General features: G+C 38.2%; 7 protein-coding genes across 9 annotated transcripts; 4 read left to right on the plus strand and 3 right to left on the minus strand.

The window, feature by feature from the left end:
• The first annotated feature begins 4453 nt into the window (after nucleotides 1-4453).
• On the plus strand, nucleotides 4454-70089 carry lrrc75bb (leucine rich repeat containing 75Bb). Its single transcript, XM_079804300.1, has 4 exons — nucleotides 4454-4999; nucleotides 18203-18331; nucleotides 31998-32110; nucleotides 67491-70089. Exons 1-4 carry the CDS (start codon nucleotides 4718-4720, stop codon nucleotides 68062-68064), a joined length of 1098 nt encoding a protein of 365 aa, XP_079660426.1. The 5' UTR covers nucleotides 4454-4717; the 3' UTR covers nucleotides 68065-70089.
• Nucleotides 70090-82270: 12181 nt separating this feature from the next.
• On the plus strand, nucleotides 82271-130692 carry rnf34b (ring finger protein 34b). Of its 2 annotated transcripts, XM_079804296.1 has the most exons (8): nucleotides 82271-82384; nucleotides 100902-101126; nucleotides 104206-104649; nucleotides 117009-117071; nucleotides 117343-117544; nucleotides 121949-121978; nucleotides 123908-123949; nucleotides 128749-130691. In XM_079804296.1, exons 1-8 carry the CDS (start codon nucleotides 82379-82381, stop codon nucleotides 128937-128939), a joined length of 1203 nt encoding a protein of 400 aa, XP_079660422.1. In that variant the 5' UTR covers nucleotides 82271-82378; the 3' UTR covers nucleotides 128940-130691. The 2 variants fall into 2 exon arrangements, with proteins under 2 accessions (XP_079660422.1, XP_079660423.1); XM_079804297.1 differs by lacking the exon at nucleotides 123908-123949 and having other exon boundaries at nucleotides 128749-130692.
• On the minus strand, nucleotides 130615-183353 carry kdm2bb (lysine (K)-specific demethylase 2Bb). 2 transcript variants are annotated; one of them, XM_079804285.1, is made up of 21 exons: nucleotides 182985-183353; nucleotides 182360-182504; nucleotides 180938-181016; nucleotides 180803-180849; nucleotides 180207-180385; nucleotides 176399-176505; nucleotides 168829-168922; nucleotides 161361-161514; nucleotides 155822-155937; nucleotides 150810-150927; nucleotides 149468-149835; nucleotides 147831-147917; nucleotides 141346-141597; nucleotides 141108-141251; nucleotides 140868-140954; nucleotides 139887-140177; nucleotides 138982-139796; nucleotides 134392-134555; nucleotides 133096-133257; nucleotides 132691-132909; nucleotides 130615-132420 (listed from the first exon to the last, which is right to left on the minus strand). In XM_079804285.1, exons 1-21 carry the CDS (start codon nucleotides 183015-183017, stop codon nucleotides 132239-132241), a joined length of 3843 nt encoding a protein of 1280 aa, XP_079660411.1. In that variant the 5' UTR covers nucleotides 183018-183353; the 3' UTR covers nucleotides 130615-132238. The 2 variants fall into 2 exon arrangements, with proteins under 2 accessions (XP_079660411.1, XP_079660410.1); XM_079804284.1 differs by having other exon boundaries at nucleotides 139887-140185; nucleotides 140867-140954.
• Nucleotides 183354-185253: 1900 nt separating this feature from the next.
• On the plus strand, nucleotides 185254-188280 carry orai1b (ORAI calcium release-activated calcium modulator 1b). Its single transcript, XM_079804302.1, has 2 exons — nucleotides 185254-185494; nucleotides 186850-188280. The coding sequence occupies exons 1-2, from the start codon at nucleotides 185375-185377 to the stop codon at nucleotides 187396-187398; spliced, it is 669 nt and encodes a 222-aa protein (XP_079660428.1). The 5' UTR covers nucleotides 185254-185374; the 3' UTR covers nucleotides 187399-188280.
• Nucleotides 188281-191742: 3462 nt separating this feature from the next.
• morn3 (MORN repeat containing 3) lies at nucleotides 191743-195570 on the minus strand (the record flags this gene model as incomplete). Its single annotated transcript, XM_079804029.1, is given in 6 exon segments — nucleotides 191743-191797; nucleotides 191799-191866; nucleotides 192050-192234; nucleotides 194430-194589; nucleotides 194666-194823; nucleotides 195426-195570. Coding segments are annotated over 6 exon segments (771 nt in total).
• Nucleotides 195571-195975: 405 nt separating this feature from the next.
• On the plus strand, nucleotides 195976-209413 carry tmem120b (transmembrane protein 120B). Its single transcript, XM_079804301.1, has 12 exons — nucleotides 195976-196072; nucleotides 197013-197131; nucleotides 197222-197338; nucleotides 200490-200549; nucleotides 200633-200728; nucleotides 200817-200906; nucleotides 201713-201778; nucleotides 201873-201934; nucleotides 202032-202124; nucleotides 202249-202313; nucleotides 204638-204706; nucleotides 207728-209413. Exons 1-12 carry the CDS (start codon nucleotides 196010-196012, stop codon nucleotides 207839-207841), a joined length of 1014 nt encoding a protein of 337 aa, XP_079660427.1. The 5' UTR covers nucleotides 195976-196009; the 3' UTR covers nucleotides 207842-209413.
• Nucleotides 209414-210587: 1174 nt separating this feature from the next.
• Nucleotides 210588-218871, minus strand: rhof (ras homolog family member F). The gene is made up of 5 exons (XM_079804303.1): nucleotides 218455-218871; nucleotides 218095-218182; nucleotides 215852-215961; nucleotides 215401-215535; nucleotides 210588-213550 (listed from the first exon to the last, which is right to left on the minus strand). The coding sequence occupies exons 1-5, from the start codon at nucleotides 218581-218583 to the stop codon at nucleotides 213383-213385; spliced, it is 630 nt and encodes a 209-aa protein (XP_079660429.1). The 5' UTR covers nucleotides 218584-218871; the 3' UTR covers nucleotides 210588-213382.
• Between the last annotated feature and the right edge of the window lie 1127 nt (nucleotides 218872-219998).

Raw genomic sequence — 219998 nt, forward strand, 5'->3', positions numbered from 1 at the left:
ATAAAGAATTACAAATTGCATCCTGGCTCTTTCTTATACACGTTGCTTAATGTAGCTTTATGTATCCCAACATTTCATGCGTTTATAATTTGAAAACTTGGAATAAAAAAAGGCTTGTGTGAAGTGAAATCCTCCTCAGAAAAGCGCCTTTTCATAGTTTCAAAGCTCTGCTACTGTCCACATTAAATCCTGTCAGACTGTGCTGTGTGTGGGAACGAACTGCAGCACATCTCAGAGATACTTGCAGTGCCTGCAGCCAACAAAATTAAACCCACCGCACAAGAGACTAGAATTCTCTCACACAGAGAGAAAAGAGCAAGAGAATGTGTTATTTCCTCCTACAAATCGCAACAAAAGAATACAAATTATGATCTTCTGTGTTCAGCGTGTTAAAAGACACAACAACCTCAGGAAGCTGCATAATATTTCTTATATCAAAATTGCTTTGCTTTGTGTGAGAAAATAGTTCAAGCTGAGTTTAATGTACATTGCGATTTGAGTATCACCTACCTGTAGACGTCACAGGCCTCTTGTAGAGTCTCCTATAGAATCAGCCTCCTTTCCACAGGCTGACGGAACCAATGCTGTGAACCTCTCTGGCTCTCAATGTCTAACTATCATGACCATCAAACGTTAACCAATTCGACCCATGAAACCATCCATAATTGTTTTATTGACGCTGGTGAAAAGGGCACAGGTTGTGGTGATCCACACACTCTAAAAAAAACCAACCCTAGCAAATGTTTCACAACTACAGGTGGCTTTTTGTTACACTATCACTTGTATTCATGCATTTAATAGTTGAATGGTTAAGCCATTCATGTTTTGACATGACATGAAATGGGTCCATGCACATGAACGTTAATGACATCCTATTCTTAGTCCGTAGGGTTTAATATTAAGTTGGTCCATGCACCCTTTGCAGCTATAACAGCTTCAACTCTTCTGTGAAGGAATTTTTTGACTATTCTTCTAGAAGCGCATTTGTGAGGTCAGGCTCTAATTCATCCCAAAGGTGTTCTATTGGGTTGAGGTCAGGACCAGTCAAGTTCCTCCACACTCACTCATCCATGTCTTTATGGACCTTGCTTTGTGCACTGGTGCGCAGTCATGTTGGAACAGGAAGGGGCCATCCCCAAGCTGTTCCCACAAATTTGGGAGCATGAAATTGTCCAAAATGTCTTGGTATGCTGAAGCATTAAGAGTTCCTTTAACTGGAACTAAGAGGTCAAGCCCAACCCCTGATAAAACAACCCCACACAATAATCCCCCCTCCACCAAACTTTACACTTAGCACAATGCAGTCAGGCAAGTACCGTTCTCCTCGCAACCTCCAAACCCAGACCTGTCCACCGGCTTGCCAGACATAGAAGCCTAATTCGTCACTCCAGAGAACACGTCTCCTCTGCTCTAGAGTCCAGTGGTGGCATGCTTTACACCACTGCATCCAACGCTTTGCATTGCAGTTGGTGATGTAAAGTTTGGATGCAGCTGCTCAGCCATGGAAACCCATTCCATGAAGCTCTCTACACACTGATCTTGAGCTAATCTGAAGGTCACACAAAGTTTGGAGGTCTGTAGCTACTGACTCTGCAGAAAGTTGGCGACTTCTGCGCACTGTGCACCTCAGCATGCGCTGACCCCGCTCTGTGATTTTACATGGCCTATCAATTCGTGGCTGAGTTGCTGTTGTTCCCAATTGCTTCCACTTTGTTATAATACCACTAACAGTTGACTGGGATATTTAGTAGAGAGGAAATTTCAATAATGGACTTATTGCACAGGTGGCAACCTATCACGGTACCACGCTTGAATTCACTGAGCTCCTGAGAGCGACCTATTCTTTCACAAATGTTTGTAGAAGCGTCTGCATGCCTAGTGCTTGATTTTAGTGGTCATGGAAGTGATTGGAACACCTGAATTCAATTATTTGGATGGATGTCCCAATTTTTTACAGTACTCAACGATTGACAGTACTCTTGTAAATTTAATTTGTACTATTTAAATTATTTATTTAACAGCTGTAAAAACGGGGGGGGGGGGGTAATTTTACAGTATGTATTCAGTAGTGCGCTGTATTTTTACAGTACAATTGTAATTAATGATTTACAGTACTTTTGTAAATTTACAGTCTTACTGGCAACCAAAATTGCCAGTAAGTTACTGTAAATATTACAGTAATTTTTTTTACAGTGCACCTGTGGTCATGGAAGTGATTGGAACACCTGAATTCAATGATTTGGAGGGGTGTCCCAATACAGTACTTTTGGCAATATAGATAAATCGTTTGGAGCAGTTTGTTCTGTAAAACAGCAATGTAAAACATATAAGTTAGATTCACAGAAAACAAAAAGTGGATTTTTACCCAATCAATTGAAGCCAAACCTGCATCCTATTGTTTGAAATGAAAATAAGGTTTGTATTGTTCAACACCTGCATGTGAAGCTTGTGGACTCTATCTGTACTAAAAGTTAAGGCATATCAAATCTTCCATTTATGTCGAAAATACTAGAAAAAGTCTGTTCAGCTCTCTTATACAAAGAAAGAAAAAAAAGAACGATATCTATGAAAACTTTCAGTCAGGATTCAGGCCCCGCACAGAAACTGTGCTTGTTAAAATTACAAATGACTTACTTCCAGCTTTTGACCAAGGCTGCAATAGTTTTACTTGATCTTAGTGCTGCGTTTGACACTAGATAATGACTTACTCTTAGAATGATTACAAAAGTACACCAGGTTTCAGGGACATGTATTAGGGTGGTTTAGATTGTACCTATCTGACCATTACCATTTTATTTTTTAAAACGGGGAATTGTTAAGTTAACATCAGTAAATTATGGAGTGCCACAAGGGTTTGTTTTAGGCCCTCTGCTATTTCCAACATGCTGCCTCTTGGTAACATTATCATAAAACATGGAACTAGTTTCCACTGTTATGCCAATGATACTCTATAGCCTATATATTTCATCACGACCAGATGAAATGTCTTTCAATATTTCAAATGTAACAAAAACATCCTTCTGCACCTCTGAAACATCGCTAAGCTACATAACAGGTTATCTGTTTCTAATGCACAAAAGCTAGTTCATTCATGTCCCAACACCTGTGAAGAGATGACGCCAATCCCTGCGAGGACTTCAGATGAAGCCAACTCTGAATCACTGCCAAATGTTCTGTAATCATTATGATCACTTGTAATAAATGCTTTAATGAGATCATTGTTTCTGCCTAAATGAATATGTGACAGCCTATTCACTAACTGATATGTATTACAGTTTTTCTCGATTGTTTACACACATTTTCTGAAAGCATGCCTCATATTCTCAGAACTCTACACACAAATCAAAAAACACACACACAATGGGCAAAACCCCTCAATTCTCCTGCAAAATGCAACTTTACATTCAAAACAATGTTATTTCTTTTCAAAATGGAAATTTGTTTTCAAATGACACACACAAACCATCATTTATAAGAACCAGTTGAACACTGATGTGCTCAATGTAAAACACTATGATGAATGGAAAACACTTCTTCTCCTTTCATCATAATGACTTAGGTCTTTTTTGGTTCAGTGTTACACTTACAACAGACAGTACATACATAAGTGTGTTGTAAAATATTTGAGAATATTGTTTTCTTACTCAGAACACACAAAAACATTTATTTTTTCCACAAAAACAATGTACACAGTGTACACCCCAAACATCACAAAGTTACACATACAGTGGTCTACATACAAAACAACAGAAGAATTGATTGTACAGTTACAGTAAAAAAAAAAAAAAAAGATTTAACTATCCTGCATCCTCTCTTCGGTTTCTCACCTGTTGCCCTTTGATGCTAAAGCTCTGTTTGCTAATTGTAAAACTGCGTGACAGGTGTTTGCCCATGTGAAGAGTCAGTGTGTTCCTTTTGAAAAAAAAATTATTTTCTGCATGAAAACTGTGCCAAATGCAGAGAATTGTGTGTAGTGTTTTGAAAAAAGTGTGTTTTAGAACTGCAATTTGAGTGTAAAGCAGGAATTGTGCTTGTAGTTTAGCAGAATTGGTTCAGGGGGTTGGTGCATGAGTTACATGTTGTGGTCATTGTGTCTCAAGGACCAGTATTTGTGTGTAAACAATTGAGAAAAACTGTAACTGTACATTTTTGACATATGAACATTATTTGACACAGTCACCTCTGATTAGCTTTTTTTTTTTTACGTACCATACCATGTAAATAGCCTGCATCATTTTACTGTACTTTTTGTAAATCTAAGGGGACATTTCTATGAAATTGTTCTGGTTAGTTTTGTGGTTGCGTTGATGGTTATTATTAAATAATTTTTAATAAACACAATTCGGAACCTATACAGTACGTGCTGACAGGACAAAACGGGCTTCCCATCATAAACACATGTGGGAGTCGAGCGCTCCGATTGGACAGCGAGTGAGACATGGGCGTGGCATGTGGTGAAGCCTGGAAGAACACAAACACAGCGGAGGTTCCACAGGGGCAAGAGAAACGCGGGGAAAGTGACATTTTATTCTTTTCGTGCGACGAATATGCATTTTACTTGATGAATTTGGTCCTGCACGAGCCACTGAACTCGGTGAAGTGCAATTATGAGCGTGCGCTCCCTAAAGAGATCTTATAAGGTTTACTTTACACATGCTTTATGAAACAACAGCGTTGCATTATTTGGTATTGAGGCTGAAATTGGAAAGTTGAAAACATGGGATCCAAGTTCACCAGGCAAAGTAGTTTGGACAGCCAGGAGACTTTCTTCCGTAGGGGTCGACAGCATCATGAACGGGATGTGGAGAAGAGGAGTGGAGGAAGAGGAGAGTTTTTATTCAGTTCTCTGATGCTCAAGTCCGACAAGCTCCCGGGAATGCTGCGCAAATCCAGTCCCAGCCCTTATGTTCGGAGAGTGGCTTGGGTTCGGGAGATCCAAACCCTGCTGAAGGAGCAGAAGGTGGAACAAGCCATCGATGTGTTGAAACTGCTTAGAAAGGTACAAAACATCATTTATTAATAATAAACCAGATTGTATAATGTTTAGACGGAACTACAGGTTGTTGATGTTGATTATGATGATGCTGTTGCAGAATGACGTTTTACTAAGAAAAGAAAAAGCACAAATGTGTTGTACTGTACCTCATAGACTGCAATGAGATGTAAATGGGGGGGGGGGGGGGGGGGGAATAGTCTAGTAATCTCCCAGAGTTTAAAATTAAATTCCAGATATAAAGTCTGCAATGATAAGTATGAGATTTCTATACAAATTCAAATATTTGTAATAAACTTCTTACAAAAAAAAGTATCTGGGTACAATAAAATAATAGTTAACTGCATTTGACATCAAATAGTTAAACTTACAAGCCTTGGTACAATGGTACAATACCATGGTGCTTTGATATGTGCCAGAATGAGTAACATAATACAGTGTGTATTTATTGTATAGCCTTTTACAAAATAGAAGGCATACCATGTTACTTTTTGTTGACTATATAATAAATCCATATAGGCTACAATATATAGTATATATAGGTTACTGGATTATTAATTTGTGGTTTTGTTTGATCATGATGTACAAATTTATTAGGTTCTTATAGTCAAGCGTTTGCAGTGCATGGCTGATAAATCACAAATTCTTAACAACCTGATCCGAAAGCATCAGTCACTCAAGATTTTCCTTTACATAAGAGCTAATTCTGATTTGCATTTACTGTAATAGTCAAAAAGGCTAAGCTGGACTCCGACAACTGGTGACAAATTGTTCTGAGCAAATCCCACTTCTCCAAAGCTATTCACCTGATGTTTCTTGATCACGACTGAGAGGTTTGCTAGATGTTGAACAGTTGAGGTCTTTGTGTAGTGCTCTGATATCGCAGCGGATGATTGACAGGCTCCGTGCTCCATAAGTCCATCGTTTGATCCTGATGTATAGCAAACCAGATCTGCGTAGACCAAGGCCAGTGGTGCAGACTCATTGATCCAGCTTATGCTAATGGAGGCACCACAGTTCGAGCTTGAAGTGTTTACGAGATAATCAGCACGTATGGACTTCGTGGAGGATTTTGTGTCATTGAGTTGTGTTTATTGATTAGCTTGTCAAGAGGGTCCTCAAATCACAGGAACATCTCAATGCAAGCTACCTGAAGACGAGGGTCCTCCAGTTGCACCCTCTCACTGGATAAAAGGGGCCGAGAAAGCCTCTTTTGTCTTTTTTATGCAACTTGAGTCGTTTTAATGAGGTCTTCCAGCTTGTTGAACATCTGGAAGGAGATTCTGGGCATCTGGATCAAAAGATAATTGGAACAGAATGAAATGATGGCAAATCTGATAATAGATTGTCACAGTTTCTGTGGTTGTCTGTGCAAAATGACGCCACGTGGTTTCCGTGTTGTTGCCACGGTGTTCTGAGTGGTTGCTAGGTGGTCGTTTACCTCCAAGTCTAGCCCTAGATAGGGGGTTTTTTTTCATCCATTTGATTTGCGGCAAAATATGAGGTATCAAATTTTGCCGGATCTGCGTAATATTCTCGCGCATGCGTCGTGGAGGCACACACGGAAGACAAGAACGTTGGATAAAGGTGTTATTTTGACTTTTTTTTTGCGCACAAAAACTATTGTCGTCGCATCGTAAAATTATTGTAGAGTCACTGTGGTGAGATGGACTTTGTAACAACGTTTTAAGTGCCTTTTATGGGTCTTGGGAGTGTAAATGTACTGAATGCCAATGGAGGCCTATCTGAAGCCTTTCTCAGCCATCAGCTTTCAACAAAAATATCTTCATTTGTGTTCCGAAGATGAACGGAGGTCTTACGGGTGTCGAACGACATGAGGGTGAGTAGTTAATGACAGAATTTTCATTTTTGGGTGAACTAACCCTTTAAACTTAAAAGCTACACTAGTAGAAAAAGGTTCGTTTCTTGACTCAATTGTTTGCCCAATTAATTTTCAACCCTGCCAAAAATGTTCTTTATAAGGAGAAATGTCATAAATGCAAAAACAAATTACTTCAATTTTATAGTGCTTACTCAAGTTTAATGCTGCGTTCACACCAAACGCGAATTGAGCGTCAAAATCGCGTCTACCGCGTCTAGTTTCACGCGCGTACATTTTGAATGCATTCGCGCGTCAGCAGAGAATTGGACGCGCGTAGAAATCGAGCGCTGGAAGCGAAATTGACGCGCGTTCAAGGCACTCCAGGAGAAATATGTCATAAAACACCACTTTGCCTCTTTTCATTTTCATTAAACATATATATTAAGCATTAATAGCCACACAAATGTGGTCCAGGCAACTCCTACATTATCTTCACTGCATGTATGTTTAAATATCCTTAAAATATAAAGTTATGAAACTTCTCTTTGCCCTCAGTCAAAACGATTTGGCAGACAACAAATTATATATTCATGAGAGCAAAGATCGCCCGTTAGATCCACACAAGACGAACCACTACAGGACATCAGAGCCAGCGGCAGACGCCAGAAGGACTGGCCGAGGAAAGGCTGCCTTCGCTGGGGTTATGAGCAGTGATTGCCCGGTGATAGCCTGGATCTCACAACTCCAAAAACACAAGATTATTTTTTTTAAATAGGCGCTCTCTTTATAAATAAACCACAGATTTGAGCTTTAAACAACTACATTCCCACCTGAAAACGTCTTAAAACTACATTTTGTGACACAATAGTACTGTTTTTAATTTATGCAGGGTTTCTCATACACGTCACTTTACCACGTGACAGCAGCGAGCAGGCTCCTGATTGGTTAACGCGGCGCGAATTGACGCCAAAGTTCAAATTTTTCAACTCGGGCGTCAGACGCGAATTCGCTTCAAACGCGTGAATGCACAAAAGCACCATTCGCGTGTAACGCGCGTATCGCGCAAGACGCTCAATTCGCGTCCAATTCGCGCCATTCGCGCGAACTGGACGCGCGAATGAGGCGGATTCGCGTCCTTCGCGCTGCGGGACCTCCAGACGCACGTCAACGCGCCTTTCCATTGACTTAACATTGAAATCACTCGCGCCAGATGCTCAATTCGCGTTTGGTGTGAACGCAGCATAAGTAAGCAGAACTGGCAGATTTGTATTTTGTACTCATATAGTTTAATTACTCTTAACCAGTGGTGGAAAGAGCACTGAAAAAGCATACTCAAGTAAAAGCACTGTTACTTGTCAAAAAATGTTGTGCTAGTAGAGTAAAAGTACCTGTCCTAAATACTACTCAAAGTAGGAGTAAAAGTAGCCCTTTTAAAAGTACTCAAGAGTAGTGAGTAGTGAGTATTATGCTATTAATGTTATTCCACATTAACAATTTTACGTTAAAAGAGTTCTTTCTTTTCAAGACGCATGTGATGCTTTAATTTCAATGGACGTTTTCTCTGTAAAAAGAATACACTTCAGAAATCAGAATCGAGTAACTCACAATTTTCACCACTGATTATTTTTGCTTGCAATTTAACCTGATTTAAATATAAATCTGATGTTTTGTGAAAGTTATTTGCTATATACATGGACAAAAATTTAAAATCGCCATGTGAGAACACATTACATAAAACTATGCACTTCAATAAGCCGAAGCCAGAAATCAGGTTAATGCGTTTACATGCTGAGCGAAATCGATGTAAGGGACCCAAATCTAGCAGTGACGATCGGTTAATGCCTGATGCACTGAAGCCTGGCAAACAAACTATCAAGCTAAATTAAGTGTTTCTAGCAGATGGCACCCCGAGCTTGTGCAGCGCTAACAGAATACGTACCATTTGTGCGTGTATTAGAAAATGTAATATTCTGCAGTCAATTTTTAGTAATTGTTTAAGGCAATTTCACGATTTCAGTCATCACAGTAACCAGGAACAAACAACCCCCTTTCATAAAGCGTGCGTGCCTCTCACTCTAGGCTGGTCGCTATCATGGTTGATATGACGGGAGTCACACGCGTGACGCATGGAGTCACAGGACTGATTATTCGTCTTAGCCAATCACGTTGACAGGAAAAAAATTTGCGCATAATGTAGCGACGGCAGGTTTAGGGAAAATAGCGCAGTAAAAGTACCGATACAGCACTTAAAATGTACTCAAGTAAAAGTACACTGTTTTTAAAGTACTTAATGAAGTACAATTCCTGAGAAAAACTACTCAATTACAGTAACAAGAGTATTTGTAATTCATTACTTTACACCACTGCTCTTAACTTGAAATATTTGAGTAAGTGGAATATTTTTAGTAGTGGAAACCTGGCTTGCTTTAAGTAGCTAATTCAGTAAATGCTAACTTGCTAACACAATGCTTTTATAGCATTAGCATAGCATAACAAAAATAGCTGAATTAGTATGGCAATACAGAACATTTAATATATATCTGTTCTCAAACCAAGCTCATGCTCCACTCTTCACCATGATGGTAACCCCCCCAAAAACAAACAAATCAGAAACTCGTCTAAATTAGCGTAGCAAAACATTAAACACTACAGTCTCTCCCACTTCAATCTTGCACAAAAATCATTTATGCTGTGTTGGAAATCGCCCCATACACTCATTCACTATTCCCTACATTACTCCACTAATATATTGCAGTTGAAGGGGTGAATGAAAACGAGTGAGTGAATTCGGACACTGAGTGCGGCGGAAGGGCTGTCGATTTTGCATAGTTTCTGGTTGCTGTTTAATAATTAATTGAAACGTAGCAAACTGGCAGCTCCAGTAGTAATGAAAAGATTTATCTTGAACTCTGTCATGGAAACTAGCATGCATAAACCGTAATTAAACAATTTAATAAGCAATTAAAAAGAAATGTATACCTGTTTGATATTACGCTGTAGCCACATTGGACCAGCGGTTTGGAAAATGGATGGATGATTCAGCTGCTGGCGCCATCTCCTGGTGAGACGCGGGAAGTCATTTGGTCACAGTGCATTATGGGTATTTTTTAGCCGCTGAGCGTACATCAGTTGGAGGCTACACTCGTTATTGCGGTGCATTGTAGGATTGAATGAGTGCACTCAATAATGTCCACTATGGTTTCGTACACCACTACAAATTAGGGGTGTAACGATTCATTTTAACAACGATTCGATTCGTATCACGATTTGAGGTTGTCGATACGATTCAAGGACGATATTGGTTAATTTAGAACGATACGATCCAAAACGATTCAGTGACTTGAAATCGATTCAGTAACTTTTTAGCCAAAAATTGTGTGACTGAAATAAATATCTGGATACTGGTCAGTGCAGGTGAAGTTTCCTAGATTTCTTTTGTTTCTTGTAAGGGAATCAGGTATCAATTAATTATGGATATAAACAAACAAGTAAACAACAATTAATGGCAAATGCATTCAAATTTTATTTGAATAAAGTGCAACCAACAGTTTAGGTTGAATTAACAGGAAGTTAACCTTTTCTGCTCTCATTTTAAATATTCAATAAATTTTCAATAAAAGCACAGTAAGTGCAACCAACATTTCAACAGTAGGTTAACCCGCTACTTCTGCTTTTGTTTTCCAACATAAAAATATTACAATATTAATATCAAAAATAAAGTGCAACTAACTTCTCTTCAGGTTTAATTAATAGTAGGTTTACCTGCTATTTTTTCTGTTGTTTTTCAACATTAAAATAATACAAATACAATATTAATATCAAAAATAAAGTGCAACCAACATTTCTTCAGGTTGAATAAACTGGCTGAACCTGCTACTACTCTCAGTTTAATAAACAAACAATATTTAACAAAAGATCAAATGTAACCAACTACCCTTCAATGACTCTACAGATTTCTTTTTCAAAAATATCAACATGATCTGACCGCAGAACACTTCTCTGTGCGTTCACTATGTCGCCATTAGTACTAAAAACTTGCTCTGCTGGCGCACTGGTGCCAGGAATGCACAGGTAACAAGCAAGGGTTGAAAGTACAGGTAGCTCTTTCTCCTGGTGGCTTGATAATTTCTCGCTCGTTCTCTTCTCCTCTGCCATCCGCCATACTATGTTTTGTTTTCTCAGCGCTCGCTGCTGCTGGTGCGTTGCGATGATGTCACAGATAGGCAGACTGAATCGAGTAACATTTAACGCCTTTATTATTAAAAGTGCTAAGAAAAAACATCCATATAAAGTCTGACGTGTTAAAATCCAATACGTTATTTCCTATTATCGATACAATCGATTGATTACCTTTTAAAACGATGTTAGATCGATATATGTCGTCCGGAAGGCCAACTTGCCGAGCACAGATCGATGTAGTTAGATCATAGGAAAAAAAAACGATACATCGATGTAGTAGATGAATCGTTACACCCCTACTACAAATGTCTGTCCCTTCAAATAATGCCTTATTTAAGGGTATAGGGGGCGATTTCGGACACAGCCTTAATTTTAGCATTTAAAAACAACCTATTTTAGCAACAACAAAAAAAGCTCTGGGGGACGCACAGCCTTACACTCCCTTTCGAGTGCAAAGCATGCTGGGAAATTGAAATCCCAGATTCATTTCAATTTAATTTTGTCTAAATTAAAAGAAAAAGTTCACAAAACTCAAAACAAGGAAACAATTGGGTTTACTTAAATGTCTTGGTTTTATGAACTCAAAAGAAAAATAAAATTCTAAATACCCATAAAAGTTAATTTGACTGAACAAGTTTTTTAATTTAAGTTGGCCCTACTCAAACCAATTAATTATTTAGAGCATTAGGGTTTGTAGCAAGCTGCTTAATTTATACAATTTTACCAAAATTGACTTAAAAAATGTATTCATTAAATCTAAATCCATGAAATGATCCCATGATGGAACCCCTTAAAGGTTCTTTATAGAACTTTTTTTTTTCTAAAAGTGTATATAGAAATATTTCTTTAAATGTGAACTATGTAAGATTTTTGCAGTAAAATATCCAAAAACCACTAGGCCAGTGTTATAAATTTTGTTCAGTTGAGTACTTAGAATATTCCAAATGTTTCCAACTATTTGTAAATCGTGAGAAATTGCTATTTTAACCAAGGAACCGGGATATGTGAGCTATGCGTTTGAGGGAGTCACCTGTCGATTGCGTCATATCTGCGTTACCCTCGGTTTACCCTCTGTACTCTCACTGCAGTGTGAACAAGAGTCATAGCAGCAGCTGAGCGAACGTCATAACTTCCTTTTCAACACACTCAGATATATCTAAAACGATAAACAGAGTTGCGTTATATCATACTCATGACTGGAAAAGAGGAAGTAGCGCCGGCGACGTGTCATAATAAAAGTCCCGCCGGCGACTATGCCATAATAACAGTCCCGCTCTTCAATCGCTCCTGCGGCCTTGCTCAGCTCCACAACACTCGGCCCTGCTCTGCTTCATACTACAGTAATGTTAATAATCGCATCTATGAACATGATTTCTGCCCGAGTCCTATCCTGACTCTTTTCCACCGGCTGTGAAGTGAAGACCACATGTCCCAAGATTCTGCGCTCAAACGTGGCGTCATCAAACTACGCCTTTGTTTTGAACAGGCGACCTCTAGTGGACGGAAAAGTTACATAGTGTAGCTTTAAAAAAAAACAAATAAAAATGGCATAAGCACGTAATGCTTAGTTTGTTCAAATTATTTTTAATATCTGTGAAAAGTTCAGACTTAATCACGGGGAAGTGCATTTTCAGCCCTGTCTGGCACTTTGTCACATGGATAACCAGCCAGTCGAAAAGCTTTCCAAACATGGAGCCGCCTCACTCACCCCGGCCCTGGAAGCTCTTAACACCCTGTTGAAGGAGAGAGAGGGGTCACATTAAGGCAAACCTTGCTACCTTTTAAGACTATAGGTTGCTGAAAGAAATTAATTTCTGTGCATTGAAAAGCAGCTTTCCCATTCAGGGAAAACGGATTGGATGTTAATCAACTGGGGGTCAAAAGCATGGAGCAGAATGCTTCCATTCACCCCAGAGAGAGTGAGAGAAAGAACAAGAAGAGGACAAAAACAACATCCCTTATCTCTGCTGTAGCTCTTCCTGTGCCCTAATGAGTGCAATTCATTTTCCGCCGTTGATTCTCATTGAGCAAAGGCAGGAAACAACTCCGCTTACATGCTCTACTGAGCACAGGCATGGATGTCAATGCTACGAAGATTTTGTGGTTGTGTAATAATGTTGAAATAAAAATGTTGTCTCTTTGATTGCATTTTAATCTCCTAGATATGACTCTGCTTTGCCATATTTTTTGGGTCATTCCTATTGTAGTATATTTTTATGTCCTCATCATATACAGTCAAACCAAAAATGATTCAGACACCAGATTTCATTTTTTACTAGTGGGTGCAGGCCACTATAGTTCATTTATGTTAGTGAGGATAGCAAAATAAATTAAACCGTGACATAGCTATTATACCCAAAAATTCTTCATACAGTGGACTACCAGTAAAATTGATAAAAAATTGGGACACCTGACCATGCTTTGCTGAAGTATTATCAGTGTGAATCAAATAATAATAAAAAAAATAACAAGCATGATTTCATCTCTTAAATGTCTTAGTGTGTGTTTTGGTCATAATTTAGACTTTTTTTCATCTAATGTCAGCTTTTTATCTCATAATTAGGACTTTTAATCATAATTTAGATTTTGAAGTCATAATTTTGACTTTAAATCCAAAATTCTCAGAATTTTTTTAATCCCTAATTTCAACTGTTCATCTCACAATGACTTAGCATGTCATATTTTGACTTTTTATCTAATAATGAGGACTTTTAAAATCATATTTTCAACATTTTATCGTATAAGTATGACTTAGCATGTCGTATTTTCGACTTTTTATCTCACTATTATGACTTTTAAAATAATATTTTTGACTTTTTATCTAATAATGAGGACATTTACAATCATATTTTCAACATTTTATCTCTTAATTATGACTTTATGATAATTAAAATGAGCTGATCAGTAATATAGTTGGATTTTTAGTGTCCCGATTTGTAATCCATCCATTGCATACCTTTCTATCAAAGTTATCTGACATTATCAAGATTAATTTGTTCTGACACAGTTGAACTATAGTTTTTGGTCATTAAAATAAAGTTGAAATCAAATAAAAAATAAATATTATATGAAAAACTGAAACAAAAAGTTAAACGAATAAACATAAGTGCATGACAAAATGACTAAAACCTAACATTAAAATCAAAACTAAAAATATACAAATAAAAAGCTAATTTAAAATGTGAATAAATACCATAATAATATAAATAATACTAAAATAACACTGATCACAATTAAATGAGCATAGGGATGAATTTAAAATCATTTCACTGCTTTGGATTTTGAGTGGATTTTGCCATTTTTGTTAGCCTCACAAGCCAGACCCTCATCAAGTTGTTGGGTCTGGGAACACACCATTGGCAGGGCTCAATCCGTGGGGCGGGATAAATGGTTGTCTTTCAAATTCCTTCTGCACGCAATAGGATAGCGCTACAACCAACCAGAGCGCTATCAGTCAAGTATAGGTCTCTGCAGGTTAGTAATAGGAGTTACTAGATCAGTGGACGAGGCCATAAACAGAGGGCGTTTTTCACTGCGTTACCTTATTTGCCCAATCACAGTGTGAGTGGCGTTTAGGGGTGGGGTCGGGTGAAGGGGATCATTTTCATTGCATGGTTTATAAACACCCAGTTTGAAAACTAAGTGTGTGAACCTACACTGGTCTCACGGTTCGGTTCGATTACGATTATGATGCCATCGATTCGGTTAAATTCGATATCAGAATGCATTGACGATGCACTGCATCCTCATACACAATTTTGTCAGTCAGTTATATGAACTGAACCTTTCATTTTACCTGCTCAAAGAAAACAAGCTTCTTGAATGTATCAAACAAAACTCAAGTCTGGGCACAGAAGACAACAGGAGCATTTAGAACAAATACACAAAATACTAAAAGCCACTCCAGGAGGTGGTCTGGGCCACATTACAGTCAAAACTAAAGTCTAAATGCATCTGGTTGTTGAAACCACTTATGTACATTTTACTCCTTGCAACAATGCTAAAAAAAATGATGCGCGTGTGAGAGCGTGTTATTTACAAACTACCGAAAGTAAAGTCGTAGGTGCTCAACATACAATCATATTCATTAAAAGTAAAGAAACTGAACGATCTTACCAGTGCTGTTGCCGCGCTCTCTCCTATTGCGGTCTTTGATTTTGAAATTAGCTGATGATCAATAAAATGCAGCTCCTATCTGTTGTTTTCGGTGACGTGAACTTCAATAAATCTGCATATAGTGCGGGAATTGAAGATCGGATTTATATCCGTTTTGCGGAGATACATTTATGTGCCCAAGTGTAAATGAAATTGTTTTGATAAATCAGATAGCTTTGATATACACACAGCGCGCGTGTTCTCCAGGTGGTGCTTACCTGGTTGTTCATAAAAAGCCAAAATGTGTCCAGATGTCGGTTTTTAAAGTAGTTAGAGCATTTTAATTACTCGCACTCGCGTCTCGCCTCCCTCTGCCAGTGTATGCTACCGCGAGAACGCACGTACGTGACAAATGACGTCAGAAAATAATCAGTACATTATAACCGGTTATGGTCTATTACTGAACCGATACCGAATCGTCCTCATCTGCATCAAGATGCATCGTAGAAAGGATTAATTTCGACACCCCTATTGAAAACACCCCCAAATTTAGAAACGCCGCAGAGACCTCATACTCCTATCAGTGGTGACAACAATCACCACTAGTTGATAGATTAAACTTTAGCCGTATCCGGGCGGTAAAACTCTGAACACATCTTCCTTTTTTAAGAATGACTTCAGTGCCATTCTTTGTTAGCAGGGAAGTAGCATGGAATTCACGTGGAAACGTCGCAACTCTGCCGTCATTATGTTAAGCCCGCCCACCGACTCTATACACGATGTGATTGGCCTGACTAGAGTTTGGATTTTCCAGCTCACAAGCCAACGGAGAGTTGCTAGACGACCCTGGCTGCAAATGACATTTTCTGCCACTAGGGTGTGTAAGATCGCTAAAATCTCGTTCCAAGGAAGGTAACGAGCTGCGACTGAAGGCTGTGCGCATTCGTGTTTCCGCTGGGCAAAACGGATTTAATTATAATATTCTTTATCTGACTCCATTTATCATATTTGTCGAATTTAGAAGAGAATGCGAATTGGTTGTTTAGTCATTTATATTTGATAGTTAATCAAACATTTAATCATTCCGTTTTAACCCTTTGTTGCAATTATACCGTTCCGTACTGGAGATAGTTAATAATTACAGATTCATTTAGAAAGGATCAAAATGTAACAGTTGATTAACAATCAGGTAAATGTAAAATGTCAATTACATAATAGACAGAAATCTCTTTTAAATGGAAACACAAATTTGAGTTATGGTTACACTTAAAATAGTTTCAAATGGATGTAAACATAAACCCTTAATTGTACTCAGTAGGCCTATGCATAGAATGTTACCTGTGAGAGAGAGAGAGAGAGAGAGAGAGAGAGAGAGAGAGAGAGAGAGAGAGAGAGAAAGAGAGAGAGAGAGAGCCAAAGAGCTGCTCTCTCTAGAGAAAGGCAGAGAATCAAAAGAGAGAGAGAGCTATCGTTGCGATCTTTTATCCTTTTCCCTGATGTCACCAAACTCAAATATGACCCATTCAAAACTTACCAATCAGACCAAAATGTGAGACGTTTGAAAGTAACCAATCAGACGAAGCCCCACTGTACTAAAGGTGTGACAAACATTTGGCCTGCAAGCCTTCCTTTGTCCTTAGAAATTCCAAATGGCCCTTCTGATGAGGTTAAGGGGGGAGGGGGTTGAGTCAATTTCAAATATCTTGGGCAAGATGAGGGTTGCCAACAGTAAAGCAAATTATTTTGTTCTATTTCAAATATCTTTGATTATTTCCAACCTTACAGTGCGTCTAGATTTCTAGGCTACATTTTGGTCATTCCCAGGTGCAACAATAAAAAAACACAGATTATTAAGAAATGTTCTAGGCATTTCTTCATTTTTTTCCTCTAAGCAAAACATGTTAAATATTGCTGTATTGGTGTCCATCTTTCAGTATCTAAATAACAAAAACTTGTCCTTTTTTCGTTAACAAAAGCTTGTTCCTAAATGACATCATCTTCTATGAAGTGTCATCATTTCTTTGGACTGGATCAGAAAATATTAGGAATGGATTTGATGAATTCTGTGATGTTTAAAAGACGGTTAAAACATGAAGTTTAAGTCGACACCCTCGTATACATTAACTGAACTCTCATTACTGAGCAATGGCTAACGTCAGCTTTTTTTCCCATCCTGGCATCGTATAAATTGTCTTTACATGTGCAAAATTACAGTACAAAGAAATCCTTCCAAAGACATTTTTACGGAAAAGCTTTCTTAAATTACAATGCAGTCATATTCATTTTAGAGGATGCTGTGATCAAAAAGTACTGCAGAACAGATATGACCCGCGCTTATGCTTTATAGATGAAAAATAGAGAGCTTGGAGGAGCTCCCAGATGTCAGGGAATCCCTGAGAAAAAGAAGTGCAATATATCAGCGTGAAACCCGAAGGGAGTTTCCACTTCCCTGGACTCAGCAGCTTTCCTCCGCCTGCCAGTTTCTTCATCAATTTCCGTGGGATCTGTCTTTGAATCGACTCACAGGGTGGTGTGGTTGTTGCTTCGTGATGCTGGCATTTGCCTGGAGGCATTACATGTGTTTCACCCTCTTATTCACTTCTATACGTTAGCTTTGTCACTACTAATTGCACAGACCAGTGGATTAAACAAGAAACGTCGTCCTCAGGGAATGTTTTCTTGATTCTCCCGCATGCTTTTTTTCTTTGCCTGTTGGTCGTATCAGACTTGCTTGCCTTCGATGTTCAGTGGGGGGAAACACTTTAGCTGTCTACGATAAGCCCGGCTAATAAGCTGTCACTGTGTCTGCACACACTTTCTCCGGCTTACATAAAGAAGCTGGACGGAAAGGTTAGCAGCGCTAGTCTAGCAATAGATCAACAAACAGTTTGGCTGTTCTATTTAGAGTTGTCTTTCTTTCGAAGCACTAGAAGTAATCATGATGGAAAGATTACTTTATCTCCTTGTCATTCAAAAAAGCCCCTTGCGTAATCTCGTGAATGGAGATGAAAGGATTAAGTTGTTGAATATCAAGGTTTAACAGTGACCTTTCCTCGAATTTGTAATCCTACATGCTTAACAATCTCTCTCGCTCTCTTGTGCTTTCTCGACAGGACCTGGGTCTTGAAGGAACATCCCTCAACGACATCCTCTACAAGAACGCTGCCTTCCTCAACCTAGTGGATCCAATTTCCCATGAGCTTTTGCTCAATTTGGCCCGAGACATGCAGTGTCCAAAGAGGGTAAGCCACTAGCACTAATAAGCGAGGATGATCGTAAACACAAACTCATGAGGTGGCTAGTCGAAGGGTTTGACACGATACCAGCCCACAGCTGCCAACATCAACTGTGGATCCCTACGTGAGCTGGAGCCAAAACCTATGCACATGTTCATTACTCTCTCCAGATATGTAGAGCTTTTATTTTTAGCTGGGGGTAAGAGGCTTGGCGGGCCAATTCTACAGCCCGCCGACTGTATAAGTCCACGGGCAGCTGTCATCCCATGGCCGGTACTGGAGTCCGGGCGCTCGCGCTTCAGCCCTGTCTTAAATTAGTTTGCAAAGCGTGAGAAGTACAGAAAGATGGCAGTGACCTTTATTTTGCTCAAGAGAGCCATCAGTGATGTTTTCATTCCATGCTGAAAATCCACAGTCCTGTTTGGACTTAATTGGACAGAAAGGCCACAGAGAGGAGCACTTTCCAATAATAGATCCACTTGAAGGGGCATGGCTTGTCCTTTTCTTTTTGAGGCTTTTTTTGAATAGCAAATAGAATCAACATTTATCATATTTCCAACCTGAATATGTGCCTCTACCTACATTTTTGCACCGATCAATGCCTGTCAAAAACATTGACAGGTGAAGTGAATAACGCTGATTATCTCTTCATCACGGCACCTGTTAGTGGGTGGGATATATTAGGCACTAATATATTAGGATATATTAGTGAACATTTTGTCCTCAAAGTTGGTGTGTTAGAAGCAGGAAAAATGGGCAAGCGTAAGGATTTTTAGCGAGTTTGACAAGGGCCAAATTGTGATGGCTAGACGACTGGGTCAGAGCATCTCCAAAACTGCAGCTCTTGTGGGGTGTTCCCGGTCTGCAGTGGTCAGTATCTATCAAAAGTGGTCCAAGGAAGGAACAGTGGAGAACCAGTGACAGGGTCATGGGCGGCCAAGGCTCATTGATGCACATGGAGAGTGAAGGCTGGCCTGTGTGGTCCGGTCAAACAGACGAGCTACTGTAGCTCAAATTGCTCAAGAAGTTAATGCTGGTTCTGACAGAAAGGTGTCAGAATACATAGCCGCAGACCAGTCAGGGTGCCCATGCATCACTGCTGAAAGTGCCAACAGTGGGCACATCAGAACTGGACCACGGAGCAATGGAAGAAGGCGGCCTCACAGTAAAATGAATCACATTTTATTTTACATCACGGGGATGGCCGGGTGTGTGTGCAATGCTTACCTGGGGAACACATGGCACCAGGATGCACTATGGGAAGAAGGCAAGCCAGTGGAGGCAGTGTGATGCTTTGGGCAATGTTCTGCTGGGAAACCTTGGGTCCTGCCATCCATGTGGATGTTACTTTGACACGTACCACCTACCTAAGCATTGTTGCAGACCATGTACACCCTTTCATGGAAACGGCATTCCCTGGTGGCTGTGACTCTTTCAGCAGGATAATGCGCCCTGCCACAAAGCAAAAATGGGTTAATAATGTCTTAGTTTATACTTGTTTAAAACAATCACTTTAACAAAGTTTGCTTTATTTTCAGTTTATTGTGATAATTTATTTTATTAAAAAATAATGTATTTTTGTCCAATAAATATACAGAAACAAAATCATTTTAAAAAGTTAAAGATTATGAAAGCATTGGAGGAGATCCCATAATAATTTAGATTTAAAATATAGATTTACAGTAGTAAAAATAAATTATATTTTATTATCTGATATGATTAATATATCATATTTTTAAATATGATGGTTTCATTATAAATATGGTGATTATCTCTAAGGTGGACGCCCAACTTAATATATAATATTTACCATCTGAATCTAACCATGTCATGTCAACTAATGAAAAAGTCAGTCAGCTGTTTATTATCATGTTAAATATTGTGTCTTTCACCCCTACAGCAGCGGCACATTTTACCCCAATTACGACACTTTTACATATTCTTCCGTTATTGAAAAACTGTAGCTTCAATTAGCTTGAACAACACTGAAAATCATTAAGAAGACCTTTGTCTCAAAATATATTCAATCATTTTAGCGATTCTCATTTGCTACTTAAATCAATTAAAAAACATCAAATATTAGATCAATGTTTAGGTGAAAAGTGGAAAGTGCTGCGGCATTATCCCTGTTGTACCCTATAGCTTTCCCAATGTAGTAAACTTGCTTAGTAGGTCACTATAAAAGAGCTCAAACTTGTAGAACAAAGTAAAATGGCATGGGTGCTTTAGCAAATGTGTTTTTATTTCACGTTTGCTTTGGTTAGCGCTATTCATTAGGGTTAAGTGTAGGTGGTACATTATTTTCAAACTTGATATTAGTTTTTTTATTCGCTTTGGTACTATTTTCACATGCAAGGTGTACATTTTCAAAACTCATAGTATTAATATCACAACAGTTCATCAAAAGTGCTAAAGAGCATATTTTCAATTGTGTTAGTACAGTACACAAAACCACAAAAGTATACTTTTCACTACACAAAATAAGTGTTTCATCTACACTCACCTAAAAGATTATTAGGAACACCTGTTAAATTTCTCATGAATGCAATTATCTAATCAACCAATCACGTGGCAGTTGCTTCAATGCATTTAGGGGTGTGGTCCTGGTCAAGACAATCTCCTGAACTCCAAACTGAATGTCAGAATGGGAAAGAAAGGGGATTTAAGCAATTTTGAGTGTGGCATGGTTGTTGGTGCCAGACAGGCCGGTATTTCGCAATCTGCTCAGTTACTGGGATTTTCACACACAACCATTTCTAGGGTTTACAAAGAATGGTGTGAAAAGGGAAAAACATCCAGTATGCGGCAGTCCTGTGGGCGAAAATGCCTTGTTGATGCTAGAGGTCAGAGGAGAATGGGCCGACTGATTAGTCAAGCTGATAGAAGAGCAACTTTGACTGAAATAACCGCTCATTACAACCGAGGTATGCAGCAAAGCATTTGTGAAGCCACAACATGCACAACCTTGAAGCGGATGGGCTACAACAGCAGAAGACCCCACCGGGTACCACTCATCTCCACTACAAATAGGAAAAAGAGGCTACAATTTGGACGAGCTCACCAAAATTGGACAGTTGTAAACTGGAGAAATGTTGCCTGGTCTGATGAGTCTCGATTTCTGTTGAGACATTCAGATGGTAGAGTCAGAATTTGGCGTAAACAGAATGAGAACATGGATCCATCATGCCTTGTTACCACTGTGCAGGCTGGTGGTGGTGGTGTAATGGTGTGGGGGATGTTTTCTTGGCACACTTTAGGCCCCTTAGTGCCAATTGGGCATCGTTTAAATGCCACGGCCTACCTGAGCATTGTTTCTGACCATGTCCATCCCTTTATGACCACCATGCACCATCCTCTGATGGCTACTTCCAGCAGGATAATGCACCATGTCACAAAGCTCGAATCATTTCAAATTGGTTTCTTGAACATGACAATGAGTTCACTGTACTAAAATGGCCCCCACAGTCACCAGATCTCAACCCAATAGAGCATCTTTGGGATGTGGTGGAATGGGAACTTTGTGCCCTGGATGTGCATCCCACAAATTTCCATCAACTGCAAGATGCTATCCTATCAATATGGGCCAACATTTCTAAAGAATGCTTTCAGGACCTTGTTGAATCAATGCCACGTAGAATTAAGGCAGTTCTGAAGGCGAAAGTGGGTCAAACACAGTATTAGTATGATGTTCCTAATAATCCTTTAGGTGAGTGTATATAACTGCCTATATAGTGTCCAAGACACTTTGGGGACTATATGTGTGTGTGGCCTGGTAAACATAATGTCCCCATAAAGATGGCAATATCCTAAATCCTTGTCCTTGTGGGGACATTTTTTGGTCCCAATGAGGAAACAAGCTTATAAATCATACAGAAGGAGTTTTTTGAAAATGTAAAAATACAGAAAGTTTTGTGTGATGGGTAGGGTTAGGAGTAGGCTTAGTTTAAGGGGATATAATATACAGTTTGTACAGTATAAAAACCATTACGTCTATGGAGTGTCCCCACAAAGATAGTGAACTAGACGTGTGTGTGGGTAGGTGGGACAGAAAGATTTGCAATTTGTGAACATAGAGCAGAAAAGAGTATAAGAGAAAGGAAATAGTCAATGACGGTGTAACATCAGACTGATAAGAAATGCATCAGAGGGAGACAGATGGCATCAAATACAGCATTTTACATTACAGTATGTATGCCATGTGATACTGTAAACAGATTACCATGGTAGAGACTGCCGCATTACTGTAACTAACCTGTATAAAGGTCAACTACAGTGTAGATTCAGTATTATGGCACAGTGAGAACATTTACTGTATTGGCAGCCCGCTCTGTTCTAGCACAAAACCTTGTGGCTGTGTCATAACGTCATCACGACTTTTGATAACACACTGAATAGATACTATTACAAACAGTATGGATTCAAATACATACGTTAGGTAATGTAAGTGTATTTTATTAGATGGCATCTCTAGCCTGTGTTACTGTAGATAATTCAGCAACGAGGGTGATTTGAAACATGTATCTTGTATTGTTTTCTGTTGAATGAACTGATTGTTATAAGTACTAAACTGAAAGAAGATCATACTGTCGTGTTTCGGTGATTAAACCAAATGTTTTCATTACATCTTACAATAATCTTGTGTTTGAAACAATGATTATGTGGACTGAAGATATGAGCAACTGAATGAAAGCATTACATCGGGTTTTGAAAGAATGACTAGCTGTGTTACAAGTGTGATCAGTTTGGATTTTTGTACTAAGAGTTTTGAAAATGTACACCTACTTGTGAAAATAGTTCCAAAGCGAATAAAAAAACGGTATTAACCTTTTAGCTCTTCTGTACTGCCACAATACGTTTAACAAACAACAGTAACATTTTGCCAGATTCACGTTCATCTGTTTTGGATAAAAATTAACGCTTTTAGTGCCACTCAAACGACTGAAAGTGTCGCAAAAAGTGAAAAAAGCAATGTAATATAATTTTGCAGAAATGTCACCGCAGTCATGTTTTTCCAATGAACTTTTCAATGATCTAGCAGGTGTGCGTCCTTTTTAACGCTCGCCTCCCACACCGGAGACCCCGGTTCGAGTCCTGCTTGGAGTGGGTTGAGTATTGGTTACATTGGGTAACATATTTCTCATATAAACAGAAGTGCAGAGAAAACGTTTTGTCAGCAGTTTGCATATCTGATGAAACAAGATTTCAGCCAACATTTTGGATAACCTACCATCACTCAATGATTCAGAATGTAAGAGTAGTCACTGACTAAACGGCTGGCTCTGACATTGGTTTTCGATTCTCTGTCATGTATTGCAATGGCCCATTTTGACAGTAAATCAATGTGAAGCACGCTGAAGTAAAGAACAGGAGCACATCACAAGCATAAACAATTGTAATAGACTGAATTAGGATGCGACTCATTGAGTAACTTTAACCTGTGAATGTGTCGGTATAGAAAGCTGGGTTGTGTGCTGTTTAGAATTGAGTTACGAATCAAAATCCCAGTTTCTAATTCCAGTTTAATTCAAATTTGAATGCAAGGAAGTAAACAGAAAAAGGTTTAAAATGCCTTTAAGAAGTTTGATAAGCCTTATGAACAGAGAGGACATAGATAGATAGATAGATAGAGAGAGAGAGAGAGAGAGAGAGAGAGAGAGAGAGAGAGAGAGAGAGAGAGAGAGAGAGAGAGAGAGAGAGAGAGAGAGAGAGAGAGAGAGAGAGAGAGAGAGAGAGAGAGAGAGAGAGGGGCAGGCAGGCCCTGGTAGAAAGTTTGTTTATGTGCAAATTTAGTGAGAAAAATGACTTTTCTCTGTTCTGCCTCTGCTTTTATTATCCATTAAATGCAATAAAACCCAAGAAAAACGTTTGTTTATGAATGCACCATCACAAGCATTAGCATTTACCTTCTAGGTTTGAGTTTGCTGAGGAAAACAAGTTTGAATCAGATCTGAGCAGGACAGATTAGTGGGAGTATTTTAACATTGCAAAAAGAGTATTCATGCTGTTCTCAGATGGACTCTTAGCAGGAGAAGCCTTGAGGAGCTAAGCATCTAAACCCAGAAACTGAGAGCGAGGGATTGGACTGCTATCGATTTCCTCTGCTTCTTTTCTTCCTCTCTGACTTTTTAAACATCCAGTTACCTGCTGACAGGTAGACAAAATCCCATCCTGAGCTCAGAAAAGCCACCATGCTCCTCAAAGAAACGGATATGTGCCTTTCAGATGTCATGCCTGAAATCCAAACCTGTTAGACTTTGTTAGACATCAGTGTTGGGGGGGTAACTAAAAGTAGAGAAATCGGATGTAGAGTCAGAAAGTCAGATTGATTCTAAATGAATTAGTTTGTTTGAACAGTTTGTGTACATGTACATAAAAAGGTAACAATTCACTGATTCCAAACTCGATAAACTCATATGCAGCTATGGAACGTCTGATTCATTTTAATGAATCAAATTGTTCTGAAAGTTTGTGTGCATGAATCAGATCAAAAAGAAATGTTCACTGATTCAGTTGCTAGTGCCATTTGCATCTAGCCTGATGTCGTCATACTCAATTCTAGTCAGAATATGAGTCTGATACTGCTCCGTTGGGCTGTGATTATGGGGCGTGTTTCAACCGAACCAGGAAAGACCTCAATTGGATTGGCCTACAACCAATCAGAGCAACGGAGCGACGCATAACGTTAGTTGTCAAATGTCAACAGAACTCCACTGCACTGTGTTGCCAAGTCCGCAGGTTGTTTTCCATGTCCGCGGGTTGAAGCGACCCCAATTATGTAATATACAGACCCAGGAATGCGAATTTTAGCAGGCAGCCCTGCCAAAATAACACATATTTTACCCCCCAAACGCCATTTTTTTCCCGAGAAAATTTTTTTCCCGATTTGTGTGTGTTGTAAATAATATGTATTCTGAAGCAATATTCTCACCAGTGTTCAATCAGCTTTGACATATGCATATTTGTGATATTTTTACCTTTTATAAAGGGCATTTTCCCCTAATCTTATTAAATATAGATTCCTTTTATATTCTTAAATTGGATCAATAAATTAAATTAGAAGACGACACTGGCTGTTACCAGTCAAATTAAATAATTTACACTGAAAAATTACAACTGCATTAAATAATGTAATGAGATAGTTTTAAATATTTTTTGAATATACAAATAAGAAATGTTGGAAAGATGAAACTAAACCACCAGTAGGTGGCAGCAGGTGACCGTCTGTCTGAATGAGTGAGTCATTGAGTCGATTCGTTCAAACGCTGATTCATTCAAGAATGAGGCGGTCGTTTACGAATAGTTCATTGAATCTTTGATTCTATCGATTCATTCAAAACGCTGAATCATTCACTAAAACGTTGTTGCTGTGACACTCGTTCTGCTGTGTTCTTTTGGAACTCTTTTCGCTGCTGAAATAGAACAAAAACACTCAATATTGCATCAAAATGTAAGTGACTTAATGTTAATAATTGTTTATGGAGCTGTCATTTGAAATCAGTGTCCTTTCAGTCGTGATGTTATTCAGGAAAACAGCACTCTTGGTAATGTGACATTGCAACTGTATCATGTTATAAATATAAATAAACTCCACATTTTTACGGCAGTGTGTTAACTGAGTTTCTCTGTGTGAGCGGTGCACATATGTTTCGATTTCTCCTCGAGAGGCTGCGCGAACGTAAACAGTGCGTTAGTTACCGTCAGTTTATACATTATTATTATCATTCACTGTCAATCGCCACTTACAGTAATGAATGCAGAATCATTCTTGCATTTGGGTGATTCCCTAGTTATTTTTGTTAATGACGTTTTATCAGGCTACTTGTCCGTCGGGCAAGTAAAATTCTCTTTCACTTGCACCTTCAAAAAATCCACTTGTCCCGGACAAGCGGACAAGCGTTAATGCCGAGCCCTGAACGTTACGTCGATCCCAATACGTCAGTGACGCTGATGTAACATCGACTGTGACTGACTGAAAGGGAACGAGGGTTACATACGTAACCGAGACACTTTTTTGGCTTTTAGTATGAATATGTTAGTCTTACTGTTATCTATAAGCTGGTGTGCTCCAAAACAATGACAAAATTCGCATTTAGAAGATATGAGCATTCAAAACTTACAATCTCTCACTTCCGCCAAAATGAATCAATGATTTTAATGACATCACTCTGCACTTCACCTTGTCGTCAGATTTTCTGTCCAATCAAATGCTCTCTAGAATCTAAAGCGTCCCGCCCCTACATTATAAATAGACTCTGAAGCTGTAGTTAAAATCAGTCACTTGTTCACACATTTACTATTTTCTACATGGTGAATTGTACATCATTCACAATATAGGGGATTAGGGAACGATTCAGACATCAATATTAGGACTGGGTAAAAAATATTGATTTCTCACTTTTAATCGATTCGCATTTTTTACGAACCAATATCTATACTTAAATCCAAGAATCGATTAGTCATCCTGTTTTCAGTTGAATGAATGGGACATTGTTGCATGCCTCTCATCCAATAAATCGCAATAATTTTTGTGCTTTGGTACTATTAATATGAAACAAAGTCTCAGATTTCAAATTTACGTCCATTTTATTACGAAATTCAAAAACATACCGTTTTGGCGCTGGGGCGTGAGATCGCTCTGGCGCAGCTCGGCTCGAGAAGCGTCAGCACGGAGTGCACATGAAATCATCTATTCCGCCTTAATACCAGTTACAGTGCGAAATAAACATGAATGAGCATCTAAAAGTGTGTTAAAAGAGAGAGTACAACTTACAGAAATCCATATCATGTCACGACAATCCTTTTATATACATTTATATAATGTTAAACGAATGAGTTATAAAAAAATTCACCCCCCTCACAGTTGTCATGAAGGGTAAAATGAGCCGTATAGACCACACCCCCCATTTTTTCCAGGCTGTAAACATGTGTTTTCCTGCTGTAAAGTTGGGCTTTTTATGTGGGGCTCAATGAGATTCTGCTCCCTTCTGGAGCCTGTCCCTAGTGGCCAGTCGTTGAATTGCTGTTTAAGTCACTTCCGTATCGGCTTCAAGAGAAATTGCGGGAGGTTGCCGATTGATTTTAACATTAGGCTCAATGAGATTCTGCTCCCTTTTAGAGCCAGTCTCTAGCGGCCAGTCAATGAATTGCAATTTAAAGTACAACTCCGGTGAAAAATGAACCTAGGGGTAATTAACACATGGTTACCGAGTAGATCGTTCTCTGGGATGCGTTTTCATGAAAATCGAATGTAAAGAGTTTTATCTCTAAAAAAAGATTCGCTTATAACGCTAGTCTATGGGGCATATAATAAGTAAAATGAAATCGCTAGTTAATACCACTAACAAGGCTTTCAATAATATATTTTAAAAAGGCATTAAATAGTAACAACAGTTGTATCATAAAATCAGCTTCTTTAGCTCGAATCACTGAAAAACTACACAAAGATGCACTTGACCGAAAAGCTTGCCGTTCAGTATTACAGCTGTATGGTCTGTGGTCCGTCTCTGGTTTAACATCTACGTGGGTAGCTTGCGTGAGCTAAGGTTTTAAAGTAGCTTCTGATTGTAATACAGTATAATGTGTGTGTCAGTACACCACCATCTAATGAAGTTTCGGCTCCCAGGAGTCAGCTGATCCTCAATCGCGGCAGTTATTTATGATGGGAATCATGGGAAATATGAAAAGGCATTTTAATGAGCTTTTGTTTGTGCGTAGCACATAGATTTTGGTTTTCATTTAACTGTCTTGCAATTGACAGTTTTTCATTAAATTGTGGCAGTTGTGTATTGAGCTATAGTGTCTTAATGTTCAGTCCCTGATTGAAAGTTCACGTAAATCCTTCCGACAATAAAACTCCCTCTGGAGTCAGTGCACACCATCCGAAGGCTTCTTTATTAAGGGAGATCGATAAAATAGGTCAATAATTGCTGTCAGTCACTGCTACCAGCAGCCAAATTAATATGCAACAAATGTCTTTGTTTTGACTTAATAGCCATCAGGAGGCCACCAAGATGTACATGTTCAGTTTCTGTCATTTCTTAGCTAGCCGACTCCAGTCAATGGCTTCGTGCAGTCTTTTGTGTTTTCCTGCCTCGCTTGCGTTGTTGTGCTGTATCGCTGATTAGATTTGCTCAGCTCTGCTCCGGCCAATCCGTTTAAAGAGGGAGAGGCGAGCCAAAGCCTGTTTTGATGCAATGGCTGCAGGCATTGTTGAGCAAAGGACTTGGGATCATTTTACACCAACCTCTCACCCAGCAGTTCAAAATGGCATGACCTTTTAAATGAACTCTCGTCTTTATCTTAAGCTACATGTTTTGTTAGGAAGAGTACCGCTCTTTAACAAAAATCACTTTAATAAAAATGAATATGATGAAAATGAAGCCTGTTTTTAGGACCATTAAGATTTGTTTTGCAATATGACATTATTTTAATGACATTTAAGCATATTTTTCCCCCAAATCTGAATTAATGTGTCCAGACATTTCGCTTTAGGGTTTTTTGTCATTTCCATTCTCATTAGATTCTTATTACTCTAATACAATATTACTTTATTTATTTCAATCATCAGAAATTAAAGAGAGTGCAACACTATTATAAAAAGTTTGGGTTCATTAAGATTTTTTTTCAAAAGAAATTAATACTTCTTTTCAGCTAGGATGCATTAAAATAAAAAAAATTGTGACAGTAACATTTATAATATTACTAATTATTTACATTTCACAATTAATGCTGTTCTTTCTATCAATGAATCCTGAAATATATCACTATTTCTACAGAAATATTCAGTTTTCAATAATAATAATAAGAAGAAATGAGCACCAAATCAGCAAATAAGAATGATTTCTGAAAGATCATGTGACACTATATATTATAATAATATTTCACAATTTTACTGAATTTTTTATCAAATAAATGCAGCTTTGGTGAGGACGAGACTTCTTTCAAAAAATATTAATAAATCTTACCGACCCCCAACTTTTGATTCATAATGATTGTTATTATTAATAACTTTATTAAACATTGGTGTATTTTATCAAACTGATGTTGATTAAATTTTTATAAAAGCAATAAACCTTTCTCACAAAAAAGATTACGTAGCTATAAATAATCAGCATTACATGACACGTCTTCCGTGATATCTTGTTTGTCCGAGATTTGGAAACAGTTCAGAATAGTTTAAACATCACGCAGTGTGCACAATGCAATGTTTTTAAACATACAACATAATACTTTTTTGTAAAATTATAGATATATTTTTATTCTAAAAGACAATCTATAATAATAATATATGTTTACAAGATTTTTTAGAGGAGGCATTGCACTGAAGAAAATATGAAACAAAACATATTAAAAATAATGTTGATTAACATCACGGTTATATATTTTAAAACAAAATATATTCACAATATGTATGGAGGCATTTTGCAAAAGTGAATTTTGCTTAATTTGATCATGTTAGAGTATACACATATATATAATAGGCTCATTATTAAATCAAATATCATACGTTTTGAAAATAAAAAATATACACAAGGCAACGTCCATTTAAGCATGCGTGTTTATTTTAGTATTTCCATCAGTGAAACAGTACTACAGCCTGTAAACCATTTAAATAGATATCAGTAAATAATGGTAATGTAAATAATATACACTCACCTAAAGGATTATTAGGAACACCTGTTCAATTTCTCATTAATGCAATTATCTAATCAACCAATCACATGGCAGTTGCTTCAATGAATTTAGGGGTGTGGTTCTGGTCAAGACAAACTCCTGAACTCCAAACTGAATGTCAGAATGGGAAAGAAAGGTGATTTAAGCAATTTTGAGCGTGGCATGGTTGTTGGTGCCAGACGGGCCGGTCTGAGTATTTCACAATCTGCTCAGTTACTGGGATTTTCACGCACAACCATTTCTAGGGTTTACAAAGAATGGTGTGAAAAGGGAAAAACATCCAGTATGCGGCAGTCCTGTGGGCGAAAATGCCTTGTTGATGCTAGAGGTCAGAGGAGAATGGGCCGACTGATTCAAGCTGATAGAAGAGCAACTTTGACTGAAATAACCACTCGTTACAACCGAGGTATGCAGCAAAGCATTTGTGAAGCCACAACACGCACAACCTTGAGGCGGATGGGCTATAACAGCAGAAGACCCCACCGGGTACCACTCATCTCCACTACAAATAGGAAAAAGAGGCTACAATTTGCACGAGCTCACCAAAATTGGACAGTTGAAGACTGGAAAAATGTTGTCTCGATTTCTGTTGAGACATTCAGATGGTAGAGTCAGAATTTGGCGTAAACAGAGAGAGAGAGCGCGCGCACGCGGTGATTCACGCGCGCTGTTTGTGAACCTAAGTTACGTCCCACAGAACGTTTTCAAATGACTGCGTAAGTTATTTAATATAGAAATATGAATTGTACCTCACCTTCAGCATTATAATTATTTTACCCGCGCTGGAAAGAGAATGAGACGGTGTCGCTGCGTATCATGCCCTAGCTCTCACGGCAGATGCGGGTTTTATGTGTCGTCAGCATGCGATCGGTTCATGAAATCGGCCTTTTTGGAGACCGTCGATCAATCATCCCAAAGCGATTATCGACCGATCGATCGGAGCACCCCTACTTGTTACCACTGTGCAGGCTGGTGGTGGTGGTGTAATGGTGTGGGGGATGTTTTCTTGGCACACTTTAGGCCCCTTAGTGCCAATTGGGCATCGTTTAAATGCCACGACCTACCTGAGCATTGTTTCTGACCATGTCCATCCCTCTATGACCACCATGTACCTATCCTCTGAAGGCTACTTCCAGCAGGATAATGCACCATGTCACAAAGCTCGAATCATTTCAAATTGGTTTCTTGAACATGACAATGAGTTCACTGTACTAAAATGGCCCCCACAGTCACCAGATCTCAACCCAATAGAGCATCTTTGGGATGTGGTGGAACGGGAGCTTCGTGCCCTGGATGTGCATCCCACAAATCTCCATCAACTGCAAGATGCTATTCTATCAATATGGGCCAACATTTCTAAAGAATGCTTTCAGCACCTTATTGAATCAATGCCATGTAGAATTAAGGCAGTTCTGAAGGCGAAAGGGGGTCAAACACAGTATTAGTATGGTGTTCCTAATAATCCTTTAGGTGAGCGTAAGTTAAATATTAGTTTAAAAAATATTCGTTTTATATTTCCCCGCAGAGGTGCGTCATATGCCGCTTTGTGCTGAAAGGGATGTGGGACACGAGCAGGAAAGTTTGGTCCTTCATCCCGCCGGATAGCCTGAATCCATTTCCGTCAAACTTTAACATCAACAGGGAAGGAATGAAACGACAAATATGGCTGCTTTTGGGAATAACAAGAACAGCCCGGTAAGCTACAATAACTCTTGCTCGGTGCTTGCGCCATTTGTTTACCTGTTGCCCTGACCGGTGAGGAAGAAGATTACCACGACGAGTGCGTATTTCCGGTCACAAATACAGAAGTTGTGAGAAAGGTCTATAAACTACTGCTGTGCTGTTGTCACTTTACAGTGTTTTTACGGTGGTAAACATGGTAAACATTCAAGTTCCTTTGGTTTACGCTGTCAGTGACCATAAGCCGAAGCTTTATTTGGCATCCCGTCTCCCAGAATAGCTCTTCATCACCTGCTTCTTCTCATCCTGGCTTTTGCAGGAGTCTGATGCTCTCAAGTCCACTGAGAAGATCTGCAGGCAGCTGATCTATCACCTGACCCCTCACTCCAAGTGGAGCAGACAGAACGTGCCCAGGAGGAAGTCTCAAGCCTGGTAAGAGTCTTGCGTCTGTCCATCTGCCCCTTGTTGGGATACACCTCTACAGTCAGGACAACAACTGACATCAGAGCTTAGAAAACTCTGCGCTGACAGATTGAAATACAAACGAGATTAGCCATTCCTGACGTTGGCATAAGGTGATTAAACAGGGTATGAAAGTTTAATTGGGTTAATATTGAGCGACTTCAATTACTTAAAGGAGCAGATCACTGACAGTTCAATAATGACAATTGACCGTTCGCAAAGACCCGCCCCCTTTAGTTACTGTTGCTATGTCCGACAAGCCATAGCGCTCTCAAACCACACACGTTCTCACGTAGAGAAAATACATTGCGGAGCAATGAGGACACTGACAACACACCGACAGACAGGACAGAGCAAGTTACTTTTGTTATGAAACAAAGTCTCAACTTTGAAATTGTCATTTTTTAAAGAAATGTAAACAATAAATACCATTTTGTGGCTCTTTAATGTGTCGTGATCGCTGTAGCGCTTCAGTTAAAGCTGCTCGTGAACCGATCATCTCTTCCTTCTAGTTCATTGATAAGCACGAAATAAACATGAATGAACACTAAAAGAAAACTGCGGAAAGACGTCAGTACACACCGTTTTTCCAAGTTCAAGTCCACCGACTTTAATCTACTAACTCTCCTGACTACTTTTTTTTCTGACAAAACGGCAGATTCGGCGATGTGATTGGTCAGATCGCCTGTCAATCAAACTTGTGGCAAAGGGTGAATTCTGTTGTCATTTACTTAACCTCACCAGTCACTGTATGACTCTTTGCAGAACACAAAAGAAGTTATTTTGAACAATGCAAAGTCAGTTAGGTCCAAACAAACACTGAGATATTCTTCAAAGTATCTACTTTTGAGTCAAATTAATTTTGTGTTCTGTTGAAGATAGAAAGTCAGACAGGTTTGGACGGCAAGGGTGAGTAAATTATGACAGAATTTCTCATTTTTAGGTTCCTTTAAAGGGTTAGTTCACCCAAAAAAAGAAAATTATGTCATTAATTACTCACCCTCATGTCGTTCGACACCCGTAAGACCTCCGTTCATATTCGGAACACAAATGAAGATATTTTTGTTGAAAGCTGATGGCTGAGAAAGGCTTCAGATAGGCCTCCATTGGCATTCAGTACATTTACACTCCCAAGACCCATAAAAGGCACTTAAAACGTCGTTACAAAGTCCATCTCACCACAGTGACTCTACAATAATTTTACGATGCGACGACAATAGTTTTTGTGCGCAAAAAAAAATCAAAATAACACCTTTATACAACTTGTTCTTGTCTTCCGTGTGTGCCTCCACGACGCTTGCGCGAGAATATGACGCAGATCCGGCGTTCGGACAGATGACCCAGAAGCGATTTGTTTACAAGCAGAGGAAGACGCGCATATCTAAGCTGTTGAATTCTACATTGATCGTGCTTTATGTCTCGGGCGTAGTTCTCAAAATGGGGTTAAAGTGTGCATTTCATGGATTCCCGAACCCCGGCGTCACGTCATATTCTCGCGCAAGCGTCGTGGAGGCACACACGGAAGACAAGAAGAGGTTGAATAAAGTCGTTATTTTGATTTTTTTTTTCGCACAAAAACTATTGTCGTCGCATCGTAAAATTATTGTAGAGTCACTGTGGTGAGATGGACTTTGTAATGACGTTTTTAGTGCCTTTTATGGGTCTTGGGAGTGTAAATGTACTGAATGCCAATGGAGGCCTATCTGAAGCCTTTCTCAGCCATCTGCTTTCAACAAAAATATCTTCATTTGTGTTCCGAAGATGAACGGAGGTCTTACGGGTGTCGAACGACATGAGGGTGAGTAATTAATGACAGAATTTTCATTTTTGGGTGAACTAAGGAATTCATTACAGTTCCCATCCCGAATCCACATCCTCCTAAACCATACTAACGTTTTCTGTGAGGATCAGACAGAAATGTATATATTATTTGCACTTGTGAATATTAAAATTTTTCGTGTCGTGCCATTGCTCCTCACATTTCTCATAACCTATGTGCTTTTACATTTATACATTTGGCAGATGCTGCAGTGGCAGTTTGTTGTGTATTCAAGGGATACATTTTTTCATTTAAATATTATTACAATTTCAAATAACTTTTTTCTATTTGAATATACACCGATCAGGCATAACATTATGACCACCTAATATTGTGTTGATTTGCTGCTCAAGAAACATTTCTCCTTGTTATTATTAATATCAGTGTTGAAAACAGCTTTATATTTTTGTAGAAACCGTGATGCATGTTTTTTTTAGGACTCTTTGATAAATAGAAGGGTGAAACAACATTTGTAAATGCCTTTACGATCACTTTTAAGTACAATTATACATTTCTTTTAAAAAAAAGAATCTTACTGACCCCAACATTCTAAACAGTAGTGTATGTGCTCCCTGGGATTTGGTGTTGCTAGCACTATGATCTACCAATTGAGCTGCAAGAAACTACTGCAGTTTTTATCTACTGATCCTTACACTTTCCATCATGTAAAAGTGCAGATGTTGTTACCCTAGAGGCACCTGTCACCTGTCAAGAGATGGTAGACACTTTTTATTGCTTCGACTCCTTATGCCTGGCGTTTTGCCTCTGTGTCAAATACGGACAGGTGAGACTTAGATGAATGTTTCTCTCAGATGAGTTCCTCTGTCAGATATCGTGATTTCACACCAAAAAGCATACGAAAAACAGAGAACGTCTTTCCCTCTGGGCGTTGGGCAGGTATGTCGAGGAAGTCATTATAAAAGGGAAAGTCTTTTTAATGATATCCATGTTCTCTCCCCATCCCAGAGCAATTAACCCAGTTTGGGAGATTTCAACATCTGCAATTTAGTTCCTCTGCTTCTTGTTTTATCACCAACTCATCTCCAAACAATCTCGAACAATAACAAGCCATCATCTCCATCGCTCACGTAATTCGTGAACCTCTGCTCTTTCAATCTCTGTTATGAAAGCCTAATCTGCAGAAATGCCTCGTCTGTTTGTCTTGTCACACCCTCGGAGGTGAGAGGGGAAAAGATAGAATGCTTGAGCACAACGAGACGCCTGTTAGAGTGTGAAGATATTGTCAGGCCGGCCGTTGTTCTATTTAAAGGGAACAAGAGGAGAGGAACGATGCTGTGGTGCTGATGCTCTCGGCTTCTAAAGACACCCCATCTCTCTTTCCTTTTTCTAATATTCTTTTGTAGAGCTTTCAGGCTCCTTTAAACCACATTGATTTTTTTTTTCCTCCTGTCTCCCAGAAAAGCTTTAAAGAGAGAGGTTAGGTGGCCGGAGGGGAAAACCTGAAAGACAAAGAGCATTAGAGAGACCTGAGTAGAGCGAGGAAGCTGAGAAAAATGCATTTGTTAGCATCTCTGTGCCGCTAGAACCATAGTTAAAGGGAAAGTTCATCCAAAAATGAAAATCTGGTAATTATTTAACACCCTCATGGCGTTCCAAAGCAGTAAGCAGTTACTTTTTCAGTGGAACACAACATTTTCCTCCAAAAATGACTGCTAGCAAAGTAGCCTGTACGACTCGTGTTTACATAGCTTTGTGGAAGTAACAGGCTGATGTAACTTCCCCTCCACTGTAGCTTTTGGATCTCATTCGCATTTCTGCATATTCATAATAGCATATGTGCTGTCGATGAGCAACATGTGAGTTTCTTTTTGGTGTATTCCCTTTGTAGTCTTTGCACACGTGAATGCATTGTAGTTCATCCCTGAGTAGCATAGTTTAGTAGCCTGGATGCCAGCCGAACTTAGCCCCGCCCACAACATTTTTACTCTGGAAGTTCGGTCTGGACTTGATCGGTAGAGAAGTAATTATGCCCAAACAGAAACTGTTCGGACCAATGAAATTGTCAGGGCGGGCTTTAGACGATGATGGACAGATGATAAACAGTAACGTAATCATCCACGTCACCAAAGACTGCTTGGGTTGAATTTGTTCTAATCCTAAACGGAGAACTTGTTGTATATGCATTCACCTTTACTATTTCTCTCAGAAATGATGATCGTGTTGGTAAGTACTCTGTGTATCCTTAAATTCCTTTTTTACAACACCGGCAAAGATCGTTTACACTCATCTTTTTCTTCTAACGTAACTTATTCCAGCGTGCGTGCAGACAGGGTTGCCAAATTTTTACAACAAAACCTGCCCAATTGCTAACGTTCCTCAAAACTAGCCAAAAACAAGCCTAATAGCTTTCCACGGGGGTTCTCCGGGGAAAAAAAGGCATTTGGGGGGTAAAATATGTGTTATTTTGCAGGGCTGGCAGCTAAAAATCGCATTCCTGGGTCTGTATATTATATTATATTGTATATTGGGGTCGCTTCAACCCGCGGACATGGCAACACTGTGTGCAGTTGAGTTCTGTTGACATTTGACAACTAACGTTATGCGTCGCTCCGTTGCTCTGATTGGTTGTAGGTCTATCCAATTGAGGTCTTTCCTGGTTCGGTTGAAACACGCCCCATAATCACAGCCCAACGGAGCAGTATCAGACTCAAATTCTGACTAGAATTGAGTATGATGACGTCAGGCTAATAGTTCATGATGGCACAGGCTGATAGGTCCTTAAAGGTAGGGTAGGTAAGAATTATCTAAAACACTTTTGTCCAAATTTGTTTAAACTTTCTTTATATGTCAATACATAATTAAAATGTAAGTACTCTGAAAAAGAGAGTATAAAAATCGAGTGACTCTAGACTTTTTAATCTGCAATAAACACCCCTCATTATTTTCGTCCGGGACGAAACAAGTCACTCTCTCTCGCTAGCATGGCTACCACCCCTTTTGCTACAGGATCTGCCCACATGCGCGCACCCGTTTGATTTGAGGAGTTCAAGAGGCACGAAACCTAGGAAGAGCAAAATAATGGCCAGGGATGCACCGAATATTCGGCCACCGAAAATTTTCGGCCGAAAATGGCCCAAAAGTGCATTTTCGGTTTTCGGCCGAAAGACTTTTATCACCGAAACAACACGGCCGAAATGTTGTGATGACGCAAACAGAAACCGCGACCTGCACGTGCTTGTCTGAAGCAACATGTCCGCGGTGTGGAGTCTGTGGACGTATTTCAGTATATCTGAGAAACACCCACGTCTGCTCCATGCACAAGCACTGACAGCGAGAGCTCATGTTCTCGATGAGAAGAGGACCAGACTTCACTGTGAACTAGGGATGTGGAAATGAAGCCTCATGAAGCAGTGAGGCTTTACCCTGACTGATTTCATGTATGTTTAAATAAAATGACAGACACTGTGTATAAATGATTATATTTCAACAACGAATTGGATAAAAAACTATTTTATAATTAGATTTAGAAGTTATTGCAAAAACTGCCTTATATGAAGTTTACATGTTTGTGTACTATGTTATTTGAGTGTTGATTATTAGACCTAAAAATACATAGCAACTGAATTTAGGCTAATAGTTTGGGCTCTGTTGTTAACCTTTAATATTAATGTGCAAGTAAGGGCTCCCTATATAGTTTAGAGCAATATATTCTATAAACTTTTAGTTATAATTTAATTCATTTAAGGACAGATACTTTTTTTTCAGTAAATCAATAAAAATAAATAAAAAGCCATTTTGTAAAACTGCTGTACCGAATCGTCAGTTTTGTGTACCGTTACACCCCTATTCTACAGTTAACATATGGACTATGGCAGTCTTTGTTTTGATACACTATGTTGAAGGCCTACAGAGAAAATAGTTGTATCTTTAAGCAGTTGCACTTGTTCTGAATGCACTTTCTTGTAGTAGTCCTACAGAGACAAATTTTAAATGCACTAGACCTAAATGCACTTTGTTTTTATGAGAGAACATGTAATTTTATAACCTTTCTGTAGGCCTGTACATTATTATTTAATGTACAAATGAGTGGGGTCAAGTTAAACATTTTAGTTTGAATTTAATTTTATACTGTGCATTGTTGCAATGTGCTAAATAAATATTGGCATAATTTGTAATTGATTTATTCTTTGAAACTTTAATATTAATTTATGCAATTGCAATGCCTTGATTTTAGTAAAGTTAGGACACAGTCATAGCCATAAATGCAATGGTACTAATAATTGGCATAATTTCTTTCGGTGTTTCGGCTTTCGGCCTTGGTTTCCTCTTTTTCGGTTTTCGGTTTCGGCCAGGAATTTTCATTTCGGTGCATCCCTAATAATGGCAGAGAAAGAGCATTCAAAATTCACAGTGCCGGGTTTTGCAGTCAGCGAAGGCAAACGATGCAAAAAAAGGAAGACAGTACAAGAAAAGACCCTAGTTGCCCGCCCTCTTGCACGACCTCCTCTGCTTCGCCTTCGACCCCGGCCTTGTCCTCGAGCCGACGATGCGGTACTTGTCTTCGGAGTGTAGTCCTCATCAGAGTCAACAATGCTTTCATCATGGAAACTCTTACATGCAAAACACCATATACGTTATGAATCTTACACGAAATTCATCTTCATCACAGTATAACTGATGTTATTGGAAAAACATGTATCAATGCTACCCGTTTTTAGCTTTGCCTTATAAATATGACTAGCTCGTTACCAAAATCAAACAAAAATATATTTTAAACTTTACCAGTATCGGTATTCTAGCTTGATAGTGAGTACTAAAAGACATCTTATTTGTTTATATTCATACTGATAAAGTTAGATTTTTTATTACATGTGATTCTGACATGATGTCACTACATGCACTTCTCCGCTCGCCTCAGGTAAATAATGCGTCTTCCAGCTGAGCGGTCGGCGTTGCGCGTTCATATGTTTTGGGGGCGTGGCTTTGGAAAGAGCCCAGAAGGGAGAAGGTGGAGTGAATTGAAATAATGAGCTGTCTTTAAAACAGTCGTGAGAGGTCTACAGACACTCAATTTTTATACTTTCTTTTTCAGAGTACTTACATTTTAATTATGTATTGATATATAAAGAAAGTTTAAACAAATTTGGAAAAAAAGTTTTTTAACCAATTCTTACCTATCCTACCTTTAACTCAATCTGCTTACAATCACATCATTCTCTATAGGGCACAGCTGATTGCTTCCTGCTGTATCAGTAGCTCTCTGCTATAGCAGTTGCAGCGTGCTTTCAGAAACCCTCCATCTTCCCCAGCTCCACCTTTATAAATCTGCTACGGGTAATTCATGTATGTTATGTTGTAAGGCAGCAGCATGTCTTACTTGCTCACAGCAGCGAAATCATATTTTTCTATTTTTAATGCAATGCAATTGTTTTGTTACTTTATTTTTTTTATTTACCTTTAAATTACTAGATTTCATCAATGAATAATAAATAAATAGTAATTCAAGCACACTCTTCACATTCTTTCATCTTCAATTAAAAATCACTCACAATTTCGTGCATAACCCTTTTTATTCAGCTCAAAATATTTAACATTGGGTGTCTTTGCCGACCTCTTGTGGAAAAAAGATAATATAACATGATATTTCATGACTCTTGCCACTGGATAGACTCTATATATGGAGCAAATGAGCTGTTCCGCTGGGTCCTAAAGTCAGTTTTTCATAAGTATGCATTCAGATACACGTGTAGACATTATAAAATAATTTGTTTGGTAGTTTTAGCATTTTTAGTTTGAATTTTGAGCCTTTTTAATTTTTTTTCTGTGTACTGAAGCATTCCATTCATTCTTATGGGTGTCAAATTGACCCGTGAAGGAAAGATTTGTTACTTTTTTAAATTTCAACCACAAAACTCCTCAAATCCTGTAATTTTTTTTTGTGTGTATTCATGGTTCAAGTACGACAAAAGTAGTAAGTCCAAGTCTTTTCATTTCCACCCCCAATGTAATTCCAAATTAAGCATTTTAATCAACAGTACATTTTTTGTTAACATTTTGGTCACCATATGGTGTATCGTAATAATATTGTATCGTGAGTTCAGTATCGTGATATATATCGAATCGTGACATGAGGGTATCGTTGCACCCCAAAAATACAAATATATGTGTGTGTGTGTGTGTGTGTGTATATAAGCATTTTCTTTAGAAATAAATAGATAAAAGTGTTTTGATTGTTTCTTGTAATTGTGATTTATTGCAGATCACGTCTCTCAGTTGCTTGTCCCCACGCTTGAGAAGCCAGTGTTCTTTTGTCATGTTTTTAAAATCTGTTCTCGATTTCAGGCTAATCACCCACAAATTCTTGATAGCTCCTGGAAAAGCCCCTCGTGCGAGAGCACGAAACAGCACAGCGGCAGTTGTTATTTCATCAACCCAGCGCTCCTGCAAGGAAAACGTTTGCCTCTCAGCCATAACGGCCTCCGAAACGAAATCGAATGATGAATCTGTTTAATAAAGCAGTCAGCAGGGGTGAAGCTGAGACAGCAGCATCTCTCTGTGTAATTATCCCTACTCGTATGGAGGTCTCGGCTCTGCTTCAGGGTTGCCCGTGATGTGTTGATGCAAAGTTTATTGGGGGAGCGCTTGCATTAAAAGCAGCGAGGAGTTGATATTTGTCAGCTAACATCCTCCTCATTCTGATAGGCACTGTGTGAGGCATGTTGACCACCTGCAGGAGGGGGAAAAGATGCATGACCCATCGTTGCCCTAGTCAGCGTTAAGAGCATGATGGAAGAGAATTCACAGCAGAGTGAGTCTGACCCAAATGAGGATCTGCGGATGGCCACGGTGGCCTATAAAACAAGCCTGTTTTGGCTGGTGAATTGGATGACCGATTGAGCTGAACACATGTGGGGCAGCTTGGGTTTCAGCTTACTTGATGCATGTGCCCGCTGCTGGCGGATCGTAAACCCGCATGCTCACGGGCATATTCGCACACGCGTCGACCCAAGAGCGGGTTGGCGTTTCGGCCCACATTTGAAGATGACGTCAACCCGCTGCTGCCGAGCAGAATGATCCGCATCCGTTCTGTTCTGCATCCCACATCCCTGTTTTGTGTCCCATATGTTCCTGCGGACATTTACTCCCCGTGATGCCTTTGAGATTATAAGAGAAATGCACTTAGAGGAGTCTTATTATCTTGCATCCCACTCAGATTTATCTTGTTTTGAGGACGTTTAGATATTGTCATTGGAAAACAAGACAAAAATATTCCTGAATTTAGTGTAATTTGGTTCCTCCAAAAAAAGCTACTATAATGTGTAAATGATATCCCTCTCAGAAAGTAATGTGGCAGTATTGTTCAGTGATGTGGGACTTCAATGGGATTTTAATGTTTGGTTATCATACAGTCTGTCAAAGATTTGAAAACATAACTTTTTTTTATGTTTTTTAACATTAAAAAATAAGTCTCTTATGACCACCAAGGCTGCATTTATTTAATCAAAAAACAGTAATAATGCAAAATATTATTACTTTTTTTTAATCTATTTGAATGAGCATCATTACTCCAGTCTTCAGTGTCACATGATCCTCCAGAAATCATTCTGATATGATGATTTGCTGCCAATGTCCAAAACAGTTGTGTTGCTTAATATTATTTTTTTTCAGGATCTTTAATGAATAGAAAGTTCAATGAACAGCATTTAATAAATATAAATCTTTTGTAACATTATAAATGTTCACTGTCACTTTTGATCAATTCAATGCATCCTTAATGAATAAAAGTATTAATTTCTGGCTTTTTAAAAAGAAAATCTTACCTCAAAAGTTTAAATGATAGTATTGTTTCCACAAAAATGTTAAAGGGATAGTTCACCCAAAAATGAAAATAAGCCCATGATTTACCCACCCTCAAGTCATCCTGTATATGACATTCTTCTTTCAGACAAATAAAATCATTATATAAAAAATGTCCTGGCTCTTCCAAGCTTTATAATGGCAGTGACTCCGGAAGGTTAATAAAGGCCTTCTGAAGCAAAGTGGCGCGTTGGTGTATGAAAAATATCCATATTTAAAACTTTATAGACTAAAATAACTAGCTTCCGGCGGTCAGCTATCAGTTATATGATGGATAGATGCACCTTTATGGACTTCACTGCCATTATAAAGCTTGGAAGAGCCAGGACATTTTTAATATAACTCTGATTTTATTCGTCTGAAAGAAGAACGTCATATACACCTAGGATGACTTGAGGGTGAGTAAATCATGAGCTAATTTTCATTTTTTGGGTGAAGTATCCCTTTAAGCAGCAAAAACTGATTTCAACATTGATAATAATAAGAAATATTTCTTGGTATTTAATTGTGCAAATGTTTGTATTGTAGCATTACAATTAAACACATTTCATTCCCCAATTCCCATTTTAAAAATCCCATTTTTGTTACTTTAAAGCATACAAAGTTTATTTACACATTATTGTAGTATTTGGGGTGATATTGTCATTAATTTTTTTTTATTTAATCTGAAAATTTGAAGAAATGTATCAGGTTTTATGATGACCTTTAGATATATTTTTATTGGAAAATTAGACAAAAATTACTGATTAAGTTTTTAGATGATTCAGTTGACCCCCAAAAAGAATAATAATATTTCTAGAAAGTATAATGTTTAATTTATATCCCTCTCTAAATGTACTGGCAGTATCATAGTTTATGATGGTATCAAATAATACTGCAATAGGATTTTGATGTATACCATGATAATGTCTGATTATCATATGCATATATCATGTTATTTCATTAGAAAACCAATTCTAGTTTCATTCCCCAATTCCAAATTTTCATTACTTTAAAGCATAATAAATTAATTTAAGTTTATTGATACATTATTGGAGTATTTGTTGTAATGATTTTATTTTTAGAATCGTTTTTAAAGTTCTAATTTATCACTTTATTTTTACTGGAAAACAAGACAAAATATATATTAAAATTGTTTTTGTAGTGTACACTCTAACCCTCATGTGTCTGCTGTTTACTCTCCTTTTTTTGTATTATTATTTTTTTTTTTCATTTCTGCTTCCTGACCTCCTTGTTAGCCGTGTTTAAATGTGTTTGACCTACATACTGTGTGTCTGGGCAGCCATGGAGAGGCGAGGTTAGGAAGGTCATCAACAGGTCTGACTCATCTCTCCTGCTGTTTCTCTAAAGCAGCCCTTCACTCTCTGGTCGCCCTGCTTTTATTGAACTAACTGTCATTAAGTTATCGCTCTGCTTTGCTCTCTTCCCCTTTGCCCTGGTTACTACTGCTCTTACACCTCAGTGCTTGATTTAATCCAATCAGATAGGCGACTCTGCGAACTCTACCTTGACAACAGCGTTAAGCTGGTATCTTTGAGCTTTATCTGTGATTAATCGCCCGTGGAACACCATGTGGGGAACTTTTGGTACAGAACATCTCATTTGCTGTAAATAACAGGTTTTTTTTCAACCAGACAGTCATCCTTGTCAGGCATGTTTTGTTTGAGTATTGTAGATTAAAGTTATATTCCTGATTTTATTTTGAATACAGTGCATCTCTATTCACAGAGCTTCACTTTTTCCACATTTTGTTATGTTACAGCCTTATTCCAGAATTAATTAAATAAATTTTACTCAAAATTCCACAAACAATACCCCATTGTGACAACGTGAAAGACGTTTTTTTGAAATCTTTGAAAAAATGTATTGAAAATAAAAAATGAAAAAAAATCACATGTACCTAAATATTCACAGCCTTTGCCATGACACTCAAAATGTTTCTTAGGTGCATCTTGTTTCCACTGATCATCCTTGAGATGTTTCTACAACTTGATTGGAGTCCACATGTGGTAAATTCACTTGATCGGACATGATTTGGAAAGGCACATACCTGTCTATATAAGGTCCCACAGTTAACAGTTCATTTCAGATCACAAATAAAGCCATGAAGTCCAAGGAAAGGCCTGTAGACCTCTGAGGCACAGATCTGGGGAAGGGTACAGAAAAAAATTCTGCTGCATTGAAGGTCCCAATGAGCACAGTGGCCTCCATCATCCGTAAATGGAAGAAGTTTGGAACCACCAGGACTCCTCAGTAAAAGGCACATGACAACCCGCCTGGAGTTTGCCTTTGCCAAAAGGCACCTGAAGAATTCTCAGACCATGAAAAAACTAAATTCTCTGGTCTGATGAAACAAAGATTGAACTCTTTGGCCTGAATAGCAAGCAGCATGCCTGGAGGAACCAGGCACCGTCATCACCTGGCCAATACCATCTCTACAGTGAAGCATGGTGGTGGCAGCATCATGCTGTGGGGATGTTTTTCAGCGAGAGACTAGTCAGGATCGAGGGAAAGATGAATGCAGCAATGTACAGAGACATCCTTGATGAAAACCTGCTCCAGAGCGCTCTGGACCTCAGACTGGAGCAAAGGTTCATCTTCCAACAGGACAACGACCCTAAGCACACAGCCTAGATAACAAAGGAGTAGCAACGGGACAACTCTGTGAATGTCCAGCCAGAGCCCAGACTTGAGCCCGATTGAATATCTCTGGAGAGATCTGAAAATGGCAGTGCACCGATGCTCCTCATCCAACCTGATAGTTGCTAAGAAGAACTGGAGAAACTGGCCAAAAATAGGTGTGCCAAGCTTGTAACATCATGCTTTTTTTCCCCCGTTTTTTCTTTTTAATAAATTTGCAAAGATTTTAACAAACTTCTTTCACGTTGTCATTATGGGGTATTGTTAGTAGAATTTTGAGGAAAATAATGAATGTAATTCATTTTGGAATAAGGCTGTAACATGTGTAAAAGCTGTAAAAGTGAAGCGCCATGAATACTTTCCGGATACACTGTGTATATATATATATATATACATACAGTATATATATCATATTGTATACTGTGGATGTACTATGTTCAGTGATATATATATATATCGGAATTATAGTACATCCACAGTATATGATATCAGAAGTAATAATGTTTTGTTTGATCCTCATTTCTGTGGTGCAAAAAAAAATATTTTAAATGTTTTTATGCGTTATTTTAGTATTTGTTGTATTGCCTTTTAATTTATGCTTATTATTTCTAATTTGTTCATGTTTTATGGCGTTGCAGTAATGGAAAATGAAAATGTGTTTAATTGTCATGAAAATAATACAAATTAGGGGTGTAACGGTTCGCGTATTCGTACCGAACGGTTCACGGGGTGAGTTCCAAATGGAATCAGTATTCCCTATTTGATCATCCCTATGTGAGCAGGACACGCGTGTGCCATGCCGTATGTAGCAGTTTGGAATGCACTTGGCAAAGGGAGCGGCGTAATTTCCTCATTATCTTCAGCTGGGATTTTCCTGTGACAACGCAGCGCCGGCATAAATAAATATATAATTCATATTTTTAAGAGTTATATTACTTTTTATATACAGCAGCCTATTACAAAACATATTTTTATAAACTCTTTAAAATAAAAAAATATTTTTATTTGCAACAGTTAGGCTAAAAAAAAGAAAAGAATTATGCAGATTAGTGATGCACCGAAATTAAAATTCTGGACCGAAACCGAAAATTTAGTATGCACTTGGCCGAAAACCGAAACTGAAGCCGAAAATGTTTGAAAATCCCAGCTGGAGATAATGAGGAAATAACGCCGCTCCCTTTGCCAAGTGCATTCCAAACTGCTACATACGGCACGGCACACGCGTGTCCTGCTCACATAGGGATGATCAAATAGGGAATACTGATTCCATTTGGAACTCACCCCGTGAACCGTTCGGTACGAATACGCGAACCGTTACACCCCTAATACAAATACAAGTTAGAAATTCAATACTTTTTAAATGTAGTTAAATAAAAAATATTTTAATGTTTTTATATTTAAAATTTTGCGGTGAAATTTGACAAACCTGTTTTTGAGATTCACTCATTAAAGGGTCACTTCAGTGATTTAGCATTAAGCTTTGTATCAGTAGAAACCCTGTAGTATATTTGAATTATGGTACTTTTCCCCCTCATATTCCAGAGAGACGAGAGAATTATGCATTTTATTTCTGGCAAAAATCCTCAGATGACGCAAATATCAGCATTTTGTGTCATCTGAGGATTTTTTGGCCAGAGGCTAAAAACTACAGCCAGTAGAGGGAGCTGTTCCGCATGTTATCAACCCGCCCACAGGGGAGAGATCTCACAGAATGGAAATGCGCTCGGTTCGGCCTCGGGCATTAATAACTGGAGCGGTGCAGAGCAAAGCGAGTGTTTCAACTTTTCAATGAATTCCTATGAAAGTTTTAGCCTGGTTTTACCAGACTCACGTACATTTCATTTGTACATAGAGTCTGGCCTCTTTCAATTGACAAGCGTTTACTTCCTTGAAGGCGGGTACTCTGTTGAAGTTTAAAACTATTGTATCTGCCAAGAGTCACTCTGGATCTGCCTAACCAATCGCTAATGTTTGGTCGTGACGTATGTCACGCGCCGTTCGCCTTTGATTCTCACAAACTGAGCACACCACCTCAGTGTCAGTGATAAAACCTCATGCATTCAGATTGTTATTTATTCACGGTGGAGAGGAGAGTTTTGTGATCGGAACGCGCTGCTCTCGTGGTGCATATGTCGTGCAATCATAACATGATTGTATGCTGTCAATAAAATGTCATATGCTTGGTATGATAAGAATAAATGCTGCCGTGAATAACAGCCAAATTCAAATGTTTACGTGCTTTTCTTCTTTGAGCGGTGATGAAATATTTTGCTCTTGTAAACACTTGCCAGTATTTAAAGAAATACAAGTCTAGAAATGCAAATTACAGCTCACGCAACCGCACAGTGCTCTGAAGGGGTCTATAAAGGATATAAACAGTGAATTTTTAAGTGATATATTCTTGAAAACTCAGAGATGTGGATTCGGACAGCAATAACATTACCACACGACCTTGGTGTTTGTCAAAAGCAGTCGATAATTCAGCCTGGGTTTTTCTCGCGGGTGGTGGGAGACGGACGGCTTCAGCAACTTCTTCACCACTTACGGAGCGAGCTGAAAAATACTTTTCCCGGACCACAACATCAGCAGTGATTGTTCTTGCTCCGTGTAACGGGAGTTCGTTTGTTCAGGGAAGAAGGAGGCGGGAACCGGCGAACGTTTAACAACTTTTAATCAAAAAATAAACACAAAATGAAAGTAAAAGCGGCAGCCCCTCACGGACAACTGCCGCGCACAAACATAACAAAACACAACTTAAAATACAGGCCTGGTCCTCTCTCGTCCTTCACCGGTGTCGCTCGTCCTTATATGCCTCCGTGCTCCCTCATGAGAGGACTCGAGACCGGTGTGTCTCAATCACGCACACCGGTGTCGCTCGCTCGTCCACCTCGCCACACTTTTAACTTCTGGACATTCGTCAGCGCTGCCACACACTCGCATCTTTCTCCACCGCCATTACTGAACTACAACTCAAACTAGCGCACGACATCAATGTCATCGCTCTCAGCCACTCCCTCTGTTCGCTGATTGGACCGGTAAAAAATTGTTCGGGCGAAAACCTAAGCATATACAGCAGTCCCAGACGTAGTACTGAAGGAAAATGAAAATTGAGCGGAAGTACGTAGGAGGGCGGAGCCAGGCTATGAAAGTTTAGTTTTCCATATGCGATCAGAAAACGCGCCAGACTGGACACGCGCTGAGAATGACTGTCGCGCTTACCTCAGCTCTGCTCAGCTCTTCGCTCTCGTGATTAATAAAAATCTGACTCCTGCTGCGTCTGTGACGTGACTTTCGTTCGGCTCACTCACACTTTATTGAAAATACACGTTCAGTTTATAGTGTTTATTCTCTAACTGAACGAAATTATTGTATTATTATGAAGATCAAAATGACGTTGGGGGCGGTGTCGGGAGTGGCCTCGTAGGGCAGCGAAGCAAGTGCATTCTGGGAGTTGTTGTCTTTCATCCACATGAAATTCCATGAGATTTCATCTTTTCTCAGTCTAGAAGGCACCAAATTCAAAAATAATTTCACATTTCTACTACATAAATGACCCAGTTTAAATACACATTCATCTTCCCAGCACTGAAGTACCCCTTTAACATTATGGCACAGTGAAAAATGTTTATTATTTTAATATATTTAATAAAAAAAAAAGTTATATAAATCTATTTAACAGAAATAATTATAGACAGTTACAATATTAGCATGAATATAAACAACAGCCATTCAAAATCTCTGCCTCGTGTTGAAAAGATGCAATTGCCCTCCAAACGCTTTGATTAGCATAAACATCACATCACTGTTTGTAGCCTTGGCAGAAACCAAGCCAATGTGCCGACACATAAATTCCCAGAGGGTGACGCATTAAAAAGGCCGAGCAGACAGTCGGCACCAATCCGCTGTACAGTAGAAGAGCTCAAACCAGCTATCAGCCGCTGGGGTGCATCCCTTCTGAAGCAATACATTTTAATGCTGTTTCTGTAGCCGTTTTGCAATGACTTTGCTGGCTGGGCGCCCGCTATGCTACTGTTACATAATCCATCACTTCCTTGCAGACGGCCCTCTCCAATAATTCAACTGTCAGAGCCTTATACAGGCAGAAAGAAAGGAGGTGCAGACATTAGACTCATGCTAACAAATACATACAAGCATGTAGCATTAGCGGCGAACAGGGTTTGAAGCTGCTCTGATGCACTAGCAGAGCTTTGAAGTGTCTTTTTTGAAGTGTTTCTGCAGATGCGAGGGAGCACCGCTCCTCATCAGCCTTTTTAGGAGCGCCATGCTATCACACACATCATGTGCTATTATCATCATTATAATTATTGCTATCATTGCTCTTGCCTTGCCACAGGCTCTTATCTAAGGGGAGCTCGTTCAATGGCTGCATATATAACGCTAATTCACGTCTAACATGGGGAAGGGTATGTGTTAACCCGATTCAAATCGGGGGTATCTTTGCGCATAATTAGACAAACCTTTCATCAAAATTACTGTGATATTAGCGCCATTGAAAAGAGCCCACGATTATGCTGGAAATGGGTCTTCCTTGGAGTTCAATCAGCCTGATAAGTAATCTGAAATGCTTAAACCTTGTTTATAACTTTTCCCGTGAATTTTGAGTGTGTCTTTTCTGCTTTATTCCTTCCTATATGCATTTTAATCTTTAGTATTTTTCACACATTAGCAAGTAGCATTTTTCAGTATTTTTATAGAATTAATGTAATGGAAATATGGCTTTAATCGTCTTGAAAAAAACAAAACAATATAAATGTACGTATGTATGTATGAATTTTATTTTTTTTATTGGAAAATAACAAATCTTATTTTTTACAATATAAATTCTTATTCTTATTTTTAAAATGTGACCTAGAAATGTTTTTGTGATATTGACTTTATTTATTTATTATTCTAATGAGAATTTATTTTAAAAAATGTATTGTTAAAATAGTTTTTTAATGTGCACTGACAAAATAAATAGGGCCTATTTTCATTTCATGATGACTTTAAAGTTTAATTGTGTAAATAATGTCACAGCACAAAACCATTTGAATGGTTCTATATTCATATTCTTTTGATTTTAGGGTAAATGTGACCTGTAAATGTTTTTTGTGATATTCACTCATTAATATAGTACAGAAAAAACAACAACATGGTATTCATATTATTTGCTACCGTACTTTTCTGATTTATTTATGTTCCGTAATATACGCCTTTTATTATTCATTATTATTTATTCCTTTATTTTACCATATTACAGTAAAAAAAATTTTAAAGAAAATTATGTTTAAAGGGGTCCTATAATGCCCTTTTCACAAGATATAATATAAATCTCCAGAATGTGTCTGTGACGTTTCAGCAAAAAATACACCACAAATTATTTATTATAGGTTACCATATGTTTTGAAAGCCCCTTTTTGATTTGCAGCAAAAGCAGTTTTTGTGTGTCTCTTTAAATGCAAATGAGCTGCTGCTCCCCGCCCCCTTTTCAGAATAGGCCTTATGTACACAAATCGCCTTTGTGAATTTGCTGGTTAGGACGCTATATGGTGGCTAAAGTTACTATCGACTCTGTATTCATAGAGATCAGCATTATGTCATTAGTTTTTATTTTTAAGTAGTAATAAAAGTGTGCTTCTGAATTGTACAGGCGATGAGCATTTTCGGGTTAAAATAACAAGTTCTGGTCTCTGTGAATACAGTAAGAGACAATGGTAGCTTTAGCCATATTAGCACATTCTGAAAGGTGATTTGCAGACACACACCTTATAAAGTGCAGTACTTACCTGTTCTGGATATAAAGTTGGATCAAGAAGAGTAGGATTTGATTAATCTTTGAGAAGTAACTTTTGTGCAAATCCTGTGTTTACTGACCCTCGTTTGCAAAGCAGTCCAGTGTACAGTGATTCACACAATTTAGCTCATTTCTTGGGCACATTCCCTTCACAAATGAAATAAATACAAGTGTTGTAGTCGAGACGAGATGCTCATTCGAGTCCAAGTCGAGACAGAGACCAGAGAAAATCCACGAACAACATTAGAACTTAATTTAATTCACTTTTTAGCTACAGAGGGCACAGAGTGGCTGCAGAAAAATTGCTGCCTTTTTTTAATGCAATGTGAAGGTGCCGAAGGGAAAGAGGGCGGGCGGCCTTCTGTCAGACATTTTTGGGGGGAGATGCTCATTGTTGAGACTGTCTTCTGTCATCGTATCTATATGCATTTTATTATTTAATTAAACAAGATTTGGTTTTCTCTGTGACATTTTTGTCCTACTTTGTAAACAGTAAATATATTAAAACGACATAGTTGAGACAAATAATGTAGCAATGTGACTTTCTGGAAAGCGGGATCACTACAGGTTGATGGCAGGTGGACACAGCGTAAAATTGAAGGGTCACAGGTGTGGGAGAGAACCTGGTGGGAGTCTTTGCCCTAACGTCTCAAGAAAATCACCAATCATTGGACGTGTCAATCAAACATCAATTTAAAGAATTATTAACATACAGCAATAATCATGAAATATTTTGAATGGGACTTGAGTGGACTTGGGAATAAGCCCAATTCCTAATATGTATGAGTCAATACCAAGTCCAAATGCACACGAGTCCATGACAAGACCAAGACCATTAAAATATGGTACCGAGACCAATTTCAAGACCGAGTCCGAGTCTCGAGTACTACAACAATGTTATTACAGCCAAAAAAAGAACAGTTATAATGTTTAATTAGGACTTGCTGCTCTAGTCTACTTTTGCTATGGCATTAGAACTGGTACATCGTTGTCGCTTGCGAAAACAAAATGGCGGCACTGTGGGTGGAAACGTGCAGATTAAGGGCCCGTGATGTTATAATAAGATCCCCTTCCTACATCACATGGGGAGCGAAATCTGAGTAGCACATTTTTTTCACATGCTTGCAGAGAAAGGCTTACCAAAACAAAGTTATTAGGTTGTCCTTTTTCACGTTTTCTGGGCTGGTAGATGCGCCGGGGACCCGATTATAGCACTTAAACACAGAAAATCCTTAAAGGGGTGGTAAAACACATTCTTTCGAATGCTTGATTGTGTTTGTGGGGTGCACTGTAATATGTGTTCATGCTTCGTTTGTAAAAAATTGCATTATTTTTCATATATTTTACCTTTATTCTACACGGCTCTGTCCCTCCTTGTAAAAACGGTCTGATGGTTTCCGGGTTCTATGAAGCCAGTCCCTCGAAAATACGCAATGGGCTCAGATTGGTTAGCTGGCCCAGTGTGTTGTGATTCGCTAACCGCCTAGTGCACGTTTGTCGGAAACGTCACGCCCCTTACCTTTACCTGTAGACTGTGCTTTGGTATTATTAGAAACAATGGCATCAATAAAACCATACCAATTTGAGCCCGAATCGGACCCAGACAATTTTAGTGAAGATGATCGAGCAGAACCTGTTCAACCTGTTCAGTCCTCAAAGGGTTTTTTTGAGTAAAGACTGCGGATCTATAGTGATCGCTACTGAATGGCACTATTACTTTTGTATTATTAGAACGATTATAGCCAAATATCTGTTGCAAGAAATATTAACCCAAAACAAACACTAAACATTGGCTTTACAATAGTAGCCAAATCAAACACAGAACTATGTTTAGCATGCCTGTAGATAACCAAGCATGTAGATAAGCAATACATAAAAGAAATAATTAATAATCTAATCAAAGAATAATTTACACTAATTCCAAGTTCGCTGTTGAGATTTAAAAAAAGTTTGTAACGTCACGTTAGGTGTTTGTCGGATAACGTTTAGAATGAATGAGCATTTAACAAACTGGTTTGCAGAGCCAAACATCGTTGTCATTTGTTTACTTCCTTGCTACAACGTACAATTAACAATACGAACGATTACAGGAAAACACATCGACGAAAAATAAATCATACTTACAGGTTGTGGCCCGTAAACAGCTTCTGTTATTAAATCCATCTTTCAGGACAAGCCGTTGTGCGAATCCTGCATTGAACTCGCGAAAATTGTGGAAGCTTTCCTCCGTGAAATGTGCAGCACAGAGAGTGAGATTTGGGTAATAATTATGAGGGACCGAGTTAAAAATTAATTTTAACCATTGATCCCTAACTCCCCCGTCCTAGGAAGGCTGAACAAAGTGGACCTGCAATCCGGATGAAAATAACAGCGTTTCGTCGGCATTGCGGCAACAACAATGCAGCCTCAACAACTCTTCCCCACAGCAATAAAAAATGGCCTCGCCCCCCTTATTTAATATTCTCGGAGGAGGGGTTTATGTAAATATTGGTACTGGTGATGTCAGCAACCCTGGAGGAATGTCTGTAGTCCCTAGCGGCCGTTTGCTGTAGTCCTTAGAAAGTGATTTCTTTAAAAGCAAATATCTCCCTTTGCTTTAAACTTTGAACGTTGTAACTTTGCAGATGTTGTTTATGCTCAAACAGCAACATTACACAATAGCTAAAGTTAGAAAAGTGAAATTGTGTTTTACCACCCCTGCTTTACTTTGATTGTGAAATAGATGTTAAATAGGTGGCATTGCTTTATTTAGATTGCTCTCGATATGCCTCTAATCTTTAATGTTCCTCTCACATTAGCATGTGTTTTCCACTGGCACAGTTGGTGGAGCTGCCGCTCAAATCCATGTCCTAGGTGAAACCCCTTGGAGAGACACCAATGTCCTGAAATTCCTCTTGTTAGAGGGATCTCACATGTGATTGTGTTTGTGTTGATTGAGTGCGGGCATGTGTGTTGAGTAGGATTAGCTGAAGAACTGGCACTACTTCAGTCTGACACTCACTGTTAAGCCCGCCTTCTGACAGCTCATCAAAGCAGGTTGGCATGAGCTCACGGGGCCACACACCGAGCATGAGGATGACTGAGAGATTGAGGGCAATGGGCTGCTTTTAGATGAGCCTCTAATGACCTCTTATGTTTTAGAACATATCACTGGATATCCTAAGCTATAATGTGACCGAAACATACTTAAGGCCACAGTATATATATATATATATATATATATATATATATACATATATATAGCTCTGTCATCCAGGACCTTCGCTGTGCTTTTATACCGAGTTCTCTGTCTACATTTTACTTTATATATAGCCTCGACTATCCCACCAGTACTGAAATGGGATTAGTCAACTGGAAAGTCATTGTTCTGTGCAGTTCATGTTTAAGATGGCCGGGTATGTGTGTATGTGGTACCGCAGAGAGAAAACCTGATTACCACCTGAAGAAGGCTCACAGAATGACCACAAGCATCATCCCTGGAGTGATTCAGAGCCCATGGAGAAGAGAGAAATAAAAAAAAATCTGACTGTCCGTTTGGCAGAGGCACGTCACATCGCATCGCGCCTTTAAATCTAAATAAAGTCTCAGAGACATCAGTTCATATAGAGCACATGTCAGAGCGTCAGTATGGAGCTATATTGAATGCAAATGGGCCTTCGAACCTGCCACGTCGTCAGGGCTTGGTAGAGAAATCTGAAGAGAGTTTTGACAACGTTATTTTCAGAGTTATCGTGGCGTGGTATGTAGATCTGCCCTGACAGGTTTTTGAACGGATTTTACCCAGAAGTCAGTGTGTAATGAGAAGTGCTACTGAAACTACCAAACAGGTTTGTTTGGTCAACCAATTTTATGGCACTGAAGACGCCATACAGATCTTTAGCAAATTAAACCATGTGTATGGTGGTAATGAAACTAGTGCTGTCAATTTGTAACATTAAAGGTAGGGACAAAGCGGCAACCTCCCGCAGTTTCTCTTGAAGCCAATACGGAAGTGACTTCAACTGCAATTCATCGACTGGCCGCTAGGGACAGGCTCCAGAAGGGAGCAGAATCTCATTGAGCCCCATGTTAAAATGGCCAACTTTACAGCAGAAAAAAAAACATGTTTACAGCCTGGTACAAATTGTGGTTTTGGTCTATAACGGCCATCTCGTCCATACTTTGCACTTCAGAACGGCTCATCAGAATCCTATGGGTGACGTCACGGACACTACGTCCATATTTTTTTACAGTCTATGGTAGGGACACACCAAACCGACACCAAAGAACTAGCATTGATTAAAGTCGACTGTATTGTCGCCCTGTGTCGCCTGCGTCGGGGAAAGAAACAGCACTTTAACAAACCAAAAAAACTACAGGCAACTGTCAACTAGAATGTGCGTTCTGTACCTGTGTGTAAAGGAGATAACTGTCTATTTAAGCAGATATAGTCGTCTATATTTGTCATTCAAAAAGGGAAAGCGAAGTTAAGGTATACAAACCATAAACAAAGCACCACTTGCTTACCGTTTTGAATATCGACACCTTCTGTCTGTTCAGTTTTGATTCACTTTTGCTCTTATGCTGCGTTCCAGGCAACCCGTAACCCGTGTTTTTCCAAAATTCTACCCGTGAAAGTGCACTGGAATGGCAGTCAAACCCATGACTTCCCACCCGTGCTAGATCAACGTACTCCCAGTTACGTGCTCTGATGTCACATAGCGAAACAAAAATGGCAGCCCCTACATATGCGGTGTTTATTAAAGTTTTACACGGTTATTTATCTAACGTTATTTATCCGCAAATGTTATGCATTATCAGCAGCTTTTCTAGCGTTAGCGAGTTTTCAGTCCATTGAGTGCAAGAATAAATTAATACCAAATACATTTCCAAATATAAAAATAACGTAAAATAAAAGGTATAACAGCTTCTCTTGCCTTATGTGTCGTTTTTCTCCTCCCGTTTCCCTCAAATAAGCAAGGAGTAAGCACCTTTGGCGATAGAAATGATTGTAAATGAGCATAAGCCCCGTACAGTCCGCCATGCTTTGTTTATATCTAGCTACCACTCAGGCAGTTTGGCGTGACTTTGCCTGGAACGCTACAAAGTCTTGAGTCGTGGTTTTAAGTCATAACTTACGGGCTCAAAAACCTGTCTGGAACGCAGCATTATTCTCATGCACTGACTCGTTCGCTAACTGTGCGTTCACACCGCCGCCGGCGAGAGCGTCAAAGTGGCCGGAAGTCTTTCATTCTCAATGGGAGCCCGGCGGCGAGCTCCGGCGAGAGCGGCGCGGCGCGTCTTGGACGATTTGGGCGTAGAGGAGAGTTGAAGTCAGGTCAACTTTATGGTAATGAGCTATGACGCGGTTCGGCGGCAGCCAGCGGCAACCAATGGGAATGTAGTAGTGCTCCGCTTGAGATGATTCTAAAGAACGCAGCGCTGTAAACTTCGGTTCCTACCACATTAGTTCCTAAGCAAAATAGAGGAGGTTGATCACTGCTGGTGTGGCGGGTTTGATAAGAAGACGTGCAACATTATTTATCCACCACACAAATGACTTTTAATTGGTTTATTTCGTTAGCAAACATGTAACTATAATTGTTAAGTTCTTTCCATCGATCTGCTTTTTTTAAACTTTCACATTTAAATGATTTCATGAGGTTATATTATACGGTTATACCCTACTTGTGGTCAGTCAGCACAAATGCCGGTCAACATGAGTGTTTGCTTTGCAGCCCCTTTAAATGCCGTTTCAAAAAAGACCAAGCATTCGATCTACGTCAGAGCGGCAGCGCGTCCACGAATCTTTCTACAGCGTCGATGGCAGGGCGGCCAGAGCGAAGTTTGACGCTCTCGCCGGCGGCGGTGTGAACGCACAGTAAGCTGAACAGCCAATCAGAGTTCTCTCTCCCACCGACAGCCCGACGCCGATTATACATGTGATCGCCCCAAAAAAAAACAACAACGTCCAACTAGAGCCAATGGTGCGGCTCAAAAACTTGAGCCGCAAAAAGTCACTTCATGAGCAAAAACGTCACTTAATGAGCATTTCATCATTTCATTTGATATAAAAAATCAACATATATCATAAACACAAACTCAAAGGTCTTCACGGCAACCGGTCAAAATAAACGTTTGGTTAAACTTGATATTGTGACAGAAAAATGTACAACAGTGTAATAATAATACTAATAATAAAAATAATAATAATACATGGAAATAAAGCTAAACATTTTTTTTAAATAAATTGTTGTTAATTCAATTAATTAGACATGCTTTTTGATTATTACATTTAAATTAAACCATTAAAATGGACAACAGAAAACACATAATTTGATAAATAAAAATAAAACGTAAATAAAAGTTCTTATTAAAGTAGTCTAGCGTTCTAGTCCACAGACTCTTTTGAATGTCTTTCATAACTTTTCAAATTAAAAGCTCTCCATTCATCCCAAAATAAACCATGGGCGTCGGAACCATTGTATGTGGGTGGGTATTGGATATTGGACCCACTCACTTTTATCTCTAATTCAGCACGTCTGTTTACCTATCCCTAACCGATAAACACTTATTATTAAACACGTTAGATTCTTTATTTCCACTTTTCTAATATTTTCTTCATTTTTATTGAAAATAAATGCCTTTCTGATCTGATATGTGATGGGAAAAGGGAGTAGAGCGAGTTCGGCAAAAGGCGGATTCGAACCGCGGGTTACCCCTACACTATTGCCTTTCTCAATGATACTGTGATTTCCGTAATTTTGTCTTTCCCAACCAGATGTTTAACAAACAAGGCGGTATATTTATACTTGATGTAAATGGCATCCACCCCAGAAAAAAAATTCTGAGAGGACCCACCCACATTTTTTTTGCTTCCGACGCCCATGAAATAAACACATTGCTGCAAAAACGTTCTCGTACTTTTTTTGAAGGCAAAATCACTAAAGAGAAATTTATTTTGAGCAACTGTTGTTGTTGTAATCTCTCCGGTTCGCACCGCCCACTCCAAGCGTTGCGCGAACCCGGGTCGTTCCGCATGGGAGTTGGATGCTCTAACAAGGAGGTTGAAGGCTGCGACCTCTAGTGTCAGTCACAGTCACGGCAGTGAGATTTACCTGCACAGCTCTCACTAACTGGCCTCTGTTACACTATCATGACAGATCTATTTCAGCACCAGCCGCTATCAAAATAATCTGGCGGCGGGCGCAGGCCAGATATTATTGCTGGCGGGCCAATTTGGGGCATCAGTTGCCGACCACTGATGTATATGATTGATTTGATGAATTAATGAACATTCTGTTCTGTAATTATTGAGAGGAAAATTAGTCCGAATGTGTCATATGTGGCAGCCTCCTATATTTTATGCTTGTTTCATTGTAGTCTCTAGCTGTTTTTGAGGTTGCATTTGATAGGTCATGTAAGCTCTTTGTGAAAAACATGTCAATATCCCAAAGGGCAGAGTGGATGTACGAGGCAATTAGAACCAGTATATCTCTCATTAAGCAGGTTGTTCAGTTCCTCCATGGATTCGAGATTGTTCCACAGTTCATTTAATCAATGCGTTCATTAGTTTTGTCTTCTGAACTTACATCACTTTCACCCAATGTAAGATTTTTAGAAAATTTGTGAAAAAGACCATGTTAACAAGGTACCCGAGATAAAGGGTGCATGATTTCGAGTCCACACTGGAATTAGCACTTGCAGTAACCCACCCCATCCATTCCACCCCCATTCCAACAACTCCGGGCACTCTCAGCACCCTTCCTCACGACTATAACACCAACACACAGTGTTGTTATTGAAAAGGGCTGATACGTGCGTTTTGTTTGGTTGGACCTCTGGCTCCTACGCAGAAAAGTGCGAGCGGCGTGCCAGGCAGCCCCTGAAGAAAAGCCCTTAATCCAATCAGACAAGCCCAAACTCGGAACAATAGAGCACACGGCGTAGGAAGTCCAAATCCTGCAGTCACAGCAAAAGCCCCTCTGAATGTAGTGCTGTCATGCCAAGCAGAGGAGAAGCAGATGGACTTTCCCCACTGCAGAGGGGTGGGGTGCTGCAGGCTGATTGAAGAAGGGAGCTGCATTGCTGTTCAGTTGTCAGCTCTCTAATTTAAGAGTGTAGTTAATGCACAAGGAGCCATTTTTTATGCACAAGTCTTTATTATTGCACATGTATTCAGAATATTTCATGTTGATGTAATGCAAAGATTTGGTCTGTCTTCCATAAATATGGAAGACAAGCTGAATTGCACTTAATTTCAGGAATCGACAACCTTGCTCACTTAAGCTGATGCCCCCTGGCCGCTGTGTCGTCCACTTGTTCAACTGCAGACAAGTGTATGAGGGAGTAGCAGTAGCAGTACCTCGGAGCAAACCACACACAATTGCAAGCATCTCCGTCAGCACGAGTTGCCACAGTTTTCCATTTTTTGGTGTGTGCACTCATTTATTCTGACAGCCCTGACTTGCGTGTCAACGTGACTGCTCTGGGCAAGAACAATGACTCATTGAACCCTATCCATACATACATCCAATTTTCACGTTTCTTTCCCTTTTTTGTGAGTCTAAGAAAGAGTCTAATCCAAATGTTGGTAACGGCTTCACATATATGGACATGCGGAAAAGGTGCTGATGGGTAATGTGCGGAGACAGATTGGGAAACTCTCTGCACATCACAAACAACATTGGTCATCACCTTAAAAAAAAAACCTAGTTGGCAGAGTTAGATTTAAATTGCTTGTCATTTTATGACCCTTTTCTGAGAAAATACCAAAAAAAAGTTATTTTGGAAAGGTCTTTTCCCCCTCAAAAGTCACTTTTGCATTGGCCGGGAATCGAACCCAGGCCGCACGCGTTGCAGGAGAGATTTACCTTTTTTGTTGTTGTCTCACCGGGATTTCAGAGGTTATCTTTAAAACATGTGAAATTTGTTCACATGAAACATTTGTTGCTTGAAATGGTACTTTTGCATTGGCTGGGAATCAAACACTGGCGTCCCACGTGGCAGGTGAGAATTCTACCACTGAACCACCAATGCTTGTAGTGACCATTATCTGCTGTTGTCTCACCGGGATTTCACAGGCCTTCTTTAGAACATGTGAAATTTTTGCCTTCAAAAATCACCGGTGGCTAGGAATCAAACCCGGCCTAACTAGAACATGTGTAATTTGTGGCTTCAAAAGGTATTTTTGAATTGGCTGGGAATCGAACCCTCGCGGCGGCCGTGAATTGTTCAGCTAAACGGCCCTAAACCGTTTCCCATTCATTTTCAATGGTAGTGCTAAACCACTACGGATGCAATATTTTTTTGGCCACTAACGCTCTTGTGGCGCACTTCCGTGTTTTGGCACCCCGGGAGATTTGAAGTCGCCATTTTCATCCCGACTCGACGAGTGAAAACACACAGCAGCGTTCGTTTTATTCAACACATTCTCAACTCATCTAACAAAGGTAAGTTACTTTATTTGACCCCATCTTTTACTATTAATGCTGAAACCATAATGAGAATCGCCCTAATGAGAAAACCAACCACCCTGTCGTCTTTTCTTTCATCCAATTCATCGTAGTATGATTTGCACGCTAAATTATGAATGAACATACGTTCATTTTCGTTTGTTTTTCTGTCTTTACATATATATTATCAGTTTTTTCTCCGTGGTTGCTACGTAACGCTACCGTATCAGCTTTACACGCTTTTTATTTCGGTTGTGTAATGTTTTTGTTTACTTCTGGATACGTCAATTACATGTTATCACTACAGTATAATTCGTAATGTATTACGTAAATCACATTAGTTTTTCCTGTGATAACACATATAATTCTCCTCCTATTAGACAGCTTGCCAAATAAACTATTTCTCCTCTTTAACACGTCATTTGTTGATTATGAGCTAATTTATGAATGGGCTTGACCATTATTTTATTTTTGTATGAGATTGCATATATTAAATAGTTGAAAAACAAGACCTTGAAATGAAAACGTTTGCCCGCCCCATAAAAAATATTTCTTTCTAGTTATCCATTGTTTTACCACAGTAAAAAATAGTACAGCAACATTATTTAGTACTGGAATCTCAATAATCATATATTTTCCATTGTTGTTAATGTAGTAACTGTTTTAAATAAGTTGATGATATTTGTAGTGCAACCATGGTATTATAAATGTAATCTCTCTCTCTCTCTCATATATGTATATATGTATGTATATATATATATATGTGTATGTATATATATACACACACACTACCAGTCAAAAGTTTGGAATCATTAAGGTTTTTTAATGGTTTCACATGATCCTTCACTAATCATTCTAATATGAGGATTTGATGCTCAAGACACATTTATGATTATTATCAGTGTTGAAAACAGTTGTGTACAATTTTTTTCAGGATTATTAAATGAATAGAAGGTTAAAAAGAACAGCATTTATCTGGAATCTAAAGCTTTTGTAACATTATAAATGTCTATACTGTCACCTTTATCAATTTAATGCATCCTTGATGAATAAATGTATTAATTTAGTTCTCCCCCCCCCCCCCCCCCCCCCCCCCAAAAAAAAACGAGGGAAGTTTATATGGTCAGACCCTCGCTCTCTTGATTTTGACCAAGGGAGTGAGACTGCTTCATATGTACACTTCAGGCACCTATATGTCCCACAATGCAGTACGATATCATGTTTAATTTAGCCCACCACAAACAACTCTTTGATATTTTAATTATTTAAAAAAATATTTAAAACAACCAAACCTATATACATATAGAATGCTGCATTAAACAATTTTGTAAAGAAAAAAATAAATAACGGAGGGAGGTTAACGAGTGAAGGGCATAATAAAAACCAACAAGAACACAGCATAGGTCCAGGTCTACCTCTTCCTACCCTCTACCCCTCTCACCCTCTCTACCACTCAGTTGAAATAAATCAAAATAAAATTCCAAATAATTGTATATAAAATAAAAAATCAAATAGAAAATTTTTCACTGTAAAATAAAGTGTTACAATTGTATTGTAAAAAAAAAAAAAGTATTTAAATACTAATATATTAGATGCTGATAAATTCAGCTTCGATCACAGGAATAAATTACATTTTAAAATATATTCAAATTTTACATTTAAATAATATTTCACATTACAGCTTTTTTTGTTGTATTTTTAATAACATAAATGCAGCCTTGGTGAGCAGAAGAAACTTCATTAAAAACATTGAAAAATCTTAATGATTCCAAACTTTTGTGTGTGTGTGTGTGTGTGTGTGTGTGTGTGTGTGTGTGTGTGTGTGTGTGTGTGTGTGTGTGTGTGTGTGTGTGTGTGTGTGTGTGTGTGTGTGTGTGTGTGTGTGTGTGTGTGTGTGTGTGTGTGTGTGTGTGTGTGTATATATATATATATATATATATATATATATATAACACAAATATTGCTTTTTCTTTCTTGCAGGTCAACATGCACAAAAAAGTCATGTTTTCCCTGGAAAAGTCAAGGTTGTGTTGCGTATAAGTCAAGGTTGTCTCTGCATTTCTGTGTTCCTCTTCATGAATTGATACCTGCCACAATCAGGGTAAGTGCTCACTTTTGTCAACTAGTAAATGTTACTAACATATGATGAAATGCATGTTCTTGCATGTTTAGGGCACATCCCTCCTGGGCATGTGCCATTTTATTTTATACGACTAATACAAGCATGTGAAGTAAGATTAGGGTGTTTTTGTCTTTATACCTAATATATATTTTTATTATCCTGCAGGACCTTCTGCTTTCTCTCTCCAAATTGCCTGATGAAAAGCAACAGCGAGTGACACCAGTTCATGGTAAATACATTATAATTCTGCTCATCTATTCAAATGTTTGTCTCATGTACTATGGTATTGATCTTTTTCTTCTTTGTTTTTATCTTTTCTTTTTTTAGCACCACCCGAGTGCCCCACAAGACCTGTGCCCATTCCTGAAGAGTTGATGTTTCTTGTGAAAGATCCATCGGGAACGATTTCCACTACAGGTGTGTTTTATGTTAGGTTTGGTGCTATTTTTTTATTCTAAAGTCACAATGGCCCTCAATTATCAATCTTGCGTAGAAACTGGCGTATATGTTGGCGTAAGATTATGCTTACACTCCTCTCACCGCCTGATTTATGAAGCTGTGCGCACCTCTGAAATTCAGGTGTACTCAAAACCTGCCCGTGATAAATGCCGCGGATAAAAACGATCGTCATTAGAATAACACGCCCCTATATATTCAAGTCTCCGCCCCCCCCACGCCCTCATTTTACGCCATGGACACACGATAGACGGCAAAGAAGCGAAACTTCTCTGACGTGGAGATCGAGACCATCACCAGGGAAGTGGAAAAAAAACTAAATTGTTTTATTTGGGAGTTTAAAGAGTGGGATTAAAGGCGCCCACAAAAACAAAATATGGACCCAAATTACGAGTACTGTTAATAGTGTGGGGGTTGAGAAGCGCACTCCAGCAGAGGTAATAATGTTTTATTGCTTAATATAGACCAATAGTGATCAAGTTAAGTATGAGTTTTCTTGTTAATTGTAGGTGAAAAAAAAAGTGGTCAGATATAAAGATCGCCACAAAGAGACGCGTCTCGGCACTGAAGAGGAGTCATTACCTATCACAATGCATTATTTTACAGCACGTGTTTTGAAACAATTAGCATTTAATTTCGTATCACGTCACATGTATTGGGTAAATGCTTTGGTAAAGTCACACAAATTAAACATTGAAGTCCATGTTGCACAAAAATAAACACTGAAGTTTATAATTACTATATCCCTTTTAGTGTTAGACCGATATATCGGCCGGCCGATATATCGGGCCGATATTTGCGATTTTTACGTGTATCGGCATCGGCCGATACAAGGCAGCTGTGTTCGCCGATATTTTTTTCCGGCATTATTTACAGACAGGCGTCCACAGGCAGCTCTGTGGCTGCCAAAGCAAATTTTTATCCTTATTTAATAAAACCTTATTATCCTAATAAAACCTTATTTGATCGGTAAGTGATGAGACTGACTATTGCGCTTCTCTGACGAGAGAACGAGCAGAAATCGCGCCCCTCTTCAGCCTCGCGCGCGCACTCTGACCGTCTTCAAACTGTCTTGCGCTCCCTCCCTCGCGCATATTAATCAAAATCAATTGAGAATTGACACGATGGTAAAAGGTCGAAGTTTCACGTAGAGCATTGGGAGATTTTTCCCTGAATTACCGCTGGTGTTGCTCTACAAGAGATTAAATTAAGTGCATCTAAGCATTAAATGACTAGGCTGTAAATAGTTGGTTACTTTTAAAATGAAGTATAGTACAGTCAGTGTGCACTTTATTATGCTGCTTGCTTGTTGATACGGTGTGCAATAGTGTAATTATTTTATATATGCTTAAATATTTATTTTCACCACTGAACTCTTTTTTTTTTTTCTTGTTCTCACTCACCTGTTTTTACTATTTGTTAAATATAGTTTTTTTTAGTTCAATAAATGTTCCTTTTTTAAATTTAGACTTGTAAAATTGTTATAATCATGATCATAGTGTCATTTTTATGATGTAAATTGAGGGAGCAAAAGCAGTATCGGCTCCAAATATCAGCTCAAGAAAATCGGCAGCCCGTATCGGTCATCGGCTAAGGCTGATGAAAAAAAATCGGTATCGACCTCGGCCTCGGCGCAAACATTTTTTTCTGCGCATTTTCACACTAACTCAAAACGTGCGTACACCACCTCCTGAGCTGGCGTAGGATTTGAGCCGTACGCCAACGTCCATATTGATAAATCTCAAAGTCACCGTGGTTTTGGGTGTACGCCAGGTGTACGCTGGAAATTTGGTGTATGCACTTTTGATAAATGAGGGCCATTGTAACTGTTTAGCATTTGAAAACCCATTTAATATTTATAATCTCTCGCCTCTTGTATAAATAATTATTCTCTGTTTCAGGAGACAGCGGTGCCATAGACAGCTCTCGAGTGTGCAGGACACTTACTTTTAAAGAATGTGGCAAAGGTAGTAAGGCTGTATTGCACCTGACATGATGAAATTGTTCAAATGTTGTGTTGAATCAGTTCTAATTATAGAATTTTATTATCCATCTTTTTAGAAGATCTCTCTTCTTCAGCAACCACTACATTTAGTGTCCAACTGACTTCTGAGGCATCACATGGTAAGTTTGCAATTCTTCCAGAGTTTATGCGGGTCTTAAAGTATTAAAGGTTAATTTTCTTTTCCAAAAATTAACAGTCTTAAGTCATAGTCACGGCATTAAAGGTTGCATTCACTGCATATATTTCTCAGTATTTTTTGCCTTGTTTTCCAGTGCAAATATCCAAATATCCTTAAATCAAGATTTATCCTTAAATCAAGATTATCCTTAAATCAATTACTTGAGATGCAAAATGAAGATATAAAGTTTTGTTTTCTGAGAATTTTAACTGAATTAAGTGAGTTTATGATTAAAACATGAACAACAGTCTGTAAGTGGGGTATGAACAATTTTTTTTAAATTGTATATTTAAGTATATTTTTCTGAACCAACTGGCAGATATCTATTCTTGTTTAAATCATAAACTCACTTCATTTAGATTATTTGCACAACAAAATAATTTAGCATTTTGCTTCTCAACTAAATGTATCTATTTTTCAAGAGTCTTTAGACACTTGCACTGGAAAAAAATACATAGTGATGTTTTGGAGCAGAGCTATTCAAACCATGACCCTGTTATGTATTTACATTTTTTCCACATTAACTATGCAGTCTATTATAATAATCATCAGGGCAGTTCATTCTTTTTGCCTCATCCATTTTTCTTTTTAAATCCTAGTTCCCTCAGCTCAGCCACTCGTTCCTGCTCTCCTCCCTGGGCACGACCATGACATAAACAACTGGAGCTGTTCTCAACACCAGAAGCTGTGGATGAGGATAGAGCTTCAGGATCTCGGACTCATCTAAAGTGTACTCTCTATACAGTGATAAGGGCATGGCCAAGGAGATGAACTGGAATGAGTTTCAGGAGTCTCCTTATTATGAGGCAGAGAAGCAGAGATGGGTGGAAGAAATGAAGATTGTAATATGTATATATTGTCAGAGTTCTGTCTGTTTCTTTCTATATTATTATTTTGCATTGATTTTTACTATTCTTAAAGTGTTTCAAGTATTTAATAAAAAAAACAATTGAAAATCACTGTGCTGAGTGCCGTGTGTTTGTAGGACTCCTTTAAAAGAGTAAACCTTTAGTTGATAAATTAACTTAAGTGTGACTTAAATTATTCCATCACTCATACAATTTTCATTTAATACTTTAATATTACTTTTAATTAAATATAAATGTCTTATTTACATTGGAAAAAACGATTTGAAATTTAATATAACATCTATATTTTAATTTAAGCAATTAATGTTATACTACTATTGTTTCACTGTAGGTATTTTAATATTAATAATTTATTCAGAACATTCCCTTGTAATACAAAAGAAAAAAAACATTTAAAATACTTTGTGGCTGTAATGCATTCTTTTTTTAGACTTGCATGAGTGGGATTCGAACCACTGTCCAAGTAAAATGTGAAAAAAGTCTGAAAATATCTGATTGGCTGTGACATCATTTCCGCTCTTTGGCCAGCAGCTGGAATGCTTCAATTTTATTGGCTGGCACTGCGTTACAGCTATCCGCGGCTGGCCCCCGCGTGGCAGGCGAGAATTCTACCACTGAACCACCAATGCTTGAGTTGACCAGTATTGCTGTTGTCCCACCGCGATTTCACAGGCCTTCTTTAGAATCCGGCCTACCGTGTGGCAGGCAAGAATTCTACCTCTGACCCAGCAATGCTTGTAGTGACCTTTTTTTTACTGTTGTCTCACCGGGATTTCAGAGGTTTTCTTTAAATCATGTGAGATTTTTGCCTTCAAAAAATCACTTTTGACCGGGAATCGAACCCGGCCTACCGCGTGGGAGGCAAGAATTCTACCTCTGACCCAGCAATGCTTGTAGTGACCTCTTTTTACTGTTGTCTCATCTGGATTTCAGAGGTTATCTTTAGAACAAGCAATATTTGTGGCTTCAAAAGGTACTTTTTTTTTGCATTGGTGTCACTACAAGTTTTTGCTGTTTTTTTTTTGCATTGGCCGGCAATCTGACCGTTTTTGCTGTTGTCTCACTGGGATTTGTGGCTTCAAAAGTTAAGGGAATCTAACCTGATGCTTGAGGAAGACTATAGGGCATTCTACAGCTAAATCACACTCACCTTAACTTTAAGGGTCTGTTATAGAACCCTTGAAAGTCTTTTAATCAAAAAGCAGTTTGCACTGAATTAGAATAGATCCCTAGTCTCGCGTGCAGAATTATTAGGCATAATGATTTTCTGATTTTTTTTTTTCCAAGCACATTTTACCAATTCCAAACCCCATTCATCTTAATAACTACTATTAATAGGCACATGTTCTTTTACTGATAAAATGAGCCAAAAAAGAGATTTGACGGACTGAAAAGTCAAAAATGATTAGAGAAGGATACAATACTAATGCAATACTAGAAATTAAGGCATGACCATTGGACAGTGAAATGCTCATTGGGTCAGCCAAAAACAGGTGGTGAAGAAAAGACACATGTTAACTGCAAAAGAATGAAGAATTAAGTGTGAAACCATCAGGAACCCTTTAGTCTCCAGCGCCACCATCCGTTGAAGCTGCAATTTTCCATCTGATCATAACTGTGACTGACGTGTGTCATCAGCCAATCAAATTTTGATGTGTAGTGATAGAACGCCCCAGTGGCCCAACGATGTGTCGGCGCTACCCCCCGCTGATGTCATCATCACACGTTTGAACTTTTGGCGCGTTGTGCGCGATCTAAGTGAAATAAGCTATGGCCGATGCGGATGACGGGCTGATTTTTCTGTTTCTTTTGATGTTCTTGTTGGTCTGTGTTTTTGTTTCTTTGTTTAAGAGTATTTGTGCCAGTGAGTTGATTTTGATTCATTTCACCAGTTGCCTCAACGGTGATGCAGTGGTATCAATGAACAGTTAAATTGCCTTTTTGTCTCGCGTGTCCTTTTATGTTGCTTGCCCCCTTCCCAACGAGCACTTTGAAAATAACAGTAGTGCATACAGTGCATGAATGTATTTTGTGTGTGTGGTGTTGTTATGGCGGCGGTGTGGGGTGTGTTGATCATTAGCGAAGGGCTAGACTGAAACCCCACGGTACACTGCTAACTATGTGTATGCTCTACATTTTTTTCCTAACTGAAATATTTCATGACTGACATAATAAACATGTAAAATGCTAATGCTGTTTTTTCTTTCTTTCACAGTCTTAAGACTACTCTGAAAAAGAAATTAACAAACGATACCGTGGATCTTTCTGGTATCGCGCTCTTTGGCCGTGATTTGCATCGTGTGGCATTCTACCTTCAGAACAACGGTTCACCTGTGACGGCAGTGGACATCAGCTTCACAGAGCTCCAGGATGAGAGCTTGCGGCTTCTTTTGCCATTCTTGGGAGCACTACCCAAACTCACCACACTGGCCATCAACGGTAACCGGCTGACTGTAGCTATCCTTAAAGACCTGATAGAGGTGGTTAAGGACCCCAAAACGTTTCCCAGTTTGGCCTGGGTGGATCTGGGCAACAATGTGGACATCTTTACTGTGCCTCAGCCCTTGCTGGTCGCACTACGCAGACGCTTTGGAATGAGAAGCAGCCTACCTACCATCTACGAATACAGCGAGGGCCAGGGCAGCAGCTACTGCCTGGAGACTTCTACTGAGGAAATCAGTGTGTTTGAGGAGGAAGCGGAGGATGAAGAGGATGAACTGGAAGACCATCTGGTGCTGGAGCCCTGGAGTGTAGAAGAGAAAAACACATTGCATTTCTGTGAGAGGTGATGGACTCTGGTTCCTTGTGGTTTGGCATTGTTCTTTCTGTTATTCTCATACGCCAAATCAGGGGTCCAGTGTATCAACATTGTAAAAGCATGAAGCACCCAAACTTGAGTGCCATGAGATGAAATGGTTATGTAAAGTTGGTGCGTGGAGGTGGGATTTTGAAGGAATTGAAGGAAAGAGGATCAGGACATATTCCACACTCCCACCATCTTTATTCTTAGTCCAGTTTCTGCAGAAAGCACCAGCCAAGCTATTGTTTGCAATGTTAAACTTAAAATGTAGGATCAAACACTGGCTGACCTATACACACAGTGTAACACATTTGTAACACGTAAAAAACCATTACCACAGGCCAGTCTTTGTCGCCCACATCAGCAGCTGATGTGAAACTTTTTAAGTTTTGCTCGTGACAGATACAGTCAAATGCTCCCCTCTGAGAAAGCTTTTGTCCGGGGTATATTCGCCTCAATTAGAAGAGAGCGAGGAGAGAAAAAGGGCTGCTAGAGTGCCTGCAGGCTAGAAAAGAGACTGATGTCTATGTGTGTGTGTGTGAGAGAGAGACGTTGTTCTGATGCAAATGTAGCTTTAGCCGGAGCTCATTAAACAGGACACACAGGCAGCCGAGAGACTAACAATGCCACATGACCGACCTGATTATTTTTCTTGAAATCTCATCCAGCTAGCAATGAGAGGTGACACATAAACACCTGACAGCGGTTCATCAGCACAAGAACCACGTTTGTATGGTCACAGAGGAATTGATTTCAGTGTTTTTATAGAGAAATTTCATTTGATTCATGTCAATATTTTGTATTTTTTAAACAAATGTAACGTAACAGAGCTCATTTATTAATTATTAATGCCGTGTGTGTGCGCGAACGCATGAGTGTTTGACAGTAAATGTGACCTTTTGAGTTGTTTTATGATGCCCTTTGCTCCACAGGTGGTGTTTCCTTTACAGACACAAGTCTGATTTGCACTTTAAATGGCGGGCTTTTCCAGTTGGCTGGTCATCTCCAGTCGTTTTCTGTCCTGTTTCAATTTTCCTAGCAGTTCAATGTTCCGTTCTAGTCTAAATGTCACAAACGGTGTGTGATTCTAATGGCTTTGAGCACCTGGATGTTCTTTATCGTTGTGTTTTATAATAAACACTAATGAAGGATTGTTCTTGCTATGTGAAATAAACACTGTTTGTAAAAATAAAAATAAAAAAAAAGGACATCATTGTGTTTGTGAGATGCCAGAAATTATCCTTTTTTTAAGGGGCTGCTTTTGACAACAGGAGCTGGATCCATCCGGTATTTTACCTGCCAGATGTGTTTTTCTCTAATCTGTCTCCCAGAAATCATGTACATGTACAGTAAGTAATTACAGGAGTCAGCAGTGCTGTCAGTAGGCCTAAATACTGGGATGTGTAAACTTTCTACCTTGATGAATCGGTTGTGGGAGCAGTGTTAATTCGTCAACGACCTTTTTTCACTGACGAAAACGAGACGATAACTAAATAAAAAAAATTGTGTTGAGGAAAAAAACTATGACGAAAATCTACTGTCATTTTCGTCAACGAATAAAAACGAGACGAACATGTAAGGGAGGGACGATTAAGAAAGAGATCCAGTCAGAACTGTGATGTCCTGTGTAACGGATGCGCACATTTGAATTGTAATGTGCTGATCTAACCGCAGGAAAACGTAGCGCTGTTGCGCATTCCACAGGCTCACGCGACAACACTTCAGAGCGGTTCAATCAATGAATATTGCACATTTATGCCAGGCAATTGTTTATGAACTAATGCTGATGAATAACGACAATGTTTACTTTACGATGTTTATATATAGTAATATGTTTTAGACGGTTATAACAATGCATATTTTATCTCCCTCATCTCTGAACTTGCAACTGCAATAGTAAGGCGCAGACATTTCAAAATAAGAGTCAATGTGTATTTTGAGCTTGTTTGTAATTAAAAGTCACGCATTATAGCTATATACTTTTTTGGTTACACAATAAACTGTATTTAATTGCATTGTCATTTAATTCATAGTCAGGAGGAAAGACTAAGATCAGTATTTGACATATTATTCAATAAAGTACCAGGGTTATAATAGTTAACTAAAACCATTAAACCAGTAGGCTAATGAACCATTAAATATTCATTACTTGAAATTAAATAAATGTTAACTGAAATAAAAAAAAAACGTAAACTTATTTGATGCTTTAGTTTAACCTAATACTAAATAAAACAGAAATACAACATTACCTATATAGATGGGTTTAAAAAAATAAAAAAAAGAAGTGAATTGAGCTCTCGTGGATTTTTAATGTAAAAAACAATGTCAAAGTGTCAGTTTTTACATGTATTCATGTAATAGTCGGTTATGTAATGCTTAAATGCTCAATTAATGCATTACAATTGAACTAATCTCATTCGATTTTAGTTGAATCTTATGATATTTAGTCGACTAAAACTAGACAATTCAGGAGACTAAAATATGTCTAAAACTATATGGCATTTTAGTCAAAAGACTATAAACTAAATAAAAATTTGCTGTCAAAATTAACACTGTGGGAGTCTCTTACAATGATGATATTACTCATAAATTATGATATTTACTTTATATGGTGCTCCATGGTACTTCAAAATATATCAGGCTAGGCAGCATTTCCAGTCCAAAAACATGGTATTTTAGCTAGTAAATATATGCTTTCCAGTATGCGGGGCTGTCTTGTACAAAACGAAAAGCTCGTTTTGATGAGGTTTTCTTTCCCTCTTTATTTCTCATCCTGGTGTGATCAATACTGAGGGTTTCTCAGTGTCTCTGTTTGCTTAATGAGAACAGTACCCTGTGTTAGCAGACAGCACTTTCTTAATGAGACTCCATAAGTCATTTCAACAGCTGACGGCTTTCACAGGCAGCCTCTGGATCTCTGCACCATATATGGAGCTCTAATTCACTAATGTAGCCTTCTCTTTTTTTATTTTAGTTTACTTTAAAAAAACATACTCTGTAACTTCTCCTTCTTCTTATATTGATGTAGGATGGTTTCATTCACATGGCTCCTAAATCATAGAACAATATGATAAACATGTGAATAGCTTTTAAGAAACAACTAAATTAGGATTAATTAATTTCCCTCCCTTAATAATTAATTTTCCATAATAATTCCCTTAATTATTCATGCAACATATTGATAAATAAATTAACAGCAGCTTGAATTTCTTTAAAGGTAATTTAAATGAAACTATTGGGTAACGCTTTACAAAAAGGTTTCGTTAGTTATATATTTTCATTAGTAAGAATAAACAATACAGCATTTATAAATTTTAGTTCATGTTAATTTCAACATTTACTAACACATTATTAAAATCTACTAACATGAACAGTGAACAGTTGTAATTTTATTAACTAATGTTGACGAAGATTAATAAATACTGTAACAAATGCATTAACTCATGTGAAAAAATAAGACCTTATTGTAAAGTGTTACTAAATATTGTAAATTATTATTTTAATATAAGGTGGTCTTTATGTATAAAGGTATAAATAAATACATGAGCAGTAAAATTATTGCACAACATTGTTTTTTTTATCCTGGGATTTTCCAGATTATTTAAATTAAAATATTATACATATTTTTAAATTCAATTGAAAAGTAAAATTATTGCAAAAAAAAACAGATTTTGTAATCCTGTGATTTGCACTGCTCAAATGTATACAGAGATGATTTAAATGAAAATATTATACATAATTTTTTTGTATAATGCTATGTGTTTGTGTATAAAGGTTTATAAATTGATACATAAAAAGTAAAATTATTGCAAATAACAAGATTTTGTAATCCTGTGATTTGCACTGCTCAAATGTATTCAGAGATGATTTAAATGAAAATATTATACATTATCTTTTAATATAGTGTGGTGTGTTTAAATAAATAATAACATGTTTGCACATAATTGATTTTATCATCCCAGGACTTACACTGCTATAATTTATAGATGATTTAAATATTATATATCATTTTTTAAACATAATGTGATTTACAATGATTTATAGATGCATAGTTTTTAAATTATTGCACAAAATCTGGTGAGTGTTGAATAAAACATCTGTAGCGAGTTTGAAGCAGTTTGTTGGTTTTAATAACCCTGAAAATGTCAATGACCTTTGATACGTTCAACTCCCTAACCGCACGCAGTGACAGGAAACAGCAGCTTCAGGCCTCATGTGTGAAGTGCAGATGTGCCAGATGATTGACGAAGGTGTTTAAAGACATAAATTAATGCATTTGTGGTTGATTTGTTCCATGTGTTTCACATCTTTCAATGACCTCGGTTGCAAAATTCTGTCTTTATGACCAGACAAATGGTCCAGGCCTGTCTCTGGGGTGCAAGTCTCTGACGGTTTTACTTTTTATGGGCTTAATACCAACAAGCCAGGGAAACTAGGGAATTTCAGCATGTAACTACAAGTCCATAGTGTTCCTGGAAAACCAGAAAATTCTGGGGAAGCTAAACTGGACTGGTGTGACTCTTGATATTTAGAAATTTTGTGTAACACACTGTCATGCAGTTTATTCAGACACAACATGAGCATTTGTGGTTTTAATTCACAATACAAATGACTAACAATTTTGAATAATAGGCCGGATTTAACGATGATTACATAAAATTTTTTCATTTATTCAGTTTGAACACGTGACACACTAACATTCATTGATATATCAACAATGGAAGTAACCTCATCAAATGAAAAGTATGTTTTAAAGCAGTTTCGTTTTTAAGGTGAGGTTATGAATGCTTTGGGTAACTTCTGAAACGATAATCCCCCAGTTTGGCATTCTTTCATTCAGTGCTTCAATTTCCATTTACGGTTAAACTCTCAGATTGCCTGCTGAAGGTTCTCGTTTTATGGTCGATGTTGCCTCCTGCTGGACAAATGTTTGAATTACTATAACATGTGAGTGGGCCTTAAAAAAGAAAATATCTTCCAAGATGACAGCAAATAAAGTCTAGAACATTCATAAAATACAATTTTAAAAAATGTATGTGTCTTTTATATGTGTCTGTAAAATTTGTTTCCACTTGTTTGATTTAGTTTCTCACAGAGGTTGCTTCAAAGCTTCACTGTAAGGAATTTGGCCCAAAATTCTGTCATTATTACTCACCCTCGTGTCCTTCCAAACCCTTTCGTTCATCTTTGGAACACAAATGAAGATCGTTTTGATGAAATCTGAGAGCTTTCTGTCCCTCCATTGACAGCAACTCAATTACCACTTTGACGCTTCAAAAAGTTCATAAAGAGATCGTAAAACGAATCCATATGAATAGATCGGTTTAGTCCAAATTTTCTTATCCAACAAATCTAGACGCACACTAGCGGCAGCAAATCTAATTTGCAGCCAGGGTCGTCTAGCAACTCTTCGTTGGCGTGCGAGCTGGAAAAAACAAACTCTGGTCAGGCCAATCACATCCTGTATAGAGTCGGTGGGCGGGCTTAACATAATGACGGCAGAGTTGACGCGGTTCCGCGTAGGGCTGGGCGATATGGCTGAAAACTGTATCACGATATAAGTGTTTCATATCGGATATCGATAATTATTGATATTTTTATGACCTATTTAAAATAAGGACCAGGAGAAAAATATTTATTTTAAACGTAACCTTCCTCTGAATATAATCCCCTCAATTATAAAGGCAGAAATGTCCACACAACCATGGAAAACACTCAAATAATTAAAATATAAACACAGGTCTAAATTATCTTTTAACATTAAGGTGCAGTGCCTCCGTTATTTCTTTGTAACTGTTACCATTAAGATGCTTTGTCATAAGGCACTGATGCAGAGTAACATTGCCTCTCCATGTAGTTTCAAAGGCTGAATATGAAATCGCCCCCTATGCCCTTAAATAGGGCGCTATTTGAGGGGACAGCCATCTGTAGTGGTGTCCAAAACGATAGTGGATGTTATTGAGTGCACTCATTCTATTCCACTTTGCACCGCAATAACGAGTGTACAGCCGATGTACAAACACCTTCAAGCAGGGCTCGACATTAACGCTTGTCCGCTTGTCCGGGAAAAGTGGATTTTTTGAAGGGGCAAGTGAAAAACAATTTTACTTGCCCGACGGACAAGTATCCTGGTTAAAACGTCAAAACAAAAAATAACTAGGGAATCACCAAAGTGCAATAATGATTCTGCATTCAGTTAGTGTAAGTGGAGATCGATAGTGGATAATAATATAAAACTAACTGACGTTAACAAGGTTGCACTGTTGAGGCTCGCGCAGCCTCTCGACGAGAAAATCGAAAACAAATGAGCGCCGCTCATACATAGTTAAAATTGTGCAGTTTTTATATTTATAACATATGATACAGTTAAGCAACATTACACTAACAAGAGTGTTGTTTTCCTGAATACCATCATGACTGAAAATGACACTGATTTCATACGCCAGTTCCATAAACAATTTAACATTAAGTCACTTACATTTTAGAAGCAATATGGACTGTTTTTGTTCTATTTCAGCAGCGAAAATACTTCCAAATAAATATCACAGCAGAACCGTAACACATCTCACAGAAACAGTGTGTGTTAGTGAATGATTCAGCGTTTTGAATCAAAGATTCAATGACCAAATTCTTGAATGAAGAATTTCACTGAATCGACTAAATGACTCGCTCATTAAGACGGTCACATGCTGCCACCTACTGGTGGTTTAGTTTCATCTTTCCAACATTTCTTATTTTGTATATTCAAAAATATTTAAAATAATCTCATAACATTATTTAATGCAGTTGTAATTTTTCAGTGTAAATGATTTAATTTGATTGGTAACAGCCTATAGTGTCTTATTCTAATTTAATTTATTGATCAAATTTAAGAATATAAAAGGAAAGCCGAAGCATATCCTATATTTAATACGATTATGGAAAAATGCCCTTTATAAAAAGGTACAAATATGACAAATATGCATATTTAAATATGTCAAAGCTGATTAAACACTGGTGAGAATATTGCTTCAGTATAGATTATATTTACAAAAAAAATCCGGACAAGCAAATGTTTTACTCGGACAAGTGAATTACAGATTTACTTAAGCGTGTGAACAGGCTTAATGTCAAGCCCTGCCTTCAAGTGAACCATTAGTGGATTAAAGTAGGGAAGAGAGATTGAGGGTTTAGGGGCTGATTTCGAATTCAGCCAAAGTCAAGAATAGCGCAACGGCGAGCGCGTCGAGTACTAACACGTCCCCAAACGAACGAGGCGTGCGCGCGCTGTCAGCGGAGGCTCGCTCTGCGGAGCCAGACGAAAGTATAAACAAGGCTGGTAAAACAAGTTTGCGGTATTACCAGTCTTTGTATGGACGACAGTCTTGCAGAATTTGCAGACAACATTGGTCTGACTACAATTTCCTCGCTCGCTGCAGAACTCATTTTCCACTTTTCACTCCATGCCGGTTCTGCTTACAGTAGAATTAATCCAACACGAGACAACAATATGGCGCAACCAAAAAGAGATACAGTTACATGATTGGCTATTAGACTGTCACTCCCTACGTTGCTTGGTTACCAGAGAGCGAGTGCCTTTGTTCATGCAACCAAACTTGCTTCGCAACCTCTGGTTTCTTCCTTCTTCCTACGAAGAAAAAAAAAATATCGAACATATTTTTTATTGATATCGATTACGTTTCTATCGCGATACATATCGTTATTGTTTTATCGCCCAGCCCTAGTTCCGCGTGCTACTTGTAAACAAAGAATCTGGCGAACAGCGGTTTTTCGAATCGGCTTTGGCCGCGACTCTGGTAGACTTGGAGTTAAGGTTTTCTTTGAGAAAAGAACAAAGAACGGCACTGAAGTCATTCTTAAAGGGTTAGTTCACCCAAAAATGCATCGAATCGTTATGAATCAGTGAGTCGATTCAGCGTTTTAAATCGCCAAAGTCACGTGATTTCAGCAGTTTTTGCTCGACTCACTGATTCATAACGCTTCGAAGCTTCATGATGCTGTGTTTTGAAATCGGTCATCACTATACTGTATAAGTCGTTATTTAGTTTTGCATTTTTTTTTCACACAAAAACTATTCTCGTCGCTTTATGAAGTTATTGTAGAGCCACTGTAGTGAGATGGACTTTGTAACGACGTCTTTATTACCTTTTATGGGTCTTGAGAGTGTACTGTACAGTACATTGTGCCACTGGAGGCCTTTCTGAGCCTTCGGATTTCAACTAAAATATCTTCATTTGTGTTCCGAAGATGAACGGAGGTCTTACGGGTGTCGAACGACATGAGGGTGAGTAATTAATGACAGAATTTTAATTTTGGGGTGAACTAACCCTTTAACATGACGGCACATGCTAGTCGATGAGTTGAATCAACGTAACTCAACAACAACTAACGTTACATAAATCATGTATCCACTAACCATTCAGAAACGTCCAGGTGCAGTCTAAAAGTTGCAACCTCTTCCTGAGTATCTCCGTCTGTGTCTGACGCTAGTTCAAACATGTAAGCTGAGTGAGATTCGTTTTGTTGTCGATGGAGTAGCCAAAGCTCGTGTAAAGGAGCCAGTGGAAGGGGGGCGGGGAGCAGCAGCTCATTTGCATTTAAAGGGACACACTAAAACGTTTTTGCTCACACCCAATGGGGGCAAATTTGACAAGCAATAATAAATGATCTGGGAGGTATTTTGAGCTGAAACTTTAAAGACACATTCTGGGGACACCAGATATTTATATTACATCTTGTGAAAAGGGGAATAATATGTCCCCTTTAAGAATAATTCAAGAAATGTTCCAAAGCGACTGAGAAAAACTGTGACTTGCCCACTTGTTTCTCAGGTTTGTTTACTTTGGCAAGAACATGCATCACTTCACTCTGACAGATGGCAAACGTTCCACCTTCTTTCACTTGTCAAAAGTGAATGCAATCTTTCTTGTAATCTAATACTAGCTATATGATATGAACTTTGCTTTTCTCTCTCTGCCTCAGATATCTATCTATCTATTATCAAGATAGCAGTACAGTTTAAGTGTGCCATGTGTCTTCTCCACTGAGGGTTGAGAGTGTGAGAGTAACAATGTGGATATAAACCACTGCATTTTCTCTCCTGTGGGCTGCGGTGACTGCATCTGTAACACTCTGAGACTCATTTGCATATCAAATCTCATTAAAATTGTACTATATACATATATATATGTTAAATGTAAAACTCTTTTTTACGAGATACGTGTGCAAATGTATTTTACATCTATGTTTTATATTGAATTGTTGTAAAATAGCCTATATTGAATTTGTATTACATTAAAGGGAGTTCACCCAAAAATGAAAATTAGCCCATAATTTATTCACCCTCAAGTCATCCTAGGTGTATATGACATTCTTCTTTCAGACGAGTTATGTTACAAAAGTCCTGGCTAATCCAAGCATTAGAATTGCAGTAATAGTTGCTCTGTTTTTGAAGTCCATAAAAAGTGCATCCGCCCATCAAATAACATGCTCTCTGGGGTGTTAATAAAGGCCTTCTGAAGCAAATTGATGCGTTTGTGTAAGAAAAATATCCATATTTAAAACTTTATCAAGTAAACTTTCGGCCGACCGCCTTCCCTGTTCAATTTATGGAAAAATTGTTGAAAGGCTCGTCATGACGTCACGTACGCATCTTGAGTTTCACTTTCAACATTCAACACTTTTCCACGGAAGGCGGTCGGCCAAAAGTTTAATTGATAAAGTTTAAAATATGGATATTTTTCAAAAACAGAGACACTATTACTGCAATTCTAATGCTTGGATTAGCCTGGACTTTTGTAATATAACTCCGATTTTATTTGCCTGAAAGAAGAATGTCATATACACCTAGGATGACTTGAGGGTGAGTAAATTATGGGCTAATTTTCATTTTTGGGTGAACTATCCCTTTAATCAGAGACTAAGATGCTTCCAGAAGAAATCTGGCTCCTTAAAGGGACAGTTCATCCAAAAATTCAAAGTCTGTCATCATTTACTCACCCTCAAGTTGTTCTAACCCTCTATGTATTTCTTTCTTCTGCTGACCACAAACAAATATAATTTAAAGAATGTTGCTAACCAAACAGTTGATGGTAAATGATGACAGAATTTTCATTTTTGTGTGAACTATCCCTTTAAATGATTTTGATTTCAACAAAGTGCAGTGTCTGTATGGATTGTCTTTCACTCATCTGGCCACTAGATGACCTGCTTTCTCACTTTATTGTTAAACAATAACGCGTTTGTACTGAATTATTTTATTTAGGGCATGTAGCCTATAGCACCTTTCTTACTTGAGACTTATTTAGAAAGCATTGAATTTAAAACACTCCCTCCAACATTATCACAAGGCTTAATTACTTTAATACCTAAACCTAAGAAAGACATTCCAGCTCGGAATGTATATATATATATATATAATCATAATCATATACTTATAGATAACTGGCGTCCAATTTGCCTATGAACTCTGATTATAAAATTTTGGCTTTGATATTGGCCAATAGACTTAAATGTGTGCTGGGCTCAATTATAGATGAAACCCAGAGGCATATTGCTAATAATATTCGCCTTGTGTTAGATTTGTTAGATTATGCCGAGCTGGTTAATGAGGAGCTGGTTTTAGATTTTTATAAAGCTTTTGATTCTCTTGAACATACGTTTATTTTACAAACTCTGCACAAATTTGGCTTTGGTGATTTCTTTTGCAAAACTATCCAAACGCTGTACAAAAATGGCAACTGGGTACTGGGTATACTTCTCCCAGATTTGAAGTCTTCAGAGGGGTTTGCCAGGGTTGCCCGGTTTCACCCTACCTATTTTTAATAGCCGCTCAGCTCCTTACCTCTTATCTTTTTTATTTATTTTTTATTATTTAGGAGTGCAAAACTTACAACATAGGGTGAACACAGAACACAACAACAAAACACAAAAACAGCAATAAAACAGCAGTAATAATAACAGCAATGAAAAATAAGCAGAAATGACAGATAATAATAGTAACAGTGGAAGTATTTAAATAGTAATAGCATGTATAATAATAATGATAATATTTTGTGATTGCGACAACAGTAATATCAGTAATAATAATAACAGTAATAATACAATAATGATACTAAAGATGGTGATAAGTTGTGTTGACGGCAATAGTAATATCAATAATAATAATAGATAATATTGATAATAATGATAATAACAACAGTAGTAGTACTCATACAACAAAAAATAATATATATATATATATATATATATATATATATATATATATATATATATATATATATATATAAATACATAATAAAAAATAAATAAATAAAAAATACAAAATTTAAAAAAAGAATGCGTTGACAGAAAAAAAATCAATAATAATAACAACATTTATATCAATAATAATAGCAACAGTAATAATAGTAATACTAAATATGTTGATGATAATATTTTGTATTGACAGTACAGTTGCAATACTAATATCAATAATAATATAATAACAATAATAACAACAATAATAACAATAGTAATAAAAACAACCTTACCTCTTATCTGCTGAATAGTAGTTTACAAGGTATCAATAGCTGATAATCATATATATATAATCATAATCATATCAATAAGCCAGTTAGCTGACGACACCACTCTTTTTCTAAAAGATGATTCACAGATCCCTGTTGCTATTGACCATATTAAAGTATTTTCAAAAGCTATGGCTTAACTTTGAAGATAAATGTGAGCTGCTCGCCATAAAATTATGTTCTGCCTCTTCAATTTATAATATCCCTGTTAAATCTCAAATCTTAGGCATAACAATTTGTAAAGATGACAAGCGGTATAGGTTAAACTTTGATCCAGTAGTGGATAAAGCTAAGAAAAAATTAAATTCCTGGCTCCAAAGGGACTTATCTTTAAGAGGAAGTGCACTCCTTGCCAAAGCTGAGGGTATTTCAAGGATAACCCTGCTCTCTCTTTGTGTGTTGACAAGTCCATCTGTGGTGAGGTCGATAGAATGCTTTTTGACTTCATTTGGAAACGCATAAGACACTACATCAAAAAGTCTGTCGTTATAAAAAGCTATGATGATGGGGGTCTACATTTTCTTGACTTCTCTTCCTTAAATTATACATTTAAGATAAGTTGGTGAGGCGATTTCTAAATGATTCTGATTTCTTTTGGAATGCTATTCCCAATTATGTTTGCTCCAAAGTCGGTGGTCTCCCCTTTTTGTTGGTATGTAATTATAATATCTCTAAACTTAAATGATCAAACTTCCACAAACAGCTGCTGTTGGCCTGGTACTTAATTTATAAACAAAACTTCAGTCCCCACCGCTATTATATCTGGAATGACCAGGATATCTGTTATAAAAATAGATCTATATTTTTTTCCTGTTTGGTTTAAAAATCATATTATTTTAGTTTCTCAGCTTTTAAATAATAATGATCCTTTGCTTTCTTATTCTGAGTTCTTAACAAAATATTGTATTCCTGTCATCTCACGTGACTTTGCCACATGGACGCCATTCCCAGTGGAGCTATTGCACTTTTAAAAAACTCGGAGTCTTTACCCTCTGTTATTTCCATGAGTAATCCCTGTGAAACACCGACAGGGAACATTTGCTTTGCATGCAGTCCTTCTCTCAGGAACAGAGATTCGACATCTCTTCCAGAATGATATAACTACTGTCCCTTCTGTTGTATTTTACTGGAGTAATTATTTTTATAATATTCCCTGGAAAAATGTGTGGTCTTTACCCAATAAATATTTAATTGCGAATATGGTTAAAGAGGTATCCTATAAATTGCTACATCGGGTGTACCCTGTGAATCTTTATATAACAAATAAAAAATGTTTGTTTATTTATATGTTCTGCGCATGTAGACAATTTTTCTTTGTCATGCAAGGATATTTTGTTTGTTTTTTATCATGTTGATAAGAATCTTAAGGACAGATATTTTCTAATAAATCCAATTTTTTTTTTTTTTTTTTTTTTTTTACATAAGTGCAATTTCTTGTCTGTAATGCCCCTATTTAATATATTTTGTAAAGATTTGAAGTACTACTTAGATACAATATATACCTCCAGCAATGTTAAAGCCTTAAAATCCATAACATTATGTACATTTTATAATATTCATTCTTTCCTATAATGTACATGTGACTGTATGCTCTGTGACATTTTGCCTGATTGCTAATAAGTGCCTCTTGTGAAGACACCTCTAATTCATATAATGTAATTTATATTACCCCTGGCCCTTTATCCATTTTGTTTTGCTTTGTGTGTTTTTATGATTTATAATGTTGTCAAACGTTTTATTATATTTGTGCAATAACAAACTAGCCTAATTAAATAAGTTATTTGTGTAAATGAGTTGATAAATGGTTAAAAAAAAATTACAAAACAGCTAAGGTGATGAGTTTTGAAAAAAGAAACGTATGGTGTTTCAGTTTTAAACTATTTAAGAACAGCTGTGTGTGAGGATTAGCTAATAATTGTGAAATACCTCACCACTAATAAAACATTCCAGCACTTTCCAGTGTGAGCTATAGACCAAACAAACAAGCAGACAGTTCTTATCACACTCATTTAAATGTCTTCAGTAACCACAAAATGTATATTAAAAGTTGACCAGAGCTCACTAAATAAACGCTCGAGAACCGAAAGCGCGTTCACCTGAAGAGGTAACCATAGCAACAAACAGCTCGCTTTCGTCGGACGTTACACAGGTAAAACCAAAAGTAGCTTACAGTAATTTGTCACATTTATACATTATATGTATACATTTAAATACCGTAAGGATATCATAAAAAGTTGTTTAAAATGTCAGAATCCAAATTGTTTGCGCCAGACGAGCACAGAAATTCCCTTTTGTTGGAAGTCACTGAATAACTCGCACATTAAGACAGTTTCCGTGTTACTGAAAATGAGAGTGAGAATTTAATTAGCACGGCTAGGGAAATGAGCAAATCAGAGCTGGACATAATTATCAGCTTTTAACACATCTGCTTCCACTGTTGGGAAAGCAGTTAAAGGGTCACACTACAGTGTCGCTGCATTAAACTGATGCCTGCACACATGCGTGGCGCTAAGACACGCCCACTCGCCGGCAAACGCAACGCCGATTGGCTGCTATACATACCAGCGGGCCTTGCTATTTCAGGATTGGCGGATCCGCGCTTTGCCATTACGTTATCCTCTTTTCTACACACACACACAAGGATGCTAGAAAGAGAAGACGTAATGGAGTGTTCCTGAGCGTCCTTGCAATGAAAACCACTGTAGAATTCGACAGTTTTCACGGACGGGAGTTGCAATGAAGGTATGTAAAAATACATAAATGTCAGATTTTCTATTGGTATCGACGAGGTTTGTCATCTGCGTGGAAACAACTACATCATTTATTTCCGTAGGCTGTTGACGTTTGATATGTCAACAGTCAGACTTCTTAAGAGTTGCACCACTTGGATGCATCAAATGACTCCGCAAATAGCAACGCGTTTGTTCTTCCTCATTCTGCACGAGTTGCTTGGGTGGCATATGATCATTTAGCAAGAGATTTGATACTATCGGCATCTGTAGATAGCAGGACAGGTGCAGCTCGGTTTGTCCAGTGGACGCTCGGAACAGAGTGTACGAGCAGTGATCATCATAACCCAGTTTATCGCAGCACTTCTCTAATGAGATTGGAGGATAGTCTCTGCCAGCAGTCGCTGGATGAGCTGATATGAATGGACAAGCAGCTCAGACAGTCATGAGGGACAGAAGTGATTTCCCCTACTAAAACGTCACAATTAAATGATAGCAAAGTGATTATGACGTCAGAATGTGATAACAGCCAGGCATATATCAATGAACCAGCAATTCAGACAGCTAGGCGGGATAGAAGTGGTTTCCCCTATGTAATTACGTGCGTAGTGATTATGACGTCAGAATAGTGATGAAAATCATCGTAACGATTGCTACTCGTATAAATCGGCATGCAGTTTAGACAGTCACGAGGGGCAGAAGTGATTTCCCCTACTATAACGTCACAATTTAATGGTGGTATAGTGATTATGACGTCAGTTCAGTGATACAAATAATAGTGATTGTGGGGCTAATATCAAAGCATATAGCAATTCACACAGTTTCTCCTATATTAAAACGAATGTGATTCTGATTGTGATGATTGCTAGTCTTATGAATGAACATGTATAATATAAAAAGAGAATCTGGCTGAGGTGTTATTAGACCAGCAGTTCAGACAGTCATGGCATAGTTGTGGCATGGTGATTATGGCATCGGAATTGTGATGAAAATGATTGTGATTCTATTTGGGATGTCTGGTGGAGCAGTTATAATCGGACCAGCAGTCCAGACCGCAGTGACTAAAATATTGGATTGTGAAATATGACATCAGAATAGTGATGAAAATGTTTGGCCAGGCTGGTATAAATGGACATAAACATCACTAATGAACTACTGCGATGTCAGTGGAGTATGCTGAACAGTGTGAAGATGAAAATGACTGATTCCTATTGTGAGAAAATCTGTTTAGACAGAGATGATGGCTCTCATTAAAGTGCCCCTCTTATGGATTTTTGAAAATGACCTTTCATGTAGTGTGTAACCTAGTTCTAAGTGAATGAAAACATCCTGCAAGGTTTCAAATCTGAAAGTGCACCATATATAAAGTTATTGTCTCTCAAAAATAGGAGTCGACTCTGAGTCAATGAAATGAATCCCAAGCCGTTTCGTTGTGACGTGTGGACGAAACATTAGCATATTGGTACTGATTCCTGTGGATACTGATAGCATCATGTCGAGAAGCTGCTGTGCTCTACAATGTGTTTATTGTGCTTTCATATTGTGTAGTATCTGGCTAACCGGCTAACTCACATTATTACTGTAAAACTACTGTAAATCTGCTGTGGGCTGCAGTATTACTTAAAACTGTGTTTATTAATGCAGATTGTCTGTCGTTCTTACTACTTTGAGTAAAGATAAAGGATGGAGCAAGATTTGTTTTGCAAACTTTAATGTTACATCAGTCATTCGCATGATGGGCTAACGTATGCATTGTTATTAATACATTTCCTGCATGTGCACTGTATGTGCACATAAATTAGAAACACACACACATGGGTTTGTTGATGGATGCACACAAAGGATTAGTTCACCTCAAAATGAAAATGTCCTGATCATTTACTCACCCCAATGCCATCCAAGATGTCCATGTCTTTGTTTTTTTGAGGAAAACATTTCAGGATTTTTCTCCACACAATGGGCTTCAATTGCAACCAATATGTTGAACGTCCACATCAATGCAGTTTCAAAGGGCTTTGAAGTGCTTCAAATGGTACTGCGCGATCCCAGCTGAGGAATAGGGTCTTATCTAGCGAAACGATTGGTCATTTAAAAAAAAAAATTCAAATGTATATACTTTTTAACCACAATTGATCGTCTTGTGCTGGTCTGCAATGAGCCAGGCATCACGTAACGTACGTTGAAAAGGTCACGCCGAACGTGGGCGGAAGTACCGCCCCATTGTTTACTAAGCGAACGTTCGAAGACTAATACAAACGCTTTTTTAACAAAACTGGTAAAACAATGATACATTAAATACTAAATATGTCATTCAACATACAATAAAATGTTAACGATCCTCCTTCTCCACACGTCTAAACAATGGGGCGGTACTTCCGCCCACGTTCGGTGTGACCTTTTCAACATACGTTACGTGATGCCTGGCTCGTTGCAGACCAGCACAAGACGATCAATTGTGGTCAAAAAGTATATACATTTGAATTTATTTTTTGAAAATGACAGATCGTTTCGCTAGATAAGACCCTATTCCTCAGCTGGGATCGCGCAGTACCATTTGAAGCCCTTCAAAGCCCTTTGAAACTGCATTGATGTGGACGTTCAACATATTGGTTGCAATTTAAGTCATGTCCTGAAATGTTTTCCTCAAAAAAACCTAATTTCTTTTCCACCGAAGAAAGAAAGACATGGACATCTTGGATGGCATTGGGGTGAGTAAATTATCAGGAAATTTTCATTTTGAGGTGAACTAATCCTTTAATGCTGCTGATGGTGAGGACAGTTATCTAATAATGTACCCAAAACTGAGTAGCATCACTGAGAAACGTCCTGCTCAAAGAACTAGTTCTTTGAATGTTTCATCGATTCGGACTCGCGCTGGGATTGGTGTAAAATCAACATCATCGCTAGATTCGCTACTGTCTTTACAGTGCGTAATCGCTGCGCTTTAGGAAGCCTCTGACAGAGCTGGAGTTCAGTTGTGATAATGGGCGTTTAGCTTCCGAAATACACGCTGTACGCGGTAGACCAATCACAACAGACTGGGCCATCTGACCAATCAGAGCAGAGTAGGCTCGCGGAAAGGGTGGATTTAGAGAGACGGATTCATCCAACGAGTCGTTTGAGAATCATTGAACATTTTGGTGATGTGCAATGTATATTATGAGAAAATGAAACCTGTAAACCTGTTGTTGGAGACCTCCAAAACTAAATTAGGAAACTTTAAAATAGCATAATAATCTGCAAAAATCAAAATCGAAAAATAGCATAGTGATGATGACACTAGCATTATGATGTTAGCATTACTAGCATCATGATGTCCGAATAGTAGACAAGGAGGGAAGATTGTGATAAAAATGACTGTGCATGCGATTTGTGATTGTTGTGATTTGAGGAGATGTTAGGAATGGAGAACAGTTGCTCTGTCACAAGGAACTGAAGTGATTCCCCCTCTAAAACATCGCAGTTGAATTATGACAGGATGAATATAATGTCAGAATAATGAATTATGATGAGAGATGTGATACAAAGTTTTGGTAGGCTACTATATGATTCTGGTGGTATTTAATTTCAATCTTAATTTGAGTTAATAGTGGAAATTTGCTGATATAATGTGATTTACTTGCAGGGGAGAAATGATCAGGTGATTATAATGAGATTTTTGTAAGCAAGGATCTTGCGTTCGGCACATAATGACTAAATGCTTTCAAATACACACTCATTTCCATTCAAAGTGTGAGGTGGTTTTTTACTTAGGGTTGACCTCACTTCTTCAGGGAGCAGCCATGAAGCAAAGCGTGACTGGGTATAATTGAGGGCTAATCACACCTTAGATAATTCTGAATAATTCCTCTCATTCATAAGAGCACCACTGTCTGGCCTCGTTTCTCCCTGTGGTTTCTGTAATGACACTGTGTGTAGTGACACTTAAAGCACAGAATCTCCCGGGAAGCAAAAGGACAAACTGTCTTCTGAAAGAAAGCTTGTTCTGAGTGTAACCACTCTTCTGTCATATTGCTTTTGCTTAATTTGAGTGGGAAAACATTTTAAATCAGACATAAGGTGGAAGTATCATGTTTTTTTTAATTGTTTTTTTGAATTGAAATCTTTTAAATTAATGTGGTAATTATTTCTGGAGATGTTTAGATCCCTGATGTTGTACATATCAAGCAATGATATTAATCTGTTCATTCATTTATATTCTTCTTTATTTGGTATCTGGTCCACACTATAGCTGAAGTCACTAACTCTAGAAAGAGTTAAACAAAAGTCTGGAGAAATTTCAGATGGAGATAATCTGCCTTCATCTGTTTCATATTAAAAAACAGTGGAAATGAAATGGCAAATCTCCACCAGAAGATTATTATTGGAAATGCCAGTCATTTTGTAATAAAGTTAGCACCCAAAAAAATCTACTGATGATTATGGAGATTTTTCAAAAAGTATATTTAATTTAAAATAAAAAACATTTGTCTTTGTACCGTTGTCTAAATACAGTACTATTAACGTCTTATTAGATCCTATCACAGTTCCTAAACTTCTTTAAAGGGATAGTTCACCCAAAAAATAGTTTTTGATTAAAATGTGTCATTATTTACTCATCCCCATGCTGTTATTTGTCAAAATCCAATGAAAATCTTCACACAGCTCTTTTCCAAACAAGGAAAGTTTATAGTGAATCAGGGTTATTATAGTTAACTAAAACTGAAACTAAAACCATGAAAAAAAAAAAAAAATTTCATTGCTTGAAATAATATACAAGTTAATTAAAATACAATATATTTCAGCTAGTTGCCAAGGCAACATTTCTCATTTTAATTTAGTTTACCTAAAATAAAAATGAATAAAAACTATATAGATTGTTCTGGATCATCTATTTAGTGTTTGCAATAGAGTGCCGAAGTTATGACGTCACTTTGTAGGCCAAAACGCAGAAAGTGAGTTAGCATTTTAGCCCTTCCGGTTCCCTCGCCCTAAAGTCTATGGGTTTTTTAAATGGGTTTTTGCTAAATCGCCTGAAATAAGGTATGTGGTTAACAAAGCCTCTAAATATTTTCACGTTTTGATCTATGACATAAAACACATTAGTTAAAACCTGCTTGTGATTTTTTTAAACTTTATTGTGTCTTAAAAACGGTGGTTGCTAACAAGTTGCTAAAAGGGACTACATCCTTTGGCTGGGACTTTAGACGTCATCGTGACAAACAGGCAATCTCTCACTAGCCCGCGTTTCAGCCTTATGAAGAACTTATGTGGCGTGAATAAATCGTGCTATTCGCGCAAAGTTGGATGCTTGAACATTTGGAGTTTACTCTCTTCACATGTTCGTCTCGTTGAAAAATGGCTGACATGGGCTGTGTTTACACGTCTTTTTGTGTTAAAATCTACTGTTAATGTGTGACAAAACGTAGTTTTAAGACTTTTTCAGTCGATAATGTAGTTGTTTAAAGCTCAAATCTGTGGTTTATTTATAAGAAGAGTGCCTATTTTAACATTTTATCTGGTGTTTTCGGAGTTGTGAGCTCCAGTGGGTCGGCGGCGGTCAGCGCTTGTTTACCCGGCGAGAGTAGACTTTCCTCGGCTAGTCCTTCTGACGTCTGCCGCTGGCTCTGATGTCTCTGTGGCGTATCCAGCTATAATTCGTCTTGTGGAGATTTAACGGCCCATATTTGCTCTCATGGATCTATAATTTGTTCCCTGGCAAATCGTTTAGGCTGAGGGCAAAGTGAAGTTTCATTACTTGTTTATTTTTAGGCTATAACTGTACGTTACCGTTGTAAGTTAGCCGACTAGCACTGACTTTGAATGTTTGACTGAATTGTTTGCTTTATTTCATGTGTAGCTTATTATACGTTTTGTATTATTGATCATACATAAACTTGCATTTAACAAAAAGAGACTGGGTTGTGTTTCATGTCATTTAATGTTATCACAGTGATAATCATATTATCTGAAAAAACATTAACAAAAGATAAATCTCAGAGAGGCACGCATAAACAAAATTAGTTTCTAACATTTTTGGAAAAAGCGAATGGGCAATATTTCTCATGAAAAAGTGGATAAGTGTTCATACACAGCGCAGATCATAAAGAGCGAGCGTGCTTTTAAATAAAGTTTGAGGAAGCTTGATGATGACGTTGATCCGCGACCATGGTGTGCTGTAGTCCGTTTATAGCCTACCGTTAGCATTTTATATCTGACGGCTTTATTTGGGCTTCAAAATGTATACATTTTGGATTAACTTGTAAAGATTATCTTGGTAGACAAAACGTGTAAGGGTCATAACTCTTTGTTGAACACAGATCTTATTTTTTGCGATTTTCCAAAAGTCTATGGGGAAAATGAATGGCTTTTTGATCGAGGGAACCCATGCGCCGCTAACTTCCGGGTTGGCCTACAAAGTGACGTCATTACTTTGGCACTCTATTGATTCCAATAAAGATAGAGCGCATTTAGGCCACGCCCACACCCACTTTGTATTGCGTGAGGCTGCCTCCCTGTCATTTCTGACTTATAACAAAAAATAGAATAATGTCTAAAAGCTGCTATGTGACAGGGTGTACAACAAACAAGCTAAAAAACACAGAACTAAGTTTTTTTTTTAGCTGTCAACCCAAAAAAAAAACGGCGTAAAAGTGGGTACAGGCAATAAGACGTGAAGCATCAGCAGGAAGAATGGGTAAATTTTTGGATGTAGACACTCAGTATGCTCCACGTGTGCTTTGTCACTGTTAAGTCAAATATCCAAATGTCAGTTTTATATATTATTTTTCCTGTCGCTGATTATGTTCCCCTCTAGTGGGTGTAGTTCTCAGTGTAATATAACATGTCGCGCTCTGTCTCAATTGCCTGTATCCACTTTTGTGTCCTTAAACGCCCGTTTTTTGGGTCAACAGCTTATAAAAACTTCTGGGTTTTTAGTTCTGGGTTTTTAGCTTGTTTGCTGTACACCCTGTCACATATCAGCTTTTAGACTTTGTTCTGTTTTTTGTTATAAGTAAAAAATGACAAGGAGGCCGCTTCACGCAATACAAAGTCAATGGAGAGCGTTGGAATGTCATGTATGTAATTGACTGAATGTAATTTATATTAGTGTTATGTTGTTGGAGATAACATTACACATAACAGATATGGACATAACAGATATTTCCGGGTTTCTCAGAGCGGAAGTCGTCATAGTTGGGTTAACTTTTATAGAGGTGAATGAGAGAGTATACATTAAATATATTTTTTGTGTCCCCATTTGCTCAAATAGCAAAAGAAAAACTTCACAATAGTGATTTCACAACTTTCAAAAAGAAAAAATAGAGTGAGATTAATAAAGCCATTGAAAAGAGAGATATATGTTAATTTTTACCATCTCTCCCATAGACGCTGTATTAGAAACACCCTCACAGCAGCGGTAACTTAACTTTTTTTGTAATTTGATGCAAAAGTAATTTTTTAGTGTTATACATTTTTTTAGTTTTAAAAAAAGCCTGTTTCCGCCACTAAATAAAAAAATAAAGAGAGTAATTGCGACTTTTTATCTCAGAATTCTGACTTTTTTTCTTTTTTTATAAAGTCAGAATTCTGAGATATAAACTCGCAATTGCGTGATATCAAGTCAGAATTCTGAGATAAAAACTCTTTTTATCTTTTTTTTTTGTGGCGGAAAACGGGCTTCCATAAAAATGCGTCATCACAGTCTGTGAAAAGGGTCTATTATTTACATCTCCTTTCTGTAGTTTCACTCTGTTTCAACACATTCATCGTGGTGTGGAATAAAGCAGCATTCTCCCACAAGCGTACATGTTGGAAGGAGTTTATCTATCTGTCTAACTTTGGGAAGAGAGACGCCAATGTGAGGGCAGAATATAGATAACATTATATATATATAAAAAATGAATAGAAATTACAAAAACACACAACATAATTACTTTAACCTAAATGAAAAGGGAAAATACTATTCCATTAACAAACTATAATAGTATCTCAATTATACTAAAACATGCTCTGTTGAGCTCAATAAAACATTTACTTTTAAACTACGTTTAGTATAATACGTTTCCGTTTTATGTTTTTAGTCATTGTTTGTGGCTTGACTCCTCATTTTCAGTTTTGATGAACTATTCCTTCAAGAAACATTTCTTAAACCAACATGTTCAAAGCTGCTCAGTCCCACATCTGCTGGTGTAATTAGTTATGTACTCTCATGCGAATGCTCATTAGTCAGAAGTCATTAGAAGTCGTGCATCTCTGTCAGTGGGAGGGATTTCAATACTTTGTAGTTCTTCCTGAGCTTTACAAAGACCGTTGCTGCAGGTGAGGGGAGAGACGAGGAATTTGCTTTTCCTTTATTCCATTGTGAGTCAGAAGTGCTGATTCATTGTTTTTAAGAAACGTCAGACTCAAGACTGTGGAAAGTATCTTGTCGAGTTATCTTATTCCCAGTGCTTAATGCAGTTATACATTTCTGCATGTATTATATCATGAGCGCTGGAGACATTAGTCTGAATTTCAGCATGCACATCTCTCTGGAATCCAGTGTCCTCATCAATTAAAAATAAGCATTTACCATAAGATTCGCTTTTAAATTAGTCCCCGTGCAGCGAATCGTGACTTATGGGAACTGTAACGCTCTGTTTTCCTTGAAGGAAACAGAGCTCTCTGAGGGCTCTTGTTCTGACGTGAGAGAATAGGTCATCATCTCTAAAAGTAGGAGACTGTACCGCTGGAGTCCTCCAGACTGTCAACCTGTCAGAAACGACCTGAACCAATGCTGGGTCCGATGTACTTTAGCCAGACGGATGAGTTGTGCGCACACACATATGTTACATAAACAAACACTGGAAAGTTGATGTGGTGCTTTTTCCTTCGACTTGGTCAGTCATTTTTTTCTAGTTACTATTTATAGTTGGCCAGAGGACAACTGGCACCCCGACTGAGCCTGGTTTCTCCCAAGGTTAGGTCACCTAATGGGGTTTTGGTTTCCTTGCCACTGTTGCCTCTGGCTTGGCGTGCTCAGTTGGGGACACTCAATTTTTCAACTAAACATCGAAATAAATCTAATTAATAAACTAAATTAACCATTTAAACTAAATTACTGATCTAATTATTAATCTAAAGCCCACACTGTCACTGTATGATAATTGAAATGAACTGATGACATCAGCGTTTTTTCCAGAATGGCTATACAGCTGAATAAAATTATGCTGCATTATTTTCCTGTTTAACACTGTAAAGCTGCTTTGAAACAATCTACATTGTTAAAAGCGCTATATAAATAAAGTTGACTTGACTATAGTTACTATTGCATTACTTTTTCTGATTTGGGCTGGGTTTGCTTGTTTTGTTTTTTAATAATAAAAAAGTTCTATTTTGGCAAATGTAAAGGACCTTTCACACCAAAAGTAAAATAAACAAGCCTCAGGCTGAAGGAAAAGCAAATTCACTCTTGTACATTAAAGCGTGCAGCTCAAACTATAATCTTCAGCTGTGCTGCCACTCTGGATCATAGAAGACTATGATGCAGAAGAAGAAACTTCTTAAACAAAAAAACTAAATTAAACATTTAACTAAATGTAACTGGTCCTACTCGACCCGCTCCCAGTGAACACTAAACAAGAACACTAAAGACCCACAGCCTCTAGCTATGCAAACTGTAAATGCAAACTCATATTTAGTCTAGAACTACACTAACTCTCATGTTTACACAGCGCACACAATGCCTCTGCACTTTCTCTCAACATGGGGGCAGGAGAGGTGTCAGTCAATACATGGGAAAACAAAGTAACTTGCATTACTTATTTGAAAAAGTTACTCTGATACATTGTTGTAAATGTAAAAGTAATCCATTACTTTACTAGTTACTTGAAAAAGTAATCTAATTACGTAACTTGCATTACTTGTAATGCGTCATTTCAAGTTTATTCATATACAGTACATCTTTCAATAAACATTGTTTTTCGAAGCAGCTTCATAGAAAATGTATGTTTCATTGTTACAGTCAGGAATTATTCTCTTATCAGTCAGAGATGAGTGTGTCAAAGTAATGTTTATATGGCACATTATATACACAGATTTAAGATAACACAAGTTATGTTGTTAGTAAACATCATGTATTCACAATGAACATGATAGACAATGATTTCAGTTTGTGTTTGTAATGATTACAATATAAGGATACTATTTGACCTTGAGTTTTCAAAGTTGGCCTCATCTGAAGTCTTTGCGAGTTAAAAAATCATGCATTATGTCATATTCTGTTATACAGGCTTCATAAAAAGTGCTGCAATGTGTAAGTAACAAATGCATATATACGCAAAAAAATGCGAACTCTTGGGTGTAGAAGCTGCCGTGTTCTTCTCTCAGTGGTTTTGTGATGGACGTGGCCGGCTCGCTGAGCTCACAGGGCACTAATTGAAGTGACAGGGGGAAGCTGCGCCACCGGCTCTCTGCCAGACTGAAGCACGAGCAGCGGCTTCACGCCCTGACCTTATGTTACGCAACACGGAGATCACGCTAACTGCCATACTGCTCAAATACTGAGTGCACTGCCAGAGGGACTCCACTCAAACCCAGTGCACTTCATGAACAGCCGACATCATTTATAATATGATAAATAGGAAATATTAGTGACCTACCAGAACAGACTTCAGTATAAAGGGTTGTGCTTCTTGAACTGGCTTAGACTTATTACAACCCCAAATCAGAAACAGTTGGGACAGTATGGAAAACGCAAATAAATAAAAAAAAGAAGTGATTTCTAAATTTACTTTGACTTGTATTTCATTGCAGACAATATGAACACAACATATTTCATGTTTTGTCTGGTCAACTTCATGTCATTTGTAAATATGCATCCTTTCCTGTCATTCAGACCTGCAACACATTTCAAAAATGTAGGGCTAGTAATGAGGTAAAATGGTTAAATAATGATGGGATTTGAAACAGGTGATGTCAACAGGTGATTGTAAATATGATTTGGTACAAAAGCAGCATCCAAGAAAGGTCTAATCCTTTAGGAGCAAAGATGGGCAGAGGATCGCCAGTTTGCCAACAAATACGTGAGAAAATTATTGAAATGTTTAAAATCAATGTTCCTCAAAGAAAGATAGGAAGAGATTTGGATATTTCACATTCAAAAGTGCATAACATAATTAAAAAATTCAAGGAATCTGGAGGAATTTCAGTGCGTAAAGGACAAGGGCGCAAGCCTAAGCTGAACAACCGTGATCTCCGATCCCTCAGGCGGCACTGCATCAAGAATCGTCATTCATCTATAAGCGATATCACCACATGGGCTCAGGACTACTTTGGCAAACCTTTGTCAAGTACCACAATACGTAGTTACATCCACAAATGCCAGTTAAAACTGTACTGTGCCAAAAGGAAGCCCTAAGTTAACAGTGTCCAGAAGCGCCGTCGACTTCTCTGGGCTCGGAGGCATCTGGGATGGACCATCACACAGTGAAAACGTGTACTGTGGTCCGATGAATCAGTATTTCAGGTATTTTTTGGGAGGAATGGACGCCGTGTGCTCCGGACCAAAGAAGAAAAGGATCATCCAGACTGTTACCAGCAACAAGTCCAAAAGCCAGGGTCTGTCATGGTATGGGGTTGTGTCAGTGCCCTTGGCAAAGGTAACTTGCACTTCTGTGAAGGCACCATTAATGCTGAAAAGTACATAGAGATTTTGGAGCATAATATGCTACCTTCAAGAAGACATTTTTTCCAGGGACGTCCATGCATATTTCAACAAGACAATGCAAAACCATATTCTGCACACATTACAAAGTCCTGGCTGCGGAGGAAGAGGGTACGGGTACTTGACTGGCCTGCCTGCAATTTGAAGTGCAAAATGCGACAACGAAGACCCCGTACTGTTGCCCACCTTAAGACTTGTTTGCAGGAAGAATGGGACAAAATTACACCTGAAACACTTCATCACTTGGTGTCTTCAGTCCCTAAACGTCTTTTAAGTGTTGTGAAAAGGAATGGCAACGTTACAAAGTGGTAAATGCTTTACTGTCCCAACTTTTTTTGAAATGTGTTGCAGGTCTGAATGACAGGAAAGGATGCATATTTACAAATGACATGAAGTTGACCAGACAAAACATGAAATATTTTGTGTTCATATTGTCTGCAATAAAAATTCAAGTCAAAGTAAATTTAGAAATCACTTCTTTTTTTTTTATTTGCGTTTTCCATACTGTCCCAACTTTTTCTGATTTGGGGTTGTATATAATAAATATATTTGTTTATTATAACTACTATGATTGTGGAATGGCTAATACCAAGTTACAGCTGTTTTTGCATAAACTTGTACACTACCATTCAAAAGTTATTAATAATTTAAAAAGACTAACATTGATCAAAAGTGACAGTAAAGACATTTATTATAATGTTACAAAAGATTTCTATTTTTTATTTTTATTTTTTTTATTTTGTTGTTTCGGATGATCAAAAGAATCCTGACAAAATGCATCACAGTTTCCACAAAAATATTAAGCAGCACAACTGTTTTCAACATTGATAATAATAAGATGTTCATTGAGCAGCAAAACAGCATATCAGAATGATTTCTGAAGGATCATCAGACTGTAGTAATATATTCAAATAGTTATTTTGAATAGTAATAATATTTCACAATATTACAAATTGTTATGTATTATTAAAAATAAGAGAGTTCTTTCAAAAACATAAAAAAATAGTTCTAACCCCAAACTTTTGAGCGCTAGTGTATTAGGCCGTGTGTCCACCAACGCGTTTTTTCACGTGGCTGGCTGGCGTATTCAATTGTTTTCAATGGGAGCGCCGCGTTTTTAGAACGCCAAGGCGCTGAGTGAGTATTTCACGCTCAAGTGCTGAGCGTTCAGCATTTTTTACTGGTCGCCGAGAGTTTAAAAATGTTCAACTATGAGTAAAACGCAGCGCTCATCACTGTCACTTTTCACCCAGCCGTCCAATCACAGTGGAGGAGGGGCGGGACAAATACAACACAGACCAACCGCCACATTCTGCTTGTACAACGCTAACACATGAAAACAAGCAGTATAATAACGGAACAAAATAATTTAAAACAAGAGCCAGAGCAAATACATTGTATCCACATTTTTATATATAATCAATACAGAAACAAACTATCTGTGAAATGAGATACTAGTAACACTTCCGCGGATATTCCGTATCATAACAAGCAAAGAGTCCCAACTGAAAAAAAAAAACGCTGCGCTGCCAAAACGCTCTCAAGCGCCCACAGGGAGACGTTTTCGGCTGGCTAAAAACGGTTTGGTGGACACGCGGCCTTAAAGTCCCAGTGAACCGGAAGTTACAACTAATTTTATTTCAGTGCTGTGGCGTATTTCCAAGCGAAACGGAATATTGAATAGAGGGCAGAGTTTCACTCCAGCGCTCCTCCTCTCCATCTCACGCTCATAGCAGACTAACGGTTGGAGGGGAGTGGTTAAGGATATTCAAACCCAAGCCGTCACATAGTCGTCATCGGAAAGGGAACGCCATTCAAGACCGGAAGTTACTTTTCAGATTTTGATTAAAGATTACCAAGATTTTTATGTGTATTAACTTGCACAGATTAATTGTTCACCCTAAGACCTGTAATGTGGGCTAACAAAGTAAATAAGATCGATTTTGATTTCATGAGGACTTTAATGTATATTGTCAGGTCCACAAGTTTGAGCTACTTTTATGCAGTTTTTTTTTCATTACAAATTATATTATCAGCATAACAATTTGAGTGTAGTGTTGCAAAATCATAGCCTGACAAGCCAGACCCACATCAAGATGTTGGGTCTGGGAACACACCATTGGCAGGGCTCAATCCGAGGGGCGGGATAAACAGTTGTCTTTCAAATTCCCTCTGCACGCAATAGGATAGCGCTACAACCAACCAGAGCAATGAAGAAGGTGAAGCGGAGCTAGTTGATAGATTAAACTTTGAAATTCTGAACACATCTTCCTTTTTTAAGAATGACTTCAGTGCCGTTAACTTAACTCCAAGTCGTTCACAGACCGCTGTGCTTCTTTGTTTTCAAGTAGCACGCGGAACCGCAGCAACTCTGCCGTCATTATGTTAAGCCCGCCCACCGACTTTATACACGATGTGATTGGCCTGACCAGAGTTTGGTTTTTCCAGCTCGCAAGCCGACGGAGAGTTGCTAGACGACCCTGGTTGCAAATTACATTTGCTGCCGCTAGGGTGCGTCTAGATTTCAAGGCTAGCAAAATCAACCAGCCCTTTTGCTTTAACCCTTGTGTTGTTGCGGGTCAATTTGACCCGTTTTGATTTTTAAGTTGTCAGAAATATCAGTTAACCTATGTTTTTTTTTTCTTTAAATTTTGTGACTTTTTCTCATCTGGGGTCATGAACATGCATGCAAAGTTTCAACACGCTGATGTGTTTTGACATATACACACAAATGTACTGTTACTTTCGTGATGTTCACGGATCAATTTGACCCGCATATTTTAATGTTCTAAGGCAATTGTAGTGACCCAAAATAATAACATTTCTTGGTTATATTTTGTTATTTTAGTTTTTTACTAACTTATGAAGCTAAAAAAAAGAGCTTTTCCCTATTTTTTTCAATACAGAAATATTTTTTTGTATGCCACAAATGGTAAAAATGAGCTATAATTTCTTTTTTCAATCTATCTGAAATACTATCTAACCTACATTGTTTTTCTTGAAATTGTGTGACCTTTTCTCATTTAGAGTCATTAACACGCATGCAAAGTTTCAACATGATGCGTTGTGAAATGTGCATATCAAAATTTTATACACTCTTGCTGTTTGTGGGTCAATTTGACCCATAAAGTACAGCTATTAGACTAAGATATTATTGTTCTAAATGTATAAAGGCAAGTGTCCTAAGGGCCAATCTTAAAAATAGTGGTTAAAAGTATTTATATTATAAATCGTAAATTCAGATATTTATTCTTTGTAATGTGTGAAAAGTATTGATATGAAAAAAGTGAATTGTTTGTACCTGATTGTATGTGTTTTTTCATAGTGTGATTTTTGGGGAATTGTATTGAATCCAATTAGGGTCAATTTGACCCGGACCATAACGAGTGTAACCAGAAATCGAACAGTGCACGGGGGTTAATGTCTGTAGCACTCAGTATTTGTTTATTAGGTATTTATTTAAAATTGTAAGTTAATTTTATTATTTTGTGCTCTGTTGTCTTTCTATATAAGAGAAAGAATCACTACTATCTAATTGTTGTGTGCTCATGCATACAGAAAAACACACTACAGCAGTGTTGGCCTGCATTATGTAAGTGTTTAAACAATAAAGCCATGGGCCAAACGGAGAGCTCCGCCTGGCTTAACCTGCTCTGCACTGTGTAAGAGCAACAACAGATTTCAGCCGCTCAGCCAACACTGATACGTCAAACACAGAACAGCCCATCTCTCTCTCTGTCTCTCTGCACCATAGGATACATGTATGCTCATTTCAGCTCATCGATTCTCTTGCTCTTAAACAGAAGATGCATTCTTTCACTCCCCCACCTCCGGAGTGTTTTTCTGAGACAAGACATCACGCCATGTTGGGTCACAGGCGCTGATAAAAGTGGCCGGTCAGCTGCCGGTTGGCCATGTTTCATGATGTTTGTGCGCATTTGTATTCATGAAGGAGGGTTTATTGATTAAAGAAACTGGATGTTGTTGCCTGTACAAGGAGTTCTTATGCTTTGCTGTCCATTCACGCAAGCACAAATCTGACTTTACGAAACTTCTGCGAGTTTTTATTAAAGGTGCACTATGCAAACTTTTTTTGTCATACACCATCAATCCTTCTTCCAAAACATGATTTTATCTTACCCTGATTCACTTTTCCTGGGAAATTGCATACTTTGTTTCAAGTAAATTAGATATCCACAAGAAGAATCAAAATAACTGTGGTTGATTGCTTTACATTCAATCAGATCATCATTTTCTTTTTTTATAAGTAGGCCAGAACAATCTGCAAAGCGGACCAGACCGTGTGCCAGCTGTATTATGACACATCCAGCAGAATAAAACCAACATCTTCTAAATTTACACCTTAAGTAAATGAAAGCTTTTAGAAACCCCAGACCATTAGACCTTTGGAGAGTAAGAATATCCTGGTAATGCATGCTTTTTATGATTATTATGAAAGCATTGTTTGATTTGCACATGCATTTGGCTGAAACCCGAGAGACATCCATTAATCTCAGCTGTTTAGCTCGTGCTGGCGTTTTGCTCTGCCGACACAGTTTTAACACTCCAAATGTGCGCTAGAATTAGCCGGACCTTGTCTTGCTCTAACAGCCATTTACTCTGTATCATGTTTCTTGAGGATTCACTTAAGGACTGCAAAGCATTGATTTATTTCAGATGATTACTAGCAGAGTTTATGAGTGTTGAGGTTGAGTGGATTCAGTTGTTTGTGATGTACAAGTTACATAATGTGAAGATCAGTAAAGCATTTATACACAGATCAGGCATAACATTATGGGGTGTAGTGAATAACACTGATTATCTCTTCATCACGGCACCTGTTAGTGGGTGGGATATATTAGGCAGCAAGTGAACATTTTCTACTCAAAGTTGATGTGTTAGAAGCAGGAAAAATGGGCAAGCGTAAGGATTTGAGTGAGTTTGACAAGGGCCAAATTGTGATGGCTAGACGACAGGGTCAGAGCATCTCCAAAACTGCAGCTCTTGTGGGGTGTTCCCGGTCTGCGGTGTCAGTATCTATCAAAAGTGATCCAAGGAAGTAACAGTGGTGAACCGGCGACGTGGGGCGGCCAAGGCTCATTGATGCATGTTGGGAGCAAAGGCTGGCCCGTGTGGTCCAATCAAACAGACGAGCTACTGTAGCTCAAATTGCTCAAGAAGTTACTGCTGGTTCTGATAGAAAGGTGTCAGAATACACAGTGCATCGCAGTTTGTTGCGTATGGAGCTGCATAGCCGCAGACCAGTCAGGGTGCCCATGCTGACCCCTGTCCACCGCCGAAAGTGCCAACAGTGGGCATGTGAGCATCAGAACTGGAAGTTATGGCTGCTTAAAATAATCAGCTTTGCATCACAGGAATATATTAAAATATATTTAAAAATGGAAAACAGTTCTCTTAAATTGTAATAATAGTTCACCATGTATCTGTTTTAATAAATGCAGCATTGGTGAGCATTCTTTTAAAAACATTCAAATTTGTATTTAAATTGTCAGTATATATGCTTGATTTTTATCTGTGACTGGCACACAAATCTGCCCTCTGCACTCAAAAAAATATTTTTCGATGCTGTTCACTTTATTTAAAGGGGCTATATGCAACTTTTCCCCCAAAATAAACGTAACAATAGCCTTTTTATTTTACCATTTATTACTCAAACATCTCCTGATGAGCATACTGACACCTTGTCCGCTCACAGTGGGTGCACCTATAAGCCTGTATCCTATTTTTCCTATTTTCTGGCGGATCGTTTTTTTCCCGCGCTGTCTGTGGATGTGACGTCACCACCGCTGCGAGATCGAGCAGAAAATTAGAGCAGTTCTGTCTTTTGGCCACGGGTGTCAGTCGCGAGTTTTAATTTCAGAAAAACGCATATAGCCCCTTTAAGCAATTCATCTTGATTTAACACAAATATATCAGGTTTCTGGTTCAAATGTAATTGATTCATGTTAAACTGACTTAAAACCGTTACTCTTACTCTATGTTTTCATTTTGAAATAACATGTTTCAATCAATTCAACTCAACCCAACCCAAATTCAATTCAACCCAATCAAACAGGACTTTCACTTCCCATCATGCTTTGCAAAGGGGCTGAATTCGGAGAGTAAATGTTTAAATAAAGTGCTATTTGATGCATTTTTAACCAGATGAGAAAATGGAGAGACTTTTTAATACTTAATGTTTTGTTATGTTGGTATTTAAAAGTTAGTGTTTTTGGAGGTTACCGTTGTGGTGAAGTGTAGAGCATGTGCTTGGGCTGAGGACCTGCTAACAACAATTCAAGTTGTTTTAATATTAAAAAAAACATATACTATGGGCATTCCATGGATGTAACAAAACCATTTTCTGGATAGCCAATAAAAGCACTATTTTACGGACGCATTGGCGTATCATTACAAAACTCAGTATGTGTCTTCGTCACCAAGCCCTGAAAGTACTCAAAAAGTTTCGGGGCAGTACCACCTTGTGGACAAAAGTTATAATGAATTTTCCAAAAATGCTAATAACTTTTGATTCAATTTGACTATTGTCATAAAACTGGTTTTAATAGATTCCTTGGGTCATGCCAAGAACATAGATCCATATGTTACCATATTTGGACAAACTTCCTGTTCGCCATTTTTATTTCCTTTACAAACCTACTTTTTCTAACTCCTCCTAGACCATTTGTCTGATTTTCACCAAAATCGAATCGTAACATCTTTAGATCATGACAGCAAACATTTATAAAACCGTTTTCATATACCGCATATCTGTGGTAAAGTACAGGATTGTTTTTGCCATTGCTGTATTATAACACACTCCGAACATGTCATTCTTCTCCAGGCGGGGGCCTCCTCCATGTGGGCGTCATGTTGCGGGCTGCTGAACGAGGTGATGGGCACAGGGGCGGTCCGCACCCAGCAGCCAGGCTTTGGAGCCGGAGCCGGGCCGTTCCGCTTCGCCCCAAGTGCTGGTTACTCCACCTATCCACCCAGCAGCACCACCTCAGGAAGCGCAGGCCTGGCATGCAAAGCCTGTGGACTGGCCTTCTCCGTGTTCAGACGAAAGGTAGGATGCCTGAGGTTTATGAAATATGATTGATACATTTTATGAATATAGTATTGCTCCTGACAAGAGGTGCAGGAAACATTGATCTGCCATGCCTAAGTCTGGCATGGCTCATTTCCTGGCAAAGGACAGAAGTGATGAAAGATCTGAGCATTAACTTTTCCACAAAGCATCAGTGTTTTGAAATCCTATCAGCGCTTCCACACCTGTCCGCAGACACTCAGATGCCCAGACAGCGTGATACATCTGCGGAGGCTCACGCCAGCACACACATGCACAGACCTGATGGATAGACCTGACATTAACCCAGAGTGCAATGGTTTGATTGAACAGCTCATTCATCAGCAGGGTGGCATTTGAGCAGCTACTGAGCTTGCCAACAGAGATTCCACAACGGCTTCTGAGAGTCTGAAAGTGTCTTGTAAAATGAAGTTCATGCCGCAGTAATTTAGAGATGGATGTGTCTGTATTCTGTCAGTGTCAATCAAAACAACTAAAGCATGACGTAATTAAATCACTGATCTAATGCACACATAATAGTTGGCTATTTAAAGCTATACTGTAGCGGTTGAAGCATAAAACTACAAGTTAGTTGCTTGTTGTGCTTCGGCTCCGCTATTCTGCACGGGAGAATCTGATGGCTTGAGGCGCAGTGCTGTTACAGATGATCGCCTTATCAGTGCTGATGCTCATGTGATTTTGGCAGTTTGATATGCGCTCCGAACCAGTGATTCGAAACACAAATGTTTTGAACCTTCACGAAGCAGGAGGTGCTTACCAATTTGCGTACATATGCACTATTCTATACCGTTGTGTAGGGGTGGCCGATATGACGATCACAAAATGAGTAATTTTATTTCACGATAACGATATATATATAGATATAGTTATTTTTGCTTTAAATAAGGTTTTTTTGATATCAAAACTTTTGATACCTTTGAAATTGTATAATGCATATCACCATTATCAATAACATTTAAAAAACTAATACTATAGCCTAAAATCTCGCAAACTTACTGAAGACAAGTAAACCGACAGACACAAATGAAACAGACCTACCTGAAAAACTTCAAGCACTAGAAATATGAAATACTACATAAAATGAATAAAGTAATTAAATGTATAAAAAATACTGCATTGTCTTTACTCTGAAAATTAAATATACATTTATTAAGGGCCAAGCACCGAAGGCGCTAGCGTTCCTATTATTATTATTATTCTGTCATGGAGTCTATGGCAGCCCATAGAACCGCTTGCGAGAAAGTTGTGAAATTTGGCACACTGATAGAGGACAGTCTGATCTATCACCATAGCGAATTCGAAGTCTCTAACTCAATCCCTCTAGCGCCACCACCTGTCCAAAGTTTCACTCATGTTTTATCTAATAACTTTTGAACCTCTGATTCCTTGGCTCAAGCCGATTCGATTGCACCCTATGACGTCATTTTCCGCCATGGAAATTTCCCCACCATTTTGAATTTTCCGAACTCCTCCTAGGCCGTTGGTCCAATTTCCAATGAACCAGGTCATCTTAAGACAATGCTGACAAACCGATATTAGATTCAAGATGATCAGTCAAACTGTTCTCAAATAAAGCGCTAACAAATTCGACAAGTGCCCACAATAATGAAAGTCAGGCTATATCCCCGAATGCTTTAGCATATTCTAACCAAACTTGATGTGTGTTATGCCAACCATGACCTGAGGCTGCCTGCTGCGTTTCGGCGCTGTGCCACCTAGTGGTCCAGAGATACATAAATGTGATATTTTTGATTATAACTTCAGAATGCTTTAGCCAAAAATCACAAAACTGGTCTCTTTAGATTCGGGGCATCACGCCGAGTCATACCATACCCAATTTTCCCATATCAACCATTTTTGACATCGGCCATTTTGAATTTTGTCAAAAAGTGCTATTTTTTACGCATTGGCGTATCATTAAGAAACTTGGTATATGTCTTCGGCACCAAGCCCTGAAAGTACTCAAAAAGTTTCGGGGCAGCGCCACCTTGTGGACAAAAGTTATAAGGAATTTTCCAAAAATGCTAATAACTTTTGATTCAATTTGACTATTGTCATTAAAACTGGTTTTAATAGATTCCTTGGGTCATACCAAGAACATAGATCCCAATTTTACCATATTTGGCCAAACTTCCTGTTCGCCATTTTTATTTCCTTTACAAACCTACTTTTTCGAACTCCTCCTAGACCCTTTGTCTGATTTTCACCAAACTCGAATCATAACATCTTCAGACCATGACAGCAAAAAGTTATTAATTTCGTGTCAACAGACAAAACCGTTTTCATATACCGCAGCGACAAAGCTGAGGCATGATGCCAAAATGACTCTTGAGGCTGTATCTCTGCAATGCTTTGACATAATAACACCAAACTTTGCCTCTAATTGTCACCTCACTCTAACCACACCACATCAATTTCGTAACTGCGCCACCTATTGGTCAAAATTTATAAACCATTAAATCATATTATTAGTGACTGTATATATGATTTTTCAGCCATTTTGCCAAAAATGCCTTTAATTGCTCATTGTTGCAGTTGGTCTAACACCGCCAGCCATGTTGGCATGTCTTATTGGCGTCTTTGTGCTTAATAAGAAATTGCTGCTTGCAGCTTTATTTCTTATTAAAGTTACAGACAGTGATTTCCTTCATAAGCAATAATATAAGCCAGCTGGAAAACCGGTAAAATGTCACTTGTGGTGTGACGTATCTTCAATGTCCCGAGGTAGCTTTAACAGCATCAATGGTGTAACACATTCAGAATATAGTCACTTAAATAGTCAGGCCTAGCATTAATTTAGTTAATTGGACACTTCATGCACTCAACTGTCGCAGCTTTCCTTACATAGCAGAGGGGGAGGGGCTATCAGACTAGGACGTTGAATGACAAAATAAACGTATAAAATTCATACACTACACAATTTAATACATAGTGCATAGTATAAGTAAAGTGTGTCATTTGGATCACAAACTAGTGTTTCGAAAATGCCCATCCCTATTATGATATACTCTCTCATTATTCAAATTGTGTTGATTTATCTCTCTCCCTCTCTTCGCAGCACGTTTGCTCGGACTGCAAGAAGAGCTTCTGCTCGCTGTGTTCTGTACTGCAGGAAAACCTGCGGCGCTGTGCCACCTGCCACTTGCTGTGGGGCACGGCCTTCCAGCGGCCCAGGTTAATGCGACTCCGCGTTAAAGACCTGCGGCAGTACCTCACGCTGCGAAACATCAACACGGACACCTGCAGGGAGAAAGAGGACCTGGTGGACCTGGTGCTCTGCCATCTGGGTGCCGAGCTGGAGATCGGGGAAGATGAGGAGGAGGAGGAGGAGGAAGTAGAGGAGGCGGAAGCGGACACAGACAGTCTACCATCACTTCCGCGCTCTCTCTCCACACCGCCCGCTTCCACAGCGCGCTCCTCCTCCCAGCAGTCGGCGCTGTCCGTAGCCGCGTCTCAGGGAGAAGCTCTCATTCGCAGCGATAGCTCAGGGACAACCAATCAGGTGAGGTGCTTTCTTTCAGTCACTTTGGCAGTGTTTTCCCATGTATTGTATCACCAGAACCTCGACTGGTGACTAATATTCTTATTTCCTTTTAAATGTTTTAATTTAGCAGACACTTTTAGGCTACGTTCACACTGTCAGGCCCTGTTTACACCTGGTATTAAAGGGATAGTTCACCCAAAAATGAAAATTAGCCCATGATTTACTCACCCTTAAGTCATCCTAGGTGTATATGACATTCTTCCTTCAGACGAATAAAATCGGAGTTATATTAAAAAAGTCCTGGCTCTTCCAAGCTTTATAATGGCAGTGACTGTTGCTTTGTTTTTTAAGTCCATAAAAAATGCATCTGTCCGTCGAATAACATGCTCCACACGGCTCTGGGGGGTTAATAAAGGCCTTCTGAAGTGAATGAACTTTATAAAGTAAAGTTCCAGCCGATCGCCTTCCGTGGAAAAGTGTTGAAAGTGCCTTCTCGCGACATCTGACGAGCGTACCTGGTAACGGAAGCCTTATGAACGGCAGAGGCACTTTCAACACTTTTTCCATAAATTGAATACGGAAGGCGATCGACCGAAACTTTACTTTAGAAAGTTTTAAATATGGATATTTTTTCTAACACAAACGCATCGATTTCACTTCAGAAGGTCTTTATTAACCTCCCGGAGCCATGTGGAGCACGTTATTTGATGAACAGATGCATTTTTTATGGACTTCAAAAACAGAGCAACTATTACTGCCATTATAAAGCTTGGATTAGCCTGGACTTTTGTAATATAACTATACATTTTTATTCGTCTGAAAGAAGAATGTCATATACACCTAGGATGACTTGAGGGTGAGTAAATCATGGGCTAATTTTCATTTTTGGATGAAGTATCCCTTTAAGATGCGTTTTGGTCAATTGGATCACAATATCTGAGGGAGACACATACCTGTTTACACCTGGGGTGCTTCTCAATACTCAAATTGATGTTTCCTCGTTTCCTCGCTCCTTCGTCCTCCAGCCTGTGACCCGGAAACTAACTCAGCCATCTTAAGGGACATCTCAAATCTCTAACTGCACTGCGAGGAGGCGAGGAACGAGAAGTAAAGAAGCTTCCTGAGGAGGCATGTGCAATAATACACAGGTGAATCCTTCCCTAGCATCCTAAGGGCTTGGAGCTAAGATGCGTGGAAAGGAAACAAGGGAAGGAAATGAGGATGCACAAATAAGAAATGAGAAGCATCCCTGGTGTTTTAATCCGCCTCTTTTGTCCACTTTTGAACCACTTCTGTCCTGATTTCTTTGAAGGGGGGGGGGGTCCTATGGGTGGGTAAATTTATGGGGTTTTTTTTCAGGTCTTTCGATCTAATGCTGCGTTCACACCAAACGGGAATAGAGCGTCAAAATCGTATCTACCGCGTGTAGTTGGACGCTTGAACATTTTGAATCAATTCATATAAATTGAGTGCTTGAAGCGAAATAGACGCGCGTTCGGCGCTCCAGGAGAAATATGTCATAAAACACCACTTTGCCTCTTTTCATTTTCATTAAAAATACATATTAAACATTAATAGCCACACAAACGTGGTCCAAGCAACTCCTAATTATCTTCACTGCATATATATTTAAATATCCTTAAAAAAATAAAGTTATGAAACTTCTCTTTGCCCTCAGTCAAAACGATTTGGCAGACAACAAATTATCGATTCATGACACCAAAGATCGGCCGTTAGATCCACACAAGACGAACCACTACAGGACATCAGAGCCAGCGGCAGACGGCAGAAGGACTGGCCGAGGAAAGGCTGCTCTCGCCGGGATTAAACAACTACATTCTCACCTGAAAAAGTCTTCAAACTACATTTTGTGACACAATAGTAGTATTTTTAAATTATGCAGGGTTTCTCATCACGTCACTTTACCACGTGACAGCAGCAAGCAGGCTCCTGATTGGTTAACGCGGCTCGAATTGACGGCAAAGTTCAAATTTTTCAACTCGCCGTCAGACGCGAATTCGCATCAAACGCGTGAATGCACAAAAAGAATCACTTGCGCGTATCGCGCCACTGGACGCGAATTGAGCGTCTTGCGCAATACACGCGAGTTGCGCGCAGGACCTCCAGACTTAACATTGAAATCACTCGCTCACGACGCTTTAGTCGCGTTTGGTGTGACCGCAGCATTAGGCCAGTAGGTGGAGAGTAAGTGGTCTTTTGCGGTCTTTTGCGGCTGTTCAATACATTCGACCACATGAGCGTTTACACTACAAAGGCAATCCGGTTGAATGCTTTTTCACTACCTCTGGGAGTGGTCGAAAGTGGAAAAGCTCCAGTTTACAGCTGTATTTAGTGTCGTCCACTTGTGATCCGATCGACCAAAACACATCTTAAAATACCAGATGTAAACAAGGCCTCAGTTTTTGGAATTGACAAACGTCTTTACTTACAGCAGTGAGTCCCGTTCACACAGCAACATGCAATAGCGTCTCGAATACTGTCTGTATGAACATGCAATGGGAGTCAAGCCTGTATTCTCTTTGGAGTAACCATAGCAACAGTGACCAAAGTAATATCAAATATGGCGAAGTCAATAAAACTGAAAAGTCTTATCACTTTTGACACGACAAGGGTCCAATGCGCTCGAGTTCATCCATCAAATCTTCATTAACCGACAGCAGCTTTTATATCCGGTGGAGAACAGTAACTGGATCTTATCCTTCAGATGACACAGCTCATATCTCTGTCACTGTATGTTACTGAAACCACATATGAAAACCCGTAACACAAGATAGACATGCATTCGTGTAGCGCAGAGCAGCTCTTTCACACTGTATGATGTGACGGACAACTAGTTGTCCAGTACGGTTCCGTTCACACAACGTGGGTTATCCAAGAATGCGGTTGTGAGTCCTGAAAATGTACAGGTGTGAGTTTGGTTGTTGGAGAAAGAGGTTGTCACTCTTGTAAATAACGGTACTGTGTGTGAACGTACCCGTATTAAGGACTCGAATAAAGGACTGACAACCGTATTCTATTGCTGTGTGAACTTGTGTCCGAAATTGCGTACTTTTTGTGTGGGTACTACATTTGAATTTGAACTTACTTTGCGACCATTAGAAAAGTATGTTCTATATAGTATGAATGTGTGTAGTATGAATGTAATCTGGATGTACTACACAGGGATTTTTTTAGACGATAACCGCACAACCTGTTCGAAATTCTATAATTAAATCAATCAAAATCGTGACGGTAGGTCATAGGGATGAGTCACGATTTTCGCTTCACCTCCATTCACAAATCTTCTCCCGTGGCCTCATGGGATGGTAAAGTGTCCATTGTATGCACACTTCAGAATCTGCCGGAAGTAGGTCATCCGGGTAGGCTACCTTTCGCCAACTGTTTTTCGAGGACTATTATTCGGACATACTACTCTGTTGGTGTACTGTTTTTCGCAGACTATATAGTAGAGAAGTGTAAGATTTCAGATGCAGCGTTGGCCTTATTCAAAGCCACTTAAAAATAAGGAAAATCACAAGTAATTTGTCATAAGAGCTAACAATATTTGCTGTACAGAATGCCAAACCAATAATGATGTTTTGTTTGGTTTGTTTTTTTAGTTTAGCCTATATATATATATATATATATATATATATATATATATATATATATATATATATATATATATATATATATATATATATATATATATATAATTTATTTACAGTATTTATTACATTTTTACATTTTATTTTTACATTTAACAATTTTATTATATTATTTTGAAACCGCTTAACTGACACCGTCCCGCTGGCGGGAAACCTGGCACTCTTTTTTTGATCGCCTTTTTTTCGTATCATATATTTTAGTGATTATCATAAATTAAGTATCATTCGAAAGCGTACGAGCTCAAAATTCATCCTGTGAAAACCATTTTGAAATTGGATGTTGCGTTACCATGGAAATGGTACTTTAAATTCTTTTAGCAGGCTCCTCCCCTAGTGGGCGGTGTCATGTTTCATATTACAACATTTATTTTAACTACTGTATAATCAAAATCTTTTCTAATCTTGACAAAACACATATCTGTGATGCAAGTGACATTTGGACAGAACATTACAGGAAAATGCATCAAAAAAAACAATCAATGGAATTTAAATGACACCCGGCTATTTTTGGTATTGCGCCTAAACAAAATCTCATGGGAACTTCAATTTTTGTGATATCAACTTCAAATTTGGAACACAACTTGGTTAGACATATGGCTTTGATTGTATAGTAATTTTAGATTAAAACATTTTTGTAAAAAATATATTTTATATAAAATAAAAAATATTTAGTACAGTATTTTTTATTTACAGTAAATTTAAACTTCCATAACTTTTTCATACTTTCATATTTTGAATTGCTTTCACTTCAGCAATAATCTGCCGGGTGTCTATATTCCAAAGTTTTCTTGAATTACAGCCCTTTAAGTTTGGATAGTGCATTTTCATGTGTATTCTCAAAAAGGGGCTGACAGTTAAGGGGTTAATAGTTTAAATGGCCTATAAAACGCTTGGGGTTACTTGACTGTAACCCTGTTCCCTGATAAAGCGGAACGAGATGCTGCATAAGCTTATGCAAATGGGGATGTCTTTGACATAACCAGCTGTGAAAATAGTGTGAAAACACGTCAATGAAATTGACCCGGGAGGTATTTATAGCCTCGGCTGGTGACGTCATAGGCGCACCTGCTGCACGAGGCTATAAATAGATGAGCTTCAGCTGGAGCAAACCAGATCTTCTTTGTTTGAAGACCCGTCCTGAAGCATCATCAGCACGGCCTAGCAATGCAGCATCTCGTTCCGCTTTATCAGGGAACAGGGTTACAGTCAAGTAACCCCAAGCGTTCCCTTTCAAAAGCTACACTCAATGCTGCATAAGCTTATGCAAATGGGAACGAGAATACCCACGCCGCCGTGCTTGATGGTGCCTGGACCCCTTACGGTTGTGTAGGTGTGCACAAGAACGCAAGAAGCCTCAGGCATTAGCCTGTGATGTCGACTCAAGGACATGAGAGCCCAGAGCGGCATGAGCATCCAAGCTATAAAGTCTTAAGAATGTGTGCGGAGAGGACCAACCTGCCGCATCACAAACACTTTGTAAGGGAGCACCCCTTGCTAACGCAGTAGAAGAGGCGACTCCCCTGGTGGAGTGAGCCCTTAATCCTATAGGTGAAGCTTGACCGCGCACCTCATAGGCAAGAGCAGTAGCATCCCTGACCCAATGTGACATTGTTTGATGGTGGCAGAACCTCTGTTACGGCCCCCATGGCAAACAAACAGTTGCTCTGACTTACGCCACTGGCTAGTGCGGTAGGCCATAAGAGCATGGACTGGACACAGTCTATGAAGTTTCTCCTGATCCGGCGTTGTGAACGGCAGAGGGCAGAAGGTTTCAAGAGTGACAGGATGTACAGTCGACAAAGGAACCTTAGGCAGGTAGTCAGGGTGGGGATGCAAAATCACTTTCACCAAACCTGGGGCAAAGTCTAAGCAGGATGGCGATATTGACAGAGCCTGCATGTCCCCAATTCTTTTCAGAGAAGTTATAGCCATAAGAAAAACCATCTTTAGAGTCAGAAGTTCGTCAGACGCTGATTCTAGAGGTTCAAAGGGGGTCTCAACCAGACCCTCGAGGGCTAAAACTAAGTCCAATGAAGGGATCTTGGCTCTTAATGGAGGCCACAACTGCCTGGCACAACAAAGTGAGCAGGCAGAAGATGCCTCCCAAGCGGCACCCCATCCATCAGGGCATGGCAAGCCAAAAGAGCGGCCACATAAACCCTGAGAGTGGAGGAGCAAGCTAATGTTTCAAAGGGGGTCTCAACCAGACCCTCGAGGACTAAAGCTAAGTCCCATGAAGGGATCTTGGTTCTAACAGGTGGCCTCAACCGCCTACCCCATGAATGAAGCGAGCGAGTAGGGGATGTCTCCCGAGCGGCACCCCATCCACCAAGGCGTGGCAAGCCGAAAGAGCGGCCACATGAACCCTGAGAGTGGAGGGGCAGGTGCCTGATGACAACTTTTCTTGCAGAAAATCCAGAACTGAAGTTACCTGGCAGTTGACTGAATCTACATTGTGTCGTACACCACCTTTCAAAGACACCCCATTTATTAGCATAAACTTTCCGAGTGGAGGAAGCTCTAGCACTTAGGATGGTCTCAATAACTGCAGGCGAAAGCCCCGTGTCCCTCAGTTGGTGCCCTTCAGGGGCCAAACATGAAGGTTTCACAGGTCGGGCCTGGAATGGAATATCGTGCCCTCTGCCTGAGACAGAAGGTCCCTCCTCGCCGGAATCGCCCAAGGCGAGCCGTTGAGGAGAGACACTATCTCCGAGAACCAAACCCTGTTCGACCAACGCAGCGCTATTGATAAGAAGCAAGACCCTTGTTGGCGAACCCCGGCTAGAACTCCCAGGAGCAGAGCGACTGGAAGGAGGGCATACAGACGCATTTTGGGCCATGTATGAACCATCACATCCAGACCCAGCGGGGCTGGGTGACAGAGAGAAGCAGGGACATTGCGCTGTCTGAGAAGAGGCGAAGAGGTCCACTCCCTGTGGTCAGCTCTGTAAAATCTGATCCAGATCTGCTTGACTACTTCTGGGTGGAGTTTCCACCCCCCCATCTGTAACTCTGTCTGGACAGTAAATCTGCTTCCACATTCAATCGCCCTTGAATGTACACTGCTCGAGTGACAGGAACTTGTTCTGAGCCCAGAGAAAAATCTGTCTCGCTATTCTGATAGCGTGAGCACAGACCCCCCTGGTGATTATATATGAGATATTTAGCTGTACTGTCCACCCGCACTAGGACATGACAGCCCCTCAATTGGGGGAGAAAGTATTTCAGGGCCAGAAATACAGCCGTCAACTCGAGGCAGTTGATGTGCCAACTGAGTGGATGACCCTCCCATTCCCGTTGGGCTGGACGACCACTTAAGGCCGCACCCCAGCCCGTCAGGTCCTCTGGCTTTGAGCCACAACTGAAACGGTCTTATGTGCAACAACCCCAAAGGGAAACCCGTGGATGCTGATGCCATTAGACCTAACACTCTGGTGCTGATGATCAGTAAGATCTTGGTCTAGCCTGACTTTGCTCAGGGAATACTGAATGGTCTTGATTCAAGCCACCTTGGTGACCAAAAACCGAACAAACCCTAGATAAGTCGTTCTCTGGGCAGGAGAAAGAACACTTTTCTTGGTGTTGAGTCTCAACCCTAGAGAAACTAGATGAGCTAACACACTGTGTTGAAGCACCATCCCATGTGATTGTGCTAATTTTAGCAATCGCCTCTGTAATTCAAAATTTGAATGCCCCGGAATCCCAATGGAGCCGGTAATACATCCATACATTTCGTATACGTGCGGTTACAAGGCTAGCCGATTGGAAGACCCGAAATTGGTAAGCTTTTGCCCCCAAGAGCGAAACTCAGGAACTTCCTGTGTTGTGGCAGTCTTTATATGCGAATACATGCGTCCTTCGGATCAATCGTGCCGAATCCAATCACAATGTTGAATATGCGACACGACCGCCTTCACTGTAACATCTTAACCTTGAGTACTTTAACTGCTTCACGGTTTAAGACTCGAAGACCTAAGATTGGACACCCCCCCACCCTACTGGGGACCAGGAAGTAACTGCTGTCACTTGTGACAGTACGAACGCCAACTCCGCCTTCACGGAAGTGGAGACCACGCCGTTCAAACACGGAGGACGACAAATAAATTAGTTTACTAATTTTTACTGTGCTTAACACCCATGCAGAAACGCCTGGCAGAAGTTCACACGCTGCCTGAGACTCTGAGAGTGACAATTTTAACACTTCCTGTTGAGGGGATGTTAGACGTTCTATGTCCTGGATGATAGCAGGATTTAAACACTGAACGTCTAACATTTCACTGGAAACCACTGCCCCCCCGAATCACCAGAGGCGGCGGGGATGGAGTGGTTTTGAGGATAACGGGGTGGGGCAAGCAAATGTTTGACATGCCCTGTCCCGTGGGGGCAGACTGGGCACCAGACCACCGGACTTCTTATATTGATGACAGTCCCGAGGTCTGCCCTGAGAGGTTGTTGAGGATGACGAGCCGGTCTCCAGTCTTTACGAGGGAGAGCACGACTCGCCACACTCTGCTTATTACCCCCCTAAATCTTGAAGGACCGAAGAGAAGTTATGTGGCTGACAGCCCCTCCCCTTGAGTGCATTGAGGAAGAAACTGAGTGAACACTTCCTCATGTTTCTTACACTCCTTTAAATCTGGCCACTACAGAGTTAACTGAGTCACCAAATTAACCACTCAAATCCTTCAGAAGGTCAGCCTGATATGCCTGCAAGACAGCCATTGTGTGCAGCGCAGCACCAGCCTGTCCCCTTATATTTATAATTCTTATATAAATCATATACAATATATATTATATATATATTCCATATAAAATAATATACAATATATAATTCATACATATATAAGCTTTGCCCACGACAGCCGACATGGCTTCGTGGGGAGGTATGTCTCTTTAATGAAAATGCAGACCCAGGCGAGAGATAGCTCGTGAGCGTCTCCCACCTGGGTATTCTCACATATCAACGCGATTTCGCACCCATGATAGTCGAAAATGTCGACGTCAAGGGTACAAAAACACGTGAAGTAAATGTTTTTTCTAGACAGAAACCTCAAGCTCACTGCGTTCGGGGATCTCTCATTCACGGTACCAGACAAACTGCCCTGGCCACCGCGCGAACAACCACCTCGATAAATTCCTCGTATGGATTCACCATCATGTGAGGAACGATCGCAGGCGGCTGCTCGAGGTCCGCGGACCCAGAGATTCATCATCATTCCCCGCGCGAGCCGAAGAAACGCCGGAGCGCGCTTCGGGATCACGCGGGGAAACATGCATTTGTTGAGCGAGCAAGCGAAAGGGACGGACCCGTCTCTTGCTCGTCAACAAACCCATTCGAGAGCTCCGAAAACTGGTGCGGACTGAAAGTAGCCCAGACGAGCATAAAGCATTCTAACTGCAAAGGCTTGTAATGCTCACACTCGTCTGACTCAATGCAGCGACCGCATGCTTTTCCCCAAACACACACAGCAATAAACGTGTGCATCCAGTTCTGTTATTTGAAAGAGAACATGGATATACAGCGTTTTACTCTGCTGACTCATTTCCAACTGATCAGATTTAACTAACTCTTTCCACTAATGTTTCTTTGTAACAGAGATGAGAAAGAGAGAGAAATCTGCACACTGCCATGTTGAAAACTAACTCCTAACAAAGATCTCGAGTTGAGTCTTGAAAGAGAGAGAGAATTTTTTTTTTTTTTCAGAGACTTTGTAACACACCATAACACAGAGTTGGTCTGAAAACAAAAAGACCTGGTTTGCTCCAGCTGAAGCTCATCTATTTATAGCCTCGTGCAGCAGGTGCGCCTATGACGTCACCAGCCGAGGCTATAAATACCTCCCGGGTCAATTTCATTGACGTGTTTTCACACTATTTTCACAGCTGGTTATGTCAAAGACATCCCCATTTGCATAAGCTTATGCAGCATTGAGTGTAGCTTTTGAAAGGGAACACAACAGTTTACACATTTACACATTCAACCTTCAAATGACTTACCTAAAATTGCACATTAAGTACTTTTCAACATTTAACAAAAACCTTTGTTTCTTCTAACGTATTGCTTTAACATTGCTGTCAATTATGATATTTTACATTCTTGTTGCGTTTGAATTTAGCATGCTTACTGTTACATACGTATTGCATTATGCATGTTGAAGCATATTCAGAGTAAAATCATACAAAATAATGTAACTCCTATAAATGTGGTTAAATATATCTGATAATATTGTTTGATTGTTGTTATTGTTTAATCCGTTTCCATATTGCGAGATTGACATCATGACATCAGTTCCCACCCAGTTTGTAAGTCGCACATTCTGAATACATAAGCAAGGATTTCTCCTCAATCTTAAACATTTTTACACCCTATTCTATTGACTCCTGTTCTCTGTACAGTTATTAAGCTGCTTACAACCCTCAGTTAGCAGACACTCATCCGCTCTGACGTGCTTTGATGCGACGTGACCGCGTGGATACTGGAAACAGCTGTACTCCACGAGGCTAGCCATGACGTTTTATTTAGATGTGACATGCTGAGCCTGTTACATAATGTTGGAACAGGTTGTCCAATAATTCCTGAATGACTTAGTACACTTAAAGTACAGGCATTTAAGTGCTTTTTAAGAGGCAAATGACTAAGTTTGATAACTACATAATTCACCCTGAAGTTTTAAAGAGTGCGCCTGTGTGTTGGGGAAGAGACTGTGATGGTCTAGTGTGACTTTAGAGCTTGAGTTGGCAGACTGACCCATTCATTATTAATACGCAGCCAGCCAGCAGAGCTGCACGATGTTTGTATGTGGCCTGTGTGAGATCTCAGTCCATGTGCTGAGCCCTCTCATAAAAACATTCTTCTGCAAGACAACAGACAGGAAGAACGCAGAGCCATTAGCTAATTGTTCTGAATGCGGCAAATATGAAAAGAGAGAGAGCCCAACCAACCGTCCAAACGCTGTCTGCACACAGTCCTTGTGTGAATGACATAGGGAAGAAATGATTGCAATCAATAAATGATTGAATCTGTAATGTGTTGTTATTTGATGTGCAGTTGCAGAACCGAGGGAAGCTAACTGCGAGGATGTGATGGTAGTTGATTTAATTTAAATGCACTTAAACAGACAGAGATTACTGTTAGATGAATCTCAGTTTTTTAAGTAAAAAAAAGCATTTTGTGATGTTTGTCTTCAAGAATTGCATGAAAGACTTTAATGTTTAACATGGTGAAAACTTCAATAGATCAATAGAATGGCTAATAATAATGATTCATTTAAGATGTTTCACAATTTCTAATACTTACATTTATGTTAATTAAATTAAATGTATTACTTAATGAGTCAATTCATCACCTTGGAATTATATAAGGTTCTATCTGACATTTTTGTCAAAATGTACATATTCTGTATATTTTGTCAAACTTATGTGTTGTTGTTTTTTTTATGTAAGTCGAATCGTAAGTCTAGCACTAATATATCCAATACTTTAATAAAATATATATTACAATATTTCAATAAAATATGTTAATGTATCTTAGGAGTATTTTTGTAATGTATCTCAATTTTTATTATATTATATTCTTATTATATTATATTATATTAATTATAATGTTTAAATGCTGTTCTTTAAACTTTCTATTCAACACAGAATCCTGAAAAAAATTAATCATGTTTTCCACAAAAAATATTAAGCAACACAACTGTTTTGGACATTGATAATAATAATAATAATAAATGTTTCTTGAGCAGCAAATCAGAATATTTGAATGATTTCTGTAGGATCATGTGACACTGAAGACTGGAGTAATTGAGCTTTGATCTCAGGAATAAATTACATTAAAAAAAATAATATTAAATAATATTACTATATTCAACATATATTATTATATACTATATTCAAATAAAAAACTATTATTTTGAATTGTAATATTTCACAACATTACTGTTTTTGCTGTTTTTTTTCTTTTGAAAAAATGTTTTACTGACCCCACACTTTTGAATGGTAGTATATTATATATTATATATATATATAAAAAATTCTTATTTAACAGTTTTTTTGTATTTAATATGGCTTGAATTTATATTCTGAAACTAATAAAAAGTTTTTATTTTTAAAGGTGCAGTCAGTATATAATATTTAAGAGGATCTATTGACAGAAATGCAATATTATATTCATAACTATGTTTTCAGTGGAGTATAAAGACCTTACATAATGTACCGTTATGTTTTTATTACCTTAGAATGAGCCATTTCTATCTACATACACCGCGGGTCTCCTTACAGTGAAGTCAACATTTTGCGGCGTCATGTTTCTACAGTAGCCCTAAGCGGACAAACTTCTTTGTCCTGTATCGGCCACCGTAGCTTCTCTATGTGCTCCGAAAGGGAGGGGTGAGCGGTGGGTGATTGCAATTCACAACCTCACCACCAGATGCCGCTGAAATACACACTGCACCTTTAAGATTTTTAGTCTTCAGGTTTTAGTATTTTTATTTTCTGGCCAATCCACCATTTATTAATTTAGCATATATTTTTTATCAATATCCATAGCTTTAATCTATCCAGTTTTCTTTTCTATATTATTAACACAAACACTACAGAGGAGAGATGATGGGATCTGAACTCACAGCACCCGAGTGATCACCTCGCAGAACACACATTCTGACTTCAACCAGGTTTTAATCTGAAATCTTGATTTCTGTGTTTTATCTTCAGGAACATAGAGAGACTGCATCAGTTTCCCTCCTCAACCTGGAGCCTCATGAGGACATACTGGAGGTGAGACAAACCATCCCTTTGTTGACTTCTGACCAAATCAGCATGCCTTGGTTTGATTGTGCCATCCTACTGTGAAGACAATTGGGTTGAAGAAAATTCTCAGAATCTATTAACATGAATAATTCAGTGGCATCCAATAATTCTGCTTAGTGTTTGCCAAATACTTCAGAAGAACATCTACAGAAGTGAACAATGAGCAGTCTGATGTAACATCAGTGTGGACTAAAGATAAATGCTAAAACGTGTCTCTGTTGACGTCTGTCCTGAGCAGGCGAGCCCAGCGACGCAGAGACGCGCACGTGCCTCCCTCTCTGACCTGTCCCGCGAGGACGACATCGAGAGCCTGACGGTGCGGCAGCTGAAAGAGATTCTCGCCCGCAACTTCGTCAACTATTCAGGCTGCTGTGAGAAATGGGAGCTGGTGGAGCGCGTCCATCGTCTCTACAGAGAGAACGAACTCAACAGAAGATCAAGTAAGACTCAATGTGGTGCATTATAAAGCAAGTTTAGACTACTTTTTACAAAAATATTCATAGGCGAAAAGAGAACGGTAGAGATTTTAGTTGATTCAATACATGATATTAAATTTCAATAACAATCCAGTTAAATTCCCTTTTATTGTCATGCATTAAAGGGGTGGTAAAACACATTCTTTTGAAGGCTTGACTGTGTTTGTGGGGTGCACTGTAACATGTGTTCATGCTTCGTTTAAAAAAAAAATTGCCTTATTTTTCATATATTTGACCTTTATTCTACACTGCTCTGTCCCTCCTTGTAAAACGGTCTGATGCTTTCCGGGTTGTATGAAGCCAGTCCCTCAAAAATACGCGATGGGCTCAGATTGGTTAGCTGGCCCAGTGTGTTGTGATTCGCTAACCGCCTAGTGTACGTTTGTCGGAAACATCACGCCCCTTACCTTTACCAGAGGCTGTGCTTTGGTCAGTATTAGAAACAACGGCGTCAATAAAACCATATGAGCTCGAATCAGACCCAGAACATTTGAGTGAAGATGATCGAGCAGAACCTGTTCAGTCCTCAAGAGTAAAGACTGCGGATCTATAATGATCGCTACTGAATGGCACTTTAACTTTTGTATTTTTAGAACGATTATAGCCAAATATCTGTCGCAAGAACTAACCCAAAACGAACACTAAGCACTGGCTTTAACTAGTAAGTTAGCCAAATCACACACAGAACCATGTTTAGCATGCCTGTAGATAAACAATACATAAAAGCTCTAATCAAAGAATCATTTACACTAATGCCAGGTTCGCTGTTGAGATTTTAACGTTAATGTTTGTAACGTTAGGTGTTCGTCGGATAACGTTAAGTATGAATGAGCATTTAACAGACTGGTTTGCAGAACAGCGTTGTCATCTGTTTACTTCCTTGCTACAACCTATTACAGGAAAACACATCGATGAAATATAAATCAGACTTACAGGTTGTGGCCCGTGAACAGCTTCTGTTTGTAAATCCAGCTTTCAGGACAAGCCGTTGTGCATATCCTGTATTGAACTCGCGAAGTTTGTGGAAGTTTGTGTTGTCCTCCGTGAAATGTGCAGCGCGCGCGTCGTGCATCCACGCACCGGCAGTGTTTTTTTCACGCAGCTGACATTGTGTAAATCCGGCATTGAAATCGCGAAGACGGTGGATGGTTTCCTCCGTGAGATGTGCTGCAGGGAGCCCCGCGCGCGCCTGTTCCCCGTCTCAAACACACGTGCATATAACATGCTGTATGTTAAACGCTCTGCAACGCACCCCCGTCCCAAGGAAGGCTGAACAGAGCAAGTACCCCAGACCTGCAATCCGGATGAAAATAACAGCGTTTCCTTGGCATCGCGGCAACAACACTCCAGCCTAACTATACCACAACAGCGCCGCGATACAAAATGGCCTCACCCCCCCTTATTTAATATTCTCGGAGGAGGGGTTTATGTAAATATTGAGCCTGTTGATGTCACCAACCCTGGAGGAATGTGTGTAGTCGCCTACTGGCCGTTTGCTATAGTTCTTAGAAACTGATTTCTTTAAAAGCAAATATCTCCCTTTGCTTTAAACTTTGAACGTTGTAACTTTGCAGATGTTGTTTATGCTCAAGCAGCAACATTACACGCTAGCTAAAGTTAGAATAGTGAAATCGTGGTTTACCACCCCTTTAAATACAACACAATAACAGCACAACAATAGATATAACTATGACACAATAAGTATAACACACTACAATATACAATAACTTTTGCATCTGAAGTGAGGTATTGCATGTAAAAATAAAAGGATAGTTGGGGGCTCAGTCTAAAGGCCTGTGCACACCGGGACGATTATCGCACGCTTATCGCCAGCGTTTTTCGAGACGTTTCTCGGCACGTCTTTGTGTTCACATCCAAGCGATTTTCACTGCCGATGCGCCGAGTGAATGTCCAAATTCAGTAGATGGTGCTCCCGGTACATAAGGTGGTGCTGCTCCACTTTACGCTTCTGGCACTCGCTTGTCACACAGAAGAAGAAGAGAGACGGTATTTACATGCTTGCCAAAATCATTCACACACTCTTGCTAACTGGCAAGCAGCTTTAACAGCTCATCTTCTTCTTTAGCCCCGTTTCCACCAAAATTACCCGGAACAATTTGTCCCAGGAACTTTTTTCCCCAGACCTGCTGCTGTCTGCATTTCCATCGCGGTCTAAAGTACCGTGAAGATTAGTCCGGTGACGTAGGACTAGCCCACTGGATTTCGTCTTCCGCAAATACACTTACTAAAGCCTGAACCTCGTTGTCGGTCCATCGGTCCGATAAATTCCTTTGTTTTTTTTTTTGAATAGCAAACTATTCTTACTGCACGCACCGCAACAGACTTTTAGGTTGAAATACAATGCAGCGTGAGCTCAACCAATCAGCATGTTCAGCGCCCAAGTCTCATGAAGTTCCTGAACTTTGAAAAAATTCCACCTCGCAAGCAGGGCCATTTTGAGGGGGAAATTTTTACCCGGAACTTTATTTAGACCCCGGTTCCTGCGGTTGAAACACACTGAGTACCACCCCAAAGTCCCTAGTTCCTGGGGAAAGTTCCCGCGGTGGAAACGCAGCTCTTGTCTACTTACTTCCTCTTCGTCATATCAATGTGTGCTCGGCTAGACCATTTTGTGCTTGAGTGCCACCAAGTCGTGTTTTACTGTAACTTCAGCAGCTCCAGGCATGTGAACAAAAGCGCCGATCTCATTGGTCGGCCAGTTTTTAACGCGGAGCGTCAAAACAAAAAAAAACTAACTAATTCCCTTTGCGCGCAAAAGGGTAACGCTACAACCAACCAGATCGCTATCAGTGATGCCAACAATCACAAGCAGGTTGTGGCTGAGTTCCATGAGTTTTCCCGCCAGCGGAGCTAGTTGATAGATTAAACTTTTGCCATATCCGGTCAGCAAAACTCAGAACACATCTTCCTTTTTTAAGAATGACTTAAGTGCCGTTCTTTTGTTAGCAGGGATTTCACGCGGAACCGCAGCAACTCTGCCGTCATTATGTTAAGCCCGCCCACCGACTCTATACATAATGTGATTGGCCTGACTAGAGTTTGGTTTTTCAAGCTCGCAAGTCTACGGAGAGTTGCTAGACGACCCTGGCTGCAAATTACAATTGCTGCCGCTAGGGTGCGTCTAGATTTCTAGACTATAAAAACGCTGTTTTAAAATGAAAATGCACTAGTGTAAACAGGGCCTATGTGTGTTCGCACTTGGCATGTTTGGTTCGGTTAAACCGAACCCCGGTGCGATTGCTCTGTTAGTGCAGCTCATTTGAGTAAGTGTGAACACTGCCATCCGAACCCTGGTGCGCAAACAAGCGGACCGAGACCCCTGAAAAGATGGTTTCCCCGTTTCCAAACTAACTCTGGTGCGGTTCAACTGAAATATGAACGCAACACAGACCAAAGACATGCAAATTAACCAAATGTTTTATGCATTGTTGGAAGTGAGATGTGGTCCGGTGGGTTAAACCATGGAACTGATACGCAGAAGGTTGCTGGTTCGATCCCAGCGATCACCACCAGTGTGTCCTTGAGCAAGGCACTTTACTCCATGTTGCTCCAGGGGAATTGTCCCTGTAATAAGGGTAATAAAAGCATCTGCCAAATGCATAAATGTAAATGTAAGTGTGCCACTTCATTTCTGTATGCGTGTTCTGTGTTGTTTCTGTTTTGAGGATGAATTTTGTCCATTTTCTAAGCGGGGTCTCCGAGTGTGACTTTTTTTTGTCACACAAACATAAAAACAGATATCAATCCGATTTTTTTTTTATTTGTAGATCTAGAGAGTGTTGACAACCGTAAAAAGTCTCATGCCATTTGGACAAAGTGAGAGAAAAAAAACATATTTGAGCAAACGTCCTTTGGGGTCAGAAAAGACCGCGAAGACCCTAGAATTAAAGTTATCCTTCTTGGTGTGAACAAAAGTCAGCAAGTTTTCAATCCGAAAAAAAAGTTTTTTAAGGAGATGATCCTTCTTCTAGAAGATCTCATGAAGACGTTTAATTAGGAGAATAGTGCATGAAATGTTCCTTGGGTACTTTATATGACAGCCTGTTTTATCTCCCACTGGCTATATAATTGGCAAAATAATGAGAGGGAAACTCTGTGGTCAGTTTTCTAGATGGTCAGGCTAAAAAGAGCACAGCTGACATCATATAATAAGAGAGATGGATGAGGAAGAACGCAGTCTTTTTATCACAGTCTTCGAATCTTTTTGACAGGCTCCATGTGAGAAAAAAAACAACATGAAATTGAATCAGTCAAGGATCAGCCCCAAATCAGCTGTGGTTAATAGGATTTTCAAACAGGCATGTGCTCTCCATAAAATTGATTCTTCTCGTTTTCTTTTCCTTGCAGTGGAAAATGTTAGCAACAGCATATCTGCAGGTAAGCCAACCTGTTTTGATACATTGTTATTTTAATATTATGTATATACTGTTATAATATTTGTTAATATTTTGAATAACTTTTAATTTGATATTTTAAGTTTGAATAGTAATTTAGTTTAGTTTTTTAAATATATATTTCTATTTCTCTTTCATTTATTTTTTTATTTTAGATTTAGTATAATTTTAGTACTTCAACTTAACTGTTGCCAAAGCTACATTCTCATTTTTCCTATGTAATTTTACTTTATTTCAGTTTTATTTAATTTTTTTATAGTTCTAGTTAACAATAACACTGTTTCTTGAGACATTAACCTCTGTTTAATTTAAACGTTTAGTATGAAGTGTTGTCTGTTGTGATAAGCATAAATAAAAGATAAGTATAAGCTTTGCACACCATGCTTAACTCTGGATTAATGTCTTTCGGGGTTAACAAGGGGTCAGGATTTGTCTTTGAGTAGTAAGCCCTTGCTGGTAGATGCCATACACCATTCTGCGCATCTCACTTCATTTAGGGTCTTTTAAAAGTAGCCATGTATTGTGTTAATTATTATATGCATAAATATATTATTTATGTACAACGATCAGGCATAACAGGTGAAGTGAATAACACTGATTTTCTCTTCATCACGGCACCTGTTAGTGGGTGGGATATATTAGGCAGCAAGTGAACATTTTGTCCTCATAGTTGATGTGTTAGAAGCAGGAAAAATGGGCAAGCGTAAGGATTTGAGCGAGTTTGACAAGGTCCAAATTGTGATGGATAGACAAGCACCTCCAAAACTGCAGCTCTTGTGGGGTGTTCCCGGTCTGCAGTGGTCAGTCTCTATCAAAAGTGGTCCAAGGAAGGAACAGTGGTGAAACGGCGACAGGGTCATGGTCAGGATTTGATGAGCCAAGGCTCATTGATGCACGTGTAGAGCCAAGGCAATCAAACAGACGAGCTACTGTAGCTCAAATTGCTCAAGAAGTTGCTGCTGGTTCTGATAGAAAGGTGTCAGAATACACAGTGCATCGCAGTTTGTTGCGTATGGGGCTGCATAGCCGCAGACCAGTCAGCGTGCCCATGCTGACCCCTGTCCACCGCCGAAAGTGCCAACAGTGGGCATGTGAGCATCAGAACTGGACCACGGAGCAATTAAAGAAAGTGGCCTGGTCTGATGAATCACGTTTTCTTTTACAACACGTGGTACCAGGATGCACTATGCACGATGCAAGCCGGCGGAGGCAGTATGGCGCTTTGGGCAATGTTCTGCTGGGAAACCTTGGGTCCTGCCATCCATGTGGACATTACTTTGACATGTACCACCTACCTAAACATTGATGCAGACCATGTACAGTTTGTACATGGAAACGGTATTCCCTGGTGGCTGTGGCTCTTTCAGCAGGATAATGCGCCCTTCCACAAAACAAAAATGGTTCAGGAATGGTCTGAGGAGCACAACAACGAGTTTGAGGTGTTGACTTGGCCTCCAAATCCCCCAGATCTCAATCCAATCGAGCATCTGTGGGATGTACTAAAAAAAAAACAAGTCCGTGGAGGCCCCACCTCGCAACTTACAGGCCTTAAAGGATCTGCTGCTAACATCTTGTTGCCAGATACCACAGCACACCTTCAGGGGTCTAGTGGAGTCCATGCCTCAACGGGTCAGGGCTGTTTTGGCAGCAAAAGGGGGACCAACACAATATTAGTCATAATGTTATGCCTGTTCAGTGTATATGTATGTATATAAATATCAAAACCTGACTACCCTCGATGAATTACTATGAACAGTGTGAACAAATGGAACAAGATAACTTGGAAATATTTTCTTTCTGGTTAACAGCTTCAAGTGTGAAAAACAATTTTCAATATGCATGTGAGCTTTTTGACAGGGCTGTCCAATGCTAATAACGCTAACTCTACCATTACTATGTTTTTCAATCAAAGTCATAGCTTACCCTCCTCCTATATGCAATGGAGGTATTGGAGGTAAGACTCAGCCTTTTTTTAATGCGGCTCCAGCATCATCATTACCATCATCTCATTGCCATGAATGAAAAGTGACTCTCTCCGATGCATGCTGGGAGAGTTTAATATGTGGTTCTCACGTGCATGATCGCATTTGTGTCATGAATTGTGCTCCTAAAATGATCTGTCTGTCTTTTATAGCTTGTCACATTACTGTAATTGCACATTGCCATCATTAATTATATTAACGATTAACACTGCTTGGAAAACAGCCCAAAATGATCCAAAGATTATTGCTGTCCTGTCTAAGACAAAATATTAATGGGCTTTTTGGAGAAGGGCCAAGTTTGAGATGCTTTACGGATGTTCCCCATTTCGTTTTTTATAGAGCAATTAATAGAGATAATAAGACTGGCATCAGCAAATACTGGATTAGTTTGCCGTACAGGAGAGTTGAAAGCACATACCGTAAATCGTTCATTAAAAGGTCTGACCGCTGAGATTGATTGGATAGAAGGATTTCAAATAAGAAAGACAGTCGCTGTATCCCAATTCGCCTACTTTCACTATGCCCTACAAGTATGTACTGTTTTTGAGTGTGTAGCAGAAGAGTGGGCCAGCTTTGGGACGTACTACTTTGTCATAACTGCGTCTTTAACCGACGCCCTGTCGCTTATCATCTTGTTAAAATCCTCCACATTCAATTTAATTGAATTGAATGTTTAATTGAACACTGAACAATTTAATTGAATGTCCTACCATTTCAGAGAGACATGTAGTAGTACGTTGATCTGCCAGTTTGCATAATGGTACATTTAAAAGTTAATGGCCAAACGTATCTTTATAAAAGTTCACAATGCTGTTACAGGTTAAATATAATGACATATATTTTTGTCAGGTTAGATACTAATTATTAATCACTCAAAAGCCTTTATCTAAACCTCTCTACTTAACCGTCATACTCGCAGACCGCCATATTTGTAGTTTAACACTTTTTATTCGTGTTTGTAGTTTGTAGACTGTAAAAAAATATGGACGTAGTGTCCGTGACGTCACCCATAGGATTCTGAAGAGCAGTTTTGAAGCGTAAAGTAGGTACAAGCTGGCCGTTGCCATCTTGGCAGCACGTCACTCCCGGATAATAGAAAAGAGGCGGGACGTGGGCGGAGCTGAGCTGACGCGATGACTAACTGACAGCAGACAAACAGCAATCCACCTGTCACTCAAAGTGGCCACGCCCTTAATTATGCAGAACTTTAAGGCTGTATATAATGTAAACGAATGAGTTATAAAAAAATCACCCCCCTCACAGTTGTCATGAAGGGCAAAATTAGCCGTATAGACCAAAACCACAATTTGTACCAGGCTGCAAACATGTTTTTTTCTGCTGTAAAGTTGGGCATTTTAACATGGGCCTCAATGAGATTCTGCTCCCTTCTGGAGCCTGTCTCTAGTGGCCAGTCGATGAATTGCAATTTAAGTCACTTCCGTATTGGCTTCAAGAGAGTGGGCAATATTAGCCATTAGAGTGTGCACGGATCTGCATTTCGGTTTCCAACCGGAAAAGTAGACCATCTTTGGAACACTCATTTCAACATACTACAATTTGGGACGCACTAATTCTAATTTTGAATACTATTTAGGATGGATGGCTTGCTGCATGTTAAAGTCGGCGTGAAACGGAAGTTGAGATCGTCTTTTTCTCCTTATTGTGACGTATATCCGAGTGAAACGGCTTCTGAAATTAGAAAAAATGTAGGGCGGGGCTTGATTTCGTCCTTCGGGAATTGATTGGATCGTTGGAAGTTGGGCGTTGCTAACAAAATGGAGGCAGATTTGAATGCCAGTTTGAACTCAGTTGTGGAGAAAAACTCGATCTATCTCTTAAATAAATGTATTTTTTCTCTAAATCTTTTCTACATATGTTACTTATTCCTCACCTACAGATTTCACTTGTTTTAAGCGTTTTATGGCTTTATTTCTGTAAAACTTTTTTCTTAGCTCTCCCTTATAAAGGGGGCGCGCCGTAAGTGCGTTCACACACACTGCACTCCTAAGTGCGAGCCGTCACGACAAGCTGTTCGTCCGACTATATTGAGTAATTTTTACATAAAAAAAGCTTTTATTTCTCATATATTTCTCTCTTTTTGCCTCAAGTCATTCCTGAAGAAGGTATTGTGTACACCGAGAAAAATGCACCTAACCACCATATTGCTACGATCAGTGACAGGTTTCTGAGAGGCGGTGCAGAAACAGGACAGGGGGCGATAACCCCGCCCTCGTGGCTTAGCACATGACCGGGAGAGAAGAGAAGTCGTTTCAGATGGGGGAGGGAAAGTTAACGTATTTGATTAAAGATTATAAGGGTAAATTTTTTTTTTTTTAAATGAATGAAGTGCACAGATAAATCAGTTATAGTAAACACTACAATATTAAATATAAAAATACGAATTGTAAAATTTGATTTTATGCCGCCTTTAAAGGTGAACTATGTAAGATTTTTGCAGTAAAATATCCAAAAACCACTAGGCCAGTGTTATATATTTTGTTCAGTTGAGTACTTACAATATCCCAAATGTTTTTTCAACTATTTGTAAATCGTGAGAAATTGCTATTTTAACCAAGGAACCGGGACGTGTGAGCTATGCGTTTGAGGGAGTCGCCTGTCGATTGCGTCGTATCTGCGTTACCCTCGGTTTACCCTCTGTACTCTCACTGCAGTGTGAACAAGAGTCATAGCAGCAGCTGAGCGAACGTCATAACTTCCTTTTCAACACACTCAGATATATCTAATACGATAAACAGAGTTGCGTTCCCTCATACTCATGACTGGAAAAGAGGAAGTGGCGCTGGCGACCGTGTCATAATAAAAGTCCCGCCGGCGACTATGCCATAATAACAGTCCCGCTCTTCAATCGCTCCTGCGGCCTTGCTCAGCTCCACAACACTCGGCCCTGCTCTGCTTCATACTACAGTAACGTTAATAATCGCATCCATGAACATGATTTCTGCCCGAGTCCTATCCTGACTCTTTTCCACCGGCTGTGAGGTGAAGACCACATGTCCCAAGATTCTGCGCTCAAACGTGGCGTCATCAAACTACGCCTTTGTTTTGAACAGGCGACCTCTAGTGGACGGAAAAGTTACATAGAGTAGCTTTAAAGGAGTGACCGTTGGTCCGCCATTTTGAAATGTTATACATTTTAATATCTCTTAAATGATTTGACATATCGGCACAAAAAGCATGTCCTGAAGGTACCTGGGAAGTTTGAACTCAGCGCCACCTAGTGTTCCAGAGATATAAGGATTTTTGCAAAAAGGCTTATAACTTTTCAAAACATTGTCCAAATTTGTCCAAAATGCATAATTTTTTCATTTTCCATGATTTTGTTTGTCTGCCATTTTGAAGTGAATGATGAAAAACACAACATTTTGTCCAAAATATGACTAGATACTCTTTGGACTGAGCTGCACAGAAATGACGGAACAGATTTTGTTTTATATATTTGCCACCCTTCCCGAGAAATAGTCTACCTCTCTGAAGTTGACCGTGCCTGTGTTTGTTGTCTTATGGTAGTTAGCTTAGCATGCTAATTGGTTAGCATGTTAAAGGGTTAGTTCACCCAAAAATGAAAATTCTGTCATTAATTACTTACCCTCATGTCGTTCGACACCCGTAAGACCTCTGTTCGTCTTTGGAACACAAATGAAGATATTTTAGTTGAAATCTGATGGCTCAGAAAGGCCTCCATTGGCACAATGCACGGTTCACTCTCAAGACCCTTAAAAGGTACTAAAGACGTCGTTACAAAGTCCATCTCACTACAGTGGTTCTAAAATAACTTTATGAATCGGCGAGAATAGTTTTTGTGCGCAAAAAAACCCTAAATAACGACTTATATAGTGATGAAGATTTCAAAACACGGCATCATGAAGCTTCGAAGCGTTATGAATCAGCGAGTCGAATGAGCAGTTTGGATCGGCAAATTTCAGCAGTTTGGCGGTTTGACACGCGATCCGAATCATGATTCAACTCACTGATTCATAACGCTTCGAAGCTTCATGAGGCCGTGTTTTGAAATCGTCATCACTATATAAGTCGTTATTTAGGGTTTTTTTGCGCACAAAAACTATTCTCGCCGATTCATAAAGTTATTGTAGAACCACTGTAGTGAGATGGACTTTGTAACGACGTCTTTAGTACCTTTTAAGGGTCTTGAGAGTGAACCGTGCATTGTGCCAATGGAGGCCTTTCAGAGCCATCAGATTTCTTCTAAAATCTTCATTTGTGTTCCGAAGACGAACGGAGGTCTTACGGGTGTCGAACGACATGAGGGAGTAATTAATGACAGAATTTAAATTTTTGGGTGAACTAACCCTTTAACCAGTTGCCATTTTTTTACTCTGCACTTCTGTTGCCCCTGTATCAATGCTTGCAGCTATATTTGAAATTTGCATGCTACATTTTTTTTCCTTTAACAAAATATTCACATTTCTGCTTTTATGTATTTAACATGCACGGCCCCTTAATTACTCTCTATTAATTTAGGAGGCAAAACGAAAACATGTTTGCTCAAAAATTAGTTATTAAACACTTCTTGAGAGCATTTTAATTAATAAACGGAAAATTGACATCACATTTTCTTTGTGACATCACAAAATTCTTTAAAAATGTCATCGTCAATGCAGCTACAGTAGCCTACGTACAGAAAGAACTTTCCCGAGGTAAAAAGAAAAGCTCATTACACACGAGCAGAACAGGCACACAAAATCTATAGACGGTTAAACAAGATCTCATACATCCATATATTGTCTTGCAGATGGTGTGCAAGTAGCTCAGCTGGGCGGCGTTGATGAGAACCTGTGCCGGATCTGCATGGATGCCGTGATAGACTGCGTTCTGCTGGAGTGCGGTCACATGGTCACCTGCACCAAGTGCGGCAAGAGGATGAACGAGTGCCCCATCTGCAGGCAGTATGTGGTGCGGGCGGTGCACGTCTTCAAGTCTTAACCACGAGCGTATCACCTCTACTGAAAGACCAACACACGAGATGCTTCCTGCTGGACTGAGCAGGCTGGGGCCGTGCCCGGACCAAGAGATTGCCCCTTTAATTTCACACCGAGTTAAAGTCGTGGAAACCGGTACTGCGCACACCTTATTTACACAGCGAGATTTTTCCTGCTGCACATTTTGATTTGGTCATTCATTGACACTTTTTCTGAGTTTCTGTGGTTAGTAACCCAGGGAAGATGGATTTTAGAAGAATAAAGTATACAAATATGAAAGTTGAAATGGTTTACATTTCTGTAAACATTTGGGAAATGTGTTATTTGTATGTGCAATATTAGAAATCTTTACTTGTGCGAGTGTAGAGAAACCGATTGCCATTAAGATGCATGTTGTCGTAGCAACAGTGAAGACCAATGCCGTGAAGGGGTAACGTAGGTGCCAAAGTTAGACATGTGCAGAACGGCTTCTGGTTTGTTTTTACGTGCTATATTATTAATAAGCGTTTTCATGTTCATGTATTGGCATACCACAGTTCAGCAGCATCCGCGACACAGGATCAAATGACCAGCTAGCAGTTATTTATAGCAAGATGATGAGAAACTGTATCATATTTTTTTCAGAGACACTGGAATCCAGCATCTGCCGTTATGTAGCTTATTACTGGAACCTCAATTACTTCTTTTCTTTTCTTTTTTTATCTCGATCAAATTTTGCAGTATCTGTCAAATGTCAGGTTCATGGTTGGTTTGTCTCCATTGTGCTGTATCAACAAGAGACTTAAAGATGTGCTAAGTAATTTCATATCATATGTAGTCTCATATGAGTGTACATTATTACAAACATTTGTCCAAAGCAAAATTACTTAGTGCACCTTTAATTGATCACATGCCTTGGTAGGTTTTATTGACAAAATATTGTTTTTACTTCAATGTTATTCATCTCCAGCAATACCATGAAAGATGTCTGTTTTTGGGGTTGTACCACATTTACATGGTATCTCAAGATTTCCACAAGCGGTGCTACATGGATTTACGCATTACAGTTCTCTATTCCATATGCTCCATAGCTATTTCATTTAAGCGGAATGAACTGTTTCTTACCCCCTTTTTCTAGATCAGGTTAAGATACAGAGGAAATTGTTACTCGATTCCTCTAGATGCCCTTTGTTGCTGTGAATTCTGTAGTCAAATGCGAGTTATTACGTCTGTGGTTTTGCCTAGACCAACAAATATAAAGGAAAATTTTATCAATTAAACATATGATTTTATATACATGTGAAAATGATGTACTTGAAGTATATGGATATATTGTTTCATCCCCCTTCAGCGTTCCAGTTTTTTCCTTGAATGTAAACGACATTGATTTAGTTGTTTATCTTTTAAATCAGTCAAAAATAATGCTACAGTAGATTTTTGCATTCTGATGTCACGTCCATGTATTTCTATAATCAGACTGCTTTTAATTTGCTTCTAAAACACCTCCACACCCGTCTGCCCAACACTGACACTGTGCTTATGTGTATGTTTCTAATGCTGCTATCTCTAAAAGATGTCACTTGGTAGTAGGTAACTACTCTAGCTGAGCAGACAATGGACAAGACTATGACTTAAACTGAGCGCTGGAAGACGTTTTGGGATTTGGTCTTTGTATTTTGGAATGTTGAACTTTTTATTTTGGTAATTCAAAGATGATTTATTCAATTTAATAAAATATGGTACCTTGAACTAACAAAATAAAGATTTTTCTCATTTCACTGTTTACTCTTCTTTTCTGAGGCGACCTCTAATGGCGGTTAAGTGCAACGCACGTAGTCATGGGAATAGAATACGTTACACTCAGTCAGGCGTCAGCAGATACAATGTAGCCTAATAGTTATACGCCTATATATTAATGGCACAATACTGGGATGTGGTTACTAATTAGTCTAAACGACGAATCCGTCAAGGTAAGCCTGTTTGTGAGGTACCTATTTCAATATTAAAGGGATAGTTCACCCAAAAATGAAAATTCTGTCTACTCACCCTCAAGTTGTTCCAAACCTGTATGAGTTTCTTTGTTCTGCTGAACACAAAAGAAGAAGAATGTTTGTTACACAGCAGATAGAGCTAGCAACCATTGACTACCATAGTATTTCTTTCCCTACGGTCAATGGTTGCTCTGCTTGGTTACAAACATTCTATTTTGTGTTCAGGAGAACAAAGAAACTCATACAGGTTTGGAACAACTTGAGGGTGATTAAATTATGACAATTTTCATTTTTGGGTGACTATCCCTTTAAGTATCAACTCGAGAGTTAGAAAAAGAGCGGCAAAAACAAGCGGACTCGATCGTAATATATTAATCTTGTATGCTTGAGGTAATTTTATGATCATTTTAAAAACAAAAAAATATCACGTTGTTCACACAGTCAACATTCCGTTAAGCAAAACACCAATACTGGAAAAAATAATTATTTAATCAGGTCAAACAGTGCAAATACGTTTTCCCCCAGATATATACATATTAAAGAAGCCAAGGTAAGTAATATAGTCGTATGGAAAAAAGAGAATGTACCTGTAGAACATCTTATATAACAATAAAGAACATCCACATCTTAAATTAACATTACAGAAACATCTAGTTACTATAGCTAGTATAGATAGGAATCTGCTTTACTTCCTACTGCGTAGAAAAAAAGAAACCTTGTACTGACTGAATATTGTCAATAAAGTCTAAATATATTTATATGAGTGCATTTAATACTGCACATAAAGTGTGAAATCCCTTCTGATACAAAAATTAATACTGCATGACGCCTAACGTTTGCATGGTAACGAAAAAAGCACATGCATCTTCAATTTTTCTTTTCTGAGAAAGAAAATAACAGTCGGTTTTGTCACTGCAACACTGCACTGTGACTATAAAACCCTTTTTTTTATAACATTTATGCAAAATATATGGGTAAACATGCCTTTCAACAGCATTTTAACGTTGGCACGCTCTGCCAGCTGTGCCTTGTAAACTTAAAAATCAACAAATGTTTGCCTTTAGCAGCACAACAAACAAACAATAATAAAAAAAAATTAAAATAAAAAGATTGAAAGGCAGAATTGGCCACTAGAGATGAATACATTTCTTCACTTGTGAGCTCTGGCAATGAGTTCAGGCATTTGCTTGGAGTGTGTAGCCATTTTTCTCTGCTGGTTTTCTTGTTGAGTGTGTTAGCCTCCACACGTCCCGTGTTGTAAAAGTGTAGAAAATGGAGGGCGAAATTGTTAGTTCCCTGGGTTATACTTCAAGTTTTTGTCTGTCTTTGTTGACTAGCTCAGTTTGCTCAGTAGTTTTTCCTCGATAAGTCCGAATTGCACGCTGACAGACATCTCTGCGATGAACTGCTCACAACCCTCTTTGGTCACCTGTTTGCAGTACCGCAGGTCAATGTGACAAATGTTTCCGCAGCGCTTGAAGTAGGTCAGTGACAGGTCTGTAACTCTGTTACAAACTGTGGAGAAAAGAAATAGGAATTTAGAGCCCATAATGTTAATTCCTCAGATTTACATAAGTTAATTCTTGAATTTGGAAGCAAAGTAAAGAGCCGTGGCCTTTTCCCAAGACGCAAGCCATCAAATGTCGAGATAGCAATCTTCCGAGATCAAGGTGAGTTAGTGTACACACACACACACACACCGTATGCATGGGGTTTTCCAATGCACTCAGCTATCCGTTAGCATGCCTAACCTGTAATGTGAGGGTTTTAGTATTTCCTGCATACCTGACAGGTTGATGTGAGTGAGAGAGTCTCTGGTCGTGGTGCCGGCTGCCGTGAGGATGTTGACGCTCTGGTCGGTGATGTGGTTACAGTAACTAAGGTCCAATTGAGACAGTGAAGGCATGTGTTTTATGATCAGCTTCAGGGACGTATCTGTGATGTCCAGACCAGCTAGACAGAGATCCTCCACATTCCTCAGTTTACTTCTACTGTCCAACTGACCTGAGAGACACAAATAAGCATCTTTTATCCAAATCAAGATAACAAATGTTACTGTGCTACTTGCTGTGTACACACACGAGGCCGCTGTGAATTGGTCAAATAAGAAGAAAAGGAACTTCTAAAGGGTCTAGAGTACACATTTGTCAAATTGAACATAAAACAGCGGTTAACGCCGTCATTCAGTACCTGGTCTGTTGTCTGTCGGCGGAGAGAGTAAGTCTCTTATCTGGTTGTCCTTAAGGCCCTCTACCCACTGCACATCTAGAGTTCTTAGCAAAGGACAACTGGATGTGCATAAAGCAGATACAGCTGCCCACGAGCAGCCTGCCAGCAACAAAACCCTCAGACCTGCCAGGAAACCAACACAGAAGTCATACAATTATTGGACATGAGAGTGGAAACTCCTGTTTCTGGAGATCTACATTCATGCAGAGTTAAGCAAGATCTTAGGGCGTTTTCACACCTACCTTGTTTGGTCCGGATTTTCGGACTTTTCAGTTTGGTCCAAATCAAAATTACAGGTGTGAAACCTCCCCCGGACCAAACAGATGAAATTTGGTCCGATGAAAAGAGGTAGTCTCGGTCCGGATCAAACTGAAGAAAGGTTTGGTTTGTTTTACTAGTGTAAAAGCATTTTCTGTATGTTTCGGACTTTCAGACCATTTACAGGAAGTTCATGTTTATTTTTAAATATTATAATATTTTTTTTAAATTCAATCTAGGCTACATTGATTATGTAAAGTGAAAAGATGCGCAATATGTCAGAAGACAGAAGGTCAGAAATGATTTTGAACGAAATTTTGTATGATTTTGCTTAGAAAGCCTTTCTTTAATGTGAATTTCGTTTTGTATAAATTGTATCTTAATTTTAATCAACGCTTAATCAGATAATTGCCTGGATTTAATAAATAAGAAGCAAATAGTCTATAGCAGAAAATAATCGCGGGAGCGATCACATGCTTTACACATGATATGAACTGGAGCGCGTCTCAAATAAACCGAAACTCAGTAGCTACTTGTCTCACAAACATGAGAAATATGTGTATATAAAGCTTGAAATGTCCACTTTTAAACGTAACGAATAAAAAATAGTCAAGCAATAGTGGCAACGATATGCGTCCGTTCATTCATTCTTGTCAAAGACGCTGACGTCAGACGCACGTCCGTTTACAAACCAATCAATGTCCAGATGCAGCCCACATAGATGATGAGTGGACACAAGTGCGTCATGTAAAGTTCTTTAGTGCGCTTGCATAATTGCAATGTGAAACCAAACCAAAACTAACCGAATGTATATAATGTATCAAAACATGAACTTCGGTTCGGACCTTGGTGCGGACTTTCAGGTGTGAAAACGCCCTTAATGTGTGGTAATCTTCGGTGTATACAAAGGGTACACAGTCAGGAGACACACAATCCAGCTGTACAGTTAACCTGAGAAGCATTGAAACAAAACTGTTGTTTTGTAAAGTGTGATTGTACCAGGTAATCGGTTGATTAGCCAGCTGAGCTGCTTCTTGGAGATGTTGGTCCAGCTCAGGTCCAGGGAGACCGGCTGTCTTCGGATAATGCCGCTCAGCATGAGAGGAGTGATTGACTTGCACCGGTTCAGATCGATCTTGGTCCACAGTCTTTTATCACAACACCTGAGATCAAAAGACAGAAGACTTGACCTTAAGGCCTGATATACTCACAGTGAATTTATTTTCTGTTCTTTGCTTAGGGGTAAAAAGAAGTTCGAAATATGTGTCCAGCGATATACAGTTAAGCACTGTGTGATTTCTGTGCAATTTCAACAAGGTTACCTACTCACACTGTACGAGTAGATCGCATGCAATGGAAAGCACGATTTATGTGTTCACACTAGGGCTGGACGATTAATCGAAAACGAATCGAAAATTTTGAACCTCTAACCGACGTAATTTTCCCATGTTGATTATTTCGGTTTTAGTCACGTGACTCCGCCCCATCAGTCACATCAAGTTCAGTTTGCAGGCACACGGAAAGATGCAGGAGCAGTTCTCTTTGTTTATAGATGCTCAGAATTACTATGGTAATTGCATGTTTTACACAGTTCATACACGTAGGCCTAAGTTAATCACCGTTCTTATATGCGCTGATCTACACACAGAGACGGCGCACGCAAGCCCCGAAGCCAGATCACTTTTACTTGCGTCCTAAGTTTGTCAATTAAATGAGTTTAAAGGGTTAGTTCACCCAAAAATGAAAATTCTGTCATTAATTACTCACCCTCACGTCGTTCGAGACCCGTAAGACCTCCGTTCATATTCGGAACACAAATGAAGATATTTTTGTTGAAAGCTGATAGCTGAGAAAGGCTTCAGATAGGCCTCCATTGGCATTCAGTACATTTACACTCCCAAGACGGATAAAAGGCACTCAAAACATCGTTACAAAGTCCATCTCACCACAGTGACTCTACAATAATCTTACGATGCGACGACAATAGTTTTTGTGCGCAAAAAAAATCAAAATAACACCTTTTTCTAACTTGTTACTGCCTTCCGTGTGTGCCTCCACGACGCATGCGCGAGAATATGACGCAGATCCGGCGTTCGGACAGATGACCCAGAAGCGATTTGTTTACAATCAGAGGAAGACGCGCGTATCTCAGCTGTTGGATTCTACATTGATCGTGCTTTAGGTCTCGGCGTAGTGCTCAAAATGGGGTTAGAGTGTGCATTTCATGGATTCCCGAACCCCGGCGCTACGTCATATTCTCGCGCATGCGTCGTGGAGGCACACGCGGAAGGCAATAACAAGCTGGATAAAGGTGTTATTTTGATTTTTTTTTGCGCACAAAAACTATTGTCGTCGCATCTCAGCTTTATCAGCTTTCAACAAAAATATCTTCATTTGTGTTCCGAATATGAACGGAGGTCTTACGGGTCTCGAACGACATAAGGGTGAGTAATTAATGACAGAATTTTAATTTTTGGGTGAACTAACCCTTTAAAGGCTTGCCAGTTTGAACAATAAAGCGATTGTGCACTATTCAAGGACAACGTTATGGAAAACTTCTCCGTTCAAGGCTCATGAGCTTTTTTCTGTGACAGAGAGCCGAGCCGTGTCGTGCCTCTGACAACACGCCCGCCCTGAAGCCAGATCCCTTTCACTTGCGTCCTCACAAAACTGTCATTTTTATGTGTTTTAAGGCCTGCCAGTTTGAACATTGAAGTGATTTTAGACCATCAGATGTGTATTATGTTGAATTAATGCCTAATATATTGTGACACATGAACACTCACAGACAATAGCTTGCACATCACGTGAAGATCGTGCACAGAGAGGAGCGCAGAAACTCATTGTCAACGCTGCCCTGTGATTTTTCACTAAAGTAGCTTAGAAACTCAACCGTTATAGCATAGATTTTGAGACCTTTGAAGTAAGTACAAACCACAGCTTCATAATTAATAGAGACGGACTAATTCACACACAATCACTCTCTCGTTAATGCATTCAACTAAATGAAATGTAGGCCTACTGTGCTAATTTATCTGATTTACAACAGAAATTTGAACTGCTGAAATGTGAAGTATTTTAAAATCACAAAGAAATGCACTTTTTTTCATAAGAAAAAATATCCCACCTTTAATAGTAGAAAAATATGTACAGTCCAAACCTTATCAGTGAACTATGAGGGCAAAAAGAAAGCAAAAAAAAAAGGAGCAAAATAATCGTTCATTAATCGTAATCGAGGTAAAATGTTCAATTAATCGAAATTTTATATTTTTGGTCAAAGCGTTACAGCCCTCGCTCACACTGTATGGTCCGATCGTTGAGCACGACTTGTCTGCTCACACTGTACGAGTGAAATATGCGCGATAAGACCCCCGTGCCTAGTTGCGACGATAGACCATGGTGTAGGCTATTATAGAGAGATAGCCTATCAAATGCACCGTGAAGCAGATTTCGGCAGCCATTGACTACCATAGTATTTTTTTTTCCTACTATGGTAGTCAATGGGGCCTGAGATCTGTTTGGTTACCAACATTCTTCAAAATATCTTCCTTTGTGTTCAGCATTTATACAGGTTTGGAACAACTTGAGGGTGAGTAAATGACAGAATTTTCATTTTTGGGTGAACGGTCCCTTTAAAAGCAGGCAGCTTACAGTATTAAACATGAAAAACAGGGTCTCGTTTCATCAGAAGTACAACTTCATTTTCTACTATAACAGCTCTCCAGTGTGTTCATGTTTTTAGTTTTGGCCTGATTTTATTCGGAATGACGTCACATCAATTCATTCTTCGATTATTGAAGTATATCGGGGCCTTTACTATGCATATTACCAAACTGAGTTTAGCACTTGCTTGGAATACAAAACCTCAAAGATTTAATTTTCTAGCTGACTAATGAGTTTAAGGACACTGGATGTGGTTTTTCTGCGTGACGTTATATGAGATTGTTTACAAGTTGTTTTACTTGCGTCTTTCCACGTTTGAAACACTGATTGAGCGATTACATGAGACAATGGATGCGTCCGAAACCTGGAAAATTCTGCCTTCGGAGGACACATTTCAAGGCAGGAAGGCACTTATCAAGGCACGTCCGAATCTAATGCTTCACTTCCTGTCTCCTGAGATACCTTCATCTGATCGATTTTTGAAGGCAGCATATTTGTATCCTTCGCTGCCTTTGATATCCCACAATCCTGTTCTTTCCATTCTGTGACAGTTGAGCTGGGAAAAAAAGATGGCGTCCGAAAGTTGTGTTTGCTGGTCAGTTTGTGTGTTAATGTACATTTTTTACCAACATTTTCCATTTTCTGATGTTATTTCTAGCGAGAAATGACTAATGTAGTAATTAAATATTTGTGTAGTTCTCACCAAAGCGCTCTCTATTTTGCTGTAGATCATTAAACTGTTACACTGCCTAAGAAGTCTGTCCGAAATTAGTTTCGTGAGGTGCCTTCATGCACAAACGCTGCCTTACAAGCCATTGTCTGATAAGGCAGCGAGGCAACAAGTCAGCTGCCTAGGTTTTCGGACGCAGCCATGATATGGATTTCGGTAAGTTGCACTCTATATGCAACTCTATGCAGCCTTTCATTTGCTCATTCATGTTTATTTTGCGCTGTATTAAGACGGAGGAGAAGATTGGTTCACGTGCGCTGCCGTTTCTCTTGAGCTGCGCCAGAGCAATCTTGCGCCAAAACGGTATGAATTTATTTACGAAATATAAAAACAATGCTCGTAATTTGAAATCTGAGACTTGGTTTAGTAACAAAGCACAAAAATGATTTCGATTTAAAGGATGGAAGGCGCGCTGCAATGTTCCGCTCATTATTCAACTGAAAACAGGATGAATATTCTTTTAATTTAAGAATAGATATTGTTTCGTAAAAATATTTTTTACCCAGCCCTAAATTATAAAGGCAATTATAGCGCATCGAATTAATGACGATGTATCGTTGTATCGATATTCTGAGCACAGCCCTTTCTCGGTAACTTGGATTTACTACGTCAACAGCGTAGGAGACTGACACAGATGTGAAGAAATTGTTGAATAAAGTTGTTATTTTTGTTAGTTTTTTTTGCACACAAAAAGTATTCTTGACGCTTCATTAAATTAAGGTTGAACCCATTTAAATGATGCTCTTACTACCTTTCTGGGCCTTGAAAGTGGCAATTAAAATGGAAGGGTCAGAAAGCTCTCAGATTTCATCAAGAATATCTTCATTTGTGTTCCGAAGATGAACGAAGGTCTTACGGGTTTGGAACGTCATGAGGGTGAGTAATTAATGACAGAATCTTCATATTTGGGTGAACTAACCCTTTAAAGTCACTATTGAAATTGAAAAGTTTCACTTCATTCTTGTGATCCAAATCCAATTCAGTGTTTTAATTTGTATTGGTCAGGACGAGGGTTTGATGTGTGGTGAAGGCTAAGAGCAAGGTAGAGCCCACAGTAGACCAATAAAAACACATACATCCATGCTCACTTAGTATTGCAGGAAATGGTAGACCTCTAAAATATGTGTTGCAGTATAAAATCTCTAGTGCAAATGCAAGGTAATGATGCTTTCTTTCCTAATTTCTACAAGACATACCATCTGTTCCAGGTTTTGCAGACCCGCATGCAGACACACAGGTCTGGGTGTGCAAGGTGGCTGAACACTGCCATCCACACCTCTCTGTGCATGATGTGATTCTTGCCATCATCTAGAGGCAGCCGGTCCGGCGGGGGGCTGATCGGAGGGGGGCGAATGACATGACGCTCCATCTGAACACATTTCGGCGGAGAGCGGCAAGGCTTTGGCCGGAAGACAGGGGTAGGCGTAGTCCTGATCCAATTCACCGGGGACTGTTCCACCAAGGATCCGTTTAGCTCCCGCTTAGGCCCCAGCCAGTCTTTGAGATGGCTTCTGCCATTATTCAGTGGTTTTCTGTCCTCTCCATCACTATCTGGTTCTGTCTTCACCGTCCTGCCATTTTGATGAGCCAGACGATCCTCTGTCTTTTGGATCTCCTGGTTGAGTTGTTTGCTCAGTTCTTTGCTCAGTTCTTTGTTGGGCAGGCGAGGTTTACGTTTGGTTTTTCGCTGGATTCTCAACTGTGCATCAACACCAGAGTCGTTGCTGGGTCCCGCCTGGGTACAACGTCCCTGGGATTGGTCGCCTTCCCGTGAAGCAGAGGTCTTGTGTAAAAGCTTCCCATTCTCATCTTGGCTACTTTTTTCATTCGTTGTCTCCTCTTCTTCTTCCTCCCTTTCATCATCTCCATCATCCTCTTCTGAGGGTACAAAACTGAAGGGTCTCCTCTCTAGTTCTTGTCTTTTATCCTCATCATACTCCTCATCATCCTCTCTTTCTGTCTTGATCTGTCCCAGGACATTAGAGAGAGCATCATGCTTTGAGTGCTTCTTCTGTGGATTTAAAAGAGGGTCAAAATACATGCTTTGCAAAAAATATTATTTCATGTCTTATTTGCTTTTACATATTCATTTTCTTGCTACCTTTTTCCTGACATTGGAATCGGAGTCCGAGTCCTTTTCAAAGAGTTTTCTCTTTTTGCGAAGTGGGTTGTCCTCCATTTTGGGGGAACGTTTCTTAAATGCGTCTTCTGACTTGCAGGTAGGATTGTCCTCTCGTTCTGTCTTCTTCTTCATGACAGGTGAAACGTTCGAGGTGTAGGACTCTGTAGACATGTTCGAGTCCGGTTCTTCCTTTATGTCCCGGATTCGCTGCTCTTTGAGCAGAGAGCCAGGGAGATTGGAGGCGTACTTAAACCCTGGGCCTCTTTTTTGCTTCGTGGCCAAATGGTGGGAAAGAAGACAAGACGAATTTATATCAAATACGTTTTATCAGGAACTCAATAGTTAAAGGAACACGCTGACTTTTTGGGACTGTAGCTTCTTCGCCGTATCCCAGAGTTAGAGAAGTCCATACATACCCGCTAGCCTAGCTTAGCACAAAGACTGGAGGTAAACGGCTCCAGCTAGCCTTCTGCTCAATAAGTGACAAAATAACGCCAACATTTTCCTATTTGCTGCGTAATATCATTGCGGCGCTGCACCCATGGTACGGCAGCAAAGTTCCGATTATTAGGCAGGAATGAGAGAATAGTTCTTAGCCATATCGGTCTAGAAAATAGCAACTTTTCATTTTCCGTCGCCGTCTGTCTTAGTACACGATGTAACTATACACATCTCAAAATGTAAATAGGAAAATGTTGGCGTTATTTTGTCACTTATTGAGCAGTAAGCTAGCTGGAGCCGTTTACCTCCAGTCTTTGTGCTAAGCTAGGCTAGCGGTGGGTGCGTCAGACAGAGTTATGGCACACACGGAGATGAGAATGGTATGTATGGACTTATCTAACTCTGAGGGATACGGTGAATAAGCTAAAGTCCAAAAAAGTCGTTGTGTTCCTTTAACATTGCCATCATCATTTACATGATATGAAATTGTATGTTGTTGGGTAGGACAGTGATGCTTACTTTCCCTGTCTTTCCAGCATGATTGCATTTAGGACACTCCCAGCAATTTGGCAACTCATCATTCACAACGCCGCCACCATCCTTCTCCTGAACAACAGAACAGAATAGGTTTCTACTCAACAGAACATGTGACAGACCACTGTATGTCTAAATTGATAAGACAAAATGTCAAAGATTGTTTATGCCATTATGGCTCTACACAGTTTTTCAATTGTTTGGTGGCCTGATTAGGAAGACAACCTTCAAACATGCTGGATGGAGGATCTCATTGCAGATAGAGCACTCCATGAGCATGAAGTTGAACTTGTCCTCCTCGTTCTCTACGGTGTCTTCTTTCCCAGCTTCTCCGCACACCAGACACACAGCAGTGTGAGGTAGAACAGGCTGTAAAACATGCAAAAAGCTACCATTAGCTCTCCCTGATGTCATTCAATCAGCAAATCAAGGGTCAAATCTGATGTTGAAAACCCAGACTGACCGCTATGCACTGTCTCATGATGCAGGACTGCTTCATGCGGCCTGGTCCACCAAACTTCTTCATGTCCTTGCAGAAGTGGCACTCCCCACACTCTTTGCGCGTACATGCCTCACACTTCCTGCAGCGTGTTCGCCTGCGCCGGGCACTAGATGAACCGCGACTTGATGAGAGCTTCACTCCACCTGTTGTCGAGCATGGAGCAGCAGATGGAGGCGAGCCCATCTTAGGTTTGGGCCGATTAAGCGGCCGTGGCTGAAACATATAGAACAACAAAAAAACATTTATACAAGGAAAATTAGAAACATGATCAAACTATATTGAGGTCTCAAAATGATTACTAAAAAGTGTCAGTGCATGACACCCATTTCACATGTAGTTAAAGGAACATGCCGACTTTTTGGGACTTTAGCTTATTCACCGTATCCCCAGAGTTAGAGAAGTCCTTACATACAGTATCATTCTGATCTCCGTGCGGGCCATAACTCTGTCTGACGCACCCACGTGTACAAAGTTCCTTGATTACTACGCAAGAATGAGAGTATAGTTCCTAGCCATATCGGTCTAGAAAATCGCAACTTTAAATTTTCCATCTTCCGTAACACAATGTAACTATACACATCATCACAACATGTAAATAGGAAAATGTTGGCGTTATTTTGTCACTTATTGAGCAGTAGGCTAGCTGGAGCCATTTACCTCCAGTCTTTGTGCTAAGCTAGGCTAGCGGTGGGTGCGTCAGACAGAGTTATGGCCCACACGGAGATGAGAATGGTATGTATGGACTTATCTAACTCTGGGGGATACGGTGAATAAGCTAAAGTCCCAAAAAGTCGTCATTTTCCTTTAACTGAACATGTTGGGAAACCAGGACATGGTCGACACAATATGTTTATGATCTGCTTGCTGACTTTAGCAGTAAGGCAATGTAATGCCACAACACAGTCAAGACACAAACATAATGAATGCTTCACGAACCTATCAACATTTAAACACTCTGAGGGTGGGTGTATATAGTTTGGGGGGAGGTTACTTGCATCGTGTCTCGACTTTGTTTGTTAATGAGAGGTTTCGCGAGCCCGCATTGAATAGCCTAAAAACTCTGGCGTTTTGAGCGGTGAGATTCTGATCGCGTTCAAGAGATCAACAACTATCTGTGATTGGCTACATTACTCACCGCTGCAAAAATACGTTGTAAATAGATGCATTTGATGCTCTCCAGAGCTCGGACACAAATGTGCAAATCTGCCATATCTGTTTCACCAATCTTATTACAGTATCAACTGAGGGTGCTTTTTCAAGTTTGAGGGTGCTTAGCACCCCCGTAGAACCGGACCTGGCTGCAGGAACATGCATTTACCAGTCAATGAATATTATTCCTAACAGCATTTCTGATAAACATGAACAGCATTACTAGAAATACAAATATTCCAACTCTAATGAATACAAACGTGTGTGTATTTGCCATTAGATCTCCTTGATGTGAAGCACTTTCCGTTATTGATTCCATACACACATACTCCCACACAAACAAGTCAAAGGGAATTATTCTTCAAACAGCAATATTCCACATCCCCTGAATTGCCATGTCCCCATTATATCAAGTCATGCCTGTCCCAGCACCCAGACTTTCCTACAGCACCATGGGACACGGGGTGATTAATGGGAATAGATCTGGCCTCCACCCTTTTTATGAACCTTCAGTAATGGAGAGGAAAACACGAACAATCGCATTAGCCAGAGGGGGAAAGTGCAACCCGACCTCCTCAATAGGTACTTTACTTATAAACAGCCTAAGTGGATTTCTCGGCCTCTGAGAGTTGAGATTAGCTCTTCAGATGGAGTCAAAAGTCCTGTTTGCACAGAGCCTTGGATTTGATGCTTGTAGTAGAATTGATTTTTGCATGAGTCTACGTGAAATGCTGTTTAGTGGAGGGAGGAAAAAAAAAAACATACAGTTGAGTTCTTGCAGAAAGCAGAAACTGCTGTTTCACAACATCTCAGTTGTGATGTGTTATGAAACTATGTTTGGAGGAAAACAGAAGCATGAATTCAAGCATGTGGTCAGCAGAGCCGGGGGAGAGGGAGATAGTTATGTGGCTGCCAGTGGGAAAAACATTCCAGGCCAAATCTAATATTGCTTGTTAATGTGATGGATGTCTTGATTTTGCGATTGTAAGAGCTGCTTTCACGCAGATTAAAGTTCAGTGAAGGACCTACTGGACCACTACTCAGAATCCAAGGAACTTGGAGTAGAGGTCAACCAACTTATCGGTTTTGCCAATAACATCGAGTTCTTTTGGAACTATTGAATGTTGGCAAAAATTTATGCTGATTTTTCTTTCTTTCTTTTTTTTTTTGCAATGGCGACACTGGAGTATGACAGCAAAAATAAATCACTAGCTCCTTGTGGGATTAGCGGTCTCTAAATCTCTCATCACTACATCCATTTTTCTATCCCCACTTCAATGCGCATTTTGTCATTTTGATATCAGATCAACATGCTCAGAATACAATTCTAATGTTTCAAGGCTTATCAGTGACACGACTGATTTCATTGTTGAAATATAAACTTATCAAAATGAGTAAATGTTTCACTTCTCAGTGGTGAAACCACTAAAATAAGAAGAACTTTCCGAGCCAACCTCAGCTACAAACCATCACAGCTGAGTGTTTATGTATGCCATGATAAATTAATACCTTAAACAGATTTGCTTGCCGTCATTAGAGCAGCTTACAGACAAGGTCAAAAATTAAAGGCTGCATCCATCATGTTATAAAAACTGCTGCAGAGATGAAAGACCTCTAAGACAGGATTACTATAGATATTAAGGGCAGTTATGGATTGCGCATGCGAAAGAAATGCATATCCATAGTAAACATACACAAACAAACTGACTCAAACACGTTGCGTGATACTGCCATTAAACCAGATGTTCTTTATATAATTGTCCAAGTTAGGAATATTATTCAAATTAATATGAATTAAAATTATTCTGCATAAACAACAGAACAAATAAAAATCACACCCAGTTGTAGGGACATTGATGAAGCAAACTTTAATTGGTAGGGTGTGAAGTTACACTTGATATTTAACACTAAGCTCACATAACTGGATGAGGCAGATATCGGCAAAATAAAGCCTTTTCACTGAGGCAAAAATATCACAATACAAAAACATATCCAAATGTTGCAGGGCCAGTTCTAAGCAGAGGTGACAAAAAAAACGGAGATTAACTGATACAAATCACAAACTAGCTTGATCACTTAAGATAATAAGGAAGTGTTTTAAAGGTATACAATTTGACACAATTTTCTCTCAATATTCAGTAATATTAAATACATATAAATCTTTACGAAGATGACATGTGTCGCGGTCAAGCCTCAAGTAGTGTCCAAGACCAGATGTGTTGCTTCCCAAAAAGTAACATCTGACCCAGAATACACCTACGATTTCATAACTACAGGTCCAGGACTAAATAAGTTCACAACAGGAACATGTCTGAACTGTTTTTTACTCACGTTGGTTCTTTGTCTTGCCCCTCCCCCATTGGCTCATCTCGTAGGACCAGCTCAAAGAGGCCCTTGTTGGGCTGTGGCCAAAAACTGTTAAAAATATCCTTGAAATTGAGGAAGTTGAATAACACAATGATCTATACAAATATGTGGAACGAGCGGTGACAGTAAAGTTTACTCAATTGGGCAAACATACTTGTGTATCTTTTTACAAACAGAAAGAGATGGATGATTAAATGATAAAGATCAAGCAGCTGTATCCTTTTCTTCAGTGCTGTCAGCACTTGGGGTGAAACGCATTTGTACATTTCACTAGAAGAGCAATACAAAAGGATTCACTGGAAGAGAATCAAAGATTCGCCCAACCCCAAGGATAAAACAACGCTGGCAGAGTCTCACGTGGGCAGTCACGCAAACAGACATATGCAAAGTATTCAGAGAACACGCCTTCGAAACAGTGTGCAGTGTGCATTAAAACATCAACTGTATCTGATACACATACTGAAAGTATGTGTAGCTGCTGGCATAAGCAAGTAATATTACAACTTCCACAATTTCACTTTCATCTGCAACTTCTGAAAGTACCTAACACTTTACAGCATCATGTAATGCTACTTTAAGTTCAGGTTTCAACAACCTGCTGCAATATTCATTCAAGTAAAATGGCAAAAAATGTGACCTTTCTGTTGGAAATAAACTTGTCAGACTGCATCAAAATGAGCACCAGGCTGAGTAGAGTGATAACAGTATCCTCGTGCTAGTTATATGTAGTTATCAGTGGTCACCATAAACATTTCTGACAGCTCCATTATCACGTGCACTTCAGTTACACATGCAAACACACACACAAACACAATATTACAGCCGCATGCAGCCAATCGCATCTCCTGTCTTTAAGTCTAAGGAGGACCCGTGGGTCCAGCTTAACACTGCTACCTGCTCAGCATCCGAGTTCTCATAGTCCTCCTCGTCAGCTATCAGCGACATGGCCATGGCTCTTAGATTCCTCTCAGCGCTTTGCTAACTGACATGGCTGTAGCTCCGGCTTGCTACTGGCTGTGGGGCGGCACAGCCCTCCCTTCTGTTCCTTAGCCATCAGAGCACACAGGCTAGAGCAAGACATACTCATGAATATGCAACAGGGGGGAGTGCCAAGAAGTGGGAAGGGAGGAGAGCGGTAGAGCCAATGGGTGTGCAGTATGCAAAATAGGCTCTTTAATATATGTGCCAACACGGCTTGGACACAACCAATAGGAAGAGGGCGTGCAGGACAGAAGTGTTACATGTTCAAACAGGGTCATGAGGTAAAGAAGAGAGGCCAGTTGGGGCAGTATAAGGACAGATGGTATTTAATCACAAAAGACAGACACAATGGAGGCGAACATTCAGCAGCTGGGCTTTTAGCAAGACAGTTTTAGTGTTGTGAAGTGGGGGGAGTACAAAAGCCTACACCCAATCGTGTGGGTGTCACGGTCAATAGGGAAATAAACTAAAACAAGTCTATAAACACAGGTTTGCGTGTTATTGGTCAGGTCTATTCCCTTGTGCCTGAAACCGAGTCATCATTCCAGTGAAATGCTAATGAAAATTTCCACTTCACCTCTTCAAACACGCATACAAACATTGCATCACATTTTCGCAGAATCTACCTCACAACGCAACTATTTTGGTGGTACAACAACAACAACAACAACAACAACAATACTTGGTGACATCAAAACCCACTTTAATTTAACATTTACTGTAAATTACAGATCAAGCTTAAAGGGTAATCTTACCGGTTAGAGGCCCCAGTGAGTAAAAGTATAGAAAAATAATGTAGGAACTAGATTTTCTTATATGTACTTATAAATACACTACTGAGCCTTTTGGATTCATTTTTGTGAGAAAATGTTACTTGCGCATCTAAAAATGCCAAAACCGGAAGTGACGTAACGGTGCGGTGAATTTCAACGATAGGAAAACAATGGATCGCAATGACAGTTTGGACGCTGAGGAAATTATAAATGTTTATTAATACTCATATGGCAGACCACAGACATACAATTATGACACACAATTAGGGACAGGCCAGGACAAGACAGAACAACGATTAGAGGAGACACATTGAGTTGTTGTGTGAGGAGAAACAGTGGAGAACGGCAGGAGTCTAGGTGAGAGGCCAGAGTTAGCTAATGATATTTATATACACTAGCTAACGATATGAACACTGTGCTCAGATCACAATAATGTACAGATTATTATCATGTATCAGGCAATAGCAAAGCTGGTATTGGTAATCTAGGAGTATTGATACTTACCAATAACAGAAACTAATAAGCCAATAAACTAATAAACTCTGATTCCTGCGTAATAATCAAGGAACTTTGTGCCGTACCATGGGTGCAGCAGGCACAATGATATTACGCAGCACCTGAAAATAGGCTAACTTCCGTCAACATAACCAACGTGACAACCTACCAAGGAGCGTGCTTGGGACTATTTTCAGGCGCTGCGTAATATCATTGCGGGAATGAGAGTATAGTTCCTAGCCATAATTTTCATTTTCCGTCGGTCTTAGTACACTATGTAACTACAGAAGAGTCAAGTTTTAAATAGGAAAAATATCAAAACTCTTTGGTCATTTTTTGGAGTGAGATGCTAACGGTCTAATCAGATTCAATTATCTATGCTAAGCTATGCTAAAAGTGCAACCAACAGACCCGGAGATCGGCTGAATGGATTTGAAAATGGTCAAACTTAACTGTTTAACTCTAGGGGAATTTTTCAAAAACAGTTCCTTTAAAACAAAAAAATAGGAAGGAATGGAGACAGAAAAACTTTCAAAACACATTTTGCTCCATATCTGTTTTGCTTTTAAGAATATTTAACCAACGGCTTATATGCAAATCTTATTAATAACCTTAAGCTAGGTTAAAGAATGTTGCCTGACCACATTTATGTTTCTAATTGCGCTGAATACACATCCATACCTTGCCGGTCTTCTTCGGCCAGCATACAATAGGAGAACCAGTGATGGCCAACTTTGGATTGTCATCTGCATGTTCCTTCAAGACAACCTGTTCAAAAAGCAGAAAGGATAGAATGAAAAATAACAAAATATAAAAAATAAAAAATAAATTATATTTGATGACAGCATGATGAAAACCAAAAACATTTATATATATATACTTTAGTATTTAAAAACATTTTAAATATTTAAAAATAAATTATTGACCTAAAGATAATAAAAATATATTTTTAGATTTGGCATAAAAGAGTTCAAAGAGATTTTGTTTTAAAACCTTGTGCATGTTTTTCAAGATTTGGACGGAGTAGCCATGCACATAAGGTCCTGATATTTTACTCACCCCCATCTTATCCAAGATGTTCATGTCTTTCTTTCTTCAGTCGAAAATAAATTACGTTTTTTGAGGAAAACATATCAGGATTTTTCTCCCCATCATAGACTTCCATGGCAACCAAAATGTTGGTCCAAAGGTCCAAATCAATGCAGTTTCAGAGCGCTTCGAAGGGCTTCAGAGGCTCTGCGCGATCCCAGCTGAGGAATAGGGTCTTATCTAGCGAAACGATCGGTCATTTAAAAAAAAAAGAATATACTTTTTAACCGAAATTGCTCATCTTGCGCTGCTCTGCGACATGCCAAGGATTGCTCAATCATGACGGAAAGGTCACGCTATACGTTTGCTTGGGGCGGTACTTCCACCTACGTATAGCGTGACCTTTCCGACATGATTGCGCAATCCTTGGCATGTCGCAGAGCAGCCAAGATGAGCAATTTAGGTTAAAAAGTATATTCATTTAAAAAAAAAATGAAAATGACAGATAATTTCGCTAGATAAGACCATATTCCTCGTCTGGGATTGCAACTTTTTGGTTGCAATGGAAGTCAATGGTGGAGAGAAAAATCCTGAAATGTTTTCCTCAAAAAAAAAAAAATTTGACTGAAGAAAGTAATACATGAACATCTTGGATGAGATGGGGGTGAGTAAAATATCAGGAAATGTTCATTTTGAAGTGAACTTGCCCAGTGACACAACATTGTGACAGATAATGCATTGTTCCTTGTAGGGTGTGGAACCTGAACCTACACGTCTAGCACTGCATCCAAAATTGTGTACTGTCTGAATAGGTACTACATTTGAATTTACTTTACGACAATTAAAAAAAGTATGCTCTATACAGTATAAATATGGGTAGCATGAATTCGGACGTACTACTTCTGCCATGTTGTTATGGTCACGTGACCTACCAATGTAAGTTGTGTTGCTTCACTTCCATTTATAAATCCCCTCCCATCGCATCACGGGATAGTAAAGTGTCCATCGAATGCGCACTTCAGAATCTCAGCGGATATGGTAGGTCCTCCAGGGACTTTTCGCTGTTGGACATACTACTCTTTTGGCGTACTGTTTTTTGCATACTATATGGAAGTATTCGACTTCGGACTCAGTCTAGATCTACAACTAGGGGTTTACTTCTATTTATTATTCGTCATAAAAGGAAAAACTGCAGTTTGTGGCAGTCAGGAGGCAGCAATAATAATAATGTCAATACAAGGCATTATGTGAGAGACAAAACAAATGACAAACGGAAAAAGTGTAAAGACCTTCACGTCATCTAGCAGTGCTTGTGGATCCTCGATGCCCTCTGGAACACATTTCTTCGTCTCCGGAAGGGACTCCAGTTTCTCCACCAGGGCCTTGAGTCCACTCAACTCAAACTCTGTCAAGTGGGTCCATTTGCCCGAGTGCTCTGTTCCAGGTGAGCCAGACGGTGTCTTGGGACACTCCGAAGGGAGGGACTTGGAGCTGTCATCGGAATCATTGACTGGAGGTTTGAAGGTCTGATAGGGAGGGACGGCTGAGGAGGGCTGGGTCGCTCCCTCTGTCCTCTCTAACTGCGTCTCACACGAGTTCTCCTCCATGTCCAGCCGGGGAGCAGCGACGAGGCACTCGGTTACAAGCTTGGGTTCAGCTAATTAGGGTCAGAAGAGAACACATGCTACTTGGAAGATCTTCCCGAAAACACCAAAAAGTACACAAAAAGCAGAAGACATCATGAGGAAGTCGAGGAATCATTTTGATAAATGTTAGTACGAGTGAAATTCTTTCATGTACTCTCTCTGAGATTGAAAATGCAAAGGGCTAATTTAAAAGATTGGCTCATATTCAGTAAGAGGGATACAAATTGATACTCATAAATCCTCTCCAATAAAAATAAATGGATCGTTTTTGCAGCTTACACCCAAGTCCACACTCAAAGTTAAATTACTTGTACTAGAGGTCTGTGTCAGACGAGAATTATGCCCCGCTCCCACTAAAAAGAAGTCATATTTCTTCCTGCTCCCACTCAAAACTTTTACGTTTTGTCCTCCAGACCACAAACTCCTGCAAGTTGAGATCTACGCTGATTTTTCTGTCCCGTTTCAGGCAAAACCGATTTCAACCGAAATTGGAGAATATCCAACCCTGTGCCCGTAAACTATTTATTTTTGCTGCACAGTAGATGAATAACATTCTGTACCTTATAACCCTGTAGCTTTATTTTATTTCTTAGATATTTATATTGTGCGGGAGTCCCACAAGTCATTTCTTTCTCCCACTTCCCGTGCACACAGCAGAATCTTTCTTCCCACAAATTTGTCCCGCACTGACTGGTCATGCCTGGTTAGGACAAAAACTCTGATCAACTTTAATATAATTAAGAGGTATTCACACTGACAGTGATTAGTTTGCAGAATGGCACCAAGTTGCTGTTCTTTTGGTTGCTAGCAGACATTCTGTATCAGGCGGGTGATTGTGCAAGCTTCCCATTAGTAGTTGCCACATCATATTATTGTGCATTTGCATAAACTTGAACTTTGTCACATTGCCAGTGTGCTGTGTCAATCGAAAATGACTTCTGGTTATGTTTGTCTCTGCAAATTGCTGTCAGTTTAGCCAACTCACCAGCGTGAACGCGGAACTCCAGGCTGAGGTGTGAACGTCTGGTCAAGCAGTTCACGTACCTCTCCAGCACATACCAGCACATCTCATAGAAGAAAGGGTGGCGGAATTTGGAGTGCACCTGAAACCGATATACAACACTATTATAAGCCCTGGAACACTTAAAAAATTGCTGTTTATTGTTAGTTCAAGATACCCAATGCATTAAAGGGTTAGTTCATCCAAAAATGAAAATTCTGTCATTAATTACTCACCCTCATGTCAATTTAAACCCGTAAGACCTTCGTTCATCTTCGGAACACAAATTAAGATATTTTTAGAGCTCTCGGACCCCTCCATAAACAATAATTTAATTACCACTTTCAAGGTCCAGAAATGTAGTAAAAAAAAACATCGTTCAAATCGTCCATGTGACTCCAGTGGTTCAACCTTAATTTTATGAAGCGATGGGAATACTTTTTGTGCGCAAAAAACAAACAAAAATAACAACTTTATTCAACAATTTCTTCAATTGAGAGCGTTTTGCCAGCGCAGCGTTTTGTTTTTTTTCAGTTTAGACTCTTTGCCTGTGATGATACGGAATATCCGCGAAAGTGTTACTAGTATCTAATTTCACAGATAGTTTGTTTCTGTATTGATTCTATATAAAAATGCTGATACAATGCAAAGTATTTGCTCTGGCTCTTGTTTTAAATTATTTTGTTCCGTTATTATACTGCTTGTTTTCATCTGTTGACGTTGTACATGCAGAATGTGGCGGTTGGTCGGTGGTGTATTTTTCCCGTCCTTCTTCCGCTGTGATTGGACGGCTGGGTGAAAAGTGACAGTGATGAGCTCAAAGTGTTTTGCTCAAAGTTAAACATTCTTCAACTCTCGGCGACCATTAAAAACGGCAGAGCGCTTGAGCGTCAAAATACTCGCACAGCGACTCGTTACGCTCATGGTATTGAATACGCCAGCCAGCCGTGTGAAAAACCGCTTTGGTGGACACGCGGCCTAATTTTTTTGTTTGTTTTTGCGCACAAAAAGTATTCTCGCTTCATTAAATTAAGGTTGAACCACTGGAGTCACAGAGAGCTTTCACAGAGAGCTTTCAGATTTAATGAAATTAAATATGTCTTCATTTGTGTTCCGAAGATAAATGAAGGCATGGCCGTCGGAACCATTGTATGTGGGTGGGATAAGACCCACCCACTTTTTACGATCAATGATATTGGATCCACTCACTTTTATCGTCTCTAATTCAGCACGTCTGTTTACTTACCCCTAACTGATAAACACTTATTATTTAACACGTTAGACGCTTTATTTCCACTTTTCTAATATTTTCTTAATTTTTATTGAAAATAAATGCCTTTCCGATCTGATATGTGATGGGAAAAGGGAGTAGAGCAAGTTCGGCAAAAGGCGGATTTGAACCTCAGGTCGATTTCCGTCAAATCTTGATGTCATGCATCTTACTCCTACACTATTGCCGCTCTCAACGATACAGTGATTTCCGTAATTTTGTACTTAATGTAAATGTCATCTACTCCAGTACTCCTGTTTCTGTGAGAGGACCCACCCACATTTTTTTTTGCTTCTAACACCCATGAATGAAGGTCTTATGGGTTTGGAACGACATGAGGGTGAGTAATTAATGACAGAATTTTTATTTTTGGGTGAAATAACCCTTTAACTATTGTTAACCCTACATCTATGTTTGTATATATAAAACTAATATAACTGGCTTCACAATAGAGGGCTCTCACAGTATGAGAAAAACTACAACATGACTAAGATGCTTCTCATGCACATATCTTTCCATTCCAGCTCCTCTCTAGGGAGGAAACTTACATTCTCAGAGTTATGGAGGGCTTGTGCTCTCATTCCCTCATACCTCCTTCAGCCAGCGCTAAATTTAGAGCACTGCAATAACGCAGCCCCTGGAACAACAGAGCCAGTGCCACAATCTGTCTTCTTCTCTGCCTGTACTGTCTAGCAAATATAAAAATAGCCTGGCACTGCCGGCTCTAAGCCCTGCAGAGCACATCAAAGTGTCCTGGAGGATCTGCTAGCAGAAAGTGAGAGACCACAACTGGTTTGTCGCTTTGAAATGTCACAACAACACACCAAAGGTGTCCAGTGCTGTCTCTAAAACTGCCTTTTCACTGTCAGCAACTGAGCTGCTCAGAAGCCAGAGGACTGAGATTCTGTTTTCGGGCTCAGTCCTCTCTAATTGATGCGGTTTGGGATCATACTCTAAATAATGCTAAAATAGCACATGAACCACACCAAGGTTATTTACTATTATAGTGTTTAACTCTTTCCCCGCCATTGATGGAAATTTCTAGCCTGGATGCTAGCCGAATTTAGCCCCGCCCACAATTTTTTTTGCTCAGGCAATTCGGTCTGGACTCGCTCCATAGAGGAGGAATTATGCCCGAACAGAAACTGTTCGGACCAATGAAATTGTCAGGGCGGGCTTTAGACGATGATGGACAGATGATCAACAGTAGCGTAATCATCCACGTCATCGAAGGCTCTTGGGTTGAATTTGCTCTAATCCTAAACGGAGAACTTGTTCGTATATGCATTCACCTTCACTATTTCTCTCAGAAACGATGATCGTGTTGGTAAGTACTCTGTGTATCCTTAAATTATTTTATTACTGGCAAAGATCGTTTACACTCATCTTTTTCTTGTAACGTTACTTAATCCAGCGTGCGTACAGACAGGGTTTCCAAGTGTTTTTGCAATGTCGCGCACAATTGCTACTCAAAACTATAGCCCAAAACAATAACTTTCCGGGGGGGTTCTCCGGAAAAAAATGGCGTTTGGTTGGCAAAATATGTTATTTTGGCAAGGTTGCCTGCTAAAATTGGCATTCCTGGGTTTATATAATCACATAATTGGGGTCGCTTCAACCCGCGGACATGGAGAAAAACACGGACTTGGTAACACAGTGCAGTTGAGTTCTGTTGACATTTGACAACTAACGTTACGCGTCGCTCCGTTGCTCTGATTGGTTGTGGGTCTATCCAATTGAGGTCTTTCCTGGCTCGGTTGAAACACGCCCCATAATCAAAGCTCAATGGAGCGGTACCAGACTCATATTCTGACTAGAATTGAGTATGGCCACGCCAGGCTAGGAAATTTCCGTAATTTGTGAGAAAACGTTTCCCTGATATTGAAGTAATTTTCCAGCTGTTATATGGTAAGGGGCGCTATTATGCATCTTCTGAATGAGTACTGAATCTCCTGATCAAAACACATGCAAAGAAATTGCAGAAACAAGCGATATCATATGTAATCATATGCATATGTGAAATAACGTGATCACCAACATTAAACATCATATACATTTTTTTTTTATGATACCGGTGCCAAAACGATACTTTTAAAACGGTACCAGTGCTTAAGCGGTGCCTGAACCGATACTTAAAAAATTAAAAAAAGAGACACAATACCAACGGTGGATGACATTTTTATTCTTTTTATTGAATTTTTTTTATTTTTTATTCTTTAAATATTGAACAATTTATTAAAAGTTTAAAGTATAATTAAATATATAAATATAAATAGATACAAAACACAATTTACTTTAACAAATTCACAGTAAAACGTAAACCACCTAACCCAACTACAACAGGCCTAATTTAACTCTAAGTAACAGTTACAGTAATAACAGCAGTAGTCTGTATTCTTGGAATGCTACAATCCAGCTTCAAGGTTCAGCTTTATTTTCAAATATAATCATATTCACTGGCTAAATATTTGAGAACGCATTGCCTTATTGTTTCCATAGCGACGCATCATGCTTCTCACATGACGCACAGTAGCCGCAATAGTGCTGTATGACAGCTGTATCGGTTTTATTTCGTTTTTTTTTTTTTATTCAAAATAATCACAAACTTGTTAACTATGTCATGAACTTTCCGATATTCTGATTTTCAAATATGTGAAAGTGAATGTGTTTTGTCATTTAAAACCCTTTATAATGATGATGTTATTTGATCTATAATGTGCGATGGGCGTCGCCATGTTAGTTTGCGCCTCAGAGAATCAGATCTGTCAGATTTACATCACGTAAATTCATCCTCGTCTCACGAAATTCATGAAAGAGAAGAATAGAGGTTAACACTTTAGAGTAATGGTCATTAGTTAACATTAGTTAATGTATTAACTAACAAGAACTAACCATGAGCAATACATCTGTTACTGTATTTGTTCATCTTTGTTAACGTTAGTTAATATAAATCCAGCTGTTCATGGTATGTTCATGTTAGTTCACACTGCATTAACTAATGGTAAAAAGATTTTAATAAAGTATTAGTAAATGTTGAAATTAACATTAACAAAGATAAATAAATGCTTTATAAGTGCAGTTCATTATTAGTTCATGTTAATGTAGTTAACTAATGTTAACTAATGACCATTATTCTAAAGTGTTACCGAATAGAGTAAACTATGTAGTTAACTATATAATGTGCATCTCATAAATAAAACACGTAGTCAAGTTATAACTGTCTGAAAGGATTGTTATTGCCGCTTCCATAGACATCAGTGTATACTTTTTGGTAGTACTTCTGTGCATTTAAATATCTGAAACTATGTCTGCCAACCATATTGGCACCAGGTTCGGTATCCAACCCTACATATAAATCAAAACGTCCTAATGTTACTGAATGAAATGTCGACCTAGGACGAGGTTTAGGACTGTGTAAAGCATTAGGGGTGTATCTTAATTTGTGTTCCGAAGATGAAAAAAGGTCTAACGGGTTTGGAACGACATGAGGGTGAGGAATGGCAGAATTTTTATGTTTTGGGTGAACTAACCCTTTAAGTTTCAAATAACAAAAACAACACTAGTTATGGATCCTTCATGCCTCAATCTCTTAGAACGTGCCTTAGAACAACATAGATGGCATTTACAACATACTCAGATCACATGCCTTCCACATGCAAATTAAAAAGAAAAATCCTTCAGCGCTGACTGATTAATCAAGAAGCAATCTATAGGATAAATGCTTTACCTTTGTTCTGTTCTCAATTTCGTAGACAGTGAGCTGCATGGGAATGTTAAAACTGTGTAGAATATTCCCGCCAAACACCAGGGTGTCCTCTGGCGTGTAGACGGCATGGATCCAACCTACACACACACAATAGAGAGCAAAAATGTGAATGCTCAATTTCAGCAAAGAAAATGTTGTACAAAGGATTCAAAATCGTCTGCTCTCAAATGTCATTCTCCATCTCATGTGCATCACTAATGTCAAACATGGCCCTATTTTTCAATTCAAAGCCAAACACGAAATGACATTTCAGAGCTTCAGTGGAATAATGACATAATGCTGCCTTCACATGCTATCGGACATTTCCTACTTCCCACTTCTGAGCGTGTCGCATTCAAGTGCTTTGTTGTCAGAAAGAACAGGAATCATGGAGGTTTATTCTTGCATATTTATTGGGAAAATCTTATTAAAGCAATAATGATATTTAGCGTCCCATTCATTTACAACATTATAAACATTCACTGTGCTACCTAGATAGTAATTTCGGTCCAACACAGGCAATTTTCGCTGTGTATAAAATATGTAATAGCTGTGAATGATCATTCATATATGTAAATATACACTGCTTTAATGACAAGACAAGGCGATGCAGCTTTTGTGGGAAATCTAATAAAGAATAGGACTACCAGTCGCATCAGCAATCATTCTCCCCTCCGCAATGTTTAAAGTTTATGGCCCGCCCAACTCGGGAACTTGGGTATCAAAATTATCTCTGAGCTTCCCAGTGGTAAAAGCGACTTGCCGTTCATGTCCAATATTTTACTAGGACACTCATATTTACGAAAATGCAGATATCATGTGAAGTCAGCATACATTTCAGTCTGTTCCTCAAACAAAGCTATTGTATGACTTTAGAAGACCACCAGATTTACCAGCAGCTCGCATCATCGCAAACCCTCTTTTTCCGTTAAAAAACTACTGTCAGGATTTACTGAAGACATGCAGTGATAAATTAAGCGTGGATCACTGATCTATATAAATGACTGGACTGCTCACTGCGTCGAAACTGGCAGTTGAAGCCACTGGTAGGCCTGTCACGATAACTACTTTTTGTTTTGCGATATATCGTCTCAGAAATCATTGCGATAAACGATATTATTGTCATTTTAAGACTATTTTATGCCACTAAATATATAATCCTAATATAACAGCATAATAATGCAAGAAGACCTACACACTTTCAAATGACAACCTTTCGATTCTTAAGATCATGGAAATTAAGGGTAAAAAATATATTATCCTAAATATATATATATTTTTTTGAATGAATAGTAAATAAGCATTTTCCCTTGTGAAACGGCTTTAACACTCGTCATTCTGCGTTGACATTTATATGTGCACTTTGAAATAATTTGTCTCCCAACTCCCAATTTGTCAGCTCTTATTGACACTGCTATCCTTCGTAGAGCAAATACTATTATACTAAATCCTAGTCACCCTCTCAACTCATGTTTCACTCTTCTTCCCTCTGGCCGCAGATACAGACAGCTGCCTCATAAGAAATCACGCCTAGGAAAGAGTTTTGTACTCTCAGCTATAAGAGCACTGAATTTATATAATGTATAATTTCAGGTTTATACAGTCTTTGCTGCTGATGCTATCTTTGTTTGTTTACTTATGTGACCAAAATATGTGTTCTGTGTATTCTGTAGGTATGTTGATGTTATACGTGTTGAATGTTGTTTCTGGTACAGTCTGTGGAAATGAATTTCCTCTACTGAGGACAATAAAGAATAAATCTAATCTAAATCTAACGCCTCAAATGGCGCCTTTTTTTCACCTGTCGATAACTGCTCTGTATATTAAGAAACTGCCCGAGAACCACTTTCGCCTCTGTCACAGAAAACATACAAGATGACAGCACAATCGCGTAAAGTGTTGGGGACATTCATTATCATGTAAACATAATGATATTGCATCACAAAAAATTATTGAGGTCATGTAAACATATTGTGCGATATACCGATTATTGCGACAGGCCTAGCCACCGGAAGTGTTCGAGCGGCCATCTTACTTTTCCCTACCGACAGAGGGCATCACTGAAAATCCCCCGATTTGCAGCATCTCAGTCTCACAGGATTAGTTTTACGATATATGTATATAAATTAATAGTTAATAGTCCAGATGTTATCTCTAATGTTTATGGTCTTTTCAGAGAGGATAAATCATACATCGTTGATGTGGGTGTGTCTACTGCTTCCGACACAGGTAACTGACCCAACACAAAAAAATATATTTCTGTATGTATATAATTATGGAGGAAATATTAAACATTAACATGTATCTGTGTTTAGCTGCAGAAATGTATTCAAATAGCCTACAATAAATATTATTACAAGCTTCTGTTAATATTTTGCACTATAATGTATTAAAATTAAAATTGACCATGCATCATCTCGGAAATAAAGCAGTCAGCGATATCTTTCTGAATACGTTTTGATGATGCGTGTATTTTGTTTCCTGATTTAGCAGCATCTATTTCAGACACTTAAAGACAACGCAAATGTATGGCGTTTACAGTTTCCATATTCCATAAAGTGTTATGTATGCTATGTTGTTGAATTAATTATTAATTTAACCGTCGTTTAAATCGTTAAAGGGATAGTTCACCCAAAAATGAAAATTAGCCCATGATTTACTCACCCTCAATGAGGGTGTGTATATGACATTTTTCTTTCAGACGAATAAAATCAGTTATATTAAAAAATGTCCTGGCTCTTCCAAGCTTTATAATGGCAGTAATATAGGACGCAGACGTAGCATAAGTTTCAATAACGACAGCAGAAGCGTAGAGGATAGCGCAAAACAAAACTTGGTTTTTGCAAAATCTAGCATATTCTCACCGGAGTGTCCTACGTCATAAGCTGGAACGCCAGTCTCTCGATTACAGTTTGTAAAGTTTTAAATATGGATATTTTTCTTACATAAGCGCAATCCCTTCACTTCAGAAGGCCTTTATTAACCCCTGGAGCTGTGTGGAGTACATTTATAATGGATGGATGCACTTTTACGGACTTCAAAACAGAAACAGCCATTAACAGCCATTATAACGCTTGGAAGAGCCAGGACATTTTTTAATTGAACAATTTATTTGTCTGAAAGAAGAACTTTATATACACCTAGGATGACTTGAGGGTGAGTAAATCATGGCCTAATTTTCATTCTTGGGTGAACTATCCCTTTCACTGCTTCGAAATGCTGTTAACGAAATCATTGTTGAAACATTTGCAGTTAGCCTACTGTATGAATAAAAACAATATTACAACACAACATAAATACATAAACACAACAGTACAAGGCGATTTCAGGTTGCAAGGCACAAATCTTTATTCCGATTTCAGAATGCGCACTTTGACATTTGTAATACATACGCTGATGTCTCTCGTCCGCCAGCTAATCTGATGTTTACTACTGTAATGAATATGAACGTAACTTTTTATTAAGCAGGGGAAATTCCCGACTTTAAACGAATAACCATTTACAAGCTTAGGACGTTTGTGTGTTAAAGCTGATTTATGGGTCAATGACATGACGTACTTTTTGTGTCCGAATTCATTATTTTCCTTAAAAAAAAAAATGACACCTATCAAATTGATCTACAATATTTCCTTTATAAGATACTCTTTTAATTTTTTTGAAATTCAATTGACTTTTTGAATTGTAGTGTTTCAAAGACCTAAAATGTCAGGTGGTGTGACCAGCAAATTTACATTTAATAGTATCAATTCCCACTGCAATTGCAAAATGAAGTAAGAAATATAAATGTAAACCATTATATAATGTATACAAATAAAAAATAAAAAAAAACATAAAAACTCCTTATGGAAAATTGTGTTCTGAACACACAGAAAAGTGTCCGTTTATATGAATTGGACAAAAAGGGCAATACATAGAAAAGGGAATTTACCATGTGATATAGGGCTGAACGATTAATTGCATTTGCGATAATATCGCGATATGATAAAACACGATTTCCTAACCGCAAAGGCTGCGATTACAGTCTGGTCACGTGACACGCGAGAGTAAAGTTTGCAGAAGAAGCAACTTGGCACATTACACATATATGCCTGGCCTAAAAGGGGAAAAAAACTGTTTGTGTTTGATCTATCTAATATTGTGTTGTTCATACTATAGGCTACAATAGAGGTGGGAGAAAAGATTCTTCTCCAATGATTCTGGATCGATTCTAAGCTTAGATTTTAACTGCAGGTGCGTGGTGGCGCTGCGTGTGTTTAGAAACACCCGTATTCTGATTGCTTCCATTATCTCTCTCTTTCTCTCTCTCTCTCACACATACACACACACACAATCACACACGAACCATAAAATAATATTTCATAACATCCAGAACGGTTGACGGCGCGAATCGCTTTGTTCATTGCTTGTAATATGTTTTTTGTTCCTCTTTATGATTTACTAGCTTATATTTTGCAGCTATATTAGTTTATATATTTAAAATTATTAACATGCAATTGTTTTAATTAAAATGTTATAATGTCCTAGTTATTTTAAAAAGCTTATAATTACATATATCATAATAAAAAACATTTTAAGTTTTTAATAAATTAATAAGATTAATTAATAAGGAAAAAGTTCAAGAATGGTTTTGGAATCGGATCGTGACTCCCAGAATCGTAATCGGATCGTGAGGTACCAATTAAAGATTTCCACCATTACTATACAATGATGTATTGTTGAATAATACAGAAGATAAAGAGTTTAAAAAATAATTGCATATTAAATCGCAATCGCAATATTGGTTTAAAAAATCGCAATTAGATTTTTTTCCAAAATCGTTCAGCCCTAATGTGATATGCATTTTACAATGATTCATATGTTTACTGTATATGTATATTATTCTAAATTAATATTTGGTCGCACCCCCTGACATTTTCTGGGTGGTAAAATCAGAAATCTTGTTTAATAATGAATTTATGCTGTCTTAAAAGCTGTAAAACCAATATGAATCAACATAAAAATGCATTTTATAACTCTTTTGCTTAAAATTATAATTTTTTTATCTTACAAAAAATTATTCCCTGTCTGACCACTAAAATGTATGGCGGAGAGTATTTAAATAAATAAATCACGTGATTTACTAAGGTTTCCAGCTGTCATCCAGTGGCATTTGCACTATTATGTAACGCCGTAAAAAGCATGTCTTAATCGATTTTGTTACATTGAATTTGCACAGTCTCAGTATGCTGCATGCTCATTTGCCGGATTTAGCAAATCTGGCCCTTTGAATATAGGATTTCTCCTTTTGTGTTCCACACAAAAACAACAATAGCATACGGGTTTGGAAAGGCGAGTAAGCAACAACAGAATTTACATTTATGCATTTGGCAGCCATTTTTATCCGAAGCGACTTACAATGCATTCATTTCATGCATTCCCTAGGATTGGAACCTATGACCTTGGTGTTGCTAGCGCCACGCTCTACTGTTGGAGCTACAGGAACGTTTGCCTTTAATATATGTACGCAAGCTCAGTGTGTCACCTGACGGGATGAAGAACGTGTAGCCCTGTTTCAGCTCTACTCGCTGACAGCCGTCTGCACGGTCGCCCAGGAAGACATCGCTCTGTTTGCCTGACAGCACCCAGTCCTCATACAGAGACAGATTGTGTGAGTTTGGAGGAATCAGCCAGAAGACCTGAGGAACATGAAACGGAGGGAGAAAAGCAGGTGTGATTCTAAACTGGGATATGATTTTTCTTCTTTGAAATGAATAATTCACAAACTCTTGTCAGCATTAATCCTTTATGTGCAAGTTATTTATCACTTCCATTTATGCAGACATACAGTGTGGTCCAAAAGTAATCCAGTTTTGATTTTGAAACCTTTAAAACAAAAACATTATGATGTGATGAATGCAATTCTGAAATTGTCATTTAAATTGTTGCCAATAATAAAATATACAGTATAAAATTGTATACTATATTAAATAATAAAAATGCAACAAAAACATTTTCACTAATGGTCTTGGATGATTGCACCAGTGTGGATGTCTAAAAATTTAGTTAATAAGCAGACAAAAATTGCATACTGTATAGTAGGAACTACATTTGGTTTGAAACTTACTTCACGACTATTAAATAGTATGTACGAAGTTCAGACGAACTGCATCCGCCATTTTATTTTATTTCAATGAATATATTATATTATAATATAATGTAATATATTATATTATATTAAAGCAGCACTAGGTAGGTTTTGCTCTCGGGCTCCCCCTACAGTTGGGAAACAGTATTGTCCTCTACTACTGTTGTAAACTGTCATCCTACATCCATCAGGGGATGCGCACGTGCATTTGTTGACATGACAACCATGATAGCCCTGAACACTGCAGGAGTTCACATGCAGGTGTTCTGCTTGCGTCGCGTGTGAAATGTCTTCATCCCAGGTACAGTGGCATATGTTTCAGCAGGTCATATGAATATTATTTCATGGGTTTTATTTTTTTCAAACGCCAAATGATCGCGATGCTCATGTTTACACGCCAGCGTCATTATAGTAGCCTAGTCTATTGGTTACCGTTTTACAGAATCTATATGATATTCAATGTTTGAGTGGTAGGTAATAACCATATATCGTCAATATTATAATATCAAGCTACCATAGATGAATCTGCAAATTTGAAAAATCGATTTGCATTATAGCTTGAGGCAAGACAAATAAACCAATATCACAGACATGTTAGGTATCCTAAAATATGATTTTGTACGTCTTATGTATTTACTTGCAAGAATGTAGCCCCTCCTCCTTCAGCTCACGCCAACGAGCAAACGCTGGCCCAATGTTGATCCTCGTCCTGCCTTTAATCCGATCACTTTCTCGTTTCCTCTTTTTGCTTTCCTCCGACAAAACCTTTGCTTTCTTATTTTTCTGTGCTGCTTTGGCCATGACTGTAACATCCAGCGATAGTTGGGCTCGCATGTCCAAATTTAAGGAAGTGGGGGTGGTGGTGGAAGTGACGTATATGCCGTAAAGAAGTCGAATTTTGTAGTTCTTTTTGTTCTCGGGTTACTAGTTTAAAAGAACGATTAAAAACGATACAGACCCCGTCAGGCTATGGCAGACGTGTCTTTCAACCTATTGTAAGTCGATGTATCATCACAAGAGGTTTGAAAATATATTATAAAGGTTGAAAAGTTACCTAGTGCAGCTATAACACAGACGGCGCGCGCAAGCCCCGAAGCCAGATCGCTTTCACTTTCGTCCTCATAAAGTTTGTCAAGTAAATGCGTTTAAATTCTTGCCAGTTTGAACATTTAAAGCGATTGTGCACTATTCAAAAACAACAATACGGAAAGCTTATCTGTTCAGTGCTCAGCTTTTTTCTGTGACACAGAGAGCGAGCCGTGTCGCGTCTCTGAGATCACGCGCAGAGGAGCGCAGAAAGGCAGTGTCAACACTGTCCTGTGACTAAAGTAAAGTCACTACAGTAGCTTAGAAACTCAACCGTTATAGGCATATATTTGAATACCTTTGAAGTAAATAAAAACCACAGCTTCATAATGAATAGAGACGGTATGAGTAATTCACACACACAATCACTCTCTCATTAATGCATTCAAATAACTGTAATGTAGGCCTACTGTGTTAATTTATCTGCATCTGATGTACAACAAGCGGAAATCTGTCCCATAGACAATAACTGCTGAAAGTGAACCGTTTCCTTCAAGTATTTTTAAAAATCACAAAAAATGCACTTTTTAATTAGAAAAAAAAAATTCCACCTTTAATAGTAGAAAATATTTACAGTAAAAACCTTATCAGGAACTTACTCAAAAACCTTATGAGGGCAAAAAATGGAAAGAAAAAAAAAAGAAAGAAAAATATTCGTTCATAAATCGTAATCGAGGTAAAATGTTCAATTAATCAAGGTTTTTATTTTTTGTCAAATCGTTACAGCCCTACAAAGAACTGTTATGACATATGAGGATGCAGTGTTATTTTTAGCTCTCAAATCAAATGTATATGCACATTTTTAACATACACCATGTAGTTTGTTTTTAGAAATTCTGCAGTTCATATTAATAAAAGCATAAAGGTCTCAGATATTTGGACTCCACTGTACAGCTCTGAAAAAAAAAAAAAAAGAGAGAGAGACCACTTATCATAAAGAAATCAATGTTAAGTGGTCTCTTAATTTTTTCCAGAGCTGTATGTCTAAACATTTCCTTGCAAGTGAAATTTGTTCAATTCTCTGATGAAAGCAGGAGGATTACATAAGAGGGATAAACTCCTACAACTATTCCTAGAAGTTCCTTTAGTCATACATGTGTCACTCTCGTCTTTCTTGCACACGCCAACACTCATTTGACCTTTCAGAGCGGATATTATTTGATACCTTCCAGCAAACGCACACATGCACAAGCACGATTTCTGCTGACACTGCAGCCCCAGCTGCGATGCAACAATGCAAACAGGGAAGAGATTCATTTACAAAGCCTCCAGATACCTGATCTTGATCACAGACAGAGACAGAGACAATCCTGCAGCCCTAAAAACCATGGTTTATATGCATGAAAAATAACAGAAGAAAAGCTCAGTGTTTTCCTGTGCACAAGGATGTTACTATGTCATTGCTATTTGGTTGCTAGGTTATTCTAGATGGTTGCTAGGGTGTTCATTCCACATTCTAGTCTCCGTAGATACACTATACTGCCAAAAGTTTTGGGACGCCTGCCTTTACATGCACATGAACTTTAATGACATCCCTTTCTTAATCCGTAGGGTTTAAATGTGGAGTTGGACCACCCTTTGCAGCTATAACAGCTTCAACTCTTCTGGGAAGGCTTTCCACAAGGTTTAGGAGTGTGTTTATGGGAATTTTTGACCATTCATCTAGAAGCGCAATTGTGAGGTCAGGCACTGATGTTGGATGAGAAGGCCTGGCTCTCAGTCTCCACTCTAATTCATCCCAAAGGTGTTGAAGTCAGGACTCTATGCAGGCCAGTCAAGATCCTGCACACCAAACTCACTCATCCATGTCTATATGGACCTTTCCTTGTACACTGTTGCACAGTCATGTCTGAAAGACTGGGAAAACTTGCCTAATACCAAAATGTCTGGTGGGGGACAGTTACTCACTGAAAGGACAAAGGACACTGTTTGCATCTGAACTAACAAATACAGTCAGTGCCTTAGCACCCCCATCCCAGACGACGTCACACTGAGTGAATCATTTGAGAAAGGCTTTAATCTACATGCATTTCCTTTCACCTGAATCTTCCCCCAAACTCCTACTCCCTCTCATGCTGAGAATTCATCCAAAATCTATTTGATTTAATGTCAATCCTCACTATACAGTATTATATGTGTTTGATATCGTTCAAAATGTCTCAGTGCGACTGGTACAAAGATCACATCAACACAGAAGTAAACAAGAAGGTAATAAGCGTTTTTAGAGTTTAGAGATATTTTGCTTATTACGGTGGGTGTGGCTTTTGGAGCCATTTGGTCTCGTCAATACAGGTCATATGGGACAGTGATTAAATGTAAATTACTATAGTTAACATGCGCTTCCATTTGAAAGAGATTTCTGTCTTGGTCTGAGCAATATAAGGAAGTGTGACAAAACGTTCAGGGCTCGATACTGTAATGAGTTCGGCCCGTAACGCGGAATGTCTATTAGACGCTCTGCGTTATGTAATTTTCAGAAAGTCGGGTATGCATCTTTGATCTTTAGGCTATTTCAGAGTATTTGATTTTATGTTTGGATTATCTTTGAATTGATTATGTAATTGGCACTATACATTTACCTGACTGTTATTAAATTGTTACATTTTAAATAGGGCTGGGCAAATTAACGCGTTAACGCGGGCGATTAATTTGTTCAGCTTAACGCATTAAAAATATTTAACGCAAATAACGCAGCGTCCGTTTTTATATCCATTTTTGCCGAGCGTTACATGATCACACTCCTATTCATGTAAATGCTTCCAAGCGCGACAAGACACAAGAGAACGCGCTGTATGTCAATGTCCTGTGTGTCTGTCTGTCTGTGTGTGTGTGTGTGTGTGTGTGTGTGTGTGTGTGTGTGTGTGTGTGTGTGTGTCAGTGTCCTGTCTGTGTGGCTGCGTCTCATGTCAGCTAATCGAGGGACACTCTGACACACACACACACACACACACACACTCGACGCAAAGACAGAATCCCGTCAGTCTCCTGCTCACATCGAGTTCTCTTTTGCTCTTGAACAAACAATAACAACAACACAGAGAATTTTGAGTAATCATATTAGGAGTTTTAAATTAGTTAAATAACGTCTTAAATTAACTTAAAGAGTTGTGAGGAAATGAGATGCGCGGGACAGCGCGTGAGATCCGTGTCATGTTCGTCAGCGGCCGTTCTTAAAGTGACAGTAGCACTGATGATGCCTGTCATTAATGTTCATCACAGAACAACGGGAACAGAGAAAATTCTAGCTTTATTGATGATTAATCTAGATTTCATTTATTATTTATGCAGTTAAGAAAGGTGTTTGATAACTATTACATTTCTTTACATGTCTAACAGGGAAGGCCACAGGTAAAAAATAACATTTATTATAATGGGTTTATGTAAAGATTGTTTTAAGTTCACTTAAATTAAAAGTAGTTTTTTTAAAGCCTAATAAATGTTGAAATTGGGAGCTTTCATTTATACTGTAATGTAATGTCATTAATGTTTCATAGAGACATTGGTATCAGTGATACTGGCCTTCATTCATAAAAAGATGCCATTGCAACACATATTTAAAATATACTGTCTTTAAATTGTTTCTACATTCATTTGGAGAGTAACTGAAATGATTACAATATCAAAATATTAAAAACTTGCGATTAATCACGATTAATTGCAGAAAAAAAATTGATTTTAATCTATTCTGACTTACTCTGTAATTATTAACTATCTCTAGTGGATTATGAACGGGTATAATTTCAACAAACTGTTAAACAGAATGATTAAATGTGTGTAGGGTTGCAACGGTATAAAGGTATGGCGGTTTATCGTGATATTGACATTGTCCGATTATCATATCGTGAGCATTTGCTTGTACACGGTTTTGGGGAAAAAAATTAAAGCAGATCTCACCTGCGCTATTGCGCATATACAACTTCATTCCACGTGACTGCTTAGACTCCACTCATACATGTACAGCTGAGAAAATGTCAGAGCCAGAGGAATTACAAATTCTAATCTCTATCCCCCGCCGAAAAAAAAGTTAAAATCTGCGGTATGGGAATTCTTTGGGTATCCGGAAAAAGAATGCAGGGTTGTCCTTGAAGATGGTTATCCAGTTTGCAAGAAATGTGGACGAAGAGTGGCTGCAAAATGAGGAAATACGTCGAACATGTTCTCCCATATATGATTATAGTAATAATAAACAGAGCAAAATAATAATGATTGTTTAATACAGTATACCGTAAAACCATGATATTTTCTGAGATGATTATCATACTGTGAAAACCTCATACCGTTACAACCCTAAATGTGTGACTAATTATTAAAGGTCCCGTTCTTCGTGTTTTTTTGAAGCTTTGATTGTGTTTACAGTGTGCAATATAACATGTGTTCATGTTTCGCGTGTAAAAAAACACAGTATTTTTCACACTATTTACTTATCTGTATACTGCTGTTTCCACTGTCCTAAAAACGGTTGGTGATTTCCTTGTTCTATAAAGTCCCTCCTTCAGAAACACGTAACGAGTTCTGATTGTGCAAGCGGTTCCTGTGCTGTGATTCGACCACAGCTTAGCGCACGTGAAAGCGGTTCCTGTGTTGTAATTTGACAGCAGCTTAGCGCACGTTGGAAAGGTCACGCCTCTTAACGGAGAGATGTATGCGTTCAATAATCTCTACAGCGTCCCTGGGAAAGCCAAACAAAGGTGATTTGACTCCTGGATGAAAATAACAGCGTCTCGATGACATGGCGATAAACACACTCAACGCAACAGTTCCTTTTCTCCACGCGACCGTCCGCTTCTCCACGTGGGACAGCAACAAGACCGCGCCCCCTTTTTCGCGTTTCTTTGTGGGCGGAGGTTAGTCTGTTCTACTGCTCTACTGACGTAATTAAAGAAGGAAGTACCAGGATGTAGTCCAAGCCAGCCGTTCGCTGTAGGCTTTGAAAGGGAACTTCTGTTAAATAAAATATCTCGCTTGGCATTGAACTTTGAGCTTTATAATTTTACAGGTATTATTTATGCTCTAACAGCAACATTACACACTAACTAAAGTTTGAACAATGGAATCGCGAAGAAGGGGACCTTTAAATATAAATGACCAAATAACCAATTGGCATTCTAACCTAAATTCGAGATTATGATAAATGGAGTCTGAAGAAGCTGAAAAGACCGAACGTGCAGCAACCTTCAACCGCGATCGTTACCTTCATTGGAACGAATTTCAGCGGCCTTACATGTCCATCGAATTGCCAGACAGAGAAGCGTGATTCGTCACTCCAGAGAACACGCCTCCTCTGCTCTAGAGTCGCAATGTTAGTTTTCCCCAATAACGTGCAGCCCTATGGGCCACCATACACAAGTTATCCTACATATTGAAACAGTCAAATCCGGTCCGTGAACATTCGAGAGTTGTTGAACATTCGACAAGTTGACTGAGCGACCGAGTTAGATGCATATATGAATATCTATAGGTGAAATTTACTTCAGCAGATGATTTTGTGAAACTAACACAATACAAGACGAAGGCGTCATCTAACACGACATTAAAAAGTTACCATTGTAAAATTCTTTTTCGGTGGCATCGATTCCTACTGTGAGTGACAACACGCTGACTGTTCCAAGATGGCGGGCTCACCGACGTATGCTAGCCTCTATGCTAGTCTCTACTTGGTTGCTAGGGTGTCCACATTCTAGTCTCTATTCAATGCAAGTCGGCTGTTCTATCATTTTCCACATGAAAATCATAATCGCTTTAATAATAGTACAAGCACCACCAACTACCAAACACTTACCTTTCTTCCTTTAAAGACATGGTACCATACTGATGTGCCGCCAAAGTCAATGTGGAAGTCGGTGAAACAGCCTTTTACACTCATCAGACAGTATCTACAGAGAGAGAGAGAGAGAAAGAGGGAAAGTACAAGGGTGATTCGCAACATCTGCATAAATAGAGAAGAGCGATAAATCCCTAATGCGGTTTAAGTCCTGACAAAAAAAAGATTGTATTTGCTAACTGGGAGTAACCACACTATGAGAACGTTCAACTCCCAACTCAAAATTAATATTTCCTTCAAAATCTCGTACAGTGGAATTTCCCCTTCTCAATCAACAGCGTTATCAAAGCACAGCAAAATATTATGACTTCAAAAAAAATTGTTTCGGTATCATGTTCAGCAATAAATCAAGGCTAATTTGTCTTTTGTGGACAGAACATACAGAACGATAGTCATGGACGTGGGTTTGTTTCAGATAAAGCCTTCTCAGCACCGGGACAGGGATGGAAGCTATTTGCGGCTTATGCATTTGTCATCCGCGGCGTTTAGCAAGAAGCAAAATTAATCAAACCCCAAACAGCCACAGTGTCTGGTTAAAATCTGTCCCACTGAGCCGGGAGAAGAAGAAAGCGAAGAAATCAGTTAGCTCTAATGAGCAAAAGGCATCGCTCACTGCAGGGTATCTTGAACTAAAAAAATGATAAGGCATCAATCTCGGCGCAGACCCAGATGGTTGAGGGCTAGAGAAACGAGACTTCTAAATTTAGGGTCACCAAAGTATGGTTTTCACCACGGTTAGACATGCGACTGACAGTTAAATTATTACCAGGCACTTTTTCACGTGGTATCTCTGCACATCGGACTGTGCCAGCCTAAGTTCCGGCAGCATAAATGTCAGATGATGTCACTGGAGATGACATCATATGTTACAGCATCAACAAACAAGAACACTGAGCGCTTTGGTTACAGATGTTTTCCAAAATACAAATAAGGCAAAGACAATCAGCTTTGACTCTTTGACTGCAGAAGCTAACACTAGGGTAATACCTTGCAACCTGAACCCTCAGAGGTTACATCCTATAATTGGAGCTCTTAGATGAAAGGTTATGAATAAATAATCAATGACTAAATAGTACGCCTCACAGAGAGACTAATATTGCAGTCCGACCATTTTTATACATTAAAAGACTTTATATTTTTCACGGAGGTCCTGACATAATTAATTATCATAAAAAAATGTAAAATAAAATATAAAAATTATGTAATACTAATACAATTTTAATATTATCCAATAATAATAAAAACAAAATATTTTATAAAATATTTTATAAATATTCAAATATGAATACGTTATAAATATTGACATTTTGTATTTCAAAAAATGTGAAACGAATTTTAATATAATTAAAATGTATAGAACTAATAGTATTTAGAATATTTATACATTTATAAAAACATTTATTATTAATATGCAATATGTTTAATTTTTTAAATATGAATATAAAAATAATTTAATACTAATATAAATGTAATATTAATCAGAAGTATTCTTAAATATTAAAAATATTAAATATTAAAATAAAAACTAAGAAATATTAAATATAAATATTTAAATAATACATTTAACAAAAACAAATTTAACCTTATGAAATATTTAAAAATGTTATTCAAAAATAAGATGTGAAACGTAATAGAATTAGAATTTATAGAATTAATAGTATTTTTTATATTTATAACATTTTATAAAAACACATTTAACATTAATGAAATATTTTTACATTTTAAAAATATGAATATAAAAATAATGTAATACTAATATTATTTTAACATTAATCAACAGTATTCTTAAATAATAATGTGTTTAAATAAAACACAAATAAATATTACAATTACAGATTTAAATATTTATACATTAAACAAAAAAATGTGAAACTAATAGAATTTTAGTAGAATTAATATTTTAATATTTATAAAAAATGTAATATTAATATGAAATATATTTTTACATTTTAAAGAAAATTGCATAACACAATGTGAAACAGTAAGCATGCATATATACAGTATACAGTATACACACATTAATTTCCTGTCATATTTGTTTTTAATTCATGCATTTTCATATAAACAGAATTTTAATATTAATATAAAATGTTATATTCATTTTAATATTGATATAAAGTATGTTTTACCATTAATATAAAATATTTAACATTTTACATGTGCCATGTGAAACAGTAAGCAATTTATATATACACATGCACATATATATCCCGCCATATCTGTTTTTATTTTGTGCGGAATTGCATTTTCAGGCTACTTGAGCTGCATTTCACATTCTATAACTGTATACGTGCATAATGACACCTAGCCAGAAAGGCAGGCAATCAATCTTTCTGTTATATGAACACAGATATCTCAGATTGTGTATTTAGTATCTAAAACCATGACCGCTGCAGCCTGTGTCATTCATCCCACAGAGTAGTCAGCGAGGGGGATGACGCACCAAAGCAGCCAAAACAAAACTATAACCTTGATGTGCACAAACATGCTTAGTGAGCCTTAAAAATTTCAGACCACATATGCAACCCTCACCAACATTTATTTCACCAGACCACATATGCGGAAAGACCACAAATGAATGGTCACACTTTCATAAAACAAGCAAAGAAAGTTCACCAAACTGTACTATAACTATAAATCCTAATGGGACTTCTAAAGGATTATTTGCATTCTCATGCCATAGTTTTCAGTGAAATAAAAGACATACCCAATAGATTTTCATCCCCATTTGAGACACTTCACTGTTCTGACATCTGCCCATGTAACCCAAAAGAAGAGAACTGAACTGACTTTTAGCGGTGAATTCCTCCTTTATAAAGAGCTCCATGAATACAGAGAGTCGGGAGGAGGGAGTTAAAGGGAAAGAGAGATAAAGAACGAGAGAAAGAGAGCGAGAGTGGGCTTTCCTGTGCAGGAAATACTCCTATGCCATATTCTGATAGGCTGAGGAGGATTCAATGGGATGCTGCAGCAGCCAGTGAAGATCCGCCTCTTCTCTGCATTAGAAGTGTGCTGCCTAGCAACCTGACAGAGTCACGGCAAGCTGCAGGCGAAAGAAATGCGCAGCATGCGCCGAGGAGCAAAGCAAGGGACTGTGGGAAATGAGCAGACCTCGTCTTGGACTAATGCAGGATGTCAAGAGAACAGCTTTCAAACGGACTCAACGAGCTTTGACTGTCGACATTGAGCTGTGGTAAAAAGCTGAAATACTTCCTGAAGTTAAAGGTGAAAAACCTTGTCAAATTACAAACATATTATTCAACTAAGTGGACACTGAAACAGGGCAGTCAAAATGGCTGAAAAACTTTATACTGACATATAATTCATTTTTGTATTTTATTTGAATTTAAAAAAGGCATAATTTCAGCTAGGGGGGAAAAAGCTTTTGCTTTTGCTTTTGCTTGTCTCTGGAGGCCACAAGAGGACGCAATGAGCAAAATATTAATGCATCACATTAAATTGTTAATTCAAAGCCATGAATTAACGATGACTTTCTGCACAAAGTGGACAACACTTAAAGGGACAGTTCACCCAAAAATAAAAAATAAAAAAAACATGATTTACTCACCCTCAAGCCATCCTAGGTGTATATGACATTCTTCTTTCAGATGAATAAAATCAGAGTTATATTAAAAATGTCCTGGCTCTTCCAAGCGTTATAATGGCTGTGAATGGCCATAAAAGTCCATAAAAGTGCATCCATCCATTATAAATGTACTCCACACAGCTCCGGGGGGTTAATAAAGGCCTTCTGAAGTGAAGCGATGCACTTGTGTAAGAAAAATATCCATATTTAAAACTTTACAAACTGTAATCTCTAACTTCCGTTAACTGTCGTATGCGCGTTGACGAGTATGACGTAGGACGCAGGCGTAGCGTAGGTCCCAGAGACAAACTCGGAAGTGCAGAGGATAGAGCAGAACAAAACTTGGTTCTCGCAAGATCTAGCATATTCTCACCGGAGCATCCTACGTCATAGGCTGGAACGCCAGTCTCTTGTGGCCACGCGTACGGCAGTTAACAGAAGTTAGAGATTACAGTTTGTAAAGTTATGGATATTATGCACTTTTATGGACTTCAAAACAGAAACAGCCATTCACTGCCATTATAAAGCTTGGAAGAGCCAGGACATTTAACTATGCTTGTGTTCGTCTGAAAGAAGAGTGTCATATACACCAAGGTTGACTTGAGGGTGAGTAAATCAGGGGCGGATTTAGTGATTTGGGGGCCCCAAGCAAAATACAGGAATGGGGCCCTATACAATTGCACATTTACAACCTTGAGGTTCCTTTCACTGTTGTGATGATTGCTGCTGCACGACCTTGTCCCATAGTTGTGTCCAATTTGTTTGTTTTTTTCATGTACGTTATAAATAATTGCTTTCGTCATGTTGTAGATCCCTTATTCACGTGTAAACAGGTTATAACAGTGTTAGAGTAGGTTGGACACTAGGTGGTCATTTGTGGTCATTTTCACTGCACAATTGTTTACACAACACAAGGCTGTCTAATTCTAAACTTTAAACTATTTTTTTCCCACAAATTTTAATTAAACTGAAAGAAATTATTTTAACCAAAAATGTGTGTGCCTGTGTGGAAAGTAATTGTGTCATCTACTTGGGTCCTTGAGTGAGCGGCATTTAAAATGATAAATATATTATACTATTGCTCCTTATTTCATTATAACCTAAGATGCATGATATTTTTATTTGTAGGCCCCTACGAAATATGTTTTATGGAATTTTTTTTTCCAAATTCCATAAAACATATTCCAGATTCCTTTTCTTCTGTTCATTTTTTTTCTGGATGGTTATATTAAATTCTTTTAATAAAAACACATGTCTAATTAATTGAAATCATGAAACTTGATTAATTTAACAGCAATTTAATAAAAGTTTAACAAAACATATATTTATTTGTTTTATGTATTTAAATTTCTCTGGTAATAAAATGAAGGCATACAACATTTATTTTTTATTCCAATGAAAATTAAACAAACCCTGTAATGTTTGTACATTCAAAGTGCTACACAACAGAGGTTAAGGTATTGTTAAAATTGTTACATGAAGACATTATACTGTCCAAACTTTTAATTTGACGGGTTGCCTTGAAGATCTTTTTCTGTGTGTATATGTTATTATGATCTCAAATGAAACAGTACAATGCTCGTGAAGTGTAGGGCCCTATGATTTCTGCAATGCAGAAAATGTGGACGGAATCGCGGAATCCAGTCATAAAAATGGAATTTACTGTTTCACGTGGAATTATATGTCACGGAATTTGTCAAATTTTGGATGAATAAATCCAATGCAAGTCAGTACACATCAATCAAATCGCGAATATTAAACGGCAAAAATACTATTTAAATATGAACTCTGCATGTTTTTTGTCTCTGTGAATGAATTGAGCAGATGAGCACCACGAGCGTTGCGCGTGCTTCTGTAGTAAACGAAAGCTACGTCTGCACCATTCATTGACAGTGACATTTCGTTTTTATGAATAGATTCTGTGACCCTGTATGCGTTTTCTGAATCGCGGAAATCACTGGCCGTTACACTTTCTACAAATAATTAACACTAAAGCAACCGCTTGTGCATCCGCGCTGAACTCGCATCTCGTATATAAAAAGCATTTTAGGGGGCCCTTGGCTTTCGGGGGCCCCAGGCAGTCGCCTACCTTTGCCTAATGATTAAGTCCGCCCCTGGAGTAAATCATGGGCTAATTTTTAAAGGTAGAGTAGGTAATTTGTTTTATAAACACTTTTTGTTATACTGGTTGAAACTCTCTTCACATCCTGAAAGTAATCAATAGCTCCTTTCACCCAGCAATCCCGGTAAATTACTGTAATATTACCACAATGACTTTACACAAATATGCTGTTCACACAAGCAATGGCAATCTGGCTTTTTACCGGTAAGTAACCGTCCACACATCAGCACTAAAAAAATCTGTGATGTGATGTCAGTCATCGGAAATGATCTCTTAACGCCGCACGCGCGTTGACTTAATTCGCCCCATAGACTGTGAAAAAAGATGCGCCTTCACTCGCTTCCATTGTAAAAAAGTGAAAAGCTGCCAATGTCCCAATATGGCCCAGAGATCTTGCACTGAATCGGGACCCGAGTCCGCGCAGTAGTGAGCGTAAAGTGGAGCTGCGGTACCACATTTGCACAGAAACTTCTGTGGAAATCACAGGACCAAAACTTTTTCAGTCCGAATGCAATGATATGCTGTCCTATCTGCCTGTCAACATATGTATTTCCATACCTCCGCACACCCTGCTCACGCAGACATTACAGACAGAGCTACAGACAGCCACCGAGCGCCCAAAACAAACAGCAGCCGCCTTTTACAGTTCCTCCTGAACCAAAACAACAAGCTCATGCTGCATTCAAACTATGTCAGTCATAATTATGAGATGGCAACCAGTGACGTTCTACCCGGAGCTGTTCACGTCCTCAGACTAGGATTTATGCATTTCTATGTAAACACGATCAACTCCGAAATCAATCTGTAGCTGTCAGATGGTACACCTAGAGCTCTGTAAGATGTTTACGTTCATTATTATTGTAATGTTATGTGCTTTGACACATGAGGTAATTTAACGCCGTCTGTCATCTTGTGACGCTTTGCAGACACCGCTATACGTTCATGTGTTTTGGAGGAGGCGTGGCTTTGGAGATGCTCTGAAGGAAGGGTGGGATCTCATGCTTTCAAAGCTAGCTCGCTATTGCTAGCCTGTCCGAAATTGCCTACCCTACCTTTAAACTAATATTTATACATAAAATATAATTTTGTAAATTGCATAAACAATTATGAACAAAACAGCCTATTTATGCATAATTTAATACAAAGAGCCGAAGCACCGATCACACAGAGTACTTTGTTGCGTTTAAAAACATGAGATGCAGAATGGAAGAAAAAAAAACACAGTCTCGAGACATATTTTTTAAAAGTGTTTAAAACTTCATTTAACTTTACGTGGCTTTCTAAACATGTGGCCCTCTTGTCTGAGAAGCGAGTGCAACGGTCAAAGATGTCCGTCATGTCCTGCATGTTTACATAGAAAACAATGGAAAAGCAGCACATAAAATGCGTTCTGTGTGACTGGCTTGGTTGCAATTTTGACGTAACTAAGATCTTCTTCTCTGCTTTATTTCTGCAATGTTTTAAATTAACAAATGAACTCTTCATCATCATCATCTAATAAGGCTGCCTGAAGCACACCTCAAATTCAAATGCACCGTCGTTGCATTCTAATTTGGATTTTTATTTTAAATTCAATGAATTTACATAATTCTAATTTTAATTTGACAACCCTACACTAAAACACCAAATAAAATTGGAACAATAATAATTATTTCCAAACAAGTTTCCCCAAACACGTTCCCTTCTCAGCAGACACGCAGTCCAATTATTTTCTGCCATTTACAAAGCCTAACCTTTCTGTGATTTCTCAGGACACACTATGAAGAAGCACAGCAAAAGCAATGGTTACTTGTTTTCCAAAAGTTAACATGAAATGTTACCTCTGAACTTTGGGATATTTCATCTCAGACATGACGTTTGTGGCTTCCGTTTGTTTCTGCTTAAGATGCCGCGGCCACATATTGTCCACCCAGTCCACCAGATCAACCTAGAGTAACACAGAAACTTTAAATGCTTAACTACTGAAATGAATTACAGGAGTTTTCAAAAACGACCCCATTCCATACTTTATTATTAACCCTTTACCTGTCACCCCCCTTTTTGAGAATTTCGTGAAAATGCACTACCCAAACTTAAATGGTTGTAATTCATGAACCCTTTGGACTAAAGACTTATGGTTGGTCTCTTTTAAAAGAAGACACTTGGCAGATTATTGCTGAAGTGGAAATAAATTATAGAATTAAATTATATAAAAGTTATTGAAATTTAAGTTTATTGTTATAAAAATATAATAATATAAATATTATTTATTTTATTAAAAAAATATATAAATCAATATAGGTTTCAGCCTAAAAAAGACAGAAAGTCAAAGCCAAAATTCTAACCAAGTTGTGTTCAAAATTTTAGCTCAAAAACTCAAAAAATGAGTTTTCTGTAAGACTTTTAGCTGCATAACCTCCAAAAATCCACTAGGGGTTAGACACACCATATTGGTGATTCCTAAAGATTGATCTGGCAGATATTCTCTATATATAATATTATTTTCTGAAAATTTTTGGCTAAATACTAGAACCAATGTTTATGTTATGAACTTTTAGCATGAAAATCAAAGTTTGAATGATTAAAAGTGTGGTTGTTGACTTTTTGTTACAAAGGTGAAAACTCCTGTAATGATACAGATTTTTTGATGCACACTCTTGTCACTCTTGTCATATATTAATCCATTACTCTTCCAAAATATATATTTTCTGCAAAATCATCAACAAATATGTATTCTTGAGCCTTAGACCTTTCCAATGATATATAGTTTGTCATGACTAGATTAGGATTTAATAGTAATATAGTGAAGTAAATGTAGTGACAGTTAAGGGGTTAAAAGGTACAATGTGTCATTTATGCCACTAGAGGTCACTTATTAAAAACAAAGGCAAAGCTTGATGATGCCTTGATTTCGCAGAATCATGGGTGTTGTTGTCTTCACCTCTAAAGACGGTGGAAAAGAATCCGGTGAGCAGTGGAGTTTATATTACGCTGCAGACGACCTCTTCCGCTTCTTCCGCTTCTTCCGCTCATGCATATGCGTTCGCTCTGCAGCTACTATGAGGCACTTGTTGCACACTGCAGTAAGCTAGATTGATGCTTATGGCAAATCAAGAAAACGAGTAACTATGTAACAACAAGAATAAGACTAACTGTGTTGAGCTATATAACAATGATTCGTTTTCTGTCGATGAATGTATCCAAACAGTTGCTCAAAGGGCTGGGCGATAAAATGATAATGATAATTATTGTGAAATAATATTCCTCTGTAAAACGATAACAACAGTTCGATAAATGCTCGATATAATGCTTACGCGCTATGCGTAATGCTGCGCATGCGTTTTGCAGACCGGGCTTCTGGGTGCCGCACGCGGTGTTGTTGTTGACAGTGACAGTGGCCGACAGGCTGACAGGCTTGGAGGATTAGAGTGGAGTGGAGAAAGAAAAATGAGCGATAGTGAAGAAAAGTCAGCGCTCACGACCAGCTCAGAGGACACAGATATTGTTGACAAGAAAGGTCACTCAATTTCAGTGGTTTGGAGATATTTTGTGCACTGCTTATCATAGGTTCACCACACTGTAATATAATTATTCAGTTATCTTGCTCCCTCAAAGTTCTTCCATATAGCATTGAGCCCAACACAGCGTTAAATCTACATTAGCCTAATATAAGTTCACGCATAGGCTTATCACCTTGTTAGTTGTAGTGGGTGACTTACAACATGCTAACGTTACCAAACTATAATCACTAAAACATCAGGCTTATGGAAAAATACTTTGGTATCATAATTTTTTGTCTTTGGTGATTTATTAATAACACAGCATTGCCTGAATTAAAAGAGAAATAAAATAATTTCATCCGATGTTTAAAGTGAATAAAATAGACTTGACAGCCCTTACTGGAGTTCCACAACTAATGAACTTTGTACTCTCTCCCAGCCACCGCAGTTGTGTGTCGGTGAGGTGTGTGTGTGTCGGTGAGGTGCACGGTGGACCAATCCACTGTAAGGCAAGAGAGGGGGGACTCAAAATGTTTCGAAACTTAAAACTGATTTTTTTGCCCGTTTACGTTTTTATCGTTTTACTACTTACACAATTATTTTAATTAAGTATTTATAACTATATTATTGATATATAGAGTGTAGAGTAAAAAAAATACTTTTCACAGTTAAGATGTTTCTTTTATTTCTTTATTTTATTTAAATTGTCAATGTCATCTATTTAAAGGTTTGGCATGCTGAGAGAAATATTTTTTTTGGTTTATTGACAAATATTATCTTTAAAGCACTTTAACTTTGCATTTGCAGCCAGCAGAGCCAAATGTTAAATCATTACAGTTCTAGATTTTACTATAGATATTTATTTTATATATTCTATTTATATTAATAATATTCTATTCTATTAATATTGATTTTATTAGTAATAAATAAATCTTCCTCAGTTTTGATAAATTGTTCACCTGTTCGGGAAGCATTTGTCATGTTTTGACAAAAAAGGATAGGATAAAACCACAATTAACAGTCTGTTTTCTACATCTTTCACTCAGGAGCAAAAATATGCCTTTAAACTTTAAATGAATAAAGATTTGATATTTATCTTGCTAATTATCGATAGATATGGAAAAATATATCGTGATAATTCTTTTGGGCCATATCACCCAGCCCTAGTTGCTCACTTGTCTAATAAAACACATAATATATTAAAGCGTCTTCGGTGTTTCCATGGTTTCTACAAAATAAAACTGGAAAACGAGGGTAACGCGGGTATGATGTCATTGATAGGCGATGCACAGATGGTCCGTGTCCTGGTTAAATTGCTTATTTCTCTGGAATGAAACATTCTTGGGAACATTTGGGATAATGTAAGTACGCAAGTCAAAATATATAACAGTTCAAGTGGTTTTGATATTTTTCATCAAAAAATCTTACATATTGTGCGTTAACATTAACATCTTATTAACATAATATCTTAACAGTTGCCCTTGCATGATATTTTCAGCAGAACATGAGCTGAACTCATATTTCCACTGGCCTATACGGTTTATTTTCATCACAGATTTTTTTGTAATATTGCTACCAAAAAATAATCTGTAATTTATAAAAGAGAGATAACAGAAAAAAAATTATGTGACTTGATTTATTGTAAATAAAATGATGAACGTAAAAGACCTAAAATTGCATAAAGGTATTAAAGTCGGCATGAAACGGAAGTTGCCATAGTCTTTTCTTCCCTATTTCGACATATATTCGAGTGAAACGGCTTCTCTAAAAATAAATAATATAGGGTGGGTCCATTTTGTCCATCAGGAATCGATTGGATCATTGGTTGTGGTTTGCTATTGGTCGATCTCATGTGAGTGACAGGTTGCCCTGCTTCCATGTAAACATATCATCAGAGAAGAGAAGAGATGTTGTTGCAAGGAGGGAACGTTTTTTTTTTCATTAAAGATTACGAGGGCACATGAATTAAAAAAATAATGACGTGAACAGATCATTTATAATAAATACTGCAATATTCCGTCAAAAATATAACATTGATGACTTTAACACTGTCATTTTAAATCATGTTTAAATGGCAAATGCATGTTTAAAAGTGACTAATCGATGCAAAAGTCTACTCAGTTCAGTTTGTAACTAACTGATTACTCACCACCGTAGGTCTCTTGATCAAGTTCTCCAGTTTGGTGTGACTGAACTCCAGGCTGATGACGTTGAACAGCTTGTCGCGCTCATCCTCGGGCGTCTCATAGTAGCGGACGAACTGCGCCATGCTCATCTCCGAGCCCTTCTGCGTACTAACGTCCATCACATCAACATTCCGTCGACTGCCTGAAGGTCCATGCAGAATTTAGAAAAAGTTATTTCTAATAAATCTTTATTTTAAATAAGTTATTTCATTCATAAGTGAGATACTATACAGGTAACAGAATAATGAACCTGATATCAAATCAGTATGAAAGGAAAGTTTAGTTCACGGCATGGCCTATATTGAGTGGCATAGTATCACCACCAGAGGGCGTAACAGCAAAAGAATCACAAGGCTGTTTTAAATCCATAAATGCATAAGTAACATTGTCCTATTCATGCATTATGCAAGGCCTGATTAGACACTGACAAGTCCCAGACACTATTAATGTAAACTGAAGATTAACAAAGTACATAATGCTATCAAAACGTATCGACTGAGTAACCTGTATATGTACACAATGTACACAAAATAAAAGACTAATGTAATAGTGTACTTACCAACCAAACCCTTGATTTCACTTACAGTAAAATCTGGATCCGGCATTCTGTAGTAGATTGAACAATCCAGATAAGCGATTTACAATGTAAAAGGTATAGATCTATGTCAAATTAACCAGTTTCACTTTCTCTTACCTTATTCCCAGTCCATCTTTGGCTTTAAATATGAGCGGGGTTCGGAGTGCCTCTCTTTGAACATATTCATAGGTAAAATCTAGGGTGGTATAAAAGGAATGGTTGCTAAAAGTGACAGGGATAATATGGAGTGCACAAATAAATGACAAAACATTACTTGTAAATGAAGGAATGATACATATCAAGAATTTGGACACATCTGCTCATTCTTTATTATGACTGTTATCACTTTTTTTAAATAAAATTAGCCGTCCAAACTATGAAAAAACTCAAATGGCAGATTGGTGATAGATAGATAGATAGATAGATAGATAGATAGATAGATAGATAGATAGATAGATAGATAGATAGATAGATAGATAGATAGATAGATAGATAGATAGATAGATAGATAGATAGATAGATAGATAGATAGATAGATAGATAGATAGATAGATAGATAGATGTGCTGTCAAATCGATAAATCGTGTTGTGTTAACATAATATATGTGTGTGTAGTATAATTATTATTAATATATAAATACACACACACATGCATGTATATATTAAAACAAACTCTTATTTTGGATGTGATTAATCGATTTGTTAGCACTTATATATATATATACACATATATATATTACACACACACCATATATACATTTGTTTACTGCTTATTCTTCAATAAAACTCATCCATTAAAAATTATTAATTAATAATTAAGTTTAAAAAATCAGTTATGTAAAGAAATTATATGTAGGCAGGCACAATTTATATTTGTCGGTTAGTTTCAAGCATTGATTATGGTATTTTACATAAATAAAATATTTACATATATTCCACAAGACAGAATTTAGTCCAAAAGTGGACATATGCTTGGTTATTCATATCATGCATCTTAATTTTTTACTTAATTAAAAAATAATAATAAAGTCATCCCTAAATTATGTCTATCCTGTGTCACCATTAAGTATTTAAAATAATAAATAATAATATGTTGTTATTAATAATGACATTAATGTTTAAATGTGGACTCTGTCAATCATTTAACTATTTAAAGTAATACATTATTATTATTATATTAATAATACAATTATTTTAAAATATAAATAAAAAATGCTTAATTTTAACTGAAATAGAAATATTATAATCTTAAATTCTATTAAAATATATATATATATATATATATATATATATATATATATATATATATATATATATATATATATATATAATTATTATTATTATTTTAAATGTGCATGTTTGTCAGAGAAGCAGAATGTCAAGTAAACTTATGAGCACAACTAGAAGCAGCTACAACTTATATTTGCAGCCATGAGCAGGTGCCAACAGAAGAATTAAAAACCCAATAGCCTGTTTAAGATTACAATAGATACAATTTGCAATAATAAGCAGCAACACACTCAAAAAAGTTGATATTACCTTTTCCCTCCATATGCTGAACACATTTACTGTTGTATAAATTGCTCTCAAGTTTGTCCTCCACGCTGAAGCCCCTGATGTTAGTGATTTCCTCCACATCTGACAAGTCCTCGTTCTCATCGTACATCCTTCTGCAGATGGAGCGCTGGACGAAAGGAACACATGATGGAGATGAAGAGAACCTGTCTCATTCTGTGGTCGGATATGAGATATCACGCTGCGCTGGCATGTTATATCATTCGCACGCATGTCAAATTCCAGGCCTTAATCTACGACCATCTTACATCTATTACATAATTAATACACGTCAAACCAGCGTGAACGAGCTAAACTTCCCGATGAACATTAGACACGAGGTTTGGGGGGTAACAATGTGTCCCGTTTCGCACGAGCGTCTCTATATAGAGCATCTTGCTCTCTTTGTAATTTTACGAAACATGTGTCCTTTCCTGTTTACCATTACAGCGTTCTTGCGTTTTACATCTTAACGTGGCGTATGTGGCTCTAGAGTCTCGAATTGCAGCGATTCGCCCTGCTTCAGGCCACTAAACACAATGCATATCGATGCGAGGCTGAAATTCCCGATTTAAAACGAGTCTTTGAGAGGACAGCTTCAACTACACACCAGTTTGCGTCCGGATTCCGCACACGCCTCCATGTCCGAGCCTTTCGTCCGTCTTAATTCCCTCAGCGCTTTATCTGGACCATATTTAACGCGTAAAGTTGTGCACACTTTGATTGCTTGTATAGAAAACTAAAGTAGGAACCATTTTTGTGTAGTGCACCGTGACGTCACGGTCAACAGAATCAAAACATTGCAGAAACGTCACGCTGACCGTGTTTATGAGGGGTCAAAATAATATCCGATTTTTTTTCTTCTGAGTACTTATCAGAATGGGGTTTTTATAGTTGTTTTGTAGTCGTGCAGAAATTGTTTTTGGAGGGAGTCAGAATTCCTCTTTCTTTCTTCTGTTTGGCACGCGCGCTCCTGCACGCACGCACGCGCTGCAGCTGCTAAGCTCGTGCATAGGCTTCATCAAGACTGCAACAATTACTGAACATTTACTACCGTTTGCCCCTTTTCACGTTATAGCGTCAGTTACAGTAGAAATACTGTGTACATTTGACTTTAAATCAGAATTATTTTGATTTATTATATTAAAGTTATATTTTCCATTGTATTATATATATATATATATATATATATATATATATATATATATATATATATATATGTATATATGTATATGTATATGTATATATATATATATATATAATGCATTATAAAAAACTTAAAGTTGTCCCCAAATTATATCAACTCTTTCACTATTAACTATTTAATAAATAATAATATTGTTGTTGTTGGTTGTTGTTATTGTTATTTACTAATTACTTAAAAAAGTTAATGGAGGAATAATTTTTGGACAACAAAGCATTTAATACAGCATAATGTTAACTAAAATAAAAAAATATTTTTTATTATAGTTAACATATTGCATTATAAAAAACTTAAGGTTGTCCCCATATTATGTATCAACTCTGTCACTATTAACTATTTAAAGTAATACATAATAATAATAATGTTGTTGTTGTTGTTGTTGTTGACTAATTACTTAAAAAAGTATATGGTGACCGAGTTGGCAATTTAGGGACAACAAAGGTTTTTTTAATAAAACAATGTTAACCAAAATAAAAACTATTATAACATGTAAAATGTATGATTTTTTATTAAAATGGGTGTATTTTTATATTATAGCTAACATAATGCATTATAAAAAAAAACTTAAAAGTTGTCCCCAAATTATGTAAACTCTGTCACTATCAACTATTTAAAGTAATAAATAATAATAATGTTGTTGTTATTGTTATTTTCTAATAACTTTAAAAAGTTAATGGTGGCAGAGCTGACATTTGTGTACAATATATATTTTTTTAATAAAGCATAATGTTAACTAAAATAAAAAAAATTAACAAAATAATATTTTGATGATTTTTTTATTAAGCTGGGTGTATTTATTTACTATAGTTAACATAATGCATTATAAAAAAACGTAAGGTTGTCCCCATATTATGTATCAACCACTATTAACTATTTAAAGTAATAAATAATAATAATAACGTTGTTGTTGTTGTTGTTGTTGTTGTTTACTAATTACTTTTAAAAGTTAATGGTGACAGAGTTGGCAATTTGGGGACAACAATAAAAGAAAAATTTAATAGAGCATAATGTTAACTAAAATCAAATAAAAAATATTTTTAAAAATTATGATTTTTTTATTAAAATGGGCATATTTTTATATTATAGTTAACATAATGCATTATAAAAACAACTTAAGGTTGTCCCCAAATTATGTCAACTCTGTCACTATTAACTAAATAATAATAATGTTGTTGTTATTGTTATTTACTAATTACTTTTAAAAGTTTAATGGTGGCAGAGTTTGCATAATTTGGGTTCAACAGAGGTGTTTTTAATCAAGCATTGTGTTAACTAAAATAAAAATACAAAATTCAAATTTGAAAAATATTCATATTTGCTAAAATGGCTAGGAGAAACGGGTCAAAAAAATGCATCCTCCTGACAAATACACAAAACATTAAAACAACGTTTTTGCTGATATGTTCAGAAAATGTAGGTCTTAGCTATTAATAGCCTAATTATTTTATACCTATGAATAAGATTGACACAAATTACATTATTTTTAGAATGAGTATTTTACCATAATTACAAGAACAACAATATAAATGAAAATGATAATTACTACAAAATCGAGTCTGAGAAATTCCCCCCGAAAGTGGCTTTCTATGTTTTTAATGGTGTGGCTATTATGTTTATCGTTCAGTAATGGATCCTGTGAAGTATCGGCGTTGTCGCGGGGGCTTATGGGTAATGCCTTCACGATGCATCCAGTTTCACTTGAACAGCCAGCTGAGTGTCTCGCCTCTCGCGCATTGACCAGCGCAATGCCTCGGTTCAGCTGATCTCTCTGATAGTGCCTCGTAACCTCTGCTCGGATGAACATGAGTCGGAGCGAACATTCGTTGCAGGCTCTGTCCTGGAGAAAGCTTTATCTGAGCAGAGCCAAACTCAAAGCGTCCAGTCGCACGTCTGCTCTTTTATCCGGTTTCGCAATGGTGAGTTGCTTTTTCGTGCCTGCTGTTTATTTAGTGCGGTCGATGTTCAGTTTGCCCTGACAGTATAAACACTGGGTTGTTAAAGAGAAGAGCGCTTATTATTTAACCATGTTGTGTAAGTTAAAGCGAAAGATTTGGGTTTTGAATGGCACGCGAGTCTTTGGTGCATCTGTAATAACAAACTGTCAGCCACAGTTGTTTAGCTTGTGCTAATTTAGCTCAGCATGAATGCATGGCTGCAGTTTGCACTTAGTGAAGTTGTTTATAAAGAGCATCACCAGAAGCATAACGCCGGATAATACCCGGATGCGGCAAAAACTTCTGAGGTCTTCCACTGCAGTGCACTTTAATTCTTAATTCAGAGCCAAAAAATTACAAAATGTTACTGTCCAACATAAGATCATCATTAGAGTCTTCACCTAAATGCACCCTTTTTCTGTCATTTTTCTATTTAAAAAAATGAATTATAAACGTATATCTATTAGAATTTTACATTCACCAATCATTTCCCATATAGATTGATGGGTGCGTTTAAAAAAAAAATACTGCTATGTCCTGAGAAGGGAGTTCAATTTTAATTACATTTTTAAATATTTGTATTAATAAATAAAATAATAATAATAATAAAAATATATATAAATATATAATATATATACACACACACGTATTGAATTTAATTTTGTATCATGTATTATGTATTATTTATAATTCTTTTAATTTTATTTATATATATATATATATATATATATATATATATATATATATATATAATATTATTTATAAATATATATATATATATTATTTATAAATATATATATATATATTATTTATAAATATATAATATATTATAATACATTTTATAGTTATAAATAAGTGTAAATAATATATTTATAAATAATATGTATAATTATTTATAAAAATACAAATAAATATTGAAATGTATTTATGTATGTGCATTATTTATTTATTTAAATTTATAAAAAAATAAATGTATATTATTCTAAATATAATTTATAATTATATTCCTGAAAAATGTGTAATAAAAATTCTATAATTCTCTCCATTTTTTATATATATAATATATATATTATTGATTTAGTATCAATAATATTAATATAATTTATGTTACATAAAAATATGATTATGTCAGCACAGTGAGATTTTTTGTTCAGTTTATCAATTTATGTATTAGAAAATCCCATCCTCAATTCACATATATATATATATATATATATATATAATTTTATATATATATATATTTATTATTATCATATAATATAAACTAAGATTAACAATATTTGTTGGGTTCAAAGGCCTACAAACTGTGTTTTACCGGTTTTCTTTTCGTTCAACAGGTGGCCATGGTGGAAGTACAGCTTGACACCAATCACGACTATCCACCAGGACTGCTCATCGCTTTCAGCGCTTGCACCACAGTGTTGGTGGCCGTCCACCTGTTCGCCCTCATGGTGAGCACCTGCATCCTGCCGAACATCGAAGCGGTCAGCAACGTGCACAACCTTAACTCGGTGAAGGAGTCTCCTCACGAGAGAATGCATCGCTACATCGAGCTGGCCTGGGCTTTTTCCACAGTCATTGGAACGTTGCTCTTCCTGGCCGAGGTGGTCCTGCTGTGCTGGGTCAAGTTTTTACCCATTAAGCCGAAGGACCAGAAAAACGGTACTATATCCGCCGGGGTGGCCGCTGCGATCACGTCCACCTCCATCATGGTACCTTTCGGCTTGATTTTTATCGTCTTCGCTGTGCATTTCTACCGCTCGCTGGTCAGCCACAAGACCGACAGGCAGTTTCAGGAGTTGGAAGAGTTGGAGGACTTACAGAATGAACTGGACCATCGAGGGGAGGCGTCTACCTTACAGTCTCCCAGTTCCCTTTACCCCTAGTTTTGAGTTTGGGAAAGAGCTTCTGTTAATGTTTTAGGTTTGTCAAGTGTTGCAACACATCATGCTTTTGACCATGGTATTGATCTTTGTTGCATGTGGACACAAAAGCGTCCAGTTTTATCTGTGTTTAGTACTTGTACACTGTTTCTGCTAGATTTAATGATAACAGACTCTGATAACTGTGAAAGCATGCACTGCATGTTTTATGGATTTTTATTTTTTTTAGTGTCCCTATTATGCTATTTTAAAGATTTCAAATGGTTGTTTGGGATGTCCTCTACAATACGTTTATATGTATTCTAGGTCAAAAGACACTTTGATTTTCTCATTATATACATTGCAGTATCAGCTCTTTTCTCACAGTGTCTGAAACGGTTTGATAAAGGATTCGGCCTCTTTAAACCCCTCCTTTCCATTTTGTTGTTGCCCAGTCTTGTGATTGGTCTACTCTGCTCTGATTGGTCAGATGGCCCAGTCTATTGTGATTGGTCAACTCAGCTCTGAATGGTCAGATGGCCCAGTCTATTGTGATTGGTCAACTCAGCTCTGAATGGTCAGATGGCCCAGTCTGTTGTGATTTGTCGACTGCTCTGAATGGTCAGATGGCCCAGTCTTGTGATTGGTCTACTCTGCTCTGATTGGTCAGATGGCCGAGTCTATTGTGATTGGTCAACTCAGCTTTGATTGGTCAGATGGCCCAGTCTGTTGTGATTGGTCAACTCAGCTCTGATTGGTCAGATGGCCCAGTCTATTGTGATTGGTCAACTCAGCTCTGATTGGTCAGATGGCCCAGTCTGTTGTGATTTGTCGACTGCTCTGAATGGTCAGATTGCCCAGTCTGTTGTGATTTGTCGACTGCTCTGAATGGTCAGATGGCCCAGTCTTGTGATTGGTCTACTCTGCTCTGATTGGTCAGATGGCCCAGTCTATTGTGATTGGTCAACTCAGCTCTGATTGGTCAGATGGCCCAGTCTGTTGTGATTTGTCGACTGCTCTGAATGGTCAGATGGCCCAGTCTTGTGATTGGTCTACTCTGCTCTGATTGGTCAGATGGCCCAGTCTATAGTGATTGGTCAACTCAGCTCTGAATGGTCAGATGGCCCAGTCTGTTGTGATTGGTCGACTGCTCTGAATGGTCAGATGGCCCAGTCTGTTGTGATTGGTCGACTGCTCTGAATGGTCAGATGGCCCAGTCTGTTGTGATTGGTCGACTGCTCTGAATGGTCAGATGGCCCAGTCTGTTGTGATTTGGTCTACTGCTTACAGAGTGAGTCGGAAAACAAAATTAAACCATTACCATTATCTGAATTTCAGTTCCGGAGGCTTCCTGTGACCAGTGACATGAACAGTAATGATGGTGTCGTTTTTACTCCATCAGTTTGAGCATGAGTTATCATCCTTTGGAAGTGCATGCAAATTGGATTTGTTTTTGCAGCACAGAAAACAGCGTCTTCTCAACATGTCGACAACACAAACCTAACTCTACCAGAACAAACTCAGGCTTACAGGATTAATTTTGAGTTGACAAAACCAAACCAATCCAATCCGCCTTTGTTGGGACCATGATGCTGATCATCAGCTTTCTGTCAATTCAGGCTTTGATCCTGAGTTTGTTGAGCACGTGCACATGAAAGTGTGACATCAGTAGGGAACAGCCAATCACATGCCTTTCAACACAGAGAACGCGTGATTCTCTTCTCGTGAGAGAGCCAAAAAACTTTTTTGCCGATGATTAAGAGATTGAAGTATATAACGAATTGAAATGCATTAACACAGAAGTTAAAGCTACACTATGTAACTTTTCCGTCCACTAGAGGTCGCCTGTTCAAAACAAAGGCGTAGTTTGATGACGCCACGTTTGAGCGCAGAATCTTGGGACATGTGGTCTTCACTTCACAGCCGGTGGGAAACAGTCAGGATAGGACTAGGGCAGAAATCATGTTCATGGATGCGATTATTAACATTACTGTTGTGAAGCAGAGCAGGGCCGAGTGTTGTGGAGCTGAGCAAGGCCGCAGGAGCGATTGAAGAGTGGGACTGTTATTATGGCATAGTCGCCGGCGGGACTTTTATTATGACACGGTTGCGCCACTTCCTCTTTTCCAGTCATTAGTATGAGGTAACGCAACACTGTTTATCGTATTAGATACATCTGAGTGTGTTGAAAAGGAAGTTATGACGTTCGCTCGGGGCTGCTATGACACTTGTTCACACTGCAGTGAGAGTAAAGCGTTTCACTGAATAAAACCGGAAACCGAGGGTAACTCAGATATGACGCAATCGACAGGCGACTCCCTCACACGCATAGCTCACACGTCCCGGTTCCTTGGTTAAAATAGCAATTTCTCACGATTTACAAATAGTTGGAAACATTTGGGATATTCTAAGGACTCAACTGAACAAAATATATAACACTGGCCTAGTGGTTTCTGGATATTTTACTGCAAAAATCCTACATAGTTCACCTTTAATAAAGAAATGCAATAATAAAAATAAATAATAAAAATAAAGAAAGATAATAAAAAAGAATAGAAATATAAAAATAGAAATATCTTGCTATCAGTGCAAGTGAAAGTTGTGAAATCAGTTAATATATTTGATTTTATATATACATATATATATAGGCTAGACTCAGAGACTCGAACATGTAAGATCATATTTCTAAAGCTTTATCTGTATATTCTACAGCTTATTACATATTATCAGTATATATTCATATTAATTTAAACTAAATGCTTAATCATTTATAAACTAAAATTGCTTGTGTAATGGATTAAGTGTATATCAATTTTATTTAAATCATAAAAAGTTATTATATTAAGTAATTATCATTAAAGCAAGACAATATATATATTTTTTTATCATATAGTGACCTTTAATTTGGAGCAAGAGAAGCTCAGAAATTGACTTTATTGCATCAGACGTGTCACTTTGCTCACATCTGATTGGTCCAATTTCAGTTTGAGATCTCTTATCCAGAACATAACCTGCTCCGGAGCAGGTTACCCGTGAAGCTTAAGTTACTATGACAATGAACACAGCTAAAAGCCAAGCCACTTTCATGGTACCTAAAACCCAGGATTGGCGCAACTACATTGTGTGAGGGCGGGTCAAAGTAGACATTTTTCGCAGGTAGCCAATGAAGACCATAGGCTGGCATTATGCAAATTTGTTACAAAACTACATAGGTTTTTGTGCAGGAAATTAGACTGGAATTACTATTATTCGTTTCAGGCAGTTCAGAATAGGTTCTTTCATTTGGGAGACTATAACTCCATTTATTGTGCACTTGGAAACTTTGTAGACCTTTGACATTCATAAACAGTTATATCACACACTACATGAATGGTTATATTTGCATAATAGGGACACTTGAATTTTTTTTCTCTTCTTAATTCACCACAGGGAAAATCCTTCATTTCAGTATGGCAGCTGTGCCAATTTTGTTGCTTACACGTAAGGCAAGCTACATTCATACAGACATGAGTGTATATTACAAAAATACTTTTTTAATACTGATCAGAGGCTGAATTAGAAGTTAATGCAGTGCAGGGGACACTTTTATGTCCACTTGACCAAATAATTTTGATGCGTTCTGAATCAGGGCTTCGCTGTTGAACAGCTGAATCAAATAAGTCTTATTCATGCTCCATTGTTTTCTTAAATAAAGCCCTCCCCCCTGCACGAGCACATCTGTAGTAGAAACAAAGCCATTTTATCAACATGTTTGTCTGACCTTTTTTGGTAGTATTTGAAACCGATTCCCATTAAAGGGGTCTCTGTTCATTCGGAGGTTTGGACGCCAGTACTTAGAGCCGTCATGGCTGAAGAACTGGCAGGATTGTACGATTATGCTAGCAAACTCATTTTAAACAAAGTGTTCATTAAGTAGAGGACCGTTTGAGCATGTAGTTGCATCAGCAACATTGACTTTTACAGCAATCTGATCAAAATGCCACATATTTACATTTATTTAACATGTTGTATTGCCAAATTGAAATATAGTGTTTTTTTTCCTAAAGAATGCGAAATAAAATTCATGTCGTTGAAGCAGCTTGTGTAAATTTAGGTTCAGAAGCTCTTTTTATTAGTGCACAGCATGTGCTGGAATTTGAAAATCCACATTTTTATACATTTTGATTAAAGTCTTAATTAAATCAACTTCAACCAAACACCTTTGCGTGCTTTTTTTATATCATGCATGACATATTTCTTGCAAAAATGCATATTGAACCAATAGCTTTTTTTGTGTTGTTTTTATTAGGAATGAGTTGGCTGAGGGGGTTAATGAAATATTTCACCGCTTTTCTAACATAGTCTTCCTTTCTTTATTTTGAGATCTTGTCATGGTACATATTGCCACATACAGTATTGCCTAGCAACCATATGACTTGGAATCTGTTGGTTTCTCCTCTGTGAAATATGCTTGTGCCTCCATCAGTACAGCTTGTGAATCCTGTAGGCAAACCTTTGGACATAAAACCAGAGTTATAATTTACAACATTTCAGAATCTGCACTCGGTATCAAACCATGTAAATAGACAAAAAGCATTTTGAGCTGTTTGCTATTACAAAAGCTTGTATTTGCATCATGCATTACTGTTAAAATGGAAATTATGCAAATTAGCAAACAAGAGCGTTAATCATTCACCTTGGGAATTGGATACACTGTTGGTCTAACTGCTGCTTCTCTACTAAAATCAGACATGGTTCCACACTTGGCAACACCGTCAACCCAAAAGCCTACGTACAGCTGACCTCTGTCCAGGTAGAAGAACTTGCCGGGTCCATTTTTCTGTCCATCGCTCCAGGTGCCCACAAAGCGATTTCCATTAGCTTTACAAAAAAAGTTAATAATGTTTGTTATTCACAGTTTAAAATTTTTTTTTTTTCCATTTTATATACATATGCATCTTTTTTGCATTATAGTAATTATAATTCTGGGAATCTTCTTAATTCAAAGATTCAAATTAGAGCGAGTTTGACAAGGGACAAATTGTGATGGCTAGACAACTGGCCATATATAATATGTATATATATATACACACACCGATCAGGCATGACATTATGACCACCTTCCTAATATTGTGTTTGTCCCCCTTTTTCTGCCAAAACAGCCCTGACCCGTCGAGGCATGGACTCCACTAGACCCCTGAAGGTGTGCTGTAGTATCTGGCAACAAGATGTTAGCAGCAGATCCTTTAAGACTTGTAAGTTGCGAGGTGGGGCCTCCATGGATCGGACTTGTTTGTTCAGCACAGCCCACAGATGCTCGATTGGATTGAGATCTGGGGGATTTGGAGGCCAAGTCAACACCTCAAACTCGTTGTTGTGCTCCTCAGACCATTCCTGAACCATTTTTGCTTTGTGGCAGGGCGCATTATCATGCTGAAGGGGTCACAGCCACCAAGGAATACCGTTTCCATGAAAGGGTGTACATGGTCTGCAACAGGGCTTAGGTAGGTGGTACGTGTCAAAGTAACATCCACATGGATGGCAGGACCCAAGGTTTCCCAGCAGAACATTCCCCAAAGCATCACACTGCCTCCGCCGGCTTGCCTTCTTCCCATAGTGCATCCTGGTGCCATGTGTTCCCCAGGTAAGAGACGCACCCGGCCATCCACGTGATGTAAAAGAAAACGTGATTCATTAGACCAGGCCACCTTCTACCATTGCTCCTTGGTTCAGTTCTGATGCTCATGTGCCCACTTTTAGCACTTTCGGCGGTGGACAGGGGTCAGCATGGGCACCCTGACTGGTCAGTGGCTTATGCAGCTCCATATGAAAACAAACTGCGATGCACTGTGTATTCTGATACCTTTCTATCAGAATCAGCATTAACTTCGTTCTTGAGCAATTTGAGCTACAGTAGCTCGTCTGTTTTATCAGACCACACGGGCCAGCCTTTGCTCTCCATGTGCATCAATGAGCCTTGGCCGCCCATGACGCTGTCGCCGGTTCACCACTGTTCCTTCCTTGGACCACTTTTGATAGATACTGACCACTGCAGACCAGGAACACCCCACAAGAGCTGCAGTTTTGGAGATCCTCTGACCCAATCTGTCCCTTGTCAAACTCAAATCCTTACGCTTGCCCATTTTTCCTGCTTCTAACTTTGAGGACAAAATGTTCACTTGCTGTCTAATATATCCCACCCACTAATAGGTGCCGTGATGAAGATAATCAGTGTTATTCACGGTGTATTTTTTTTTCTTACAGTGTAACTTTTATGTTAAATGTGATTAATCGATTTGACAACACTAATATATACATACACAACTTTTTATTATCATTTAGATATAATACACTTATTTAAATAAAATAAAATGTAATGTTAAATAAAATATTTTCATTTATTATTTATGATATAAAAGATACATTTTATATATATATATATATATATATATATATATATATATATATATATATATATATATATATATATATATATATATATACACACATATAAACCTTTTTGTTAGATTTGATTATTCACAATTAATCAATATGACAGCACTATTATATATATTTATTATTATCATTTATATATAATACACTTATTTAAATAAAATGTAATGTTAAATAAAATGTTATATTTATTAAATATAAAATATTTAATATAATTTATTATTTATGATATAAAAGATACATTATATAAAAATGATATATAAATAGTATACAGTATGTATGTATGTATGTATGTATATATATATATATATATATATATATATATATATATATATATATATATATATATATATATATATATATGTGTAATTTATACTAGTGTTTGTGGTATTGATTTTATGCTGATTTAAATTTTTACTCTAATTATTCTATGTAATTTATGTGCACTTAATTGTCACAAAGCCATAATGTTAATGGTCCTAATAACAGGCTTAATTTTCTTTCTGCAAAATATATTTGACTTTTAAATATTTATTTTAATTTTGGGTCAAATGTGAGTGAGCTGGGCATGTTTTCGTGAAGTCCACCAAGCTGGCTCATTGGTGGAGAGTTTAAATCCGTACCTAGCAGAAGCAAACCCTGTCCATGACATTTGCCCTTCAGCCACTCTCCCTCATACAGCTCCCCGTTCTCATACTGCATGCGTCCCCATCCACTTCTCTGATCTTCACTCCACTGGCCCTCATAGAAAGCAGACGGACTGTAGGAATATGTCCCAGCACCCTTTAAATGAAATTCAAGAAAGTTTATATGCGGGAAAATATGGACCGTATGATGGCAAACAGTGTTTGATACTTACTTCCTTTTTGTCATTTCTCCAGAAACCGACATACACGCTCACATACTCTTTCTTTTCAGGGTCGGTCTTGCTCAGGGTTCCAAACCCTTCTCGCTTTCCACTCCTCCACTCCCCATCATAGAGCATTCCTGTTTCCTTCCAAACCTGTTTTCCTTTTCCTAGTCAGAGTAAAAGCTTTGTTCAGGAACATTTTGCTAATGGAAGAAAAAATAACTCATTCTGTCAAGTCGAGCTTTGATAAGACAGCAGTGTTTCCTAGAAACTCGTAATGTAATCTGCAGAACACATCTAAATAACAAAGTAAATTAAATTAAGGCTTGTCCATTAAAACTGCCAGCATGAAAGGTTTCTTGCAGATCTTCAAGGCCTGCAATGTTTAAAACATGCCATTAAATATTCAATCCTTTAAAGGGATAGTTCGACCCCCCCCCCCCCTCCCAAAAAAATAATTCTGTCATCATTCACTCACCCCCAAGTTGTTCCAAACCTGTATGAATTTCTTGCTTGTAAAGAAGAACACAAAGGAAGATATTTTGAAGAATATGGGTAACCAAACAGTTTCTGGTCCCCATTGACTTCCATGGTATGGAGAAAAAAAAATACTGGAAGTCAATGGGGACCAGCAACTGTTTGACTTACAAAATTCTTCCAAATATCTTCCTTTATGTTCAACAGAAGAAAGAACTTCATAGTTTGGAACAAATAGAGAGTGAGTAAATGATGACAGAATTTTTGGGTGAACTATCCCTTTAAGTATTACCATGTTTCTTATTATCCATCCAGTCGCCCGTGTATTGCTCTCCATTGACAGAATACACTGTATGATGCGGTCCACATTTTTGCGCCTTTCTCTCCCAAAGTTTTACAAGTGGTTCTGTAGTCTGGGGTCTTTTCAAGTAAGGCATACTGCACACGAAAAGATTATAACTATTAGAATGTTATTATCTAGAATATGGTAGAACTAGTAGCCTACTTTTTGCAAATACAACAGTAAATAAATATGGTAATCAAGTACCAGGTAGCCTATTAGTATCTGATCAGACTTACCTGTGACCAACTTCACTTAAACCAACCAAATATGAACTATATCTAAACTTTAATGGTCAAACTGGTCGATCTCGACTAGAGACCTCGCGCAGGAATTCGTCTACGGTAACCTAGCAACAAGCCTTGACGAATGTTTATGTTCGCTCAGGCTCCCAGTCATTAGGTGGCGGTGTCGTGCTCGGAATCTAATGCTTGCCTGTGATTGGTGGAGGGGTGAAGAAGCGGAGCTTATATAAATCCCTGGAGCGCCTACTAGCGGCAGTAGGCGGCACAGCAGCGCCAGCGCCAGCGGGTACAATGTCACTGGAGAGATGTCAAAGTGAATGGACAGAAATAGATCAAGAATATCAGCAATTGCAGGTTTGAACTGAACGGATATATGTTATATGTGTGCTCAGATAGCCAACAGATGAATCTTGAGTTAGTAAAGAAGCAAATGTGTCTGTTTGAGATGTTTATGATGCGGCTAACAGGCTTTAGCTCATCAGATGAACTGATTTTCTATTGTTACTGTACATGTGTTTTTAACCAGCGTTGGTTCTCTAAATAACGTATCGAAATGACAATAATAAGCCTTATATTCGTGTCGTGTGTCTGTTTTATTATACGAATAAATGTGGTGTTACTAAAGTAACTATGATAATGATTCACGAATTGAACTGGTTAAACCAGGTTAGATGTTAACCAAGAGTTGTTGCTCAACTGTTAAAATGATCTTATGATCGATTCGTGAGAACCAGGGTCAGATTACAGGATGATGACGATCTATCATTGAATTAGTGATTGACATTAAGTTCATGAAGCTTCAGGGTTTTGAGTACTACCAAAAAAAGTGTTTTTAGGGCATGCCACCATGGCAATACTGTGGAGTTTGGACATATACCATAGTAGTACCCTGGTATTCTTTGAATTACCTTGGAGTACCATGTAAAAACCATGAAACATGGTAATCATTCAGTGTTGTGATACACAACAAACCTATATAGTACATTCATATTTTGTCTGTCTTGTTTATTGTGTACAAATGTGTCTAGTTATGTGTGTGTGTGCATGTAAATAACATGGTACCAGAATATTGTAGTCTTTCAGTACTATGGTATTACCATTATTAATCAACGCTCAGCTGTCATCTGTAACTTAGAGTTGGAGATGGAAAGGATTGCCCCATGCTTAAAATGCCCTTCTAATGTTTGAAATACCTTGTGCTTAAAATGGATGTCATTTGCCCATTGAAAGGCCATGCATGTATTAGGAAACCATTTTGATTCCATGTTGACTTTCAATGCGTTTTGTATTTTAGGAAACACACAAAGTCTACAAACAGAAGCTGGAGGAGCTGACAAACCTGCAGGCGATATGCAGCAGTGCCATTAGCAAACAAAGAAAATCCCTGAAAGACCTCAAGCAAAGTCTTCACAAGTATGAGCAGAGTTTCAGATGGTATTAAAGATCTTCAGTACGCATTCACAATGATGTAAAGGGATCCTTTTCCTCCTTTGTTGAAAACAGGTGTAAGAAAACCTGCGGTGAAAAAGAAACGGAGGTGATAAATGACCTGCAGGTCCAAATTAAAGAAAAGCAAAATGTCTTTTTTGACATGGAGGCCTATTTGCCAAAGAAAAATGGGTGAGTTTTAGTTCTTCTTTTTGACTGTGATCTTTATAATATCACAGTTAAAGATTATATGGTTTTACACATTCCTCTTTCTTTAGTGTGTGATGTTGTTGTTGTTTAAGCATGACTAAGAGCTGCAAGTTACAAAGCACAAAGTCAGTCCAAAGGGAGTTGTTCTCTATATCAGTAACTCCCTGAAACACCTCCATTGTAGTCTTTTTCCGTGAACAAACATGTCACCTCATTTAAGTAATTCCCACCCAAAGCATATGCAAAAAAGGCTGAGGCCTGATTGAGTTGCATTAATAGTGTGTTGAAACCATAGATTGTAAAAAAAATATGGACGTAGTGTCTGTGACGTCACCCATAGGATTCTGAAGAGCAGTTCTGAAGCGCAAAGTATGGACGAGATGACCGTTGCCATCTTGGCAGCGCGTCATCGCGTGTCACTCCCGGGTAACAGAAAATGGGCAAAAAGGCGGGACATGGGCGGAGCTGAAGTGACGCGATGACTAAAAGACAGCAGATAAATGGCTATCCACCTGTCACTCGAAGTGGCCACGCCCTTAATTATGCAGAACTTTAATGCTTTATAGAATGTAAACGAATGAGTTATAAAAAAAAATCATCCCCCTCACAGTTGTCATGAAGGGCAAAATTAGCCGTATAGACCAAAACCACAATTTGTACCAGGCTGTAAACATGTTTTTTTCTGCTGTAAAGTTGGGCATTTTAACATGGGGCTCAATGAGATTCTGCTCCCTTCTGGAGCCTGTCCCTAGCGGCCAGTCGATGAATTGCAGTTTGAGGCACTTCCGTATTGGCTTCAAGAGAAACTGCGGGAGGTTGCCGCTTGATTGAAACTAGGGCTGTGCAATTAATTGAATTTCGATTTCGATTTCGGCTCCCAACGATCACCAAAATAGTACAATCGAGAAAAAACTATTTTTTTGCCATGTTCAGTTTTGCAAGAACACTCTTATTTTGTCTTGCGTTTTGAATGAAACGCGCACATCCGCCCCTCCCGAAGCCACAAACTCTCTCAGGTCGTGAGTCTCGTGACTCGTGTGCATATCATCCGCTGGAATTTAAAAACTCGGCGCGAGTAAAGATGGCAGAAGGAGGGCAGTTACAGCAGCGTTTGGTGAGCAAAAAAGGCAAAACCAACTCCGTTGTCTGGGAACAGTTTGGCTTCGAGGAATCAGACAATGAGCAGAAACATGCTACGTGCAAGATTTGCTACATGGTAGTGGCTGCAACGCAAGGGAACACCACGAATTTGTCTAACCACTTGAAAATTAAACACAGAGTGACCTATGACAATCTAATAAAGAAACAAAAACTGACGAGAGCAGGGGTGCCGTGTAAACGTCCTTTTTTTTCCTTCATATTTTTCAAATAATACTCTCTTTGTAAACTTTGTCCAATGCATGCAAGTGCTGCCATATGTTCGAATATGACCAGTCATTTTCGCCGTCATCACCCGGGTGTTGTTGTGCCAGAAGACACGAATGAGAAGTAGCGCGCGCTGTGAGAAATTTTGTCTCTGTGCACTCATCCGAGAGCGCGCACACGTCTCTCAGTGCGCAAATATTGAGTTCTCTTTCAAGTCTTGCTCTTGAACGGACAAACTCACACAAAACGTATGTCAACGTCCATCTTGATGAGTATCCTAGCAGACATAGTCTGTATATGCCTTAAGTAAACTTTATACAGTCGAGAAAGACGACGCATATCCGAGCTTTAGGTCTTAAAGGGGCAGTTGCCTTTACTGCTGTCTGTTTAATGTCAAACAACAAAAGACAAGGACATCACTCACTGCTCTTGATTGAATAGCTTTTGTCAGTTTAATAGAATCTTTAATTTATGCACTCAAATATGCAATGTTATTTTACATTTGATACATTTCTGAGAACTACTACTACATTTCTTGATACTACCTGAAAACTAATGTTAGACGTACCTGAAAAGCATATCTAGCCGAACCATGTTGTTGATCTTATTTATTTGTGGTTATCATTTTTACTTGAATACTTTTATACTTTGATTTGAATATATGTTATATTATTTATTTTAATAGTTCAAAAAGTTCAACACATTTCAATTGAATTGTTGAAAGGTGTCTTTTTAATAAATGCAACACATTCCCAAAGTCATGTGAAATAATCGTGTTACATAATCGTGATTTCAATATTGACCAAAATAATCGTGATTATGATTTTTTCCATAATCAAGCAGCCCTAGTTGAAACTCGTGGTTATGGTTAGGGGCGTGACATTTCCCAAACACGCTCAAACCATAGACTGTAAGAAAGATGGACGACACCCCCTTCCCTACCTTCCATTGAAGAAAAGTGAAGCCGCTAATGTCTGAATATGGTGCTGACATCTTCCGCTGATTTGGGACCTCCGTCTGCGCAGTAGTGACCTCGGGACCCAAGTCTACGCAGTACTAGAGAGCAGGAAGTAGAGCCGCGATATCAAAACTCCTGCAGTAACTGTTAGTACAGTTTACTGCAGAAGAACTCATGTCAGTGTGAAATAAACAGTTATGTAAATGTAGAAATTAATGTTATAAACTCCAATCTCCTCCCGAAAATCCCGAAAAAAGTCTGTTCGTGCCTCAGTCACTGTTTTAAGTCAACTGACTTCGCTCAGAGAAGCTGTCAAATCATAACGCTGCATAGCATCAAATAACTTATTTAAAAACAAACAAACAAACAAACACCTGAACGTACACCAGCTTGATTAAAAACTATCTAAAATGACAGAAACCATCTTTGGAAAAAATGTATTTGAAGTGTAATTTGATTGTTTAGTTTGTCTCGCATCCCATTAGAATACATGGAGAGGGTGGGGTTTGTGAGCTATACTGGGACCAACCACCAACCTTTGGATTGGGTCACATCCAAGCGGCAACCTCCCGCAGTTTCTCTTGAAGCCAATACAGAAGTGACATATACTGCAATTCATCGGTAGATGGCTAACAATGCTTTTGGGAAACACCCCAGAGCGTTACTGACTGACTGGGAAGAGAGGTGCTGCAACAATGTCAAATATTGTGTTCAAGCATGAAGCCCTGTTCTAGTAGACCCCAAAAACAACATCAAGACTTTTGTCAAAGGACATATGTCCTTTTTAAAACGGTTTTCTTCTCTTTTCAGATTGTACTTAAATTTGGTCCTTGGAAATGTGAATGTCACGCTCCTCAGCAACCAAGCCAAGTGAGTCGCATATGTGAGCATGTCCATTGAGCCCGTAGAGAGTTCCCAGAACCAAGTTGCTAATTTTGTGTTTTCCAAAACAGGTTTGCGTACAAAGATGAATACGAGAAGTTCAAACTTTATATGACTATAATACTAATGTTTGGTGCCGTCACCTGCCTCTTCCTTTTCAACTACCGGTAAGTCGAAAAGATCTGAAAAATGTCATGTTATTCTGTGGGGGACAATGTTCTGTTGGAGGCTAACATGCTGATGTCTCCTTCACAGGGTTACAGATGAAATCTTCAACTTTTTATTGGTGTGGTATTATTGCACATTGACAATAAGAGAGAGCATCCTCATGAGCAATGGGTCACGGTGAGTTCACGTTCACTTTAAAATGCAATTGTTCATTTCCGTGACTTAACGGTTAGCTAAGGTGCCAGTGGGAGATGCAGGTTCAATCTCTCGTCCCAATATTTTCTTCTCACCGCTATTGTATCAATAAACAATGTGTTTTGGCGAAGAAGAAAAAAATAAAAATGATTTGTAGTATTTTTCTTTATTTGTTTGTCTGTTTATTTAGTTAGTTAGTTAGTTAGTTAGTTAGTTAGTTAGTTAGTTAGTTAGTTAGTTAGTTAGTTAGTTAGTTAGTTGTGCTATTTATGTTTAAATTTATTTTATTTGTCTTTGTTTATGCATTCATTTGGTTGTGGTATTTATTTTTTGTTTATGTATTTATTTGGTTGAGGTACTTTATTTATTTTTAGTGCTTTCAAATCGATTAATTGCAATTCATCGCATTTTATATATATATAATATATATGTATGTATATATATGTATGTATGTATATTTATGTATATATGTGTATATATATATATATATATATATATATATATATATATATATATATATATATATATATATATATATATATATATATATATATATATATATATATATATATATATATATATATATATATATATATATATATATGCGATTAATTGCTTTGACAGCACTCATTTATTTTTTGTTTATATATTTATTTAGTTATGGTATTTAATTTAATTTGTTTTTGTTTATTTATTTGGCTATGGATTTAATTTATCTAGTTTTCGTTTTTTTTATTGTATTATGACAGTTATGATTTAAATATTTTTCCTTTATTATTTCTTTGTAGAATTAAAGGCTGGTGGGTGTCACATCATTACGTCTCAACCTTTTTATCAGGTGTTATGTTGACATGGTACGTGTTTTAGACTTTAAATCACATAATTAAATCATTTTCCCCGCATCCACAACTTGTATTTCATTTCCACTCTCTGTTTCTCTCTTTTAAGGCCAGAAGGTCCAATGTATCAGATGTTCAGAAGTCAGTTCCTGGCTTTCTCCATCTATCAGAGTGTGTATAATCTATTAGCTGCTCAGTATGTTTTTTGTTTGTCTTACAGTGAGAGGTTGTGTTATGCTTTATAGTGATGATTTTGTTTCTCTGGCAGGTTGTGTGCAGTTTCTTCAGTATTATTATCAGAGCGGCTGCTTGTATCGATTACGGGCTCTGGGGGAAAGAAACCAGCTTGACCTGACAGTGGGTAAGGGTTGTGACAGATTCGAATCATGGGAGAAATGTTGATCTGTATCTGTTCATGCTGCAGATGGTGTGTGTGTTTAGCCTGAAGTTAGACCCCAGACTGACCTCTCGTGTTACTCTTACAGAGGGCTTTCAATCATGGATGTGGAGGGGGCTTACGTTCCTCCTTCCGTTTCTATTCTTTGGCCATGTGAGTACCAGCATTTAAGTGTTGCCTTTTGTTTCTCATGCATCTTTTCTTTTTAAAAATATTGATTCTTGTGCAACTTCCTAGTCACATTAAAAATTAGTTCAGTATGTCGTTTTTATTGCATTTGACAGTGTTACAGCTATGAAGTTCACAACATGTAACTGTGTGGATTTTGAACATATACACTACGGTTGGAAAGCTTGGAGTCAGTACGATAAAAAATAAAAAAAATTCAACTTTTTTTGTTGACTAACTGCTTACTGTACAAGAATGTCAGTTTTGTCTGTGTATCACACTAAGCATTTTAACTACAGATTCAGACAGCAGGTAAAAATTGACTGGGGAAAGCCAATGCTGTAGTACATCAAAAGAAAATGCGTGCGTGCGTGCGTGCGTGCGTGCGTGCGTGCGTGTTAGCAGTCAAAAGTTTGGAATCATTAAGATTTTTTAATGGTTTGAAAGAAGTCTCTTCTGCTCACCAAGGCTGTATTTATTTGATCCAAAAAACAGTATTATTGTGAAATATTTTTACAATTTAAAATAACTTTTTCTATTTGAATATATTTTAAAATGTAATTTATTTCTGTGATTCAAAACTGAATTTTCAGCATCATTACTCCAGTCTTTAGTCACATGATCCTTCAGAAATCATTCTAATATGATGATTTGCTGCTCAAGAAACATTTATTATTATTATCAATGTTGAAAACGGTTGCGTACAATAATTTTTTTTTTCAGGATTATTTAATGAATAGAAAGTTCAAAAGAACAACATTTATCTGTTATATGTTAATATAAAGCTTTTGCAACATTATAAATGTCTTTACTGTCCCTTGATCAATTGAATGCATCCTTGCTGAATAAATCTATTAATTTCTTTAAGTTCTTTTCCAAAAAAGCTTTCTATGTCAGATAAATGCTGTTCTTTTGAACTTTCTATTCATCAAAGAATCCTAAAAAAAAATGTTACTCCACTGCTTTCAACATTGATAATAATCATAAATGTTTCTTGAGCAGCAAATCATCATATTAGAATGATTTCTGAAGGATCATGTGACTAAAGACTGGAGTAATGATGCTGAAAATTCAGTTTTGAATCACAGAAATAAATTACATTTTAAAATATATTCAAATAGAAAAAGTTATTTTAAATTGTAAAAATATTTCACAATAAATCAGCAATCAGAATGATTTCTGAAGGATCATGTGATTGTAAATACTGGAGTAATGATGCTCAAAATGTATAATTTACATTTTAAAATGTATTCAAATAGAAAACAGTTATTTTACATTTTAATAATATTTCACAATATTACAGCTTTTTTTGTATTTTTAATAACATAAATGCAGCCTTGGTGAGCAGAAGAGACTTCTTTAAAAACAATAAAAAGAAAAAAATCGTAATGATTCCAAATTTTTGTCTGGTAGTGTTACACCACACACACACCACAACACACCACACACACACATTTCCAAATGTGATAGGAATCACAATCTTATCGATCAACCAATCTCAATGTAATGGCAGGCCATTTGCCAATTTAACAGACATTACAAACATTCAATGTCATAAATATGTATGGAATATAACATGTCAGATTTTGCATGTGATGGCTCAAACAATGAAAGAATGTTTATAAGTTGTGAAGAGTTTGACAATTTCACTGAGAATCAACTCACAGCTATGTGCATTTAGTTATTGTGTAACTCTTTTGCCCATATGCCAAAACGCATGCAATTTGCTAAAATCAATAAGAAATTTAAATCTGATGTGAAGTGAACAAGCAACTTATTGTTCAGATGTCTGAGCTTATTGTTTTGAGGGAAAAAAAGTCTCATTTGAGAATTGAGCCAAAGCGATTGAGAAAAACTGTAATACATTTATTCAGCAAGGCTGCATTAAATTGATCAAAATTGACAGTAAAGATATTTATAATATTTAAAACAGATTTCTATTTCAAATAAATTCTGTTCTATTCATCAACGAATCCTGAAAAAGATGTCATGGTTGTCACTAAAATATTAATATTCATCATTGAAAATATAAAATAAATGTTTCTTGAGCAGCAAATCAGCATATTAGAATGATTTCTGAAGGATCATGTGACTGAAGACTCGAGGAATAATATTTTGTAGTAATATTTCGCAAACGTACTATTTTTTACAATATTTTTGACCAGATTTTTTTGATCAAATACTTTCAAAAACAGTAAAAATCTAACTGACCTTTACCTTTCGATCACTAGTGTATATAGATTCAAGGGCACCTCAGTTCACAGACTGGCATGTAAAATACTTGTGTTGCTTTTCTGCCCTCTGGTCAGTTTTGGCAGCTGTACAATGCTGTGTCCCTCTTTAAGCTGTCTGCCCGAGATGACTGCAAGGAATGGCAGGTAAAGAGATGCAACACTATTATCGCTCAACCCTAAGTATTAATCTTCTTCACTGTTATACTTCAAATCATGTAGTTTATACTGAGGCGAGGTGTGCTATTGCCTTTCTAAAGCAAATTTAAAGAACCATGGCCCCACTTTATATTAGGTGGCCTTAACTACTATGTACTTACATCAAAAAATAAGTAGAATGTACTTACTGTTTTCAAATTGTATTGCAAAACACCTTTGCTGATATTGAGGTGGGATACGGGTAGGGTAAGGGACAGGTGTGGTGATATGGGTAAGTTTAAGGGTAGGGTAATTGTAACTACAGAAATTAATTACAGATGTAATTACATGCAGGTATTTTTTTTAATGTAAGTACAATGTAAAAACATGTATGTACACAATAAGTGCATTGTATCAAATGATTAATTAAAATGTTAGTACATAGTAGTTAAGGCCACCTTATAAAAAGTACGTCCCGACCCATTTTAATCCAGTAGATGACGTAACTAGTCCTTCTTCAATTTGAAGTGTGTCCTAAGAATATCATAGAGACTTGAAGGTGGACACGTTAGACTTGGGCCAATTAATGACTGCTTAAAGGGGACCTATTATGCAAAACTCACTTTTATAAGAACACGGAAGTGTGTGTAAACAACCAGCCTGTAATGGTAAAAATCCACCCACTCCATTTTTTATAATCCCCATAAATCATATACAGTCTCTCTAAATGTAAGAGTAGGATGCCACACCCATGTCTGTTGACGATCTGTCCTATTAGCAATAGATCCCGCCCTGAGTGAACCGCAACAGTCCGCCATTTCTGTTTCCTCACTGTAGCAGCTGGAGATATACAATGCCTGTGCCAAAGAAACATTACAAATGTTCTGTTATTGGATGTACCAACGGACATAAGAGTCTCCATAGACTCCCTGCATCTGAGCCATTGAGGACAACATGGCTGTGTCCGAAACCTGGAAAATGCTGCCTTCAGAGGACACATTTCAAGGCAGGAAGGCACCAAGGCACGTCCGAATCTAATGTTAGCCTTCCTGTCTCCAGAGATACCTTCATCTGATTTTTGAAGGCAGCATGGGTGTATCCTTCGCTGCCTTTGATATCCCGCAATCCTGTGCTTTCCATTCTGTGACAGTTGAGCTAGTAAAAAAGATGGCGTCCGAAAGTTGGGTTTGCTGGTCACCAACATTTTCTACTTCTGATGTCATTTCTAGCGAGAAATTACTAATGTAGTAATTCAATATTTGTTTAGTTCTCACCATAGCGCTCTCTATTTTGCTGTAGATCATTAAACGGTTACACTGCCTAAGAAGTCTGTCCCAAATCAGTTGGTGCCTTCATGCACATACGCCGCCTTGCATTGTCTGATAAGGCAGCGAGCCAATGAGTCAGCTGCCTAGGTTTCCGGATGCAGCCCATGGTTGAATTTCATTTATGAAGGAAATGTGCCAAAAAAAATCATTAACGTTGCACAAATCATTTTACACCGAACTGCTTCAAAAACGAGGGTTAATTCAACGCTGGACACAAAAGATTAACATGACAGTACATGCTAGTCGATGCGTTGAATCAACGTAACTCCACAAAAACTACATACATTTATCCACTAACCATTCAGAAACCTCTAGTTGCGTTGTAAAAGTTTTAACTTCTTCCTGAGTCTCCCCACTCCTGTTCAAACTACTGACAGGTTCTGACATTTTGGCTGCGTGACATTCTCCTGTTTTTTTTGTTGCCGGAGTATCTGAAGCGCAAGCTGTAAAGGCTCTGCCCTCTTCTGAAGGGGGGCTGGGAGCAGCAGCAGCTCATTTGCATTTAAAGGGACACACACAAAACCGGTGGGTTTTTACTCACACCCAAATAGGGGCAAATTTGATAAGCTATAATAATGATCTATGGGGTATTTTAGGTTGAAACTTCACACATTCTGGGGACACCAGAGACTTAGGGTATGTTTACACGACACCATTTTCAACTGAAAACGGAATACGGAAAACGGTTTTGGCCATAGACCGTAAAAAAATATGGACGATGCGACTTCATTGGCTTCCACTGACGAGAGTTGAAGCTTTTGGAGGCCATCTTGCGCAGATTTGGGACAGAGTCTGTGCAGTAGTGATCTCGGGACCGGAGTTGCGCAGTAGAGAGCAGGAAGTAGAGGCGCGATTATCAAAAGCCCGCCCACACTCTCGCAGATGCAGAACAATTCATTATGTCGGTGTGAAATAAACAGTTATGGAAATGTAGAAATTAAAGCTCCAATCTCCTCCTAAAAATCCGGAAAAAAGTCTGTTAGTGCCTCAGTGACAACTTCACTCAGAGAAGCCGCCAATCTCAGCTGTCAATCAACCCCCCCCCCCCTTTTTATAGCATCAAATAACTAACTAAAACTAAACTTATTTAAAAAACAAACACTTGAAATGAAATCATCGTGATAAAAACTGCCTCAAATGACAGAAACCATCTTTAGGAAACAATTATTTAAAATGTAATTTGATTGTTTAGTTTGTCTCGCGTCCATTGTTATACATGGAGGGGTGGGGTTTAGGTGCTATACTGTGACCAACCACCGGGGGGCGATCGAGGCAGAGGCTTCAGTTTCTGAGAGTAGTGCTGCAGACTTGGTTTCGGCCATTCATTTACACGACAATGGCGTTTTAGGGGCAAGCTTTTGAAACGTGTTGCATCATTTTCGCAGATCCGTGTGAACGGGAACATTTTGAACGTTGTCCTGCAAACATACCCTCATATTACATCTTGTGAAAAGAGGCGTAATAGGTCCCATTTAATGCCCTTGGAACCACCCCATTTAGCAACATGTTAGGAATCACTATGAACAACTTATCTACCCATAACACACTAGGCAAGTTTTGGTACATTTTTACGTTTTACTGAAATCATGCAAACATTTAAAGCTTTACTTCAAATAACTGATTGATGAATTCATTATTTATTAATTTGGCCAGTATTGCCAATTGATTTATTTTTTTTGTTCTTAAATGTTTTATCTTCCAGGTGTTCATGTTGGCCTTGACGTTTCTTGTCCTGTTCTTGGGAAATTTTCTCACTACACTAAAAGTGGTCCACCAGAAGGTCCAGAAGAACACAGGAAAGGTGAAAACTAACTAATGAGACGCCAACTGGAAAATTTAATTCGCAGCGAGGCCAGTGTGGAACTCCAAGAACTGAACTTTAAAAGCGCACAAAACTGTTTCGTCTATAGGAGTCGCACCCCACGAGCTGTTTGGAGAGGGTTGTAGGTAGATGTTGACGTCTCCCTTAACCTTAAATTCCAACAGCGGCAGTGGAAACTCAAGATTATGTGTTACGTTGCCCTATCGTCTGCCATGTTGTTTTTGCTCTTATTTATGCAATCACAGCGATTTAGAGGATAATGTTTGGGTTAGGAACCACTGAGAACCTTCAGACACTGTATACTCAGTACGTGAGGAGACTTCGATTCATGTTTGTTTTGTTCCTGTGCATGGATATGTTTACAATAAGCCACATTTAAACTTTATGCAACGCAGCAGGAAGGCTGTAGAACTGCAGATTTCAGCACCTCAAAGGGATTTGTTATGGTTTTTAATAAAGCTGGATAATGATTAAAGTACTTGTTCTCCTACAAGACATTTTAGCCTAAGCATATGTTACGTACTTGTGGGAAAGAATTGATACGATGCTACTTGAAGGGAAAGGTGTGTTTGGCACGTCGTGGCTTGTTAGTAGCCTACGATGATTTTTGAATTAAGGCAACATGATATTCCCTGACACCCAAACGTAGATTTGTATTATTAACGATGGCAATACAGCTTCGGTAACTCTTCATAGTACATTTGAATCAAAAAGAAGGATCCCTTTTCTTTTGTTTTATAATGTCCAGCTGTTTGGTAGTTTTAAGGCATAGTCATGCAATTGCATTATAAGTCAAAATAACAGTTGAAATTCTGACCTATGTCTTGCTTAATGTGAATGAATGCTGTTAGGATTACATCTGCTGTAATAGGACGAACTGGTATTTGTGTCTGTGTTACTTTTACTCTTTTTTTTTTTGCCAACATTTTTAATTGTTTACCATCAGGGAGTTTGCTGAAAAGACCTTCTTATGTTATACTACACAGGCAAGTAGTGACAGAAGTTGCATTTGGTTACTGGATGATTTGTTGGCCTTAATGGCCTCTGTCTGTTCACACCTGATTTACTAGTTTAGCCTAGAACACTATTGTGTCACAAGTTGTTTGGAATTTCATGTGAATTGTAACAGAAGCAAAAGGCTGTAATTAAAGGAATTTCTCATGTTGGGAAATGCTTTAGTGAACAATTAACCACTCCGTAAATCGTGCGTAACAGTTGTCACATTTCACAATGTCATCTCATCAGTGCTTGTGTTGAACAAAATAACTGCACTTTTTTTTTTGCTTGGACTTAAAATAAGCCTTCAGACTGGAGGGGAAACGGTTCCCAAAGGGGCGATTATATATCAAGCTGGATTTCTATTGAACTTCTGTTGCTATAGAGAGCAAATAAATTCAATCTGATGCAATCTGTGTGGCTTCCTGTGAAAATCATACTGTTATTTACACCTTCGCCTGCAGAGGGCGCAAGTGTGCCTCTATTTAGGACTTGTTAAATGAGGGTAAAACAAATGCTATTTTTTCATTTATTGAGAAAACACAGTGAAATAAAATGTTCCGCTTTTTTAAACAACATCATTTGTCTCTACTACCTAACAGATAACACTGAGCTACATCTGCCTATACGACATCGCCAGGCCCTCAGGAAAGAGGCCCTTGACATTTTAGCCAATCAGAATGCCTGTCTTTTGTTCAATCATTTTGCCTGTTCGGTTTGCAGAAGGGCGTGGTTGTGGAAAGGGGGCGTGTGGTAGTTATTTTTTTGCACAAGAAAGGTTGCAGACATAATCATAATCACAAGAGGTTATGAGAATGACATAAACCAACACAATTAACATGATTTGAACATGAAAATGTAAAGGTTCCTTTCAACGGACTCAATGGTGTTACATGTTTTCGAAGCCTTGAGTACAAATTTAAGGAAGTAAAAAAGGGAGTGGTGATTGGTTCTGGTTTTGTGAAGATAAAATTTGTGTTAAAATTTCTGTGAAAATCTGTTAAAATTGCTTTTAAAACCTTTAACTCTGTCCAGTATAAAAGCTTTATTAATAACAAATTATTTTAATATTATCATTATTATATTTGTGAACAGTTATTGTAATTCATAACTTTTTATTATAATTGTTTTTGTGTCAGTTCTTATAAATAACATACTGTATTTATAGAATATATAAAACGTATGCGTGCGTGTGTGTGTCTGTGTGTGCGTGCGTGTGTGGGTCTGTGTGTGTGTCTGTCTTTGTGTGTGTGTGTGTGTCTGTCTGTCTGTGTGTGTCTGTCTGTGTGTGTGTGTGTCTGTGTGTGTGTGTGTGTGTCTGTGTGTGTGCATGCGTGCGTGTGTCTGTCTGTCTGTGTGTGTCTGTGTGTAATTATGTAAATAATAAAACTAAATAATTAACTAACAATGCTTTAAAGAGTAGCTTCAATGATGAATGAATAAAAGCAAAGCAGAAATACAAAGCACATTAAAATGCATCAAAATAAATGAATATCAATAAGTAGCATTTCATTCTTTAGCTTTGTAGCTTGACACGCAACAATATCTGGAGGCTTCCGGTACCACAGTCGCATCCTGCAAGGCACAAGTTTTTGTACTAACCACAACAAGATCACTCTTGTATACTGAACAAGTCTGTTTTGCCAACAAGGCAGAGATTTTCTGTCATACGTCTAAAATCTGAAAATTGCATCATGCAAAATGAAAAGTATCTCTGCCAATGTGAAATGAATGCACGGCTATATAAAAGAGCTACAAACTTTTAATAGTGAATCCTGTTTCACACACAACGTTCTTCAGTAGGCGAAAAGGCATAGCCTATATGCACAATACATAACTTAAAACAAACAGGTTTATCTGTGCAATCTACACACAGGATGGAACAGATAAATGATTTCCACATAAATGATTCAACACTTTCTGGCATGTTAGATCTGAACAACTCAAAGATAGTAAATAACCCTTGTACGTTACTGAAATAAACAAAAAGTGAGCTTCCAGTTCAAATGATGAAAATGGAGGTGCTTTACAGTTATAGCACGTTCACACTAAGGGCCCTATTTTAACGAGCTGAGCGCACGGTGCAAGTGCACTTAGGGCGTGGCCAAATCCACTTTTGATAGTTTAACAATGGGGAAAAAAATGTATGCGCCAGACGCATGGTCTAAAAGGGTTGTACCTAGTCTCTTAATGTGTCATGATGAGTGTGTTTTGGGCGTAACGTGCAATAAACCAATCAGAGCGTCATCTCCCATTCCCTTTAAAAGCTAGTTGCTCTTGCACCATGGCGGATTCGCGAGCGGAAAGACTGACCGCTTCTCCAGAGAGGAATCTTTTTATGTTTAATATATAAAAATGTTTGTGAGCTGCTGTGCGTCCCTGTGTGTGTAATGAGCAGAGTGTACATGCATTCTGCACTAGAGGTCTGCATTCTCAACCGCGGGACCCGACTAATTAAATTTCCGACTAAAACACGGTAGCGGTCGGTAACTCTGGTGTAATTTGAACGGGAGCGATCGGTCATTCAATATCACGTTCCCGACGTCCTTTCAGAACAGCATATCTTCGATTTACTTAATCTTAATCTTATCAACCCCCCGGTATACAGCCTTTGCGGTCGGATTTTGGAGGAAAGACGTCGGTATTGAAACCGTCATCAGTCAGCGACATTCTTTTCTTGCATGAAAAAGCTGATTTTGCTAAGTAAGTAAACGGTTTTCGTTCATTTCATATATTGCCTACAATTTTGAGATGTTATTATTAGTTATTGTTGAATTTATATATTTTCTTTTGTAGGAGGGACGTTGAAATTGACGTCGGGACATTCTTCTCAGGGATGTTAAATTGTTCGGTTAAAAAGTGATTTCATTTCGCGATGGAAGCCTACATATTATGACGTTTTTTTTTTTCTTTCTCTGACACTTTTCCTGTGTTGACAGCAAAATGTTACGAATTTTGTATTTTGACAATACTAATAAAAATAACAAATAGGCTTACATTTTTCTAAATTTTTATTTATTTTTTCTCTGCAACATTTTTTCCCCTACTGTGTTGGCAGCAAAATGTTAAATTTTGTTAAAAAAAAAAAAAAAAGGCGAATAAAATAATAAATACAATTTTTTTTTTTGCCCCGTGGAAATTTAAATGTGAAATTCTGGAAACGAGATCTAAATTTAGCGGGATGGTCGGGAAGACAATTATTCTAAGCAGACAGCGGGTGAACAAAGTGTATATATATCGGGTACGGGTGGGTGCGGAATATAACCCCAGCGGGAGCGGGACTTAAAAAACAGTCCCGCGCAGACCTCTATTCTGCCCACCATTCTATAACTGCATATTACTAAAACGCCCTTTAAATAACACCAAAAATACGTTTTCAGTTCCCTCAAAATAGCAACGCACCAACACTGCGCCTGAACACACCTCGTTTTCAGACCAGCACGCCCATGGGCGAACAGATGGGCGCGAGTGTATTTGCTATTTAAACAACATGGCACCGGACATGAAAATGATAACTACGTCGGGCTGAAACTAGCAAAAAACACTTGCGACGCACCTGGCGTCGCATTGCACCGTGTGTACGATAAGCCCCTATATCTTTCTTGTTAACTTAGACGCTCAGCGCCTCGTGACGCTCCAGGCGTTTTAAAAACGCGGCGCTCCCATTGAAAACAATCCCAAAAATACGCCAACCGCGTGAAAAATAACACTTTGGCGGACACACGGCCTTATACACTTTCTTTTGTCAAATCAACTTAGATAATTAATGTGGTTCAGATAACACAATATTTTGAGTTTCTACTTCATTATATTAACTCAAAATTTTAAGGCAACTAGGTAACTTACTTTTTAAAGTTAAACCTACAATCATATTTTTACAGAGCTATAGTTATAGTCCTTGGTGTGAGTGGGCCTTTAGACTGATATTTCAGTACTTACCCCAGTACTTTTGTGTATGGAAAATTCAGAAAGCTTTATATAATATATGGACAGGCAAAATACTGTTACTCTTTAAATTTCAACTGCAACTATTGTGTAAGTAGATTAGATAACATGAATTACACAATCCAAACATGTTACACCCCGGTGCATAATAATGGCAGTTACTCGAGTCAGTTACAACAGTACACCATTAGCCTATTATACAACAGTGCACAACACAGAATTTACCAGACTTGCAATGTGAACCTATGATGTATATGCGCGTCCTTGAGACATCAGCAGCAGTTTTTCCATCTCTTATTGGATCCATGATCATGGAAGACAAAATTCCATTAAGTCATATCAGTAACGCCAAGAGAAGGATGTGGCGCGGGCCGTTATAAACCTATCGCACACTCAGTGGTGATCCCTGTCAGACAGTAAGCCTTGTTTGGTGGGAAGATTGTGAGAAAACGCACACCCCATGTCCTGAGAAATATTCCTTCAAGAAAGCTTAAACAATTCTGAGAAGCTCTGCAGACGGTTCCAGAATGTTTACAAAATATCATAGTTCATATATACAAAACTTGAAAAAACTCTTATTTCTTCCAGGAATGGTCACAGGATTGTGCAGCGTTTCTTCTTCTTGTTTAGTTGTCGTGCTTTAGCCCTGGCCGCTAGTGCTCGCTTGGTTGCCTCTCTGAAAATGTCCTCAACGTTTTCTCTATATTTAGCCGAACACTCCAAGTATATTTCAGCGTTCATTTGCTTCTGGATCGCTTCACCCTAAGAACGAGAAAAAAAGGTTAGTTACTCTGGACTTTCATCACTAACCCTAACTTTTAAGTTGAACCCCCTAGTAAAAAACAACTAAACAAAGCAAATGACACAAACTCTGTGAATCAACCTGTTTTATATGAATGTATGTGGAATGGCCTGATCTCTTTTTACCTGTTAAGTTCATACAACAATAAAAATCTCTAGCACTTCAACAGCAATGTACAAAGCAAAGACATTTATATTGTTACAAATGATTTCTATTTTGAATAAATGCAGTTATTTTTAGAACGTTCTGAAAAAGTATCATGGTTTCCACAAAAATAGTAAGCAGCAAATCTTACTTATGATATGACACAGACACACAAACAGGCCTATATATATCCTAGTCAAAAGTTTGGAAACATTTCTATTTTTAATGTTTTTAAAAGACGTCTCTTATGCTCATAAAGGCTGCATTTATTTGATCAAAAATACAGAAAAAAATTGTAATATTGTGAAATATTATTACCATTTAAAATAACGTTCTTCTATTTTAATATACCTTTAAATATAATTTTTCTTCTGTGATGCAAAGCTGAATTTTCAGCATCATTACTCCAGTCTTCTCAGTGTCACATGATCCTTCAGAAATCATTCTAATATGATGATTTGATACTCAGTTATTATCACTGTTGGAAACAGTTGTGCTGCTTAATATTTTTTTTGGAACCTGTGATACTTTTTTCAGGATTCATTGATGAATAAAAAGTTAAAAATACAAATCTAACAATATAAATCTTTACTATCACCTTTATTTTTGTCAATTTAACACATCCTTGCTGAATAAAAGTATTAATTTCTTTCAAAAAAAAGAAAGAAAAGAATATTGACCCCAAACTTGTGGTGTATATTGTTACTTTTTTTAATTTACTTTTTATTCAGCAAAAATCCAGAAAAAAGTATCAGGTTATAAAAAAAATATTAAGCAGCACAACTGTCTCCAATGATGCTGAAAATCACAGGAATAAAATATATAATTTAAAGTATACTAAATATTTCACAATATAAGAATGCCCCCCCTTGTATTTTTGATCAAATAAATGCAGGCTTTATGAGCATAAGAGACTTATTTCCAAGACATTAAAAATAGTATACTCTAAAAAATGCTGGGTTAAAAATAACCCAAGTTGGGTTGAAAATGGACTAACCCAATTGGGTTGTTTTAACCCAGTGATTGGGTTGTTTTAAGCAAACATTTAACCAAATCGCTGGGTTAAAACGACCCATTCACTGAGTTAAAACAACCCAATTGCTGGGTTAGTTCATTTTCAGCATTTTTTAGAGTGTAATGTTTCCAAACTTTTGACTGGCACTATATATATTTATATATATATACACACTCTAAAAAATGCTGGGTTAAAAATAACCCAAGTTGGGTTGAAAATGGACTAACCCAGCAATTGAAACCCTTTATTTTTAACCCAGCATTTTTTTAGAGTGTGTATATATATATATATATATATATATATATATATATATATACACACACACACACACATATTGTGTATCACTGTAAAAAAAAATTATATGATCGGTAAGTCATGACAACATAGGTTTTAACATTGCTTTAACTCATCAAAATAAGTTAAGCAATATTCAACTTTTTTTATAAGTAATATAAGATTCATCTATTTTTTTAAGTCAGTTTAATGTGATATAAGTTGAAGTAACTTAAACATCCAAGTTAATTGTACTTAAAACTGAGGCAGCAACTTTTTTTACAGTGTATACACACACACACACACACGCCTATATATATATATATATATATACACAGTATATATAGTATATTTAGTATATGTAAATAGAATGGCAACCTGAAGGTAGGTGATGGGTGACATATCTAAGGCTCGGAGCTTCCTTGTCTTCTCTTTGTCTTTTCGCAGGTCCGTTTTGCAACCTATCAAGATAATGGGGACGTCACGGCAGAAATGGCGGACCTCTGGGTACCACTGTAGGAGGAGAGGAGAAAATAGCTTAAAACCGAACTTCTTCTTTTATGTAAATACTTTTTTTACTTCCTCAATGCTCTAATGGTGTACTGTCTCTATCTTTAGGCCCTGACTGAACAGTCCCTCTGCTGTGCTTTTATTTAAACAGGGCTCGGCACATTCCTCTCAGCTGACATGACAGGAAGGTTCCAGAAATACTGTTTGTTTTCAGTGGTGGTCCATCTGTATAATCATCTACTGTTCAGGTCAAAGGTTATCAGCTCACAGTTGCCAGCAAACAAAGTTAAAACAGACTTTCATTCCGAGCTGATTTCACCTTTATTGTGACATTGTCGAACGACGTTGGATTGGTCACATCATAGCAGATGATAACAAGGTTTACTTCTTGATATGACAGAGGCCTCAAGCGATCGTAGTCCTCCTGGCCTGTCAATAAACAGATTTTGGTTAGAAAGAAATGACATGAAATTTTACCACACGGACACCTGAAAACAGTGCTGCATTATCTGGACTGTATATGGTGGCGCTTCAAGCAGAGGCGGAGACATCTGACCATATAGAGCATCTTCCTGTATGTCGTATTTTATGAACAGAGCATTTTGATGTAAAACCGAGATGTGGTAGAAAACCACATCCTGGCTTCACATCCTGTTCTGGAGAGGCAGAGAAGATCCAGGCAGCAGTGTGGGTCTGATAAGCAGCTCGATTACTTAAGATGCAGTTCAATTCATATAAATATTTTTTTTAAAACATGCACTTCACAGAATTTATCAAGGAGAAATTCAGGTTATAGGTTTCACTGGCAGTAAACGAGATGAAGATTAGATCAATACGGCAATATACCACACCACATTAATGCGTGTTTCCAAATAAGCTACAAATTATTTGATAATAAGTTTGATTAATACAAAAAATGACACTTCCTTATTCTATTGTCATCTAAAAATTACTGGTGGGCAATCGATGAATCGCATCCAAAATAAAAGTTTGTGTTTACGATATATATGTGCGTGTACTGTGTATAATTATTATGTATATATAAATACACACACATGCATGTATATTTTTAAGAAATATTTCATAAAATATGTATATATATATATATATATATATATATATATATATATATATATATATATATATATATATATATAAGGTATAAATATATATACAGTAAATACATGCAAATATTTTTTTTAATATAGACTGTACAAGAAGGAGTGTGTATTTATATAATAATTATACACAGTACACACACATATATTATGTAAACACACTTTTATTTTGGATGCAATTAATCGATTGCCCAGCAACACTACTAAAAATATGTCCTGTAGTTCCTACAGTTTTGAAATGTTTTATTTCATTTTCTACTAATTTGGGGCTTCAAAAACAACTAAAACAAAATAATGACACCTTTTCTGTTATCATATCTTTGCATATAGACATTTTACAAAAATGCACTACTGTTTGGAGTCGGTGAGATTTTTTAATGTTTTTGAAAGAAGTCTCTTGTGCTATAGTAATATTGTGAAATATTATTTGCATTTAAAATAACTGTTTTCTATTTGAATATATTGTAAAATGTCATTTATTTCTGTGATGCAAAACTGCATTTTCCGCATCATTACTCCGGTCTTTAGAGTGATCCTTCAGAAAATGTTCAAATTTTCTGAATCAAAGTAACATTTCTTATTATTATCAATGTTGAAGACAGTTGTGCTGCTTAATATTTTTGTGGAAATCGTGATCTCTGAATCGTGACTCTGAAAGAACATAAGTCATTTTAATTAGAAATTTAAAGGAATAGTTAATTTCCCTCCCCATTACTTACTCACCCTCAAGTTGTTCCTAGCATGTAAAGTGACATTTAAAGGGATAGTTCCCCACAAAATTAAAATGTGTCATCATTTACACATGTTGACTACCAACATTCTTTAAAATATCTTCTTTTGTGTTCAACAAAAGAAAGAAACTCATACAGGTTTGAAACAACATAAGGCTGAGTAAATGATGACAACATAATTTCCTTTTTGGGTGAACTATCCCTTTAAATGTCACTTTTAATCAATTTAATGCATCTTTGTGAATAAAAAACAAAACCTTACTGACCCTACACTGTTGAACAGTGCATATGATGATAAAGTACTATCTGTAAATAATGAAATGTTCATCCACACAGTTAACAGCATTACACTTTTAGCATAGTGGCGTTTAGATGGTTGCACCACATCCGCAGACTAATTCTGGCCCAATAAGCCACTGCTTAGAAACTGGGGTGTGATGTGAGGTGATACCAAGAATATAATATTTCACCACGGCCAATATCATTTACTTCAGGTAAATACTATAATATGCTGTAAGGACAAAAATTGTCCTTATTTACATAAATATGTAATGATCAAAGTGTGCGTGCTGCCTGACCTCAGGGTTGACAGCTATGAAAACTATTACTAATGGCCGCCTCACACCCAACATTCCTCAACTAAGTGTTTAATCAATGACAAAGAGGATGGAATCTAAGGTGTGTCGGTCGGTCTCATTGACGTTGACACTTACCTGCTGTATCGTAGAGATTCAACTGAATGTCTTTCCCTCCATAAGACAGAGTGGTGACATATTTGTCAAACACAGATGGAGCGTATTTCTGTTGAACATTAAGATTAAATCAGTACAAATACAGGTAAATAATGGATGATGATGCATGAAAAGTTCTTGTTTCTACAAGACACATAACAATCAAGGCGTAGGCAGAAAGCAGAGTGGAAAAACTTGCTGAGGATATTGTGTAAATGACTGTTATACTGCATTTTGCAACATTTCCTTCTGTTGAGCGTGTAAATGTGTGTTAATGGTACTTTCACACTCCAAAAACGGTCAAGTCAAATACATTTGTATGTTCCCTGCATAAAATCTCACCTCGGGGAAATCTCCTTTGGCGTACACCATAAGCAGGGATGTCTTTCCACAACCTCCATCACCGACGATCACAATTTTGAGTTCATCAGTTTGAGTGCCATTGCCGTCTATAGTGCCGTTCTGTGTCATGTCCTTTTCGTGGGCCTCACTGGCCGGGTCAGTTCCTCCAACAGGTGCCCAAGTGCACAGAAGTGTCAGGTAAGTTCATCGGTGAGAATACGGTGAGAACTAAACTCTGCCAGGTAAGCATGCTGCTATCCGGTCCTAACTTCCTCCTCCTTTTGCTTTTTTTCTTTTCCCTTTTCAAACCATGTGACTGTGTTTTCAAGTATACCCCAGATCAGAGCGAGTTACTGTAATTGAGCCTGTGTGACATGTGTGAGTCTTTCCTGTGGCGTCCTACACATGGTCTGCTGCACCCTCACTAGGCGGAGTACATGAAGACACTCCCAGTCTGAAAACCTTCATTTTTCACATTCTCTGTCTACAGAGGGTGTTGCTCTGGATGGACATACTTGAGATTATTTGAGCAATTTGCTGATAATCAAGTGGGTTATATAATTATGATGATTTTACATGAATAATAACAATTACATAACTAAAAGTGTTATTCATTGTATGTATTACTAAGACTAATACAATTTTCTTTTTAGCTATAGCTTTAGTGTTTTTTTGTGTTTTTGTACGCATTTGTTACAGTATAGCCTATCAATGAGATACTCCACTGAAAAATAATTATGATCACTAAGTTATGATAACATGTTTTTACATTGTTTTAACTCATCAAAATAAGTTAAGCAATTTTCAACTTTTTATAAGTTATACAAGACTCAACTCATTGATAAAAGTCAGTTTAATGTAATTTAAGTTGAAACAACTTAAACATCCAAGTTGATTGTACTTAAAAAATGTAGTTTTTATTTTTGTATTTTTAATTTTAGCTAGCTTTAGTGTTTTGCATGTACGTTACCAGTGTTATTTTAGTAGCCTATCAATGAGATACTACACTGAATAATATTGCATGATCGATAAGTTATGACATGTTTTTACATTGTTTTAACTCATAAAAATAAGTTATACAAGATTCAACTCATTTTTAAAAATTAGTTTAATGTAATTTAAGTTGAAATGACTTAAACATCCAAGTTGATTGTACTTAAAAAATGTAGTTTTTATTTTTGTATTTTTAATTTTAGCTAGCTTTAGTGTTTTGCATGTACGTTACCAGTGTTATTTTAATAGCCTATCAATGAGATACTACACTGAATAATATTGCATGATCGATAAGTTATGACAACATGTTTTTACATTGTTTTAACTCATAAAAATAAGTTATACAAGATTCAACTCATTTTTAAAAAATTAGTTTAATGTAATTTAAGTTGAAATGACTTAAACATCCAAGTTAATTGTACTTAAAAAATGTAGTTTTTATTTTTGTATTTTTCATTTTAGCTAGCTTTAGTGTTTTGTATGTACGTTACCAGTGTTATTTTAGTAGCCTATCAATTAGATACAACACTGAATAAAATTTAATGATCGAT

The sequence above is a fragment of the Gobio gobio genome (genome assembly GCF_949357685.1).
Source record: "Gobio gobio genome assembly, chromosome: 22".
Lineage (NCBI taxonomy): Eukaryota > Metazoa > Chordata > Actinopteri > Cypriniformes > Gobionidae > Gobio > Gobio gobio.

Bases quoted from the DNA above. Each gene is read 5' to 3' on its own strand.
- lrrc75bb (XM_079804300.1), top strand. From the start codon at position 4,718: ATGGGATCCAAGTTCACCAGGCAAAGTAGTTTGGACAGCCAGGAGACT. The intron at 5,000-18,202 runs GTACAAAACATC...CTTTCTCGACAG, and splicing joins TGTTGAAACTGCTTAGAAAG to GACCTGGGTCTTGAAGGAAC. The intron at 18,332-31,997 runs GTAAGCCACTAG...TGGCTTTTGCAG, and splicing joins ACATGCAGTGTCCAAAGAGG to GAGTCTGATGCTCTCAAGTC.
- rnf34b (XM_079804296.1), top strand. The intron at 117,072-117,342 runs GTGAGACAAACC...TGTCCTGAGCAG, and splicing joins CTCATGAGGACATACTGGAG to GCGAGCCCAGCGACGCAGAG. The intron at 121,979-123,907 runs GTAAGCCAACCT...TTTCAATCAAAG, and splicing joins TAGCAACAGCATATCTGCAG to TCATAGCTTACCCTCCTCCT.
- kdm2bb (XM_079804284.1), bottom strand. From the start codon at position 183,017: ATGGAGGCGTGTGCGGAATCCGGACGCAAACTG. The intron at 182,505-182,984 runs GTGTGTAGTTGA...CCTTTCGTCCAG, and splicing joins CGGAATCCGGACGCAAACTG to CGCTCCATCTGCAGAAGGAT. The intron at 132,421-132,690 runs GTATGCAGGAAA...TTTTCTCCACAG, and splicing joins CACTCACATCAACCTGTCAG to TTTGTAACAGAGTTACAGAC.
- orai1b (XM_079804302.1), top strand. From the start codon at position 185,375: ATGAACATGAGTCGGAGCGAACATTCGTTGCAGGCTCTGTCCTGGAGA. The intron at 185,495-186,849 runs GTGAGTTGCTTT...TTCGTTCAACAG, and splicing joins TTTTATCCGGTTTCGCAATG to GTGGCCATGGTGGAAGTACA.
- tmem120b (XM_079804301.1), top strand. From the start codon at position 196,010: ATGTCACTGGAGAGATGTCAAAGTGAATGGACAGAAATAGATCAAGAA. The intron at 197,132-197,221 runs GTATGAGCAGAG...TGTTGAAAACAG, and splicing joins CTCAAGCAAAGTCTTCACAA to GTGTAAGAAAACCTGCGGTG. The intron at 204,707-207,727 runs GTAAAGAGATGC...TTTATCTTCCAG, and splicing joins ATGACTGCAAGGAATGGCAG to GTGTTCATGTTGGCCTTGAC.
- rhof (XM_079804303.1), bottom strand. From the start codon at position 218,583: ATGACACAGAACGGCACTATAGACGGCAATGGCACTCAAACTGATGAA. The intron at 215,962-218,094 runs GTAAGTGTCAAC...GTTTATTGACAG, and splicing joins GAATCTCTACGATACAGCAG to GCCAGGAGGACTACGATCGC. The intron at 215,536-215,851 runs GTGAAATCAGCT...CTCCTCCTACAG, and splicing joins TCGACAATGTCACAATAAAG to TGGTACCCAGAGGTCCGCCA.